The sequence below is a fragment of the Leopardus geoffroyi genome, chromosome C2 (genome assembly GCF_018350155.1).
Source record: "Leopardus geoffroyi isolate Oge1 chromosome C2, O.geoffroyi_Oge1_pat1.0, whole genome shotgun sequence".
In the NCBI taxonomy this organism is placed as follows: Eukaryota; Metazoa; Chordata; class Mammalia; order Carnivora; family Felidae; genus Leopardus; species Leopardus geoffroyi.
Window position 1 is genome coordinate 125,037,159 of NC_059333.1, and position 286,938 is coordinate 125,324,096.

Below are 286,938 nucleotides of genomic sequence, written 5' to 3' on the forward strand. Positions count from 1 at the left end.
GCCTCTATGAATTTGACTACTCTAGGTACCTCATGTAAGTGGAATGTTTGCCCTTTTATGACTGACTACTTTCACTTAGCCCAATATCCTCAGGTTTCATCCATGTCGTTGCATGTGTCAAAATTTCCTTTTTAAGGTTGGATGATATTCCATTGTACCTATGAATCACATTTTGTTTCTCCTTTCTTCCATTGCTGGGCATTTGGATCGTTTCTCCCTTTGGTGGTGACTAATGCGGCTATGAACACAGGTGTGCAAATATCTGTTTGAGTCCTTGCTCTCAGTTCTTTGGGGTATGCACCCGGAAGAGGAATTGCTGAATCGCGTGGTAAGTCTACGCTTCATGTTTTGAGGAAATGTCATAATGCTTCTATATTTGTTCGTTAAACTTACTTTATTCAAGTGTGTAAAATTACAGAAGTAATTCATGCTTGCTTTAGCGAATAATACAAAGATGTGTAATGAAGTTTAAAATTATGTACCCCATGTGTGATCGACGTATCCACTTGGTTTATGTCCTTTCTCACCTGTCTGTGTGTTCATACAAAGACAAAAAACAGAGCAAGTTTTGGTTCTTTTTCTTCTTTTTCTTTTCTTTCTAAAATGAGATAATAGAAACTCAAAAGTTCTCCAACATAATTCCCCAAATCCCGATGAGCTACATACTAAATATTCAAATTATTTTATAGTTGGTTATTAAAATAGATAAAAATAACAGTCATGTGCTCATTACAGTGGTAAAAGTATGTATGCGGGAAGCAACAGCCACTAGAATTGTTGGAATAAAACAGGAAAAAAAGCAGGAAAAATAGAAAAAAATGTTAGAACTCGCCAGAAGAAAATGAAAACAGTAATTCGAAAAGATCTATGTACCCCTATGTTTACTGCAGCATTATTTACAAGAGTCAAGATATGGAAGCAACCAAAGTGTCCATGGGCAGATGAATGGATAAAGATGTTGTGTATATATATATACAATGGAATATTCACAGCCACAAAAAAAAAAAAAGAACAAAATCTTGCCATTTGCAACAACACGGATGGGCTTAGAGGGTGTTATGCTAAGTAAAATAAATCACAGAAAGACAAATACCATATAATTTCACTTACACAGAATCTATACAGGGGCGCCTGGGTGGCTCAGTTGGTTAAGCATCCAGCTTTGGCTCAGGTCATGATCTCATGGCTTGTGGGTTTGAGCCCCGCGTCAGGCTCTGTTCTGACGGTTCAGAGCCTGGAGCCTGCTTCGGATTCTCTCTCTCTCTCTCTCTCTCTCTCTCTCTCTCTCTCTGTCTCTCTGTCTCTCACTCTGCCCCTTCCCCACTCATGCTCTGTCTCTGTCTCAAAAATAAACATTAAAAAATATTAAAAAAATAAAAAACAATACAAAGAACAACAAAAACCAGACTTATAAATACAAAAACAGTTTGCTGGGGTGGGGAGCAGGTGAAATAGAGGAAGATGATTAAAAGGTACAAACTTCCAGTTATAAAATAAATCACAGGGGTGAAAAGGACAGTACGGGGAATATAGTCAATAATATTGTAATAACTTTGTGTAATGACCCCTGGTAACCATACTTTTTATGGTGAGTATTTCATAATTTTCAAATCACTATCTTGTGCACTAATGTATCAACTGTACTTCAATAACAAAAATAAAAATATAAAAAATAAAACAAGAGAAAAAAAACCCTCCACAAGAAACCAAAATAGTCTTCTAGGTAGCTCACTACATCACTCTGCAGATGGTAAATGAATTTTAAACAAGAGCAGCAGAGAATAAAGGTCTGGTTTTTCTGTAAAAGTGAAAATGAAATCTGTCATTCAAGTTACGAAATGAAATCTCACCCAACACAACGGTCCAGAAAAATGCCAGGAAAGGTAAGGAGAGCTCTTTTAGTAGAAGGAAGTCACAGTGGCTACTGCAGTGAGACGTTCTTGATCCCACCCTTGAGTTCACCAGCCTTCAGCCTGTTGTGTGGAAGGCCTCTCCTCAACGCTGGGAAGAGAGGCTCTAAGATCCCCCAACCCGTTCATGTGTGTCTCCACTTCGAGGGCCCAGTAGCACCACCTGCCTGAAAGAAATCCCTGATGAATGTCATCACTTATGGAGCAAGTAAATCTCTGATTACAAGAAAAGTTTATCTTTCCAAAAGCACGTATAGATATATATTTTCAGGGACAGTAGACGAGGTGTTTTATTTTAGAATCTATAATTAGATCAGCCTTAAATGTGTTGAGAATTTTCTCTCAGGCCATTGTAGTATGAAGGAAAACTGCAACTACCATTCCTTAATTGGGAAGAGTAAGGGAATATTCGTTCTTTATACCTGTTCTGGCCATATACACTTATAATGATTAGTAGATTTTTTAGTGTGGAAACATGAGCTGAAAGTGTTGATGTTATTTGAACTTGACTTGTGCGTAATATCCTTTCCTTTATCTTGTATCCTCTGAAAAAATTGATTCTTCTAGTTGTGCAAAAAGAGGTCTACGTCCTTCAATCTGGTGTTTAATTGCTGTCCCAGGTTTTCTACGTTTGTCTTTGGCTATTTCATTCATTTATTCAACAAGTATTGATCAAGGGCCTTTTACATGTCAGGCACTGCTTAGAACACTGGAGATGTTGCAGTGAATTAAACAGACAAAACTGCTTTGGGAAGCTTATGTCCTAATTTTGGTTTTCTAGCTTAGTTGGCTAGCTAATACATATTTTTTTCCCCTAACATCTTCCACTCTCCTCTTTAGGGACATAATATAACTTTTGAGTTTCTTCTTCCCATGACTAGAAGAAGGCAAACTCTGTCTTTTGACTTCAAACATCAGTCCTAGTTATCAGTAGAGGATCTCTATCTAGAATCTTCTCACACAGTAGTGTCAGAAACTGTTTCACATTCATTTGCGTTTCTTTGATCCGAGATCTTTTGTCAGTGCCAATCATGTTACCCAGCTGCAGATCTCTCCTCATCGATACTGTCTGGAAGACACCTGGCTTGCAGGAATGTGTCCCACAGGTCCTCCTGGGGTTGGCAGATGCAGGAGTGACAGAAAAGCCAGTCCACACTGACACTGCAGCTCAGCCCACCTGGAGATCTGTCACAGCTGAGGCAATCACCGCCCAGCAATGAATGCCAGTGCTGACTACGGTGCACACCTGACTCTTCGGGGCCAAGGGCCAAGTGGGAAACGGACAATCCTCTCTGTCCTTACTGCCCTTGGACAACTAGCAGGCTGTCCAATTGCACACACATCTCCATGATGACAGCAGTTCCACCCCCAGCCCCTCGGCTCCAACCATTCTATATTTCCCATCACATTGTTTTAATAATTCTAGGACTGTAAGATTTTCTTTCTTTTCTTAATCAGTTGTGTTTTTAAAACTACTTGTGAGGTTGTTTTCAAGGAATTTTTCAATCTGATCTAAAATTGGAGGTGTTTTTATAATATTCTTATTTTTAAAAAAGGTCTGTGGGGGGCGCCTGGATGGCTCAGTCGATTAAGCGTCCGACTTCAGCTCAGGTCATGATCTCACGGTCCGTGGGTTCGAGCCCCGCGTCGGGCTCTGTGCTGGCAGCTCAGAGCCTGGAGCCTGTTTCGGATTCTGTGTCTCCCTCTTTCTCTGACCCTCCCCCATTCATGCTCTGTCTCTCTCTGTCTCAAAAATAAATAAACGTTAAAAAAATTAAAAATAAAAAAATACAAATAAAAATAGATATTAGTTGTTGGACTCCAGGCATATAGTCTTTAAATTTGTAGGGAGTTTCTTTCTATTCCTATTTTATCAAGTGTTTTCTATTGGGAATGTGTACTGGTTTTTATCAAACGGCTTCCCTGAATCTACAGATTTTACTGTGTGGTTTTAAACTGCCTTACTCCTGAGCTATACGTGCACACCCGGTGGAACCAGCTGATCGCACAGATGTCTAGTCAGTAAGGTGCAAGCAGAAAGCAACCTCTTCCCACTGCCCTTCAAGCCCGTGGGCCGGGTACGCCCTCCCTCACTCTTCATGGCCTCTTGGGCAGCTTGTGTAGCTTTTCCCACCCTTTTTAGTCTAAGAAGTGTTTTGTTTTGGTCATAAAAAGACACTTTCAATCCAATATTTAAGCTCTAGCCTCTTATCTAATTTAAATTTCCCACTCCCTTAGCTCTCCCTCAGACTGGAAAATCTGTGGTGGAGACGGGGCACCACTTCTTTCCAAAGTACTGGTCAGGGTTCTTCAGAGAAACAAAACCATATCTATCTCTATATATCTATAGATAATTCTTTATTAAATGTATCTATTTATTTTGAGAGAGAGAGAGAGCACGAGAGTGGGGGAGGGACAGAGAGAGAGAGAGAGAGGGAGAGACAGAATCCCAAGCAGGCTCCACGTACTGTCAGTACAGAGCTCGACACGGGGCTCCATCCCACAAACTGTGAGACCATGACATGAGCCAAGATCAAGAGTCAGACACTTCATCGACTGAGACACCCAGGCGCCCCTGCAGGCCTTTCTTAAGAGAGTCCTCACCCATATCTGCTACCGACAAGGGCCACTCCAGCCACAGTCACTCATCTTGAGTCTTTATTGGTTTGTACACCCCTCAGGTGTCAGGAACTCCTCCTTTGACTTGAAGTAGAAGGCCAAGTGGGGGGTGTGCTCATTGACAACATTTTCCAAACACCCCCTCACTCCTACTCCTCAACCTCTCAAGGAAACCTCATGGTCTGGAGGGTTCTAGTTGGGTGGTAGGGGTCAGGTGTCTTCCTCAGGAAAGGGAGGTGTTTGACAGCCTTGCTCTTGTTCTGGGCCTGCGGGCTTCTGCCCAAACTCAGATATCAGGAAGTGCTGTTTTTACTATCCCTCCCACTGGGATAAATCCTCCAGATGATAGTGAAGAGCATAGCATTCTTTTCATACACAGCAGATTTATTAGTGTATTTTTAATGTTTGCTTCTATTTTCATATGGGAAAATTTTCTTTTTCTTCCACTTATCAGACTTTGATATTAAGGTATTTCTAGTTTTATGAAATGACTTAGGGGCTTTTCTCTGTAGCTTTGTGTAGTTTGAGTGACAACGGAATTATTTATTTTGGGAAGTTAAACAGAACTTAGCTGTAAAACGATCTTGGCCTGGTGCTTTATAAAGTGATGTATCCCTAACAACTTGTCCACGTTTTTCTATTGTTATCGAACTGTTTGAGTTTTCTACCTCTTTCTGGGTCATATTTGGCAATACAAACTTTGTCAGAAAGTCATCAATTTTCTTTCTAGACTTTTCAAATTCATCGCAGTAAAGTAGCACATAATGTTCTTGTGTTAGTTTCTTCGGGTTGCTGTAACAAATGACCACAAACTGGGTGGTTTAAAACAACAGACATTTCTTCTCTCACAGTTTTTACAGGCCAGAAGTCTGAAATCAAGGTGTTGACAAGACTAATTTCTTCTGGAATCTCTGTGGGAGAGTCTGTTTCATACTCTTCCTCCTGGGTTTTTGTGGCTGTCAATCCTTGGTGTTCCTTGACTTCTATTTTTTTTTATTAATGTTTAATTTGGGGGGGGGGAGAGAGAGGGAGAGAGATAGAAAAAGTGGGGGAGGGGCAGAGAGAGAGGGGACAGAGAATCCAAGCAGGCTCCATGCTGACAGCAGAGAGCCTGACACAGGGCTTGAACCCATGAACTGTGAGATCACGTCCTGAGCCGAAGTTGGATGCTTAACTGACTGAGCCACCCAGGTGCCCCATATTCTTTGACTTCTAGATACATCCCTCCACTCTCTGCCTTCATCTTCACAAGATCTTTCCCTCTGTGTGCGCCTGATCTCATCTCCTTTCTCTTTCCAGGACACCAGATATTGGATTTAGGGACCTCCTCTAAATCTAGGGTAACCTCATCCACAGGTCTTTAACTTAATTGTACCTGCAAAGACCTGAATTCCAAATAAAATCATGTTCACAACTATTGGAGGTTAGGACTTGGGCATATATTTCGAGGCGGGGCACTATTCAATCCACTCTACTTCTATTTATAGAATCATGAGACTTGGGTTGAGAGTTTTGGAGGAACATGTAAGTTTACTTGTAATTAGAAAAAAAAATATCTTCTGGAGTCTTCGAGCATCATTAGTACAGCCTTGTTTACATAGGCCAACAGCCCCTTTTACATGGAAAATAATTCTATCTTTTCTCTCTCTCTACATGTGTGTGCGGGGATTTGGATGGCAATGCTGAGTTCTAGGAAATTCCTCTCTTGGATGTCACTTGGAGGGAAAGGAATGAAATTTTCACACTTTCTGTCAAAAAGGTTATTTGTCTATTTGAGATTGTGAGCTTCCTAAAGAACGGGTCCGTACCTCTTGTTCATCCAGGCATCATGCTGCTCCCGTCCCAGGCCCGGACCTTCCCCAGGCAAGGGCTCTCCACATCACAGGGGGTGGGTGGGAGCGGGACCTGTACCTCCTCCCCCTTCACACTAGAACAGGGCCACCTCAGTGTCTCTGTGCAACCTTCCCCCTGCCTCCGAGGAGAAAAATACTATAGCTGTTGGAAACAAGATAGATCATGAAATCTGACCATCTGTGAAGCCAGTTGTCACAAGTCAGGGTTCTATTTGCTAAGCAACTGTAACGAAAACATTGCACATTTTCATCAAGATGAAAATGAAAACCACGATAACTGAGCACCGTCATATGGGAAGACACCTATCACAACCGTGTCAGTGGTGCACCACACAAGCCAACAATCACATCACTGACAAAACACTTCAGCCCCTTGGAAATGATGAATCAGACCCACCGGAGCTCTGGAGAGAACGATCTGGCGACGTTTGTGGAGAGAAATCCTGTGGCCACAGAAGAGGGGAGAGCGGAAACCAGAGAGTCTCAAACTTCCCGAGGTAGCAGGATCACGTGGCGGGCTTGTGAAGGCACAGGTTGCTGGCCCCAGCCCTGAGTTCCTGCTTCAGTAGGTCTGGGGTGGGGAGGACATGCGTTTCTTACAAGTTTCCAGGTGATTTGTAGCAGCTGTCCTGGGGCCACACCTGGAGAATCACTGGCCCAACACGGGGCTTTGGACTCTTCCCTGTTAACAAGCTCCATCTGTGATGTGAGGCAGGCGGTCCTCATACAACATCCTGGGAGATGCTGGTTGCAGAGTGAAAGGCCGAAGGCCAGAGGCCAGGGACTCGGCGTCTCCCAAGTTGACGACAAGTTGGTAGGGCTATGAATGTGTGTGGAGCCTTGTGAGAACATTTCCTTGTGTCCACCTGGAAAACTTAAGGCAGATGGAGCAGTTCCTAGAGGGTATTTGAGGTCAGCCATGAGGGGTTTGGCTTTGGCTTTCACCATGGAGTGTTCAGAGGAAGTTAGCCTGGCCTCTGGTGGGGAAGTTTAGGTCCAGAGGGGATCGTCAAACAGTTCCTGAGAAGGCCTCTTGGCCTGGCCCTGTGTGAGCCATTTGGCACAAAGTAGGTACGGTGAACTTGCTACACTCAAGACAAGACTCCAGGTCCCCAGGGTGTACATTAATCTGTGTCCAAGCAGCCCTAGAGGCAGGAAGTCTCAGAGGAGGCGGTGAGAGCAGGGGAGAGTGCCCTCTTGGGAAGCCAGAAGACTTCCCTACAAACATACTGAAGGCAGGCAGTGGGGAAAGCCGCCCATCTGCTCTGCGATGGTGCCACCTGGTGGACGAGAGGGACCCTGGTCTGGCTTCCCAGGCATTCTGGTGCCAGGGGAACCTCAAACGGGGATAATACCAACTCCTGCTGCTCCTATCACAATAATAATGCTAGGAGTGCTAAAAATCGCAACTGTGCATTTTAGAGCTTTCTCTATGTGCGTCAGACACTATTCTAAGCTCTCTGAATGCATCAACTCATTTAATTCTCAACAACCAGTGAAGCAAGTACTCCTGAGAACTCACTTTTTCAGATGAAGGAATCCGTGCCCATAGATTTGTAATAACTTGACAAAGCTGCATAGTGAGGGAGTGGCCTCTGATCCCAGTTGGGGGTGTGTGTGGAGGACACGCTTAGAGTCGCGGGTATATTGCTCAGCTTGTGAGACCTTGGGAGAGTTATTTAACCTCTCTCAGTCTCTCACGTGAGAGGAGTTCAATGTCCTCCTCACCTGGTGGCGGTGGCAGTGAGAAGTGATGGTAAAAGCCCTCAGCACATGCCTTGGTTGCTCTGAAGGCCAGGGGGCGCCATTCACACAAATTCCTGTGTGCTTCCCGGGCTGTGCGACTGCCAGGTACCGCCCAAGACACAGAGAGCCCTCTATAAGCGGCATTTCAGCTCTTTGCCTAAAAAAAAAGGCATCTCTGTTACAAAACCCCAATTCCTTCCCCAACCTTTGATACTATGCTTCTCAGAGAAAATACGTGTCACTGAACTTCCTTGCAGAGGTGAATTATAAGAAGGGAGACTAACACTGAACCTCAGACAGAGGAAATCTGGCCCTTATTGGACCCGGGAATCAGCAGTGGCCAGAAAGACTGATCCGGTGACCCCCAGGGGACAGCACCCCTCACCTCCTCACTGCCACCCTTCCAGGACATAGGGCTTGTCCTTCCTCGGCTCCTACCTGGCAGGTCAGCTGGATAGGGGCCATGAGCACTTTGGCTGAGCAGACTCAGTGGACTGTGGGAGGAGCATGGTTAGAGAAAACAGGAGTCTCATAGGCCCCAGAGACCAAAGCGAGGGGAGGATCTGTGGAAAGACTGAGGCAATGTGGCTGAGTGTGGGCTGGGAAAGAACATGGCAAGCTGAGCATGTCTTGGGCCTGCACCCTACTTAGGAAACCTGTCGTGACACAGGCCTTGACCTTGGCATGGGGAGAGTACCCGGTGAGAAGGTGAGCAGGGAGCTTTGGAACGGGCTCATTCCCAGCCCCCAGCTTTGTAAAGGGAATTCCCCTCGAACTTTGGGGTCAACACAAAGATTGCATTTCAGCCATAGGCTTTTTGATGAGCGCAAAATGTATAGCGCACGATAGTGTTGGGACAACACTGGCTTAACACAAAACTCTAACCTATTTCATACCTAACTCCAGAAAAAATTTCCAGTGAATTAGAGTTTAAATTAATAATAGCTAACAATGAGTACCTACTATGTGCCACTTACTGTTTCTAGAACTTTCCATGAATTAGCTCATTTAATCTTCACTATAATGGTATGAGGTGTGGATAATTCCATTTTATTATTTTATGGATAGGAAGTCATCTGACAAAAAGGTGTTAAGTTTAAAGGTATGAGAGGGGCATCTGGGTGGCTCAGTCGAGTGTCTGACTTTGGTTCAGGTCATTATCTCGCGGTTTGTGAGTTCGAGCCCCACGTCGGGCTCTGTGCTGACAGCTCAGAGCCTGGAGCCTGCTTCTGATTCTATGTCTCCCTTTCTCTGCCCCTCCCCCACTCATGCCCTGTCTCTCTCCCTCAAAAATAAATAAACATTAAAAAAAATTTAAAGGCATTAGAAGAAAATAAATAATATTTGATGAGTAAGGATCCTGTTAGCATCACATCAAAGACAAGAACCATAAAGGAGAAAATGATAGCTTTGAACATTTAAAATTTAAAATGTCTACAGTGTAAAAATAAATCAAGTTAAAAGAAATCACATACTAGTGAAAAATTTGCAATAAATATGACACATAAGTGGCCAGTACACTTAACAGATGGAAACCAATAAGTAAGAATAATAAAATCTCCAATAGAAAACTGAAGTGAGAACATAAATAGGCAATTTATAAGGAATACAAGTTGAAAAATCTTAAAAAACCCAACCTTACTGGTGATAGTCAAAGAAATGAAGATAAAAGGAATTAGATGCTATCTCCTTCACACTTCCACCAAGCAAAGATTTTGACAAAGAAGATAACGCCCAGGGCTGGCGAAAGGGCAGGAAATGTGTAGTTTTTACACAGACTCACACATCTTCTCTTTAATTGCTGGGTTGTACTCCATTCTGTGGATCCAGCATTATTTGTTAATCATTTGCCAATTGTTGTTCACTTAGATCATCTCCAAATTGGCTTATAAATTCAAAGATCATCTCTGTAATTCTTTGCATCTTTGAGGATTTCTTTAGGAGTGGACTTTTTAGGATGGAGGGCTTTAAGGCTCTGGATGCACGAGGCCAAACTGCTTCTCATGAAGCTCAAATCTGCTTTGATTGACAAGAAGAGCTGGGTCAGAGCAGGGCTCAGAGTAGCCCTGGGACCAGGAAAGGAGAGGACAACAGGCAGAATGAGTGGAGTGTGGCGGCTGCCTTTCAGAAGAGGACTGAGCAGGGGGAATGAGGCAGACAGGGGAGAGGTGGGAAGGCAGGAGCTGTGGCCAGAGGACAGGGGTGAAGGGCAGAGCCTTCCAGGCTGGCCATCCAAGGGAAGGAGGGTAATGGAGGTGAGGCTGAGCCTCCCTGCTGATATGCACATGGGAGGCAGAGGCCCCCCCCCCCCAAAGGCAGGTTGGCTTAGACTGAGGACCTCACACCCCACTTACTGGGGCTGTGTGCTTGGGCAAGTGACTGAGATCCTCCAAGTTTTAAGTGACCCATACAAAGCACAATGACAGATACTTGCTAAGTGTTCAGTAATTGGTGGCTGTAATGACTAGTCTGCTCCAAAAGCATTTACTGATTGGATTCTGGGATCTTGGCTGACATTTACATAGAGATTCTGTGTGCCAGCCATTATTCTAAGGGGGTATATCTGATTCAAAGCTGATAGCCTAATAGCCCTAAGAAGTACAAATATTATCATCAACTCAATTTGACAAATGAGGAAATGGAGGCACAGAGAGGTCGGGCAACCTCCTAAGGTCCTCAGGTGGCAAAATAGCTGGGCTAGACTTGGACAGCCGTGCTCTTATCACCACCCACACAGAGTCTGAGTACCTATAAGACCAGGAATCTCAGCAATACCAACCACAAGTAGGGACACAAAAGTCTGATTCACTTGGGGTTTGGGAGTGCGGAGGAGCTCTCATAGTCACAAAAAAAGCCAGTTGTGGTGCCCTGCATCAAGGGCTCCCTCAGACAGCCCTCAAGGGAGTTAGGACCAAGGAGGGGTCCCAGGGGATCCCTGGCTGTGGGGTGCTCCCCTGGGCTGGAGGTCGGAGGCCCTCAGACTTGAGGCCTCTGCTGGGCTAGACTGGGCTGGCCTGGTTCAGGAAGAGGCTGGAGAAAGAGGCGGCAGGGACAGGACTAGAGGCTGTGTCTCAGGGAGAAGGCCCAGGGCAGAAGTTCTGGAAAATGACAGTGGTCTAGGTTCAAAATGCTGCTGCTGAGTCACCCAGGGGAAGTTGATCTGCATTTAGCTTACTTGGAAGAAGGCGGGGATGTGGGAGATACACTGAAAGATTTCCCTCAAGCAAGTTACATTAACAAGGGTGGTGTAGCAAGCTGGGAGCAGCTTGTCTTCAGCGTGGCGGGGGTGGTGGTAAGCTGAGCACGGTTTTGCAGCCAGACCGAACTGGGTGCAAATCAGGCTCCGTCACTCGGCTGTCCCTGGACCTCGGTTTCTCTTTCTGTGAAACAAGCATCATAGCACCTACCTCGCAGAGTGCCTGTGAGGACTAATGAGATAATATGTATAAATAGCATAGGGTCTGGCTTACAGGAAGCACTCGACAAAACATTTGCTGGTAACCAGTATCTGTGGTGCATGGAAGTCCATGCCAAGCCCTCTGCTGAAGGATGTGGATTAGCTAGTGCCGAGCTCTCCAAGTGTGCGACCAGACCAGCAACGTCACATCCTGGGGAAGATCATCGGGCCGCACTCCAAACCTGGTGAATCAGAAGATCCTGTGTCTCCACCAGCCTCCCAGGTGCTTATGATGGTTGCTAACATTCGGGAACCACTGCCTAGTTTAGAGTTATTAGTTCTGCTCTTATACAATGAGCTGAAAAATGATATTCTTACCAATAGGGTGACCAAATGTTCTGGTTTTAGCACTGAAAGGCCCATGTTCTAGGAAACCCCTCGGTCCTGCACAGACGGGAAAATTTAGTTACCCTACTAACAACTGGAATATTACACCCTTGGAAGCGATGATAGGATTGTGGCAAAATAAAAGAAACCACGCGCAGGTGAGGGAAACTGAGGGGTGGGTGTTTAGCCTACTGAGGGGCTTGCTGATGTTGGGGGAGGAGTAGGGTTGTTGGAAGGTCTAACATGGCAAGGGCTGAGAGGCCCTGAAAGCAGAGGGGCCGTTCCTGGAACCCTCCCCCTGCCTCCCCCCCCCCCCCCCCCCCCCCCCCGCCAAGTCCTCAGCAAAACTCAGGAATGGTTGCTGAGAGTGAGCTTTCTTTGTGGAAACTGAGGCAGGGGCTGAACTTCAGAGTGGTATGAGTCTGTCTGACTTAGGTTTAAGGCATGAAGGCCCCTGCTGATATCTATAGTAATTACTAACTCATTTAATAAGCATTAAGTGTCAGGGCACCTGGGTGGCTCAGTTAAGCGTTGGACTTTGGCTCAGGTCATGATCTCACAGATCCTGAGTTCAAAGCCCCACGTTGGGCTCACTGCTGTCAGCTCAGAGCCTACTTTGGATTCTCTGTCCCTACCTCTCTCTCTGCCCCTCCCCCTGCTCAAAAAGACTCGCTCTGTCTCAAAGATAAATACACATTAAAAAAACAATAAACATTAAATGTTGACTTTGTATTACCACACATCCCCCTGGACTTGGGGATATAAAAATGGAAGGGATGTGAACTTGTGGACTGTGACCAGATGAATCAACAAGTCAAGCCAGGCTCAGAGAGGACCTGCTGTAATGGAAACAGAAGAATCCCTATGGTCAAGTGTCTGTTTACAAAGGGCTGGGAAACTGGGGTCCTTTAGTAACCTCAGATACCGGTAACTCCAGGCAGCTGTTTCTTTTATTCACCAATTTTCACTAAAAAGTCATAGGATTCAAGGGACCAGAATCAAGTGGAAACAGCTAGTGGTCTCAGCCCTGGCTACAGAACTGAATCACCTGGGGCTCTTAAAAAAATCTCCACATGGGGCGCCTGGGTGGCGCAGTCGGTTAAGCGTCCGACTTCAGCCAGGTCACGATCTCGCGGTCCGTGAGTTCGAGCCCCGCGTCAGGCTCTGGGCTGATGGCTCAGAGCCTGGAGCCTGTTTCCGATTCTGTGTCTCCCTCTCTCTCTGCCCCTCCCCCGTTCATGCTCTGTCTCTCTCTGTCCCAAAAATAAATAAACGTTGAAAAAAAAAAAATTAAAAAAAAAAAAAAATCTCCACATTTGGGTCCCAACCCAAGTCAACTGCCCCAGATTCTCTGGGGGTGTGGTGCGGGCACCGGGGTTTCCCCCCCAAGCTCCAGAAGTGATTCTAATATTAACACACAGCCCTTTGCAGACCACTGGCCTAGGTGGCTATGAATTCGAGAAATGGCTTTGGATGTTAAGTGCCTTTGCTACTCACCTTACATGCTTCCTCTGCCCCCTTTCCTGGCCGGACTCCCACCCTAGTGGTGGTCCCAGCACCCTGAAAGTCCTCTCCCCATTTCACCAATTCTAGACCAGTGCTGGGGCCTGAGCAGCAGGTGGTACAAACCCCGGTGGAGGGAGGTGAGTGAGTCATGTGCGGGTCACACACTTAGTCATGTGGGGGAACTGGGAGAAGGGTGGCCGGCCCCCTCCCTCAGGATGTTGTGGAGGCGGGTTCAGGGATGTGTCAACCAGATGAAGAATTTTGTCAGAGCTTCTTATAAGGGTCAATGGATCTTTGCTCCTTTCATTTCCTCTTGCTGCTCTCAGTGGCTGTGAAACTACCAGAAGGACCTGAAGTCAGAAAAGGAGGCTCAAGGGGCCAGTTTTTTTTTGTTGGATAAGACACAGCAGTACAGTAAGAATCTGATACCATAGGATAGTCTCTCCAGAAGAGTGCATGTGTATAGACAATTTTACATATGATTTTGGGGGAGGGGGAAGGGTCAGCCACCCCACTGTCACCCCATGGAAGCAAGGTTACTAACCCCTGCACCAGAGTCCCTGGGTTCCAGACCTTGAAGGAACCTCATTAATCAGCTGCTGAAAGGGGAGAGGCAGGCCCTGCACAACTTCCCCAGATTGCCCACTGCTGTGTTGCAGGTGAGAACAGGATAAGTTGCCACTTACCGGCATGTGGTGGGAGTTTTTATTTTTACTTACTTATATTAATACAGTGCTTTTCAAACTTGAGGGAGCATTATAATCTCCTGGAGGGCTTGTTAAAACACACACTGCTGGGTCTCACCTCAGAATTTCTGACTCAGTAGGTCTGAGATGGGGCCAGATAGTCTGCATTTCTTTTTTTTTAATTTATCAATGTTTATTTTATTTTTTAGAGAGAGAAAGAGAGAGCACAGTGGGAGAGAGGGGCAGACAGAGACAGAGAGAGAGAATCCTAAGCAGGCTCCATGCTCAGTGTGGAGCCCGATGCAGAGCTCGATCCTATGACCCCGGGGTCATGACCTGAGTTGAAATCAAGAGTTGGACACTCTTGGGAATGCAAGCTGGTGCAGCCACTCTGGAAAACAGTATGGAGGTCCCTCAAAAAACTAAAAATAGAACTACCCCACGACCCAGCAATTGCACTACTAGGCATTTATCCAAGGGATACAGGTGTGCTGTTTCGAAGGGACACATGCACCCCCATGTTTATAGCAGCACTATCGACAATAGCCAAAGTATGGAATGAGCCCAAATGTCCATCAGTGGATGAATGGATAAAGAAGATGTGGTGTATATATACAATGGAGTATTACTTGGCAAACAAAAAGAATGAAATCTTGCCATTTGCAACTACATGGATGGAACTGGAGGGTATTATGCTAAGTGAAATTAGAGAAAGACAAAAATCATATGACTTCACTCATATGAGGACTTTAAGAGACAAAACAGATGAACATAACGGAAGGGAAACAAAAGCAATATAAAAACAGGGAGGGGGACAAAGCATAAGAGACTCATAAATATGGAGAACAAATTGAGGGTTACCGAAGGGGTTGTGGAAGGAGGGATGGGCTCAATGCGTAAGGGACACTAAGGAATCTACTCCTGAAATCATTGTTGCACTATATGCTAACTAATTTGGATGTAAATTTAAAAAATTAAAAATTAAATAAAAAAAAAGAGTTGGACACTCAACTGACTAAGCCACCCAGGCTCCCCAAGATAATCTGCATTTCTAATAAGTTCTTAGGTGATGCTGAAGCTGCTGGTCTGAGGACCAAACTTTGAGAACCACTTATAAAATTATTTTACTTCTGTTCATCGGACTGGGCACGGGTCCCAGGACTGACTAGGAAGCTGAGTTTGAGTCAGTTAATGGTTTACCACATCATCGCCAGAATGTACGTTCTACTGAAAGCATCCATCAGTGCTAGGCTCAGTGTGAACTCAACTTTCTTTTTTATGTTTACACTTTCACATTAGCATGGTAATGACCTATTTGGCACAATGTTCGAGTTTTGCAAAGCGAAAGTCCTGGGGAACAAGCATATCTCCAGCCTGCATAGAATACCCCGTCTTCAGAGTGGCTGAAGAACCCAGAGCCTTTCAGCTTTCTTAGCTCGGATTGTGAGTTCTCTTGTTCTTTGCACTGAACATAGCTACTCACATTTGAACAAAAATACTAGAGTGTGTGAGAAGCAAACTGGGGTCCCACTGGCCTTAGTGTAAAAACTCCTCTTAATTAAGGTAACCACATGCTGATGGGAGGACACTTCTGAGCATACTGCCTTGCCAGGCAGAATCTTGCAGCAGCTACAGGCAGAGGAGCAAACTCTTAACTGCCAAGTTGAATGCCAATGAGGCTTCTGCTGGTTGCATGTGGTTGAACAGGGTCCCGAGGCACAGTGAGTCCAGGGCTGGATATCATTCCGATGCTGGGGGGATGTTCTAAGGCAGTGCTACTCAAACTTTACTGTGATGCACACATCAATCACCTAGGGGTCTTGCTAAATGTGGATTCTGACCGGGTAGGTCGGGCCAGGACCCCCGCTCCTAGGTGATGCCGATGCTGACATCCGTGACACCTGGGAACTTTTCTCCACTGCCTTCTCACAAGTGTGTGGAGACAGAGGTGGAGTTTATTTTAGATAGTCCTGAGAACCTGGGCAGCGAAACCTTTAATCCTCACAAGCAATGGAACAAGTGGACCCAGTCTGTACCTGAAATTCTCATCTAGTCAGTGCACAACCTCCTCATTGACTGGGTACAAAGTCTATGAGAGCCCCTTCTGGCTCCCCCAGGTTGAGGGATTCCTCTGAATGCACAGATCATAATAGTTCACCACCCCCATTAGGGCATGAACCCCTGTGACATGGAGACTTTTTTTTAAAGCAAAGTATAGTTGATGAACAGTGTTATATTAGTTTCAGGTGTCCGACACAGTGGTTCCACAATTCTATACCTTACTCAATGCTCACCACTTTGAGTACTACAATACTCATAAGTGTAGACAGTGGCTGGGCTGGGATGACCTCAAACAAAATATTTTTAAACACAAAGTACAGCTGACACACAATGTTATATTATTCCAGGTGTACAACTTAGTGATTGACAAGTTTTGACATTATGCTGTGCTCACAGGTGTAGCTACCATCTGTCACCCTACAACACTATGACAGTATCATTGACTATGCTCCTTATGCTGTCTTTATTCCCATGACTAATTCATTCCGTAACTGGAAGCCTGCATCTCCCTCTCCTCTCCCTTGCACTTGTTTTGCCCAATCCCTCTGCCAATAAAAGTTTGTTTTCTGTATCACAGGTCTGATTCTCCTGTTTGTTTATTCATTTGCTGTTGTTTTTTTTTTTTTTTACATCCCACTTATGAGTGAAATAATATGGTATTTGGCTTTTTCTTACTTCACTTAGCATAATACTCTCTAGGTCCATTCATGTTGTCTCAAACGGCACAATCTTATCCTTTCTTGTGGGTGCATAATATTCCATTGTGTGTGTCTGTATATATGTGTATACATGTGTGATATGTGTGTATATATATATCATATATACATGCGTGTGTATATGTATATACCTCACATTTTCTTTTTCCATTCATCTATCGATGGACACTTGGGTTGCTTCCATATCTTGGCTATTGCAAATAATGCTGCAATAAAATAGGGGTTCCTACATCTTGGTGTTTTCGTTTTCTTTGGATAAACACCCAATAACAGAATTACTGGATCATATTTCTAATTTTTTGAGGAACCTCCATACTGCTTTCCAGAGTGGCTGCATTTACATTCCCACGAACAGTGCACAAGTGTTCCTTTTTCTCCACATCCTCACCAATACTTGTTATTTCTAGTGACTGGGTTTTAACATCCTCTGTTGCCCTGATGTTTGGCTCAGAGCCCAATGAATATTTGTTGCCTGAATGAATGAAACAATTTGACTTCCCTTCTCTTGTGGGTAATGAACATCAGCTCACTTCTAGGTGTTCAGTGGCATAGCTCACTGTGACATACCGTGAAAATGAGGCAGGGGAGCATTTGGGGTGGGGAGGGTTGAACAGAGTGGAGACATACTTTGACTTCCTCCCTTTACCAAGATTCCTCTGGATGTGGTGCTGAGAAAGAAGCGTAGGAGGACACGAGTGAAACAGGCAGGAATCTTGGTGGCTCGGGCCAGAATATTAGCAGTGGAGGTGATGAGAAATGGGCAGTACATTTTAAGGGCAGGGTCAGCAGGATTTGCTGATGGATTGGCTGTGAGGTGTGAGGAAAAGAGAGGAAGAATTAGGGATGATTCCAAGGTTTTGGGCCTGAGTAACTGGAAGCATGGAGATGCCATCAACAGAGCTGGGTGAAGCAGGAATGGGAGACCAGGAACTCAATATTGGAGATACTTTGACACAGTCTACTTGAGACATCTAAGCGGAGATGTCAAGTAAGCAGTTGGGTGTGAGTGGGGTCTGGGAAGAGATAGACCTTTGGGAGTCACTGGCACATAGAAGGCATTTAAGTGTCAAGACTGGACGAAGTCACCAAGAGAGATGTTAGGATCAAGGACCAAGCTCTGGGGTGCTCCAATGGAAGAGGAAGAACTAGCAAAAGAGATCAGGGAGTGACCATGAGGGAAGAGAAAAATGAAGAGATGGCAACATCCTAGAAGCCAATGGAAGGAAGTTGAATAAGGAAGAGGCAGGGATCAACTGTGCCAATGCTAGGAGATCAAATGTGAGCAGATTGAGAACCAGTCACTGAATTTCACAAGATGGAAGCCATGGCTGACCTTGAGAAGAAGGGTGGTGGTGGCAGAATGATGGGTGGAAGTCTGTTTAGAGCAGTTTAAAGAGAAAAGAGGGGCGCCTGGGTGGCTCAGTCGGTTAAGCGGCCGACTTCAGCTCAGGTCATGATCTCACGGTCCGTGAGTTCGAGCCCCGCGTCGAACAGCACAGAGCTGTCAGCACAGAGCCTGGAGCCTGTTTCAGATGCTGTGTCTCCCTCTCTCTGACCCTCCCTCATTCATGCTCTGTCTCTGTCTCAAAAATAAATAAACGTTAAAAAAAAAAATTAAAAAACAAAAAAGAAGAGAATGAGAGCAATTCATGGACTGAGTGTAAATTACCCTTTTAAGATGGCTTCCTGCAAAAGACAGCAGAGAAGCCAGTGGTATCTGACAGAGGCTGTGTATCAAAGGAAAGTTTTGTTCTTTTTTTTTTTTTTTTTTTTCAAGATGGGGAAGATCTGAGAGAACTGATGATGCAGAAGAGAGGGAGGTGAAGAGCCAGAGGAAGGTCCTGGATGTGTTCTAGAGAAGAGACTGGCTTCAGTCAGGAGCACAGATGGTTCACCTACTGCAGCCAAGAAGGCAGAGTGTGTGGGTGCAGATGCTTGGGGGTGGGTGGAGATGGTGGAAGGGGGCTGTGGAAATTCTGCTCAGCTGGCTTCAAATTTCTCGGTGAAAAAGTGAGCATCAGCTCAGAGGGAGGGAGACTTGATACAGGGAGGAGAAGGCTATGTGAGGATAGAGAAGAGAGAGATTCAAAGATGCTGGCCTTGAAGACTGGAATTAAATGGGTACAAGCCATGAGATGCCAGCAGCTCCAGAAGCAGGAAGAAGCTCTCCCCCAGAGCCCCCAGAGGGAGCACAGCCCTGCCCACACATGGACTTCAGCCCACAGATACTGAGTGTGGACTTCTGGCTTCTAGAACTGTGAGAGAATAAATTTCTCTTTGAAACCACTAAGTTTGTGGTAATTTGTTACAACAGGCACAGAAAACCAATACAGGAGTAAAGGAGATCTGGTTACCAGAAGACCCTCTGCCCTACTCACTACCACGTACCTAGGACCCAGCCTAACGCCCAGTAAATACGTGCGGAATGAATGGATGGGCAGGCAGCTGGGCCCCGTGGCCGCCACACCACCGCTCCTACTCTAGTCTGCTCCCAGCCCAGAGGGTGTGAGGAGCCCCTGGGTTTACATGCTGCAGCCATTGTCCCCCACAGGGATTCCAAAAGAGGGATTTGGTCTCTTGGCCTCTAGTCCCTGATTAAAGGACCCAGAGAGGCTCAGTACCAACAGGTTCAATCAACCGGGAGATGAAATCACATTGCACAAAAGACTGCGATCTTGTGGATGGGGGCAGGGGTCAGTTTTCACAAAAAGCCATGTCAGACACCCCAATCAGTGTCCTTTACAAAGAGTGCCATTTCAGAGCTCCGTCCCACAGCTTCGCTTCAGTCCTGGGTCTACTCAGGAGGTACACACTATCATCCCGTTCTCAGGCAGGGCAGCTGGAGACTGAAGTTCAACTGCAATTGAACTTGCTCAAAGGCACAAAAGGTCAGTGGCGGAACTCGAATCCAAGGCTGCCAGACATCAAGAGGCTAGGTCTCTAATCACCCCACTCACTTGCCCTCATCCTCTGGCTCCAGGTAGGAAGGAGACACTTCCTCACGGCCACCAGTGATCTCCTCCTTAGTTTAGGTTTGCTCTGTAAGAATGTGCTCTGGGCCAGACACAGGCAACTTATAATGTCCTCAGCAAAACTTCAGGAATATCTGAATAAGAGGAAATAAGACAACTGCTCTTCTTTTCTTTATTAATGGGTTGAGCTACACAAAGACTTGATAAAAAGTTACATAAAAGGCTCAAGCATCGTCAAGACCCTCAGGCATCACTCTCCTGTCACAACAATGGCCATCCGGTAATACTGGGTAGCAGAAGCTGTGCGCTCATGGGCGCTCAACAATTCAAGTATCTTTTGTTCTAAGTAAACCCAACATGGAATTTCTAACCCAATGGGCTGCTAATGGAAGGACTCTGTCTGTGGCTCCAGATTGACTGTCACGTGTCTGAGGGGCCTTTGGGTCAGAGCTGCCATGTGTTCGTGGGTCACATCTCTTGGCAAAGTGAGACAGGCCACACTCGGCTCCCAGGCACTCTCCACAGCAAGCAACACGAGGTGGGGTCCAAGTCCTAAGAAAAGCCATCCAAGTGACCCCCGTGTGGCAAAGTACAGGAGAAGCCAGTAGCCAGAGCCCCAGGCTATAGGGGTCGGGAAGATGGCTAAGATTACCTGCTGGAGAGAAAAGTAGCCCTCTAATTGGGGTTGTCAAAATTTTAGGAGGAAATCTGAGAGCACACAGGGGCAAAGGCATGGGGTGGGGAGGTTCAGGAAGGGTGTATTCCAGATGTAAAGGTAGCACTATTCAGGTGGTCTGGAGAACCAGCGGAAACACGAAAATTTCACCAAAGATGAGCCCCAATGGGCTCCTCAGTCACAGAGTAGCATGGCCACCTGATGTTCCGACAGACTCTGCCATGTGGCCATGGAGAGGTACTGTGCTGGGGATGCCCCAGGGTACACTCCATTCTGGCCTATCTGGAAGCCCTCACTGCCATAAGGGCCCACAGTTCTCTAAAACACAGACCTGTCTTTTAAAAGTGTTATTTATCTGTGGGCAACACGAGGTCACGGACAATGAAGGCTGACCCCAGACTCAGCAGCAGGCGGCCTTTCCTTAACCAGTTTCCCCCTTGAAGAACGGAGCTGAGTTGTGGGCTGACTGCAGGAAGGATGTTCTGGAAGATGGGGCCAGGTGGGCAGGAGCACTGCTGGGATCAGAAGCAGATGGAACCCCTTTGTCTGGTGACCTTCGTGGCTAAGGAATTCATTCTATGTCAGCCGATCAGCTTCCAATGGGACCCCCCACTCAGGGCAGCCGTGGAGTCACAGGATCCGCAGAGGGCAGGGGGCAGGGGCATGCTAGAGGTGGTCCGTGCCCGCTAGTTTTCCAGCAGCGGCCGCTGCCCACCACCCCTTCGCCACGGAGCATCTCCGTCCTTACTTCTTCCCCCCATCTTGCTGCCGCCTCCTCGTCTCGTCCGCACACGGGGCTGCTGCGGACTCGGCTCAGAGGAGCATAAGGGCTGGAAAGAGCCTTGTTCTGTTAGTGTTTAAAATGTCCATTCACACTACAGGATCTTGGGACACTCTGAAGTGCTCCATCTGGAACGCTCTTTGTTATCTTTCCTTTTAGGGTCAGGCCAAAAAGGCCCCTTTAGACAAATAAAGGAGTTTGATTTTCTAATTAACAAAAGTCCCAATTATTTCATTCTACACAGAATCATGCCTCAGGTGGGCCCCTGGGGCTGGTGATCTTGCTGAGTTAGGAACTCAGCACACTTTGAAAACCAGAGAAGAATCCAGGTGTCTCATGTCCAGTTGGGTGCTCACTTTCCCAGGGTTTCTTCCTCCACAGAGTGGCCAGGCCACCTGCTGGGGCTGTTCTAGTTTGCCTAGTGATCTGACTTGTATCACAGGGGAAAGAAGGTCGTTAGCTGTGCTACCTGGTCTTTCGACCTCCTCTCAGCGGTGCGCTGCTGTTCTTGCTGTCTCTCCAAGCACCCTGGCTGGGAAAACCCAGCCTTTGAATCACTCAGAAGCACCCGAGAGGGAAGTGGCATTGTCAGGATGCTGGGGGAGTGTCCCCTTGCAGACATAGGTGTATGGGAGCCATGGCATCACCCCAATCCTCCTTTCTCCTTTAATTATACGTTATAGTTAAGATCCGAGAGGTTAAGAAAAGTGTGTGCCAGGAAGGCAAGCGAATCTTAAGTTTGCAAATGCTTCGAGGGGTTTGCTCATTTACTGGGCTTTAAGAAGTAGTAGTCAGTCAGTGGACTGAAAGGGAAAATGGCTTCAGGTCTTGCTGCTGTTTTAGTAATAACAGTATTGGATCGTTTTTGGTTAAGATTCAGCACGAACTCGAGTTTTCTGGATGGCTCCCACATGAGCTCACTGTGACGTGTTGAAACGTACATGCCCATGTCAGTGTGTCTGTATCCGAGAGGCACCAGGCAGCACAGGCCGTGAGAAAGCGGGAAGAGACAGATTCGGGAGAGCCCTCAGAGCACAGAATGGAATCTGCACTATCTGAAAAGTAAACGAACCCCTCTGCAAAGCCAATCAGCTTAATTTATACATTTAAAAAGGATAAGAAAAAACCTTCTTAAAACTGACACGCCTGTGCCAGCCTCTCCGCTCAGCAAAATAAAATTCCATTTCCTAATACCTACACCCTCAAACACAGCAGAACCTTCTGGGTGAATGCATCTCTCTTCTCTCCAGCTTGGAGGCTACGAGTGGGGTGTTCATCCTGAGGCCTCCAGCCACAGTCCTCGTTAACTTCCAGGCTCTCAGTCCCTCCACTTCCATGTTGAGCTGAGTTTTGGCACTGCTGGGAAAACTCAGTTAAAAACAACAACAACAACAACAACAATATTCCAGACATGTTCTCAGAGAGGCCTGCTGAAGACTTAAAGCTCCACCAGTCAGTGGGCACAGACCCCTTTAATAAAATAATAATCACTAAAATAATTTAAAAATCTAAAAAAGACACCCAAGCTCAGACACTTTGGGTTGGAGGCTGGAGCCGGCGGGGAATTGATCATGGCTTGTTTGGTACTTTGTCTGAGGTACACCCTTCAATGTCAAATCAATACTGTGTACTTCAAAGAAACAACGTAGCCACTGAGAGAGACGGGGAGGAACCGGGTTGAATCAACTCGAGGGGCTTGGGTGCTGCTTCTGTTTAGCGTTGCTTCCCGGTCTCTTACGAGCCACGGGAAAGCCTGTGCCCTTTTGGCAAAGCCGGAGCATATCTCCTTCCTGCCCACCCTCCCTTTCTCCCTTCCCGTGCCAGGTCCTCGGGCCAAGGGTCATGGTTAGAAATGGTTTTCAGTGCGGTTAGGCAGTGGAGGGTCCCGAGGGCCGGCCAGTTCACGGTCACTGTGGCCAGGGTCTCAGGCCCGTCACAATATCACGCACTGCAGTTTGTGGGTGCCGGTGGCCCGGTCTCCCCGCCATTTGGTTTTCTTCTTCTTCTTCTGGCTCTTTTCCGGAATCTGTTGCCTTTTGAGACAGTGAAAGGCAGAAAAACAAAGTCAGAATGGGCTTAGCTTCTCCCTGCCCCACCTTCCTGTGCACCAGGCGGGCCTGTTCTGGATGCTGCTGGAGGGCCTGGCCTGGAGAGTGTCTCTGGGACAAAGAGAGTGGAAGGCAGAGAGGGCAGTGCAAAGCCTGTCCTCCTACTGCTGAGAATTCCTGACATCATGCTGTGGCTACAATTATTTAAATCATAAACTACATTATATGTTATACAGTATTGGCCTCTATTTTTGTGTTTCATATTTTTAAAAAAAGGATGGGTCAGCTGAGGACAAAAGCTCTTTACATGTTTTCTGGTAACCATTCCTATGTCTGCAACCTTGGAACGACAGGTCCCTAACCAAGACATCACCAGCCCATGGTGTGGCAGCATATCCTAACTGGAGGCCCATGGGAAAATTTTTTCAAGCGTGAAGAAAGTAAGGGCTGTACTATCACAGTCCATGCTGGGGAATGAGGACAAAAGGCGTGCGTGTGTGAGTGCATGCACATGGATGTGTATCCTGGGGGTGCTGAGAGGTAGCAGGTGGGGAGTACTCTGTCAGAGCCCCACGTGTGATTTCATAGCTTGAGCTCACCAGCACATGGCCTCACGCTATGTGCTAGATATTTGAGGGCCACTGGGTAGGCTGTTCTGCATGTTGCAGATTTCGGAAGTGGGCAGATGGGCGACAGGGGAGCAGCCAGGAGGCTGGTTCAGTCCTCTAAGCACAACGTAGTTAGGGCTTGGACCCTGACCATGCAAAGGAATGCAAGCGAGACCATGGACCAGGATTTCCGATAATATTTGCAGACTGGCAGTGTGTGCAGTCCGGAAAGGGGCTCATGTGCCTCACTTTAGAAATTTGAGCCTAGGAATTAGAACGGTGGTTGTTCAGGTGACATGTCCCAGGGTGCTCTGGGGTCAGGGTGGGAAAGAAGAGACAGACCTGTCTGTGGTGCTGACAGGTGTGGTGGTGTGGGGAGAACCCCAGACAGGGGGAGGGAGCTGCCCTCAGGGAGCCTGAGCTGCAGAGCTTAGGGGAGGCCAGAGAGGAGGCTGAGTGAGCACCACTGGCAGGAAGGCTTCTGGATTCCCCCACAGGTAGTAGGAGTGAGGGCAGGTGTGGGAAGGCAGGTGGCAAGGTCAGGGAAAAGAAATGAATGGAGGTACAAGAAATCCAAAGCAGGCCCAGAACTGTGCATCCTGGGCCTTGGAACAAGTGCTGCGTTCCTCCAGCCCTGCGGGTGCCCATCCTGCCGCAGAGGCCCCGCTTCTAGGGAGGCGTGCCATGCTCACCTAATTACCCTCACCAGGTCATGGAAGGCTTTGTCGACGTTGAGAGGTGGGTCCTTGGCACTGGTTTCTATGTACGGAATCTGGAAGGCAAAGCTCGACTTGGTAAAAGTGGCTCGGGGGTCCACCAAGCCCTGTTCCCTAAAACCGCAAAATCTCAGAGGTCCTGAGGAACTGCCTGCCTTTAGATACCCTCCCCCCACCGCAGAACCCCAGCTCCAACAACCTCAAGCCCTTTGGTAGCTTCTTGTTCCTTACGGCTGGAAAATTTTACCAACAGCTTTTCCATTTCCCTCTTGTTCTCTAGTCATAGAGATCTTTAGTAGCCCCCCAAAAATAGAAAAGAAGTGATCTTTTTATATACTTGAAGACTAAAGACTGTTTCATTTATCAAACTAAAATAGGATCTGATGCCATTCTTTTTTTCTTTCTGAGGCCCATTTCTCCACTGTGAAGGGACCTCTGCCTCTTCCTGGGCCCTCTCTAGAGGGGACTGTGGCCGGAAAGGCTGAGGCGAAGCTGGGCCATGGGCAGGACTCTGCACCCTGGTGACCCCTAGCCAGTCTGTGCCTCCCCGCCCCCAGCATCTATGAGTCTGGGAGCTCAGCCATGTTTACAAAAGGCTTGTGCCTGCACGTTTAACACTGAGGGATCATCATCCGCCTGAAAGGCAGTCAGCACATGGAGAGATGTGGCTGAGGTGGCCCCACAGGACAGGTGTTGAGGGCCATGTCTACACTGAGCCTCGGGCCGGTACATGGAGGGGAACGAAGGTTCCATGAGGTCAGGACACAGTCCTGAGCACACCTCTTCTCCTGTAGCAGGGACCCCACAAAGGCAGGAAGCATTCATGCCCACTCCTCCATCAGTAGAGAGGGTGTGGGGTTTGTACCAAATATACAGGCTTCCCCAGGCCAGAGAGGTAAGCAGCTTGTGACCAGACTGAAGAACTGTGGTAAATTTCATCACTTTTTCCTGGTTACAAAACTAAGGCATTTCATTGTAACACTTTCAAAAAAGAAAAGCCCAGTGAAGAAAATAAAAATGATCAACAGTTCAAGTGCCTGGATAAGGGGGTGACAGAGTAAGCTGTTACTTTGGAAGAGTGTGTTATAAACGACTGCCCAGAACATACCCTAAACTATCTTCACACATTGCTGTGGCTTCAGACAGAGGTCTCGTAGTTGACCCAGACCCCAAGGTCAGGGCATAGGAAGCATGGCTTGCTCAGACTTTAGAAGTAGTCATCCAACAAATCTCTGAACCTCTGAAAACACTGAAAGAAAACTGTCCTCCACTGTAGGTTGTTTGATTGAGACGACTGTGGGCTGTTTTGCCCCCAGGTCTCAACATCCCTGACCTCACTGAACCCCTACTTAACCGTCTGCAGTGAGCAAGTATCTGCATTGTGCAGCGGGAGAATGAGCTCAGAGTCTGACACACTTGCCCAAAGCCACACAGAGGCCAGCAGAGAATCAAGGTTTGAAACAGATGCATGTTCCACTTGCTGCCTGGCCTCCCACCGACAGGTAGGGGTGCTGAGGTCATTGGCAGAGCCTCTTCCAAGCATGGCAGGCACCCCTGCTAGCGCCTAGAAGCCAGAGACCCGTGGCACCCTGTGAGGCCAGGACAAGGCACTTCTATGTGCACACTGAGAGGGGAAGCGGGAAGGTGCCAGTAGCGGGGCCCAGGACCTAGCTGGGACCCCTTCACATCCTGTGACCCTGCCAGCTCAGCAAGTCCATGGATCCGGGGGCCCCAGACCACTGCTGCCTGCTGTTCCCCTGCACCACTCAGAAGTACATCACTTGTAGCATCCCCTAGGTCCTCAGGCAGCCCCCTCCTTCTTTCTGGGCGTCTTGCCTCTACCAGTAAAAAAAGGCTGATGTGCATTTTCTGGGTGCTTAGAATTCTAGGATTTCAGGAGCAAGGAGACTCAAACTAAGGGAAACCCTGCAATAAACGGTAGTACGCTCTGACTCAGCCACAGGGCCAAGAAATGCCATCTTCCTGCACAGGGTGGGGCACCGGCCTTGCCAGCTAAAGAGGAACTTGCCTTATGAGCTCTAAAATAGGATGTTATCGAGAGTAGCTCGCAGAGTCACTTGGTCAAATAAGTCACTTGGCTGCAGGAGAAAGACGGCTGAGAGAGGGGAGACCCGGTTCTGGAGGTGCGTTGCTTGTCTGCAGAATGGAGCTCCTGCTGCCTGCACAGCACCCTCCCCTCTGCACCCACCCACCCAGCTGCTTGGGAGGGATGCACACAAGGTGAAAGCCCTAAGGAAGCCTCCTCAGGCCAGTGTATGGAGCCCAAGGCTGTGAAACGGAGCCGGCTCCTCAGGCCTGTCTGTTCAGAATGTCCTGCTGCTGAACCAGCTCTCCTCTGGAGACTTCAGGGCAGCCCTGTCCTGGTCGATCACTCCCTCCTCCTTGAGGCACCTTCTTCACTTGGCTCTCATGATGCTCTGCTTCGGCCCTCATGTGTCACTGACCACTCAGGCCCTTTTATGGCTTCCTCCTCACTTCCCCACATCACTGGTTGAAGTGTCCCAGCCTCGGTCCCTCAGTTTGGGGCCCTTGCCCTACCTACACCCACTCCCTTGGTGTTCATGGCTTCAAATGCCATCTACATGCTGCCGATTGCCAATATTTACCCCAGATGCTCTATCTGACTGCTGTCTTGGCATTCCCATCTCATCATCTGCTCAGCTCCGTAAATGACACAGATATGCAAGCAAGCTCCTGTCTTGCACACACTTAATCCTACCGTCTCCTTTGCCCAGCTACTCTCACTCCTGTCTTTTGAAAGTTGCTCATGCCCAAACCACAGGGTCACCTGCCATTCCCTTCTTTTTCTCTCACCCCATATCCAATCTGTGCACAAACCCTGTTGGCTCTCTTAGAGACATGTCCAGAATCCAACCACCTCCTTGCTACTTTCACGAGTCCCACCCTGGGCCATGTTAACCTGCACCTGGATTATTGGGGCAGCCTCTTGACTCGTTTCCCTGCTCCCACGATTGGCCCCTACCAACCCTACTCAACACAGCCACCAGAGAGAAGCTGTCCAGCCATAAGCCAGACCTCATCACTCATCACTCAAAGCCCTCCAGTGGTTTCCCGTCTCCCTCTGAGTAAAAGCCCATAAAGCCTTAAACCCCTTCTCTGACCTGACCTCCCGCTACCCACCCCTCCCACTCCTGCTCCAGCTGGCCTTGCCGATCCTCAAACTCCCACCTCAGGGCCTTTGCATTGATTATTCCCTCAGCTGGAACGTTCTTTCCCCAGAGGTCTGTGGGGCTTACCCCCCCACCTCCTGTAAGTCCTTGCTGAAATGCACCCTCCCTAGCAAGGCTTTCCCTGACTACCCTATTTGGAAAAGCATCCTCCTCCACCTCACATTCCTGACCCCCTTCCCTGATTTACTTTTTTCCATAGTACATGTCACCTTCCAACACACTGTAATTTGCTTTGTTTATTATCTTCTCTTGTCACTAGACGTAAGAACCATAAAGCAAGGGGTTTTGTTTCCCAGCGCCTAGAGTACAGTTAAGTGAACATGTGAATGAACACAGAAGGCACAGACAAGCAGAAGTAACTTGCAGTGAGCCCCCTTCCTCTACTCACACAGCTGGGCCCACCAGGCAGGGGGAAGGGGCAACCTTGCAGCAGACCTCCCAGCAGGCAGAGTGGACTTCTATGTAACTGACCAAGGAGGCCAGGAGCCTGGGCTGTGCCTGTGGGGGGGAGGGGTGGGAAGAAGCCCAGTGACCCCTCCCCAGCACATCCAGAGGGCAAAGGGGCATCACAATGAACTGAGAAAAAGAAAACAAAGATGTCTGCTGATATTCACGGAGTGGCCTGGGCAAACCTCAGCATGACCAGCTGTAAGATGGGCATAACGATACCTACCTCAACATGCGGCTATGAGGCCTAAATGCTCTCCCGGCATAATACCTGTCATAGAACGGGGCTCGGTGAACTGCAGCTCGTCTAATGATTCTGAGCATAATCAGGCGGCTGGCTCAGAGAACAGGACAGAAGCCAATCCCTGCACAGCCCAACGATGAATCTGCTGTGTTGAAGGCCAGGAGGTGGCCTGAACGCCACAGCTCACAGGCCACTGTGAAGGCCCTTGGTCCCCGCATCAGAGTCCCTTATGACTGAAGAGAGTGCTTTCTCTCTGGTCTGCTATTTTGTTTCACAACATATCCCTTATCACATATGCCCTCTACCCACTACCCAGGAGCCCCGAGGTACCACAGGGGTGATGGGCATGGACTTGTATACATCCCTGACCATCCAACACACACATACACGCATACACACACACACACACACACACACACACACACACACACACACAACCTACATTGTGTTTGGTTGCCATTTCTTTTCCTTGTTCCCTGGTGATTTTCCTCAAATGCATCAGATCGACCTTGTTGGCCACGAGGATCATCGGAAATGACTCTCTGGGAAATAAAGGAACAGCAGCTCATGAAGTTTCATGGCTCTCACACCTGGTGATGGGAACACAGCTGCACCTCAGGCACAGTGCAGCCCATCTTGCCTCCCTGGTTGCCCTGGGGCCGACTCAAGAGTCCTTCTCTCCACGTCTCTAGGCAGGGGAAGGGAGGCTCAGGACTGCTGGTTTGGAGGCTTGCTGCAGGGAGAGGAAAAGGGTTTTCCTGGGAAGCTCCTGGCTCAACACCATCAGTGAGGGCCCTGACAGACTGCTGTGCGGGGGAGGGCTGGCTACCCAGACCTGCTCCCTTCCATCTCCTGGCCACGCTGATGCACCAGCCATCCAGGGCAGCTGTGGCCATCAGCAGTGGCTCGGGAAGAGCACCAGGGCCAGCGTCTGGTACACAGCTGGCATTCAATAAATGGCAGCTACAAAATCAAGATGGCTCCCAGGAGAGGAAGAGTGGGATCACAAGGCATGTCTGCCTTAAAGATTTTCATTGACTTGGGGCGCCTGGATGGCTCAGTCGGTTGAGCGTCTGACTTTGGCTCAGGTCATGATCTCGCGGTCTGTGAGTTCGAGCCCTGTTGTCGGGCTCTGTGCTGACTGCTCAGAGCCTGGAGCCTCCTTCAGATTCTGTGTCTCCTTCTCTCTCTCTGCCCCCACCCCTCCACTCTCTGTCTCTCTCTCTCTCTCAAAAATAAATAAACATTTAAAAAAATAATAAATAAAGATCCTCATTGACGTATGTGGCCATATTGCCACCTGAAGGTGAAAGAAATGTCAGTCTTACAGCATTTTCAACATCATTGGGCATTTTCATTTTTAAAAATTTAGAATTTCACAGGTAAAAAATACTACTTTATTATTTTTCTTGCATTTCTTGGGTTAGCCAAAAGGCTGAATATTTTCCCATATCAGAGTCATTTATGTTTTCTCTTTTGAAATTCCTACAGTCAGGAGCTTAACCCACATTTACGTCTCAGAGCTTTATGTGTATGTGTGAGTGTGTGTGAGTGTGTATCCCTTTCCCTGGAAAAGTTACTAATACTTTGCCTTTGGAGTTGGTGTGAACTAGACTTTTCTGAATTTACTGAGATTTGTTCAAAGCTTGCTCATTTCCTATTCATTTGTCCTTTTACTCTCTTTGCATTGCCTCTTTAAGAGCCAATTAACTGAAAACACCAGTTAGGCTGAAAAGAAACTACAAATTATTTAATTACTCCATATAATGCTAAGGAAAAAACCAGCCTTTAATTAGGTGCTTGTAAATCCCACAGTCAAATGTGATTTAGCCAATTACAATGCATACCGGAGAGAAAATTCACTTTTTCTTTGAACATGATAAAATTTGGTTAAATTGGGGGCATCAGTGGGGACAGTTTAGGAGAGATGGGAAGGGGCTGACTTAAGGCTTGAAAGCAGTTTGGCCCCATGGAAAGAACTGGGGTAGGAGCCCAAGGGACCAATGTCTGAATTCACCTCTGCCCCTCTGTGCCTCAGTGAGAGAGACTGAGACAGACAGAGCCTGCTCTGAGCCAGAGGCTGGGAGGTCCTGGCCCAGCTGCCCTTACCTGTCCTTGACGCGCAGGATGAGCTGGTGGAAGCGGTCCACGTGCTCGAAGCTGGCCTTGTCTGTCACCGAGTAGACGATGAGGAAGCCGTCCCCTGTGCGCATGTACTGCTCCCGCATGGCGCTGAACTCCTCCTGCCCGGCTGTGTCCAGAACTGGAGTGGGATGAGGCCACTCAGAGGCTGTCACCTCCCACTGTGGAGCCCTCCTGGCCTGCAGACCCCCATGCTGCCACTGCCATCCCCAGGGTGGCTCCAGACAAGCTGTCCCCACGAGAGGCTGCATGAGCTCCCTGGGCTGAGGTGTAAGGGACCCAGCAGGGCCTCAGACACTTAAAAGTATGAGGCTCTAAGAGACTCATTTGTGGACCTGCTGATTCCAACCTACTGTGCTCCCTGGGCCTTAGCAGTCTGTCTACAGAAAAACCTCACAAAGTCCATGATCAACTCTGCTACACAACCCCTCTGGGGTCCCCACACCTGGGCTTGGATCCTGCTGCAGCCCTTACAAACTGATTCCTGGGGAAGTTTCCTGACTCTCTGAACCCCCTTTCCTCTTTTGTAAGATAGACACAACGCTTCCACCTTGTAGCTCCTTGGGAGGAGAGCCCAGGACATGCGCTGGGGAAGCCCTGAAGAGGCCATCCCAGGTCAGGAAGGGTCCTCAGTTCCGGTGTGGACAGACAGCAGGCAGGCCATGGGGAAGGAGAGGCCTCTGAGAGCCAGGATCACTTGCCCCTAGGATGGGGCTGTCACAGGGGTGATGGGAAGGGAAGCTGGGGAAGGAAACAAGAATGGCTGGGGAGACGGAGCAGGGCACCATCTTGGCAGAGGGTCTCTCCCCAGCCCATCCATCCCCTCTCCTTCCCTCCACCCTATGGACTTCTCAAGCCGATTCCCCTCCAGCTTCCTTGCTGCTGAGTTAAATGTGCACCCCCAGGCTGTTTCAGAGGGGTGACAGCCACAGCTGGGGGTTCTCCTCTGAGATGCACAGGCCTGACCCCCTTAGGCCTCCTGAAGCCCCTCAGCATCCCACAAGTCTCTGCTCACCATCTGGCCTCTCCCATTTCCTAGCTCACTCTACTCTCAGACCCACCTGCCCTCTCCCTGGAGGCAGTGGAGTAGGTAGTTATAGATTTTGGAGCCAGATTCTGGGCTGAGTCTGATTCTTCATTCCTAGAGTGTGATTCAGGGCAAGCTCACTTCTCTGAGCCTTCGTTTCCTCAAATGGGGATGCTAAGGGTTGTTTTAAGTTAAAATATTTAGACCCTTGGAGCAACGCCTGCCACAAAGAAGCTCTGAAGGAGTGTCTGTTTCGAGCTTGTCTTCCTCACCTGGGGTGCCATCCCCCAACCATCCCTCCTCTCTTGCTCCCCTTGCCTTGGCCAGCTGACTCTGACTCACTGCATTCTCGTGCCTGAGCCTCCGGGACTCTCCCCACTCCTGTATAGCCCCTTCATGGCATACTGTTCTTGCTGCCCATTTCATAGGCCCCACCTGGACTGTCACCTCCCAGAGGCAGGGGCCTGGTCTATTCGGAACCTGGCACAAACAGAACTCAAATAGTAGCTGAATGAGTAAATGAATGTGAAGTCTACTCAATTTTGTTCATTCATTCACTGAAGAAATATTGCAAAGCCTACGATGTGCCAGGCAGTGTTGTAGGCACTGTAGATGCAACATCAATGAGGCAAAATCTTTGCTCTCCTGGGACTCATAATCTAGTGGGGAGACTGGCAAACAACTGAATGGGTAATATAACATCTGGTGGGGATGAGTACATACTGTGAAGATCAATATAGCCAGCTGAAGGTAATTGATGGGAGTTGGTGTAATTTTGGGTAGGGATCGAGGACACTAAATAAATCCCATCAGCAAAACAGATGAAAATGTCACAGGTTTGGCTGAAGGGATGGGAAGGCCCAACATTCAGTTGGTATGTAATTAATGTATTCACAGATTTTGAAGGTGTGTATTATCCAAAACAAAAACTAGAGATCTAGGGGTGCCTTGGTGGCTCAGTCGGTTAAGCATCCAACTTTGGCTCAGGTCATGATCTCGTGGTTTGTGGGTTCCAGCCCTGCATCGGGCTCTGTGCTGACAACGTGGAGCCTGGAACCTTCTTCAGATTCTTTGTCTCCCTCTCTCTCTGCTCCTCCCCTGCTCCCACTTTGTCTCTCTCTCCCTCAAAATGAATAAACATTAAAAAAAAAAACAAAAAAAAACTAGAGATCTAGGATAAGTGAAAAAATATGTTCAGAATTTTGAAACCCCAATTTAATAGGGAGCTGAAAATCGAAATGGACCCTCTGGAAAGGAAAAATGGTCGTTTCACACACTGATTGCCGTAGAAGTAATATTATATCCATGCTTTCTAACAGAATTCTTGGAGGAAATACTTCAGCAAAGTGAAAAATAGGTCCATGAAAGAATATAAATAATGATAAGCAAGGAATACAGCAAAACATAAGAGTTAAGTTTAAATAAACATCATTTTAGGATTTGAAGTAAATTAATGACAGTTTAGAACTAAAATCTATGATGATCCATCTGTGAGGGGCGGGGCTGGGGAAAAGTAAGCTACTACTAAATTTCTTGCCTCATTTGGGAATAGACTAAAGATAATAATTACATCCAGATGTTAACAGAAAAATATAATCACACACACACACCAACACATGTCTGTACATAGAATAACCACTAGACATAAAACTCAAAAGTTCCTAATCATCAGAAGAAAAAAAACCCAACAGAACAAAGTAAATGGGACCAATCCAACAAAAGGCAAGAATAAACTACACAAAAATATGAAAGCTAAAAAAGGAGACATGAAAGAAGATGGCAGACGTAATTCTAACTATGCCTAACAATAGTAAATGCAAATGGATTAAACCCACCTATTAAGGCAGACACCCAATACAAAATCCACTTGTCTGGTACTGCAAAAGACACATATAAACCAAAATGACACAGGAAGGATGAAAAATGAAGGGATAAAAAAGGATATGCCAGCCCCATGCATCCACAAAACAGGATTCAAGGCCAACGCACTGGACAGGACAAATCAGGGTATTTATAATGGGAAAAAGTACAAGCATCAAGGAGTGCCAAAGTCATGAATCATAAGCACATAAGAATGTTGCCTAAGATACATATGTACAAAAACCTGATTTTTAAATACAGTAGGTATTGGCAAATCTCATGATCATTGTGAGAGAACTGAACAGGCCTCAATGGGCACATGAAAAGATGCTCCACATCACTCATCATCAGGGAAATACAAATCAAAACCACCATGAAATACCACCTCACACCTGTCAGAATGGCTAAAATTAACAACACGAGAAACAACAGGTGTTGGCGAGGATGCAGAGAAAGGGGAACCCTCTTGCACTGTTGGTGGGAATGAACCGGTGCAGCCACTCTGGAAAACAGTATGGAGCTTCCTCAAAAAGTTAAAAATAGAACTAAAGGGGCGTCTGTGTGTCTCATTGGATTAAGCGTCCTACTCTTGATTTCAGCCCAGGTCATGATCTTATGGTTTTTGAGATCGAGCCCCACACTGGGCTTCATGCTGACAGTGCAGAGCCTGCTTGGGATTCTCTCTCTCTTCTCTCTCTCCATCTCTCCCATGCATTCTCCCTCCCTCTCACTCTCTCTCTCAAAATAAATAAACAAACTTAAAAAAAAAAAAGAACTACCCTAAGACCTAGCAATTGCACCACTAAGTATTTACCCAAAAGATACAAAAATACAGATTCAAAGGGGTACATGCACCCTGATGTTTATAGTAGCAATATCAATAATAGCCAAATTATGGAAAGGGCCCAAATGTCCTTCGATTGATGAATGGATAAAGAAGATGTGGTGTGTATATATATACGATGGAATATTACTCAGCCTAAAAAGAATGAAATCTTGCCATTTCCAACAACGTGGATGGAGCTAGAGTGTATTACGCCAAGTGAAATAAATCAGAGAAAGACAAACACCATACGATTTCACTCATATGTGGAATTTGAGAAACTCAACAGATGAACATAGGGGAAGGGAAGGAAAAATAAGAAAAACAGAGGGAGGCAAACCATAAGAGACTCTTAAATACAGAGAACAAATTCAGAGTTGCTGGAGGGGAGTGGGGTGGGGGATGGGCTAGATGGGTGACGGGCACTAAGTAGGCACTTGTTGGGATGAGCACTGGGTGTTGTACGTAAGTGACGAATCACTAAATTCTACTCTTGAAGCCAATATGACACGATATGTTAACTAACTAGAATTTAAATAAAAATCTGGAAAAAAAAGAACTGAACAGGCCTGTCTTAGAGACAGATCACCTGGCCCCTCAAAAGTAATGATCTCAATAATGCCAAATTTAAAAACATCATCTGAAAGAACAAACTTTACACTCAAACAGTAAATAAGCACTTTCAAACACAGGAAATTGTCACAAAAATTGGCCATATATTAAGCCATCAATAAAAATTTCAACAGATTTCTGAAAGCAGATGTCATATGCAGCTATCTTTTTGCCTATATGCAAAACTATCAGAAATTAACAGCAACACATATGTAAAAGAAACTATCCACTTCAAAGTTTAAAGAGTGATACTGCTCAAAAATGCTCTAGTTAAAGAGAAAAGCAAAGTAGAAGTTACAAACGATTTAGAATTGAATGACAATAAACAACAATAAAACCCCTGGTTTGAGGCCAAAGTGGTACTCAGAGGAAAATTACAGCTTTAAATGCACTTCCAAAAACAAGAGACTGAAAATTAACTAAGCATTTAAATGAAGGGGCTAGGAAAAGAAAAATAAAACCAAAGAGAGAAGAAATCATCAATGAAAGTAGAAATTAAGAAAATGAGAGGAAGTAAAAGTAGTAGATATCTAAAAATCAAAATCTGATTCTTTGAAAAGACCAATTAAAGAAAAAAAGCCTTTAGCAATTCTTATCAGACAAAAAAAAGAAAAAAGAAAAGAAAAAAGACTAATAAGCCTTTGGATTGAGGAAAGGCCTATGACTATGGATCTAGATATATATTTAATTATGAAAGAAAACTATATGCAGTTTTATAGCAATAAATTTTCAATTCTTTTTTTTATTTAAAAAAAAATTTTTTTTTCAATGTTTATTTATTTTTGGGACAGAGAGAGACAGAGCATGAACGGGAGAGGGGCAGAGAGAGAGGGAGACACAGAATCAGAAACAGGCTCCAGGCTCTGAGCCATCAGCCCAGAGCCCGACGCGGGGCCCGAACTCACGGACCGCGAGATCGTGACCTGGCTGAAGTCGGACGCTTAACCGACTGCGCCACCCAGGCGCCCCTAAATTTTCAATTCTTGATGAAATGGACAATTTAAGGAAAATATAAATGAAAAAAACTGGCTCAAGAAAATATATAAAATCTGAATAGGCCAATAATTATCCATGAAATTAAAGAGACAAATCTCCCCCATGAATGGCACAAAGCTCTTTTTATTAGGGACAAACTGTTCCAGAGCCCAGAAAATAAAGAACTTTCCAGCTCATGGAAACAGCCTAGCATAGTCCTAATCACAAACCGGACAGGGATGGCACATGGTTGTGTGGTAACGTCCAGGCCTGCTCCACCTTTGGGGAATAGGAGCAGCCTGCACATGGGACTCTAAGAGGTGCATTCAGTCAGTCATCCATTTGCCAATTACTTCTCGAGCACCTACGCAGTGCCATCCGCTCTGCTTGGTACTTCAGGTGGTTAAAAAGAAAGCTGCATCTCACTATCAAGGTACTTACAGGCTAGCTGGGCTGACACTTGAAGAAAAATAATACAGGACAGAAAGTGATACATACTATTGGAGATCTAGGGAAGGGGCGGGGGTGGGGGTCCCTTCAGCTTGGAGGGATAATGGAAGGTTTTAGCCAAGAAGGGATACTTATCCTGCCCTTAAAAGAACAGCATTTGACATAAAAAAGATAGGGCCTGGGGAAGGCCTTCCAGGCAGAGAATCAGCATGGGCAACGGCCTGAAGGCTAGGAAGAAAAGAGTCATGGGGAGGCTGGTGTGCAGGCATAAAAGGTCTGTGATGGGAGAGAGGTCGGGGAGACCAGAGGCTGTGGCCCTTGGATCCTACACTAAAATGTTTGAACTCAGTGGGTGCTGGGGAGCTATCGAAGGTTCAGAGAGGGGAGAGATGTAGTGAGAGGGTAAGTCTGGCAGCCAAAGAGGGAGGGGACTGGAGAGGGAAGCTGTGAAGAGGTGAAGGAGGGACCAGGGCAGAGGCAACCAGGGTGTCAGCGAAGGCAGGTGTGTTTGAAGTGGAGAGAAAAAAATGAATGGGCAGACACTGAAGACACAGAACATAGAGAATGGGGGCCAAGGGGAAAGAGGAGAGTGGAGGGCGCCTTGGAAATTCTAAACCTTAGGGCCCCAGAAGGGCAGACGCAACCAGGAAGGAGCAGATGGGGGCTGAGCTGGGCCTGGTCTGGTTTGGGCTTCATCCCTCCCCTCCACACACATACACCTGGAAGGGGCACAGGCCCCTTGTCAGTAGCTCTGCCTCCAAAAGAGGCTGAAGATAATGGGCAGCTATGCATTTCAGAAATTATGATTATTCAGCCTGCATTTCCCATGCCTGATGTCATGAAGGTAGGAGGATTCCAGAGAGAGAAAGTATTAGTCACTGTGGGAAAAGAGGTGTTTTGCCAATGTGTGTGTGTGTGTGTGTGTGCATGTGTGTGCGTGTGTGTGCGTGTGTGTGTGAGAGAGAGAGACAGAGACAGAGACACAGGCACCCAGGGCGGAAGGAGGGAGAAGAGATAAAGATTCTGGAGACAGAGAGGGTCAGCGCTGTGTACCTCTGTCTGCTTTGCCCCAGCCTTCCCATCCAGAGGATAATGGGGCCAGCAGTGTGGCTGAGGAGGGTTTAAGTGGAAACCCCAGGGCTGCTCTTAGATCTTGTGAATTTCAGAATCCAAGTCCCACATGTGGGCATGGCATGGGGCCCCCCACCCCCGCAGGTGGGCAGTCAGCATGTGAGGGCACCAGCCTGGGTCCCAGCTGAGCCTTCCTCCTTCTCCCTCCCCATCTCCCTCCCACTCTTCCTCTTCCTTCTTCTCTTCTTCCTCTTCTTCCTCCTCCAGGGCTTTCAGTGGGAGGCACACCCTGCCATGGGCTCAGGGCTCTGACCTTGGCGGCAGCCCAGGGTACAGTCTGAGCTCTTTGGCTGACAAGAGTCCTTCCCACCATGTTCCTACTGGCAGAAGGCACTTTGCTGGCACACACGCCCTCTGGGTCCTCTTCATGGCCTAGTACAAATGCAGACGCTGAGGCCCAGAATGTTAAAGGGATCTGCTCAAGGCTGCATACTGGGAAGGAGGCCACTCCAACTTCCCCAAGACCCAGCTGTCCCTACTCATCCAGTCTTTTATCTTCAACCAGAGGGTGCAGGTCTGGCCACCCAGAACCCGCTGGGTTGTGTCTCAATTACAAGCCTTTGCACAAGGCTTTGCACAAATGAACCAGAATACCCTCTCTGCCAGCTACCCTAGCCATCCTGCCGCGTGGCTGCAGTCTGCCTCCTCTCCTGAGAGCCCAAGCCTCTGACCTGTGTCTTTGAACCCTTCCTGTTGGGTTATGGGTTCTGTGGGTCTCTCCTAGTCAGTGCCTCCAGGCCTGGCTCAGCTCCCCACCACGGCGGGGGCGGGGGGGGGGGAACTCCAGAGGGCAAGTGGGAGGGGAGCCTGGCTTTCATTTCCCTGGGTGTCTCAAAAGCTTCAGCACCCAATGCAGGTCCAAAAAAATACTTACAGAATGACTAGACAGATCACATGCATGCCATAGGAAATGCAGTTACTGTGTTCGATCAGCCCGGGCCAGCTTTAAGGGAAATCACTAAGAAGTGACTTTTTAACTTGTGTAACACACCCTTCATGGTGAAGTAAGGGTTCTGGAATATAAAACAACAGAGATGATGATTTCTAGAGATAATACGCCTCCAAGGACCATGCCTGCTGTTTTCTACCTTTCTCTAATCCACAGACCCGTAGTGGGAGGCAGGAGTGATCACGCCCATTTCGCATGGGAGTCAGGTGGGGAAGCCTGTGCCCTTCCCAGGAGAAGACTCCAATAAATACATGCCACCTAGTTGAGCATCAGTAGGGATGAGGGCTCTTTGTTACTTGTATTCCCCTTTCTGGGTAAGGGTATGTATGGAATGGGCTGAGTGTCGGGCAGAAGGGCTGGACCCATCCACCATGCACTGTTCCCAGAAAAAGGGCTGCTTTCTTCTCTAAAGTGCTGGCAGGGTGTGGAAAGCCAGGCCACTTGGGCCTCTCTAAGGGGGAGGGGGCAAGATCCTGCAGCACATATGGCTGGCTCCCTGGCGATGCGGAAGCTTCCCTCTGGCAGTGGCCCCAACCTCAACTCACTGACTTCAGGATGACAGGACAGAAGTGCTGGCCACCAGCCTTAGGGGACAACTGCTCGCGAGGCCACACTATGGCAGCTGGGGGAACGGGAAGAAGCCCTGGAATACATTTTCATGGGGTCCCTAAATTCCCTGACCTGGAGAACATATTGCATGTGTGGGTGCACATTCTCTCAGGGAGATGGTCTATGGTTTTGTGGAATTCTTAGAAGAGCCGGGAACACCTCTACCCCAAACAAATACCTCTCTCAGGGAAAGAAGAGGGCAGCAGGGGGGTGGGTCTCAGCTGTGTAACCAGGATCATCCCAGGGACAGATGGTGGCAGGGCAGGGGGGTGCTGGTAATGGAGAGGAACAGGGAGGCAAAACGTTGGCCTACAACCCCATTTCTTCCTCACAACCACTCACAACCAATTGGGGGGGGGGGAGGGGCAACATTTTATAGGTGAAGAAATGAAGCAGGGCAAGGCGGTGACCTGCCCAGGTTCCCACTGCTGGCGAGCAGGAGAGGCACGATTTGAACACCAGACTATCTGGAGCCAAGCCTTACTCTGCTGCTGGCACCAGCCTGTCCTTGACTGGGCAGCCAGCAGTGTCCGCAGGGCCTGTGAAGAGGCACAGGTCTACACGGAGGGGGCGAGGACAGAGCACCGAGGTCTGCCGAGACAGAAGACACCCATCCCACCTGCTTACCCCCAACCTTCCACCTACCTCACACCTGCCCCTGGGTGGCCACGCATAGCTGGGAGGAGAGAACTCAGAGCCGTGCTCCTTGCTCCCTTTAAAGTCCTAGCACTGACTTCCGGGGCCCTTAAAGCACCCAACAAATCTAAACACGTCCCCATCCAGTCTTCTCCTACTCCTGGGCCACAGCTTCCCACGGCCTCCTCTCCTCCAATCTCCACCCCCAGCTGAGTGAAACAGGTGTGAAACAGAGATCAACAGCTAAATTCCACAAGCTTCCAAATCAACCCACCTCACAGACCGAGGAAGCCTCGCACACTGCGGGGGAGGCAAACGCAGCCACTGCAGAAAATGGTTTAGCATTTCCTTGAAAAGTGAAACATGGAGTTACCATAGGACCCAGCCAGTCCATGCCAGGGACACACCCGAGAGAAGTGAAAACATATCTACACAAAAACTCGCACACGAATGTCTGAAGCAGCACTATCCATTGAAGCCCCAGAGTGGAGACAACCCGAATGGCCAGCAATGGATCAGTGGATAAAGAAAATGTGATGCATATCCATACACTAGAATACTATTCGCACATAAAAAGGAACGAAATTCTGATACAAGCTCCAACAGGATGCACCTTAAAAACAGCACGTTGAGTGAAAGAGCCTAGTGACTTTCTAAGTGAAAGGCTACTTAGAGTATGGTGCCATTTATATGAAATGTCCAGCATAGGCTGATCTGTAAAGACAGAAAGTCCGTCAGTGGTTTCAGGGACTGGGGAAGGTGGTGGGGGAGAATGGGGAATGACTGCTTAATGGAGTGAGCTTTCTAGGGGGAGGTGGTGGAAATGTTGAACAATCAGTGGTGATCCAAGTGATTGCTGATTTGTGAATCAGTCAGCAGTTGTGACTACACAACTGTATATCTATACTATTTAAAGGAGGGAGTTTTCCATGGAGTTACATCTCAATTAAAAAATGTATGAGGGACCCCCTCTCTTTTTCTCTGAAACACACACTCCCACTGTCTTCTTCCTACGGGGATGACCTGGCCCTGCTCCTGTCCAAGCCCATCCCCTCCAACTGGACACTGGATCCTGTCCTCTTCCACCTATACAAGGGCACTGCTGCTATTGTTGTCTCCTGCATCATCCATTTCTTTCTCTAGTGGTTCATTTCCACCACAATGTAAACATACTATAATTTCTCTCACCTTAAAAAAAAAATTAAAGTCAAAAAAATTACAAGTAAAAACCCTGCCCCTTGACCTCACATCTCCTTCCGGCTGCTGTCCATTTCTCTGTTCCTCTTTACAGCCACACCCCTTGACTTCTCTGTTCTCATTGCCTGCTCATCCTCTCCTCCACTCTCTCTTGAATCCACTATGATCAGACTTTCATTCCTGACCACTCTATCAAAATTGATCTAATCAAGTCACCAATGACTTTCATGTCACTGAATCCAATTGGCACTTCTCAGTCCTCAACCCACTGGGCCACCTGCTGACATCTGATATTAATCTGGCTGGTGCACTCAGGCCAGTAGTTGATGGTTCCCTCCTTTCTGAAGAGCCTTGGGACATCGCTCTCTCTGGTTCTTCTCCTACTGCAGTGACTGGTCCTGTTCTGTCCCTTTATCTCTCTACCCTCTAAATGCTGGTGGGTCCCCACACTCAGTCCCCCAATTCACTTCGTTGGCCACCTCTCATCTCATGGCTTTACATGTCTACTCCAAAATCTCCATCTCCAGCCTATACATCTCCCCTTACTCTAGATTCAGACATTCGGCTGCCTGCATGACTTCTATCTGTATATGAGAAAAGCATCTCAGATTTAACATGTCCAAAATTAAACTCTTGATTTCCCCCCAAACTTGCTTTTCATCAGTATTCCTAATCTTGATAAACCTAACCATTCTACCAGCGTGCAGGCCAAAGGCTTTCTCTCTCTACCGCCACCCCATGCCATATACTCCATCTACAAATGCTGTTGTTTCCTTCTCCAAAATACAACAGGAAGCTAAGCTAACTCCTTCTCACTATCGCCTTCAGCGGTGCCCTAGTCCAAAATCGTCACGTGACTTTTAAGAGCAATCAACATGAAGTTCTGAAATCAGGGCAAAAGCGTAAATTAACTGCAGGGTTATAGGATCTGTCAACAATGTAAGAGGAAACCCACCTGAGGTTTAGGGTACAAACCCCAGGACTGAATCCTGGCTCTGCTGTGACTTTGAAGGGGGAGGGGCATACATTGCGTACACACTGTCATCACACAGCCTTGTTGAGCTGACTCGAGGTCACTGCCTGATGGGGTGAACCTCAGCTCCCAGGTCGGCTAGTAGGCTAAGCTGACACAGAGCAAGAGTAAGGTCTTTTGCTTCGGGGTCAGAGGAATGGGCCTCTAATGAGCTGTGTGACCTTGGACATGTTATTTCCCCTCTCTGACTCTTGGTTCCCTCCGCCTGCAGGGGCCTGACCGATCGGAGGACGGCTGGACAGGCGCTGGAGCAGGAGGTCTGGGTCCCCAGGGACACAGGACAGCAACAGCAGCAATTTCCCAATGTTATGGAAGTATTTCACTACTTTATCAACTAGTATGGCAGTACCGGTGGGTACTGGCTAAGGAGCAGCTGTGCTCACCGGCATGGTGGAGACATTAACCTCAATTTAGCAGAACTGTTGCGAGGATGAAATAAAACAATCCCTGCAAAGTCCTTAACACAGGCTCTGGCCTTCCAGAAAAGTCTGGTCAGGAGTAACTGCTCCCACTGCAGTGAAGCAGAAGGAGCCACTGTGAAAGAGGGTTTGGCTTCAGTGCACCAGGAGGCACTGCCCTGAGCTCCTTGGAGATCAGTAAGCCCCACGTTACTGGAAGCATTCAAGCAGTGATGGCTGGCGGAACCAGAATAAAGAGTCAGGCAGAGGCCTGCAGGGCTGGATTTCATAATCTGAGGCCATGTTCCCTCATAAAGAAAAAGAGGGAAATTCCTCCCACATCACTGCCAGCAGGAAAAGAGGAGGATGGGTGGAAAGGTGGAACGACAGGCCAGCTCTGGCTGTACCCCACTTTTAGTTGGAGGCCACGGGGCAGTGCTTACTCTGAAGCTCTAGCTCAGAAAAATACACTCAATAAATGTTCCTTTTCCTCTCGCTGCCCTTCCAATGTCCTCCTTCCCTCCTCCTCCCCAGAAAGAATGTGGATTCAAGCGTTCAGGGAAAAGCCAGGTCCAGGCTGCTCCGAGAAGACAACAGCACTTGTGTCTGAGGTTTGGGCAGAAGCCAGGGTGGAAACATCCCAGCTTCTGAGGGTGCAGGAGAAGGGCTGGAGCTTTCACTCTGCAAAGACCACGCTGTCAATGGGGACACAGGGGACCAGGGCGGCTGCAGAGCTGGGCCCAGGAGCCCATAGTGGGAAGAGGTGTTGGGAGAGTTAGGGCCACTGCTGTTTTCCATTGGTGGAAGAAGGATGCAAGGCTGGGAAGAGGGTGGGACTGGGAACCATACAGGTAAGAAGCCCAGCGACACCCATCCCCGTTGTAGGGAGGATTGCGGAGGATGCGGTCAATACCCTTCCCTGCAGGGCCAAGGTTTAGGCGCAAACAGGACAAGAAGGGGGATGTGCTCGGCAGAGTTATGACGCCCTGGGCCTGCTCTGCCTCTAGCTTGACTTAGGCAAGTCACTTCTCCATCTGCACCAGTTTCCTTAGGTATATAGTGAGGGGGGTGATACCATAGAGTTCAGGAGCCTGCCAGCCCTAGCCTAACAGAAAAAAATAGGCTCACAAGAACTCCAAGACAAAACAACTGGAAGCACGGACTGGAACAGATATCTGTATGCTCGTGTGCACAGCAGCATTATTCACAAGAGCCATGAAGTGGAAAGAGTCCCAGGGTCCCCTGCTGCACAAATGGGTAAACAGAATGTGGTATATACATATGGTGGGATATCATTCAGTCTTAAAAGAGATGAAATCCTGACACATGTTACAACATAGGTGGATGGACCTTGAAGACATTGCGCTAAGTTAAATAAGCCAGTCACAAAGGAACCAATGCTGTATGAGTCCACATACATATATGAGGTACTCAGAGTAGTCAAATTCAAAGAGACAGGATGTAGAACAGTGCTTCCAGGGGCCGGGGGAAGGGGAGTAGGAGTTATTGTTTGCTGGGTGCAGAGTATCAGTTGGACATGAGTAAGTCTGTGGAGGGATGGTGGCAGGCGACGGCTGCACAATAACATGCACGGACTTAAGGCCACAGACCTATACACTTAAAAACAGTTACAATGTTAAGATTTATGTATATTTCACCACAATAAAATCATAAGTACATACAGATGTACATACACACATACATACATACAAAACCTCAAGGCTCTGCCCAAGGCTTGGTTCTTCCTGATTCATGAAACCTGAGAACTGGGATATGGTGAGTCCTGTAGTTGAAAGCCAGGGTGAGGGGGGGCCAAAGTCAAGGACCAGGAGAGAAGGCTGGAGAGCCGGGAGAGGTGGGCACCGGGCAGCGAGGAGATGTTCCCAGAACTGGGCTGTAACAATGACAGGTGAGGTCAGGGTCCCATAGGACCTGTGGGAAAGAACCCAGAACAGGCTTGCTCCAAAGCCTAGTAGTCCTAGACACTGGGGACCCCAGTTGCTGGCCCCTGAGGTCAGCTGTCTCCTGTGTCTTAGATTCTGGGAGAACCAGGGCAATGAGGTCCCTTGAAAGCGAGCAAGAAACAAGTCTGTAAGTAAGCAGAAGCCTCTGAGAATCCTGTGTGGCAACCAGAGAAGGCTTTTTGAGCAAGCCTGGGAAGAACAGTTGGCCCTCTGAAGGGCCTTAGGCAAGTCGTAAGCAGGACAGGAGAATACGTCTGTTGATCCTGATAATCCAGGCCACATTCCCCTCTTCCCAGGATTTCAATGTCCATTCCCAGAGGCCCAGGGATCAGCTTGTGAGGTGGGAGAGGATTTTCCCACCCAATCAGACTAACAGAGAATCCAGGAGACAAAGGGGAGTTCAAGCCATTGCTAGCTGTGTGAATCTTGCTGTGCTTTATTTTTAGGGAGATAACAACAGTAGCTAGCACAGTACTGTTGCATTAAAACAGAGCGTATGCAACGTGCTTGGCATGAAGTTTCCACATAGTAATTGCTCAGTACAGATCATTACTGCCCTCATAATTCTCCCCCTCCTCCTCCTCATCAAGCTGCCATGTTTTTGCTCTTTTTGAATTTGGAAGAAGAGCAAACCCCAGAATTCAGAGCCCTTGGAAGGCTTCCCAGGCTTAGCACTGCGCCCCCCAGGATGGTATGGCCTCCAGGGAAGCAGGAGGTCAGGACTCTGGGTGCCCGAGGAAAGTCCTGACCATCCCAGGGCTGCAATCCACCCCAGAGGAATCTAGCCTCAGAAGGGGTCAGAATTATACTCAAGCGTAAATATAACCAGCCTTTGATTAAAACTCCCAAAACATGGGGCAGGCATCTTTTTAAATGTCAGACTAATTAATATTTAAAAGGAATGTTTTAAGCCTTTCTTTTCTTTTAACATTTATTCAGTTTTGAGAGACAGACAGTGAGTGGGGGAGGGGGAGAGGGTGAGGGAGACACAGAATCCAAAGCAGGCTCCAGGCTCTGAGCTGTCAGCACAGAGTCTGATGCGGGGCTTGAACTCACAAACCATGAGATCATGACCTGAGCTGAAGTCAGCTGCTTAACCAATGGAGCCACCCAGGTGCCCTGACCTGCCTTTCTTTTCTTAATACAGGACTTAACTCAGTGGAGAAATGTAGCAATCTAGCATCTGTGCCTGAGGATGCCCTGGGTGGGCAATGCCCTGAATTAGGCTGGGTTCAGGGGGCAGGTTGAGAGGCACAGCATCCCAGAGGAGCCCAGGAGATTCAGAACACAAGCTTTGCAAATTTGTGCTTATAAAGTAGTGCTGTGGCCATACTTCCCTTTTCCCTGCTGCTGCTGAAATAATAAATATTTTTATTGTGATAATAAACATTATCACAAAATCTTCCTAAAAATCACCCTTGGGAACTTTTTTTTCCCCTCAGAAACGAATCTAATACCCAAAGTTACTTTAAGAAAAAGTTAGAGAAGTCAATACGGCTGTATAGAGAACTAATATTCATTAAGTCCCAATTATGCACCAGGCAATGATGTTGCTCTCTTACATGTATTATGCCATGTTTTTCGGGATGTTTTCTGTGGAAATAGTCCAGAATGATGTGCTAACAGCGGTCCTTTGGGAAACCCTAAGGACAACCTATCCTACCAATACATTTCCAATATTATGTTTGTATATTGAAGATTCTCTTAAGTCCCACAGTAAAGAAACTGCTTACAGTTCTTTAACTCCGTATATCCCAAAATGCGGCATGTAGTCGAATGGGTGACGCATGAGATGATTTTTAGCAGGTGCATAAATGTAAGTTTTAACTTTTAGTGGTTATAGATATTTATTATATAACACAGCTAGCACTTCACACCTGTGACTGCACATATACTGTTCAGGACTTAGTCATACATTCATTTCACACACATTTACTGAGGACGTACAATGAGCCAAGCAGTCGTCTAGACACCGAGAATATAGCAGTAAATAAAGTCTCCGCTCTCAAAAATTTATATTTTATCGGGAAGCAATAAAAACTCAAGTAAATATAGGGAGCAAATATATGTTTACCAGTAAAAGGTAGAATAAAGAAAAAGAGTTAACAAGGAGACAGAATGACAGGGGTGGGGTGGCTGCTGGTACAGATGGTTTGGTCAGGGAAGACTTCTTAGGTAAACTTAACATTTGAGTGGAGACCTACACAAAGGTGAGAATGTATTGCTGAAGGAAGAACGTTCTAGACAGAATACCAAATGCAGAGTCCCAGAGGCGGGAATGTGCTTGGTTCCTGGGGAACGATTCAGTTTCAGGACTACAGCCAAAGCCCTAAAGGATGGTGGTTTTTAAAACTATGATATAATTCAAATACCAAAATATTCGCCCTTCCTAAGAAAAAATTTTTTTAACGTTTATTCATTTTTGAGAGGCACAGAGTGAGTGGGGGAGGGGCAGAGAGAGGGAGACACAGAATCCCAAGCAGGCTCCAGGCGCTGAGCTGTCAGCACAGAGCCCGAGGCGGGGCTCGAACTCACCTACGGCGAGATCGTGACCTGAGCGGAAGTTGGACACTTAACCGACTGAGCCACCCAGGTGCCCCTCGCCCTTCTTAAAGTACACATTTCAGTATACACACAAAGCTGTCACATTTTTTTTTTAAGTGGTGATTCAGGGGGTGCCTGGGTGACTCAGTCAGTTAAGCATCCAACTCTTGGTTTGGCTCAGGTCATGATCTCATGGTTTGTGAGTTCAAGACCCACATCAGGCTCTGTGCTGACAGCATGGAGCCTGCTTGGGATCCTCCCTCTCCCTTTCTCTGCCCCTCCCCTGCTTGCACTTGCTTGCTCTCTCTCTCTCTAAATCAATAAATAAACTTTAAAAATTAAAAAAAAAATTTTAAATGAAGTGATGATTTGGTTCTGGTTCCAGCCAAGATGGAGTAACAAGGACCAGATTTATCGTCTCACTTGAAACAACCAAAGACCAAACAACATAACAGACATTCATAGAACATTCCACCCAACAACAGCAGAATACTCATTCTTTTCATGTGCACATGGAACATTTACCAGAGAGAACATACCCTGGGTCATAAAATAAGCCTCTGTAAGTGTTAAATAATTTAAATCATATATTTTATGTTCTCTGACACAGTGAAATTAAAATAGAAACCAGTAACAGAAGGATTTCTGGAAAATTCCTAAATACTTGAAAGCTAAATATTTCTAAATAACCAATGGGTCAAAGAAAATCTCAGAAGGGAAATAGGAAAGTATTCTGAACAGAATGAAAATGAAAACACAGTGTATTAGAATGTGTGGGATGCTGCTAACCAAGTAGTTTGGGGGAATTTATAGCACCAAATGAAGATCTTGGAAAAGAAGAAATGTTCAAATCAATCACATAAGCTTTCACTTAAAAAAATTAGAGAAAGAAGAACAAATTAAATCCAAAGTAGGCAGACAAAAGGAAATAATAAAGCTAAGAGTGGAAATCAATGGAACCAAATGGGAAAAGTCAATGGACTCAAGAGGTGGTTCTTTTGTGAAAATCAATGATATCGATAAATCTCTAGACTGTCTGTTTAGGGAAAAAGGAGAAGACACAAATTAAAAACATCAGGAATGAGAGGGGAAACATCACTCTGGATTCTACCGACATTAGCAGGAGAATAAGAGAATATCATGAACAACTTTACACCACTAAATTTGGTAACTCTGATGAACTGAACAACTTTTTTTAAAGACACCAACTACCGAAACTCACTGAAGAAACAAATAACCTGAATATCCCTATATTTACTAAAGGAATTGAATTTGTAGTTAAAAAATCTTCCAACAAAGAAAACTCTGGCCCCAGAGTGCCTCGTAGGTGTATTCAACTAAATATTTAAGGAAGAAATAATACCAATTTTGTTCAAACCCCTCCAGAAAATTGGAGAGCATATTTCTCAATGCATTCTATAAAGCTAGCATTACTAGGCATGACAAGAAAACCACAGGCCAATATAGCTCTCAAGGACATACACACAAAAATTCTAAACAAAATTTTAGCAAGTCAAAGCCAACATTACATAAAAGAAGAAAGCATCATGACCAAGTGGGATTTATCCCAGGGAGACAATGTTGGTTTAACATTATAAAAAATTAACATAATTTGCCAAAATGACACACTAAAAATGAAATACCATATGAGTATCTAAGTAGACACAGAAAAGCATTTGACAAAAATCCAATATCCACACCTCATAAAAATTCTCAGGAAACTAGTAATAGGAAGTTCTTCAACCTGATAAAGGGAATCGATAAAAAACCTACAGCTAACATCCTATTTATTGCTGAAAGACTGAAACCTTTCTCCTTAAGATCAAGAACAGGACAAGTATGTTTTTAGTCAGTGAAATCAGGCAAGGAAAAGAAACAGAAGCCATCCAGTTTGGAAAGGCAGAAGTAAAACTGTCTTTATTCGCAGACATGACCATCTCTGCAGAAAGCCCAAAGGAATCTACAAAAAAGCCACCAGAACTAATAAGTGAATTTAGCAAGGTTGCAGGTTACAGTTAATACACAAAATGCAACTGCATTACTACATATTAGCAACAAACAAGTGACAACCGCAATAAAAAAATATCATTTATAATACAGATTGTAGATATAAATCTGACAAAATAGGTAAAAGACCTATGCAATCAATTCTGTAAAACAACTGATGAGAGAATTAAAGAAGACCTAGGGATGGGGCACCTGGGTGGCTCAGTCCGTTGAGCGTCCGACTTCAGCTCAGGTCACGGTCTCACGGTTCGTGGGTTCGAGCCCCGCGTTAGGCTCTGGGCTGATGGCTCAGAGCCTGGAGCCTGCTTCCGATTCTGTGTCTCCCTCTCTCTCTGCCCCTCCCCCATTCATGCTCTGTCTCTCTGTCTCAAAAATAAATAAACATTAAAAAAAATTAAAAAAAAAAAAAAAAAAAAAAAAGAAGAAGACCTAGGGGTGCCTGGATGGCTTGGTCAATTGAGCTTGAGTGTCTGACACTTGATTTCGGCTCAAGTCACAATCCCTGGGTTGTTGGATCGAGACCGAGTCAGGCTCCATGCTGAGCCTGCTTGGGATTCTTTCTCTCTCCCCTTCTATCCCTCTCCCCTACTCACACTCGCATGCTCTCTCTCTCTCTCTCTCTCTCTCTCTCTCTCTCATAAAAAATAAATTAAAAAAAAAAAAAGAAAGAAGACCTAAATAAATGGAGAAATACTGCATTCATGGGTTGAAAGGTTCAACATTATGAAGATGTCAATTCTTCTCAAATGTGCAGATCTTTAGATTCAACACAATATCAATCAAAATCTAGAATTTTAGAATTTAACTGGTTCTTAAATTCATATGGAAATGCAAAGGACCTAGACTGGCCAAAGCAACTTTGAAAAAGAACAAACTTAGGGACTTAACAACACATGATTTTAAGACTTGTTATCAGTCTACAGTTATCAAGACAGTGTGGTATTGGTGATAAGACAGATAGGTCAAACAAACAGAATATATGGGCAACTAATTTTCATCAAAGGTACAAAGGCAATTCAGTGGTGAAAGAAGAACCTTTTCAACAAATAGCCCTGGAACACCTGCATCTCCATATACGAAAAAAACAAAAAAACAAACCCCCAACCCCCCCCCCCCCCGCCAAAAACAATTTTGTTCCATACCTCACACCATATACAAAAATTAAGTCAAGGTAGATCCTAATGCTAAATACAGACCTAAAGCCATTAAACTGCTAGAAGAAAACGTAGGAAGAAAACCTTTGTGACCTTGGGTTACGCAAATATTTTAGACACGACCAGAAGCACAATCCATAAAAGAACAAGCTGATAAACTGGACTTCATCAAAATTAGAAGCTCTAGTCTTTGAAAGACACTGTTAAGAGAATGAAAAGCATGTCACAGACTGGAAGAAAATACTTGCAAATCACATATCTGATAGTGCATCCCAGGGGCTTTCAAAGCTCGCTTCCTACAATTACAGTCTCTCTTTAACGGCTCTTTGTTTAAAAGAGAGACTCAGTACGAAGTCATAACCAGTAAGAATCTGGAGCAGCAGTTCTCTACTTTAGCATCACCTGGAGGGTTTGTTAAAACAGATTGCTGGGCTCCACCCTCAGAATTTGAACCAGTAGAGCCTGAGGGTTTTCATTTCTGGGAAGCTCCCTGGTAATCTTAGGCTGCTGGCCTGGATACCACAATTTGAGAAATGCTAATCTAGACCAATTTAGACTACACTAGAAACAATGTCAAATGCAAGATTTCCCCCTCTCAAAGGGAAATAAACTATGCTCGCTAAAAAATAGTTCGTCTCTTCCCCATTTTTTTAGGAGACAGAGTCATCTGTAAATGTTAATCAGAGCTTCGGATCAGCAAGAAATAACAAACATGACATCACTGGGTTGGCACGATGCTAGCCTCTTTGTTGAATATGCATTTTGGTTGCCACAAAGCTATTCAGAATTCACCCTGGAAAACATACACAGCCTGACACCGACCATCCCATAATGACAACGTGAAAGACACTATCCGCCCCAGGGAAGTTGGTCAACTTCCTCTGACCCTCCGTGTCACATGCCCCACCCCCATGCAGGGCTACCATCCGTGTCTCACCGTCCAGGATGGCCCATTGATTGTCAATCTCCGTATGTTTCAGGTAGGAGTCTTCGATGGTCGGGTCATAGTCAGGCACAAAGATCTTCTGGAAAAACTGGATGGTGAGGGCGCTCTTGCCCACACCCCCATCTCCCACCACCACCAGCTTGTACGTGGGGAGGTTGTCACTGGGGACGGCACTGGTTGCCATGTTTCTGATAGGTCAGACCTGGGGAGGCAAGACACGTGTAATGAGGCAGGAGGCTTTTTCCTTTCTGACCTTGAGTGGAAAATATTCATGAGTTTTCCTCCCTCCTTATAGAGTAGTAAATACTCCCAATTATATGTTTATTCAATCATCTACTGAATATCAACTATGTGCCACACCCGGTCTTGCAGACATAGCACTACTAGATGCCATGAGGTCTTTAACGAGTAAAGCCAAAAAAGCCATGTTAAAGAAGCTTTTCCATCACTAAAGTCTGCCCCAGTCATGTACAGGTGAACATGTGCATGCCAGTCTGAGCAGGGATGGCACAGAGGTTCACCTTTTACATCAACTCTAGTCACAGGACTGCTGTGCTTGAGGATTTGAGGCCCCCCAAACTATGGAAAGGATGGGCATAGCAGCCTTGTAACCCCCCCAACCCCCCACTCTTAGAATTTAGTGATCCTGGCTCCCTTCTCTCAGTCTCCTTGCCCATGGTCATGCAGAAAGTTGTGCTGGTGGGGCACCTGGGTGGCTCAGTTGATTGAGCATCTGACTCTTGATTTTGGCTCAGGTCATGATCCCAGGGTCATGGGATTGAGCCCCACATTGGGCTCCACACTGAGCATGAAGCCTGCTTGGGATTTTCTCTCTCCCTCCCTCTCTCAAAATAAAAACAAAACAAAACAAAACAAAACAAAAATCTCTCTCTCTCTCTCCCCCTGTCCCCCTCTTCCCGGCTTGTGCGTGCGCTCTCTCTCTCTCTCTCTCTCTCTCTCTCTCAAAAAAAAAAAAAAAAAAAAAAGTTGTGCTAGAATCTCGTGGCATCTGGTCAACCTGTTTTAGTTGGGAGGGGGGGTGGAGAATGATGTCATGTCTAGCAAAGGCAGTAGTTCTCAAGCAGGGGCAGTTTTGTCCCTGGGGGAAATCTGCAATGTCTGGAGATAATTCTGGCTTATTAGTGGGTGTTACTGGCATCTAGTGAGCAGAGGCCAAGGCTGCGGCTACACATCCTCCTACAACGCAAAGGACAGCCCCCCCCCCCCCCCCCAATAAAGAATTATCCATCCTGCGATGTCAGTAGTGCTAAGGCCGAGAAACCTTGAGCTAAGGAGACCAGGCAGGAGCCAGAAATGTGGCGCCAGGATTCCAAAGAATAATTGAGCCTTAACAGATAAGGACTGACTGTGAAGAGGTGACGGCAGAGGAGTGAAGAGTCATCTTTGGAAACAGTGTCATAGAGAGACAAGGAGGAGAGGGAGGCAGGGAGCATGGAAGGAGCCCTCAGCCAAGGGAGGTTGCCAGAGACTTAAGCCGCTACCTGCGGACACGCCAGGGGGCCAGGGAGAAGCAATACCACCTCCTGTTCTGGCAATCCTAGGCAGCATGGAGACAGACCTGGTGCCAGGGGAGCACAAGCTTGATCCTGCCTCAGTGTACCAGCAAAGCAACAATCTCTGTGCAACTGGGAGGCAGAAAGACACGGTGGAACATGTGACAGGGACACTGAAGGGTGAGGGGACAATGGACTGGGAGTCCCGTGTGCATTGCTGCTTGTTGGGAAGGCCGTGCAGAGCCACCATTTCCTTACCTATCAGATTAAAGGGTTGGATTTTTTACAGTTATTTGCAGCTCTAAAAGAGTCCTCAATTCTAGATTTCAATACAAAAGGTGTTAGACACAAATGTAGGTTATGTGGCCACACTGATTCGCGTGGGGCTACAGGAGAGGGTGATTGCATAACCTTGTGCAGTTACGGAAGCTTGGTGTTGACATTTAGGATTTCTCTGCAGTGACAGGAAGTACAGGCGCTTTTATACCCTGCGGGTGGCATATACGTCTGTCCTAACCGGACTGAGAACACACTCGCATCAATATATCAAAATGTAAAATGACATACCTTCTCTTGGACCTATATGATATATGAGAACTTATGCTAAGGAGATAATCAGATGAGTGAACGAAGATGTTAGGAAGAGGGGCAAAAATGGAAATGACTTAAATGCTGCGGGGGGGGGGGGGGAGAAGTTAAAGAAAACGTTTATCTACACAATGCAATACTATGTAGCCATTAAAAAGGATGACGGTCACTAACCTAGAAAAAGTTTATATTAGGTATGAAAAAAAAAACCCAAACAGCTGCGAAACAACACATACGTATGATTGCACGTCCATGAAGTCACCCATCTATGAGTCTGTATGTCTAGATGTGGTTCTAGGCAGAGAGAAGACTGGCACATTTGGGGGTACCTGCTCAATTTTCAACTGGCTACAACAAGCTAGTATTATATATGTATCCTGGGAAAGCTTAACAACATTAAAATATTCCCACCCGTAGGACTAAAAGGTACAGCACAGGGAATGGAGTAGATGGTATTGCAACAGTGTTGTGTGGGACCCATGGCAGCTACACCTGCGGTGATGACATAATGTACAGAGTTGGTGAATCACCATGTTGTACACCTGAAACCAATGTAACGTTGTGTGTCAACTATCCTCAAAGAAACAAAGTTTTTAAATGTTCCCACCAAATAAAAGGTTCAGGCTACCTGAAAATGTAGGGCTCTGTGTCCTTCCAGGGGGCATTTAAGCTCCTTTGGTGCAGGATATCAGGTCCATTTGGTGCTGCACCTCTCTAAGCGGGATAAAGGTGGGGACACATTGAGGCCTTGGTGAACTGAGTTCTCCCACATGACGAGAGATGACGATCCAAGGGGCTGCAGGACAGTTGGAAGAAAACAGGGCTAGCTCTCTCTCTCCTTTGCCTCTCAGGTTTTGAGGAGTGAGATGTTGGTGTGGTCCCCTCACTGTCCTTCCTTACCCGTCATCTTGGCTGTGGGTGGACAGGGACACTGGGCCAGGGTGACCATATTTGCCTGTGAAAGAGGCTCTTTTTAAAGCTCCCTTCCATGCTCTGCTGGCAACGACACGAATAAAAAGTACTCAGTGGGTGGAAAGGTATCAACAAAGAAAATTCTTTCTCTTGACTTTCTTCTCAAAATAAAACAAGATAAGAAATACACTAGTAAGTATGATAGAGGACACGAACTGAATCTTTGAGGTGGTGCTCAGACCACCCACAGGAGAATCACCTGGGGACCTGCTTGCCAAGCAAGGCAGCTGGCAGGAAACGGTCAGATGAAGGGCTCCTTCCTTTCACAGAGTCCTGCACTCAGGGGTTGAGCTCCCAGGAGACCACAGGCAGCCAACTCGGGGTTCCCTCCCAACTAAGACTCAATGGAAGCAGGTCAGAATGCACAGTTAGCACAAAACTTGGACCGGATCCCTTGTGGTGAAAAACCCTTTAGCGCTGCTCATAGCTGATGGGCCAAGTTCCGGCTCCTTCACTGACATTCGAGGCTGGCACTGGTTGCCACTGCTGACCTCTCCAGCGGTAGCTATGCCACAACCTCTCATACTCTACTCTCTCTTTCTCTCAACCAGTTTTGTGCTCACCCAGTGTGCTCTGTGGTCACACGGAGTCCTCTGCAGATACCCAGGGCCCCCTCGGGGAGCACACACCTCTTCACAGGTCAGGCCTGGGCCCAGGAATCCCCTCCTATGGGAGGCATCACCTTCTAGTCTGTGCCCTGTAATTCCTTGTGCAGAGGGCACGAACATGCTTGAAATCCACACTTAAATGTGCACAAAAGGCAGGGACTGCAACTTGTCCCTCTGTGTGTCACCAAAGCCTAGCAGAGCATCAACAAGGATGTAAGTCTAGCTGAAGGAATTAGAGGCTCAATGCCGGCATTTCCAAACAATTATCAGACCACCTACTGGCCACAGCATTGGCCCTGACCATGCATGGGGCTAAGGGGCAACCCTCCCAGCCAGGAGTTAGGACTGTCTCCCTCCTTCTACCAGGTCAGACCAATCACACAAAAAAGCCCTTCTGAAAGCAAGTGTGGGCCCAGGAAGGAAAGAAAGTGTTGCAGGGGCATGAGAGTGAGTCCAGAACTCCCCCTCCCCCAATTCTAAAGGCTCTTCTCCTGATGGGCATGTTTTTCCAGCCTTCAACCTCCCCCAAAATAATCCCTGACTAAATGATGTCCTTGTAAGTGCATGCACCACACTCCTACAAAATAAGCTGGACTCGAGTGGTGAAGAGAAAGACTTTTTTTCAAAAGTCACCACAAGCTATGACGAAAATTGGTTGGTGGTTAAGAAGCAAAATGCTTACATTCACAAGACCCCCTCACCCTCTCCAGCCTGTTTGACTAGAAGATCAGAGCTCTTTCTAGATCTTTTTAGATTAGAGATCATTCTAGAATGTCAGTTCTTTACCTTTTGTAGGTCATGGATGGCCCCTCTGAGGTGGGAAGGTAGTGTAAGGTGGACCTAGGGTCTCTCTCTAAAGCTCCTCCACCAGTTTTCTATGCTGGATACTCTCCTACTGACCAGGTAAGGGACCTTGGGCAAGTTACTGTTCACAGCCTCAGTTTCCTATTTTGTAAGATGGGATGGGTTAGAAAATTACTTTGAAATCATCGGAAAATACTTTGCAAGATTGCTGTAAGCATGAAATTAAAATTATGAAATGTTCCCAGCTTAGAGAAGGTGCTTAAATGTTTGTTCTTGCACCTTGTTGACTTTGTTCCCAGGAGAGATTCCCTCAGTCTCTCTTCCCTCCCCCTCTCACTTTGTCCACTCAGAGGCTCCCCCATCAGAGCCCTGCTGCCATCTCAGCTCCGCCGGAGGCCTGTGTGGGATCGTCACCCATCATTTAGAACATTGTTTCCATGGGAAATGGCTCTGAGGTTCTAGGCAGCCCCCTCCACTCAGAAACCAACTTTTGGAACAGCAGCCACTTGGGCGGGCGTTGGCGGCTGAGCACTGGTTCCCATGGCAACCACTGCTCCTACAGCCCCTCCCAGTCCACGGGCAACCCAAACCTTCGCTCATACTGGAAACTTCTTCCTAAAAGACAGTAGTGCTGCCTGGACAATTTTAATAACACGTATACAAACACTTCGGGCATCTCTAACCAGAGAAATAAGCTTTTTTTGGCTGCTGTCTTTGGCTCCCTTTCTCTCTCAGGGTTAGCACCATCTTGCAAGGTTTGAAGTTGTTTCCTGAATGGCAGATTCGTCTCCCCATGTAGCTCAGAAGCTCCACCGGGACAAGAGCTACATCTCCTTATTCCGTTGCCTTTTACGGGGCCAGGCAGGGCCCGAAACACAGGAGGCTCAAGGTCTATTCACTGACTGACTGCTGGATACTGCCCCAGTGAAGCCTTCTACCCACCCAGCTCTCCCTTAGACCAAGAAGCAGGGATGATGCCCCCAGGAGGTGGGGGGCTAGGTAGACAGACGACCCCACAATAACCTCTTCACCCAGCAAATTTCAAAGTGTGCTTGGAGGCTTCTAAGAACTCCCGAGGACAGTCTTGTACAAAGCCTCCCTTGGTTCTCAGGGGGACACTAGGGGCAGGGATGTCATTAATAGCCTATGACTACAGTCAGGTAACTTGAGTTCTTTTTTTATGTTTGCTTATTTATTATTTTTGAGAGAGAGAGAAAGAGAGAGCACAAGCAGGGGAGGGGCAGAGAGAGACACACAATAGGAAGCAAGCTCTAGGCTCTGAGCTGTTAGAACAGAGCTGGACACGGGGCTCAAACTCATGAACTGTGAGATCAGGACCTGAGCTGAAGTCAGACACTTAAATGGCCGACCGAGCCACCCAGGCATCCCCAGGCAGCTTGAGTTCTATTTGTGTCTCTGATATGGACTCCCTGTGTGACCTGGAACAAGTTTCTTAACTTCCAGGAGCCTGTCTGCCCACCTATAAAACAGGAGAACAGGACGCTCCTGTGAGGCCCCTGTGAAAAAGACCAAGGGGCCCTCAGCAAGGGCATATTTGTACTGACAGGTGAAGTGGTTGGACCCCTGGTCTCCCTCCAACCTGGTAGACCCCAGTGGTTTGGACCACTTGCCTGCCGCATCCACAGCCCTAAGAGCGCCTGCACTGCACAGGGCCACTGGAGGACCCAATACAGTAGCCAGTGTAAATGCCTGGGACAACAGAGGGTTCCAGCAGCCCCCAAAATGGCTGTGTCCGGTGGCTAGGATCCTTTACCAAGTCTGTTGCATTCTCCCAGATTGCCAGCTTCTAGGGCTTCTACGGGGCTTTTTTCCCAAAAGAATAGCCCAACACATTCCCCGTTTTTTAAGTGGGCACACAAAAAAGAGGTAGCCTGGGGGCGCCTGGGTGGCCCAGTCAGTTAGGCATCCGACTCTCGATTCCAGCTCTGGTTATGATCCCACGGTTCATGAGTTCAAGCTCCACGTCAGCCTCTGCACTGACAGCTTAGAGCCTGCTCGGGATACTCTCTCTCCCTCTCGCTCTCTTTGTCCCCTCCCCCACTCATGCTCACTCACCCTCTCTCTCTCAAAATAAATAAACTAAACTAAACAAACAAACAAAAAGAAATAGCTTGCCTTGCAGACATTGTCAAGGGGTCCACAGGCTCCCTGGCCTCTCTGTGCACCCCATCCCCGTAGCCAGCACCACTTCCAAAGCAATGCCATACAGTCCTGGCCAGAACAACTGATGCCCAGGAGAGACTCCATCACAATTACACTCCCCACCATTCAGTGGGCAGCTGCGGTGGGCTGGCTGGACACCAAAGGTCATCCTGGGAACCGTCACACCACACTGCCTTCAATTCCTTGGGTGATTAGTTTTATAGCATCACAGCATTTCTTTGACTGTCATGGTGACTTCACTAACCCACAGGGCACTCTTCATCCTTGTCCGTAGCTTCCTTGGCTACACGACTAAAGGACCACAGATTCTTGGAGCTGGGGCAGTGGCCAACCCAGAGTCTCTGCAAAGATGCTGCTAACTTTATTGAAAGTTTAGTTTTCATTGCTTTTTGCCTCTCTACTTCTACACTAAACATTTTAAAGATCCCCCCCCCCCCCAGGAACCTTATCAGTTGAACTGCAAGTCGTCTGATAAATAAAGCTGGAAGAGGGGGAACACTTACTATTAATGGAGCTGCTGCGAGAGCGAATGGACTTTCCAACCCATTGAGCTGAATCAGCTCTGGGAAGCTAATCTCATCTCCATGATGTCTGGGTGTGCCCAGCTCAGGGGGATGAGGACACGCTGGGGGGAGTGACCCCACCCGTGTGGAGGAAATGGCTCTGCATTCCAGGAGCTGCCCTTCCCTTCTGCACAATTCCCAGAAATGGGCAGCTTCCCCAGGGCTGCTGCCTTGCAGGCTGAGCGTAAATGGTGTGCCGTCCCACCAGGGGTCTAGGCCATTGGTGTATCCCTTAGGACTTCACTCTCCTCTCCCTCAGACCTTGCTCCAGCCTGTTGTCTCACATGGCTGCTAATCCCAGCCCAGCCATGTCATTGCACCACTCATCCCTCCAGGAAGCCAGTGCATTCAGCTCACTCCAGTATTAAGACTTAACCACCCATCCAACCACGTGCATAATTTTGTGCGATAAAGGACCTTAAATACCACTGGCTTTTAGATGGTGAGTATGTGGCGCAGGGGCCATTCCTCCTGTCCCCAGAGCCACGCAGGCATCATAATTGACCACTGTCCTCTTCTGGCTCAGTCGTGAACCCTTTTTGATGCAGCACCTTGGCAGCCAGAACCAGGTGACTGATCCAGAGAGGAAACTTGTTTGCCACCCCAGATCTAACCCACCACTCTTCTGATTCCCTCCAAAACATATCACGTACCGGCCGTCCTGTTCTGGGTGAGGGTGCGCAGGACCTTTAGGGGGAGCCTGCCCGGTTGTCTCTGGAAAATTCTATTACCCAAGTCTTGTGCTAATACATCAGCCCCTGCTTTTCTACCCCATCAAATCCAAACTCCTCTGCCGGGACCACACCTGGACTGTTGGCAGAGATGGTCAGATAGGGATCCAGAGATCCAGGCAAAGGCCAATGTTTGAAGAAAGCCAGGGGAGGGACGCAGTGACCTTGGCCGTACTCATGACCCCCAAGTCCCATATGCTTCCTTGTATCACTGCTCATACTTGGGTCTTACCCACTAGCCTGAGAGTGACTCCTGACAAGGCCTGGAGCTGAGCCACTTATGACCCAGCAGTGTAAGTCCCAGAGTAGGTGTGTAGAAATACCTACTGTAATAATTACAAGAGTGGTCAATGCTAAAAACAACTAATGATTAATTAATTAATTAATTAATTAATGTAAGTGATGTGTCTGATGCTGTTGGAAGATTTTACCACGTTAGCTCATTTAATTCTCACAACAGCCCTATACGGAATGACTCTGATTATCCCCATTTTATAGTTGAAGAAACTGAAGTACAACAAAGTAAAATAACTTTTCTGAGGTCATCTAGCTAGAAAGGGGCAGTGCTAGGCTCTGAAACCACACAGTATGGCTCCAGAGCCCGTGGCCAGTCCATCATCCTAGGCATTTGTTCATGGCTGGTGAAATGGTGAGTGGGTACAGGGTCAGGCCAGGCCAGAGGCAGCAGATCCAGGAGTGCTGGAAAGAGGTCAGCAGTGAGCCGGGAGAGTGATGTCTGAGTCAGAGAGGCCTCCAAGGCCACATCCCTGCTCCTGTGGGGGAGGCGGCCGAGCAGGTCAGGGCCCAAGAGGCACCCAGGGCAGATACTAGTCACTAGGAACAGGCACGCCCCCACTCCCAACTGGGACAAAGTCTGTCAAACAGTGTCCGGCCACATGCTCCTTCCCTCAGGACCAGGGAGGAGGCTGGGGGATCAGGCAGCTAACCCTGTGGGAACACCAGGTAGCTTTGAGACCCATTTTCCAGCACCTCTGTTTGGGCCCCTCTCCACTGTGCTGGTCGCTGCCCTGGGCCCAGCCTGTCTCCTCGTGCTCCTGGACACCAGCTGGTCCCTACCCAGCTTGGGGCTGGCCCCTCCCCTGGAGCCCCTCATCACAGAGCCTGAGCCACTGACTCAGGCAGCCTGCAACTTTAAGCAAGTTACTTATCTTCTGCATCTTGGTTTCCTCTTCTGTAGAGGTGGTCACAACAGGCTACACTGATTTGCCTGGCTGTGTCTGGCCCACCGCAAGCGCTCAGTAAACATCAAGTTGTTACCATCAGCAACATTCTTCAAAACCCATCTGAAGCCCTTCCTCCTGCAGGAAGCCCTCCTGCCTCCCTCCAGAGTCCTGCCCGAGCTCATGCCCTGCGAACTGGCTGGTTCCATAGCTGACAACTCAACAGAACTCAGCCCTTACCACTCCTTCTGGGGTGTGCTCTCACGCTGGCTGTGTATGGGCCTCAGCCCCCCCATTCTGCCCTGGGGGTGCATCTTGTCTGTCCACAACTCTTTCTGCCGTCCCTAGGGAGGCTGACCAACAAGAAAAGCCAGGAGAGACTAGGTAGCCTGCAGGGCACAAACTCTGAATATTTCAGAAGCTCTGAGGAGAGGGAAGCAGATGGGGAAGGGATACAGGGTCAGGTGGGAAGAGGAAGGTCATGCAGGCCGGCCAGCCGGCACAATGAGGCAGGACCATGCAGGGTGGCATTCGGTCTCCCCATTTTACCAGTGGGGAGACAGAGTCAGGAATGTTAGGGCATTTGCCCAGGGGAACAGCGTGGTAACGGGGAAAGCTGGGACCCGGCAACTAAAAACTAAAGCTCTGCCCCGCTCTGCACCCAGCTAGACCAGGGCACCTGGTAGGTCTGAGGCTCTGGGAACAGAGGGGTTAGTAAGGGCCCCAGTGTCTTAAGGTCCACATAGACCTTCAAAACAACATGCCCCCCCGGCAACTCTGGCTCACGGGGTATTGACACCGGGCCTCTCAACCTCCAAGCTCCCACCCCGGCACCCTCCACCATGTCCCCATGTCCTACCACCACAGGGAGGGTGGCAGTGAACTCCAGGGGTGCGGGCAGGGCTGCCACCTGGGTCACAGCTTCCTTCAGGGCAGCTAGGGCAGAGAGGAGGAAGTGGCTTTACGATTGAATTCTTACTCTCAGCCCCAGGGGCCTATTAATATGTACCTAGTGCTGGGGCTGGGGCTGGGGCAGTCTCTCCTCAGCCGAGGAGAACTTCGCAGCCTCACACGGGAGCCTGCATGCCCACTAGGAAAGTCATTCTGGCAGTCACCCCACCAGCGAGGGGTGGCTTCTGCGCACTCTGGGAGTCCCCAAAGTGAGGACCCTCAGACCCCGGCGGGCCGCCACCGTCCTATTCTCTCCTCATTCTGCCGCAGCAGCCTCCTCACAGCTCCTCAGGGGGCTGCTCAGGCTCAACCCTTCTCCGAATGGACTCAGCCAGGGGCGCCTGGGTGGCTCAGTGAGTTAAGCATCCAACTTCATTCAGGTCACGATCTCACACTCTGAGTTCAAGCCCCACGTTGGGCTTTGTGCTGACAGCTCAGAGCCTGGAGCCTGCTTCAGATTCTGTGTCTCCTTCTCTCTGCCCCTTCCCCACTCACATTCTATCTCTCTCTCTCTCTCTCTCTCTCTCTCAAAAATAAACAAAACATTAAAAATTTTTTTTTTTTAATTTTTAAACATTAAATTTTTTAAAAAGCCAACAACCACCCCCCCTCGAGACCCCTTGTCTCTCCTTCCTGCCCTCTTCCTCCCCTAGCAGCTCAAACACCTCTCCTCCCTCAGATCCAAGGCCAAGGCCTAGCAAGTCTGCCACTCATGGCAGGTGCACCTCAGGGGCTCAGCTCTGCCCCCCTTATCCTCCTACCCCTCCAGCACTATCGGTCCTCAAACAGCCCTGGAGCATACTGCTCCTCCCCGAAAAACCGCCCACGGGTGTCCGAAGCTCTCCCACTGACCAGAGCATTCCAGGCCTTCCTTGAACAGCCCCCAGCACCACGGGCCTCCTCATGCAGCCTCTCTGCTGATTCCTAGTGTGGCATCCTTGAGGACAGGGACTCCAGCCCCTGGCAGAGCACCTCGGAGTCTGCCAATGAAAGTTCTCTGCCTGCCCTGTCTTTTCACCTTCCCTCTGCCTGCGAAAACATTCCCTCTCTACGGAGAAGCCCCCGTTTTCCCCAGCATCCTGAAGTGATCCCTTCCTCCCCAGCCCTCTCCTGCCTTCCAGGCCTCCATCCACGCAGCCACCGCGCTTGTGTCTAGGGAGTGCTGGCCAGGTGGCAGGTGGCAGGGTGCTCTGCAGCTATTATGCCATTTGACTCCTCACAGCCAAGAAGGTGCCGTTTAGCACCCGTTAGTGATCAACCCTGAGGTCACAGAGGTTCTGTGGCTTGTCTGTCTGTGAGTCTGACCACAAAGCTCCCAGGTCGGCCACAGGGCCGTTCTACCTCTTCTGGGGAACAAGCCCCCCCTCCTTCTCCCTTCAAATCTGGGAGCCGGGGAGCTGTTTCCCTGTCAGATTCCCCCACTAGGGTAGGGTTGGGGTCTGAGGGCCAGACCTCATCTTCGTTACCTCTCTAGAGCCTAGGCACAGCTTTCTGCATAGAGACACTGCAGGGCTCTGCTGTTGGCATTTCCACAATGCAGGGTTGACACTGGGAGGCAGCCGGAATTCTGGCTCGGGTAGAGGGTAGGGCAGAGGTGGTGTGGGCGCTATACCCGATGGGCCAGCTGGGTCCCAGAGTAGTGAATCGTAGCTCTCATAAGGGACATATCATGTGAGGAGTTCCACTGGACACACATGGGCACTGGCCCATCAGGAGAAGTAGGTGACAGTGAGGGAGTCCTTACTTGCCACTCACACTTCCAAAACACCAAGCCCCCTGCAGCTCCCAGGTCCCAGCTCCCTGACCACTCCATCTGCTGGTCTGGGGATGCCACACCCTGTCCCTGGAGCCTGCTGGTGACAGCAAGGCAAATCTCCTGGTACTGTCCTTCCCCTGAGTAGTGTGTGTGTGTGTGTGTGTGTGTGTGTGTGTGTGTGTGTATGTGTAGAGCACAGCTTCACAGACTCCTTCAGAACTGTGTCAGCCCAGAGCTGCCTGTCTCATGGAACCGTGGCCTCACACTAGCACACTAGGAAGTAAGTGGCCCAGCAGAAGGGCAAGGGTGGTGCCAGACAGCACAGGGAAGGCCTCGAGGCCAGGGACAGTCATTGCTCTGTGTCAGCAGCCCCCCTGCCAGGAGATGGACACTTTTGCCAGGCCTGATTATGGCTGAACTTCAGCCCTCCAATCCTGGCTGACACACTATCTGAACTGCTTTCCCTTGCAGTAGCAGAAAGAGGCATGTGGGAGACAACTGAACATCCCAGCCTCATGTGTTCGCAGAGGCCAGGTTGATAAATGAGAGAGGCAGGTGAGTGCAGGCTGCAGGGAGCAGTGGAGCCTGCAGCAAATCGGAGACTGCTGTTACCCTCCACCGACTGCTCCAACATGAACCTATCTGTAAAGGGGCTGCCAGATAGCCTAAATTGTTTAAGAGTAGCCAGGAATCTGAATTTTACACGAGACTGAGTTTTTGACGTTAACTACCTGTTAAAAAGTTTTATACATTGTATAAGGCAAATGAATCACCCTTGGGTGGCTCCGGCCCACAGGGGCACCTGCCCCCAGCCCTGGCCACCTCAAGCATGCCTCAGCATGCCCACATTGAGTGGGAGCCGACAACTCTTTGCACTGCCCCGGCCTGGCTTCGGCCACAAAGAAGCATGATAAAAAAGGACGTGGAAATGACACTGAGGAGTAACAGCAGCAGGGGTTACTCAGCCTAGAGACTTTGCAGGGGCACAGTCATTAGGGGGAGGGCACACAGCCCACCCGAGAAGTGTTCAGAACCCAGGGAGGTACAGGGCAGAAAGACATATTCAGAAAGGACCGTTGCTTTGATTTGTTTCTATCATTTATATTCATGATGTCAAGCACCATTCATGAAAAATGTTAAAATTTTTATGTTGAAGCTAAAATGAGAAAGAAACATGGTCCAGGCTCTTGCCTGAGGTGGGAAGAAGCAATCCAATCTCCATTTTAAAAGAGTAACCAGACTGTAGAGATCTGGGCTGGAGCAAAATAAAAGGGAAACTTCCTGAAAACGAGGTGGGCATGACAATGAGCAGCTGGGGAGGTTGTGGGGGTTTCCTTGCAAAGGCCTATGAAGAGAGGAAGGAATAGGACCCAGCAGCTTGACTCTGGAGGGGTGCACCAGGGCTGGAAGTGGGGTGGTAACTTTTCAGGGACCCTCTCAAAGTCCCGATTTTAAGCCCACCCCGCTGGAAAGGCAGGAGGCAACTTTTCACATCTCACTCTCCAAGTGAAAAACATTGGTGCATTTCTCCCACCTATTTCTCCCTCCCATTCCTCACCAGCCTAGCCAGGCCAGACAGCTGTGCTTGGGTGGGAGAGGGGGCAGTGAGCACGGCTGACAGACGGGCTCCATCCCAAGGGGTGCGACCCACCCAGGAGCCACCACCGGCCTCCCACCTGTTTTTTCCACATACAGCACTTTTATCAAAAGTTCTGCATCAAAGCATTTGCCCCTCTGTTAGGTATGTGGCCCTAGGCCACTGCTCAATCTGTTTGTGCCTCAGTTTCCTCACTTGACAGAGAGATGCCAGCCCCTGAGATGGACTGAGGTATTACTACTCCTGCTGCTTGGCCATCCCAGGATTTAACAAGGAAGCACATTTTATTTCTGATGATGGAGGAATGACCAGCATCCACAACTCATGCTGACTTGTTTCAGGGATGCAGAGAAAGAGGGAAGCTTCAGAGCTATGCCCCGCCCTACGGCCCATCTCAGGGGACCGTCAGGGGACCTTCCCAGGGGCATAACGGCCGAAGACAGAGCAGAAGTTAGGAGCATGGAAATAGGTCCGACACGTCCAGTGCTGAATCCTGGGTGCGTCACGTACTGGCCGTGTAACCTTGGAAAACATTATAAACCCCTCTATGCAAAACTATTGTTGGTAGTAGCAGCAACCAGCTGCAGGTGCAATCAGGCTGAGTCCTGTGGCCAGGATGGAGCATTATAATGCCTGTTTATTAAGTCCTGACAACATCCTCAGCACTCTACATCTACTCCCCTGAGCACGCCTTACCACACCCCAGACTAGGGGAGATATTACTGTTACACTCTTCCGGACACTCAGCTGTCCTTGACAGCGCTTTGCATTCCTTACTTATGTAATGTGTCAGTTCCATGAGCACAGGGCCTGTCCTCTGTTCTATTCTCCACCGTCCCTCGGTGCCCAGCACATGCCTGATACAGAGTAGGTGCTCACTAAATATCTGTTGATTTACATCAGCTCTAATCCTCACGGCGATTCTGCAAGATGCTGTAACAAGAAGGAAAAAAAATTCACACTTGGGTTCGCTCTGGTCATTGGGAAAGAAGCCTAATTTAAGAATTTGAGGTGTCTCATACTGAAGGTGCTAGCTTACACCTAGCTAATGGTGTAAGGCTAGGGTGCAGAACTCTGGCTTAGACAGGCTCTTTGGTGGCTCTTTTCTGAGGCCAAAGTGTAGGCTCGCAGCCTAGTCCAGGACAGATGTCATTACTGCTTTGCAACCAAAAGTAATGGAAATTTGGAGTTCTCAGAAGTTCTGGGGAAAGTGTCCAGGAAAATTGGTCCCTGGAAAATGGCAGTAAACTAGGCTTGAGGAGACAGGCAGGCAGGGAGAAATCCTTTAAGGGTGAGCAGGCAAGAGGAGGATGTCTACTACTCAGTTTTAACTCCTGCCCTGTTCTGAACAACGGGTAACCCCCTTTCTTCTGAGCCCTTGGTGAAAGCCTGTTACACACACTGGCTGTGGCTTAGTGGGGCTTAGGGAATGAGGAAGCCAAGCTGATTGTATACATGCGTGGGGCAAAGTGGGGCAGATGACCAGGGAGGCCAGATGGCCAGCGGACACGGTCCCCACTCTGAAATCCTCAGAAATACTGCAGATAGGGAGAGTTTTCATCAACACCTGGGTAACTTTTAAAGAAAAATAAATGATACACTCAGAGAATTTCTACAAGGAGAAAATCCTTTGGGGAGAATGAAGAAATACTGGGGAGAGCACCTCCCCATTTCCACATATGTGGGATGAAGGCCCGATCCAGCATAGCTAGATCAGGAAGAACGGGATGGGGTGGCTGGGACATCTTCACTGTTACCTGTTAGAGACCAGGCAAGGGAGGCTCACACTGATGGGGGAGGAGGGGGGGACCACCCTAGGTCACATGACGATAGGTAGTGGGGCAGAAATTGGAGCCAGGGCCCTCTGGCCCTGCAGTCCCTGTCCCTTCCTGCTCTCCTGTGGGTCTTCTGAGGTGGGAAAGGAGACTGAGACTATCTGTGGCCCCTCTGGCTGCCAATTCTGCAGCCCTGCTGGTGGTCCCAGACCCTTGCCAGAGACCCTGCCTGGGGCTCTCTCCTTCCACACAAAGAGGCTCTCCCAGCCCTCTACCCTGTCTTTCCTATTCACTCACACCAACCCTAAATAGAAAAAAGTCCCTGTTAAATGCTTTATTAGAATGGTTATTTTGTTGGACTGCCAAGTGACCTACTCCTGCTCCCCCTTTCCACCCCTCCAGCCATCCCCAGTTTGAGTCCAGAAGTAAAACAAAGGCTTTGTTTCTTTATTTTGATTTCCTCTGTAAAATCTCAAACATGCAGGAAACACCCACCCAGTCCCAGATAAGTGGACTCAGGCCGCTGTCCACTGCGGGCGGGCGGGGTCCGGGGTCAGTGAGTGGGAGTGGACGGGAAGGTTCTAATGCCAGCTGACCTTAGCTCCCTGGGAGGCCAGAGGGCACCTGAGGCCTGGCTTCCTGGAGAAGGGCTGGGTGTGAGGAGCACCAGGCCTTCCCAGCTCCTCTGCCCAAAGAACCTCAACCTGAGGAATGTGGGTGTGGAGGGATGGCTGAGAAGACAGATCTCATACAGTTATTTTTTCATATATGCCCCCAAGGCTTTGGGACAGTGGCTCCACCCTTTTCCATCATCTCTAGTTACAATAAAGCCAGCATTGAAAGAAGAACACGATAGAGGCTATTTTGGGCAGCTGAGCCGACTTGTGAGAGAATGGTCCTTGCCAAGAAAGATGGGCTCGTCTCTGTCTCCTCCGTGGGCCCTACATTTCCAGCAGAATTCAGATAGAAAGGGGTGAATGTGTGGGTTATCTAAGAAGGGGAATTTTCAAGAAGGTATGATGCAATTTTGTAAAGGATAAAAAAAGAAACCTAAATGGAATTAAAATTAATTTTGCTTTTGAAATGAATACATAATGCTTTGGGGAGGCAAGAACTTTTCCCTTGACCCCCTGAGAATGATTAGTTCCAATGGGGTGGGTGGGCCTCCCCCAACTCCACCCACCAACCCTCTGGCAACCTCTACGCGGCTCCACATGCCCACAGACATTTTCACTGTTTGGGGACTTGGGTACAGTGTGGGTATTTGGTATAGCAGGGCCAGCTTATACCAAATATATATAGCAGATACTTAAGAAACCAGAACTTTTCTTTCGAAAGTGGGTTGCATTTCAAATAAAAAGGTTTTTTTTTTTTCAGGAGTGGGGGGGTTTGGGGAGAGGTGATAGGACTTCAGGGAAGGTAGTCTATTCTGTTTCATTGACCTATCTACTCCTGTTCCACTTTACCCTAGTTTTGTAGTATTTTAGTATCTGGTAGACCAGCCCCTTCTCCTTTCTCATTAAGGGTCTGTGAGCAAGGGAGTAAAATGCTCAGATTTATTTTGATATTTCATTTTGCATTTTAAGATGGATTTATAGGAGGGGCGCCTGGGTGGCTCAGTCAGTTGAGCATCCGACTTCGGCTCAGGTCATGATCTCACAGCTCGTGAGTTCGAGCCCCATGTCAGGCTCTGTGCTGACAGCTCAGAGCCTGGAGCCTGCTTTGGATTCTGTCTTCCTCTCTCTCTGCCCCTAACCCACTCGTATTCTGTCTCTCTCAAAGATAAATAAACATTAAAAAAAAATTTTAGATGGATTTACAGGGGGCAAAATTAGAACAGAGAAACAGAATGATATTGCAGTAATTTAAGTGAGTGATGTGAAGGCCGGAGCCAGAGTAGAGATGTTCAGAAATAAGGGAAAGAATTAATTAGACATAATCCAAGTCATCAGATTAAAAAAAAAAAAGAGAGAGAGGCATGGGCCTATGAACATAACATGTATGTGTACTTCTGTATAACCAAATAGGAACTGGTTTTAGACCATGTTTAACTGCCTTCACTGGTGCAGTCCCCAGCTGCTTTCATCAGAAGACAAACCCCAAGGAGAAGGTCCCTCTGAGGTCCTGGAGCTCCCGGCTGGCTCCTGTGGCATCTCCCTCAAAGTGAGGGAAAGCAATGCAGGCAGTGTTGTTCTTTACTGGCCACTCAGGGACAGAGAACATTTCAATCCATTCTTACCACTTAATAAAGAGGATTTAGGGGCCACCTCAGGTCCCCATGTTCTCTCATGAAACTAGTTCAAATCTTCATCTCCCATCATGACTCCCTGCAAATGGGATCCGCCTGGGTGTGGAAGGTTTTTCTGGAAGTTTTTGAATCTCTTCTGCAAAGCTTTCCAAAGTGTGACTCTGCTAACTGTTGTCACCCAAAGCTCAAGCTTCGAAGGGTGATGCAGGTTCAGGATCCAGCAGGGGGGTCACGCAGGGGTGGATGGCAGAAACAGCTTGGTGAGGGGCTGTCTGGTCATCATCACATCAGGGAGAGCCACCCTTCCCTATTCGCTCAGCCAGCAGAGCAGGGCCCAGGCGCGGGCACCGGTGCCCTCCTTCTGTGGCAGCTGCAGGGGCGAAGCCAGGGATTGGAAAGGTACCACGCTGCACTTTAAAGTAATTCTACACTTGAGAATAGAAAATGAATTTTGCTAGGGTTTGTGTAAGATGAGCTGCTTAGCAAATCACTGCCATCTAATTATAAAAAGAAAATTATGTTTCTTCTCTCTCTATTCCAAATATATATGTCTACCATTTAAATGGCATTTGCTTTGGGCAGGCGGGACCAAACTGTGCTCTGCAGCCTGGCCTGAACCCACAGTGGTCAAGGTAAATGCTTCCGAGAGTAGGCCAACTTTTTTGCAAGGGACAAATCCACGAGCACCCACTCGCCCTGCTCCCTGGTGGTTTCTCCCCAGCTATCAGCCACCTGGATGGAGGCCCAGGGGGCACCTGCTGAATTAGACGGGGACAGGAAGCTGAAAGAGCCAGTATGCAGAAACTCAGGAGCCAGGCTCCAAAGTCTGCTTCAGGCTGAGGACAGGCCCAAACCAGCCAGGCTTAGTGACCAGGGAAACGGCTGCAGTCCTGCCTTCCCATGCAGAGGATGGAGTCAGTGCACAGTAAATGGTTGCATGTCTTCATGTTGGGTACCGGCATGTGGTGTTTGTCGTGTGATCCTTTACATTTTCATTTTTTTATTTTTCAAAATTAAAAAATAAACCAAGTGCACAGATGACTTAGGGGTTCGCAGCTGACAATAAGACTAATGGGAGTCAGGGAAAACCACAGCCGCCCAGGCTCTCCCTGCCTCCCTTCACCAACCAGCTGCTTCTGTGCCTCTGTGGCTCCAGCTGCCTCATAACATCCTCATGCATAGGCTGCTCTGCCCCGTCTCCTCACGCATGGGGCCTTTGCTCCACCGCAGCACTGACCATGTATGGTCAGACCCCCGAGGGACATGCCCCATGAGCACCAGGAAACAAAAGAAACATGTCATTTTTGGTCTATCTAGTTCTGGGAGCAGCACAGGGTAATTAACAGAAGGACCATGTGCTTGGGGACCAGATGGACCTTGGTCAGATCCCTGGACTCTGCTTTCCTCAGGCCTTGACTGGAGGTGGCCTATTCAACCACCCTGAGTCTCAGTTTCCACATATGTAAAAGGCCAACGGCAATTGCTGTGAGGCCTAGACGTGGCTAGTATAAGAGTGTCTAGCCCAGGGCCAGCCCACAAGTCTTTGCTGAAGGGAGGGAAGGAGTAAGGAGGAAAGGAAGGGGGAGGGGAGGGAATGGAGAGAGACTGATGGTCTTTAAACCATGCCAGTCGAGGAGCAGTTGAAGAAAGTGGAGCTGGTGTTGGAGAAAAGGCAGGATTGTCAGAGATTCATGTGGTACAGAGCCAGTGGGGGCAGGTTAAGGGGAGAAAGGAAAGAACTTTGCAAGGACAAGAGATTCCCAAGTGGAAGAGTGGATGGATTTGGGGGCAGCAAGCTCCCTATCTCTAGAGGGGTCCAGCTGAAGCCAAAGACCCACCACACCCTTCACAGGCTATAAGGAAGGGACTTCCCTGTTGAACATTTCCCAGCCTTTATTCAAGGGGGCACTTTCCCATTTGGGCCATATTTATTTACTAGTGAATTATTACTGGCTTAATCTTTACCTTAAAATCACCATACTTCTTTTTTTTTTTTTTAAGTTTTTTGTTGTGTGGTTTTTTGTTTTTTTTTTTTTTTTTTTTTTTTTTTTTTTTTTTTTTTTTTTTTTTGTAATCTCTACACCCAACATGGGGCTTGAACTCAAGACCCTGAGATCAAGAGTCGCACATTCTTCTGACTGAGCCAGCCAGGCACCACCCCCTGCATACTTTTTAACTTAAAATCTCTCTCTAGCTTTAATTTGAATAAAATATCCATTTAAAAAATGGGTATGATGTGATGTTTGTGTTTTTTTTAAGTTTTTATTTATTTATTTTGAAACAGAGAGACAGAGAGCAAGTGAGCTGGAGAGGGGCAGAGAGAGGGAGAGACAGAATCCCAAGCAGGCTCTGCACTATCAGTGCAGAGCCTGATGCAGGGCTCAATCTCACAAACTGACACAGGGCTTGATCTCACAAACTGTGACATTGTGACCAAAATCAAGAGTCAGATGCTTAATCCACTGAGCCACCCATGCACCACATGCCTGGGTTTTATAATACATATAAACAAGTGTATTAAAATGAAATGATGCTGTATGTGTCCCACATAAAGTTCTCTCCCTGACCACTCAGAAATGTGCTGTACGGGATCTGAATCTAGACTAACCATGCTCCAGGGGCCCCTGCTGTGTCTATGATTCTGTTATCTGCGGTTACAACCCTAAGGGCAGGCAGCAAAGTCACAGATGGGGCCTGGGTCCTTGCAGCACAGGATGCTCTTAATCCTTATGGTCCTTTCTGGTCTCCCAAGCATGTTCTCATGCGTGTATTTCATCTAATCCCATGACAACCCTGACGGCAGGCAGCAAAGTCACAGATGGGGCCTGGGTCCTTGCAGCATGAGATGTGCCCACGGCCCTCTAGACAGAGAGGACAAGAGCCAGGGCACAGAGTCCCCAACTCTCCATCCCCTCCTCATTCTACCAGCACATTAGGGCACAGCCAGATCCATCCCTGGTGCTCTCCCAAATCTCGCTCATTAGCTTCACAACCCAGATGTCAATCATCTGTGATGTGTTTTATCCATCGAGGTGGCCAGATGCCAAGCTCTGGAGATGAAAATATGCCCCTCTGAGACAGAGAACGTCACTTCAGCAACCAGCAATGACCCACACTGTCATTTGGCCACGTGGCCCTCAGTAGTCCCCACCTGATAAAGCTACCAAAAACACCTAAAGGTCAATGAGTGGGACATTAAAGAGTTAAACACACATTGCTACTTCATGAACCCTGCAAGAGGGATGGCTGCATGGAGCTGTCTTGGATCATGCCAACCTGCTAAAAGGCCCTAGGGGTGCAGTGGTGGGGGCAGGGGGTGCAGTCTCTGGGAGCAGGCAAGACCAACCCCATCATACGCAGCAGGAACACCACCTAGAAGACTGGAGATGAGCACCAAGGAATGCATGTCAGGCGCCAAGGGGTGCAACACACTGTCACCTCAACCTCAACATCAGCTCTGTTGTCTGAAGCATGTACTAAAAACTTGCCCGCTCATTTTCACTCTTGACCCCAGACTCTACTGTCACAGCTGGATAGCCTGGCTGGGAGGGCAGAGCCGCAGTGTAGATCCTCAGTAAACAATAGTGAGACAATGTGGCTTAGACCAGGGGATCTAACCTGGAATCCAGGGCTTGTTGGAGATCCATGAATCCCCTGAATTGTATGCCCAACTCTGTACACCCAAGCAACTTTTCTCTGGGTTTCTCACTGGCATATTAAAGAGGCTGTGACCCAAAAAGGCAAAAACCATTGCTCTGGACACCAGGCCCTCAGCCTTCTTGGCTGCCTTTCCCAGTCAAAAGCTTGCTGAAAGTGGCACTAATAGTCCATCTCTGTGTATAGTGACTTCACAAGAATCTGTGGAAGATCTAAGCTCTGCCTATTACTTTCCTTGAGTTTTGTTATTTGCAGCCGAAAGCAGCCCCACCGACCCCAGTACCATAAGGCCAGTGGCAACACCCAAGATTGGGAGGGTTGGCAAGGACAAAATTCCTCTCAGAACTTGAATTCTCTGCTCAGCCCCTAGACAATGGATACTTGCCAGACGCCCCAGGGCACAGGGAGCTCACCCAGCTCCTCCCTTTTTCCCCATCCCCAGACAAAGGTAGCTGTCCATCTTAGATGGCTGGATGCCTGCCCCAAGCCTGGCAGGGACAGAGCCTCTGGGACTCAGTGCACACTCTTGATGCTTGAGAATATTCCAGCTTTGCACATGCACGTGTTCCCATTCAGCTCACATAAGTATGATTTGTACAAACTATACAACGCTCACGAACAGGTATATTTTCAATCACTTGCAGGAGGAACACTCCATCGGGGCACGTGTTACATGGGCAGAACTGATTACAGGCAGCATAAAATATAAAACGAAGGTCACACTTCCTGAGAACTCACTTGATCCAGCAGGCTGGTCAACATGCAAATCTGACTGACATGAGGACCAGTCACCCCAGGAGCTAGTGTGGTTCATCAGAGTCCAGTAGTCCTCCCTGGTTCCAGGTGATCACTCAAACTCAGGCACCAGCCCCAGAGATTTGTCACTTTGTGAGCAGCTCAGATCAACTGAAAGTGTGAAATACCTATAGTTATAGCTAATAATAGACTAAAAGTTATACCTGCCACAAAAATGTCTTCTGTAGGCGAAAGTATGAGTTGTGGAAAATGCAAAGTGCCTTTCTCCAGAGCAAAGCAGGCAAGCCTGGAAGCCTCACCAGGGTTCAGCAAGGAGCTCTGACCCGCCTCTCCAGAAAGAAATGTTGAGGCCAGGGGTGGGGGTGGGGGCAGTTTCTGCTCCAGCACCCGGCATACCCAACACCACCGGCCTTCAAAGAGGCTGGGAGACCTGGCATCCTTGAAAACCCCAGAGCATCAAAGCCTAATACCTCCCGACCTGGCAGAGAAAGTACAAAACTACACCATAAACCGCAGACAGAGAAACTCACTGGCTGCTGGGAGCTAGAACAGATTCAAGGTTGAAAAACATGGCCCCAAACATTTTCAGCCCCAGTCAGCAGGGACACGCAATTTACAGGAAATTAGGAGATTTATAAAATGTTAGCCAGCTGGAGTTTCTTCCCTGGGAAGAGAAGCAGGAGAAACTCTTAAGAACTGTCTCGGTGAAGTACTGTGCTCACTGCAAAGCCCCCTGACACGTGTCAGTTATTAATACCAACAACTTCAACCTGTACTTGGCAACAGGGTGTACCTGGAGCCCTAAAGCTGGGGACAGCCAGACCCTCAGAAGAGGGGCCTGAACAGCCACATGGTCTCTAGATAGGATCCTGGGCAAGTTACTGACAACTTTCTAGCCACAGCTCCTCATGAGCATATGGGGATTACAATAAAACCTCAGGCAGAGTCTTGTCAAACGATGAGAAAACACACCCTGGTCAAGTGCCTGGTCTGTGTGAGCCCTGCTGGCTGCTACTATTGCAATGGGGCTTCAGGGTTTTAAGTCAGATTTCCTTATTACTCTTTTGAGGCTAGAATCCTGAGCCTTGTCACTCATTCTCTCTGGTCAGGTCCAGGACAGAGTGTGTGTCTTGGAGAGGCAAGAACCATTTAACCCACGGAGGTTAGGTACCAGCAGGGGTCCATGGGGAGAGGAAGGGGAATCCCAGAGCTCTGCCAACCCAAGAGGCGGCCCCTGTCTCTCTCCAGACTCGGCTTTCTCCACGGCCAGCATAGACCTCAGTTCCAGCCACAGAGTTGAACTGGATGTCCAGTGCCCGTGCTCCTACCAGGCTCCTCTTCTAGGAGGCCTTCCCTGCCTTACACACTGTCTGATCCCACAACCCCTGCGCCTCCCTAATCCCGTTATTGAGCACACTGCGCTGTCGCTCATGTTTTACCCTTACCTTCCCCGCAGAGCAGGAACAGGCGCTATGCCCCACACAGTGGGCACCCCAGCCAGGTCTGGTCAATGAATGAGCCGGGCCTCAGTTGTGACCACAGTCCCAAGCCCCGCGGCGCAGGGAAGGGTTGTTTGTGCAGCAGGCTGCTTTTTATTATCGAGATAAATTTGACAACAGCCCTGGCGGATCCCTGCTTAACGCCATTTTAAAGGGGGAGAAAGAGTACCCCCCCCCACCCCCGCCGCCCACCTCCCCGCGGGTCCTCACCCAGGCAGACCAGAAATCCTAGGGCGGTTCCGTGAAAGGGGCTCTCTGGGCGGCGGACAGGCCCTCCCCACTGGGGTCTCTATTGTGGCGGATTTCTCGCTCGCACAGCGTTATGCCGGAGCCTGCGGTGGGAGCAAAAGGCCACTCCCCGCCAGTCCCAGGGCTCACGCCGCGCGTGGGGAGCGCCGCAGGGCCCGGGGGGCGGCCACACCTCCCGCCCGGAACAAAGCGCCGGGCCCCCTCCCCGCCTCGGCGGCTGCGACCACTCACCGCGCGCTCTAGCCCCGGCTCGGCTCCGGCCCTCAGGCCGCCGCCTCCATGCTCGCGCGGCCGAGGAGGCAGCGCCGCGCCCGCCCGGCCCCACTGCAGCCGGACTGGCGGCTCCCGGCCCGCCGGCCCTCCGGCCGCTCCGGCCCGTCCCCGCCCCGGCGCCTCCTTAAAGCGACCGCGCAGCCCGCGCGCGCCCCGAGCGCCTGGCGCGCCGCGCATTCCTTATATTGCAACAGCGCCTGCTAAAAATAGAGCGCCGCTGCGGGCGGGGTGGGGGGGGCCGCGCCGCGACCCCGCCGCCCCCGCGCGCACCCGGGCCCCCGGGACGCGCGGCCAGCGCAGTCCCGGCCACTAGCGCCGACTCCCGCGGCAGGTTCGGCGGGGGGCAGGGGGGGCGCGCCCCCGCGCCCTTACCCGGTCAGACCCGCGGCGCCGCGGGGCTGGCGTTAAGGTGGACGCGGAATGGGAATTCGCCCGGGCCTCTTTAAGAGCCTCTGCGCCCCAACCTCTAAGTCTCCGCTCCGGCCGGGCCAACTTCTGAGCCTCCGGACGCCTCCCCAGTCCTTAGCGATCCCGGCCGCCACCTCCACAGCCTTCGCTTCGAATCCCCGGACGTGTCTCTTCCTAGATCCTCACCCGGCGCCTCTTCCCGCAGGCCCTCTTGGTGCACCATTCCTGGGCCCAAAGTTCGTTGGGATGGATGCGACGGGCTCAGGACTCGCGCTCCATTTTATTGTTTCAGTTCGGCTAAGTCCTCGCCATCGACGACATTTTTTCCTTATTTAAAAAAATGGAAATATAATTTACATACCCTGAAACATCGCCTTTGAAAGTGTACAATGACGTGGTTTTTAGTGGATTCGCAAAGTTGTGAAACCGTCACCATTATTTAATTCCACAACATTTTCATCCTTCCACCCCCCCCAAAAAAAAACCCCTCACCCATTGGCAGACATTCCCCATTCCCCATCCCCCCCAGTCTCTAGAAACCACTAATCTACTTTCTGTCCCTATGGATTTGCCTATTCAGGACATTTCATAGAAATGGAATCATACCACATGTGGTCTTTTGTGACGGCTGCTTTCACTCAGCACTATGTTGTCAAGGTTCATCCATGACGCGGCACGCAGCAGCTCATTCTTCTTCTGGACAGAACATATTCCATTGTACGTAGACACCGCGTTTTGTTTATCCATTTCCGGTGACGGACAGTAAGGTTGGTTGTTCTTTTTGGCTATTGTGAATGAAGCTTCTGTGAGCGTTCGTGTACAAGTCTTTCTATGAACGTATGTTGTCCATTCTCTTGGGGGATAAACCTGGGGGTAGAACTGAGTAGAACTGAAGTAGGGGTAGAATTGTGGGTCATATGCTTAGCTATGTCGAACTTTGTGAGGGCCCCCCAAACTGTTCTGCAGACCAGCTACACCACATTCCGAGCAAGGATGACGAGAGGACTGATGTCCCTACATCCTCACCAACACTTATTATTGTCTTTTTGATTATAGCCATCCTAGGGGGAGTGAAGCGGTACCTCAATGTCATTTTGATGATTGGTATAAATTTTGAAGACCTTTTTTTTTTTTTTTTTTTTTTGTGGGTGGACCTTGATGATGACCTGGAACCACTTGACAAAACCAGGGAACCCATCTGCTTGTCATTTTGAGAGCTTCACTGTCTACCCCAAGCCTAAGAGGAGCTTCCTGCAGAGTCCTTCATGCCATACTGGGGCTTCCAATCCGATGCGGGTTTTGACTGGCACCCCAGGTACCGTGCAGCCATTTGGTGAGAGCTGTTGTGTCCCCTGCTTCCACCTGTTGCTCTGAATGAAGTCCCTGTGGACCCCAGGAGTCCCCATGGGGGGCATGTGGATTATGAGCCTTCACGTATTTCACCTTGGTAGGGGGTAAAAGAACTGGCTGAGGAGGGGGTTGAGGGAGAGATGCTTATCTTGACTGGCTGGGTTTTACCCTGAACCTGCTTCTTCCTCTCCCTTCCATTTACCACAGGCCTTAGGGGCGACTGGCCGAGACCTGCGTGTCCTGGTTGTCTGCCAGCCCCTCCTGGGCCCCCTCTGTCAAGAGACGTCCTCTCCCGGGCCCTGATTGGCACAGCACTCTGGCAGAAATGCCCTCAGCTTGAGCTGAGACAACACCTGCATACGACCGAAGATTTGTCTTTATACCACTTTCACATACAAATCTTTAAAAATCTGCCTTCTCAGAAATGGAACCTAAACAGCTAGCAATCACACACAGGTACCTGGAATTCTCTAATGCAGGTTGTGACTGGGGGCTCACAACAGGGCACTTGTCCCATTTGGGCCATCTCCTCTGCTCTTTGAACCCTAAAATAAAGTATGGTTCAGTCAATGGGAAACAGGGGCTTTGGAGAACAGGGTCGCTGAGGCCCGAGTGTGATAGCCGATTCATTCAGTAAACGCCGCCAGAGGACCTACTGTGCCAAGTGCTGTGGCAGAGACCCACCTCCGGGCAAACTCAGAGTGCCATCCAAGGGTAAGTGGTGTGGAAGAGAGAGGTACCAGTGCCTGTGGGAGCCCAGAGGAAGGACACCTAACCCAATGTGGGGAAAGCATGGGTGCCCAGAGAAGGCTTTCTGTGAGAGGTGATGACTGAGCCAGGGCTCAAGGGACAAATAACACTCAGCTAGGCTGAAAAGGGAGAGAGAAACCTTTATGTGCCGAGATATCACTGAGATGAACTCTCCAAAACCTCCAGCAGATCCGCGTGGCTGACCAGGTATGTTTGCAGCATGGTAGAAGGCCAGACTTCTGGCCAAAAACCCAGGCTGGACTCAGGCCCAAATTTCAGGCCCTGATGTCCAAGGCCAGCCACAGGGCCAGAAGCCAGCTCCTGCAATAGGGCGAAGACGAGAACCACCGGGCTGACCCAGAGCAGAACTTTCCTGCTCAGAGACACAAGCAAATGTACCACATCCTCTGCAGTGTCCTGTGCTGTCCTCTCTGCCCCAAGGCTTGCCGCATGCCATGCCTCAGAGCAGACCCAGGCTGGTGCCTGGAGGTTCAGTGGGCAAACCTAGGAGGCCTGGGGACTTTGAGGGCCAGGAGCCAGCCACTTCATTGTGGTGCAACCTTCCTCCAGAACCGCCTGCCCCAGTGTGGCCCCTGGGGATAAAAGCAGCTCTGGGCCCCCAAGCACTTTGGGCCCCAGACATGGGCACAATGATGAGTCTGTACACCTCCCAACAACCTGTGCGGAAGGTCTTACCTGCCCTGTTTGGGACATAAGGAGGCACAAACCCAATCCCATCCAGCCAGTAGACTGAGAGTCAAGGTCTTCTGACCACAGAGCCTGTACTCTTTCCCTTATCTCTAGTGGCCTCAACGGGCAGTCCACTGTGTATGTGTCTGGTGTTGGGAAAGCAGGGAAAAGGTGGAGAAGATACTAGTCTCCTCAGGCCTGTGGCTACAGTTAGATCTTTTGTTGACCCTGAAGCACCAACCATGGGTTAGCAGAAGAGCCTCACGCCACCCCCCCACCCCCACCCATTCATCCCCTCAGCTGACCTTTCCTCTGGGCCAAGTACAGGCTTGTATTCACTGGGCCACCCATGATATGGCACCAAGAACTACATGCTCCTCTCTCAGGGTTTTCATGGCTTGTACCAATCCAAATTCGGTTGTGTCTCATCTTCAGCTTTCCCTGCTGCCCCCTTGGTACACCCCCTCCTGCCCCAGTCCCACTAGAAGCTAGGCCTCAATCTTAGAAGGTAGGATTTTCTTCTCTGATGCTTATGGTTCCTGATGCTTGTGCTTTATCCCTCACATGGACTCCCGGCTCCCTGGGGCCAGAAGAGCAGCTTTCAGTCAATCCATGACCGAGTCATGACCAAACTTCTCCAAAAACTTGTCTATTCTCAACTCATATGTTTGTTTCTCATCATTTGTTTTTCTCTCCGTTGGCCCTTCCTCTGTTTAAACTAACGTCCAGTGGCTTTTAAATATTTTTGGCCGCAACCCATAGAAACATATAGGTTTTACACGGAAAACCAAACATGTACACACACAAGTGAAACAAAAATTTAAGGAAACAATACTGATCTTTACTATATGCGACACACTCCGATGTATTCTATTCTATTCTATTCTATTCTATTCTATTCTATTCTATTCTATTCTATTCTGTTTCATTAAAAAATGCTATCAGGGCCTGTTAAACTGATTTCATGCCCCATTAATGGGTTGTGACCTACAGTTTGAGAAGCATTGAACCCAGATATATTGACACTCCAAGCCTCAAGTAGTGACATTACAGCATATATTTGGCAAGAAAGAAAAGTCAACTCTAAGATTTTAAAACAGGTAAAAATTTGAAAATAAAAGAGTTTTGAGACTCAAAAGCCTAGGAGATTTCCTCTTCTGGGCAGGATGTAGTAGGTTGTGGGAGCCAGTGCTCCTACTGCAATAAGATGAGATGAGGCTCTCCAGCTGTCCCCTCACTCCTCTCCCTGGACATTTGCCAGTTTGGGGCACTGCCTAATGATCAAGATTTGCCTAAAAGAAAGACCTCTAATGGAGGAAAGAGAAACCTGTAAAGCTGTAGTGGCTACATGGGACTAGAATGAAAAAGGGACATGGAGGCCTTAGAAACACAACCATTTTTCTCCACAGAGCATTTGCCGAGTTCTGGGTCTGAATGTGCATCTAAAAAGCAGAGTGAAATCTTCCACAGTCTCACAGCACTTAGAAAACAAAGGCTTCCCAAGAAGAAAGGGCCTGCCTCAAACACAAGGTCAGCTCCTATCTCATGACGTCTGCCAGATTTTGAATCTGCAGGGGGACGGAGTCTGGATGGTCAGTTTGAGAACTTCTGAAGGGCAGAACTGAATCTCCACAGTCCTTCATGCCTGAGGGTACAGGGGACCTGCAAGGCTCTCAGTCAAAATCCACATGTGAGGAATGCGGGTAAACAGAGAGAGATTGTTTTGCAAAAGTTGAAATCCAGCCTCAATTTAGCTTAATCCTTCACTGGACTGAGACAATCATCCCTCATGGCCATCTGCTTAATGGAGGAAAGAAGGAACATTCTGTGGCAAGTTATATCATCTGGAGTCTCTATGCCTCTTACACACAATGTCTGCATATAGTAAAAAATAACGAATCAAGTGAAGAGGCAGGAGACTAGAATCAATAAGCAAGAGAAAAATCAGACACTAGAAACAGACACATAGATGATTCAGATAGCAATTAATAGACAGGACTTTAAAATAACTGTAGAAGCACTGGAACTCTCATACATTGAAGATGGAAGTGTCAAATGGTATATCCATGTATCAGCCAGAGTTCACTCAGAAACCACACAGTAATTTGGGCAAGGAAATTTTAATGTAAAGAATTATTAAGTACAAAAATGGGCTACATACTAAGAGGAAAAGAGATTCTAAGGAATATAGTTACAGCAGGTATAGGGAATAGCCTCTAGTGCTGATGCAACACACCAAAGGAAAGACAAACCTGTATGAGGTCCCTCCTCACCTTCTACTGACAGGCTGAGGTCCACACCTTATTGGAGACAGTGTAGCCATGACTCACAGGATGACAAAGAAGTTTGCTGCAGTTCCGTGCAGATGGAATGCACTGGAAAGCATTACTCTTGGGTACTGAGGGAAGCCATCCATGGAAAGGTGCTGCACTGTGGAACATGCTAGAAAATTTCCCACAGGAATGATGCATTCGAAAGCTAACCTCTGTGGTAGTGGGAGAAGCTGCCAGTGGAGATGTGCTGTGTGTTTCTGGCTGCCATGTGTGCAGGAACCATGTGCTTCAGGGACTTGCCAAGAGAACACATCGGAACCTGGGAGAAAAGCACTTTCTCCTGCAGTGGCCTCCAGTACCGTCTCCTGACAAGGCTGAACCTTGTGCCAGATGGCAGAAGAGAAAGGTTTCAGAGTCAAGCTTCATTTTCACAGAGCAGGTAATAAGGATGGAAATCAGCTTTGAAAAGATATTTAATAGACTCTACTAAAGCTAAACATACACCTACCTTCTTTTTTTCTTTTTCTTTTTTAGAAAGAGAGCGAGCATGCAAGCAGGAGAGAGGGGCAGAGGGAGAGAGAGAGAAAGAGAATCTCAAGCACGCTCCATGCTCATTGTGGAGTCTGATGTCCTTCCACCCTTGGATCATGACCTGAACCGAAATCAAGAGTTGGACCCTCAACTAAATGAGCCACCCAGGCGCCCCAAACATACATCTACCTTCTGATGCAACATTTCTACTTGTAAGAATAGACTTAAGAGAAATTAGCAAATATGTTCACCAAAGAACATATGTTAGAATATTTATAGCAGCTTTAGTCATAATAGCCTACAGCTGGAGACAACCCAAATGTTTACTAGTTGGAGAATGAATAAGTAAATAAATCACAGTCCATTCATACAATGGAATACTATACTGCAGTAAATAAGAACAAAGTACTGATAGAGAAACAACACGAATGAATCTCACAGACATTATATCAAGTGAAAGGAGCCAGATGGAAAAGGCAACATACATGAAGTCCAGTACTAGTAAAACTATGATGGTGATAGAAGTCAGAATAGTGGTTATCTCTTGGGGGAGGGGAGTAATACCTCAAAGACAAAGAAGTTCCAAAAATATTGTGTATCTTGATGTGGGTGATGGTCACATGGATATATACAAATGTGAAAGTTCATCAAATTATGCATTCGTGATTAGAACACTTTATGCATTTCACTGCGTATGTGTTATACTTGGAAAATTCAAAATATCCTCACTTAGATTACTATGTTGAATAAAATAGAAGAAGAGGTATGTAAACTAGATAAAAGGAAAGAAAATGTCACCAGATGAGTGGACTCTACAAAAAATAAAAATGGAAATAAAATGCACACCCTAGAACTTATAAAGTATACTAACTGAAGTCAAGAACTCATTGGATCAGTTTAATAGCAGATTGAACACAGCTGAGCACAGGATTGCTGAACTTGAAGACAAATTTAAAACTACACTGAAACAAAAGTCGAGGAAAAAAGACCCAGAGAAAAAGAGATATTAGCATAAAAGATAAGCAGGACATAGTCAGATGTCTAACATTCATATCACTGGAGTCCCAGAAGGAGAGGAGAGAGAGAATGAGACAGATGCAACAGTCAGAGAGATAATGGCAAAAAGTTTCCAGCCAGTGAAAGACATTAAATTCATAGATTCAGGGGGATTGGTGAATCCCAAAAGGGCAAGCACAAAGAAAAGTACATGTAGGGGCGCCTGGGTGGCGCAGTCGGTTAAGCGTCCGACTTCAGCCGGGTCACGATCTCGCGGTCCGTGAGTTCGAGCCCCGCGTCGGGCTCTGGGCTGATGGCTCGGAGCCTGGAGCCTGTTTCCGATTCTGTGTCTCCCTCTCTCTCTGCCCCTCCCCTGTTCATGCTCTGTCTCTCTCTGTCCCAAAAATAAATAAAACGTTGAGAAAAGTACATGTAGACACATCTGGGTTAAATTGCTGAAAACCAGGTAAAAAATAATTTTTTTAAGCATCATATACCTTTCTTCAGTGAGAAAAATCCTTTATGAACATGTCCTGGAGCTGAGAAGAGGCTGAACTTGAGCTTGGGTGAGAGCCATGCCCCACTACACCAACGCTATGGCCTCGCCTCTCGACAGGAGACGACATTCTGCAGCTAGGAGCCTGAGACCAGCATCCTGAGCATCTTGCCTCATGAATCACTCAACCCCAGCTTGCCAAACAGTGGAAAAATTATCATCCTTTGTAGCCACACGTTTTCATGTGTCTTCGTGTTTGAAACATTGTGACACCAAGTCAGAGAAACACAAATTGCCTGGATTTTGAACCTGGAAGGCAGGATTTGCTCATTTCCATTTAGCCCCATTTTCTGAAGTCCAATTACCATTACCCTTGCTGACAAACAAATTCAAAAACATTTGAATCCTTGATGGTTAGAATTTTATTTTACTTTATTTTTTTAATGTTTATTTATTTTTGAGAGAGTGATAGAGTGCAAGGGAGACCCAATATCTGAAGCTGAGCTGTCAGCACAGAGCCCAACGTGGGGTTCGAACTCATGAACTGGGAGATCATGACCTGTGCCAAGGTTGGATACTTAACTGACTGTACCACCCAGGGGCCCTGATGGTGAGAATTTTGAAACACTGTTTTTTTTAACGTTTTATTTGTTTTTGAGAGAGAGACAGAGAAAGAGAGAGAGAGAGAGAGAGAGAGAGAATGTAAGTGGGGGAGGAGCAGAGAGAGAGAGGGGACAGAGGAGCCAAAGCAGGCTCTGTGCTGATGGTAGACATTCCAGTGTGGGGCTCAAACTCAGGAACTGTGAGATCACAACCTTGAGCCAAAGTCAGATGCTTAACCAACTGAGCCACCCAGGAGCCCAAAAACATTATTTGCATATTAAAACAAATATGGATATTGTATGTAGTCTTTGAAAATATGCACACATCTTTAAAATAAATCTTAGCAAAGTTTAGAGAACCCAGAAGGGCATTGAGCAGTATGCCCTCACTGGGACAGTCATTCACGAAGCTTCAGGGGACACACTGAAGGAGCAGAGTCTTTAGTATTGAGATCTGTGTGGCTGACTGAGATCCAGATCTGCCTCACAAGCTTCTTTTGTCTGCCCAATAAGATGGGCAAGGAGTTCTGTTCTAATGAGAAGTTAGACAGGAAATAGGTCCTGCTCTCTAGTCTCCCAGGACAGCCTAAACAATCAGGGGGCAAAACTCATTACCTCTTTGGAGGTGTCAGGAAGTATGAAGGTCTGAGATTTTAACCTACTTGGAAGATAACAAGTTATCTTTCCATTGCCGTATGGATATTGACAGAAAACATGAAACTCCTGGGTCAGAGGTAAAGGCTAGGTTACTCCTCGCAGTTATAGTAGTCATCAGGATATTAGCATTTTTGCACAGGATTCCGGAACCTCCATTCTCAGAGGACAATGCAAAGAGGGCCAGGTACACCTGCATGTGAAGTGGGTTGTGTTATAGAAGAACCCTGAGCTTCAGGAAACAAGCTTTTAACTGGAGAGTAAATATGCTTGCTATAGATGGAGACGTGACCTCTACCTTCCAAGGCTATAAGCAAACCTGCCCTTTGTTTTAGAAGGAGATGCTCTATCTTTCAAGGCTGTTCACTGTGTAAATGTTCCTGAAAAGAAATCTGAGAATAAGGGCAGTGAGTGCCTCTGCTTGCAAAGTGTGCAGCAACATGAAAGACAGTTGGAGGAACGCCACTGACAGGAACCTGGGATCAGATGGCTGTTCGTGGTGCAGATGTCTCCTTGCTGTCTCCTCTAACCTCTGGATAAGCCTGAGTGGTAGGTAGCACAGGGCTCATTAGTCCTGCTCATGAGCAGAACCTGAGGGTCTATGGTAAGAGTCACTAGGAAGTAGCTGGGACAGCCTGCCCTACAGGGACTCACAATATAGACAGCAGTTAGATGGGACTCCCCAGTGACTGCTACAACATGAAAAATTGTAAGAGTCTGATGCAGGTTGGTGGCCTCAGAGACGGGTTGTTTCCATTTTGTGGCTCAAAGGCTTGTTTTCAAAGTCAGTCTCACAATCCACAAAAAATAATTGAACTAATAGGTGAGTTTATCAAGGTCTCAGAATACAAGGTCGACATACAAAACCCAGGGGCACCTGGGTGGCTCAGTTGGTTAAGCGTCCGACTTTTAGTTCAGGTCGTGATCTCCTGGTTGGTGAGTTCGAGCCCCACACTGGACTCCACACTGACAGGGTGGAAGCCTGCTTGGGATTCTGTCTCTTTCCCTCTCTCTCTGCCTTTCCCCGACTTGTGCCTTTTCTCTGTCAAAAATAAATAAGTAGGGGTGCCTGGGTGGCTCAGTTGGTTAAGCCTCCAACTTCGGCTCAGGTCATGATCTCACAGCTTGTGAGTTCAAGCCCGACACCGGGCTCTGTGCTGACAGTTGAGAGCCTGGAGTCTGCTTCAGATTCTGTGACTCCCTCTCTCTCTGCCCTTCCCCAGCTTGTGCTCTCACTCTCTCTCTCTCTCTCTCTCTCTCTCTCTCTGTGTCTCTCAAAAATAAATAAAAACATTAAAATAAATAAATTAATTAAAAAAATATATAGATAGATAGAAAACTCAGTGTATTTCTATGAACTGTCAGCACATAATTGGAAATGAAGTAAAAACATAAAAACAATTTTGCAATAATAGCATTTACAAACATGACATACAGGGGTACCTAGGTGTCTTAGTTGGTCAAGTGTCTGACTCTTGGTTTCAGCTCAGGTCATGATCATGAGGCAGGTGAGTTTGAGTCCCGTAATCAGGCTCTGGGCTGGCAGTGCAGAACCTGGTTGGGATTCTGTCTCTCCCTCTCTCTCTGCTCCTCCCTCACTCGCTCTCTCTGTGTCTCTCTCAAAAATAAATAAACTTTAAAAAACACATGAAATACAAATGACTTCCAACAACTATAAACATTGCTGAAATGAAAAAGTAAATAAATGGAAAGGTGCCATATTCACAATTGGAAGAGTCAATATTATTAAGATGTCTATTCTCCAGTTAATCTTAAGATTTAATGCAATCCTAATAAAATTTCCAACAGGATTGTTTAAAAAATACTAAGTGACATTCTAAGATTTACATGAAAATAGCCAAAGCAATTTTCTTAAAAAATTTTTTTTTAAAAAACATTTATTATTGAGAGACAGAGAGAGAGCATGAGCAGGGGAGGGGCAGAGAGAGGAGGAGACACAGAATCCGAAGCAGGCTCCAGGGCTTTGAGCTGTCAGCACAGAGCCTGACGCGGAGCTCGAACTCACAAACCGTGAGATCATGACCTGAGCCGAAGTCGGACGCTTAACCAAATGAGCCACCCAGGAACCCCAAGCCAAAGCACTTTGCAAACAAAAAAACAAAGTTAGAGGAAGACTCAGTCGACCTGATATTAAGACTTACTATGTAAGCAGCTCAGGATGCTACAGTAAAACACTATAAACTGGGAGGCTTATCAACAACAGAAATTTCTTTTCTCAGAGTTCTGGGAGCTGGAAGTCAGAGATCACGATGCCAGCATGGACAGGCTCAGGTGAAGGCTCTCTTCCTAGTTGTAGACTGCTGACTTTTCTTTGTGTCCTCGCATGGCTACCTCTCTGGCCTCTTTTTATTCTTTTTCTTTTTACCCTTTGACCCTCTTCAACTTTTTCTCCAATCCCTCATTCCTGGTCTCTGCAACCACCAGTCTGTTCTTTATATCTATGAGCTTGTTTTTTTTGTTTGGTTGTTTTGTTTTGTTTTCAATTCCACATATAAGAGGGGTCACACAGTATTTATCTTCGTCTGACTTGTTTCATTTAGCAAAATGCCCTTGAGGTCCATCAGTGTTGTCACAAATGGAAACACTTCATCCCATTCTTTTTTATAGTTGAATAATATCCCATTATATGTATACCACATCTTCTTTATCCATTCATCCATCAGTGGACACTTAGCTTGGTTTCCATATCTTGGCTACTGTAAATAATGCTGTAATGAACATGGGGGTGCAGATATTTTTTCCAAGGTAGTGGTTTTGTTTTCTTTAGATAAATACCCAGAAATGGAATTGCTGGTTCATATGGTAATTCTATTTTTAATTTTTTTAAGGAAAACTCCATAATATCTTCATGGTGGCTGTACCAATTTCATTCCCATCAACAATGCACAAGGGTCCCCTTTTGTCCACATCATCACCAGCACTTGTTATTTCTTGTCTTTTTCATAGTAGCCATTCTAACAGGTATGAGGTAATATCTCATTGTGATTTTACGTATGTATGTATGTATGTATGTATTTATTTATTTACTTATTGAGGAAGAAAGAGAAAGCATGAGCAGGGGAAGGGTAGAAGGAAAGGGAGAGAGAGAATCTTGAGCAGCCTTCATGCCCGATTCAGGGCTCGATCTCACAATCATGAGATCATTACCTGAACTGAAATCAAGAATTGGATGCTTAACTGACTGAGCCACCCAGGCACCCCTTTGTTGTGATTTTGATTTGCATTTTCCTGATGATTAATAATGTTGAGCATCTTTTCATGTACATATTGGCTATCTGTATATCTTCTTCGGAAAATACCAATTAAACTTTTTAAATTAATATTTATTTATTTTTGAGATACAGACACAGAGACAAACAGGGGAAGGGCAGAGAGAGAGGAAGACACAAAATCTGAAGCACGCTCCAGGCTCTGTCAGTGGAAAATATCAATTTAGATCCTCTGCCCATTTTTTAAAATCAGATTGTTTTTGCTGTTGAGTTGTATGAGTTCTTTATATATTTTGGGTTTTAGCCCCTTATCAGATCCATGATTTACAAATATTTTCTCCCATTCAGTAGGTTACTTTTTCATTTCTCTCCTTCAGATGGTTTCCTTTGCTGTACAGAACCATTTTATTATGTCATTCCACTTATTTATTTTTGCTTTTGTTGCTTTTGCTTTGGTGTCAAATTAAAAAAAAATAATTCCAAAACCTATGTCAAGTTGCTTACTGCCTATGTTTTTTCTTAAGTTTATTCATTTATTTTAGAGAGACAGAGAGCATGAGCAGGGGAGGGACAGAGTGAGAGGGAGAGAAGGAGAATACCAAGCAGGCTCCACACTGCCAGCATGGAGCCTGATGCAGGGCTCAAACTCACGAACCTTGAGATCACGACCTAAGCTGATACCAAGAGTCAGATGCTCAACCGACTGAGCCACCCAGGTGCCCTTGTCTATGTGTTTTGTTTTGTTTTGTTTTGTTTTGTTTTCTAGGAGTTTTATGGTTTCGGGTCTTACATTCAAGTCTTTAATCCATTTTGAGCTAATTTTGTGTATGATGTAAGATAGTGGTCAATTTCATTCTTTCACGTGTGACTGTCCAGTTTTCCCAATACCATTTATTGAAGAGACTATCCTTTCCCCATTGTATATTCCTAGGTCTTTTGTCATGAATGATTTGACCATATATGCATGAGTTTATTTCTGGGCTCTCTATTTTGTTCTATTGATCTGTGTCTGTGTTTATGCCAGGACCATACTGTTTTCATTACTATAGCTTTGTAATATAATATGAAATCAGGAAGCATGATACCTTCAGCTTTGTTCTTTTTCAAGATTATTTTGGCTATTCTGGTTTTTTGTGGTTCCAGACAAATTTTAGGAAGACACATGGCAGAAAGAGAGGTAGCTAGCTCTCTGTCTTGTTCTTAGGAGAGCACTAATTCCATTTATGAGAGCTTTGCCCTCATGACCTAATTACCTCCCAAAGGTCTCACCTCCAGATACTGTCCCATTAGGATTAGGGTTACAACATACGAATTTTGAGGGGACACAAACGTTCAGTCCATAACACTATACAACAGTAATCAAGACAGTGAAGTACCAGCATAAGGACAGATAAATAAATCAGTGGGATCAACTGGAGAGTCCAGAAGGAAACCACACTTACAACCAACTGATATTTGACAAACATGCAAAACAACCCAATGGAGTAAAGCAAAGCCTTTTCACTAAATGGTACTTGCATCCATGAGGGAGGAAAGGAAACAAACTTGACCCTTACTTCACATCCCACCCAAAAAGTAACTTGAAGCAAACCCATTCATGGGCACACCCATTCATGAGGCATGTAGCAACAACAAGAGAACAAAGTATTGATACATGTAATAGCTCAGAAGATTCTCCAGGGGATTAAGCTGAGTGAAGAAAAGCCAATTCCAAAAGGCTGCATGCTATGTGGTATGATCTATACATCATTTTCTAGCATGTGGCAAAATTTTAGAAATGAAGGACAGAACAGTGGTTGCCAGAAGTTAGGGACTGGGGGGAGAGAGATGGAGGAGGGAGATGGGTGTGGCTATAAAGGGCAACACAAAGCATCCTTGTGTTCAGGATCCTGACTGTGGTGGTGGATACATGAACCTACACAGGTGATAAAATTTTATAGACACACACACACACACAGGAGTGGAACCAAAACTAGGGAAATCTAAGAGGGGTGGATTGTAACAATGTCGATATCCTGGTTGTGATATTATCCTACAGGTTTGCAAAATGTTACCATTGGGGAAACTGGGCAAAATGTACAAAGGATTTCATACTATTTTTGCAAGTGCATGAATCTACAGTTATCTCAATAAAAGCTTCAGTTAAAAATAAATTTGAGATGGATCATAGGCCTACATGTAAAATTTTAATAATTCCTTTCATTAGAACTTTTTTATAATTCCCAGGAGAAAATAAGGGACTGTCTTCATGACCTGGGAGTGGGCAGATTCCTTAGGAAAAGATTTTTTAAACAAGGCAAAGAAAACAATAAATATAGAATTAAAACTGATAAGTCAAATTTCACCAAATTAAAAACATGTCTGGTCATTAAAGTCATCACGGTAACTTCAAGCTGGCAGATGGGGGACGGAGTCTGGGGGAGTCCACATCTGATACTTCACCATTTGGGCTCAGAAGCAGCTCTCATCACCGCCACCCTGGCTGAGAAAAACTAATCAAATGGCTCCATCTGGCTGCCAGGAATGGCGGTGGCCACTGTGATCCTTGGCTGGGAAGCCACCTCCCAGCGATGGCCCCACACTGAAGAGAGAGGATGGCAGCTCAACAACAGCAACAGTAATGGCTTTATACTATCAAGAAAACTTAGGAGGCATTGTCTCTCTCCACAACATCCCTGAAAGGTGAGTACTCTGCTTCCCATCTTAAAGTCTAGGAAACTGAACCTGAGGAAGTTCAAATAACTTCCCCACACTCACACAGCTAGCAGCTGGTAGGTCCAAGGACCCAACCTAAGTCTGTTAGACTTTTTTTAAAGTAGGCTTCACTCCCAGCATGTAGCCCAACCCAGGGCTTGAACTCACAACCCTGAGATCTAGAGTCAGATGCTTAAGCAACTGAGCCACTTAGGCATCCCACAAGTCTATTAGATTTTAATGCTCCTAGCTGCTTTCCTCAGAGCCAGTCACACTAGAGACATGCTGTCATTTATGGCGAAAGAAACCATAATATCTGGAAGCAGAGAGGTGTGAATATGTCTACGCTTTTATCATCTAACGTGGAAAACTGGAAGCTACCTGGGGAAATACATGCATTAGTTTGTGATTTTGCTCTTAAAGTAAGTTCATTCTTGTTTTACACAGTCACAACACAATCCTCAGTGTTTTAATAAAGAAAATGCTCCTGGTATCCAAATTGGATCACAGAAGGGTTTCCCTTGAGCAAACCATCATCTTGTGGCAATGAACATAACCGGTAGGAGTAAGAATAATTTTTGTTTGTTTTTTCTTTCTTTCAGATGCCAAAACACAGCAGTAACCTTTAAGGTTAGAAGCTTTTGCATTAAACAGAGCAACACAAACCAAGCGCCTTCCTTAGGGCAGGACTTTTGCGCAAAGCAATCAAATCTTTGATGGATATCATAAAATACGTAAAAGATGGAAATTTAATTAAATCAAGATGTAAAAAGCTGGGGTGATCCATTTGGGGAAAAACTGAGGTGGCCATATATTGTCCAAACTGTACACTTTATTTTGAAAGTAAAAAGGGTTGATATTAATAATTGCACAGGGCAGCAGGCATAACGTCGGGGTATAAAGACATGTTGCCCTAAATTTGTCCTGCGGTTTAACTTGGCAAAGATGTGACTACATTTTATAATAGAGACCAACCAGTAGTGAGACATCTAACCCTTTCAAAAAGAACAAAAAGTATCTTTCAGTGTGCTGGCAGGAATTTGGCATCTGATTTGAATTTTATTTTGGAAATGAAGTTCTAAGGGAGATTTCAAACCATTTAGGAGCTTCAATAACCACCACTCTGTGGCAACACACATTACTTGCATTTAGTAGACCCAGTTTGTAATGCTGTGTCTTACAGACACCCCTGTATGGATGTACCATAGTCTGTTTATCCATTCATCTATTGAAGGACATCTTGGTTGTTTCCAACTTGAGGTGGTTGTGAATAAAGCTGCTATGAACATTACATGCAGGCTTTTGTGCACACCTAAGTTTTCCAATCAATTGGATAAACATGTAGGAGCATCATTGCTAGATCATATAGTAAGACTATATTTAGCTTTGTAAAAAAAACCGCCAAACTGTCTTCCAAAGTGGCTGTATCCTATTTTGCATTCCCACCAGCAACAAATGAGAGTGTCTATTGCTCTGTTACTCTTCGCCAACTTTTGTGAACGATTATTGTTAGTTTTTTGGGTTTTAGCCATTCTAATACGTGTGCAGAAATGTCTCATTATTGCTTTAATTTGTAATTCCCTAGTGACAAATGTGGATGAGTATTTTGTTTTCATTTGTTTACTTTTCATCTGTATATCTTATTTGGTGAGGTATCTGTTCACATGTTTTGCCCATTTTTTAATTGGGTTGATCGTTTTCTTATTATTGAGCTTTGTGTGTTTTAGATAACAGTCCTTTATCAGATATGTTTTGCAAATATTTTCTCCCAGTTTCCGGCATTTCTATTTAATTCTCTTAACAGTCTTTTGCAGAGCATATGTTTAAATTTTTTTATTTTAAAAAAATTTAGGGGTGTCTGGGTGGCTCAGTCGGTTGAGCATCTGACTCTTGATTTTGGCTCAGGTCATGAACTCACGATTTTGTGGGTTTGAGCCCCACATTGGGCTCGGCGCTGACAGCCCAGAGCCTGCTTGGATTCTCTCTCTCTCTCTCTCTCTCTCTCTCTCTCCCTCCCTCCCCCACTTGTGTGCTCTCTCTCTCTCTCCCTCAAAATAAATAAATACACATTAAAAGATTTTTTTAAATTTGAGTGTAGGTGATGAGAAGTCGTTAATTTTAATGAAGACTAACTTATAAATTTTTTCTTTCATGGATCATGCCTTTGGTGTCACATCTAAAAATTCAAATCCAAGATCACCTAGATTTTTTCCTATGTTTTCTTCTAGAAGTTTTATAGTTTTATATTTTACATTTGTCTATGATTCTTTTTGAGTTAATTTTATGAAAAATGTAAAATCTGTGTCCAGATCCAATTATTCCAGCACCATTTTTTGAAAAGATTATTCTTTCTCCATTGACTTTCCTTTGCCCCTTTGTCAAAGATCAGTTGACCACATTTATATAGATCTGTTTCTGGACTCTATTGTGTTCCATTGATCTATGTATCTATTCTCTCACTAATACCATGCTGTCTTGTTTATTGCAGCTTTATAGTAAGTCTTGAAGTTCAGTGGCATCAGTTCTCCAACTTCGTTACTCTTCAGTATTATGTATTGGCTATTCTGGGTCTCTTTACCTTTTTTAATGTTTATTTATTTTTTGAGAGAGAGAGGGAGAGAGAGCGCACATGTGAGTCGGGGAGGGGCAGAAAGAGAGAGGGAGTTAGAGAATCCTAAGCAGGTTCTGTACTGTCAGTATGGAGCCCCATGTGAGGCTTGAAGCCACAAACTGAGATCATGACCTGAGCTGAAATCAAGAGTAGGACACTTAACCAACTGAGCCACCCAGCTACCCCTCCTTACCTTTTTATGTAAACTCTAGAATAAACTGGCTGATATCCACAAAATAGCTTGCTAGGATTTTCATTGGAATTGTGCTTAATCTACACATCACATTGGGAGTAATTGAGATCTTAAGAATAGTGATTTTTTTCTATCCACAGACATGGAGTAGCTCTCAATTTACTTAAATCCTTTTGATTTCTTTCATCAGCTCGTATTGATTTCTAGTTTAATTCCACTGTGGTCTAAGAATAGACTCTGTATGAATTCTATTCTCTTAAATTTGTTAAGGTATGTTTTATGACCTGGAAAGGGGTCCATCTTGGTGAATATTCCATGTGAACTTGAGGAGAACCTGTATTCTGCTGTTGTTGGATGAAGTATTGTATAAATGTCAGATTAAGTTGATTGACGTTGTTGTTCAGTTTAACTATATCCTTGCTGGATTTGCCTGCTGGAGTTAGTTATTACTAAAAAATGGTGTTGAAGTCATTGGTTATGATGGTGAGTTCGTCTATTTTTTTCTATACAGTTGTATACATTTTTGTTTCATATACTTTGATGATCTACTGTTAGGTACATACACATTAAATATTATTATGCCTTCCTAGGCAAGTGACACCTTTAACATTATGTTTTGTCCTCTCTTTATTCCTGATAAACTTCCTTGTTCTGAAGTCTGCTTTGCTTGAAATTAAGATAGCTACTCCAGCTTTCTTTTGATTAGTGTTAAGATGGCACAGCTTTCTCCACTCCTTTATTTTTGACTTATCTGTGTCTTTATATTTAAAGTGAATTTCTTATAGACAACACACACTTGGGTGTTGCTTTTTTCTTTTTTTTTTTAAGTTTGTTTGTTTATTTTTGAGAGAGAGAGAGAGAGCAGGGGAGGGGAGGAGAGATTCCCAAGCAGGTTCCCCACCCTCAGCACAGAGCCCCGCAAGGTGACAGACTCACCAACTCACCAATCCTGAGACTGTGACCTGAGTGGAAGTCTGGAGTCAGAAGCTGAACTGACTGAGCCACCCAGGTGCCCCTGGGCCTTGCTGTTTTATCCATTGACAATTTCTGTCTTTTAATTGACGTAGACTACTCACACCTTGTTTGTAACTGTTTTCCATTTGTTCCACTTGACTTTCATGCATGATTTTGCATTTGTAATTTTGTATTCTTTGTTAAAGGGAATCCCTTCAGATTCCTCAAAACCTGGAGCCATCCCTGCCTGGCATGCATTACGTACCAACAGAAACGCTGCACACCAGCTCTGGTTGGGCAGGAGGGATGCAGAGCTTGGGGACTCAACCATAAAGTACAGGAGTGCCCCGGGTCTCTGCTGGGCGGATCCCAATCCCCAGACACTGACAAACGTTTCAGCCAATGGGAGTGTTCCTACAGAACAATTCTGACAGCAAGGGGGCGGGGCTGCCTCCCGCCTCTCAGCGGGGCCCACAGTGGGCGTGGCTTACGTATACGCCAGTTTACTACCTGGACGTTTACGCTTTGTTGCCCTGACGACTGTGGCTGGGTCGCCGCAGACTAGATTGGAAACTCGCTTGCAGCGCGTCGAGGACAGTGTACCTGTCGAGAGATCGTCGCGGTGTCTCAGTTTCCCGGGAGTACACGGCAGCAGTAAGGATTACAGGGTTCCGTGGCCTTTTCCTGCCTGAATTCTTCGCCAGGAGCTCTGATGCCTGAAGGGCTGCGTCGCAGGCTCCCCGACTCCATGCGGGGAGGGGTCTTGGCAGAAAACCGTCCGGAGAGCCACGACCCTGCGGGCTGCGGGCTCCACTTTCCCCGTGGGGTGTTCATTTTGCATCAGGGCATTTCTTTGCTGCCACTTATAATTACCTCTGGGTTTGTGGGTCTTCTCAGCGGTTTGTCTCCAGGCTGCTGTTGGAAACAGCGGGAGCCCTTAGTAACAGGGCTTCTGTCTTCCTTGCAGAGCCATGGGCAGCAAGAAGAAGGAAATTGCCCTGCAGGTAAGCCTCAAGGGGAGCTTGCTTCCAGCGTCTGGTGGGGGTTAAGGATCGAGGAGGATGGTGTGGAGTGAGAAGAAATGTATAAAAATGATGTTATTTGCCAGCAGTGATAGACAGTGTTCTCAAACTTGAATATTGTACCCTTCCATCTTAAAGGAAAAAAAAATCTCCACACACACAAAAAAAAAGACAACTTTTTGTGCCCTTAAAATATAAGTAAACATAACATTGGGTATAAGCTTTTTATGTTTATAGTGCTTATGCAAACCTAACCCAAACATGAATTAAAATAAAACTAAAAAGGCAAGAAAATGTGAACAAATGCAATTCGATGCTGACATATTTTTGTTGAAATATAAACGCAGCTTGCCGTGAGAATATGTTGTAGAGTTCTTTTGAGTTTGGGCATGCTTCTGTAACTACATGCTCTCTGGAGACTCAGTTCTCACCACTGCTTTTTACTATCATTTGCTTATTCAAGAAATATGTTTTGATATTTTATGTGCTACACATTCGTTGTACAGAGCACTTTACTTCATTTGCACCTGGAATGAATGAATCTGTAAGCCAGCATCTGCTTTTTTTTTTTTTTTTCTTTTTTTCCTGGTCCTAAGCAAGAAGGAGTGTGGGACACCTGAGTGCTCAATATTTCAATCGCTCAACTCCTGAGTTTGGCCCAGGTCATGATCCCAGGGTCGTGGGATCCAGCCCCCACATCAGGCTCCAGACTGAGAGTGGAGCCTGCTTAAGATCCTCTCTCTCTCTCTCTCTCTCTGCCCTTGCCACACTTGCACTCTCTCGCTCTCTCTAATTAAAAAACAAAGTGCTTTGTCATAAGCAGATCATGTTGATGATCTGTAATATGTGTACATTTTATTTTTTTTTCTTTTTATTTTTTTTCTTTTTAATTTTTTTTTTTCTTCAACGTTTATTTATTTTTGGGACAGAGAGAGACACAGCATGAACGGGGGAGGGGCAGAGAGAGAGGGAGACACAGAATCGGAAACAGGCTCCAGGCTCTGAGCCATCAGCCCAGAGCCCGACGCGGGGCTCGAACTCACGGACCGCGAGATCGTGACCTGGCTGAAGTCGGACGCTTAACCGACTGCGCCACCCAGGCGCCCCAATATGTGTACATTTTAAAGCAAACTTACAGTGTCTCTTAGTTCAGCTCATCTGGATACATGCTCAGGCTACAGGCACTTCCTGCAAAGTAGCAGTGACCTTGAGACACCTGATTTCCCTTTCATTGTCCTTCGTGGCATGAGCATGTGTTTCAAAAGCCTAGTAATTTAAAAAGGGAGAAATCAATGTCAGTGTAAGGATAGCGTGTACGAGGAGAGGGTGGGAAGAGCTTTGGAATGAAAGTCTGAAGACCTGATAGTTCTTGACTCTTCTCATAGGCAACTGACACTGGAGATAGATCAAATAGGCTCTCTTGCTATAATTTGCTCATCTGTAGAACAAGGCTGTTCAGTGCACTATCCCTAAGGGCCTTTCCAGCATTGATGCTGTAATACTCCAGAGTTATGATACTTTTCACATGCGGACATTCTGTCTGTAAATAAATTCTAAGCACCTAGTCCTACCACTTCTTGCTTTGTGAACGATTTCCTCAGCCTCTCTGAGACTCCATATCCTTTCTGTAAACAGGATAATAGATAGCCTGCAGAGTTGTTGTGACAACTGATTGGATTGATTGCTGCCTATGGTGGCTCTAAGATTTTTGCCCTATATGATTGTCTTTTCATCTGTTTATGCCCTATGTCCCGTTTGGGGCTAATACTATTTTTTGGTGACTTCAAAAAAAATGTTATTTCCCAGAGCTCTGAATTCAATGTGGTACTCCCAGTAAGGGCTCCCATTTGCTGAGGAGGAGGGTGATTGGGAGTGCATGGGGATATCTGTATAAGCATTGCCTCCACCAGGCAAGCTCCTTGAAGGCAGTGCCCTAGGGTTTGCCAGCCCAGGAACCCTGTCCTCTCTCTGGGTAAGACTATGTAGGGCTCCTTCTGTCACTGAGACGGAAATCGCAGGACATCAAGAGACAGTTTGGCCAGAATGTGCCACACGTTCCCTATTCATCCCCTACCAAATATAGGGCTTAGTCAAGTCCAGACATTTCCCATACTGTTCTGCTCCTGCCCCATTCCTGGGAATGAGATTCTCTAACTGTTCAGAGTCCTGTCTCCTGTGCTGGTGTGGCTCATTCCATGCCAGGGGCGCACCACAGAGAGTTGCTAGTGACTGACAGTTGAGCCTCTGGAAGAGACTGTTATGAGAGAGGGTGGGGGTGGGGACTCTTCTGAACCCTCGGTCACCTTTTCAGGACTACATTTGGGAGCCCAGGATGAGTTAGTCCAGCTCTCTTAGGTCATTTAAGGCATCAAGAAACTCTTCTGTTTTTTTCTTTCTTCTTTGTTTTTCATAGGAACAAAAAGCATGGAAATATGATTTCTTTAAAGATGGATCTTTAGGAGTGCCTGGGTGGCTCAGTCAGTGAAGTGTCTGACTCTTAATTTCAGCTCAGGTCATGATCCCAGGGTTGTGGAATCAAGCCCCTCATCGGGCTCTGTGCTGAGCATGGAGCCTGCTTAAGAGTCTCTCTCTCCCTCTGCCCCTCACCTGCGCTCTCTCCCTCTCTGAAGAAGAAGAAGAAGAAGAAGAAGAAGAAGAAGAAGAAGAGGAGGAGGAGGAGGAGGAGGAGGAGGAGGAGGAGAAGGAAAGGAAGGAAGGAAGGAAGGAAGGAGAAGAAAGAAGAAGAAAAGAAAGATGGATCTTTAGTAAAAGGTTTGCAGATATTACATGTTTCCAGCTCTTTTAACGGGACAAAGACCTGAGCATACCTATATTAAGAATGAGTGGTAATTGTCATGGTCTTTTAATTTTTATAGTTTCAAATTAGCCCTACCAAAACTTACTAATTACAAAGGGAAAGAGAATAATTTCACAGTGCAGAAGACTCATAGACCACCTTAAGTGATTAAAGTGAATATCAACAAGAAGGGGGCAGATCGAAATTGTGTGTCACCTGATAGGATGCCATGAGAGAACACTCTTCTGCTTCTCTGATGCTCCAGCCCATCTAACCAATTCCAACCAACCCAGAGCTGCACAGCCTGGATCTAATCAGGGAACATCAAACATGCCTGAACCGAGGGACGTTCTACAACATTATTCCCTCATAGTCATCACAAGCATCAAGGTCATGAAAATCAAGGAAAGACTGAAGAACTCTTCCTGACTGAAAGAGACTAATCCAGCAGATGATTCCAATGAGATCCTTTGCCATTCAGGACATTATTGGGATGATTGGTAAAACCTGAATGGGATCTGAAGATTTTATATTAATAATCTATATCAGTGTTTATTTCCTGACTTTGATGGTTGTATTGTGGTTATATAGGGTAACGTATTGAGGGATCTTGATATATAAGATTGGTAATTTAAATTCAAATAATTTCAAAATAATTCAACTTATTTAATAATTTAAATAATTCAATAAGTTCCTTTGAAAAATTTTAATGTTTATTTATTTTTGAGAGAGAGAGAGAAAGAGCACGAACAGGGGAAGGGCAGAGAGAGAGGGAGACACAGAACTCGAGGCAGGCTCCAGGCTCCGAGCTGTCAGCACAGAGTCTGACACAGGGCTCAAACTCATGTACTGTGAGATTGTGACCTGAGCCAAAGTTGGAGGCTTAACTGACTGAGCCACCCAGATGCCCCTCAAGAAGTTCTTCACACTGCCCTTGCAAATCTTCTATAAGTTTGAAATTGTTTCCAAAAAAGACATTATATAAAAATGTACACTATTAATAATGTACTATGTATAACATAATATGTATTTCTCCTTGAATTTCATTTATGATGGAAACTAGAATACTTTACAGATAAGAGAAAAATGTGAAGAAATGGCAACAAATTCAAATGCTAATTATTTCTGATGTTGATGTTTGGATATATTTAGCAAAAGATGTGCAAAACACATACACTCAAATAGCACAAAACATTGCCTGAGAAATTAAGGAGGATTTAATAAGTGATGAGAAACATGATGGTTGTGGACTGGAAGACTCAATGTTGTTGCTAAGATCTATTTTTTTCCAAATTGATTCAGTGCAATCCCATATAAAGTATCTGCAGGAGTTTTCGTAGAAATGGACATTTCTAAAATATATGCAGGAAAGTGAAGGACCAAGAATAACCAAACAATCTTGAGAAAGAAGAACAAATATGGAAGCCCCACACTGCCTGATTCCAAGACTTTTTACAAAGTTACGGTAATCAGAATAGGGTGGTGTTGGCAAAAGAATAGAAAATAGGTCAATGAAACAGAATAAAGTCCAAAATAAACCCATGCTTATGTAGTCAACTGTTTTTCAACAAAGATGCCAAAGCAATTTAATGAGAAAAATAAAAGTTTTGCAGAAACAAATGTACCTCTACGTGGAAATAAAATTAACGTCAATCCTTCCCTCACAATCCAGACAAAAATTAATTTCAGGTAGCTCACAGACTTAAATGTGAAAGCTTAAATTATAAAGCTTCTGGATTGTAAGAGCATCTTTGTGATATAGATACACTCTACAATCAAATAATACAAAGGCCAACAGTCCAAGAAAGAAAATGGACAGACCAGTGGGCATTTCTCAAGATACATAAATGATAAGCACACTAAATAGTGCTTATTTTAATAAATGCTTATTTTTAAATAAGCATTATTTAATAATTTACAGTGCTTAACACCATCAGTCATCAGGGAAATGAAACTACAGCCACCATGAGATACTGCTACATTACCATTATTGTGGCTAAAATTTAAAAGAATGACGTCACTACATTTTGGTGAGAATGTGGAGCAACCAGGACTCTTACACGTGGCTGATGAAAGTTTAAAATGGGTACAACCACTTTGGGAAAAGCGCAGGCAGTTTCTTACTAAACTGAACATACATTTGCCCTATGTCCCAGCCACGCCACTCCTTGAGCATCTACTTACTGACGACAGAGGAGAACATGAGCCCAAAAAGATGTAACAAGAGTGTTTGTAAGTCTTTGTTTATAATGGCCCCAAACTAGACGTAGCCCAAATGTCCTTCAAGCAAATTACAATACAGTCATACGATGGAATATGCTCAAGAATAAAAATGAACTACTGGCATGCAACTACACAGATGCACCCCAAATACACCGAGAGGAACCAGCACAAAACCATACATGCTGCATTATTCCATTTATAGGAGGCTTTAGAAGAGACAAATGTACTGTGACAGAAAGCAGATCAGGGTTCACCTGGGGTGGGGAGCACAGGTGACTGGGAGGAGACAGAGGAACTTTTGGGGGTGATGGGAAAGTTCTGGATTGTGATACGGGTGTGGTGACCTGGGTGAGTGCATTTGCCTGAACTCGGTGAACTGTAACTCTTTAGTTCTGCGCATTTCACTGTACATGAATTATAGCTCAAGAGCACATAAAAAGAAAAAAAAATGAATGAATCCCTCTCTGTGTATAAATTTATGTAAATGTTAAAACTTGATTTGAGTGAGCACAAAAGTTGCAAAAAGATATCTACAGTATGGTACTATTTATAGACATTTTATGGACACAAAACAATTCTATATGTTGTTTTTTGGACAAGCAACAAGAAAAAGTTATTTTTAAAAGTTGACTGAGGGGGAAGGGAAACAAAAATAATATAAAAACAGGGAGGGGGACAAAACAGAAGAGACTCATAAATATGGAGAACAAACAGAGGGTTACTGGAGGGGTTGTAGGAGGGGCGGTGGGCTAAATGGGTAAGGGGCACTAAGGAATCTACTCCTGAAATCATTGTTGCACTATATGCTAATTTGGAAGTAAATTTCTAAAAAATAAAAGTTAAAAAAATAGATGAAGATAAATAAATAAATAATAAACATTTAAAAATTTATATACAAAAAAAAAAAAAAAAAAATTGACTGAGGGGCACCTGGATGGCTCAATCCATTAAGCGCCTGACTCTTGGTTTTGGCTCAGGTCATGATCTCATGGTTCCTGGGATCAAGCCCTGAGCTGGGCTCTGTGCTGACAGCTCAGAGCCTTTGTGGGATTCTCTGTCTCCCCCTCTCTCTCTGCCCCTCTCCTGCTCACGGATGCACGTGCGTGTGTGCTTGTGTGTTCTCTCTCCGTCTCTCTCTGTCTCTCTGTCTCTGTCTCTGTCTCTCTCTCTCTCTCTCTCTCTCTCTATATATATATATATATAAATTGAGATTTTCTTAGGTTAGTGGTGATTCCTAGAGATGGAGACAGGAAGAGAGAAAAGGAGAAAGGCAGCTTGGGGAAAGAAGACAGCTTGAGCTGTGTATTTGTACCTATTTTGGGGAGAAAGGGAGGGACAGAGGGAGAGAGAGAAGTAGGTAGGTATGTGGAGTAAAGACATCAAATCATTTCCCCATCTATGCCCTCACTAATACAGCCTTTGTTCTCTTTGGTGGTAGGTTAACATCAGCACCCAGGAGCTTTGGGAGGAAATGCTCAGTTCCAAAGGACTAACTGGTAATTTAAGATAATTTTTGAGATCCATCCTTTTCAAAATTGCTAAACAGCATATTGAACCATGAAGAGAAAGGCTGCAATGAACACCATTTCCTATAATCTTGAGTTTCATAGATAAAGGACGAGGTAACTTCTTTGTGTGTAAATATATCTGGCTTGATCATCTGTCAGTTCCGGAAAGCAGTCAGTACTGTCGGAAAACAGGGTTCCCTTGTTTTAAAGCTGACTGTCAGACCCAAGTGCTGTTTAGTGTTAAGGAATGAAAACCTTTTTTTTTAAAAAAAAGTTTGTTTGTTTGTTTGTTTTGAGAGGGAGAGTTAGAGAGCAAGTGAAGGAGGGGCAGGGAGGGAGACAGAATCCCAAGCAGGCTCTGCATCAGTACAGAGCCTGAAGCAGAGCTCAGACTCACGAACCATGATCATAACCTGAGCCCAAATCAACAGTTGGATGCTCTAACCAGCTGAGCCACCCAGGTGCCCCTGAAAACCTCTTCTGATTACATGAGGCTCAAAGGGGAACGTATGGTTAGGAATGTGAGAATCTCTTGGAACTCAGGGGCTGGTAGGAGAGCCAGACCTCCCAAGGGATGGGAACCAGGGACTGCACAGTCATTAAGAAACAGCAGAGCCACCGTCCCTGGGCCTCCTCGTCCCTGTCGTCCTGTATGTTATCTATTGCTGTGCAACAATTTACCCCAAAGCCTGGTAGCTTAAAACAACGAACATTTATTATCCCACAGTTTCTGTGGATTTGGAATCCAGGTGTTGCTTAGCCTCTGGTTTGGGCTCTCCCACCAGGCTGCAGTGAAAGAGCGAGACAGAGAATGTCAAGCCCAACTAGAGTCCAGTTTGCTTCCAAGCTCCGTCATGTGGCTTTGGCAGATCTTTAAAAGTCATTTCCAACTTCATTCACGTGGCTATTGGCAGGACTCAGGATCCTGCTGGCTATTGGCCAGAGACATCAAGTTCTCGCTATCAGTTTATCCATCAGGCTACTTACAACACAGTAACTTTCTTCCCTAGGGGAAGAGGGAGAGAAGAGGAGGGAGAGACCTATGAAAGTCATAGCCTTTTTGTAACTGAGTCTCAGAAGTGACATCCCATCGCTTTGCCCTGCTCCGTTTGTTACAAGCCAGTCACTAGGTCCAGCCTGCACTCAAGGGCAGGGGGTTACACAAAGGCATAAACCCCAGGAGGCAGGAATCCCTGGTGACATCTGAGAGGCTGCCTACCACAACTGCCCCTACTATTCCTTTCTCTTCCTCATTTACCATGCATACCTCTGGGCTCCCTTTCTCTCTGTGTATCCACTCACTTCTCCCTATAAATACACCGCTCAGCCGGCTTGTCTCTGCTCTCATCTGTCCCCAGCACCACCTGCCCCAAGTGACTTCAGCATTCAAGGCCCCTCCCCCACCCCTCTCCCATGACTCAATTTTTCTTTCCAGTCCCTTCACCTACTGTTCCCTGAGATATGCCCTGAGCTCCCACCTGTTTCCTGAACATGCCACAAGTCTCCCCACTTCTTTACTTTTATCCATGTTGTTCCTACTCCCTGGAATGCCATGGCCCCATCACAACCTGGAGACATCACCCTCATTCCCAGGCCCAGCTCCAAAGCAGCTGCCTTGCATGCAATTTTTCCAGAACCTCTGCATGGTCACTTCCCTCTGGGAGTCACCTGGGCTCCAGGGTGGGACTCTGTCTCAGTCTCCACCCTCCCGCACACATCCAGCTTGGTGTGGCCCCTGTCTGGAGGAGCACGCGTGGCTTTCCCCCTAATCTCTAAACACGAGGGCATCGTCTTTTTCATCTCGGTCCGTAGCCGACTTGCCCAGGCCTGGTGCAGAGTGGGTGCTAAATCTCGCTGATTGCATCGATCCAGCAGTGTATGTGTGAGTCTTGCCACACTCCACTACTTGAGGGATTACACAGCTTTTTCGATGGTGCCAGGTCTCAACTATTTTGTGTGCGTGCCTCGTCTGTACAACCAGAACATGGCTCTAGGGCAAAACAAGCATTACCTCTCATCATTCTTTAAGAAGTTGCCATGTTCCAGGCACCCTACGTGATCAGAGCTGACATCTGCTGGGTGTGGACTCTGTCAAGCCCTGCTCTGAGCGGTGCCAGGGAATTGTGCTGACTGGAGGCAGCAGGGGCTCATCCTTCCCTTCTTATCAGGCTCTTCCTTCTTTCTAGAGCCGTCAGAAATTTGCTTCCAAAATCAACCCCTGTCTTGGAAGTCCTGCCTTCTGCTGGATCATTTTCATCTGCCTTCAAACATGCAAGTCTATTCAGATTTACACACACATTTACACACACATTACCCCTTTTCATTTTCTCTGCCATTTCTTTCCTTCCAGATGTCTTCCCTGTTTTCCTTCCTGTCTCTCAAACTGTTGCTATGCTTCCTCTCCAGTCCTGCTCTCCCTCATAACCTTGTGAAGCGTGCCTTTGTCGCCACCACTGCCCAGAGAGCCAGGGAGTGCCAGAGGAGCCGGGAAGCTGAACCATGGGTGCAAATCCTGTTTGCTGTTGTCCTCAGAGAAACCCAGAGCTTATCCTCCACCTGGATGCCCAGGAGGCCCAAATCTGTCTCCTGCCCCTGCTGGTGTCTGGTGGCCTTTGGGACCACTGGTCTTAGATTCTCTGGTTCATACTGGAAACCCAGCATGTCTAGAATCTAGTTCACTTTTCTCCCTCCCCCAAATGATCTCTCCCTGCCACCACCCAGTTCTTTTCCTCTGCCAGGCTCCAAGGTGGAGTCCTTTCCATGCCCAGGTGACTTTCACCATCCATCTTTCCCTTCCCTTTCCAAGTCTCATGGATTCCTCCCTTCCTTTCCTCCCACCCCCAGATCCCCCTCTGAGCCTGGCTTCCTCATCCCTCCCACACCCAACTTGGTTCTCGCTTTTCCCCTGCAAAACAGTGCTGCTTGGCTGAAACTAACCGATGCTCCTGAATTCATGCATCTTGTTTATTTCCTGGAGTAGTTGGAAGAGCATGTACTATGGCATCAGACAAACCTGGGTTCAAAACTAGTTCAAAACTACTCCTGCACTGGCAGCACGGAGCCTGTTTGGGATTCTTTGTCTCCCTCTCTCTCTGCCCCTTCCCTGCTTGTCCTCTGTCTCTCGCTCTCTCTCAAAATAAATATATAAACATTTTGGAGGGAAGAAAAAACTAGGTTCTACTGCTTGAAGATTTAATTATTCTTTTTTTAAACCTTGGGCTAGTTACTTCATCTCTTTGAACTTCACACAAGCTAGCACTTTTTGTGTCATGATCGGGATGGGCATGTCTTGCATGTATCTGGTGCACATGTGTTGGCTTAGCTTGCTTAGCTTTCCTTACAGGCCCTGTGGCCTAGTGCAGTCAGGCAAGAGGGTTCCCTCACACCCAGTCCTGGCACACTCCAGAGACTGGGTGGGACAAATGACCGAAAAAGTATGCAAGTTTCCCTTAGGTATCTATCAGGTACACTTTCTAGGAGAACACTGTTGATTTTATAAAGTAAATAAAACTCTCCTTTACCCAAAACAAGTGGCTTTTAATCCATCAGGGGAAAATGTCTCAACTGTGTTTATTATCAAAGCAGCTAAGAGTAGTTTGTATGCTGACAGGCCACTTACAGTGACCTCTTTCTTTTAGAATAAATAGTTTGGGGTGCCTGGGAGGCTCAGGCGGTTGAGGGGCCGACTCTTGATTTTGGCTCAGACCGTGATCTTGTGGTTCGTGGGTTCAAGCCCCACGTCAGGCTCCGTGCTGACAGTGCAGAGCCTGCTTGGGATTCTCTCTCTGTCCCTCCCCACTCTCTCTCTGTCTCTCCAAAATGAATGAATAAACTTTAAAAAAATACAGTATTAGTACACTTCAAATATTTATGGAGGGCCTGAGTGACCTTGAAAGAAGCCTGAAAATTACTTCAGGTAAAGGATCCACGTTAAGAAAACTGTTTTCTACCACACTCCATCATGTTTAGAATTCAAAACACTGAGTTCGTAAGAATGAGGGGCAGTTTGTCCGTCCCCATGCTTGCTTCTACTCTAACGGGATAATGAATCCCTTGACCATTGAAGAACCCTGCAAACAGATGTCCACTGGAGAGGAGTTAGAATTTGCAGGTATAAATCTTGCCTGATGTGGTGAATGCTGGTGCCCACTGATCGTTCCTGCTTCTTGGTTCCATGTAGTTGTCGACGTCTATCAAGGGTGGTGTGGCCCCTGCAAACCCGTGGTGAGCCTCTTCCAGAAGATGAAGATCGAGGTTGGCCTGGACCTTCTGCATTTTGCCTTAGTAAGATCCTCCCCCAGCAGAGCATCATACAACACTGTAAAATAATTAAACACTTAAAAGCAGGAACAGGAATCAGGAGCTGCTTTTTCCAGATCATTGAAAAGGCATCGGTTATGAATTTTTTGGTCATCGGTCATAGATGCTTACAGTTTCTCTAGAGATGAAGATTCCTACCCCCACCCCCGCCTTTCTGACAATCACTCTGGGCTTGGGCATCTCTTGACCCTGTGCACAGGGAAGGGGTCCGTGTCACTTAACACGTGTGTTCCTTCTGGCTCATCAACACTGTACACTCTGAAGTCTTATTCCCAGAGCACGGCATTTGAAGATCTCTGTGCTCTGCTCCATCATGGGGAACTTCTAGCAAATATTCACTTGGATGAATGTATGGAAATGGGAATAAGTTCCAGAAAAGTGTGCAAGAGACGATCGATATGCCGCATGGATTAGAGGTGCATAGGCAGACCACAGGAGAAAATATACGTACACTGACCTTCTGACACTTCTGGAGAGAGTGTGGGAGGGAGATGGCTGCATGGGGAAGTGTTAGGCCCCTGCACAGGGTTTATCAGACACCGAAGGCAAAGTCTGGGGACTTTCATTGCTGGCAGTAGTAGGATGTCAGGCAGTGGAGCCCCCTGGTTTGGAGCAGCAGCTGGCTGGGGAGCAGGAGAAACCCTTGCTTCCTCCTTGTCTTATTCTTCAAAAAAGCACACCGTCAACAAGTTTTACCGATATGTTGACAGCAAAGTTATTCTGATGAAAAGACCTTAGAAGGAAAGGCATGAGAGCAAGCCAGGGCCTCACCTGGTAGGGGCAGTCACAGTGTGTATGTGAGTGGAGGGAAGGGTGTGTGTATATGAGTGTTTATGTGTGGGGTGGTGTGTGTGTGGGGGATATGTGTGTATATATACATGGCCTGTGTGTGTGTGTGTGTGTGTGTGTGTTTATGGGGATATATGGGGTGTGTGCCTGTGTGTCTATTATCCTGTGTGGTTCTCCCACCATCGTGCCCCTGCGTCCCTGGCACCCCAGAGCCCTCCTGACAGCTTGTTTTCTTTAGGCAGAAGCAGACTGTCTTGATGCCCTTGAAAAATACCGAGGGAGATGTGAGCCGACCTTTCTGTTTTATGCAGTAAGTATATTTTCAGAACCAGAACCAGAACTTGTGCAGATCATTAGGGTTCAGAGGGAGGCTTCTCACTGAAAGTCACCAAGTGGCTTCACTGATCCAGACAAGTGAGCATTTTCTCCTTGACTGCATTTGTTATTTGGGGTGAGGATAGATGTACTTAAGTCAGGGTAATGCAGGTCCCTGCCTAGGATGGTGGCCTTGCTCGTTGGTGGAGGGGGCTGGGAAGACACAGCTCCTGATGGTCACTCTGGGCTCAGCAGCCTTCCTGACTGGCTGTACGTGGGAAAGAACAGGAGTCACTCAAATGCGTATGCTCCTGGCTCATGGACACTCTTGACTGATGCTTCACAATCAGAGCACGGGGTTTCAAGATTTCTATTCTCTGCTCTATAAGAGAGGAGCCTTCAGCAAACGTATTCCTTTAATGGGGTAGACAACCTCCGCATTCACTTTTATGTAACCATAAGATGTGAAGATATGTTTACAAAAATTCGGAAATGAAAGGGACTATTGTGGAAAGCCAAGTAGCTCAGTATTTTCAAAAACAATTTGGATGTTTTTGGGTGTGACATCCGTGCCCTGGCCCCACGCCCCTCAGGGCCCACCACCTCACACCTGGCTTCCTAGCTGAGGCCCTGAAGGCAACTGACTGGTAGGCTACTCCTGACTCCCGCCCCTGCCCTGTACAGTTGGGGGAACTGAGGCCGACCCACTCCCATCTCCTGACAGCCAGGCCAAGGTTGTTTAGCTTGGAAACCTTTGGGCTCCTGTGCTCAGCGCTGTAAGCATTCCAAACTGGAAGCTTATGGTAAACATTATTTGAGCACTGATTTTAAATTTATTTATTTTGAGAGACAGATATAGTGCAAGCAGGGGAAAGGGAGAGAGAATCCCAAGCAAGCTCTGCACTGCCAGCACAGAGCTTGATGTGGTGCTCGAACTCATGCAACAGTAAGATCATGACCTGAGCTGAGACCAAGAGTCGGAGGCTTAACCAACTGAGCCACGCAGGTGCCCCCGCTGAGCGTTGATTTTTGATGGAAGACTACAGTTATGTGCTGAAACATGAGTGGGGATGGCGGGAGAAGTGGGAAGGAGCCAAAGTGACAGCGGAGCACAGGTGCAGAAATGGGATCTGTCACAGGGGTTTGCTTGAGCCTGTAGTGATTAAGGTGTAAATCATAAATCATATCGGACTGTGGGAACAGGTGCCAAGGCAGCAGGCTCCAACCTCTCACCCTCTTGAGGGCCACTGAGGGGCAGGGTGGAAATGGGGGAGGCCCACTTTCTGCAAGCTTCTGTGAATAATATGCAGAGACTGCCAAAAAGGTCAAAACAGGGAACTTATGTCACCCCAAATGGCACCTCCACTGTGAAGTCTCCTTTGACCACCCCAGGTGGAGCTGGGAATCCCTTCTTGCCCTGAATGCCAAGCATCCTGTACATTTCCCTTTTTTAAAAAATTTTTTTTAACGTTTATTATTGAGAGACAGACACAGAGCGTGAGCAGGGGAGGGGCAGAGAGAGGGGGAGACACAGAATCTGAAGCAGGCTCCAGCTCTGAGCTGTCAGCACACAGCCCCCACGGGGCTCGAACTCACAAACTGTGAGATCATGGCCTGAGCCGAAGTCGGCGGCTTAACCAACTGAGCCACCCAGGCACCCCCTGTACATTTCCCTCTTAAAGCAATGATCGTATTCTATTGTAATTTTTTCTTTGATATCACCACCTCTCTACCCCTTGACTTCCCAGTCATTGAGGCAACTAAGCTTTTCAGGTTTAGTGTTCATATCTGTTGCCTCTATCTTGGTGCTTGGCATAGCAAGTGCTCAGTAGACATTTGTCCAGTGGACAAGCCACGTATAGGCCACATTTCATCACTCACGACCTAGTGTGCCCTGCTCGTCCCTTAACTAGCTCTCCCCCTCCCCTGGCATTTTCCTGAAGCTTTTTTTTTTTTTTTAATGTTTATTTATTTTTGAGATAGAGAGCATGCAGGAGTCAGCATGAGCTGGGGAGGGGCAGAGAGAGAGGGAGACAGAGAATCCCAAGCAGACTCCGTGCTGTCAGTGCAGAGCCCTATGCAGAGCCTGAGGTGGGGCTCGATCCCTCTAACAGAACTGTGAGATCATGATCTGAGCCAGACGCTTAGCCGCCCATGTGTCCCTCCCTGAAGGAAGTTGAAAGGAGAGGCCTGGGGTAGAGGGCAGAGAAGCGGATGGCGGCCTCGACCTTGGGCTTGCTCCTAAGCAAAACTCCTGGACACTCACAGTCTCTTGGAAGAGAGTGAGATCTGTGCAGACAAGGTCAAGTGGTCTGAGTAGCGTGTGTGTACCATGTTCTAGGGCGGAGCACTGGTGGCGGTGGTTAGAGGAGCAAATGCCCCGCTACTGCAGAAAACCATCCTGGAGCAGCTGGAGGCTGAAAACAAGGTGCTGGCTGAAGGCTGCGAACGGAAAGTGGTAAGGAGCACTCCCAGAGCGGCAAACTCCGTGTTTTTGTTCCCTCCCCCACTAATTCTCCTGGAGCTGTCAGTGGAAAGCTTCATTAAATGCCTCCCTCTGGGGGCCCTTGAGGGCTCAGGGGGAAGCATTGGCATGGGTTTTAAAGGCTTCTTTAAAAAATCGTTTTAAATGTTTTACTTATTTTTGAGAGAGAGAAAGAGAGAGCACGAGTGGGGAAGGGGCAGAGAGAGAGGCAGACACAGAATCCGAAGCAGGCTCCAGGCTCCGAGCTGACAGCACAGCTGACACTTAACCCAATGAGCCACCCAGGTGCCCCTGAAAGCTTTCTTTTAAAAAAGCTGCCCCCTTCTTCCAAAACACTTGATCTTCATTTATCTATGTCCCTCTCATCCCCCACTTCAATTCTTAACAGGGGTTTCTAGAACCCTCACAATGAGTTCAGAAATGAAAATAAAGTTATGGAGTCAAGTAGTGGATAGGAGAAGTCAGCCTCAGGGTGACTCACCCCTGGTGGCCTGCCTTCACCTCCCATTCCTGAAAGGTTTACTTGTGATCCCCCCGAGGGTTTGTTTCTTTAGTTTAGAAATTAAGCTGTCATTCACATGAGAAATAGGATCAGCATAACTTGTGATTTTGATAATTTCCACGATAACACAGACTACAAGTTTTTCACAAATAAGTGGCTGCCTTTGAAAATCAACACCACCTTAGATAGAGGTATTTCCTGGTGCTTTGAGCTCTGTCCAACGAGCCTTAACGTAGCTTAGTGTTCGTTTTTCAAGTTTTCATATTCAATTCCAAGTAGCAAACCCCTATTTTTATAGAGTGGGTTAGAATCAATCATATTTTTTCCCCAGAAAATCATGCATTTTCCCTGTGGAGGGAGAATGATCTCTGTCTTTACTACTTCCTTGCATGGTGCAGCCAATTGCTTAATATTTCCTTGCGTGTCGATTCTTCCTTCGTCTTCTTGCCAACTCTCAATTTCATCTTTTCTACTTGGCGCTTGTGGAAATGGACAGAATCTAAACCTTAAGATCAGCATAGATTTCTTTGTCTTTGAACACCCTCACCCCCACCATCATCCGGCCACTAAAAAGGATCTTGTAAAGTTTCCAAGGCTGATGATCTTGACCTCCTTTTTTTTTTGGTTCTGCATTTTGGGCCTTTGCTTTTTTGGCTTCTGTAGGTTTCTGAAGGTCTTTGTGGTAATTTTAATTAGCTAACTACTTTCTGTTTGTGACCAATTTGTCCTAGATTAGAGACGAGGCTCTGTCTGATGAAGATGGATGCTTCACCTGTGACAAGGACAGTGGTGACGATGAGGACATGGGTGAGTATAGAGCCAATAAGCAAGGTGAAAAGGCAAAGCAGACTCAGATTTTTAAATCTGAGTTTTTAAAAACCTTATGAGTAGGGGTGCCTGGGTGGCTCAGTTGGTTAAGTGTCCGACTCTTGATTTCAGCTCAGGTCATGATCCCACAGTTTGTGGGTTCGAGCCGTGCATCTGGCTCTGCGCTGACAACTCGGAGCCTGCTTGGGCTTCTCTCTCTCTCGCCCTCTCTCTCTGCCCCTTCCTTGTACTCTCTCTCTTTGTCCTTCAAAATTGATAAACTTAAAAAAAAAAAAAAACACCTTATCAGTCATCAGTGTTTTGGGCAATCTGAATTCTGGGAAGATTAACCATGAAACATTTTGTTTCCGATCACCTAACTTCAAACACAGTGTCAGATCTCCCTTCTGCTCTTTCTTGGCATCTTCAGCACCACGAGGACTTCAGCTGATCATTCAAGTATAACCAGTATGACTTTCAAGGCAATTACCATGCATCAGGTAAAGTTCCACCTACTAAAATGGAGGGTAGAATTTCAAGCAGTGATGCTGGTGTTGCCTTGGTCTTCATTTGAGCTAAAGAGCTCACTTCGTATTTTCACCTTTTTTTCTAAAGTGTCCAAAAGTCAGCTGTACCGAACACCTTCTCACCCCACAACCTCGCACCAAGTATCAACTCATGGATTTCACACTCCTGGGCCTCACAGTTATTCCCGAACCTTTACTATGAGAGAACAACTTGACCTGACAGAATGGAAAGCAGGAGTCAGAAGGGCTGTTGCTGGAAGGCAGCTCTTGACAGTAACCGGGGCTCCGGGGGAAAGCAGCGCTGAGTTCAGGAACCGAGGTGGAAAGAGAAGGAAGATTTTTATCATCGCATGAAGTAGAAAGGCTGTTTATGGGTGTATGGAGAATGAGGACTGTTTGAGTTGGATGCTAACAAGGAAAGAGGCACAGTTCAGGAAAGCAAAAGAACTTCACGTGGGGAAAAAAATCAGTGTTTTGCAGGAAACACTTGTTGCCTTTTTTTTGGATGATCTCCTCTTCCCTCTCTCATTATATCCTCTCAAATCAAGTCTCTCTGCCTAGAAAATACCAGAAAAGCCTGCCCTTGCCCTTAGCCTTCCTCTCCTCCATGCCTGAGTTTCCGGAGCCTCCCTACTCCCTGGGCCACCCGTCACCTCTGGCTCCTGCCTGACCCGCTTCACATGGCCCATGTGCCTGCTTCTCTCTGGTGCTCACAGGGCACCAGAGAGAAGTGATGTTCCTAGTGCCAAATCCCAGGACCGGTGTCCAGTCATATCCCACAGCCTCTCTCTGAGGACTTGGATGATTTCACAGCGTCTTCTCTTTTGGTTTCTGAGATGTCATGACTTTTCTCGTTTTCCTTCTGCATCTCTGGCCTCTCCACAGCCTCCCCATTCATTGGCCTTTTCTCATTTTCTCCCCTTTCAAGCTGGACATCTCTGGGCCCTGATCTGACCTCTTCTGTTCTCACCCTCCACCCCTAGGGAATCTCACTAATGGGTCAATGTATAAAGGATTCATTTTAAGAATCCTTAGAGTACTAAGGGTACATGGGACATCAGAAACAATACAGAAAAATGGATAGATCTGTGGTTTAAAATGATTCACATCTTTGCAGTGTATATGTTCTTGTGATTTCCAGAGTAGGAAGCTTTCCTCAAATGCACATACTATCATATTTCATTGCCATACAACAGATATAAAAGCTAATAACAGAAAATAGGTTCCGGGGGATACAGAGTCTGTGGAGAGTGTAGGTAGCTCACCAAGGCCAAGTTCATACAAACAGGAGTGCAGTAGAGATGAGCTTATGGACTGGACATGGGGGGTCCCCTACAGCTTTCTGCAGGCCTGAGTAGGGGCTACAATCACATGCCACCTCTCTTGTTGTCACAGCTGACTGGACCTGTGGACATTGACCAAAAGACAGCCATTAGGACACTGGTCATGGAACTATGGCTGCTATCTTGGCTCCAAACAACGAGCTGGCCAATTTGGTCTTCTCTCAAAAGAATCTGTAGAGATAGAGGAGATGGTAGTTGCAGTTTGGTAGAATTTGCTGGCGCTGAAAAGTCATGGACTCAGGGCCTGGGGAAGTGATTGCTGCCCACATGCCAGCAAAGGTAAAGGAAGCATTGGTGAAGGGGCCAGTGGAGGGAGAGGAGAAGACAGCAGACAGCACTTAGAGGCTAAGAATCAGGACAGGGTGACAGGAAGGCACAACGGAGGCCAGGCTTGTGTGACCTCGACTCCAGGTGTCTCGGACTCCAAGCCATCTCTTTCAGTTGTTTCTGGGGTTCTGCTCCTCAGTGGTCTCTGATCTTTTCCCCCTTTCTTCCCCTCCTCCTTCCCCACCCCCTCCCAGCCCCCTTCTCCCACGTTCCTGTCCCTTGTAGCCAGGTTGAGGTCTGGAGCCAGACCTGCGCCTCTACTAGAGTCCAAGTGTGCAGAGGCACAGTCAAGAGGCCAGGGGGGCGGGGGGACCCGGGAGCTGAGTGCAGAGGCAGCATGGTCCCTGCGGATGGTCCCCTGAGAGCCTCAGAGATGGCTGCTGTGAACCCAGCACCTGAGAGCACCATCCTCGGCTTTTTGCAGCGCCATGGGGGAAGACCTGCACCTTGGCCATCATTAAGCCAGACGCAGTGGTCCACGGAAAGACTGATGAGATTATTATGAAGGTAAGAGAGACAAAGCTTCCCGACAGACACCCTCATGTCTCTCTTCTGGTGGAGAAGCAGGGGCGGACATGATACAGCCGTGTGCTGGTGGGAAAAGAAGGCTTCTGAGAAGCTTTAACTACAATTCCACTTAAGTAAGTTAAACATTTTAAATCCATTTAGGACAGATACGAAGAGGCAGAGGGTCTCCGCTTTTAATGTTACCTTTCCCATTATCTTTTACTTCTCAACACATTTAGATATGAATTTGGGCTTGATTTACCCTTTCATCATGTATGTGTCTTTCTACAGATCCTGGAAGCCGGTTTTGACATTCTAACAAATGAAGAGAGAACCATGACAGAGGCAGAAATGCGACTTTTCTATCAACACAAAGCTGGGGAGGTCAGCTCATCTGCTTTCATACATCCGACATAATCTCATTTCTTTCTTTCTCCAACATTATGTTTATAGGTTATTAGTTTGGGAGAAAGCAGAGTATTACGAAGAACAAGAATATGAATTTGCTCTCAGAATAATGATTATAGCCTTTATCAGGTTAAAGTTCTTTGGTTGCAAGGAAGAGATTTTGATTCTAACTTAAGTAATAAAATAAATAATTTACTGGAAGGCTACTCCATAACTCCCAGAACTGAAGAAGACAGTTGAAGGACTTGAATAAGAAGGTGTTGGGGAGAAGGACCAAGACCTTAGGAGTGGAGTTCCATGGACAGTCACTTTTAGGTGCTGCTGTTGGACAACTCAGATTCAAACACTTTCTTCTGCTTATGACTCCCCTGCTTGAGAGGGAGGCCTGGCCAACCTAGCTCGGCCATATCCCCCCTCTCAGGTGAGATGTGTGTGTCTGGTGGGGGTGGGGGGAAGAGGCGTCATGGTTGTCAGCCAGGGTAGGCCAAGTGAAATGAGCAAGGGCTGCTCCCCAAAGGAAAACCTGCTACTTGAAGCATCAGGAAGGGTTGCAAGACATTGCAAAAAATGCCTTAGCAACATCCCTCCCCCTGGCTATCCAGCATCCACATCAGTTCAATACACATGGTCTCTTAAATGACCATACCTAACTTGTTAGTCTCACGTAACAAAACAAGTCAACTCAAAGTCTCATCTTCCTGCCTTTGCCTTCATCTGGGCTCTCTGGGTGTGGTTGGTCATCACCACCACCCCTCCCTGGGCCCTCCGTGCACATGCTGGCTGGTGGCAAGGCTGCTCACTGAACCCCTCCTGTCCTGTGGAGGGATGGGCCCACTGACCCACTGTTGGCCCCAGGGCCCCTGACCCAGGTCACTGTTTCTTCTCCTTGTGCTAGGAGGCATTTGAGAAGCTGGTGCATCACATGTGCAGTGGACCGAGCCATCTCCTGATACTCACCAGGACTGAGGGCACTGAGGATGTGATCACTGCCTGGCGAATGCTCATGGGGCCCTGTGACCCTGATGTGGCAAGGAGGGAGCAGCCTGACAGGTGACGTCACCAGCTGTGGTCTTTTCATTCATCTTAAAACCTGAACCCAAGGAAGCCAAGAGCCCTGCCCTGTATTCAGCCCTGAATTCCCCCTTTATATATATTTGGAGAGACCCTGAGAGTTACACATTTGAGGCGGCCCTGAGGAGGCCTCTCCCTCTGATCCAGTCTTCACTGTTCTCTCTGCAGCCAGGTTTCCACAGTGTGATCCCAGAACCACACGCACAACTCATCCAGGAAATACAGATTGCAGGGCCCCACCAAAGCCTGCCAAGCCAGAGACTCTGGGCAGGACCTAGGGGTCGGCATTGCAGACTCAACCCCCTCTACCCTCCTCCCCTCCCAGGGTGTCCTAAGGCTCCCTGGAGTCTGAGCACCCTGTTCTGCACACTGCACTAGGCTGCCTTGGCCCTGTATTTAGCCTGACATTGCCAATGCCAAATCCACGGTCTTGTCTTTGAAGCTAAGAGAAGCTCAGCCAACAGGAAAGAAATGAGCAAGAGACTAAGTAACTGCAGCTGTACCTCGTAGTTGTCAGGGCCAGAACATTCATATATGAACATTCATATGTGGGATGAGTAAGACAGCCCAGGGTTCAGATCCTAGGTTGCTGCATATTCAGTCAAGTCCTTTCTCTGAGCCTCAGTTGTCTCCTCTGTAAAATGGGATCACGATGCCTATCATGGGAGGCCACAGTGTTGTAGTTAAGAGCACGTCCTTGGGCCATGCATTAATCCCTCTGTGCCTCAATTTCTTCATCTCAATCATGGGTGCTACAATGCCTCAGACACCGATGTGAGGATTGGATGTGTATGTGTGAATTTATATATGTGTGTGTGTGTATATATATATGTGTATATGTATATATATATGTATATATATGTATATATATGTGTATATGTATACATATGTATATATATGTATATATATGTGTATATGTATACATATGTATATATATGTATATATATATGTGTATATGTATATATGTATATGTGTATATGTATATATATGTATATATATGTGTATATATATATGTGTGTATGTGTATGTGTGAATTTATATATATGTGTGTATATATATGTGTGTGTGTATATATATGTGTGTACATATGTGTATATATATACACATATATATATACACATATATATGTGTGTGTGAGTGTATGTATATGTATATATGTATGTGTGTATATACATGTATATGAAGTACTCGAAACAGTGCTTGACACAAAGGAAGCCCTAGCAATGTTAGTATTATCTTTCGGGGTTACTGACAGATTAACTATGAACACCTACATTAAGCTCTTGGCAGGGTGCTAGTCCCTGGTGGCGCTATCAACAAAATGGCAGCTCCTGAGCTTACACCATGACTCACGCACACTTAAACTGAGAATCACGACAGAGCGTCCCTCATAGAACTGTGGCACAAATGAAATGGGATCATGTATGTGAAGCACCTGGCAACGTGCAGAGAAATCACAATGGAATACATGTCAGCTACTATCCTTGCTGCTGTTCTTGGCATTTCCAAAAGAGAGAAAGCCATTCCACAGAAATGCAGCGTGCTAACTGGTAGCTGGTGACCATGTTGCCAGAGAGCAAAACATTTCTCCTCCAATGAAACAAATGTTTCTTGTGCATTTTGCCAATGTTCCCAGTCTCCGCGCTCAGTATGGCACAGAAATGCCCTTTAACGCAGTCCACGGAAGCCAGGACAGAGACGACGCCAACAGAGAACTGGCATTGCTCTTCCCCACTTTTAAGTTTTCAGATGAAGTTCTAGAAGCCTCTCTGGGTAAGTCATTAAGGCAGTTTGGTCTTTATTACATCTGCAGCAAGTAAGCTGGGGGTGCTGATGATTATGTGGCAATAAGGTCCTGTCTGGTGAAGGGCCCATTATATAACCTCAGTAGCAGTCCTGATCTGTTTTGTAATGATGTCGCTTTTTAATACCGCATTACTTTTTTTTTTTTTTTTTGCTCCATTCTTACTTTGGAGTCATATTTTCATTGCAAAGTTACTTCTGCAGTTTCTTGTGGAAACCGCTGAGAAAATTTAACTAGCTTTCTAGAATCGTGCTCCAAAGCCAGAGGCCAGATATCACTTCCTCACTTCCTGTGTGTTTCACACACCCCACGCCAGACCCTTGGTAGGGTTGCTGAGTGGTAGATCGTTGTACAGAAGGGCCCTGAGCCTGCTGTGACTCTTGCATCCCTCAGCCCCCACTTTTTGGGAAAAGTGTGCGGGGTCATCTCCACCTCCAAATCTGGGTGAGAAACCCAAGGGGTCCAGAGTGCATGTGACTTACCTCACTCCACAACTAGAAGTAGGCCTCACTCGGGATGCCCCTGCCGCCGAGTTGGGTATCTGTGGTTTGAGCCTGAGGTGAAGGGGCCAGGGGCTAAGAATCCTGGGAAAAGCAAAGGACGTGAGGGTGGGATTCCTGGGAGAAGACTGCGTGCAGATCTGAAATGGTAACAACATACTTGTACACAAACGTTTGACTTTTAACCAATATATTTACCTAAGTGTTTGATATCTTCGCTGTCTCCTCAAGATCTGAATCTGGCTGAGTAAGAACATAGGTGGTCTGGGATGGGAGCTGGCCAGCACCAGCCCTCATTTAATCCCTGCAGCTGCCAGCAGAGGGACAGGCTGGGTGTGGAGGGCGTAGAGAGATCATGGCCAAGTGCAGCTTTAGGCGGATCAGACAGACCCAGGTTGACACACGCAAAGCCATTCCCCTCCTAGGAGGAATGGGGTGACAGTGGCACTGCTAGGGCCAGCTTTCCTCTAGGGACCCACCCTCAGAGACAGCCCATGGTGCATTCCTTTAGGTGTCCAGGGCCAGGCACATCTCTGTCCTTTTGGGGGGTAATTGGAAACAAGTAGTTTAACTCAGGGCCAAGTCTGGGGGGGGGAGGAGAGCAGCCTGGCTGGGGAATAGTCATCGGAGTGATTGCGGACAGTGTTGGGAGATCATGAGCCTGACTTCTGGGCCAAGTGATGATGAGCAAAGGGGACAATTACCCAGGGGTCTGAGCCAGACCACATTGTGGGAATAAGTGCACAGCCTCCTGGGAGCAGGACTCTGAAGCAGCCTCATCAGGGTGCTGATATTCTGCTCATTCGTTTAATGGGCCAGGCTTCCTCAGTCGTTAGGAGCACCGTGTGCTTTCCAACTTACCCGGCACTTTCTCTGCTAAGGGTCAGGGGTCAAGGGCCCTGGAGACAAGACAGTCCTGGGTTTGGATCCTGGCTCCACTATTTACCAGATGAATAGCCTCGGGAAAGTTACTTACCTTTTTTGGACCTCAGTTTCCTCATCTGTGAAATGGAGATAATGACAGACTCATTATTATCCCTGTAATATCTCCACAATAGCGATCTTCCTCACAGGGCTGTCGTGAAGATGAAAGGAGACAAAGGATATTCAAGTTCTTACCTTGGGGCCTGACCCATATTAAATGCTCAACAAATAACTCATTTTCCTATTTTCAAGATTTTTAAGCAACGTCCATACCCAACATGGGGCCCGAACTCACACCCCCAAGATCAAGAGTCACATGCTCCACCGACAGAGTCAGCCAGGCGCCCTTCATTCTAATTTTTAATTCCTGGTCCCTAACATACTTATTAGGGCCTCTGTCTGCTGTTTCCTCCACCCTGACCCCTCACTTCATCCTCTGTGACGTAGTGAGACCCCCTTTTCCTGCTTCTTCTGGTGAGTAAGAGAGAGGGCTGGGACAGGGCTAGGTTTCAGAAGTCCTGCAGAACATCTGTCGTCCCACAGGCCACGAGGCCGAAGGAGCGGTGGGCCCCACTGAGGTGCTTCGCTTCCCTGAGGACACGGACTGAGACGGCTGTGCAGCTTTTCCGGAGCATGTGACCAGGGTGAGGCCACGAGGCCACAAGATGGAATGTCTGTGCACTCCAATCAGCTGCACAGAAGGAAACCTCCAGAATTGGAACCTCTTTTCCACACCAATACTTATTTGGTTTAGCCATCTCTCATGAACAATAAACAGAATATATATACTTCCCTGCCTTATTAAATAGTATATAGAACATATATATATATATATTTTTTTTTTGCTACTTCTGGGATTTTATAAAATAAATGGACATCAGTTATTGTATCCTGGTGTGACAGGGTGTCATCTTGGGGGATAATGAGTTACACAGGACAGTGTTTCCCCAATAATAAATCTATTTATAGATCAAATAACTTTAGAGTTCAAGCTGATAACTACCAACGTGAAAACAGTACAAAAAGATTGGTTAGAACATTTCCAGGCATAGCAACATGGAGGCAGACAGGTACCAGCTTTAGTCTTCACGCTGCCTGCCCAAGCCACAGAGGCTGTCCCGCAAAGCTGCCTGACCTCCCATCTGAGGTTCTCCATGAATCAGGCCGTGTTCATAAAACAATGCTTGGGAGTTACATTTGGAACCAGTGTTCATCTCATTTTCTTGACGCTCCCTTCCCCCATTTCTTTGGTTTCTGACTCTGGCTACAGCCTAATTTTTAAGTGAGAGCTCCCAGTGGAGCCAAGTTGCCTCCAGCTTTCGCTAAATCACCTGGTTTAGCCATCCTTCCATGGGTGTGCCCTTGACAGTCACTGGAGGTATTCAGGAGAATGTTAACTATTATTACCCCCGTGAATATTAACACGGATAGCCATTCCCTCCTGCTAGTTTGCTCTGTGATCTATTTGTAAACTCACTATGCCCAGGCATCCGCTTTGCTGAGGAAAAGGCTGTGTTTGTCTACTCCCCAAGACAAATGTTAGCGATCTCCTTCTCATTTGCTGGTTTTCTCCAGAAGACTTAGCTTATGACTTGAAGTTCTTTAAATGCACAGTTAGCTCCCAGAAGACTACTCTTCTTAGGTGCATTGCTCTTTTTGCCAATATTATGTTGGCACTGGGGACAGAAGGATGAGTCAGGCTGCAGGAAATGAGTAGCAAGTCTCCCCGGAAGCTAGGAAGCCAAAGGATCTTCCATCACTGGAGAGATGAGAAATGGTGTGACCAAAGCCTCTAAAAGCAGGTGGGGGAGATGAGTAGGTGGGGGAACCGAGGCTGTGGGGGTGATGTGTGTTGTTGTCTGAGATGACCTTTAAGCCTTCCCAGGAAATAGATGGGGGCAGCGGGGCTGGGAAGGGAAGGCAGGAAGGGACACTAGAGTGGTACAGCCAGTGATGTGCTCTTTCCATCTAGAACTTGGTAGAGTATTTCTTTTCTCAGAGTCTGGAAGGCTCAAGGCAGAAGGAATGGGGGCAGGGGGTGGGGTTGGAGGAGAGAAGCCGCCTGAGACTGGCTAAAACGTCAGCCAACACTGAGGATGGAACTCCTTGGCAGAGACCTGGGCCTGGCTTCCTACAATGGAAGCAAACCAGAGGATGCAGGATGAGCGCTAGGGCAAGCTCTGCCCCGTGAAATAAAGACAGAGCTTCCTTCCTACCTAAGGACTGGCTCTGGCCCTCCGCTCAGCGAGAGGGCTGACTGCTCAGCAGAGCAAAGGCCAGGAGCCAAGGGCTGCAGAGACAGGAGGAAAGGTGGCTAGGTAGGCCAAGACATGGCCCTTGAGGCAGGGGTTCCCTCAGTTTTTCTCCAGAAGCCAGGTCATAGGCCACAGCTAGCCTCGTGCTGGAAACCCCCACACACCTCTCTGCCCAGGAAGCAGGAGAAATCTGCAAAGGAGCAGGACTGGGGCAGCACCAGCCCCTATCCCAGGTGGCAAGGTGTCGGGACCTCTCCCCATCGGCTCTCCATCAGAATCTGGGGTCAGACCCCCATTTCCCAGGTCTCACTTCCATGCTTGCCCTGTGGCAAGGGAATTCCCTCCCCTGCCAACCACCTCACCACCCTCCCTCCACCAAGCTCTAGGGTAGATGTCCTTGGCTTTCTGTTTCTAGGGAGCCCAAGTGATAGGAGATGCTTCTCTATGTTTTAGAGATGGGGAAAAGAAGTAGTGTGCAGTAAGTAAAGAGCACCTGGGCATCCCTGCAGAGAGAGCACAGCTGGTCATCCGCCAAGCTCGGGACCTGAGTCCAGTGGGTGGTGGCAGTAGAAATGTGGCTGAGGAGAGGATGGAAGGAGTAGACACAGCACTGGGGAGGTCCCGGTGGCTGGGAGCGGCCACCTGTAGAGGGTCTGCTTGCTTTCAGGAGGCAAGAAGAGGGGTTCCCAGCTTGCTGCAGATGCCCTGTAGGGTAGCTGTAACTCCCACAGGGCACCGGCCCCCGCTCTGAAATACAGTCACTTCCCGGCCTCTTACTCACCAAGAATCATAGGTTCCAAAAGCCAGTACACAGTATCTTCTAATGTTTCCTAATGTTCTAGACATTTGGAAAACAGACTCCTTTTTAGAAGTTGCCATGATTTTTTTCTTGGCTTTTATTAGCATGTGTTAAAATCATATTATCCAAACACTACCAGAAGAACATGTATTGTTCTGCATAAAGTGCTTAAGGAAAAAAAAAATGCAACTTATTAAACTGGACATTCTTTTCTAGTTCATAAATTTTGGGTTACAATCAGGGCACAAAAGGAGAAACAGAGTGCAGTATTAGAGAGAGCGAGAAGCTTAGTGAAGGACTCGGGTGGAGACACAGACCACGCCCCATTCCTCCCACTTTCTTGCCGACTGAACACTGCACCTGCATAAAGCAGCAAACAGCTTTAATAAATACATTTTTCCTTCATTTAAATCAGAAAAGTTAATTATAGTAAAGCACTTTTTCTCTGACCATCTGTTTATAGCCACAGGCAAGATTTATCCACAGAGTTTAAGTGTGAAAGTGTTAGTTCATTGGGCTTTCAGCTTTCTAATGCTATCTGGGTTCAAGATTGTCTCAGCAATTTGTTATTGGTTTCTTTATATTTACCAACTCTATAGTGTTTCGTGTTACAAATGCCAACCAAGGACATTTTCTCAGTACTAGAAATGTCAATGAGTGGACCTATATAAGGCTTTATTCCCAATAAACTCGATTTTCTTTAAACTGGCGTTCTCACATTAACACTCTGTTGGCCGCACAAAACCCAAGTCCCTGCTGTGACAGATTTTTAAATCGGTGGTGTTCTGAAAAAAAATAACAACTTGGCAATCTCTGTGTTTGAATCTTGGGTGGTCATGTTGAGAACAGGAAAAATTGCATTAAATACACTTAAAAACATTCATTTGCAATCAAACATATTTAAATCCTCCAAGGAAGGTGCAGGTTGGTGATGGGGTGGCTGCGGTGTGAGCAGCCCCATCAGGAGTGGCTGGGAGGCTTGGGGCTCTGTCAGTGGCACACACTCATGACAAGCGGCTGGGTCACAGACCTTGCTTCCGGGCCGCAATGCCTCTGAACTTCTTTTAGCAAAGGGAAAAGGAAGGCTGGTTGTTCCTCCAAACAGTCAAGAGCAACCTCTGTTGAGTTCACCTTGAAGCTGACCCAGAAGCTGGAGCCAGGTGCCAAACTAAAGGCTGCAGCAGGGCGAAGTAGCACTCGCTGTCAGAGAATCCATCTTCCATCCGCTGGGGAGAGTCCCTTTCCCTCGCTCAAACTTCAGTGCTTTGGGCTTCATGCAGGACAAAATCTCAGCCACATCTCTTACTCAAATTTTGATCTCATTTTACAAAAGCACACTGAATAGCAGTCCTGAGTGACTAGTAGAATTAGCTGAGTATAGCTAAGAGAAAAACAGCTTTCTAAGCTATCCTGTTCTTTGCTTCTTTCTACAGGTGAGTCTGTAGAGCATTCTTTAGTTTCACAGTGATATATGCTGTTTCAGGAAGCACAAGGTGATCAGACTTTGTTTCCACGAAGTGATGACCTACTTTAGTTTGAGCATAAGGTTCCACGACTGGCTCTATATCCTGCCAGATACCGCTACACCGATGACAGGATTTAGGGCAGTCAGGAGGCTCTTGGTGCCCAGTTCCTGCCAAGTGTAGCATGCCAGAGTCAGGGCTGGGCTTTCACTATCAGTAGCTATATTTCCCCCTGATGGTTCAAAAATCCTATTGTGAATTTGTTGCCTCACTCCACTCCACCCTGTCCATCTGACTTGGAAGCCTGAGAGCTTATTGAATTAGGCTGAAAAGAGGCTCTGTACCTGCTGATATTGACGGCAGTAAGATGCTAGCTTACTATTTTGCACAGCACCATATATCATGCCTGTTATTCAGGCCAACTACAGCCAACCTTTTTTCTTTTTTTTTGTTTTTGTTTTTGTTTTTTTTTTTGTTTTGTTTTTTATAAAGAAAATCTATGTAAGTTGAGGTTCAGAAATGCATATATTTTTTACTTACAAATATTCATCTGACCAAAATTCAACATAACCTTTATGGAACACTTAACAATTGTTTTGTTTTTAAAATAACATTTCATTCAAACTGTATATAATTCAGTAAAGTTTTTTATACAGCAAGCAATGCTTAAACCCTGGAAAATCTGTAGAAAAGAGATTTTCACACAAAATAAGAAAAGAAAAATTTGAGGTATCCCTCACACACACACACATCCATTCATTCTGACCCACGTGCACACACACGCACACACACCTATGTGTGCAGAGACACATTCATCCTCACTCACAAAGTGGCTGCAGCATAGGCAAAAAATTGTAGGTCCAAAGGAAAATGATTGATTGTTCTAACAAAGAGTCCAGGTAGCTCAGAAAACAAAACAAAACAAAACACAATAGTCCTCTGAGGAAATTACTACCTCGAAAAAATGTTCTCAAGATGAATTTGAGATCTAAGCCTACCAAATTGCTTTTGCAAAACAGCTCCCTGCAGTCCAAGGTGACTTGTGCAAATAGAAGGAATCAAATGAGGCTAGTTCCTGTACTTCCTTTAACAAGGATGTGGGATGCTCGCAGGTGCCCAGGGTGCTCCCGTCACGCCAGGTACTGCTGCAGTGCCGTCTTTGCCCTGAAATCACAAAGTTCCTGTTAGCCATCATCTGAGAAGTGGAATGAAGGCAAAAGCCCTTCAAGATGGCTCCAAGATGGTAACGTGGAGTCTAAAAAGGTAGATCCCCAAAGGGAAGCGGGGTGAGCCCAGCTGGGCGACTACCATACGGGGCAGAGATGTGCGGTCAGTGGGTAACTTCAATCTCAGGCTGGCTGTATTCCTCTTCCTGAGGTTCTCCTAGAAAGGGCTGCTCTTGTCATTACACCTGTTGCAGCTCAGGGGGCATTTTATACTTTTCCTTGGTCACTGGCATTTAGGTGTGACGTATCTGGAATTCTTTACTTTCTCCTATTGCCATGCAGGTTTTATCTAGTGCTCCAGGACACTGTGGGGGTACACTTAGGGTTCTGGGAAGCTAGGAGGAAAATTGACCCAGGGAAAGATATTCAGGGGCTGATTAGAAGGTGCCTGGGGGGCCTAGAGCTCATGACCCAATGCTGACTCATGGTTTCAAATGCCTTCAAATTGAGGAAGGAGGTTACAGTTTCATCTCATTCTTTTTTTCATGCCTGCTGGTATAGACCAGTGTGGGATGGCTGGAAAGAAGGCAGCAAGTTGGAGAGGAAGAGACACGATGTGGGCGGTGGCCTCACCCATCCTCATCCTTGTTAAAGTGTCTTCCTTTGAGCTAGGACTGAGGTAGGCCTCCTTTACTACTGCAATCATGAACTTGGTAAAGTTTCTCAAGAGGCTACAATTGTGGGAATTACAAAGTCAGGTTTTAGCAATGGTCTCCCCCTTCTAAGTTATGGAAAGAAATGGCTAAAATGTTTAGTTACAATTAGCTGATGAAATTAAGCCAAGGTAGACTGGGCATGCAGTAAGCTCGACACAAATGGAGTGTCTGGTTAAGTAATGGGACCTGTAGTTTTTAAAGTGGAAACTAAGGGGTGTTCTTACAATTATCTAAGGCTCTATAAATATAGTAACTGCAAATAGTCCAATCCATCAAAATGGGAAGCCCTGTATACACGGTCTCCGAGTTATGAAATAGTTGGGTTCTACAAAGTCATTTTCCTACAGAAACAAGTTGATGAATGATGCCACAAGCTGCCCTTTAATGACCATCCACCTCACCTCACAATCCCAAGGCCCTTTGAGCCTGAGGTGGAAAGGGCTGGCCGACAATAGCTCCTCATCTCTAAGTGTTTGAAAGTCAAAGGATCACAAAGCCTTAAAGATAGAAGGATACTGAGAGATGTCTGTGCCATGGTGGGAATGTTCACATGAGGGTTTTGACTAAAATTAGAACTGCCAATTCAGACTCCTTCTGAATCTTTCTCGGGGGCTGTCTATGTTTGTTATATTAGACCTTAGTGTGTACCTTATCATCTTTCTGCTATCTCTTAATATCTAAGAAGTCTTTCACAGATGTTTTAGAGGCAAGATCATGGTTCCTTAGATGGACTAGGTAAGGTAGCCCAGACCTTGATTTTTTTTTTTCTTAGACCTTGATTCTTTCAATGGGGTTTAAAAACTGCTGAAAACTTATGTGCCATACATATATGGGAAACAGCATCAGACTGGTCCAAGCAATGTAGGCCAGGGCCAAAACCTATTGTACATCCTGCTGGTGAGGCCTCTTTTAGTGTTTCAGGTCATCCCAGAAACGATTTTAAGCAGAATTATTTTTGTTTCTAAACAAACCTGAGAAAAGAAAGCCAGGGAACGATCTGGCCCTCAGCCAGGACAGACAGGCTGATAGCCTATCATCTGAGTCAGCAGCCATACTACTGCTGTGGAGGTGGGGGCAAGGGTGCTGGTCCTTAAAGTACCGCTCAAATCAAGGCTTCAACGGGTGCCTAACTTTGACTCGCCTTTGATGTGATACTCACTGAGCAGCAGCCTTGAGCTGCAGTTATTTGGGGATTTGTCTACTTTGACTCACAGGATGGCAAACTTCAGGGAGGCAGGAGCCCCATCTGCTCTGTGTGCTCTAGAGTCTGGCACAGCCATTCACTTGAGGAGCAATTAGCAAGTGCCTTTTCCCTCGAGTGGAACAGAACAAGCAAGCTGACAGCCACGACAGTGTGGTATATCCTATGGGTGTTATGGGAGGTCCTGGCGGATGGGGTCCCTTGACAAAGCATAGGGTGCAGAATGGATCAGGCAAGACCTTTTGGAGGAGGGGACAACCTGATATGAGTTTTCAAGGATAAATGGCCACTGTTGGGGCATTCTCTTCCCTTGCTTTCAGGATACCTTCTGTGCCTGGGTCTCTGTCTGCCTCACTGGTTGTTCCTTCATTTCCTTTGCTGGATCTTTTTCTTTTCCCCTAACTGTTCGAGGGCTCCACAGCATGGTTCTTATAGCCCTCCTACTGTCTTCCTCTCTCTTAGTCTCCTTAGGTGACTTCATTCAGCTTCAGTGCTTTATATACCATCCTAGTTTTTATCCTCAGCCCCATTACCTACCTATGTATTATTAGATAATCCACCACTATCTAATTGCATCCAAAGTCTGAAATGTCCAAACAAGAATCCTCAATTCTCCCTACCCCAACCCAAATTTCTCTTGTATTCCTCATTATCTTGGTAAATGGCTACACCCTATTCTGTTGTTCAGGCTAAAACTCTAGGCATTTTCCTTTCCTCTCTTTAACATCTTACATTAAATCCATGAGCAAATCCTGTTGTCTCTATCTTTAGATTAAATCCTGAATCTGACCACTTCTCAATACTTCTACCACTACCACGCTCATCTCATCTCTTACCTACATGACAATAGCCTTGAACTGTTCTCCCTTCCCTGCTTGCCCAGGTGATTCTCTACGCAGCCACCAGAGTGATCTTGCACAAATTCAAGTCAGGTAAGGTCTCTTCTGCTCAAAACTCTCCAATGACTTTCTATCAAACTCTGATTAAAATCCAAAGTCCCTACTATGGCCTATAAGGCTTTTTGCTTGCTCCCTGCTGCCTCCCAGAGTCCACTTATTACGAGTCCAGCCCTCATTTATTTATCTGCAGTCCCACTGGTCTCCCTGTTGTTTCTTGAACATGTCAACCTCATTCCTGCCTCACAGCCTTGCACTCACTGTCCCCTCCGTTAGAATACTATGCTTCTGAACATCTGCCTGGCAGACTATTTCATCCAGATCTTTGATCAAATGTCACATCCTCAGAGAGGACTTTACTGGCCCATCTATAGGAAAAGAAACTTTTTTATACTTCATTCCTTCACCTTGCTGTTTTTCTCATAGTACCTCTCACTACCTGCTATCATATTACATATTCATTTGTTTGTGGTGTCTTCTGTACTAGAATGTTAAGTTCCACAAAGGCAAGGACTTCATCGATTTTATTCACCATTATTATCTCCAAGGCCTAAAACAGTACCCAGTAGAGGTTACTATTGAAAAAAATTCTCTGCCAAAGGAATGGGGAATTAGGCGGAGAGTGGACTGGGTAGCAAATCGGATGGAACAGAATGTGTAAATGCATGAAGATGTGATACTGTGACGGGGAAGGTGTGGCTGGAGTACAGGGCAGGGGGAGCACAGAGAATGAGAAAGGCAGAGTTAGGCCAGGGAGCACTTGTGAGCCACGTCCAAGAGTGTGGAGAATGAACATGAGCGGCAGAGTGTATACAGCTAGGGAGAACATTTGCGGCTATTTTGACGTTACACAGATCTCTGATTATGATTCTTGCTTCTCTGAGTATATTGCGAGGACAGCAAACCCTCAGTGGACACTGCTGTATTCCCAGCAGCCAGGCCAGGCTGACACAAGGCAGGTGCTCAATGAGGTTTTGAGGTAATGGATGTTTTTATTATTGGCCTTCCTTTCTATTTTAATGTCAAGAGAATGATTTCTGGATCCTCTCCAGATATCCACTAAGATGGCCCAGGCTCATGTTAACTCCCAATAAGATGAGAATCTTTAAAAAATTTGCTGATTATTAGTTTATCTTACTCAAAATTCCTACAGTGGCTCACAGTTAATGAAGGGAATTCAAGAATCTAAAAGATTTTAAGTTTGGCCATGTGAATTACTAAGCAAGCCAGACCCTTTCATAAAAGAATCCAACATACCCCAAAGCAAGGCCCTTTTATTTTGATACTCACTTGTCACAAAGGTTTGAATCTGGTGACTGACTCAGTTTGTGTAGAATATCTACGATGCCCATGTCTCGTAATTTATCCTGGCGTTCTTGTGAACCTAAGAGATTAAAGCTAACAGGTTACTGGGAACACAACCCAGGCATCTGCTTTCCTTGATGTACAATCAACCATCTAGAGCCTTACCAGGGTCCTTTACGCCCCATCCTTCCATACCCCTGGTCCCCAGTGAAGTTGGATCCCCTCATGCTTGGATGCTCAAAAACTGGTCTCCCTGCTCCTTGACCCTCCTTCCTGTGTCCATCCTGGATTCTGCTGATCGAGTAATGTTTCCAAGGACTATAGCATCAAGGTCAGATTCTTCAGCCTGGCACAAGGCCCTCTGCCATCGGGCCCCATCTTCGTCTCTTTCTGGACATGTAAAGCCAGGCTCTTCCTAGTTCAAACAGGTCTTGTTTTCCCCCTTCTAATCTCTTTCACCCTGCTCTGACCTCCCAACACTTCCTGCAGTCTCCTGGTTAGCATGTGGCAGTTCCAACTTCGTACTGCACTGTCCTCCCTTTCAACTAGACTAGGACCTCCTTGAGGGCAGTTTTGTTTCCCTGGTGCTTGGTGTCTAGGCCTACATGTTGAATTCAATTTCTCTTCCTTCCACTTTGTTCTAGACACGGCTGCTGAGTAGAATACTCCTCCTGGAGTCTTTCCTCCCCATCAAGAGCCTGCAGTGACTCACTCATTCACTGACCTCCTCTATACCCAGTGAAGCAGAATCTCTTGGTGTATAGCCCAGAAATCTGCGTTTTAAAAAGTTCCCCAGGTGATTCTTATGCAGCCAACAGCATTGAGACTCACTGTTCTTCCACATCTGTCTGCCACCTTGGCTGGACATTGGAATCACCTGAAGAATTAAAATACTTATGCCTATCATCTGTCTCCCCCCCCCCCCCCTTAAATTGGTCTGGTGCAAAAATCCTCAGGTGACTCTAATATGCAGTCAAGGTGGAGAACCTCCAATCCACAGAGGCCACTTTCCAGACTGGCTGCTTCAGCACTCTTGTATTTCTCCTTTCTCACCAATGCACCCACTTCTCCATTAAGCTTATCTGCCTGGGGTCCTTACATGTGCCTCCTCTGCACACAATCAAAGACCCATCTGCCCACCTCTCATCTTCTTCAAGTACCTCCCACCAACCTCCTCCTCAGCCTTCTCAAGGGCATGGACCTCACTCATTTCTCTAGGGCTCCTCCACCCCCATCCTCTGTAATCCGCTACAGCGTTGACTCCAAGGTAGGGGCTCAGTGTTAGCTGTCCAGCTGACTCAGGCTAGTCCCATCGATTCTCATGCCAAGGTGACTCTGTTGGGTACTTGGAACCCACTGAATGAGGCCTGCACCTAGGATCTCAGGGGCACCTGCTGCTTTCCCTCCCATAATTTTCTTCAGAACAAATCTCACCCATCTCTTACCTTCCTCTTCATTCCATATGAGGTTTGATATACAAAACATAGCGGCAAGCTGCAGTTTGACATGTGAATGACCCTATTTGATGAAGAAAAAGAAAAAAACAATATGGAGGTAATCTTACTTGATGTACTTTTTTGTAACATACCACAGGCAATTCCAATAGGCTAAAAGTGTGAATTTGGGCTCTCAAACTCCAGTGGGTGAATGGGTTGGGCTTAAGACAACAGAGAGGGGCGCCTGGGTGGCGCAGTCGGTTAAGCGTCCGACTTCAGCCAGGTCACGATCTTGCGGTCCGTGAGTTCGAGCCCTGCGTCGGGCTCTGGGCTGATGGCTCAGAGCCTGGAGCCTGTTTCCGATTCTGTGTCTCCCTCTCTCTCTGCCCCTCCCCCGTTCATGCTCTGTCTCTCTCTGTCCCAAAAATAAATAAACGTTGGAAAAAAAAAAAAAAAAAAAAAAAAAAAAAAAGACAACAGAGAATGGTAGGAAATCTGGTAAACTGGGGAGTGAAGAAGACTTGCCAAGAGACATTCACATTCAGATTTTAGAAACCCTCTGGTAAGCCAAACAAAACACCTCCAGGGCTCTATGGGTAGTTTACAATTTATCACTCTCTCTGTTTTTATCTACACTAGGAAACTTTCAGGTCTCCAGTGGTCAATAAATTGGATGAATGTGCCTTTTGTATTTGGCTACTGATGGTCTAATTCAAATTACTTTTTTTTGTTTTAAAGTTTATTTTTGAGAGAGAAAGAGAGCATGAGCAGGGGAGGAGCAGAGAGAGAGGGAGGGAGAGAGAATCCCAAGTAGGCTCCACACTATCAGTGTGGAGCCGGATGTGGGGCGTGAACTCACCAACTGTGAGATCATGGCCTGAGCCAAAATAAAGAGTTGGACCACCTAAGCCACCCAGGTGCCCCAAATACTCTTATTCCTAAGAGTACTACTCTTACTCTTAAAAGTAAATTACTCTTATTTGTGGGGTGATGTCCCACAATACTTGATTGAGTCTTTACTTGCTTCATCTAATGTTTCTACTATTAAGGAGCTTCCTCATCTTCTGAAACACAATTCTTATTTTTCTTTATGTACTCAAAGTATAACCACTTTTGTTAAAGTTGGATCATTTACCCATATAGACTGCTTTCTCCTACATGACAGAGGACCCAATAGTAAAACAATCATTACAGATGATTTTCCTATTGATCAATTAAGAAAAAAGTCCCCAGTACATTTAAATAAAATGCATATCTGGAAAATACCAGTGGCATAATATACTCAACAGTTTTTGAAGGCAAAGAGATTTATCTCATCATGTAGGACTGTATCTCAACAACGCAGAGACAGGAAGTGGACGTGGCTTTCTTCACTACAAATTCTATGGCTGGTGATTCTTTTCCCTTTTTACCTGTCCAGACTTTTAAATTGTACTCTCTCTCTCTTTTTTTTAATGTTTGTTTTTGAGAAAGAGACAGATCATGAATGGGGGAGGGGCAGAGAGAGAGAGGAAGACACAGAACCTGAAGCAGGCTCCAGTCTCTGAGCTGTCAGAACATAGCCCAGCACAGAGCTCGAACTCACAAATTGTAAGATCATGATTTGAACTGAAGTCTGACACTTAACTGACTAAGCCACCCAGGCACCCCATACCTGCCAAGACTTTTAAAGAGATACCCAGTTCAGGTTCCACAAAGACAAAACATAATAAAACTTATCATCTGCTCCCACCTGAATGGGTATTTGTTGAATAAATGAAATGATATACTGTACAAAAATACATGTTTACGATGTATAAGTTCATTCATTCAATACATATTTCTTGAGGAAACAAATTGTGATGGAGGAAACTACAGGGTGAAGGGGTGGGAATCTAATTTAGGTGGAGAGCACAGAAGAGATCTCTTTGAAGGAGGCAAGATTTTTGTTTTAATGTTTGAGAGGAGAAAGCACAGGTGCATGTTGAGTGGAGGAGGGGCAGAGAAAGGGGGAGAGAGAAGCCCAAGTAGGCTCTGAGCTGGGCTCAGTCCCATGAATTGTGAGATCATGACCCAAGCGGAAATCAAGAGTCCAATGCTCAGCTGACTGAGCCACGCAGGCACCCTACAGGAGGCAACGTTTAAGCAGAGACTTAAGGGATAGAAAGGTACAAGTTGTGCCAAGAGCAAGGGCCTAGGGGCACCAAGAGGAAGGAAAAGTTCCTGAAAAGGTCTGAGGTAAGGAGGAGCTACCGAGCTTGTGCATACTGAGAAGGCAAAGTGGGGCAACTTTCAGAGAAGTGGGCGTGGCTAAATTGTGGGCCCTTGTAGGCCAGAGAAAGGACTTCGGATTTCACTCTGAGTTGGGAGTAAGCTCCCGAAGGATTTAAGCAGTGGATGGTGAAGATCTGACCTGGGCTGAAGGGACCGGAGTGACCGTGCACAGGTGTCCAGGAGGCTATTATAGTCAATCAGGCGTGAGGTGCTATGGCTTGGTCCAGAGTGAGGGCAGTGGTGACAGAAAGAAGCAAAAAGAATCCAATTCTGCTTTGGGGGAACGACTGACAGGACCTGCTGAAAAACTGGATTAATGAGGTGAAAGACCTGGAGAAATCAAGACTGGCTCCCAGGTTTGAGCAGGGCAGAGCTACTATACTGAGATGGGAAAGACCAGGAGAGAAGAAACTTAGGTTTAGGGGAGATATTTAAGAATTCATTTCTAGGGCGGGGCGCCTGGGTGGCGCAGTCGGTTAAAGCGTCCGACTTCAGCCAGGTCACGATCTCGCGGTCCGTGAGTTCGAGCCCCGCGTCAGGCTCTGGGCTGATGGCTCAGAGCCTGGAGCCTGTTTCCGATTCTGTGTCTCCCTCTCTCTCTGCCCCTCCCCCGTTCATGCTCTGTCTCTCTCTGTCCCAAAAATAAATAAACGTTGAAAAAAAAAAAAAAAAAAAAAAAAAGAATTCATTTCTAGGGCATCTGGGTGGCTCAGTTGGTTGGGCATCAGACTTCAGCTCAGGTCATGATCTCATGGTTTGTGGGTTCGAGCCCCATGTCGGGCTCTGTGCTGACAGCTCAGAGCGTGGAGCCTGCTTCAGATTCTGTGTCTCCCTCTCTCTGCCCCTCCCTCGCTCACGCTCTCTCTCTAAAATAAGAGTATTAAAAAAAAACCCCAATTTTTATTTTTTTAATGTTTATTTATTTTTTGAGAGAGAGACAGACCGTGTGAGTGGGGGAGGGGCAGAGAGAGAGGGACACAGAATCTGAAGCAGGCTCCAGGCTCTGAGCTGTCAGTACAGAGCCAGACACAGGGCTCGAACCCACAAACTGTGAGATGATGACCTGAGTCAATGTTGAATGCTTAACCGACCAAGTCACCCAGGTGCCCCAAGAATTCATCTTTAAACATCACCTTCAGGAAGCATCAGACAGGCACATGGAGATGTAGAGTAGGCAGGATATAGGAGTCCAGAGTTCAGAAAACAAGTCTGGAGGTATATCCTCCACGTGACCCTCCTCTACGCCCTGCCCACATTAAGAAAAGAACAAGCGTTTGCAGAGTTGCAGGCACCATCAGGAAAGCTTGTTGTCATAGCTTTTGAAGGCCAGTAACCATTACTTTGTTTGTATTTTATACTGTTGGATACTATGGAAAATGTAAATACTATAAATGCCTATTCCATTTATCAAGACTACTAGACCAGAGCCCAGAAACCAAAAAAGCATAGAGAGGATGGTAAAAGCCATGGGAGTGGATGAGATCCCCCTAAACCAGGGGTTTTCAACCACAGCTATACATAAGAACCACCTGGGGAACTTTCAAAAACCCTGATGCCCAAGCCACAACCCAGACCTATTAAATCAGAAACTTGAAAGGAAAGGGACAAGGCTACAATCTTTGAAAGCTCCCTAGGAAATGCCACTGTGTAATAGTGTAATAAAGACCACAGGTCTCAGGAGAGCATGTAGGAGAGAAAAGAAGAGTCCAGGGCTAAGCAAGGAGGGATACTGTCATGGAAAACATAAGAATGGGGCGCCTGGGTGGAGCAGTCGGTTAAGCGTCCGACTTCAGCCAGGTCACGATCTCGCGGTCCGTGAGTTCGAGCCCCGCGTCAGGCTCTGGGCTGATGGCTCAGAGCCTGGAGCCTGTTTCCGATTCTGTGTCTCCCTCTCTCTCTGCCCCTCCCCCGGTCATGCTCTGTCTCTCTCTGTCCCAAAAATAAATAAACGTTGAAAAAAAAAAAAAATTAAAAAAAAAAAAAAAAGAAAACATAAGAAAAGGATGTTTCCAAGAGGAAATGGTCAGCTGTGTTGAAGGTTGCTGTACGTGAGGTGAGATTAGGAGAGAAAACTGGATTTGGCATCATGGAGGTCATTGGTAACCTTAAGCAGAGCAGTTTTAGTTGAGTGATGAAGTAAAGGCCATATGAAGTAGTTAGAGTGAATTTTAGAGGTGAAGAAGGAGTTAGCGTGTACAGAAGATACTTTTACAAAGCCTGGCTATGAACAGGTATACCTCGGTGGATATGGGAAATCAAGAAAAACTTTGAAAAGATTAGAGATACTATGTGGATCTGGAATTGGAAAGATAAGGGAATTCCTGGTTGAAGCATTACTGCTTCATTCAACAAATATTTACTGAGCACATACTAAAGGCCAGGCATCGTCCAAGGTGATAGATATGAAAATGTACAAAAAACTGACCTAGTTCTTGCCTTCATGGAGCTTAGGAGGGACACAAACACTTTATGTATCACTGTAATTCAGCTAAGTGCTCTGAAGGTAACAAAGTATAACCCACATTGATAAGAGCCCACAAGATGTGTCAGTTGAGCTCAGATCTGAGAGGTTAAAAGGCACACCAAAGAGTGTGAAGAAAAGTGTTCCAGGCATAGCAGAGCCAGCATGTGCAAACGTCCCAAGGTAGGAAGGAACATGCATGGCCTTTTTAAGGAACAGAAGGAGGTCAGTGTAATGAACAAAGCAAAGAGGGAAATGAGAGGAGTTGGGGATACGGATGAGTCGGATCATGCAGGACTTCACAGGCCATCACAAGGTGGGTATGGATGGTATTCAAGGTGTTAACAGGGAGCCACTAAGGGATTCTGGCCTTTATTGTCATAATAGAATAGAAGGTGAAGTCATCACTATGAGTGATGAGGGAGAGAAAAGGTGAGGTTTAAAGAACAAGAAGGTAAGAACCCATTTTGCATGAGAGGTGTCAGCTTGCTGGAGAATCACAGAGGGGTAGTGGACACTGCTGAGTACCAATGGTGGGGGTGGGGGTGGGGGTGGGGGTGGGGGTGGGTTGGTTGTAAACTGTGAAATTAACATGAAACCAATCAGCCTGGTTCTATGCCTTTCTCTGCAGCTGTGGACTCTGACAGGCAGGCAAAGAGAAGACAGGTTCACCCACAGTTAGGGTTTTGTTAGGAGACACTGACAGAATGAAAAGACTGTCAGATTTTGGCAATGGGCAGTTTCTGCTGATGACAAGATCCACGGGATGGCTGTGGCAATAGGTGACCGACGTGTTTGGAAGTAGGTAGCAGATTGTGTTTGCAAGCAAACAGGTCAAAGAACAAGTGCCATGGGTGCTGGAGGCTTAAGAGCTCACACACATCAGACAGAAGCCTTGAGAGGTAAGACAGGGGTTTTGGGGCACTGAGGGAAATCCAAGAGCCCAAGTCCTCACTGAATAAGGAGGCAATCAGGAGACAACGAGGGTGGGGAGTGGGGTGATGGATGGGTGGTAATACTGCCAAACAGCACAAGCTTCAAGGCCTTCCAGTCTCTTCTTCTTCAGGATGAAAGAGAGCTCCTTAAATCTGTTACAGAGTAGTCTCTTCTTTTTTTTTTTTTTAATCTCTGCACCATTTGTTTTGCACTAACAATGCTATAGTCCTTGCCTTCTGATGAAGCTACCGTGGAGCAGTGAAAGGGACAAAGGCCTACCATGTAATACTTGATTTTCTGCAGGATGTCATCATTGGTCATAATGAGTTCTTTTGCTGTTGTCCCATCTGCTATGTTGGCTAGGATGCACAGTGTCTGGAAAAGAACAAAGGGCTGGTGATCAGGAAAGCTCTGTAGTCCCAGAGGCAAGCTCTCAAGAGCCCAGGCAATTTCCCACCTGAAGTACACAGACGCTCACAGGTCCCACTCTGATCTCTTCTCTCCTGACACCATCGCCAATGAAGTAACCACACCTAAGGAAAGTCTACCTTAGGCAAAAGAGAACCCAAATATCTCATTAGTTTCTTTTGGGGCATAAGCCATCACTGGGCAAAGGCAGCCATGTCTTATAGTTCATGCTCTCATATAAAACTGTTATCATTTTCTTGAAAATTTCATTCCTAAAACAAACTCTTATTGCTAACCCAATGAGGTTTCTTCAAAAAAGTGGTCTCTTTGGTGGGAGCGTCACAGGTGTTGCAACCTCCCTCCTGCCCGCCCGCTCCAAGTGCTACCTGCTCCCAAGCTCCAAGCTACCTCACCTTCTGGGTGAGGGCCTGGATCCTGTCCACTAGACACATGCATTTAGGATCTCTTGACTTTTAAAAACCTGGCTAGAGGAACAGAAAGGTAAGGAAAATGTGTGAAGGAGCTTAGTCCAGGTTGGCCTAACGAGACTGGAGGGAGCCTGTGCCAGCTGGCAGGTTAGGGTAACCTGAGGATAATCACCACAATGGCAGTGGAGGAAGGGACTTTCTGTCAGCTGCTGGGAGTCTCACAGCCAGACCAGCAGGAGGCAAGGGTTAGGCAAAGGTGAGAGAACTGTGGAAAGGATACTGAGCCAGTCAGTGTCAGTATCTGCAATTCAACAAACACTTACTGAGCACCTACAATGTGTGTGCACTCTGCAGGGCATCAGGTAAGACAGGAGTAACACACACTACCTGACTTTGAAGCCATCACACAATTACATCTCACTGTGATGTGACAGAGGAAAAATGGAACCGAGAAAGCATGACGTGCGCTTGCTTGATACTTCAATGGTCAGGGAAGGCTTCATGGAGGAAGTGACAGCGAGTCCTGGAGCACAGCGAAGAACCACTCAAACAAAGTGATGAGAAGTGAGAATAGGGTCTAAGTTCAAATACTTTTCTCCAACTCTAACCTTTCTTCTGACAGACTTAAGCTAATTAAGCTTGAAGATTACAGCTAATTGAGGAGACTGTTTTCTTACTATGGCCTAAAGCCTCAGCTATAAAGAGTGTGTGATCTTATTCTTCTTAGATTAGGGACTGAGTCCTGAGGTTTGAAAAAAAAAAAAAAAGGAAAAAAAAGTTTGCCTCTGGGATATAAGACACATAGAAAATGCAATTTATAATTCAAGGCTTGAGCAGGCACCAAGGTCTATTCCAGGGCACGAAAGCCATGATTGAGAGTATGTTGATATGCTCCAGAAGTATGTGAGATGCTCTGAGGAGGATGTCAGATTTCAAAGTGAGCTGGAACATGTGAGCCTGTCAACAGTCTTGGCAGGCACAATACCCTTGAATTTCTTAGGACTGAGGGGACAGGAAGGGGATAAATAGGTTTGGACTCTTAACCATGGATCACAATTTAAAAGGCTTCATGACCTAGGTATTCCCAGGAAGAGGAGGGAATGACAAACACCTTTAGCCTTATCTAGGCAACAACTACCTACCCTTCTCTTACCCACTAAGACAAATATAAGGGGGATTTCACGAAATATTTCTCAGAATAGACTAGTTCAGCAAGATAGGCAAGTGATTCCCCTTCTTGGAGTGCACGAATACACCCATGCATGCTCAGGCTTGGACAGCATGGCAGAGTGAGCTACAGGTCTGTTTTGAAGCCCACACAACCCCCACTGTAACAGTCTTAAAAGGATCAATTAGTTCTTGGGCCCAACAATTTAACCTGGAAGCTAGGGAGCAGAGAGGAAAGCTACACAGATGTCCATGTGCACACGGCACACACACATACTTGTGTGAACAACGGGAGATTAATGATATGGAGCAGGGACTGGCAAATTATAGCCTGCCGGCCAAATCCAACCCACTCCCTGTTTGGCCAATAGAATGTTCTTGGAAAATAACCATGTCTACTTGCTTACATATTGTCTATAGCTGCTTTCAGGCTAGAACAGCACAGCTGACTGGATGACCTGCAAAACTTAAGATATCTACCCTGACCTTTGTAGAAAAAGTTTGCCAAAAAAAAAAAAAGTTTGCCAACCCCTGAAATAGAGAAAATAGAGGGGAAAAAAAATCAATGAAATCAAAAGCTTCTTCTCTGAAAAGATCAATTAAGTTGATAAACCTTTAGCCAGACTGAACAGGAACAAAGGAATCACCAACTAAAAGAACAAAAGGGGAGACAAAATGCAAAGAATACTACAGACTTTAAAAAGATAAGAGAATATTATGAAATACTTTATGTTAATAAATTTGAAAAAGATGAAACAGACAAATTCTTGAAGGACGCAAAATACTAAAGCTCACTCAAGAAGAAACAGGTAACATGAATATTGCTCCTTCTGTAAAAGAAACAGAATTTAGCTAAACACGTTTCCACAAAAGAAATACAATGTTCCAGATGGCTTCACTGGTATATTCCACCAAAATTTAAGAAAGAAAGAATACCAATTCGTCACAAATTCCTTACAAAAACTGAGGAGGGAATGCCTTCACCTCATTCCCTGAGGCAAGCATTCCCCAATAATCAAATATCAATATTAACATCAGATAAAGACATCACAAGCTATACAGCATTATCTCTCGTGAATATAGATGTGAAGCATTTCTTACCAAATTTCAGTAAATTGAATCCAACAAAATATGTCAAGAATAAGACATAATGACATTTTAATATGGTGTACCTCTCCATTTATTTAGGTATTTAATTTTTTTCATTATCAGTGTTTTGAAGTTTTCAGCATAGAGATCCTGCACATATTTGGTGAGATTTATACATAAGTATATCATGGTTTCTGAGCTACTATAAATGGTACTGTTTTTAGAATTTCAAATTCTACTTGTTCACACCACTATATTAAAAATACAATAGGGGCGCCTGGGTGGCGCAGTCGGTTAAGCGTCCAACTTCAGCCAGGTCACGATCTCGCGGTCCGTGAGTTCGAGCCCCGCGTCGGGCTCTGGGCTGATGGCTCGGAGCCTGGAGCCTGTTTCCGATTCTGTGTCTCCCTCTCTCTCTGCACCTCCCCCATTCATGCTCTGTCTCTCTCTGTCCCAAAAATAAATAAACGTTGAAAAAAAAAATTTTTTTTTTTAAAAAATAAAAATACAATAGCTTTTTGTAATCATCAAGACAGTATGGTACTGGTACAAGAACAGACACTCAGATCAATGTAATAGAACAGAGAACCCAGAAATGGACCCACAAACGTATGGGCAACTAATCTTTGACAAAGCAGGAAAGACTATCGAATGGAATAAAGACAGTCTCTTCAGCAAGTGGTGCTGGGAAAACTGGACAGCGACATGCAGGAGAATGAACCTGGACCACTTCCTTACACCACACACAAAAATAAACTCAAAGTGGATGAAAGACCTCAATGTTAAGACAGGAAGCCATCAAAATCCTCCAGGAGAAAGCAGGCAAAAACCTCTTTCATCTTGCCCGCAGCAATTTCTTACTCAACACGTCTCCAGAGGCAAGGGAAACAAAAGCAAAAATGAACTACTGGGACCTCATCAAAATAAAAAGCTTCTGCACAGCGAAGCAAACAATCAGCAAAACTAAAAGGCAACCAACAGAATGGGAGAAGATATTCGCAAATGACATATCAGATAAAGGGTTAGTATCCAAAATCTACAAAGAACTTACCAAACTCAACACCCAAAAAACAAATAATCCAGTGAAGATATGGGCAAAAGACATGAATAGACACTTCTCCAAAGAAGACATCCAGATGGCCAACAGACACATGAAAAAATGCTCCACATCACTCATCATCAGGGAAATACAAATCAAAACCACAATGAGCTACCACCTCACACCTGTCAGAATGGCTAACATTAACAACTCAGGCAACAAAAGATGTTGGCAAGGATGCAGAGAAAGAGGATCTCTTTTGCACTGTTGGTGGGAATGCAAGCTGGTGCAGCCACTCTGGAAAACAGTATGGAGGTTCCTCAAAAAACTAAAAATAGAACTACACATGCACCCCCATGCTTATAGCAGCACTATCAACAATAGTCGAATTATGGAAAGAGCCCAAATGTCCATCGATGGATGAATGGATAAAGAAGATGTGGTATGTGTATACACACACACACACACACACACACACACACACACACACACACACACTGGAGTATTACTCGGCAATCAAAAAGAATGAAATTTTGCCATTTGCAACTACGTGGATAGAACTGGAGGGTATTATGCTAAGCAAAATTAGTCAGAGAAAGACAAATATCATATGACTTTACTCATATGAGGACTTTAAGAGACAAAACAGATGAATATAAGGGAAGGTAAACAAAAATAATATAAAAACAGGGAGGAGAACAAAACAAAAGAGACTCATAAATATGGAGAACAAACAGAGGGTTACTGGAGGGGTTGTGGGAGGGGGGAAGGGCTAAATGGGTAAGGGGCATTAAGGAATCTACTCCTGAAATCATTGTTTCACTATATGCTAACTAATTTGGATGTAAATTTTAAAAAGTAAAAAAATAAAATAAAAAAAAATACAATAGCTTTCTCTATCTCGTAGCCTTGGCTAATTTATTGATTAGTTCTAACTTTTTTTGATGAGTCCATGGCATTTTCTATCAAGGCATTCATGTTGTCTGGGAATAGTTTTATTTCTTCCTTTCCAATCTACATGCCTTTTATTTCTTTTTCTTGCCTTATTGCACTTGGTAGCAACTCCAGAGGCTGCTGAATAAGACTGGGAAGAATGGACATACTTGTCTTGTTCCCAATAGAAGGACAGTGATAGATATGTTCACTACTTGTCGTGCTCCCAATAGAAGGACAGTGATAGATATGCTCACTATCTTGATTGTGGTGACCACTTCATGGTATATACCTATGTCAACATATCACAGTATACACTTCAAATATATGTAGCTTATTGGATGCCAATATACCTCAAGAAAGAAAAAAACATTATCAGATAATGTCGGAGAAGAATTAAACTTCCAGCTAACAACCAGACAGTTTAAGCCTCCCATCATCACCTACCCACTCCCAGACCATCACCAAGATCTATATGAAGAGTATAATTTGAGTCCTGACAGAACACATTACTGTTATTGGTCTTTTTTTTTTTTTTTTTTTGGCCCTCATCCAAATCTTGCCTCAACTTTCTGCCTTGCTACACTTTTCAAGTTAAAGGAATTCTATCTAGGTGAGGCGTTTTTATAGACAAAATGGACACCTATGCTCTTCAGGTAGAATATTTTGAACAATGCATCTTCTTCATTGTTGTGTTCAATAGATCACATTCAACCTAATTTCAGTGATGCCTATGAGATTAGTTTTTCTGTGTTAAATTTTTATCAATAAACAAAGTTGTTTATTATTGAATTTTAAGAGAAATCAGCTACCATGTCCATCTTAAAATCACTTTGTCAAATATTTTTGCCTTTTTTGCTCACAAATTCAATTACAGCCCCCACATTCTACCACTCTTACTTCCTGCACTGTTCTGAAGCCTGAGGAATTACTCTCACTCAGGAACACAGAGAATGCGGAGCATGGGCCCTGCACTTAGACTCTAGGTTCAACTCTCCACTGATGACCTTGGGCAGGTTTCCTCCACGCATGAAAGTGTACAGCTCAATGAATTTTGAAAGTGAACACACCATGTAGCCAACATCTATGTCAGAGAGTTGAACATTACCATTGCCTCAGATCTTGTATTAGAAATTTAAGTTTGTAGGTGACCTTTCTTTTTATGACAAAACATACACTATGTTAAAGATCCTATAATAAATCCCAGGAAATACAGAAAAGTAATTCCCAAACTGTTTCCTGATGAATGCAGGGTCTCTGTATTTTTATGCCTACCCTAAACCTGCCGTACTGAAACAAAACAGAAAGTACAAGTATGGGATAGGAATAAAGACAAGGGATGTATTAGGGTTAAAAAAATGAAAAACGACTCCACCATAAGGGATTATTTTATCAGGGTGTTACAGGGGTTTCAGTTCAGTGCATGGTGGATATAGAAAGCTGGAAATGATGAGTCCTGGAGAGTGGATTCACTCTGGGATGATCAATGGTGATATCCCTATATATACAGGGACAGTGTGAACAGTGCATGACACAGAGGGTGAAACTACAGACTCTGGTAATGTTTTCTTCTATTCTGGGAGCAAGAATTCTTGAAGACAGTTTCAGGGGTGATGGAGGATCTTTCTTCTCAAATCTTTCTGGTCTCTACAGCACCTCTGATCTCAGCAATCTATCTTTTGCAGATCTGAATATTCAGGAGACTCCTAATGAGGATCCTTCTTGATATTCACACGTGGAAGATTTTCCTCAGGGGAAAATAAAAGGGGGTGGGGGGACACATACCTGCTCTTTGACCTCAATGTTATGCTCTCCTTCCAGAATAAGGGTGACGGCTTGCATAATTTGCTTCCCATGTGTACTCATTATTTTATCTATATGCTGCAAAATAATGGAAAACCCATAATTATTATCTGGGGAACAGAGAAAAACACCATAGAAAAGAACAGAAAACTTCTCAAAGTTAAACAATACATAACTGCTTGAAAGAGAACTGCATACAGAACTAGATACCAACAGATAGTGTTTATCATAGTATAAAACTGCATTTTGCCTTCTCTCTCCCTCTCTCTCTCTATATGTGTACACATATACATACAGAGATACACATTATGTACACATACATACATATATATTTTACATTTTTCTGGATGACTTGAAGATAAAGAGAACACAGACTTGGCCTGATAGAATACAGGACTGCAATCACTGGGGATCCTCAAGCCCAAAGATATTAAAGAAAAAGGAATTTTAAAAATGTATGGGGAAGGGGGAGAAGCCAGAGACATGGAAAATATGGCACAGATTTACTAACACCCTGGCGCACAAATGTACGAATAAGGCTCAGAAAACAAGGGAGACACAAAGGAACCACCATGGTTCATCTACCTGAATGTCACTGACACTGTTGTTCATGGAACATTAGAGAACAAGGAGAGGGACCCCACGAGGCTCAGCCTCTCCTGCTTTGACATATACCCACTGTTCCCCATGCTGACATCTTCAGAGGTCAATCCAGTAAATGTTGGCAGGGTGAGGAGCTATCTATGGAATAGCACTGAGAAGGATTCTTTAAAGGGAAAGAAGCAGAGGCCCCAGAGGTAAGTGATTTAGGCAGATGAGAAAACCCACTCTGGCCAGCAAACCAAGTAAGAATAAAGTGACATATCAAGGCCGGCTCACATCTAGCATGGAGTAAGGAGAGGGAGACAGGACAGGCAGTGGAGGAGTGGAGGGTCAGGTGGCTATATGGTAAAGCAGCTCCCAGAACACCTATGCAAGTGATATTGATACTAACTTCAAACTTCTTTGGAAAGGGGCAGCATTTGAATCACTTCTGGGCAGATATCGATGGGAACAGTGAGGGTGGGCAACGTTTCGCACTGCATATGCAGGGGTAGTTCATCTGGAAACCTGGATGATTTTACTTACAGGCCGAGTAGAGAGGAGATTTCTAAGAAGTCCCAATGTCTTCATCAGCACATTCAAATCTGAATCTGATAATAACCGGAAGAGCTGTTCAGTACTCAAGCTTCGTAAAATATCTGCTTTTATTTTTTGTTCAGCCTGAAATGCCATATTCTGAAAGGATTAAAGAAGTTTCAAGAATCATGCATAATTTGCTTTATTAAATTATATTTTAATAGTAACTCTGATAATTTTCAAAGTAAAAATAAAAGCTGCAGAAATCCTTAAATTTAAGTCACATTATGTTTCTGAATCCTATTAATCACCTATTAATTATATCAAGAGAAAGATAACTATAACTCCTATATACCCTCCTGTATAAGGAATATGACCACTTCCTGATATGGGCATTTGAGTGTCTTAAGATTTGTCAAATAAATACAAAATCTACTGTTAGTTTTAAAAAATTACTCAATTTACTTAGACTAAAAGAGGAAAAAAACCCAAACAAAAAACCAGTTCACCCATTTCTCCCACCACTGCCTCTGGCAACCACCAATCTATTATCTGTATCTATGAGCTTGATTACTTTTGTTTTTTTAATTTTTATTTTTTTAATTTATTTTTGAGAGAGAGAGTGCAAGTAGGGAAGGGGCAGAGAGAGGGGGACAGAGGATCTGAAGTGGGCTCTGCACTAACAGCAGAGAGAGCTTGATGTGAGGCTTAAACTCACGAACTGTGAGATCATGACCTGAGCCCAAGTCAGATTCTCAACTGACTGAGCCACCCAGGCACCCCTGAGCTTGGTTACTTTCGAGAAATCTTTCTGGTTATCAAATTGCCTTCTGTGCACTTCAATAACAAAATTACTGCTAATGACTATACTGTGCCACCCATTTTGAGAATAACTAAAAAGGACTTCCATATTACGGGTTCAAGTTAGTAGTGGATTTTGTTAACTTTACCAGCCCTGAAACACCTAGTATATTCACAGTACTATGCTAGGGTTGATATGGCTGGGCTATATTCTATAGGAAGCTCTTCAAGGGGTAGGAGGTGAATCCAAATTACTAGCAACTCCAGATGGCTGGTGTCTATTTTGCTCCTTTTTCTCCTTCCTGCACAAATTATGGCTTACCCCAGCTTAACCTGAAGCTATAAAAACATCTGAAGAAAATAAAAACACAGCAAATTCCAAATAACTCGTAAATCAACTTCTGGAACAAAAATCTCTTGTAAACTACAGACTTATTATAATACGTGGTTATTGCCCTACAGGAACTTATTTTTAATTAAGGAGCTAAGACATGCGAAAGATGAAGTTACCTGATGACACAAGGTGGCATGGCAGAGTAAAAAGAGTACTGGGCTGTGTCACAAAGACCCAAGCCAGGGGCGCCTAGGTGGCTCAATCAGTTAAGCAACTGACTTCAGCTCAGGTCATGATTTCACGGTTCGTGAGTTGAGCCTTGCATCAGACTCTGTGCCGACAGCTCAGAGCCTGGAGCCTGCTTTGGAATCTGTGTCTCACTCTCTTTCTGACCCTCCCCTGCTCACACTCTGTCTCTCCAAAAAAAAAAAAAAAAAAAAAAAAAAAAAAAAAAAAGAAAGGAAAGACTCAAGCCAAAGATGATTCCAGGATTTGATATTTGGTGGGCAGAGAAGAAAGCAGCAGCTGGTTATACAGTGACCAAGGAGAATAAGATAGTTAATATGGATGAGGAGTGGGATAAGTTCAATTTTCAACAATAAATTGTACATGTCAGGGAGGCCACAAATGAAGTCTCACAGGCCATTTAAGTGATAGACCTGGGAAACAAGGGACAATTTTGTTTGGGTATATATATTTCAAAGTAACTTCTATTAGGGGGCGGTGAAACCATAAGAGTAGGTGAAGTCCCTGAAACTCAAGTGTAAAGGGAATTGGAACCTGGGTACTGAAACTGGGGAAACATTCCCTGAGAAGGAGGTTAAAAAGGTGGCTGGGAAGAAAGTGAGGTTTTAAAAAAAAAAAAACAAAGCTAACTCCTGGGAAAGAGTCTCAAGAAAGAGAAGTGCTAACAGCTGATGCAAAGTTTAAGAGAAAAACACCCGAAACTACTGGATTCGGTGTTTGCTTAGAAGATGATTATTTCTATCACAAAGTTTGTCTGAAAAAACAGCAGATATACATGGAACAGGAAGAAGAATATCAGTCTGAAACAGGTTCAGAACCTTTTGTCATCACTTATTACTTGTGACAACCTGGATGATTCATTTACCCTCCAAGTCCCAGTTTCCCAATTATAAAGTGGATATAAACCAATATAACTCAAAACAAGAATTAGAGATAAAACACAGTGCTTAGTGTCTGATGCATAGTAACTAAATTGTAACTACTATAATTATATTTGAAGAAATCCGTGTAGGATTTTCATTTTCAATTTCAACAAATTTTATTTTAATAAATCTTAAGGAAAAATGGTTATTGACTTCATAGTTACAAAGTTTTATAATTTAGATTATCACAAATTATTTACTAGAAGTTGTTAAGAAATTATTAAGCACTTATGCATCGTTCTGTTACACTGGGCAAGTTACTTAATCACTCTGTGCTTGAGTTTACTTGTCTGTGAAATATGACTACTCCTGGCTTATTTCAGAGTTGTTATAAAGAGCAAAGGAGACATGAAAGGGCTTTGTAAAGCAGGTAGCTTAAGGCAGGTATCAATATATTCATGATAAGGAAAACTGGCTTTCTCCATGTTTGATGTCCAGTTTCAACATGTATCCACTTTCCTTAATAATAAAATGGGAGAACTGTGGCACCCAGTGGACGTGCAACTTGCTTATATTCAAATCTGAAAGTTGACTACTCAGTCTTTCCAGGTCCTCGGTCATTAGAAAACTGGGCCAAACTAACATTTTTTTAAAAAGCAGATTGCAGACATTTCAAATTACACATTCTTTAGTTTTTACTTTGATAACAGCTCCATTCTCTTTGTAAATTATGACATATATAAAAGAACGAAACATACCATTAAAGCCCAAATTCCATTCACTCGCAAAGCGGGATTTTCACTTTGGGTTAATCCACAAAGTAGTTCCACAGCTCCGGATTCTAAAATTGGCTATGATTGGAAAGGAAAAATGCACAGTTTTAAAGTCAGGTTTGCGACTGAATGTATATATACCCTGGCACTCTGTCTATGGTTTCTTTCCTACTCTCACCCAACTCCAAGCGACTTTCACAAGGATACAAAAATTACCTTGAGAAAGGCAAGAACAGTTCTTCTCTTAATAATTCCAACACTAAAAATAGTCCCAGTCATTTCTCTTTTCTATGTAGTTCTGAAAGACTCCGGAGTTGTCTTAATTTCTGTACATTCCACACATGACCTTATGATTCCACTATCTAATTCCACATTCTCATGCTCACCGTCATTTGAGATGCTCACTCCCTGCCTGCTGCACACGTGTATCCCACGTGTTCTTTACCTGTTGGGACTATGGCAACATGGTGGCTTAGACGGAACTTACATAACCAAACTCTTCTTTCCAGATTGTCAATGTTATTCCAAACATGCCGCAGAACCCATCTTTTAGAACTATGGTCAGGACTACCTATGAATGGTACGAACAAAACTGCCGCATACTTTTATAATCATACCACGTTTTACATCTAACATAGCATACTTTATTACTTAGGATCCTTGGCTGAAAACAGGTTTAATGATTTCTCAAAAAAAAAAAAAAAAAAAAAATTCACACCTTAGAGGAAAGATCTACTGTCACCAAAGAATGCTTAAAAGGCTACCTTTCAAGTGGGTTCCAGAACTGTCTTAAGCAATTCAGACTTACACAGGGGAAAAAAAGGGCAGTGCTTTTCAAAAATTTTTGGAAAAGGGCACACATTCCTCCACTTGTACAAATTGGTTTTGTTCTTTTTGAAAACTTTTTTGAGTATGGCGGACACAAAATATTACATTGTTTCAGTTGTACAACAGTGATTCAACAAGTTTATATATACATCATGCTATGTGTACAGCCCATCACCATATGATGCTATTACAATACCTGTCACTCCTGAGACTTACTCGTTCCACAACTAGAAGCCTGTGTCTCCCAATTCCCTTTCATCCATTTTGCCCATCTCCCCACCTCCTGTTTTGTTTGTTTTTTATTTGGAAGTAACTTCAAACTCATAAAGCGGCAAGAATAGTATAAGGTACTTCCACTTATTCTTTTCCCAGATTCAACAATTTTTAACATTTTGCTGTATTTGCTGTATCATTCTCTCTCTCCTTCTGTATGCCCATATCCACATTTACCTTTTTCCGAACAATTTGAAAGTAGAGCATATACCCCTCATACTTTAATATGTATTTCCTAAGTACGAAGATGTTCTCTTAGATAACTACAGAGCAGTTACCAAATTCAGAGAAATTAACGTTAAAACAATACTTTTATCATTTTTTTTTTTAACATTTATTTATTTTTGAGACAGAGAGAGAAAGAGCATGAACGGGGGAGGGGCAGAGAGAGGGAGACACAGAATCGGAAACAGGCTCCAGGCTCTGAGCCACCAGCCCAGAGCCCGACGCGGGGCTCGAACTCGCCGACCGCGAGATCGTGACCTGAGCTGAAGTCGGACGCCTAACCGACTGAGTCACCCAGGCGCCCCAATACTTTTATCAAATCTATAGTCCGTGTGTCAATTTTGTCAACTAGCCTAATAAATGCTTTTATAGCATTTCTTTCCCTTGCAGTTCAGGGTCCAGTTTATTTTTAATATTAAAAAAATGGGGGCACCTGAGAGGCTCAGTCCTTAAGTGTTAACTCTTGATTTTGGCTCAGGTCATGACCTCACGGTTCCTAAGTTCGTGCCCTGTTCCACAGTGACAGGGCGGAGCCTGAATGGGATTCCCTGGCTCCATCTTTCTCTGCCCCTCCCCCGCTTGTGCACTTGTGCATGCACGCTCCTTTTCTCAAAATAAACTTAAAAATTTTCTTTAATTAAAAAAAAAATCACATTAATGATCCTATGCCTGAGCTCATCTACCTCACTTCTAACCAGACCCTGACTATATATTTGGAAGGTAGATCTGAGGCAACAGAAGAGCTGTTTGCGATGATAAATGGTATTGTACTGACTGCAATCAGATCATCATCATGCCAAGAACCCCAGGACCAGGGCAGAGAAAAACAGATGGAAACTATGGCATCCTGTCTAGACTTTCTCTTCCTTCAGAATAACTCCCAGTCTCTCCCCGTTTGTTCCAAGATTTCTGCTGGCTGAATAACTGTCTCTGAACCTCCACCTTGTTACTAAATGCCTTCCTAATTATAGTCAAAAGCCTACAGGTGTTGCAATGCCAAAAAGAAACTCAACAAAAATGGAACTACTAAATAAAGGGTAGTGGCTAACCCTTGGCTCGCAACTGGGCAGACCAGAGATATTTTCACATAATAAAACTAACTTTATAAGGCTCCTTCTCCTTTATTAAAGCTTATTGTAGTTTTCCCTAGTCTAAAAACAATACATACACATGTAATTTGTAAAATGTACAAAAGGGAAAAAATATTCCCACTTGCAATCCCTCCCCAAACAACTACCATTAACATTAAACATTAAAAAGATGATTTTCCAATGGCAGCAGTTATTTCCTTGAAACGATTTCCCATCTTGGTTTATAAAATTGAGTCTTCATTTATTCTTTAGTATATACAGTTTGAAAATAGTCTATTACTTTTGTAATTATTCCTTACATTTGCAGTTGTGGGCAGTTTAGGTTAACTGTAAGCTACAATATCTTTTAAATAAGCTTCATATGCCAGACAGAAAAGGGAGAATAGGAAATTAAAACCGTATTTTGAAAAATGATTTAATTTGCATGCACACCCCTCATCAAACAATTCAGAAGTAGTTTTTAAACCCCAATCCTGCAATTTCAGTTAACTGCTGTGAAAATTATTTGACTAAGCTCTAGACTGGGCAAAGCCTAGGAAGAGAAATTGATACTAACCTCTTTGCTTGGAGAAAATTCAAGAAGAAGATTACATAGCATGGAAGATGCTACTACTAGGATTTCATCTGGTGCATTTTGTAAAACCTATGGAATTTAAAAAAGGGATGCTATTAATGGTTTGGAACAATGAAGGTGAGATCATAAGAACAAATGAGAACCAAACACAATTTATCTTGTAACCTGACTTTTCATATCGGAGAAAGAGTTAGGGAAGATCCACTTGATACCGTGTCAAACCTTACCTGGTGCTCTAATTATGACTAAGACCCTTGCACCTATCTTGCAGGAGAAGCTACAGCCCCACTGCCAGGATGGCAGGTGCTGCACAGAAAGAGACAAACACAAGTCAGGGAGGGGGTGCTCTATACGACAAGTGTGAACACCATAGGATGGCTTTGGGACAAGTTAGCTCCATTTACTCCATCACATCAGACCACTTATGAAACCACAAAGTTGCCCTAGGGCCTGAAACATTCTGATGTATGTTGTCTCTAGAAGGACCTGTTTGACCAAGAGCATGGATGAGTCAAGCTACTACACAGCTAGGGAAATGTGGGGACTGGTTTTCAGCACTGGAATCACAGCCCTGGTCCCAACCCTAATCCACTTACTAGATGTGCTCAAGTTTACTTAAATATGCTCAAGTTTACTTAACCTCTCTGAGTCTCTGAATTGAGGAAAACTGCACTTCCTTCGTAGGATTTTTGAAGATTAAATGTGATACGGTGAATGTTAAGGGAAGCAACATGAGAATAAAGAACACAGACTTCCTGAATGCAAACTTCAGTTCCAACACTAAGTAAGTATACTAATTCCTTGGCTGTAAAGTGGGGATAATGGTATTGTTGTGAGAATTAACATGTGAAAAAATTTTAGAACAGTAACTGGCACACAGAAATGCAAGTTTTTAAAGTTAATTTATTGTCATAACTGTTATCATCCACATATAACAGGTATGAAGTAAACAAACTGCCATGGACTCTCACTCAACTCGGAAGACAGCAAAGCACAATGACAAGTGTTCGTCACCATTAGCTGTTATCAGAACCTGTGGTTTCTAGATTCTAAGAGAGAAGGCTTCAGAAACACCACCACTTATATGGAATATCCACTTCAACTAAATCCTCTGCACCAGCCATCAGATCAGGATTGGACTCATGATCCCAAAAGTAATCTTAGAAGATCTAGTTATACAAACTGGAAATGGATCATCACAAAAAAAAAATTCAGAGTTAAACATGTTATCTGCTTTCTTCAGCTAAATCAAGTCTGAAGTTCCCAAGAATAAGCAAGAATTACAAAATAGAAATAGTTCTTTTAAGATAACGCATTTTAACTCTCCTGTGCACCGTTACCTAGTTGATGAAGATCAAATCTCATATACTATGCATCCTGATCTCTGTGTTTGCCACAACCCCCTCTGAGATTATGTATCTTCCCTTGCCATATCCTTCCCTTCCTATATCCCTCAGGTACACGCCCTACCCGTTCTTTAAGCTTGTCCCCATTCCACAAGCTCCCTTGAAGCCCTTCCAGTCAGAAGCTGTTCCATCTTCCTCTGAACACCTCCTGCCTTAGTTTCTGACCTTTCCTAGGAGCCTTATTACGGCCCACTATTCAAGTTCTTTGTGCAGTCATGCCAATCTCCTTTGCTATTAACAAGTTTAAGCTTCTTAAAGGACTAATCTATCTATGGTCTAATTTATCCTGGCCCCTATCAACTGAATGGCAGTGCACAAAAGGGGTGCTCAAAGAATGTGAATTAAGAAAAACAGGGGTGCCTGGGTGGCTCAGTTGGTTGAGTGTCCGACTTTGGCTCAGGTCACGATCTCAAGGCTTATGAGTTTGAGCCCCGCGTCGGGCTCTGTGCTGACAGCTCAGAGCCTGGAGTCTGCTTCGGATTCTGTGTCTCCCTCCCTCTCTGGCCCTCCCTTGCTCATGCTCTGTCTCTGTTTCTCTCTCTCTCTCTCTCAAGAATAAATAAAACATTTAAAAAAATTAAAAAAAAAAGAAAAAAAAATCATTTTGCAAAAATTATACTACTTAGAATCATTGGTAGAAATAAGTGAGTGCCTACCAAGGCTTTAAAAAGTTGCTTTACCATTAAGAGACTGTTAAAAACTGAGAACAAACTGAGGGTTGATGGGGGGTGGGAGGGAGGGGAGGGTGGGTGATGGGTACTGAGGAGGGCACCTTTTGGGATGAGCACTGGGTGTTGTATGGAAACCAATTTGACAATAAATTTCATATATTGAAAAAAATAAAAATAAAAAATAAAAAGTTGCTTTAATAATTGACTTTAAAAATACTATTCGTTGTTATATAGAGATTAATACACTTTTATCGAGTTTTATTTTCAAATGAGGTAACAATGATAAAAACAGGATAGATTCTATGAAAATTTTAAAAGCATTACTCAATGTAGTGTAAGATATAACACTGAAATTCAGAAGCAGACATCTAACACTGACCAAACAGAATTTCACCAAAATAAGGACAAAAAATGACAACAAATAAAATTTTTAATTAAAATCAAATGCCTATTCTTCTATAGTTTGCTAACCAATAGTTGAAAACATAGCAAAGCAAAAGGGGAAAAAAATCAATAGCCATGCAAACAGCCTTTGAACAGAAACCTAAAAGTATCTGAAATAAATCAATGATTTACTTCCAAGCTTTTAGTATTACATTTTGTGCAACAAAGTAGTAGTTTGATACACTCACATGTACCCAAGTGAACGAAATCCTTCTACATGGCTCACCAAACCTTTGCCCAGGTAGAACTAGCTAGAAACAGCATGTTGTTCCATTTCCGATTCATATGAGCTGAGCAATTAGAGAAAATGGCTCCAGAGGAAATATTTGGGAATTATTTTGGGAAACAGGAGAGCATCAAAAAAAAAAAAAAAAAAAAAAAAAAAAAAAAAAAAAAAAAAAATGGTGGACCAGAGACCAAGTTGACCTATGGTTCTGTAATATATCGGGGGGGGGGGGGGGGGCGGCGGACATCAGCAGCCACCTGATGCCTAGTTGAAGTCTTGATTCAGACTTATTTGGCCTGAATGACTTTTTTGTTTTTGGCCCTCAAGGAAAGCTATAAGACCAAAGAAGTGATATTGGTGTAGAGAAGCAGAAGATAACACTGTGGTAAAAAAAAAATATCCAGGGATTCCCAAAAGACTAGGAACAAGTTATATCTCTAAATGGCTGATTTCTTTCCTTCTTATAATTAAAAATTACAAAGACTTTGGATCAAGTCTAAAGTGTAATAATACCAAACATACAAGGAGATAAGATGAAAAACTAAACTTTCGTTTAAGAAAAGATAACTAGGCACCTGTTTCCCTGTCACACTTGAGATGCTGACCCTGGAAACAGGTTCAGCAGACCTTGAGATGCTTACAACATCAGATTTGAGGAGATAAATATTCAAAATGTTTTAAACAAACATCAGCCCTGCTCCTAGACCGGGAGGGCGGTCAGCTACTACCTCAACTCACGAAAGACTCTGTCGGAATGGATGCTGCTTGCTGCTTGCTTCTTACCTTCATTAAAGGTTTCCACACAGCATGATCCTGGAAACTGGTTCGAAGCTGCTGCACAGATCTAGATAAACTGTGCAAACATCTACAAAGAACAATCAAAATTAGCTTCAAAAGAAGCTCAAACTTTTACTTTTCAAACACACTGCTTGGCATTTCACTAATTACTGATATGCACTTCAAGTATATCTATAGACATTGTTAATTCAACTACTTCAGGGCTTCACGGGCTTTTCAAGCTAGCTTCTCTGTTAAACGATGCTACACACTGTATGAGTTCACCTGAGAATACTTTTGAGTAACATTTGGATTCTGCGCTTACTCAGTGAAGGTCCGGAAAGGAAACAGGTTAAACACACGGCAAAGGGTTTTTATTCAGACCATTTAAAGCTCATACCTGACGGCAGCTAACCGCACCTTGACACTAGACTCAGACAAGCCAGTCACAATTCGGTCCATCATATTTTCAGTCTCAATGATCTGGAGAAAAAGGTTAATGCTGCATAAATAACAACATGAAGACGACAAATTTCACTGCTTGTAAATGCAAGTATGTTAATACCCATTAGACGTTTAATGTTGTTTTTAGCAAGAGTTTTGACCCCTGGAACGATCATTTTGTGGTGGGGGTAGGCAGCTAGCTCATCAGAAATATCTGATGAAATACCTTTCATCAGAAAGGTAGTACTACCCACTAAGGACCTGCCAGAATGATAGGCATTAAGGGAGCAGGTTTTTTATTTTTTACAAACACTGAAAACAGTAGCTACATGGCATAAATATTGCAGAGGTGTTGCGTAAATAGTATTGAGAAAAAGTAAAAGATATAACTGAATTATCATTGGGCAGGTTCCTGCCAGAGTGAGATTCTAGAAAAATCGTAGTCCACACTCAGCCCTTTATGAAATCTGCAAGTTTCTGACAGAGCCAACCTGTGACTACTTTCTTACCAAGCAAATGGAAACTAAACTAAATATTTAGAAAAGTAACCCCTGCCATCTTTTTACTGTAACTCTATGTCCTGTTACTGCAGTCAGAAAGCTTTTTTTGCTTTTTAATTTAAAAACAAGATAGCTTACAATCTTCCTTCATTTAAGCAATGTATACATACAAAATAAATACTGTGTGGAAGAAATTAAACTTAACTTGCATGGTCCTATGGACAAACCATATATTAGAAACAATACTAACACAATCCCAACAAAAATGTTAACAAAAAAACCTAATATTCGTTAAGTACGTCTATGTGCTAGGCAATGTGCTAATAAGCTTATTACATTATCTGATTGAACCCTTTTTCAGGCATTATTATGATTATTCTCATCAGCATATTGGGAAACTGAGGATTCTAGATGATATAGAGTTTGCCTGGGATTACAAAACTGAGAGGAACCCAGGCATCTGACTCCAGAGTCCTGATGCTTAGCCATGCTTGTGATATGGCTGTGGCTACAGAAGTGTGCCTGTGTTCACAAGGTTGTCCCCAACATGAGTGACACATTAATGGGAATCCTCACTCCCACCTAGGAGAACACCTGGCTGGGAGAACACTTGGAAAGATCAACCTGGGGAGCTTAAAAAACAAAACCAAAAAACCTCAGGCCAATTAAATCAGATTCTGTGGAGTAGGGTTCAGGCACCTGTTGGCAGAGTCCAGTGCGTAGCCAAGGCTAAGGATCACTGAGCTAGACCAAAATGACAGGAGTTAGAAGGCTGACCTCAGAACAGGAGCGGGTGGGAAATCTCCAGATGTTCAAGCCAAATGGGAAGAGAAAACAGTGTTGAAATTAACAGTAGTGGGGAGAAAAATACCAACTATTAAGAACATGGAACCATACTTTAGCTATGGAAGAGGAATAATTTTTTATGTATCAATTTGCAGGTTTCAAAGTGACAGAAGAAAACGTACATATTGATCTACTCCTCTCCCCAGACCAAATATAATCTCACCCTTACTTGTATGCACATCACCCTGTCCTGTTCCTTCTAGGCCCTCAGCTTCTATCTACTTTTGACCCTCACAGACCTTGCTCCCTGACCTGTATGCCCTGCTCAGATACACCACTTAGTAGGCAGATTCCCCGTTTCACTGTCCTTCCACCACTCATTCCTGCTTCATATCCCAGACCACTGATACTACAATGGAAGTCACCAAATCTGGCAGCCTGGTCTCAGTGTATGCTATCCCACCTCAGCAGGACCTTCATTCCTGGGTCCATCAGTGCTGCACTGACCGGCAAGAGATTCCAATATCCCCTAGGATGGTTGCTTCCTATTTCAAATTCTTCCCACCTCCTCATGCTCTAACTCCCTCTGTGCCCACCTCATTTTTGCAGCGACCTTGCTTTCTTCCTGGGACACAACTTCCTACTTCTCACTAATATGTCTCCAATATTTCTCTTTACTCTTTGTTGAAGTGGGGTATTTCAAGCTCAAAGCCCTTCCACCCTGATCCAGCAACTACTTTCCACACCTCTTTCTTGCATCTTTATTCTGCCCCACCCCACTGGATCCTTCTCGGGCTACCCCACTGCCCATTTCCACCTTGACTTAAAAAAGACACAAGTGCCCAAACTTTAACCTCTTTAAGCTACAGTCCTCTCACCCCTTCCCTCCCTGAAATGGTCGCATGTCCCAAGGCTCTGCCCATCTCTCATCCTACGTATATGACAAGGCTGTGACTTCAAAAGCAACTTGATATTCCCTCATCTAAGATTCTTTATTCCAAGAATAAAGTGGTGGTGCCAAGGGGTGGGAGCATATGACTACTCTCCAAGAGCTGATTATTTTGAAGATGGTACTTTGGAGATAGAAAACAGTTATTAGACTGGCTGCAGGTGCTTAGGAAACCTGATTAGGGGTAAGACTTGAAAGAAGCTTCTAGAGGCACCGGGGTGGCTCAGTCAGCTGGGCATCCGACTTTGGCTCAGGTCATGATCTCATGGTTCATGAGTTCGAGCCTCGTGTTAGGCTCTCTGCTGACAGCTCAGAGCCTTGAGCCTGCTTCAGACTCTGTCTCCTTCTCTCTGCCCCTTCCCCACTCACACTCTCTCTCAAAAATAAACATGAAAAAAATTAAAAAAAAAAAAAAAAAAAAAGAGGCTCTAGATAATGTTTACTGGCCACATCCAGCCAAAGATGTAAATCTGCCAAGGGACAAGTGTAGCAATCATTAGGCATATAGATTTGCTCTATAATCTTGATCAACTCACTTGACCTCCCTGGGCCTTCAGTAAAATCAGGGAAGAGAGCAATGATTATCTGACTTCCCCCCCAAAAATCACGTTAGATGGGGCAAAATTATCACATTGTTCAGAAGTGACATGGGAAACAAGGTACGGTAGAAAAGACAAGATAGTACAGGTCTAGTTAGGAGGTCAAAATCAGGGAGCGGGCAATTAAGAGCAAACAGGGCACAGCTCCTATTTACATGCCCACATTTACTTATTTATTCAGTAAATACCTGAATGCTAGACATGGTTTTAAAACTTGAAGACAAAATGGTGAGGGAGAGAAAGCCCTTGTTCCCACCAAACTTACAATGTAGGATAAGCAAGTGCAATGAACTATTTAATGAGTGCTATGACACTCTATGGAATCTATGGAAACTATGTTAGCAAAAAGCACTTTAGGGATGACAGAGGCCATACGGTTTAAGGCAGACAGAGTGAATTAAGCATCTACAAATGGTGAGAGGAAAAACATCCATTCTCAGACTAGGATGTTTTACTACTGGCTGGGAAATGGCCATCAATGACCTTACCCGAGAATATTGAGGCTTAGGCCAGCAGACAGTGGAGAACTATGTTAGCAAGGCAGTCATTATAACCATCAGAGCAGAGCCTCATGCTTTAAGTTTCCTGGGGGTGTGGTGAACGGTATTTTGGAGATGGAGAATAGCTATATTCTGGCTGCTAAACCTTTCCCCTGTGTTAGGATATAAAATAGTAGGACTATTTGGAGGTATCTTCTCTTTTATGTACAAGGTGACCCTTCTTAGGTTACAGTCTATCCAAATGTCTACAGTAGGAGGTCTGGATTTGTAACCAAACTTGTTGTGGAGAGACTTTAGTAACCCTGCTAAAGTTCTCGAAAGCCCACTACTTGAATGCCTGGTCTACTTTCTCCATCAAAGTATCAGTCTAGGAGCAAAATAATGCAAACTCAGAATGTGAATCTAGGATTCCGATCCACAAAGGTATTCTAAGAGCCTATGTGAATGAGCAACATGATCTAACTATGGTTTTGTATTCTTGAGGGTACTGAGGTCATCTGTGCAGGGATAAAAGGAGCATGATAGTGAATATACTGACCAAAATAAAGATAAAAATGTGATTATAAGGCAGAGAAAGGTTTGGAATCAAATTCAGAGACAAAATTTTCAGGTCACCTGGGAAGGAGTTGGCATTGGCTGTTGCCATAGCACTCTGACCCCCATGAAGGTCTAATAGAGTATCAGATAACTTTTCAGACCTGGGGTTAGAAAGCCAAGCACAATAAAACATGTTCTCCATGGTGCCTTTCAACAACTTCGGTACTGTGCTACAAAGCCTTGATAACGATGGAGAGCCAAGTCCCAGCCCCTGCAAAGGATTGGAGGTCTTTCCAGCCTATAAGAGCAATGCCAAGTAAAGCTTGAAATTGTTCTGCCTCATGATTCTTGCTGGAGATTCCCCAGCCACAGTTCAGCAAATACGCCCTATGGCACAGCTTGTGAATTTGCTTTAAAAAAAAAAAAAAAAAAAGGGAAGGAAAGGAGGGAGAAGTGCCTCTGTTACACAGACACTGTGCCTGACCAGGAATATAAGTAGTGGATGAACCTTCAGAGTGGAAGTGCCATTTCTCTTTCTTTGCTCTTCTCAGGGGCCTGGGTTATAAATTTAACTACAGAATTAACTCATAAAAGAATGCTGCATTCTTAATTGATCAAGTTTTAGGTCAATGGAACAGGTGCTATGCATTTCTCTGCTGGTGTCTTTAGTCTTCATGACCACATGCTTTTGCTAAGCTTTTTTTCTCTGTCATTGTGGCTCTTGCAGGGGTAGATGAGGATCTGACACTTCTGTTATTGGGACAGGAGAACCCTATGGCCTGTGGGAGTAAAGGGCAGTCAGCCTAGAAGGTGCATGGGGGAAATGCAGAACCCAGATAATCCTAAGGTTCCTGGAACACATGGGAATGTTAATAAGATGAAAATGGCCTTGGCTTATAAGGAAATTCCCTAGTCTTCAATGAGCTCTAGTGAACTCACATTTTAGTTGTGGCCAAGTCATATACCATCTTTTCCTCAGAGCATATGAAGAACTGGAAGAGTCAGAATTAAAAACAAGACCCAACAATTCTTCCAGCATGACCCTGGATGAAGCATTTTCCAGTACTAGCAACTTCAGATTGGACTTTGAACTGTGATCGAAATAGGTCAAGCAGGGGATGCGAAAACCAGGCAGATTCTTAGTGGTGTCAAGAAACTTCTTAGACAGCTCAAAGTGGGTGGGTATGGAGTTAAGGGAGTTGGATGGTGAAGTGGGCATTTTCTTAACATCAATTATTTATGCTAATGTGCACAATGGCCAGGCAAATACAATTCAATTCCAGGTAGGCTAAATCCCAGAAAGTTTTAACAGAGGATGACAAGAGAGAACTGGTCAGAAAGAGTGAAGACTTGGAATCAAACTCTGTAAGTCAGAAGAGGCAGTTCTCAGATCTAAACAGTATGTTATTAAATCCAGAAAGTCTAGTTAAAGCAGCAGGGACTAGCAGCCAAGCAGGATGCAGCACATGGAGGTCAGGAAGAAAGAGTAGGTCTGACAAGGAAAAAGGATCTACAATAGACACTGAACCTATTAGGTGTGGATGGCGACTCTTTCGTCTAATAAGCGTTGATGTAGAGGAGTCCCAGGGGCCACTATTTATGGTCTAGCCCCTCCTAAAACTTATTTTTCTAACGTCAGTGAAATCAAGAGACTCGTTTTAGAAACAGGGTATAGGCTGGAAGGATGGAGAGGGGCCATGAGATGACAAGACAGACCCTAAAGTGAGAGAAGCATGTACAACCAGCTCATTTGGTGGACTGAGTGGAATCAACAGGGGTCTGGAGAGGGATCCATTCCTAAAAATGGAAAACCAAACTTTCCCTAGGTTTTAGGAAGTGACCATACTGATTTTGCCACAGAATACTTAACCAAAAGACATGATGCCATGCATATCATGGAAATGCACTTAATATTTCTAATTCTTGAGTACATCCTTCACCAATTCCTTTATTAAAACAAAAGAGCAAAACACACACATACCCCAACAGCACATGGCCTCCCATGAAACAAACAAGGGGCAGCTGCAACTCCTGCTCCTGAACAGGTTCAGCTGGGAAACCAATTCTCTGACTACACTCTTCTCAATGCCATTGAAAGTAGCAGACTTAACTATCTGAAAGAATTAAACATAGGTATGGTAATTTTTTGGTTGAAAAATGTTAAAATCTGAAGAGGATTTAGAAATAAATTCGTCCAACTTCTTTAGTTCATCAAAGAGGTCTCTGCAATTCAGGAAGATTAAGTCACTGGTCAAGGTTCTCTAGGCAAATGGGGACAGGGCTAGGGCTCCACTAGGTTTCCTTACTTCTAGTTTAAGGTCCATTCCACTTGTGCTTAAGGATGAGATTTTTGCTTAGCCTTAGTAACTAAATTGAGATCTGACTTGGAAAACTGGGGAAAAAAGAGAAGTTAAAAAGTTATCAGTGCTAAAAATAAATAAATACATACATAAAGTTATCAGTGATATGGAAACTACAGTCTATATACTGACATCCAAGGCCAATAAAAACTAGTACACTATAGTGTACTATATACACTATATATAGTCATATAGAGGTCATAGTTAATAAACTGAAGAGCCAAGGTGAGGAGGCGGGAACAGGTACAATTCACAGGGCCTCCCAGAAAGAAAATGACAAATCAATGATTCAGCTTGCCTGGGGGTAAAAATGCCAAAGGTTGAGAGAATGGAAGCCAATGGGGAAAAGATAAGCCAAAAAACACTGTGAAGAAACCAAAAGAGTTCCACTGACTTTTCCATTCAATTCCCTGATGATCTGATCTCCATTGTAGAATCAGGATCTAGCTTCCACAGATACTACCTAAATAGAACTAATACTCTACTGTTTTCAGGCCAAAAGCTCCATTTGTTCTAGATGAGAATAGTAGACTTCCCACCCACAGCCTATTCTCTGTGATATTTTTGCCACTGCTCCAATGTACAATTTTCTGACATTTTCCTCAAGCAAATATTTTTAAAATAAAGGGTAGTTTTTAACCAAAGGCTCTTTTTTTCTACAAGAGCTTCTCTTAGGACAAATCACTGATCAACACATATTCTGGAGTCTCACTAAACATTTTACAAAGTATTTCTTCCATTCTCTCAGTCTTCCATCGCTCTCTACTCCCACATTTATACCAAATTTCTCTAACTTAATGATCTTAGGAGGTAGGGAGTGGCAGGAGATAGTTATCTTCTCTGAGGCAGAGAAGCGAAGAAAGAAAGCATTCTAAGAGTTGATCCTCAGGGCCTCATTTTCTTCCTTTCTCTGGAAGGCAGTGAACTAAATTAACACCTAACCCCTCCTATAGGCCTAATGGGAACAACAGCACTTCACTTTAAGAGTGAGGTCAAGGTGGAAGGGGTTCTTAGAGTGGGCCCATTCTAAAGCTTCTATAGTTCATTCTTGCTTTTAAGTCCCTTTAGGTAGTATTTTGTAATTTCTACCTCAGGACCTTTTTCTCTTAATAGCTGAGCAACTTTCACTTATGTTAAATGTTTAGAAGAAATACTCAAAATTCTTAACTTTTCTGTGCTTTGGAAAGAAGTGGGAGCTCTCTCTTGGCCCAACTTCTTTTTCCCCTAAAACCAAACACAGTGTGTCAGAAATACTTATGATATCTAAAAATAGATCAACACTATGGAAAAATATTTCTCTATATATAACAGTCTGATTTTTAAAGCTCAATCATCAACTTAATGGAAGGACATAAATAGCTGCTGACTTATATTAGTACATAAATAAAACCATTAAAAATTACTTCTCAAATAACAGAACTAGAAACTTCCTTTCCATCTTTTACTGTTTTCCATGGATCTGAATAATGGATTGCCAAGAACTGTGCAAACGATGGCTCTGCTCAGCCCCTATTCCTCTATATACACAGCCATGCATGCAACAGTGTTGATTACCCCATAGGTTGGCTGACTGAATTTTAATGTCCAGACATACACAATTTATTCAATAAACACAAGCATAGCATCTACTATTTGCCAGGTAATGCTTCTATGGAGTTTATATCCTAGTTACGAACATTATAGCTTAACGGATAACTATTAAAAGAAGATACAAGTTGCCTTAAGTTTAAATCTGTTCTATAAGAAAGCTATCTTGGGGCGCCTGAGTAGCTCAGACGGTTAAGCGTCCCGACTTTGGTTCAGCTCATGATCTCACGGTTAGTGAGTTCAAGCCCCGTGTCGGACTCTGGGCTGACAGCTCAGAGCCTGGAGCCTGGTTCAGATTGTGTCTCCCTCTGTCTGCCCTTCTGCTGCTTGCACTCTCTCACATTGTCTCCAAAATAAACAAACATTAAAAAAAAGTTTTTATAAGAAAACTATCTACAAAATAAAAGCTGAAACAGTACCTGTCTGACATTAATTCTGGATGCTTCCTTTCTAGAATGCTAGTTTACAATGTGATCACATCTAGACAGTGCCCTTAGAAAAACATTTCCAAATGATGTAGAACAGAGATATGAAGATCCTTCATTCTGTGGGTCACAACTTCTGAAAATGATTTTAATATTTTACAAAGGGAAGGTGAAGCTGCTTTCAAATAAACTTTTTTCCCCACAAATAAACCCTTATTTGAGATGGACTATTATATAAGAGATGGACTCTTCCAGATTCATTCATAATAGCTATTTTAATTACAGCTGTATCTTAATCATATCTGGCTGTACTGATCATGATAAAATTGGCTTTCAATGTAGACAATGCTTTTTATTGCACACATAAGGTACTGGAATTACCACATAGCAATTAGTGTCTCATCTCCTTAACTACTTTAGGGTGTAAGCTCCTAGGGGCACCTGGGTGGCTCAGTCACTTAAGTGTCTGACTTTGGTTCAGGTCATGAGCTCACGGTTCATGGGTCCAAGTCCTGCACTGGGCTCTGCACTGATAACTCAGAGCCTGGAGCCTACTAGAGATTCTGTCTCCCCCACCTCTCTGCCCCTCCCCTGCTTATACTATCTCTCTTTCAAAAAAACAAAAAAACAAAGAAAGCCAGATGAATAAATGGAAATAAAGCATCTCACTACACAGTTTGTACCAAAAACTATGTGAGAGAAAAGACACATTTTCTGAATCTGATGTTTTTAACCAGCTAATACCAGCTATTAAGTTCCCTCAACTGAAAGCATTTTCAACTATTTTAGACTATCACACATTCTCCTGTAAATTTTCTTGCCATTGTATACCATAATTTGGCTCTAGTAATGGTATTTAACTGTACATGAATAAAGTTATCATTAACAGCATGGGCTTTGGAGTCAGAGACTGGGATATGATATAGATGCTATCACTTACAATCCGGGTGGCCTTGGTCACACTGCTGATTTCCTAATCTGCAACAGCTATCTCACAGGGTCGTAGGAGGTTTAAGGGTGATAACATGCCAATGCTTAGCACAGTGTCTAACACACAGTAAATGCTCAATAAATGGTAGCAGTTATGTTAAGTTAGGTTTCCTAAATAGGTTATCACTTGATATAAGTATCTGAGTTATATAAGTTTTGTATGCCCCCATACCATGTAACATAATGCTTCATATGTTGTAAAGGCTGAACAGATGTTTAATACATGAACTGGATCTTTATTTTTCTCTTTGGGATGGTGAAAAATCTTATTCAGGCAACTTTGCTAACCAATATACAGAATCTAATAACATTTCCTACATAACTATTATCCAATTTGTCTGGGGTCCATTATATGCCAAAATCATTCAAACAAGGGAATCAACATGTAGAAAAGTATCCAGTAACAATATCCTATCATCAACACTTGATAATGCCTCTTTTGCAGGAAGTTAGACAACTGACCTCTCCCCCCTCCTGTGGCTTTGGTATGGTCCCATCTTTCTATATAGTCCATTACAAAGAGGCAAATGGGAATCAGAGTTTTTCACCACACCGGTTTATGGTCATTTATATTTAGCTATGCATTACCAGCATAAGGTGAGCCATTTTTTTCTGTAAAGGGCCAGATAGCAGATATTTCAGGCTTTGTGGCCTTAATGATTGTGTCACTAAGTACTCAATCTGCCACTGTAGTGGAAAACAGCCATAGGCAACACAAACAAAGCAACATGGTTTTATTCCAATAATACTTTACGAATATTTTGTCAATTATATTTCGATAAAACTGAAAAAAAGAAAAAAAAACTTTATGGACACAAATTTGAATTTGATTTTTCAAATGTCAGGAAATATTCTTCTTTTGATTTTTTTTCCCCCACCAACCATATAAAAATGCAAAAACCATTCTGAACTGGCAGGTTACAGAATTATCACATAGGTAATAAGTACCTACAGGCTATTGTTTGCCAAGCCCTATACTAGCATTTATAATTCTGGGGAAAAGTGTAGCAGCAATGGTCCTGGTTCCTTACCACAAACTTGACTTTCTTAAGGTCTACTACTCCACAAATATTGTATCATCCCATACATTTCATTCATTTCCAGGGAGAATGTTCTGAAAACCCAACTAAGTTACTAATTTTAGAGCTCTACAGATCTAATAAAGATATTTTAACGCATTTCTTGGTTTATAAGATATGCCTTGTCAGACTGTAAACAAAATAACCAACTTGTAGTTCATACTTTAAGAATAAGAACTGTAACTCATTGGTTAACGCAACTACAGTACCACAACTAATAACAGAACACTCAATTTTATGTCTCCATTTAATGAAACTCTGAAATAAAAATTGATTACTTCATTTTATAAATACCTCTATTATGTATATAGCATTATCACTCCCAGGTTTGCTTCTTTCAGTATGCTGAAGGTCAACAGTCTCAATTATGTGGGCAAGTGGCAAAACCTGGTGTACTGTCCCAGTTAACTCTTTAAAAATACTTACCATCATGAAAGAATGTTGTAGAGTTCGTTTAAAATTCTTTGGTAGATTAGCCTTAAGAAGATAACTAACAATTTAACCACAGATTACGTCAAGGAATTCTGAATTCTGCATGAATTTTATTATTCAATAGCAGAGCCAAGTCCTGAAGAGTGCTACTTCTGTGGTACCGTCGAAAACCTTCAAAATGTTCAAGGCGTTTGCTTCAACACGCAGGCTAAGGCTCAGAAATAATTCCTTGCATCTGCCCAATTTCATGGCAGAGGCAAATACAGAAATTTGACACTGTGCCTTTTAAATGACCATTTAAAATTACTCAACTTTGCAAAAAATATTTAAAAATATAAATTCATGGTATAATCATACTGTTACCCAGAAGACAAACTAGCAATAAAATCAAGCTACAATGGACGATAAAAATATTCAAAAGTGAAATGCTCAGGCAAGTTTTTCACAGCAGAAAGAGACTAAGAAAAACTGACCTATATTTATAAATATGCTTTAAAATCTTGTAACTTTAAAATTACAGAAGAATTTACATTTGTTCAAAATTTGAACATTTGTATTTGGGTTAGGATTTTATACAAATGATGACCCTTTGGTGAAATGACATCTAAGGCAACCATGAACAGTAATACTTAGATAACCAAAGTTAGGTAGAATTTGGCCTCTTTACTCTTCTCAAGACATCTATTACCTATGATTTTGACCCATTATTGATTTATATTGTAACATACTATTTAACTCCAAGAAACAAATTATATTTGGTGCTTTGGAGAACATGCTACAGCTATACCAAGAAAAAGTTTTAAAAACCAGTATTTTAAAATCTAAGAGTAAAAAGACATCATTACAACTAAAGAAAAGGCTTATGCTTCTGAAATATATTCTTTTTACTAGAATGAGTAAGTTTTGGAAATTTATAGCATAAAATCACTACCTTCATTGTAAACTCTTAAAAATTTATGCCCCAATGCTGTTCAGCTTTTCTAATACACTTGAAAATGTTTATTTTTAATCTTCCAATGAAATCATTTAAGATATTCTAACAAATGCTTCCATTTATTGAGCACCTACAGGCACCATGCTAAATATTTTAAATACATTAGATATCATCCCCACAATGACCCTGCAGATACAACTTCCTTTGCTAGGAAAAAGTGGGTAGAGAGAAATTTTTTGTTTTCCTTTTCTCATTTTTCTCTGCCTTTTCAAAAAAACAAACAAAAAAACTCCATTGTTCAGTTTAAAAAGAAAAAACATCTCACCCTTGGCTACGTTCTTTACATGTAACATACAAACATCTGTGACTAGATGATTTTTTTTTTCCCCCACAAGGAACAAAAACTTAGGATTTCATGTTTTCAATTCTTGAGAATATAAAAGACATGTAGAAGAAATTAAAAATAATAAAAATATTAATTGCCAAATCGATTCCAAGATAGTTATATTGATACCACCATGTGCATTTTAATTGGCTCCCAATAATTCTTTCATCCCCTAGAAAATTCTTACTAGCCATTTCTTACTTTTCTCTGACTTACTGAGGTTTTATTATAAATGCTGAGCTTTAAGGCTATGTCTTACTGCTGTTTACCTCACCTCTGCTTTCCCCTTCCCTCCACCCATTGGGTAATGTTTATACAATGTAGGCAGCTCAATCAATCCAGAAAGAATTAAAACTCTGACATTCATTAATAGGGGAGATATTTTACACAGATGTATAACACTGGTCCAGATTCATACTTGTGAATGCTATGCATTTTTTAAACTCATACATGTAGACACAAAAAAAACCCTAAGAAATAATGGTAAAAATTATTTCAAAATTAAACAACTACTACACCATAAACATGTTCTCTTTGATCTATGTCAAAACGAGAAGATACACCCTTGGGATTGTCTGCCTGTTAAAAAATGGGAATTTCTTGCATTTTCTCTGTGCTAAGTATAGTGAAACTCCTTGCCTATATGATCAGATATAGATTTCCTGTATTTTAAAGCTTGTCTGTTCATATACCTGTGTAACTGCTAATATAGTTATGAAAATTCTTAATGCAGAGAGGCCATATATAATTGGATTAAGGGTGCTTAATGATGCAATTTTGCAGTATGGTTTACTCATCCATCTGTCCATTCATTTTTTTTGTCATCCATTCCTCCTTCAAGTATTTATTAAGTGCAAACTACGCACCTGACAGTGTTGTAGATGCTGGGAATATGGTGATGAGCAAAACATAAAAAAATTCCTGCCCTCATGGAGCTTACATTCTAGTTCCTCAAAAGGGATCTGCAACTAAGATAGAAGTACTCAAAATCCAAGAGGAAAACTTTCTGAAAAGCTCCCTTAGTCAGATACCTTAAAGGAGCAAAGGCTACAATAAGTACTGCATTTAACATTTGTAATGTGTCTTATTTTTATCAAAAATAAAAATCATATCTTATGAAGTTTATTTCCTTGAATTTAATTTATATTTACTACTTATTTTCCTCAATTTACACCTTGTTTATGATAAATTCCTTTAGTTCCTTGAAGAGAGTCAAAGTGAGACAATCCTTTTAAATTTCAAACCTAACTGATGATCAGTAGGTATGAATCAAGTGAGAGTCTTCATAAGAGCAATTTTTTGTTATAAAGGATTTGGCTTCATAATTACAGGACTGTCTGCCAGCACTGCCTTTGCATGACTTAACTGCTGACTGGAGTTTTGACTGGGGATGCCAATACCTAAAATCATGTTAGGTATCTTCTTCCCTTTTTACTGTCCCATTAAATGAACATATGCTTCTCAGCATTAATATGCAGTAAAGGCTGTCATTAGAGACTAGACTTTGCCTGTCCATGGCAGAGATTACAGCTAATCTTTACCTGGCCCTGCTGTCAGTACACTTCCTGCTACTGTGCTCTGGACCCTTCTTCCACTGAGCTCTCAATTGCTGCCTCTGCCCTTGCTTTCTCTGACCAAAATCCTTGAATTACAATTCTAAGTCCATTATGGCCAGGCCTCATCTGTTGTCATGCTCAGTGGTCCTTCATCTTTTCTTGGGGCTTCTCCCTCTTCACATTACAGTCAACATTAAGTAATGTTTTCCACTCTCACCAGCAGAACTTTTCCACCCTCCTTAACTTTCTAACAGGACACTGGGAAAACAGTAAACTTCAGTATGCCACAGAGTGATAATGAACGCACAGCCAGGACTCAGAATACCAACTTTGCTCTGAACAGAAGGATACAGAAAGATCCAAGCATATTAAAGGAAATGCCACTCTGTCTATGGTTTCTGTATTTTCATTTCTATATTTATTCAGCAAATACTTATTGAGTGCTTATTAGGTTCCAAAGACTATTATACAGTTGATTTCTTTTAATGGAAATCCACCAATATTGCTCCAAAGCTGAAGTGGTAAATTTCTAACCTGTAGGTCATATTCAGTCTTTAGCTTAATTTGGTCTACCTCGGAGAGAAGGAGCGAGAAACAGAAAAGCAGGCCTTTAGAAGTCTTTAGAAGCAATAAGATAGACTAACTCTACAAAGCGAGAAGGCCTGTATCTTTCTCCTTTATTGCTATGTATCCCTCTCACTGTCTCTACCTCTTTGCTCTAGTTTTTTCTCTTCTTCATTCCACCTCATTTCTTTAACTGGCCGTTATATGGCAATGGGATATAGGTTATTTTCTGTATTTATTGAATTACATTCCTATTTTTAATTTAAAAGGCAGACCAAATTAACACTTCATATTTTTATCCTAAAACAGTCTTTTTGTTGCTTTTGTTTGGAGGAGTGGGGAGAACAGGGCTACAGTCCTCGAAATTTCTTTCACAGATTCTCTACTCAATTAACTCAGTAACTGAAATTCCACCTTGGCAAGCAAAAATATTGCATTAAAAGATAAAACAATAATAAACATTGTACTTCAAGAATCTACACAAAAAAAGGATACAGAGTTTATAAGGCATAAGTGTAAAAGGTAAATAACTATTTCATGAAGAAAGCAAATAAAAATCTACTCAGATAATTATTTCAACAACAAAAAAGGAATAGAAATAAATGCATTCAAAGGAAGAGTTATCATTTACCAATTTTTATACACTGAAAATAAGGATTCTCCACTCCTAAGAACCATTTTCATGCAGATTTTTATCACAAATTATATATTTTCCATTTGACAATTTCTCTCTTCAGTAGTTGCTATAAACTGTAAATTATTCCAACACTTAATTTCCCAGGATTAAATATCTTCCTAAAAACTCTATAATCCCCATCACATAAGAATGTCACAGTATCTTTTCTTTATCACACAAAAAAAATATAATAATTATAACTTATTCTTTATTTGTCATCTTTCTACAGAAATTATCAAGATTTAGCCTTGCCAGGAAATTATACACATTATGAATACAAGCTTTAATAGACTACTAATCAGACTACTGTATTCCAAGTATTTCTATAGAACATGATATCACAAATTAAGTCATTAATTCCAAAACAGTAGTTTATTAACAAAAAAGTACAAAGAAGTACAAATGGACATCCTACTTTCCCCCATTATGGTCCATCTATCTATCTCCCTTTCAGTCCATGGCACAGCCTTCTTGAGCTAAAAGAATAGGCAAAATACTTCTCTTTCCAATGGGCCTAATAACCATCCCCAAACAAATCATTACGTATTTAAGTTATACAGTCAATGTCAATTTTTAAAAAATGTTTTATCTATATGAGTTGCTATAAAAGCCTCTTCTTCCCTTGCAATATATCATGTACCTAAACTGAATGAAACATATCAGCACCAACATTCATAAATCATGCTTAGATACAGGGAATATCAGATCATTAGCATATTTGCCTTGAAGTAACAGATGACGAATGAAAGCGTAGAAGTGTCAAAAGGGATTTTCATAGATATTTACTAAAACACTTCAAGTCAAAAACATCTTGTTAACTAAATTGAGGTACATGGAAAACATTCAGGTTAGTTGTGTTTTTTGCACTGATTTTTAAATCAAAGCTACTCACATATCTCATCTATTATTTCAATTTTCTTCAGCAATGGTTCCTTTTCAATTTATTTCAATAAACCTACAGTTATTCCATACTTCTTGTTCTACAAGCCCAAAGTACTTCTCTGAATCACAGTAAATTCCCAATACTTTTCGATTTTTCTCACAGGGCTACAGATGGGAGATTTAGTGAACTGCCATGTTCAGTAAACAATGCTCAATTTGCTCTTTCGGCTATAATTCTTCAAGACAGAACATGTGGATTAATTTACTGATGTTCCTAAAAGCCATGTGTAAAATTTATCTTACATTTTTTTTGAATGGGAAGCTCCAGCCTTTTCGTTTGTGGAGGCAGCCAGGTCAGAGCTTACTACTACACTTTAGTCCCTGCCTATAACTAGTCTCATGAAGAACAGGAGTTCAGTGTTAGACTAGACTATAGTAACATAAGGTACTATATCAGTGAAACATTTTTGGGGAACTGGAAAATTCAGATGACCACTCACTAAACATAAAATCATTATTCCACAAAGATTTTATTCACATCAAACTTGCACAGTAGCAAAAAAAAATCAAAACATAACTAAGCCACATATCAAAGAACAATATACAATAAGGATTTGAATTTCTCAATGGCATTGGGAAGTATTTCCATAAATAACATTTACAATTCTAGTGTTAGATCTTTCAAGGTGTCTGAAGCTTCACAGTGCTAGAATTGATTTTTATCAACACATGCAAAAATGTGCAACATAATAATTCATATTAATGACAGAAAAAAGCACGCCAGTTATTTGTCATTCCAGCACGGCCATGCCACTCTATGTTCTAAAAACAAACAACCCCCCAAATCCGGGTCCCATTCATTCTTCAATTATGCCTTTAGTCACTCTGCTTTATTATATTCAAACAGTCACTGTTAGTGCTCTTCACCACGACTTTCAGGCTGACGTCACTCCCTGCCTGCTGGCTGTCAGGACTGGGGGACGCCCCTCTCCCAGACTCACCTTCTTCCGGATGTCTTCATCGTTTGCTCCTAGAGAGGCATAGAGCTTGAATGCAGCCTGGCGGAGTTCATGAGCGTGTTTTAAGTCATGATCAAGCTATGGACGGGGAAACAAAAGGTATATTGCAACTCAGTCTACATATTTAATTTTCAATAAAACTATCTGAGTTGGAAAAAAAATTTAACCACTATTAAGATATTAGTGCTATCATTGAATTCCTGGTTATTTTGGGGTTCTGTTCACATAGGACTGAGCCACTCCTGTGTTTGTGCCAATATGACCTAGAATGCATGCAGTCTGCTTCTGTCTAAAAGTGGACACCACAACGTTTGACACTGGAATGGTATATGAAAGACCTTTGTGAAACTCTGACCCCTAAACAGCGTTCCTAGAGAGTAATTTTAGTGGCATTGATGCTTGCTCACACCAGCTCTTTGAAATGCCCTCCTCAAGAACAAGGCACATTCAGGCCTTTCTAGCCTCAGAATACAGCTGGTAAAACTTGAGTGCTGCTACAGTACTTTTAGAAGGTTTTCTTAAACATGAAGAACAGCGCTGGCCCGATTTCAGTATTTACTAAGATTTTAGAAAAGAGGGAAACCTTTGTGAAAATCCTTAATAAACAATACACCAACGTAATGATTGCTATGTATCTATTACAATTACCTGAGATTTATATTCGGAGGCTTTTTTGATACATTTATTAAAATTACTTACTGGTATGAAAACAATTAATGCTAACTTTACACATGTAAAGTTTTTAAATGATCAATTCTTCCATATACCTGTTTTGTCACTAAACCACCATAGATGTGAAATAGAAGCATGTTCTCACAACACTTTAAATGACTACAAATCGGTAAGTATATAAAGCTTATCAATAATGTACACAATTTTGTAACTAATTCACCCAAATGACTACCACTCCAAATGAGTTGCCTTTGAAAGGTTCACCTTTATGCAATGATGTGTTATTTATAACATTCTAAGACCCTTCTTTGAAACTTCCTGAAGAGCTAAGTGGCATATTAGCTACAAAACCCTAACAATGATATATCTTCATCAAGTAAGAGTTTTAAGTTAATTATTACTGACTGTGGTGTGTCAAGATGGGGAAATAAATACAGCTGGGTAACATCATTTAGAGTAACAACAGTAGTTCTAAAAATATTTTGATCAAAGCAGGCACTGATGGATTATGGAAGGAACTCCTCAATATACAACACTCATTTTGATGTATAAGTTCTGAAATATCTAAAGTCGTAAGTACTTTCTAGTCATAACATATAGTTAGAATATTGACTTGGATTAACATATACCATGAAAATCATGCACTTATTAACATGCAAGAATTTCCGACTATGGGTCTAGTGTCTATATTTTTATGGTCAGAAACCACTGTATAACCCATCATCAAAAACAGAGGAATAATCTTCTCTATACCAGTTAAATGATTTACACATATATAGGCCACAAGTTCTTGTCACTATGTTTCCTCACTCTTCTGTCCATCAGGGTATCCCGTTTGCCTTGTCTGGACAGTCAACTGAGGGTGTTCATGAGGCCATAGTTAGGACTTGCTCATGTATCTTTATACCAGTGAAATACTGTGTCAGCGTGAGGAAGTCCACAAGGGAAAACAAACAAGGTAGCTGGTTCAATGTAACCCATTACCTGTGCTGCAAAAACAATACCACTAAAGGAAGAGCAGGCACTAACTTTAATACATAGTGTACATGACTAATACCAGTAACAGTGAAGGTTACTTTGGGCCCTTTCTGAGACAGAGAAAACATAAACCCTTAAGAGTTCATTTTATTTTCAATGTTAAATGCCAAATAAACAGTTGCCTGCCAAATGAAGTTTTGGGAAACTCAGGGGCATGAGAAAGGTCAAGAGGAAAGTTTTTAAAAATTTACCATTGGGACCACTGGCATCAAAAATACAGTCACATTCGTGAAACAGTACTGGTTACTAATTAGGAGACAATCAATGCTTTTTCTACCATGATCTCCTTAAAAAAAAAAAAAAAAAAAAAACTTTCTCTAATTGAATATTGTTCTCCTATGCTTAGAGAAATGGATATAACAGGCTGAGAAGAACAAAGTCAAAAGACCTATCTAGCTATTCTAAGGAACTTACGGTTTGTGAAAAAGTTTGAGAAAAGCACAGTTTGGTTCTTTATGGTCTCAAACTAGAGGTTAAATAGTACTCTAGCTGACACTAGCAGGACCAAAACACAATATAAAACTGAAGCAAGGAAAGAGAAGATGACAAAAGTTAGACAGTGAAAGAGAAAGACAATGGCAGAGAGTAAAATAAGGCCACTCAGTCACCTGTCACAGAAGAACACCCTTGACCTAAAGAATGGGAATATAGAAACATAGATGATTCTGGGAACTTAAACAGGATTAGATGATGTTGCTGTAATGTCAACACCCAGCTTAGATACACCATTATTTTTGGGTTTTAGTTGGGAATTAGGGACATAATTTTCTTCCTTCCTGATTTCCTGCTTAGTAAAAAATTTCTGGTAATTACATGAAATAGACTGGATTCAAAAACCCATAAAACATCATCTTTGTTATCAAAGATTCCTTCATTTAAAGGAAGATTCCTTTATTTAAAAGGGCTCTGAACTGTAATTACCAATTGGTTCAAAGTTGTGAGCAGTAAGAAAACCTTTTAAAAAATCCCTTGGCTTGAGCTGCTGAAAAGGAAAACAGAACATACCCTTTTAATATCAGTGATGGCACTCACTGAGCTGGGATACTTGAAATAATCAGCAAGCATGGCAATGAGGTGATCAGTTATGCTAGCGATTCTCTGTAGCTCAACATCTGGTTCAATCAGATAGGCGAGTGTCTCAGCTCCTTCAACTCTCTCCTCTAGTAATCTCTCCTTACTGCACATTCGAACCAAACAAGGCAGTGTCTGGAAGGTAGTGAAATTAATTATTGGCTTTGTGGTAAAGGCAAAAGCTTGATGGAGAGCATAAAATAAGTGAATCAACTCAACGGTTTTTAGTGGCAGTCAGGTTTGTTATCAAATGTTTGAATAAGTACTTTCACAGAATAAAAAGGTTTTTTTGGAATGTAAAAACAAAGTTCAGTGTATATTAATCATTTGCTCTGGCATACCCAATCTAATCATACAACAGAAGTGCATTAATACAAACTCCCATCAGGCCTTTGTGATGGATAAAATTGAAACTTTATTGTACAACCTACAAAAGACATTTAAGAATCTCTAATAAATCATGTGTGATGTTTCTGTTCCACCTATGTATTTATTTACTTAATAGACATCCAGCAGTTTAATCAGGAACAACTTTGCCTTAGAAAAAGTATGCTATCTTTTCCTTAGCGAATAATATGGATGGGATGGCTTTTATTTTTTGTTTGGGGATCAATACCTACAGTTGCAAAATCAAAATACAACTTTAAAAATTCAGTGATCTTACCATTACTCAGATTTCATGAGTTTTCCTTTAAGTGAGTAAAATGCATCCAGCACAGTTCCTAGGTTTTCCAAGTAACTCCCTAAAATGACTGTATCTACTAGTCCAATTTTACCTGAGGTCCTTCAAAAATCTTAGTGCTGGTCTTGGTAATTTATCTACATTAGGTCCTTGATAAGAAAAAAAAATCCCATGTATTTATTATTTCTTCTTCTTTTTTAAATTTTGAACATGAGCCGGGGAGGGATAGAGGATCCGGAAGTGGGCTCTGCACAGACAGCAGCAAGCCTGATGGGGAGCTCGAACACACAAACTATGAGATCACGACCCGATCTGACGTCGGACGCTCAACTGACTGAGCCACCCACGTGCCCCTATTTACTATTTCTAAGGCTGATGAACCCACTTTAAAGAATAACGTTGAAGTGGAAACTGAAATGCTCTAATTATAGGAAGCTTTCCTCCATTATCGTAGTCAACTCAACTGTGCTTTGCTCCTTCCTAAATTTCTACTGTATCTTTATCATAGAGTGTAGCACTTTATTGTTCACTATTGATTTCCTATCAGGCTACTGTGTGCTTTATAATACAACCCCAGGCTTCCAAGAGGAAAGCCTTATTCTTATTTTCTTTTGAACAATTACTAACATTTATCAATCCATAAATTCACAGCTTATTGAATTAACCACTCACAAATACTACACAAGAAGATGCTATTAACATAGTTTACCAATATGGAGGAAACAGAGGGGTAAAGCATTTGAATAAATAAACCAAGGTTACTTGCATGAAAGCCCTTAGAATTTTACACAGTGTTGCTTACTTAGAGGGCCCTCAGATCTCATTAAAATAATTGAGTTGCTTCACCAAAGTCTAAACAAACATTAGTCTTAATGCTCTTTAATCCTTGGGTTCATTTTGCACACTGAAAATGAGAGATCTCGCATTCATAAAATGATATTTTATTTACATTGTTCTTTGTGGCTAATAAAACATTTAACATATTTAACATACTGTTATCTTCAAAATAACCCTGTGGAACAGACGAACAAAAATTATTGCTTCCATTTTCATGAGTCACCAAAAGAATAAGGGATGTGTCCAGGGTTACCCAAGCCAGTCGGTGGTAGGAGTGCTGAAATGAGACTCGAGGTCTTAGAACTTTTAGGGACAGTCTCTTATGTGGGTTTTTCTGAGTTCTAGTTGCTTTGGACATGTCACAATGATGTTGATGGTTTTCATGTGTTATTTACTTTTCTTTCTCATTATGTCTTTTGATTATCTGCTATGAAGGTGATAAAAAATCTTTATCTGCAGAGCTGGTGAATTGCTTGCCTATAAAACTATGTTGTAAATTTAATGAAAATCAAGGATTAAAATATATTTTCTATTTCACCTGAATTTTACATATTTTTACAATTTCTATATCCTTCTAATTTAACAAAAATGAAAAAGGTGACAGGAACGATTTCATTTTGACTCTTAAAACACATCTAAAACCAATTTTTGAAAATTACATGGCATCATATGGGGCACCTGGGTGGCTCAGTAGGTTAAATGTACGACTTTGGCTCAGGTCATGATCTCACGGTTCGTGAGTTTGAGCCCCGCGTCAGGCTCTGTGCTGACAGCTTAGAGCCTGGAGCCTGCTTTGGAGTCTGTGTCTCCCTCTCTCTCTCTCTCTGCTCCTCCCCTGCTCACACTGTCTCTCTCTCCCTCAAAAATAAGTAAATATTCTTTTTTAAAAAATTTAAAATTACATGGCATTTCATTAAAAAGAAAAGCGTTACGTTTTAATAATGTTATTTTATGCTATGCACACAAACCATGGTGATAAATGTATAAAAAGGAGAAAAAAAAGGGAATACCAATATTTATATTCAACACTTAGGACTGTGTAATGTTCACATGTGTTTAGAATTAATTAGCTCACCTTTAATACAATACAGTTGTCATCTGTCCGAATTGCTCCAGCTCTACACATGTAAGTTAAACTGGAATAAGATGGCAGAGAGTAAATTTCTGCTTGTGTTTTAAAGCTCTAAAAGAAAAACTCCCCACCTTTAAAATATTATGGGTAAAAAAAATAAGACAGCTATTCTTATTTATCTTGAGGGAGAAGGTTTTCACATTACCTTATATGAGGGTCTACCAATTCAAAAACAACTGATAGATCTAGACAGTAAGCCAGATATTTTTCAAAAATACACGCAAAATTGTTTTAAAAATAAAGGATAAGAGGATAAGCTTTGAAGCTAGGTGCTGGACACATTGGAGTTCCCTATACTTGTCTCTATATTGTTTTGTTAAAATTTTCCATAATATAAAGGGGAAAGAGTTAAAAGTAAATATAAAGTTAACACTGTCTAAGATTAAATGAAGTTGGGATATTTTAACTCCAAGAAAGGTAGCGTATCACAGAAGCAGCACTTAACTTGTCACAGAGCTAGCTATCAGAAATTAACTACTAACTCTTCAGAGCTTGCCAGCAATGGTTTTGAGAACTGGGTCAATGATTTGGTTCTACTGAAAAACAATTTACCTTCACCATTATATCTGGCTTTGAATAAGAATAAAATTACTTGGTCCTCCCTAAGCAGGTACTGAACACTGAGCACTTCAGAAACTTAAATTAAGGAATTTCCTTTTTGAATTAGATTCCTTTAGTAAGCTGAGGGGGCAGGGGAAGGACTAAAACACTCAATACCCTGGCTTCTACAGAAAGCTATTAAAAAAATAAAATAAAATTTTTACTTAGATTGTTGAGGACTGAATTGTTTATCTTAAGACTTGTTACCCACATTGTTTTTTGAAACCAGTTCCATGAGAGAATTCACCTTACAAATAAAGAGGCAAATGCTCAATTGCAAAGACAAAAAACACGCAAAAATACAAAATAGTATACTCATATTAAAAAAAAAAAAAAAAAATTCACGATCCATTAGTATTTTACTGAAAATTCCTTACTCTCACCAAAATACTAGAGAGCCACAAATTCTTAAATACTGGAACTAAACAATTAATTTAGCAAAGAATAGGTGCTCAACCTATTAACGTATTGATAATTACAGAACTGACATGTACTTAATACTTATATGAGCCAGGACATGTGCTAATAATAAGAACTTGACTATCTTATAAACTGTCACATCTCTATGAGAATTTTATGCTTTGTTTTTCTAAACTTGAGGAAGCCATATTTTATGAAATCATGCCTTGGTTATCAACCTCAACTAATTCTCACTCCATATTTTCACATCTTTATATTTTCTTGTCTTAATCCTTACCATAAATCTGTTAGTTAAATCTGATCTAATTCTGTCTTATTTCAACTGAAATAAGGAGAATGAAACAAAGTAATTTGCTTGAATGAAACAAAGTAATTTTCTGTAGACAGTCTTAGCCATTAATTAAATGAGTGTTGCTGCTCTGCATGCTACTAGTAGTAAGCAGAGTAAAAAAATTCATGCCCATGTAATAAAATGTGACACAATCCCATGACTTGCAAATTCTAAAATCCTGAAAGAAGATAGGGACTGGAAGTGAGCTAATTAGGCTGTTCAAAAATACTCTTAACATATTGATAAAGCACTGTCATTCTTCCCACACTATCTTGATTTTTTACCATTTTGCTGATGTGAGCTGCATCTCAATAGGTTTATCCCTCTGTAACATCTTCACAAAAATTTGTGGTAATAATTCTCCATCAACCAAAACTAGAAATAAAGCAAATAAGAAGAATTAAGGAATTCTTTAAATCTACAAAGTTCATAAATTAAATCATGTAGATGCCATTCAAAGTTCCAGCCTACCATTTACCAGCGTCATCGATACCTGGGGGTTTTCAAAAGCTAAAACTGAGAAGCATTTCAGTGCTTGCATTCGAACCTGTAACAATAAATAAACAAAAAAAAAAAAATGCATTTATGCATTTTAATGTCTCAGAATCTAAACTCTTCTGAAAAAACAAAATACTAAAAGAAGGCCTCAAGGGAATAAAAATAACACCTGTATATCTGAAGAGGAGAGAAAGTTAAACTTAATTATAAAAAGCTGAAATTAATTTTGAATGAAAAGAACAGGAAAAAGTGGCAACTAAAATTCAGATAAATTCCTAGTCAAATTTAGAAGAACAATGTACAAAATCCAATGTTAGTAAGACAAAGAAAACTTAATAACAATTAATCACCAACTGCCTTTCAAGTAGGGTACTTCTTCCCAAACTACAAACCAGAGAACTGAAGACGAGAAACTAGGAACAAATGAAAAAAAGTGTGCTCTTACAGTCATATACGGGATGGGGTTGGGGCAAAGAGAAACAGAAGGAGAGGAAACAAAATTACAGTAAAAATTTGAAAAGGACTAAACTAATTTCGTTTTTAAAACACCCATAGGGGCGCCTGGGTGGCGTAGTCGGTTAAGCGTCCGACTTCAGCCAGGTCACGATCTCGCGGTCCGGGAATTCGAGCCCCGCGTCGGGCTCTGGGCTGATGGCTCGGAGCCTGGAGCCTGTTTCCGATTCTGTGTCTCCCTCTCTCTCTGCCCCTCCCCCGCTCATGCTCTGTCTCTCTCTGTCCCAAAAATGAATAAACGTTAAAAAAAATTTAAAAAAGAAAAAAACACCCATAAATTGTGCTACTATTCCTCATAACTAGATTACTGAGGCCAAACTCTTGACCACATATGGCATATTTTACAATTTGTAGGTGCTCCTATGAGAGCTATTACTTTTCACTCTTTCTGTTCAGTTTTCATCAGTCTCATCCTCACTTCCAAGCCTGAGTTCACATGTGATGTTTTTGTGTGCAACTCGAGATTGGCAGGCTGGGCAGCTGAAGTGTGGGGAAGCCCTGTCCCTCACTTTAGCAACGACCTGCTGCCCCAGCATGTGCATACCTAAAATGTGGGACATAAAATATGTCAGTGATACTGACAATGGAGCAAACGTTACAAAAAGCAATGTCACCAAAACCTTTTTCCTTCCACAACCCATAATCTGTTACAGTAGATAAGGAAGCTTGGTGCAGAAAAGACAAGAAAGAAAAGGAGGGATAATTGAGGGAGTTAAAGAAGACAAAGAGGAGGGGCAGTGAGTAGCCACCCCAGCAATCGTTTCTTCGTGTGCCAGTGCTGACTGCTTCCTGCTTCTATGTGGCACAGGGCAGAGGAAGCAGCTCTCCCCCTGGCTCTGATTAATTTCAAGCCGGGTCCATTCCCCATTCCTATCCTTGTGAGTGCTTCACCAGGATCAAACTTTGGATCTCTCAAGTAGAAAGAACATAGGTAGTAGCAGGCTGCAATACAGCCAAGCACCAAAAAAAGAGCAGATCAGAATCAGTGCAAGAGGACAGAAGACAAAAAGGACTACTGCTCTCTCTGCTCTACAACAAACTCTTGGCATACCAGCACTAATGTGACACAATTAGGACAATGCCCCATTATTTGCTATAACTTACTAGTTGGACAACAATGAAGTGACACAAGTTTTAACGTAACGTTTGATTATATAACGTGATGCTGTTTACCTATATATAAAAGAGAGTGAAGAAAATTTAATTAGCAAGTCTGAAAACCTTTGACTTTTTAACCTAAAATACAAAACGGAACACATTTTAAATGTTGATATATATGTGGGTATACGCTGTAAGTTTCAGTCACTGTGGCTCAATCAAAGCCCTTTCTGACACAGCAAGCCACTGTTTCCACACACTTCAAGGCAACACCTCATGTGTGGCTTTGGCACCGACATCACAGCAGAGAAAACTGTAAAAATCAATAGCAAATCAACTCACAACCATATTCTGAATAAAATGCAAAGGCAAGGGTGGCTTTTAAAATTTTTTAAAGAGGATGCTGTAGTATAACAATGCCCCATAACATTTTATTGATAAAATGTTATTCTTGGTCACAATATCTATCAAAGCACCAATAAAATAGATGGGCCTCCTAGATGAAGACTCTAGAAACCAAAAGTAAAGTATAAAAATCTGGCCATAATTTTTAACATCTTACTTTGTAAGATACTGAGGTTAGTAGGTGAGCAATATTCTGAACTGCACCATGGTTAAACAAAATTGTTTGATGATCTGGACCCTGTAAGAGAAGAGAAATAACAGTACATTAAAAAGAGTAATGATTCATTCCAACAAAACATTTACTTAAATGTAGAAAAGCACATCCACTACAATGCAGAATTCTCAACTACCCTTCTCTTGAATAAATCCATCCTAACAAGGTAGACAAGGGGCTGCCATTTCTTATGTCATCCCAGTTCTGTAGAACTGCTGCTTCCTTACCCACCACCCCCCCCCCCGCCCCAAATAATAAAAGGGACAAAGAAGCTACCCTGATAGGCACACGCTGTTTGCAGTTATTAAATAACACACTATCAGGGCAACAGAATCACTGTCAATTCTACATTTCATGTGCACAACCTTTCACTATGTCCACTGAAAATAGTGGTAATCATTCTTACAACTTTAGACTGATGAGCTCATCAGAGGAACTCTAAAACTAATTAAGTACATGGAGAACTGGACCAAAGCTTAACTCATCTCAATACATCAGGAAAGTTTGAGTAATGGATGGTGGAAAACTAAACACTCCATACTGAGAAGTGCAAGAGTTTTGGTTTCTGTTTCTATCTGATTTCTTTTTAAATTGTTTTAATGTTTATTTATTTTTGAGAGAGACAGAGACAGACAAAGAGGGAGACCCAGAATCCAAAGCAGGCTCAAGGCTCTGAGCTGTCAGCACAGAGCCTGACATGGGGCTCAAACCCACAAACCATGAGATCATGACCTAAGCCAAAGTCGGCCACTTAATCGACTGAGCCACCCAGGCGCCCCTATCTCATTTCTCTTCTTAAATCATCATTTCTTAGCACAGGAAGGTGAAGAAATGGGAAAATTCGGGGGTTTTATTTTTCATCAACAATCTTCTACCAAGCAGTTTACTGAAGATCTTCAAAGTGACAGAAGCTAAAGGTTTATGCAGGGCTTTGAGGTTGCCACAGTTCTTATGTGCTGATTTTAATTTTTTAATTTTTCAAAATTTATTTTATTATTTTTTAATGTTTATTTGAGAGACAGATAAAGACTGAGCATGAGTGGGGGAGGGGCAGAGAGACAGAGGGAGACACAAACTCTGAAGCAGGCTCCAGTCTCTGAGCTGTCAGCACAGAGCCTGACGCGGGGCTCAAACCCACAAACCCTGAGATCATGACCTAAGCTGAAATCGGACGATTAACCGACTGAACCACCCAGGTGCCCCTAATTTATAATTTTTTTTAAGTTTAAGTAATCTCTATACCCAGTGTGGGGCTTGAACTTACAATCCAGAGCTCAAGAGTTACATGCTCTAACAACTGGCCAGCCAGGCACCCCTCCTATGCATTGATTTTATGTACCCATTCAATAATGAAGTCAAAGCAAGGATAAGGATGCTACTTCATGCTTATCATTATTCAGAAAAGAAAAACACAGCAGGGAAAGTTGGCTTTCCCTGGACTCACCAAAGGAAACCAGTTGCTAGTCTAGAAAAAAACTCAAGCCAATTTTTCCAACCCACTCTTTAGCCAAGTAACAACTATCCTGTAGATGCTCAGTCTTTCATGGACCAAAACATCCATCATATGAATGAATGAATATTGTCCTAAATCACAAAACACCCATATTCTATTTTATAGGTAATAATTCTATTAAAAGAGCCCTTTAAAAAACAAAAAAACTTCAGTCATTTCTCTCTTAATTTCTATACATTTTCTAACTTCTCCTAATTTCTGATTATTGATACATAATGTCCACACTTTAGCAAACCCACATTACATATATTAGGTACTTTCTAATGTCTCACTATTAAAAACAATGCTTTATCGAACTTTTTTTCTAATGTTTATTCATTTTTTGAGAGACAGAGAGCAGGGGAGCAGCACAGAGGGAGGGAGAAGCAGCTGTTGGCACAGAGCCCTACGCGGAGCTCAAACTCATGAACCATGAGATCATGACCTGACCTGAATTCAGAGGCTCAACTGACTAAGCCACCCAGGTGCCCCCATGCACATTCTTTCTAAGAGCTAGTTCATGTATGCAATATCTGTACTGATGAAGCCATATTAGGAAAAAGATGAAGCACAATGCAATTTACTTAACATAACTGGTCCCTGCTGCCTACAAGACATAGTTTTTAAAATTTTTCAATTTCTTTGCCCCAAGGATAGCAGCAAATAATGACAAAAGCAGCTCTTCCTCCTCTGTGCTTGTACATAGGATTATGTAAAAATAATTACAAGGAAGCAATTGGTGACGGAACCAACTAGAGACAGAGCTTTCATTTGTTTCTTATCAAGTCTCTCTTGATCAACCTGGGCTAGTGAGGCAACATCCACAGGGTGGGAAGCAAATAAGTCACTAAGTTTTTAAGCTCCAAAAGACAGGTCTCAGAAGTTTCGGAGTAACCTGTTTGAGAGCGGCAACAATTTAGTTCCAATTCATTTTACTAGTTCTTTTTCGCTCCTTAATAAATCAGGGAGAGAATTTCAAGGATATAATTAGGATTAGCTTATAAGACAAATGCTTTAATAATCCCTTTTTCTGTCTCCCCCTCCCCCAAAGTATGTAAATGTATTTAATATTGAGACCAGCACAGCTGACCCGTGAACAGTGGATTTGAACTGTGCGGATCCACTTCTATGTGGATTTTTTCAATACACACAGCACAGTACCATAAATGTATTTTCTCTTCATGATTTTCCTAATAACATTTTATTTGTTCTAGCTTACTTTATTGTAAGAATACAGTATATAATACATACAAAACACAAAATATTGTAAGAAACCAGTATATAGTACATATAACACTAAATACTCAACTGCTTATCAGAAAGTCTTCCAGTCAATAGTAGGCTATTAGCAAAGTTTTAGGAAGTCAAAGGGTATATGCCGATTTTTGACTGAGCAGGGTTTGGCACCTCTGACCCTTGCACTGTCCAAGGGTCAACTGTATATTCAAATTTGTAAGTCTTAAGTCTATAAACTAAACAACACGAAAGTAAAAGGTTTTTATAGTTAATGACTATACAGAGATCATCAAATCAATTATTTTCAAAGATTCACATTACTAATCAGTAGAAAAATTAACATTTTATTTTGGGCTAATTATCACTGGGTTTATAAATGTTATTACGTTTCCTAAAGTCTAGTTGTATCTCAGAACACTTAAATTTGGTCCTTTAATTACAGTGGCAAATGCTAATTATTATTAGCATATCAGCTAAAAGAAAGCTGAGTTAAGGTGATTTTCTCTGATAACATCTTCAGTTCTGTCAGTGGCATGAGGATGCTGAATGTAAGTTTTTTCCAGCAAAAGAACCAGTGATTTAATGGTATTCTTTCATCCACGATTTCAGCTAAAAAAGCACTGAGAAGTTTTAGATGAGCAAGCCTAATAGGACTTAAAAGTTTCTGATGAGTCATTCTAAAAGCTATTGGAGGGGCGCCTGGGTAGCTCAGTTGGTTAAGCATCTGATTTTGGCTCAGGTCACGATCTCACAGTTCATGAGTTCGAGCCTGGCAGGGCAGAGCCTGCTTGGGATTCTTGCTCTCTCCTCTTTCTCTGCCCCTCTCCTACTTGCACTTTCTCTCCCTTTCTCTCTCATAAAATTAACGAGCATACTTAAAAAAAATAAGATAAATAAAAGCTATTTGGGTAACTTCTGGAATGGGATTATTCAAACTTCTCACGATGTAACAGTAATTTGACATGTAGTAGTTACACTCCCAGGTCCAACTTTCAGTGCCCCTTTGGGATTACTGTGGTTATAACTAGTAGATGCTGTGCTCTCAAGCACTCATCGCAGAAAGATTTTTAACAAGGCACAGGAGTTCTGGAGTATCCTTCTTTACCTATCTTCTCGGGCTGGCTAGAAGACTTCATTTCACTGTTGGAAAATTCTACACCTTGTTGAGTTCAGCTCCTTTTTAGCAAATGAATTGCAACAAAATTGTCATTTTTCTCAAAGGCTATCTTTGCTCACCTCAAGAGATTAAAGGAGTGTTTGATATCCCTGTTCCTACGAGTTAGCTTACACACTGTCAGATCAATCTGAAAAGTAAACTTCAAAGACTTTTGATAAAATTCTTAAATTCTAAATGTCTTAAATAGAACTGAATAAGCTGTGAAAGTCAGCTAAGATTTGGGGATGGGAAGTGGTTAAACAAACAATAATGATCCTTTTTGTGGAACCAAGTGATTTAATTTTCATTTCTTTGGGAAACTGATCTAAAATAGCATAGATCCGTGATCTTCCTAATTTCATATGTTGGTGTTCACTTCTCTTTCCTATATTTCCTATAGTTTCCCAAACTCCTTACTTTGTCTTTGTATTATAAATATAGGTAGGTGAGTAATGCTGTCCTGAAAAACTTATAGAATCATCAGGCAACAAAAAATTATTTGTTTAGAAATTAGCAAATGTGTAGAAATTATGTAAGTTCTCAAATAGATAATCACCCATGGCTATCAAAAGAGTACACTCAGTATATAAACTAGTAAGCAAAATAAGTAGCACTTTATGACACTGTTAAGTTTAGGTTCGGGCCCTTTTAGGAACAGAAATTTCTCTCAACAATTAGCACAGAAGAATCTCCCACTTCTCCGCATAGGAAGGACATCACTTAAAACAATTTCCAACAATGAGAGTATGGGGAAATAGTCATGATCACATACTACTGGTAGGAGTATAAAATGGTACAACCTCAAAACAAGACAGTAAATATATGGTAAAATTATAAATGCACACACTTTGACTCAGCAATTCCGGTTCTTATAAAATGCTTTACACAAGTTATTTTTGCAGCATTGTTTTGTGATAATGTAAGACTGGAAACAAGGCAAATGTCCAACAATAGATAACTGGTTAAACAAATTATTGTATATACTATATAGTGTATACAATATAATTATTGTATATAGTATATAGTATTGTATATAGTATTTTACTATATTGGACATACTATATACAATAATATATATATATATATATATATATATACACACACACACACACAGTATACTGTGTGTGTATATATATATATAGTATTGTACACTATATATATATACACACACTATATACATACATATATACATATATGTACATATATATACACACTATATACATACATAAATATACACACATATACATACATACATATATATACACACAGTATATATACATACATATATATACAGTATATATATGCTATATATATATATACACTATACACATATATACTGTGTGTATATGTATATAGTGTGTATATATATATATAGTATTGTATACAGTGTATATTGTATATAGTAAAATACTACACTACCATTGGAAAAAAAAATGAGGGAGCTCCTTATGTACTGACATGGGGTAAGTTTTAAGTTATGAAAAATGCAAGGTGCAGAACAGTATGTATGCGATGCTACCATCTGTGTCCCAAAAGGGAAAGAAGAGATATATACATAGGTCTGCTTATATATGTATGTTATCTCTGGGAGGATACACAAGGATGGCACGTCTTCTGAGACCATTTAAGATTTTACACTACAGAGAACATTTATTCTGGTTCTTACTTTACAGCAGTGTGAGAAGATCTGACAGATGTACTCCTGGGTGTAGCGGGACCTGCTGAGCAGCGCCATGAGATGTGGGATCACCGTGGCATCCTGCAGTCAAAGGAAAAGAGAGCACGGTAACAAGCAACCTAGGCATTGTGAATACACCTAACCAATTATTTCCATGAGCAGGTACATATGCAAGCTTCTCAGCTTAATCGGTGAATCAAGTCTCTTTAAGGAACACAGCAAAACAAAAACAACACAGTCCCCAAAACTGTTCAGGTAAAGGACAAGGAGAGGGGCTTCAATATTCATCCTCAACAACAAAATACAAGAATGGGAAATTCTCAATTTCTCTCCAATAAACAGCCTACATCCCCACAATAAAACAAAATCATTTCAAAAGACTTGACAGAAATCTGTTCTGAAACCAAAATGTGAATAAGATATACAATAATAAATAGCCTATAAGGAGGAAATATAAATATATATATTTTATAAAAATATATATAACCAAAATGTGAATAAGATATACAATAATAAATAGCCTATAAGGAGGCTATGTTATATATATATTTTATAAAAATATATATAACCAAAATGTGAATAAGATATACAATAATAAATAGCCTATAAGGAGGAAATATAAATATATATATTTTATAAAAATATATATAAAAATAAAAATATATATTTTATAAATATAAAAATAACAAGCGACAGTTTTGATCTCTGAGATGCTGCAGTCAGTATCAGTAACTAGCAAGAATCAGTATCAGTAACTAGTAAGAATTATGATGACTGTAGTTAGCTAATTTCAATATTCACAAGACAATTTATAAAATATCAACTTCTCACTTAGAGCATGTTCTCTGCCTACTGCTGACACTTAGCAAGATACACGATGGAGCAGTGGAAGAGAGGAGAATCTGCCCAAACTGCTGCAGGGCTCTCCAAGAATCTCTTTTTTCTTAGGGTGCAAAGGCAATTAAAAGTTGAAAGGTATTTGGACTGAACCACAGATGGAAAAAGAGACTTAGCTCAAGCCTCCTAGTATATGCTGTCATGAGTCCTGGAGCTATATATCCCAAACATGAATGTGCATGCAAAATCCCAGGGGATATTCAGTATGTGCAGATTCTGATTCTGTAGGTTTGGAGTAGCATCTAAGCTCTCAGATGCAGCTGATGCTGCTGGTCCATAGACGACACTTTGACAAAAGACAACAGAGGGCAAAGAAGGCAACTTAAGAGTACCATGCTGGGGGACACCTGGGTGGCTCAGTAGGTTAAGTGCCCGACTCTGGCTCAGGTCATGATCTCATGGTTCACGGGTTTCAGCCCCTCATCGGGCTCTGTGCTGACAGCTCAGAGCCTGAAGCCTACTTCAGATTCTGTGTTTCCCTCTCTCTCTGTCCCTCCCCCACTAGCACTCTCTCAAAAATGAGTAAAAACATTAAAAAAAAAACTTTTTTTTTAAAGAGTATGTTGGCATGTTAGGATGAACAAGATTTGGGATTTCCCTTAGAAAGAAAAAGAATGCCCAAGATATATAACAGCTAAGTAGGAAAATAGAAGGCTGCTGATTTCCTATAAGTAGAATCTTTCCCTTGGCTTGTTAGTATAATCCTCTATATTATCATAAGCAGTTTAAAAACAAAATGAAAAATTTAGAAAACTTCAAAGAAGGGGCGCCTGGGTGGCGCAGTCGGTTAAGCGTCCGACTTCAGCCAGGTCACGATCTCGCGGTCCGTGAGTTCGAGCCCCGCGTCGGGCTCTGGGCTGATGGCTCAGAGCCTGGAGCCTGTTTCCGATTCTGTGTCTCCCTCTCTCTCTCTGCCCCTCCCCCGTTCATGCTCTGTCTCTCTCTGTCCCAAAAATAAATAAACGTTGGGAAAAAAAAAAAAAAAAAAAAGAAAAAAGAAAACTTCAAAGAAAATCACAGAAAGAAAAGGAAGAGAGAAGATGAGAATGTCAAGCACATGTCTGTTTTTATGGGGGTGGGGGTGGGGGCAATGGTTACATTGATAGAAGACAGGGAAACAAGTAGCAGCTAAGAAAACAGGCAATTGAAAGGATGATACAAAAGCTTCTCTTAAGCTCCTGAAACTACTTCCACCTCCTTTCTTTCCTCCATTGCTCGCTCATCCTGCAGTTTTCCTGTTACACCTGCCTCCTTTCTGCCAATTGTCTCACAGATCTGCAATTTATAGTTGATTAAACAAAGCAAAGAACAGTTGCATAATTTGCCCAAAGGCACCCATCTGACAAAAAGGATTTCAAACTAGACATCCTGTCCTCTTCTAAGTGGACTGCCTTGTTTTTCAGTCTACTGCCTGAGTTGCTATGCCTGCTAGCTCTATACAACCCAAATCACAGACACCAATAAATTAAACTAAAACACTGTCATTATCCTATGCAACACTTTTCACAGACTCACATTGTCTCTGAGGCGTAAAACTGAGATGTTTCATAATTTAGACATTCTCACTGTGAAAGCCACTTAATGTCCCTGAGCCTAATTGTTCTTATGTAAAAGTTAAGTTGGTATAAACCAGTTTTCCAAATTATGTACCATGATCCATTAGTGGGTCATAAAATCATTTTGGAAAATGAGGAGGAAGGAGTTAAAACTGCTGGCCAGGATCAATTCCTCACTGTTACCGGGAATGTAGAGAAACTTATAGGGTAAAGAAGACAAGTGATTGGTTTAATCTCTTTGTAAACATCAAAATAGGACCTTCAGGGAAACTGACATTTACTAGGAGGAGAGCTCTTCTCTGTATAAAGCTTTGTGGAGGATGTCCCCAATTTAGAACAGCTTAAAGCATAAATCATTAGTTCTCAAAGAGTGGTCCATGGACCAGCAGCCTCTGAGCTACCTGGAAACTTGTTAGAAAAGCAAATTCTCAGGCCCTACCCCAGACTCACTGAATCAGAAAGTCGGGCAGTAGGTTCCAGCAATCTGTGCTTAATAAACCCGCCAGGTAATCATGGTCTATGCTTGAGTCTAAGAACTGTTGTACTGAACAGTATCGATTTATGAAGAATAGCTCCCTGAAGAATACTGCACAAATTCCTGATGTGTAAAATTGAGATGTTGCATAATTTAGAGCTTCCCTGCTGTGTGAAGTGACCCACGAACCTCACTTACAGACCTTATGCATCATTATGGGCCAAAGGAGCATGTGTCCAATGTGGGGAGGATGGACTATAGAGACTCATGACATTCAATCCTCCCCCTGCTTGCTATGCCTATGCCTCGATTGCTTATATTTTTGAAATATTCGTAAAATGTGATTCTAGATAAGAAAAGGAATGTGTCCTATCTGACACTGATTCTTTGTGTTGGCTCAGAGAAACACAACCAGTATATTTTTAAGAACAAGAAAGGTTAGAATAGAAACCAGAGGGCATCACATTTATAGAATTGTTTTGTGAAGACTGTCACAGGAATATTCTTTCTGTCTTCACCTCCCCCCACCCCCGCCGTCCTGCATCCCCTTTCTCTCCCTCTCCCTGTCTGTCTGTGTGTCTCTCTCTCTCTCTCTCTCTCTCTCTCTCACACACACACACACACACACACACACACAGTGTAGCAATGGAAAATGCATTTCTTATCATGGACTATAGGTTGGAGAGTTTGAAAAATATTGGCCTGGATAATGTTCATTAAGAAGTCTCATGTAATCGATAAATAAACGCCCCCTAATAATCCCTGAGGTTTTTGAAATCTATTGAATGACTCTGAAGATCTCCAGATTCTCTCACACATGTTCTGATTCTAGCCTGGCAAACAAGCCTCCTATAGGCTGGTTCTGGGTCACCTCTCCAGTTGAAACTAACACTGATGACTTTCCCACATTAGACTACTCTGCCCACCGCCCTGCATATTCTTACAGAGATCTTTCCTAGAATGGCCTCTTTCCTCTCCACTTCTCTAAATCTTATCCATTATTCAAGATCCAGGTCAAATTCTCTGTAAAGCTGACTCAGCTGGATTTAACCTAAAGTACATTAAATATATTGTCTTTAATTTGGTATTAAGAGATCAAAATGGGTTTTTTAAACAGCTTATAAATTCCTCAAGGTCTGATACTATCTTCCACTTCTTTAAAAGATCTAGAACATCTGATATCTGCCTATTAGCAAACACTGACATACTTGAGATTTTCCTATAACATAGTTATGATGACTTTTGAGATGCCGAGTAAAGCAGAAGTAGGTTGTTAGCAGAAGCTAACTGATGATTCAAACACTTCTACAACTCACTGTATACAGTAGCTCCTCTGGAGTGACGGGACTGGTGAAGATGGTGCGCAGGCACCGGAGGCAAGCTTCAATGAACTTCAGGTCTGGAGACAGTAGTCCTGTCAATAGAGAAGAGATGTGAGACTCCTCCTTTCAATCCGTATTGTAAACACTGCAAATTGATTCTGATTTTTACTTGTACAAAAATGACTTCCTTACATACCTTGCAGTAAGGCAGGGATAATATGGCAATCTAGAAGAGACTTGACGTTGTTTTCAGTACCCATAGCAAGACTCCCCAATACCACTGCACATTCAGTTTTCAGCTCTGTGCTTGAGGTTTCTTGCTGAAGCAAGTACAATAATCTAAAAAGAAGGAATTTGATAAACAGAGGAGACTAAAAAAAACTAAACACAAGTAAATTAGCTAAAAGTAATGTAACAGAAAAATGCTACCAATACATCCCACATACTAAAAGTATGGTTGGTGAGCTTATAGAAGGCTAGGAAATGGTCATTTGTTTATATCAATTACTAACTTAATAAAGGAATATTTGGGTAAAAAAATCAAGAAGAGAGTTTATTCATTTTGAGCCAAAGAACTATTACATACAATCTTAGAATTTATCAGATTATTCTGAAATTTGTCCACAAGTAGACAGAGCAGCACCACAGTCCATGTTATCTTCCACTCCAGGATATGAAGACTCTGGACAGTCAAAGCCAAGTGCTGTCACATCTTAAATTCAGACTAGAAAGGGACCTGGACTATCCAGAGGTATAGTTCAGAGATCACAGAGGTTTAGCCTACAAGAAATAATCAGACTCCTTGTGCAACTCTTCAAGCAAGGAAAACTCTTCTTTCCCCAGTTCTCCCATTTGGGGAACCAGGAGATCCTCTCATTTCTACCCCAGCCTTGCCTGTCAAGCAAATATTCCCTAAACTCTAATCATCCACCACTTACGACCATCTCCTTTATGTTCTACAGTAAAACACACACATTCCTTAAAGTATATTTACATACACTGAACACTAATCCCCTAAGAAAGGCTGCTGAGAGTTTTATGGTTACCACAGTATATATTTGAGGTCAGTTATGATAAAAACAATAAAGCCATCAATCCTGCATCAAAAGACAGATATGAAGAAAAGAAAAAAAACAAAGTATTAAAAATTCTGAATAAAAAACTTATAGCAACTGTACATAAAACTTAGTTCTGAGTACCAAAGGCAAAGAGAAAGTTATACACTTATCACTGTCTGCCAAAAAGAAGCTTATTTAGTTCATCAGAAAAAAGATCAAACTTTCTAAGTTACAAAACAGCAAATTCTAAAAATTAGAAATTAAAAAAAAAAGCAGGATTAAAAATCAAGCAGGAACTTTTGTCAATTTATTTTAAAAAGGTTTTGAGAATCCTAAGAAATTATTATCCAATCATGTAAAACTTCCAAAGCTCTGAGGAGATAGAGAAGAATCAGGCTGGTATATATTGTCTATCTACCCAACACATCTTTATTATAGGGTCAATGATCTTCCTGAATTTCCAAAAAGTATTAATATATTGGCTTCATATTCCATTCTCTGGTATTTAAAAATTCCTAAAGATATGCTTCATATATTTCAAAGCATTTATTTTAAAAATTAAGAGGCTTTTAAAACAAGATAGACAAAATAGAAAAAAGATGGGTCTTACAGAGGAGAACGAGAAACACATCAGAAACTTAGTATGAATAGCAGAAAAGGGGCTGATAGCAAACATACCTTGGAACAGCTCCTAAAACAATGAGATTGGCTTTCTGCTTGTTGTTTCCAATTACAGCATTTTTCATGTCTCTGAATTCAGGGGAAGAGAAAAGGGCAAGGGATGTTGAGACCTCACAGAAACATCAATGATCAATTCTTTGCACTTTATCTTTACTATGCAACATCTTGGATTGACAAGTATAAATATCAGTGACAAAGTGAAACCCCGATCCTTTTTCACCTGGAGTACCAAAGGAAACAACAGAGATAGGTACTGAGTGAACCTGAGGGCTGTAATACAGGAGAGTAGGGGAGTGGGGGAAGTGGGAGATACCCTGAGCACTCATAAAAGACTTTCAATACAAAGAATGTTAAGTTCTTCAGAAAAGGCCCACACATTATATCTAACGTTGCTTCAGGGATCATGATTTTGTTCCTTTCTTTCCTATTTTTCTGACTTCTTTGGGCTGATTGTTTCTTATGGTTCCATTTTATCTCCTTTTATTGTCTTATTAGCTGTGCTTCTTTGAGTTTTGTTTTGTTGCTTTTTAGTGGTTGTCTTACAATTTACAGTATGTATGTTTTAACTTATCACAGTCAGTCTTCAAGGAATATTATCTTATTTCGTTTGTGTTCTAAGAGCCTTGCAGGCATATACTTCCATTTTTCCATCCATTCTTTGTGCTATTACTGTCATACGTATTTTTTTAATTGGTTAGAAATAACAATATATTGTTACTATTTTTTTAGTTAAGCAGCCTATTACCTTTCAAAGAGATTAAAAAATAAGAAAAAAAAACTTTTATTTCCCACATATTCACCCATATTTTTTATTGTAGCTACACTCAGATCTTTACCTCCTCAGGAGTAAAACTCTATTCCACAAGAACAGTATCTCTATGAATGACCAATTGGTTCACAAACACTGGTCCCAAATGACAGGTTGAGAAAAAATAAATAGCTCCAAGTAAACAGAGTACTACTAATAAGATGATTAATAAAAAATACCCTCATCAGTCAGTAGAGCTATCTTAATATAAAACACTAGAATGCTAAGTGATTCTACACAGCAGTGGTTCTCAAAGTGGGGAAGAGAGGATTAAAGCCCCATAGGGGCATTTTGGAAGTTAATGAGGGTGTCTGGAAATTTCTGGCCATAGTTTTACAATTAGACAGAAAGTGTTTTTTGTATACTTTTAAAGAAAATGGAATTTTTCAGTATTGCATTTGTCCTGTAAATAAAAAGAAGATTATACTTTTTATTATAAGTTATTTCATTTTGGGAAATCAGACCACCAGCACAGTGTCCACTCACAGTACTAGAGTTATCAATACCATACATCAGTCCACATTTTCAGCTCTTGCACTCACACTGCTGAAGTTTTCTAATGTATTCATGACTAAATGTTTACATATGGAAACATTATAAATTATCTTAAAATTTTTTTTCACTTATACTATAAGCAGGGAAGGCATTATATTATTTTTGGAGTTATATATGTGAGGAGTTTTATTATTACTAATTTAATTTCAGGGTAGCACAGGCGTCATTAACAAATATTTATGGGGGGGGATCACGTCTGACAGTGTTAAGACCATCAGTATAGAGCCTCAAAGTTCTTAGCTCACCAATTTCTTTCATATCCCCAATAAGTTCCTCTACATTGCCACACAGTGTCTCTTTTGACTCTTTCTAGGCAACAGAGCTCTAACATATACAGAAATGTTTTGTCAACTTTGAAACTTAGAATCCTAAAAAATTCTATAATTGGTAAACCATGATTTTGTAGAAAAACAGTGGAAAACAGGGAGAAAAAGCTACTTTAAAAAATCAACAAATGTTATAGTCAGCATGTGTTTCCAATACCAACCAAAATCATCGGCATTAAAAACCCTGATAATAATTATAATGCCTTTTCTCCTTAATTACCTTCTTCAATTATGGCAGAAAAATACTGCTATGATGCAGTGATGTGCTGAAAGCGGATTCTTGCCACAAGTTTTTGAATGGCATTTTCCCAAGTTTGGAGCCAACCACTGTTGGCCTAGTCTTCCTCCCAGTAGCTCAGTGCCTGAACGTAGGTCTATTTTTTTTCAGGGCCTTATCTGTTTCTCTCTATAAACCATCATTCAGATCTTCTACATGGTTCACAGGGGAAAAGTAAGAGTATTTTTTCATTTATGGGGACTAAACTGAATGAAGCTTACTAGGGTTTTAACCAAGTTCTGATAGACAATTATAAAATCATGGGATATCAAAGCCTCACAGAACAAAGCATAGGCTTCTACCTCCTTATGGAGATTTACTTCTCAATCATCAACTTATAGACCCTAACATAGCAGTTTACCATTTACTTTCGTCTTCTTGCCTTCTCTTAATGTGTTCTGTCTATACTAATGTAGCACATCCATTTGTCCAGCAGATATCTATTGAGAGCCTATTTTTTGCCAGGTACCATTCTCTATTCTGGAATTCCCAACAGGAACATTTCCCCAGATTTCTCTCCACTCTTCCTAAACTAAACAGAAATGAGGTGTCCTTACATTACCTTATAAATGTGTTCCAAGTATCTGAAACCTCACAAAAGTAAATGTTTTTATAGACTAAAGCAAACAAAACCCCCTCCAAAACCAATTTTCCAGTTCTCTTAATAGTTCACAAAAAAGACATGAAGGAGGTAGCTGGTAGTTACAGAGTAAATGCAGACTGAAGAGAATACAATTATTAAAATGGACCAAGGTCTAAAGAAAATAATTCTTGCTGTGGCTTTCGTAAGTAAAATATATCTATGGTACATAATGAAGAGACCTTAACACCCAGCAAATAAATTCTCGTCAGGTGTTAACTATAAAGGGATACTAGAAGATCATTTCTATGAAATAGTTACAACCAAAAGAAATAATCATTAGCATATATACTTATCTGTAGCAGATCTAAATATGGTATAAGATTAAATCTCAGAGCCAGCCAGAGTGTAGCTATTTTCTCTCTCTTCTCCTTATCCCCTCCCTCACACCTTCCTGTGGCTAACTTTACTCATCTTTCAGGTCTGATCATAGATATTCATGTCACTTCTTCCAGGAAGCTTGCCCTGACAACTCCCAGGTCTGGGTTAGGTGTCCCTGCTAGCTACCCTCTATCATAGCACATTCATTATTTTGTTAGGATAGAGGTCTATTTCCTCTTGGGAGGCAAGAAAGCCAGTTATGACCTGAAAATATCAGAGAGGTTACTCTCAATGGATCACAAAATGCACCATAGAGAAATCCAGATTTCTGTAAAATGCAAACTCACAACTATCATCCAAGATGGGGGCACAAAAAAATTATCAAAACTTATATACTGCCTTGAAGTTTACAAAGGCAGTTTACAAAGGCATATCTATTATTTTATTTAATCTTCATCACAATCTTGAGTAATATTAACCCCATTTTACTGATGAGGAAGCTAAGAATCAGGTTTGGGGCTTTTCCCAGAGCTCCAGATTAAATGATAGAGCCAGTCTCAATCCATGTCTTTTATGTCAAGTGTTTTTTCCATTACCTCCAGCATATCAGGCAATCAGAACAAACTGATCAAAAAGAAGTCAGCTAATGTATTTCCTTTTTCCTCCCGTGTTTCAATTTTACATTTTACACAAGATAAAAGCATTTCTTATTTTAAAGATATCCTTTTCCCAGTAGATCAAAGGAATATATCTCATATATACCAACTTTTTAAAAAATGTTTATTTTTGAGAGAGAAAGAGAGAGTGTGTGCATGTCCAAGCAGTGGAGGAACACAGAGAGAGGGAGATAGAGAATCCCAAGCAAGCTCTGTGCTGATAGCACAGAGGGGGCTCGAACTCATGAACTGTGAGATCATGACCTGAGCTGAAATCAAGAGTCGGACACTTAACTGAGCCACCCAGGCGGCTCTCATTATCTACCAACTTTTAATACTCAAAGGAAAAAATGCCCTACTTATATACTACTGAAATTCAACAATTAAATTTTGAGCTCAGCACTGTGTTAGGCTCTATGAAGAATACGAAAGCATCACATAATGGGATGTTTGAAGAGTTTACAATCTTCTTGGGGAGATAAAAATAACACTAACAATGTAAAGCAGTGCTATATTATAAATCAAGTGTTTATAGGCCTGAGATAAATAGATGATCAGACAAGCTTACCAGGTTTTTAGGCAATGGCAGGAACTAAATGAACTTCAGAAAACGGCCAGGATTTAGATAGTGAATGGGAAGGGCAAATGGAAAAGCCATTCATAGAAGACCATATTGGAAATGAACACATCATATTTTCTAGGGCAGGACCAGGAGCCTAGATTAAAAAGAAGTGTCCCTTTAAAGTGGGAATACTAAGCAGAACATAAAGAAAAGTGACAGGGAGAAGAGACAAACTAAAGAGGAACAGATTAAGGAGCAATCAAGTTTCCATCAGAAAAAGCATATCAAGGAAGCAGTGACTAATGAAGGTAAGCTGAATGTGGATTGGATGGGAATGCAGATAATACTAGAGTCAAGAAAGGGAACTAAACGGCTGATGCCCTTCCTCTGTGGTCCCATAACTACTACCCTTTACTTATGATTACCACAGCATTCACTAACCAAACTATAGTGGACTGTCTATTTAGCTATCTGACTCCTTCACTAGACTTCTGGATCTTCCAGAGCAATGACTTTATTGTTTATTTGTACACACTCTCACCCTATCACAATGCCTAGCACATGGTAGGCACTCAGTAAACGTTTGCTGAAGGAATTACGCAATCCTTCCAGATATCAGGTTATGTGAGACTAAGATGGCAGCCACGAGAATCATTAATACAGAGCACATTCTGAAGAAGCAGTTAATAAGATGATTTGATGGGTACAGGAAATCGGATATATATCTTGAGTGACTACTTCAAGTCTGAGTTCCTGGATGCAGAGAACAGTAGGAAGCTTGGAAAATAAATCCCTTAACAAGACAAAGATCTATCTTGATTTTGGACACAATGAATTATCTTTGAGGTGAGATAAAAAATATCCAGGTAGAAAGCTAAAAGGTAAGCCTTGGGAATATCCCACTCTTTGAAGATGGGAGAAGAAGCCAATATTAAGATGTTACAAAAATGCATCTGTTAGGATACGTTCTTAGCTAAAATCTACCTAGAATCTTTTATTTGCCCGCTAATAAATGGACTCAAGAAGCATCTACTTTTACGTGGAGGTTAACCTTTCTACTTCCTTTCTTTAGTCTGAAAGAGATTAATTTTCAGTGTGGAATAGAAAAAGGTTTAAATATTAAACCAACATGTACAGTGCCTACCAGAACTTGTCTAAATTAGAATATCAGGATAGTGATCAAAACCAAGAGAGAAAGTAAACACTGCACTTTGCAGTTAAACAATAAGAAAAAATTTTTAAAAGAACTGGGATCTAGACCTGCTGGGGAAAGTTTTAGTCAATCGGTCAAAACAGTGTAACAGCCAAAACAGCATAAATTTTAAATGAAAACCTAATACCTAAAAACAAAATTATCTTTAAAATCATTGAAGGCTGAAACCACAAGCTAAGGATCAAGTATATCATTTTCATTTTGAACCAGTATTACTTTTCACTTACCTGAAGAAGCTCCTGTTTGGAATATTGTACACTCAATTCTTGGTCTAACTGGTATGAAGTAGCCAAAAAAATACACTGGATACTGAAAACTACAAACTGATATAAACTTTGACCTCCTTCTGAAAACTTCCCGGTCATAAAGACAAAATCACATTTGTGGGTAGCTAGACTAAGGTGACATGGTGAACAACTTACAAAATTATTTGGATTTGCAAAATTATAAACATACTCACTCCCCTGTCCCTGTAATTATAATTATGATGTACTTTTTGGAGAATATAACATGCAAACACCCAAGTATAATAAGCTTTCCATTATCAAGGATGGTTAGGGAGTGAGATATGCTCATATTCTAATTAAAGTTACCAGTGCCACATGTGAACTGCCAATTGTAGAAGAATTAGATAACGGGACATTAGATAATATCCAAATTGAAATTATTTTTAACGTAAGGGTTTGATCCAGGAGGCACTTGAGAAATTTACAGTGAACTTCCCATTTTAAGTCAACTGAGGCATTTATTGTGTACCTGCTATACATACAAATTGAACAGAATTGAAAATGGACAGTACTTTAGGTCTTTTTTTTTTTAATAAACAAATTATCCTGTTGTGTAGATTTTTTGGAATGTACATGGCATTAGATACAGATCTAATTCACTAGCTCAGAAATTAGAAGTTAACATATTTAACTCTTTGTTTTATCAGTGTGTAGTTACAAATCACCCTACATTCTCTAAAAATGAAGAGTGCAATGTAATAACTGCATTAAAATAAATGCCAGATTTTAGAGCATAATAAATCTTTTTAACACATGTAATCATTCCAAAGAACATCAAAAATGTGAGAACATTATAATATGGCAGCAGTAAGTTAAATGTTCTACAAATATGACAAGATATATATACACATATGTATACAAATATACAGCTATTCTTGATATTCAAAATTAACAACACATATATAAACAGCTTACCTATCTGTGCATAAAACTGTAGCATCTGATTTAATAATTTCTGGAAAAACTTGCCAACCTTTTAAATGGACTGAATGGTCTCAAAATACATAGGTTTAAACAAGTAAGACTTACAGTCATTCCATTTCATTTGGTATATGGTCATTTTTATTTATATTTGTCTATAACACTTTTAAAAGTAACAGAACTATTTCTTTTGAATTATCCTAAAACTTATATTTTAATTAAAAACTTCTCAAAATCCAAAGCCTTGATTTTATGAAAGCTCCTATCTTTAGCTCATGCAAGGAAAATGGGACATATCTATATTCTACTAAACCAAAGGTACATAATTTCCTGGAACCAGAAAATCAAGTAATCATTACTAAAACAAACTTATATCATCAGCACATTAAAATATGTTGTAAAATAGGGGCTCCTGGATGGCTCAGTTGGTTGAGCATCCAACTCTTGATTTCGGCTCAGATCATGATCTCACAGTTTGTGGGACTGAACCTGTTTGGGCTCTGTGGTGACAGCACAAAGTCTGCTTGAGATTCTCTCTCCCCCGCCTCTCTGCCCTCCCCCCTGCTCATGTTCTCTCTCTCAAAATAAATAAACATTAAAAAATAATTTAAAAAAGGGGGGGGGGCACCTGAGTGGCTCAGTCAGTTAAGTGTCCAACTTCAGCTCAGGTCATGATCTCACAGTCCGTGAGTTCGAGCCCCGCATCGGGCTCTGTGCTGACAGCTCAGAGCCTGAAGCCTGCTTCTGATTCTTTGTCTCCCTCTCTCTCTGCCCCTCCCCTGCTCATGCTCTGTCTCTGTCTCAAAAATAAATAAAAACATTTAAAAAATAATAATGATAATAAATAAAATGCCTCAGAAAATAATTTTTAGAAGTGAATACTTGGTGAAAACCTCCCAACAATTCCACAGTACCCTCAACTGAGTTTAACAAGACATCCAGTCTAGTTTCCCCATTCTATTCAACTTGGAAACTACAAAGCCAGCCAAATTTGCTTATATCATTTTTTGCCTGTCAACACAGGGCCAAGTAGGGGTATCTGCTGATCTTTTCCTGGAGATTCACTACTTACTATAAAAACCAGATGAGGTGGTCTTATTTATCAAGTATTTTTTTTTTTTTTTCAACGTTTATTTATTTTTGGGACAGAGGGAGACAGAGCATGAACGGGGGAGGGGCAGAGAGAGAGGGAGACACAGAATCGGAAACAGGCTCCAGGCTCTGAGCCATCAGTCCAGAGCCCGACGCGGGGCTCGAACTCATGGACCGCGAGATCGTGACCTGGCTGAAGTCGGACGCTTAACCGACTGCGCCACCCAGGCGCCCAAGTATTTTTTTTTTTTTAAAAGACCACAGTGTTAAGCAGCTTTGACAACCTACATAAAGAGTTGAACAGTTATTCTTCTTCAACTATGAGATTTAATTAACGTGGTTGACCTAATACACTAAAATATCCTTTAACTGTTTTTTAAAGTCATAAACAGATCTCCACACTAGAGGAAACTCAGAACTTGCAACCCAGTATAGTTTATTTGATGTAGCTACTCTGTTGTAGCTGCAGAGGCTACTATTTATGATATATATAACTGACCTCCCTGCTTTCTCTACTCATATCTTACTCCTACCTAATGATCTTCTATTCAGTTAGGCATTTCAAACTTTGCTCTTTTAAGGTTTGCTTCTGTATTCAAACCTTTAATACAATAGAATCATTTAAAATTATGCTAAATATTGTACTACTAACAAAACAGTTATTTCTAGAGAACTCTTCATTTTTCAACACTTAAAACTAAGCACTTCTGTTGCTTAATACTATTTTTCAGAAAGGACATATTCACTAACTATGTAAAATGGCCCTTTATGACGTGGGTTTTCTGCAAAGAAGATCCCTATATGTATGGTAGGACTATGGCTCTAACACAGCTGAGTCGATTAGTTATACACCATGATGAAAAGTCCTCATTGGCCTTTAATTTCTTCAATTTTCTTTTTCCAGCTCGTATGTTTTATATCTTCACAGTTCTTCTTAAGAAAAATCAAATTTAAAGCTGGAAAAATAAAACTCTGGTTGTCCTATCACTAAAGCTAGTTGTCAATTTTTGAATGTCTTTCCAACTGGTTATTTTGGATGCAAATCTGATTACTTCAGCTTCTATCTTCTCCTTCCCTAAAATTAGGCTACCTTTGATTATTTACACCCTGTGGCTACCTCTCTGCTACCCATCTATTTTGGTCTAGTAATGGTCTCTGTATGACTCAATGATGGCTGTGTAATGTGTCTAAAAAGGAAAAAATCGGTCCTCTCTCTTCCTAAACATCATTTTGGCTCCCCTTTTCTTCTATCAATATTGTACTATTCTGGTATTAAGGTTACTTAATAAAATGTTAAAATTAGTTCACATTTTATTCTCTTAAGTACAATTAATTTTCAGACAGTGACAAAGTTTAGGACAGAACTGAGTCAGAAAGCATAAATTTTCTCTCTGGAGACAAGGACAGGTTATCAAATCACCCTACACATATCTGTATAAGGCCAGCTCTATTCTGACGTAAAGTGAAAAGATTTGGGGTAATCTATGCCTTTCAAATTTTAAACAGATTTTACTATTGTTAAGAAGCAATCGCATATACTGGAATGTTACCACTTGCATTCTCTTGTCCTAGCCCCTCTCCCTCTTCTGTTAGTTTGAATTGTTTTTATGTTTGTATTTTTATTTTTCTTTCTCTTCTTTGAAAAGAATCATCCTATTTTTGAAGTTGTTTTATATTAGGGTCAATAATGACTAAGCACTTAAGTGCCAATTTGTGGGTATCTACAACATACCAGGCACTGGATTTTTTACCTCTGACTTAATTCTTACAACTTGGCAAAACAGGCATATTACACTCCCTTTACAGATGATGAAGTTGAGGCTCAAGGAAATTATGTAACTTGCCCAAGCACACAGCTAGGAAAAACCTCCACTAGGAAATGTCAAGAATTCAACCTCCTGTTGTCCAACTCCAAAGACCATACTCTTTGCACTCCACGATCCCTCCACAAAAACCTTTCTCATCTATTTCAGCTAACAGCTTAGTCTTCAAGACTTGATAGCTTTAAGAGGCACTATGGCCATCAAGCTTCACCTTAGGTGGTTCATTATAATATGCTCTTCCCACAGTATTTGATGCCTTATTTATCAACTTTCAAGAAGCTATAGTGTTCTTTGATAAATGAGAAATTTCTCAAAGTAACAAGTAACACCTAAATTAGCTACTCATTATCAGATACAAGTCAAGATAAAAGTCACACAGAAATCTTGATTGACAAGATTAGCTTTTCTCCTAAATAACCACTGTAGCAATCATAATAAAAATGATAATAACGTCACCTTCTATCATTCACAGAATACTTAATTGGTCTGATATTTTCAGCTAAACTACTTACTGAACAACCCTAAATAATATCTAGGATTACTAATATACAAAAACTATATGCCTAAAGAGGAGTATTAATCAAACCAATCCCCACAACTAATCTCTGTGTGTAGGTACAACCCAAACTGATTTATTTAACAAATGGATTTAATACCATTTTTCCTGGCAATAATCAAATTAGTTTACAAAGGGGCTGATTAAATCATTACAAAGTCTCCTAGTTAAGGGGACAAAAGCAAAGTCAACATAATGAGAAAACAAGAACTATAATCTCCTGTTTCTGTAAACTGAGAAAACATGAAGATAAAGTGTCAAGTATGTCAGGTGGGTCTACATCCAGCTTCTCACCTTTTCCAGCTCATTTTGAACAGTCAAGCAGCCTTACTCACTTTTATCTTGCCCCCACTTTACAAATCCACATCCCAAGATATGCTTTATACAACGCCCTTTTTGTTGGGGTCAGGGTGGGATGAGGTAGGGGGAGAATTACAATCTGTAGAGATTTTTATAAACAAAGCATCCTAGTCTTTCCATGACTGAGCAAAAGTTAAACTGAAAGTACTATTTGGCTGATAACACTAACAGGGTAAGAGGAGAATAAAGTGATTCATGTGTACTATCCCAAATGTCCTGACCTGTTTTTCTTTTCTCCTTCCCCTGGCCACAGTTCAGGCCTGTGGGCGCTCCATATCTGCCAACCCTAAAAGGAGTCTTAGGCTAGACTTTCTTCTTTAGAAGTCATGTGTTAAGAGCATAATTATCTGCTCTTGGGATAGAAAATTCATCTTTCAATCACTTGCAATCTTATCACACTTGTCTGACTTAACTTTTTATTTAAGTATTAAAACCTTGGGTATGTTGCTTAAAAATGTTTTCTCTCATTAAACACTAGGGAATTTTGGAGAAAAGAAGGGCATTTTATCAAGAATTGATTTAACTTTTCTAATGACTGCTTTCTAAAGTCTGAGATTTAAAACATCAGTAGGAGAGTCAAGCCTTACAATCAATGAGTTAACCAAAAACAAAACAAAAAACCCTACTGACATTCTCCCAGCCCTTTCCAATTATAAAAGATCATCAATTTTATTCCCTTGCTTTTGCTGTATATTAAAGTCACAAAAGCATTCTCCAAAAAAAAAAAAAAAAAAAACATGTTTTAAAATGGTAAAACAGGTATTCCATAAAAAAGTTAACCATGTCAGTTAACAACTATCAGACAACTCTTTACAGTACAATATTAAAGTTATGAATACCAAGGGATCTTTCCAAAATGGAAGAAAAAAGTTCTAATCCTGCATTTTCAGAATTATAATATTTGGCAAATTCAAACACAAAAACAAACAAGACTTTTTGATAGACTCTTAAATACATACTACTTACATGACACCTTGTAGAACTTTCTGGGGATCAGGGTCAAATAGCCTGTCAACATAGTGGCGACTGCTAGCTGTTACTTCCTAGAAAGTGGGGGGAAAAATTATGACATCTGAAGCCATGCAAATCACAAATTCACAGCATCACCCACATCAAACAGCTATTTAATTTAAGGCAGATGCATTAGAATTTCTATAAAAATACTTACTATATTAATCATTCTCAGAAAAGCTTGTGACAAGATAAATAAGATGGGGAAGAGAGAAGATACCTAGTTCTCACTAAAACCGTAATTAGACAGTGAGATCTTTGTGGCGATCCCTGCCAGCTTTGCCAACAGAACTGAGCATAAGTATTAAGAAGCAAGGTAAGTTTCTTAATCAGCTGTTGGATGTCACCTTCATATGAACAACAGATAGGAGTATTGCTTCTGTTCAGTACCCACTAAAGGGAGAGAAAATCTGGCTCTCAGCAAGGAAAAAAGGGGAAGCACTTGATAAACAGTCCAAGAAGGGTAGTTCACAGGCAAGAGGAAGACATCCAGTCTGATGCAGAGAAGCTACGATGATAGGAAGCAGACATATGTAAAACAAAAACAAAAACAAAAACAAAGGTAAACGAGTTGTCACACTTTCTGTGAGGGATTTATCAAGTCCAACAGAGTTATCTAGTCTGAGATGGCTGAGGCTATGTAGAAAGGGGGGAGTTAAACATAAAGAGCAAGCAGAGACACTTACCTCTTTTTATTTGTACTGTGGAATTTCCTCTATTATATTATTTTCTGTAATACTTTGGGGGGGGCAATATTTTTTATATTTAATTTTCATTACTTAACTTTTTAAGATTTTCTTTAAGTAATCTCTACACCCAACAAGGGGTTCAAACTCACAACCCCAAGATGAAGAGCAGCATGTTCTACTGACTGAGCCAACCAGGCACCCCATTTAAAAAAAAAAAAAGAACATACGTTTAAGAACTAGAGAAAAAGGATTTTTGTCCCTTCTGTTTCTTTCTGATGGCTGCTGAAATATGCCCCTGTACTGCCGCCCATTCACAATGAATTATCATGGAGAGGAAGAAATACCGCTCCATTTTACCCAGAACCCCTAATCAGAAACAGCTAATTGACAAGACACAGTGCCAGCTTAAACCTCTGAGTCACCAAAAATATCTCTGGAGAAAAACTGCATAAACTCTAATTTCCTGATAGAATTAATTCAAAATCAAAACCTTTTTTTCCTATTATGAGCTTGCTACCAAAATATCCTCATAAGCAACCCAAATGCCTACTTTTAGTATGCACTCCATTTATAAAGAACAAACAGTGGAAGCAAACAAGCAAAACTGATAGAAATACTTGTGCCCAACAGATACCATTAAAGTACCTGCTAACAGGATTTGGTTTACTGAAAATAACAGAATCAGAGAGTTAGAAGGATTCTTAATAAGTATTTGTTCCAATCCCTTAGCTAACAAATGAGGGATGGATCTTCACTCTGATGTGAGATTACCAAAGTTTAAGTAGGGATGCAAACAACAGTACAAATACATCAAAAAATAATATATCAAGAGCAAAACCCAAAGTAAAACTCAAAATAGTATTCCTATAATATAAACAATGAGTTTTGTCACTCCACTTGAACATATGTGCTTCCCTGGGTTTCCAACATTTTAAGTCCTTCTGAGTACCTCAGACCCTTAGTTTCCCTTCTATCCAGGGGCTGATCTTCAGTTTTACTGTTCCTCTTCACGTTCTCTCTCACAGCTCTGGATCTCTTGCCTCTCAATGTGGTTTGGAAAAGGTGCTTGGGTTTAATACTTGTATCTTAAAAAACTTAAGTTTCACCCACGAACAGCAACTCTCTTTACTACTCTGTACCTGGTTCATTCAATTTTATAAGCACTGAATACCTGCTACATGCAAGGCACTGAGGAAGGCATTAAAGATTTTAAATTTAGCACAGCATGGTTCCTGCCCTCAAGAATTAATTCTCTACTGCAATTGTGTTTACACCTTTATATTCCCTACTAGAATATAAAACAGAAGTATAAACATATATAGGCAGCACTGAGGAGGGAGTTAGTAAACTAGGAGAATCTGTGATGAAGGCTTCTTAGAGGAGTTAGTTTTGTCAAACAAATAAGACAAGGGAAGAAAGAATCAGTGTCCCAACACAGCCATAGTGCATATGAAGCCAACACATATATACCATTAGCAAGTACATACCAGTTGCTGGCAGTGAGAAAGAAGGGAGGATAGATGACATCAAGAATGTAAAACACAAAAGGCTAACCAACAGGTGGCCCATAACTGGAGTACAGATTGTCTTTTGGTCACAGTTCTATGCTAGGTGCCAAAGAAGACACAAAAGGATGTTACAGCAGAACCTTGCATTTAAGGGGCTTGTAATCTAGAAGGGTGTCAGGCATGTACACACACACACACACACAAAACAATCCTCTGAGCTAACTAGGTAGCAGTGAGCTAAGGGGATATAGTCACAAATTCAATTTTACTCTGTGCTTTTGCCTAGCATATTCATTGATTTGTCTGTATGGGACAGTTCTTTTATTTTACTGCTTCCCTTTATAGACTAGGCACCTCTCCCCTTTCAGCCCTCTTCTCTTTCAAAAAGCAACCTGGAAATTTAAGAATTTGGGAAAGAAGGCAATTGATAAAGATAGTAAACAAACTGGCCAGGGAAAGCTTCTCTAAGAAGGTGATATTTGAGCAAAGACCTGAAGAAGATGAAGGAGTAAGTCATGTAGCCACCCAGGGGTGAAGCTGTTCAGGCAGAGAATGCCAAATGCAAAGGCTCTGAAATTGGAAGTATCTTCTGTGATCAAACAACAGGAGGCCATTATAGGTTGGCGCAGAATGAGTGAAGGAGAAAGCCACACAAAATAAGTTCAGAGAAGAGGGGCCAGATGGTAAAGAGCTACACTGTCCAATATGATGGCCACTGGCCTCATGTGGCTATTGAACATCTGAAATTTGGCTAAGAACTGAACTTTAAATTTCTTTTTCTGGGGGTGCCTGGGTGGCACAGTCGGTTAAGCGTCCGACTTCAGCTCAGGTCACGATCTCGCGGTCCGTGAGTTCGAGCCCCGCGTCGGGCTCTGGGCTGATGGCTCAGAGCCTGGAGGCTGTTTCTGATTCTGTGTCTCCCTCTCTCTCTGCCCCTCCCCCGTTCATGCTCTGTCTCTATCTCAAAAATAAATAAACGTTAAAAAAAAAATTTTTAATTTCTTTTTCTGGGGGGGGGGGGCGGGGAGGAGGGGCAGAGAGAGAGAGAATCTTAAGTGTGCTCTGTGCTCAGCAAGGAGCCCAATGTGGGGCTCAATCCCACAACACTGGGATCATGACCTGAGCCAAAATCGAGTTGGATGCTGAGCCATTCAGGCACCCTGAATTTTAAATTTTTTAACTTTAATTAATTAATATGTAAAATTTTAAAACCAAGACTGGATTCGGTTATTAGGAAACTTTTAAGAATGTCTGGAACTACTTGGGTACGTATATCTACTTGTTTAACTGTAAACTGTATGAAACCGAAATGCCAATCAAGTATTTCCAATCAAAATTTGGCATCCAAATTGTATAAAATACACACCAGATTTTGAAGACTTGAGATAAAAAAGTAAAATAATTTAATTAATAATTCCTTATGTTGTGTTTTGAAATAAAATTTTAATACATTGGTTTACGTTAGATATATTAAGATTAATTTTTTCTTTTTACTTCTAGAGCATGGCTGCTAAAAACTTTAAAATTCTATGTGTAGCTTAAATTAAGTTTTCCACTGGATAGGGCTGGGATAGAGACCTGTTAGTCACTGTAAGGATTTTGCTTTTTATGGTTTGAATTGGGACGCCATTAGAGTTTCGGGAAAAGAGAGACATGAACTGACTTGTTTTAAAAGGATCACTCTGGGGGTGTCTGAGTGGCTTAGTCAGTTACGCCTCTGACTTCGGCTCAGGTCATGATCTCGCGGTTCATGGGTTCGAGCTCCACATCGGGCTCTGTGCTGACAGCTCAAAGCCTGGAGTCTGCTTCAGATTCTGTGTCTCCTTCTCTCTCTGCCCCTCCCCCACTCACACTCTGTCTCTGTCCTTCTCTCAAAAATAAACATTAAAAAATAATAATAAACAAAAAAGTAAATGGATCACTCTGGTTGCAATCTTAGAAACAGACAAACGCATGGAAGGGGATGGAGGACAAAAGCAGGGAGACGAGTGGGAGGCTGTTTCAGTATCAGAAATGCTGTTATTTCAGAGAGATGATGGTAGCCTGGACTAGGACAAGAGTTTTGAAGGTAGTAAAGTTCACTCAGATTCCAGATAAATGTTGAAGTTGAAATGACTATCAAATTGGATATGCTGTCAGAATAGATATGGGCTATGAAAGAAGAGAGGAGCCAAGAGTAACATTTAAGGTTTTTTGCCAGAGTATCCAGAAAGATTTGAGGTGTCAATTAATGAGCTAAGTACGACTGTGAGTGATGCAGATTTGAGAAAACCAAAAATTCAGTTTTGAATATGTTAGGTTTGAGAATTTTATTAGCCATCCAAATGAGAATGTCAAGTTGGCAGCTGGATATAGGAATCTAGAATTTAGGAGAGAGTAGTGGGCTAGAGATACAAATCAGGGAAGTGCCAGCATGTTAATGGGATGAGTTCACTAAGGGAGTTCACTTTACCATGGATAAAGCAAGGTCAGAAGAGTGAATGCTGGAGCACCTGGATCAAGAAGAATTCCCGAAATGAGAGAATGTTTCAAGGAGAAAGTTATCAAATATCCCACATATGAATAAAGTACAGCATAAGATGATGACTAGGGCCTGATACAAAAATATGGAAGTCATCAGCAACCTTGATAAGAGCAGTAGAGGCAGACTGGTGAAGCCAATGACCACTTGAAGAGGGCATAAAGGAAAACAGGAAATGAGGAATTAGAGAAAATACAACTCTTTCAAGGAGTTTCATTTTGCAAAGGAGAGTGAAGAAACAGACTAGTAGCTAGAGGGAGAAGTGGAGTCAGGAGACCATTTTTTTTAAAGATGGAATTAATTAGAGCATAGTTATTCACTGATGAAAAATCTTTTTTAATTTAAACATTTTTAATGTTTATTTTTGAGAAAGAGAGACAGAGCATCAGCCAGGGAGGGGCACCGAGAGAAGGAGACAGAGAACCCAAAGCAGGCTCCAGGCCCTGAGCTGTCTGCATAGAGCCCAATGTGGGGCTCAACCCCACGAACTGTGAGATCATGACCTGAGCTGAATGAAGTAGGACACTCAACCAACTGAACCACTCAGGCGTCCCTGGAAACTTTTTTAATAGAGAAAAAATATGCAGCAATGAGGCAGCAGGAGAACTTTTGGAGCAATGTTCATGAATAATTGAGAGGGAACAAGATTTACTGACCAAGTAGAACATGGAACGTATAATAACTAGAGAGAATTAAGAAGATGGATATGGCAGTGAGCACTTGTGGACACGGTCTCTAATTACTCCTATTTTTTGAGAGTAAAAAATGGTGACAGTGGGTGGGGACGTGGGTGGTTTGAAGAAAGGAGGAATAAGAAACCGAATGGGCCAGGAAAATGTACCAGGATTGCCAGGCAGCACTAGCCTTCTTGAGGTTCATAATTATGAATTTAAAGTATGACCAGTCAGCATGGCTCTTTTCTCCCCCAGCAACATTAAAACGTACAGAAGTAGGCATGAAAAATAGAGCTGAATTTAACCAGGGTTGGAATTTCATCACACAAGGATGACAAAGCTAGGGGAAGGGGTCGGCTGAGTTGAAGATATATACAAAGTTGTGATTGTAATGATGGATCTACTGAAGGCCAGTGAAAGAGTGGTAGGACTAACAGACTCTAGATAACAAATGGACTCAAGGATTGTTGACAATGGAGCAGTGGAAGGAGTGGCTTGGAAGGACAGAAGGTGGTGGCTAGGATACCTGAAATTGAGATTATGGACGAACTTTAGTTATCAAGTCAAGGTCTAGGAAATGACCATGGGAACAAGTACCTCAAGACAGGATGGAGGATATGGTCATTGGGGAAGCCTACAGCTTAATAAAAATTATCTACATAGGCAATGAAATTTCCCTATTTCCATAAATCATCACACAAGTAGTTCTAGAGAAAGTGACCGTGAGCTACGAGCTAAATCTTAAAGAAATGAAGGAGAATGAGCCTATAGATGCACAACAAGGTAGAGTCAGAAGAGAAGATACAGATCAGGACTATTCAGAGAAAAGGGAAAGACAGGGGTCTGAAAAGAGCAATGAGGAGCAAGTCTATTTCCATCTCTAGAGATAGAGGGATATCAAAGACATGGAAGGAAAAACAGCCACCAGCTGAAGAAGTTTACAACAGAAAGCTGGGAAAAAGTGTCACCAGAGGAACTCCCAGGTCAGTCTAAACAAAAAAGATGAAAGAAATGTTCAGAGAAGCAGCAGGAGAAAGACCAAGGGATGTGGATAGAAAACTAAAAAGACAGTTATATGGGCATACGGAATGACCCTAGACACCTGGACTTTTTGTGGTAGTTAATGTAAACAGATATAAAGAGCTTAGTGCTGATGATCTCAAGGGAAAAAGAAGTGTGGCTACGATACTGGGGAGGAGTGGAAAGAGCTTTGGGGCTCTTCTTCATTCTTGCCAACAACAGTGCAGGGAGGGACAGTTTGATCTGGGCACTCCTTATTTACTCCAGAAATAGGAGAAGCACTGGGGTTCCTTCTTCCCTCCTGCCCACAGAGATAAGAGGATTAGGAGAGTTTCTGATGTCCTGTCCTTTCAAGATGTGACTTCCCTTCAATTCAAAACACCAATGCCCTTTTAAATTGCTTCCTGTAACTTCCGGTAGCTAAACACATGGTGAATCTTCCATTCCTCCAACTGACCGAGTGAATGTGCCAAGCAGCCAACTAAAGCTCAGGATACAGTCTGTGCCCATAAAGGAGAGCAAAGCTAGCCAGGGTCAGACTGTGACCTCCGCGATTTGGCACAAGGCTTCAAACAAATGACCTAACAAGTCCTTAAAAGCTGGATCTGAACTCATTTTATGCATTCAAAGCTGCAGTAAAGCTACTACAAATATATATATAAAACCCCTGTTGCATTTTATACTTACTAGCACTCCCTGAAATTATATTACATGAAAAGGTACATGGGTACCTTTAGCAGAAAGTTTGTAGATACCAAATTTGTGAATCAGAGTTAATTCTAAGAAGAGTTGAATCCACCGTGTGTACAAACAGGTATTAATCATTAAAAAGAAAGAGAAGCCTGAAGCAAATTTCTTTTTGTAGGAAAACAAAAACAGAAACAGGTAATAAGTTGCATTCCATAATGGAGAAGTACTAAGGAAAGCAATTTCCCTTTTATTAGGGTGACCAACTATGACAGACAGCCTCTAAGATGGCCCCCAATGATACCTACCTCCCGGTATTCAAACCCTGTGAAATGTGTTCCCTTGAGTGAAGACTGGACTTAGTAACTTGATTCTAGCAAACAGAATGCAGTGGAGGTGACGGGATGTCATTTCAGAGTTGGGGGTGTGTACGTGTGTGTGTGTTGGGGTGTGTACGTGTGTGTGTGTGTGTGTAAGGCCAGCTTCCATGCTGTGCTATGGAGAGGCTCACATGGAATGGAACTGCAGGAAGCCCCTAGCCGTCGGCCAGCAAGGAACTGCAACTGCCCACATGGAACTAAATCCTGCCAATAACCATGTGAGTGAGCTTGGAAATAGATCCTCCCTCAGTTGAGCCTTCAGGTAAAACATGGTTCCTCCTAACACCCTGAATGCAACCTCTCAAGAAACTTTGGGGCAGAGGTACCGACTAAGCCACACCTGAATTCCTGACCTACAGAAATTGTGAGATAATGAATATAAGTTTTAAGAAGCTAAGTTTCAGGGTAATTTGTTACACAATACAATAAATAACTAATACACCTTCAATTTTTTCATCCAAAATAGGATAATTTTAAACAGTGAACGAGAGCACTATTACTCGTTATCACAAAGTAACCAACATAAATGAAGAGTGCTAGAAACAAAGTAGGCTGTACGATCATCCTACTTTTAATCCTTCTTTAGTAGTACCTAAGAAGAAAAACTTAGAGATACCTCAGAAAACTGGCCAGACAATCCTGAAAAGGCAAACTAAAACAGTCTCTGATTACCCTTCTGAATAAGACACAGACAAGGCACTTTCTCACAGCACTGCTGAAGCCTATGGGTAATCACAGAAGACATTTTTCTGCTGCCTCTCTGAAGCCTTTGAGTCTGCCCCACCCAGCTGCCACACTCTCCAGCTGCCTTGCTGAAGCCAGCGGACACACAATACACACAGGGAACATCTCATTGCCTGGCCCTGATGACCAAGAAGGGTGGCTTTCCAGAGCTGCACAGGACTATACAACTGGACAGAGAGCTCCTGGCAGGCCACCACCCCCAGGACACTGCAGAGACAGAAAGAAGACTGAAATACAACACTCTTCATGTGAAAAAAGCCTATTTGTTTGGCATAGAGCTTCAGCCTGAAGGCCAGGCATCAAATTTCCCACACACTAGAGGCTAAAAAGGCACTCCCAGGGAGACAACATACTTGTCCACCACCTGGGCCTTGGGCTCAGCAAAACTCCCCAGTAATGAGTTTATACACTTGTCTGGAGCCCAGACTTTTGCAACTGTTGCCCTAGGGACACCTCTAGATCCTATGGTTTGGAGGTCCACAGGAACTACAAATGTAGCCCCACAGGACTGCATATATTTGCACAGTTGAAAAACTGCTGCCTGAAGGTCTGGCTTCCAATCAGCCTGAAACTAGGTGCTAAAAGAGATTCCTTCTCTTGGATTGCTCACAGGTCTTGGCACATCCTCAATAACAGGGGCTTATCAAGAATAAATCAGGCAGTTTAAACAATCACAAAAGTACAAGAGACAACCAAGAGCTAGTCAAGGTTGAAGGATAAGGATCAGAACCTACATAAAACCACTCCTTCAAGACTGAGAAAGGTAGCTGTTTTGCCTGACAGAAACAAGCGCAGATAATCAAACAAAATGAGCAAACAGAGAAATATGTTCCCAACAAAAGACGACAAAACCTCAGAACAAGACCTTAATGATATGGAGACAAGGAATCCACCTGGATAAGGAATTCAAAATAATGGTCATAAAAATGTTCATGGAACTTGGAAGAATGGATGAACACAGTGAGAACTTCAACAAAGCCAAAGCACCAAAGAAAAGTCACAGGGCTAAAGAATACAATAACTGAACTGAAAAACGCACTGGAGAGGTGCAAACAGCAGACTGGATGAAGTAGAAGTACACATCAGTGAGCTGGAAGATAAATCAATGGAACTCACCCAAACAGAGCAGCCAAAAGAAAAATAATCTTAAAAAATGAAAATAAGGGATCTCTGGAACAACATCAAGTAGAATAACATTTGCATTATAGGAAGTCCAAGAAGAAGAAAATACAGATAAAGACACAGGAAACTTACTTGAAGAAATAATGGCTGAAAATTCCCCTAAAGAAGGAAACAGACATCCAGGTCCAGAAAGTCTAGAGAGTTCCAAAGAAAATGAACCCGAAGACAGCCACACTGGGACATATTATAATTAAAATATCAGAAGTTAGAAATAAAGAATCTTTTTTCCTTTTTGTTTTTGAGAGACAGAAGGAGCATGAGCAGGGGAAGGCGAGAGAGAGAAACTCGAAGTAGGGTCCATGCCCAGCTCTCAGCCCAGAGTGGGGCTTGATCCCACAATGTGAGATCGTGACCTGAGCCAAAATCAAGAGTTGATCAACCAAATGAGCCACAGAGGTGTCCCAAAAGAGAATCTTAAAAGCAGCAGGAGAAAAACAAATTGCTATGTTCAAGAGAAATCCCATAGGCTATCAGATTTCACAGAAGAAACTTTGTAAGCCAAAAGGGAGTGGCTTGATATATTCAAAGGGCTGAAAGGATAAAAACCTCCAACCAAGAATACCCAGCAAGATTACCATTCACATTTGAAGGACAGTTTTCCAAACAAACAAAAGCAAAAAGAGTTTATCACTATTAAACCATCCTTACAAGAAATTAAAGAGACTTCTTTAAGCTAAGAAAAAATGACACTAATAACAAGAAAACATACAAAACTAAAAATTCTTACTGAAAAAGGTAAATAAATATATAGTAACAGTAGTGGATTAATCACTTATAAAACTAAGATGGTTAAGATAAAAATTGGTAAAATTAACTAAAACTACAATAATTAGTCAAGAGATACTAAAATAAAAAGATGTAAAAAGGGGCATAAAATGTACGGTGAGAGAAAATAAAATTATAGTTTTGTAATGTATTCAAATTTAAGTTGCTATTAACTTAAAATAGACTATTACATACCCAAGATAATATGTGTGAATTTCACGGTAATCACAAAGCAAAAAACTTACGGTAAACACACAAAATGCGGGGGCACCTGGGTGGCTTAGGTGAGTATATGGCTTTGACTCAGGTTGTGATCTTGCAGTTTGTGCGTTTGGGCCAGCATTGGGCTCTCTACTGTCAGTGCAGAGCCTGCTTTGGATCCTCTCTCTCCCTCTTTATCTGACCCTACCCCAATTGTGTTCCCTCTCCCTCTCTCAAAAATAAATAAAACATTAAAAAAAAAATTTTAATGCACAAAATAACAAAGAAATCTAAACACTAAAGAAAGTCATCAAACCACAAGGGAAAAGAGAAAAAGAAACAAGGACAGAGAAGAACTAAAACACAGCCAGAAAACAATGAACAAAATGGCAAAAAGTACATACCTATCAATAATTACTTTAAATGTAAATGGACTAAATTCTCCAACCAAAAGACATAGAGTGGCTATATAGATTTTTTTTTTAAAGGACACATCCATACCTTGCCAACAAAAGACTCAATCCAGAAGGACAAAAACACACAGAGACTGAAAGTGAAGGAATGGAAAAAGATATTCCATGCAAATAGAAAAAGAAAACCAGTGTAGTGATTCTCTTATTAGACAAAATAGACTTCAAAACAAAGACTGTAATAAGGGACAAAAAGAGGCACTACAAAATAATAAAGAGGTCAATCCAACAAGAAGATACACCATTTATAAATATATATTCACCCAACAGAGAAGCTCCAAAATACATACAAATATAAATAAACATAAAAGGAGAAAAAGATAGCAAAACAATACAAATTGGGGATTTTAACACCCCCCCCTTGCCTTAAATCAATGGGTTGATCATCCAGAGAATCAGTAAGAAAACATTGGTCCTGAATGACATATTAGACCAGATAGATGTAATAGACATATACAGAATATTCCATCCCAAAGCAGCAGAATATACATTCAAGTGCACATGAACATACTTCAAGATAGCTCACGTTAGGCTACAATACAAGACTCAATTTCAGGAAGACTGAAATTATATGTAAAGCATCTTTCTGACCACAATGGTATGAAACTAGAAATCAATTAGAAGAAAAAAACTGGAAGAACTACAAATACATAGAGATTAAACATGTCACTGAACTATTGGGTCATAGAAGTAATAAAAAATACCTAGAGACAAACGCAAACAGAAATACAACATATCAAAATCAATCAGATGCAGCAAAAGCGGTTCTAAGAGGGAAGTTCATAACAATACAGGTCCACCTCAAGAAACAAGAGAATCTCAAATAAATAACTTTATACTAAAGGAACTAGAAAAAGAACAAAGCCCAAAGTTAGCAGAAGGAAGGAAATAATAAAGATCAGAGTGGAAATGAATGAAACAAAGACTAAAAGACAATAGAAAAGGTCGACAAAATTAAGAAACAGGTCTTCAAAACGATAAACAAAATGGACACACTTTTAGTTGGACACACCAAGAAAAAAGAGAAATTCAAATGAAATTAGAAATGAAAAGAAGCCAAGTTACAACTGATACCACAGAAACACAAAATCATGGGACTACTATGAACAATTATATGCCAACAAATTAAACACAGAAGAAATGGATAAACTTCTAGAAATTTAAAGTATTCCAAGACTGAATCATGAAGAAATAGAAAAGCAGAATAGACGGATTACTAATAAGAACATTCAATTAATAATCAAAAACCTCCCAACAAACAAAAGTCCATGACCAGAGAGCTTTACTGGTGAATTTGAGAAGATTTAACTCAAAGATTTAATATGATTCTTCTCAAACTCTTCCAAAAAACTCAAGAGGAGGAAATGCTTCCAAACCCATTTTATGAGACCAACATTACCCTGATACCAAATCTGGATAAGGACACCCCAAAAAAAGAAAATTACAGGCCCAACATCCCTGATGAACACAGATGCAATAATCCTCAGCAAAATATTACCCAACCAAACTCTACAATATATTAAAAGGATGACACATCATGATCAAATGGGATTTACTCCAGAGATGCAAGAATGGTTCAACATCCAATAATTAATGTCATACATATTAAAATTAAAGATAAAAATTACAAGACCATCTCAATATATGCAAAAAAACATTTGACAAAATCCAACATCCATTTAAAAAAAAAAAAACCTCTAATATTGGTTATATAGGAAACATGCTTCAAAAATACTAAAGGCAATACATGTCAAACCCACAGCTAAGATCATACTCAGTGGTGAAAAGCTGAAAGCTTTTCCACTAAGATCAGGAACAGAACAAATAGCCCATTCTTTCCACTTGTATTCAACATTGTACTGGAAGTCTTAGTCACAGCAATTAGGCAAGAAACAGAAATAAAAGGCATAATATTAGAAAGAAAAAATCAAAACTGTCACTACTTGCAGGCAATATGATACTATATATAGAAAATCCATAGATTCCACCAATAAACTATTAAAACTAATAAATGAATTCAGTGAACTTGTGGGATAAAAGTAATAAAAATAATGAACTATAAGAAAACAATCCCAATCATAATTGCATCAAAAAAGAATGAAAACTTTAAGGCACACATGAAAGAAACTGAAGACACAAGTATTCTGTGCTCATCAAGTGGAAAAATCAATATTGTTAAAATATCCATATTACCCAAAGCAATCTACAGGTTCAATTCAATCTCAAAATTCCAAGGACATTTTTCATAGAACTAGAACAAATAATTCTAATTTTTGTATGGAACCACAAAAGACCCCAAAGAGCCAAAACAACCTGGGGGGGCGGGGAGGGAAACTAAGAGTTATCATGTTCCCTGGTTTCAAATTATACAACAAAGCTTTAGTAATCAACACAGTACGGTAACAGCACAAAAACAGACACATGTATCAACAGAAAAGAGCCCAGAAATAAACCCAATTCTATGTGGTCAATTAACTTCTAACAAAGAGTCAAGAATATACAGTGGGAAAGGACAGTCTCTTCAACAAATCATGTTGGGAAAACTGAACAGCTACAATACAAAATAATAAAAATGGACCACTATTAAAAAAAAATGGAACACTATTTTACTGTATACATAAAAACAACTCCAAATAGATTAAAAACTCAAATGTACAACCTAAAACCATAAAACTCCTAGAAGAAAACATAGGTGGTTAAGCTCCTTGACAATGGTCTTAGCAATATTTTTTATATCTGACTCCAAAGGCAACAGAAAAAAAATCAACAATAAACATATATGAATACATCATCCTAAAAAGCTTCTACACAGCAAAGGAAACAAAAAGGCAACCTACTAAATGAGAGAAGATATTTGCAAATCATATATTCTATCAAAGGTTAACAGCCAATACATACAAAGAACTCATACAATCCCGTAACAAAAAAAATCCAATTAAAAAATGAGCAGAGAATCTGAACCGATATTTTTCTAAGAATACACACGATGGACAACAGGCATTATGAAAAGATACTCAAAATCATTAATCATCAAGGAACAGCAAATCAAAACTAAAATGAGGTATCACCTTACAGCTATCAGAATGGCTAGAATAAAAAACAAGAAATAACCAGTGTTGGCAAGGATGTGGAGAGAGGGAATCCTTGTGTACAGATGGGAATGTAAACTGGTGCATCCACAATGGAAAACAGTATAAAGGTTCCTCAAAAAACTAAAATTAGAGCTACCACATAATACAGCAATTCCACTACTGGGTATCTAGCTGAAGAAAATATAAACACTAATTCAGAAAGATATGTGCACCCCTATGTTCACTGCACCATTATTTACAATAGCCAAGGTATGAAAAAAAACTAAGTGTCCATTAATGTACGAATGGATAAAGAAGATGTAGTATATATAACTGACCCTTAAACAACAAAGGTTTAAACTTCATAGGTCTGCTTATGTGCAGATTTAAGGTACTATAAATGTATTTTCTTCCTTATGATTTTAATATTTTTTTCAAGCTTACTTTATTATAAGAATACAGTATATAATATATACAATACATGTGATATTTGGCTGTTGATGTTATCAGTAAGTCTTCTGGTCAAAACTATACTAGTAGTAATTAAGTCTGTGGGGAGTCAAAAGTTATATGTGGATTTTTGACTGCATGGGAGTTGTGTCCCAACCCTCATGTTGTTCAAGGGTCAACTATATATACTATGGAATATTACTCAGCCATAAATGAGAATGAAATCATGGCATTTGTGACAACATGGATGGACCTTGAAGGTATTATGCTAAGTGAGAGAAGTCAGAGAAAGACAAATACTGCATGTTTTCACTTATATGTGGAATCTAAAAAACGAAACAAAACAAAATAAAACCAAGACTCATAGATACAGAGCATAGATTAATGGCAGGGGCAGGGCGGCGGGGAGGAGGCAGGGGACCACATGGCTAAGGGGAATCAATAAATACACAGTTTCAGTAATAAAACATATGTCATGGGATGTAATGTACAGTACAGATCATGGGAAATAGAGTCAATAACACTGTATTAATTTTGTTAGGTGACAGATGGTAACTAGACATATTGTAGTGACCATTTCACAATGCATAGAAATGTCAAAACGCTATGTTGTACACCAAAAAGTAATATTAATACTGTATGCCAATTATGCTTTAATAAATAAATATAAATCCCCACCACTTGGAAAAAAAAATTCTTAAGGAAGGGTTTTGAATGTCGAATTACTAAATTCCAGACTTACCACATACGGGATTTAACTTAAAAATTAAGAGAAATAAAATTGTTCAACTGCTGTTTTACAACTTGAAGTAAAACAAGGAGTTTATTAAACAATCAAGACTAACAGTGTTAATAAGAAAATATCAAGCTATTTTATTTTGTTCATTAAAGTCTTGCTGTATGTACATTTCATTAAAATATAATGTTCTTTATTTCTAACATACTCAAGCATTGTGTGGCAGGAAGAACAAATGATCTGGCATTTGAAGACTTGGGTTTGAGTCCTCATTCTACTACTTACTAGCCTTGTGACTTGGGCAAAAACAAAAATTTGAGACCATTTCTTCAATTATAAAATGGTGACATTACCACATAGCTCAGAGTGTGAAACAAATGCAAAAGTACCACACAAATAAGATTTCAGGGAAATTTTATTTTCATATAAAAAAGATAATTGCTTTAACAAGTATACTAATGATTCTTTTGATTATTTATCTTCATGATTAAAGTCTAACTATCCAAAGATACCCTTTTTCTTTTCTTTTCAAACATCTTTTTTTACCTGATGCCTTTTTCCCAGAGCACGCTAATTACTCAGCAAGAAATAGGCATCTGAGTGCTAAACTTAAAAATCTAAACTTTCATTATTTGAGATTTTTAAAAACCATTAAAATGTATAAAAGTAATAATTTGTGCATTTCTATAACTTCCATGATAACTTTAAGTGTTATGATGGACTCACAGAGAATGTAACAGTTAAGAAAACCAATATATAGTTCAAGAAGTAATCAATTTACAGTGTTCTTTCTCCCATACAACCAACCCAGAAGAAAAAGGGAAATAAGTATTTTATAATACCTGTTATTTGTTTATGTTACAGTTTACAAAACATTTCATATCTATTTTCTCATTTAAATCACGTGATCTTTAGAAATTAAAACGTAACGATTCTCAAAGGGAAATTCTGATCCCTAACATATGAATGTTTAAACTAGTAATTGCCAACAAAACAAACAAAACCCTAGTAACTGCCAATCAAATTTAACATCTCAATTATCCCACAAACTACCAGGAACTTCAAGATAAAATTGCTTTCATAATCTTCATCATTCAGCACTGTAAGGATAAATCTTGGTTTGGGGGAGAGATCAAAGAAACACAACTAAAAATATAGGATGTTTGAATTCCATAAATATTCCATTTAAAACCTATTTCAGGCTGAAATCCAATATATGAAATATTCAATTTACCCTTGCATTATGCTAGGTGCTGGTAATAGATAAAACAGAGTCCCTTACCCAAAAGGCATTCACAGTACAGAAAAGAAACATATATGTAACTCACGAGTGTAACTTACAGGATCAGTGCAATAAGTGGATACAAAATAAAGCTGAAGATATAATTAACTGAAGTACTGAAGTTAGGGGTGGAATGGGAGGTGATGTCTAAGCAGTGAGGATGATTAATCTGAAAAACTAGTCTTTTTTTCCTCCCTTTTCACCTAGCAAAATAATACAAGAACTCTAGGTGGAGAGCACAATACACGCACAAGAGAACATGGTGTGTTCGAAAAATGCAATTTAGTATTATGATATAGTATACACTTGGGAATCCAAAACAAAGCTGAAGTTGCACCCTTTAATTCAGTCAACAAATATTTAAACAACTATGCAGGCACTTTTCTTCTAGGCAATAAACAAAGACACACCTCCCCAAACTCACCTTTGCAGAGCTTCAGCAAGGGGAGAAAGATAAAAAGCAAAGAATGTAATAAATAAATGATACAGATTAGAGGACTATACACAATATGGGGGAAAATGTTTAATAGCACATTTTATTTCCATGTCCTTATACACTCTCACAAGCAGGTGGGAAGAAAAAGGGCAGGAGAAAAAGAGGGAGATACACACACCACTCAAAAAGTCCCATGTTCTCTGCAGTTCTAAACAGGAACAGCACTATTCCCTAAGATACATTTTATAAATCCATGTAAGTGATTTTGGCTGTCAAAATGACAACAGGTGTCACTGATATCTAGTAGGCAAGGACTCAAGATGCTGGCTGGATGTTCTGCAATGCGTGGGGCAACGGGCCCACATCCAAAAGACTTTCCACTGTGCACTCATGTAGGCAAAACAAAATTTTAAAAATTAATTATCTTAGGGGCCCCTGGGTGTCTCAGTCACTTAAGTTCATGATCTCACAGTTCAAGAGTTCCAGACCCATGCTGGGCTCTATGCTGACAGCATGGAGCCTGCTTCGGATTCTCTCTTCCTGTCTGCCTCTCCACTGTTCTCTCTCTCACTCTATCAAAATAAATAAGTCAGCTTTAAAAAAAATCTGAGTCTAGAATCTAACTCAATTTTGCATATAAACACAAAATATGTTCTGTATTTTACAGTACAATCATTTTCCCAAAAATGCAACTCCCATATAAATAAGGAAAAGGTTGTACTTTGTCTTGTTAGGAACTTTACCAAAAAAGGATCATTGCAGAAAGTCACATTAAAAAAAAAATAGACAATTCTTTCCTAATTTTGAGAGCAAAAAATCTGTCCATCTGGGCCAATACAAAAAAAAAAAAAAAAAAAGAAGAAGAAAGAAAATCATCAACAAAGACTGACCTTTTCCTTGCAAATAGGTATCATGCCCTTCCCATGTATCCCAAAATTCCCACTTACCTCCAAATCAAAAAAAAAAAAAAAAAAGAAGAAGAAAATGCCCAAGTACTATTTAAAAAGATTTTGGTGTTGTGTTGTTGTTTTCTTTTAATTTTTGAATTCTGGTAAACTTCTGGCCCCATTAGAACTCAATGAGATTCTCATCCAAATTCTTTCACACCTGTCATATAGTATTTTTGCAACTATTTTTATTTATTTATTTTTTATCATGGGATTCATACTTTGGTGTTTCTAGAGGTTCGCAGCATTTCTCTCCCCCCAGATGAGAAATCTAGTTTGGCTGGGTCCTATCTGTGTAGAACGTAACATAATTATGACAACTGAGACTCCTAGAATATAATCTGCTTTAATTTCACAAACTCAATCATGAAAATACTTAAATACTTCATTTTTAACTTAATCTACTTGGATAAGAGGCAACCCTCAACTCTCAATAATTAAGACTCAAAATAGGGCTTTACATGTTAAGAAAACACTTTAAGATAAATAGTAAATAAGTCCATGCCCAGAGTTTGAAAATAAAATTTTAAAATGTGTAAGACTGTACAGTTTTTTTCTGTCTTAAATTGGGTGTTTGGAAATTTGGCTCTGACACTTTATATAAGAGCGTATGACAGTGCACAGTCTGCCTCTCTAGTTCTCAGTTTCCCCAATTAAAAAAAAAATGGTAAGAATGAACTAAAGATTATCTACAGATTTCTTCCACAAAGACTCTGTAATTTTACACTCACACAAAGAGGGATTTTTTTTCATAATTCAAAAACCAGAGCACAGTTATATTAAAAGGGATATGAAAAGTAGTCTTTATTTTTTCTGTGGTGAGTTTTTAATGTAATAAAATATTATTATAGCTCTTGTATAATATCAACAATTGCTATAAACATGCTTTGGTGGTCACAAGAAATGGAAGCAATTTAGCATTCATGCTTCTTTCTAATCAGGTACTGCAGAGCTTATCCTTTTAAAGTATGGTCAAATCACAAGGACTTATTTGGGTCTGGATGATCTTTAAGGTTCCTTCTAACTATTAAATTCTATTCGTTTACTCTTCAAAGTAGATGGGAATGTCTGAAGACTGGGAGCCAAGAGGAGACCCTTCCAGAGAGAGTAAAGGAACTAAGTAAAGATCTATGGTACGAACAGCCTAATCTGGAAGTCCAAGGAAGCAAAACCATCTCTGGGGCATAGGAATGACAAAGTTTGTGAGGGGTTTTACAAAGACTGAGATACTCTGGGTTGGCTGAGGTTCATTTAGATGCCTCCCAAGATGATAAAATAGCCCAGGAAACCCACTAGATTTATTAAAATGCTTCTCAATCTTGACATAACAGAGTAAGGCTATTCAGTCATGGTTGCAGTGTCCTGGACCATAAGAATATTGTAAGTTGTTATTCAAGATTGAAATAATATAATGGCTTAGAGATCCTGGGTAACCATCTTTCATGGTACACCTTGTAAGTGTTACTGTCCACACAGGCTGTCTCCTGATTTTTAAAAAGGGCTTATTTGCTTTAGAGTTTTAGAGACAGAACACCAGTGCCTCGGAGCTATCCATGGTGCTTGACTCAGATGCAGCCCACCACTTACAACCATTGGTGCATTAGCCTTCCTACTAAATAGTACCATTAAGGATCTGTCTGACCCATCATCCACACAGTGGCCTGTGACAATCAGGCCAGTATCATGGGCCACTTGTAATCTCTGTCTATTCCACTTTGCCTGTGCCCAGACCCCCAAGTGCCTTACTTTGTCCCAGCATGGATCTCCAGCTAGCCTACCCTTTTCTCCCAGGCCTGCTACTTCATCTGCTATACAAAACCCATCCTGTGGAGATGGTGTACTTATAGAAGATCACTGGCATACTCTGGGCAAAAGATTATGGTTCTTCCAAGCCAAGTCCCCACATGCCACATGATACTTTATATGAGTTTTAAAACCTTACTATTATTACAATTTTTACCATTCAAAAATGAATATAAATGACCTTTAAATTTTGCTATATATGTTTGTGATGGACTTTGGGATCAGTAAAAAAGAAAAAAAAAAGGAAATATTACAAGACTGATGTGTGAGCTAGTTTCAGGGAATCATAAACCACTTGAAATTATGTGCTTCTTTAAACAGATGCAGGTTTTTCTGGGGAAGAGGGTGTTGATTCTCCTATCCTTAAAAGGTTAAGAACCACTGATCAATATGGTAATGACTCCCAAATAATGATCACCCCAGGTTTAAGCACTAGATTTTTATGTTTGTGATGTAACAAATATATTTGGTCTTTGCCCCAGTTCCTGGCACAAAGCTACTAAAATCCTTGGGATTCCTTAAGTGGTAAGAGTGTCTGTGGTTATTCATAAGGATCCCCCTTTGAGCACACCTGAGTTTATGCTAATGAACGATCAGGCTAGGGCCCCAAGAGAGCCTCAGGATGAGACTGGTAACCAAAGAGACCACATGATTACAGGGCTGGAACTTCTAGTCCTATCCAGCAATCTCTGGGAAGGGGGAAAATGGTGGTGGTGGTGGAGTGGCAGGGGGTGGCGGTCGGGGTGGGGGTGCTGGAGATTAAAGTACTATAAAAACACTTGAATAAAATTTGATGAGCATCTGGGCGGGGGAATGCATCCATGTGCCAGGAAAGTGGCATACCCCAATTACATGGGGACAGAAGTTACTGCATTTGGGACACATCTGGATCTTGCCCTATGTGCCTCATCATCTGGCTGTTCACCTGTATCCTTTATAATAAACTGGCAAACAAAAGTTAGTATTTTCCTGAGCTTTGTGAACCATTCTAAAACCAAGGAGGGCTGAGATGCCTGGGTGGCTCAGTAGGTTATGTGTCTGACTTTGGCTCAGGTCATGATCTTCTGGCTCGTGGATTCGAGTCCAATGTTGGGCTCTGTGCTGACAGCTCAGAGCCTGGAGCCTGCTTCAGATTCTGTGTCTCCCTCACTCTCTGCCCCTCCCCCACTCACACTCTGTCTTTCTCAACAATGAATAAACATTAAAAAAATATTTTTTTTAAAGGAGGGTGTTGTAAGAACATCAGATTTATAGCTGGTTGGTCAGAGGCACAAAAAAACCTGGACTTGCAACTGGTGTCTCAGGTGGGGCAGTCTTGTAAGACTGAGCCTTTTACCTGCGGGATCTGACACTAGTTTTAGGTAGGTAGTGTAAGAATTCAGTTAAATTGTACAACACCCAGCTGGTGTCCATAGAGAACTGGAGAATTGCCTGGTGGTATAGAAAACACTCCAGAATATCCAACTGCCTATTGCACACCGCTAAAGAGATGTCCAGAAAATACAGCAAACTCAGCAGATCTAAAATGAAACTTATTTTTCCTCCATACTCCCCTAACATGTTCCTCTCCTAATCCTCAGTAGATGATACCACCTAATTGTAAAGGTAAAAGTCCTGTCAATCACGTTTGATTATAATCATGACTCTTTTCCTCACTTCCCTTACCTTATCATTCACCAACAACTTTTTGGAATCCTAATAAATTCTTAAAATACTCCTGAAGCAAAAGAATCGTGTGTTCTATAATAATTTTGCAGGTGATTATGACCACGAAATATTAGTAGACCCTATACGCTGTAAACTTCCTACTGCCTCCACAACTTTTCATTTTCATGAGGCAGCATAATACTCTTAACATTCCCCCTCCTCCAATAACTGTATTATGAATATACTGGAGAATGTAGCTAACTCGTTATTCTTCTAATTTTATAGAAGGAAGTCAAAACAGTTTTTCCTTTATCAAAGTGACAACTGGAGGCTGTTTCTACAAAACAACTCTTATTTGGAATTCCTTTCACTCCCATCTAAATAGTCCCAGGGATCATAGCACCACTGCTTAGTGAAGACTGCTGTTCTCTGGTTTCCAAAAGCTAACAAGACTTTTCCTTTGTCAATAACTCCCTATCTTTACCCACAAGCCAATATGACAGATGGTATGGCAAAACAATCGCCAAATCAGAAATAAAAAAGATACAAGCCAAAACCACTGAAATTCCTGGCTCTTGGCACTATTTTAAAAATCTTAATGGAAATGGGAGGAGACAGGAAGGCTAGATCTCCAAGTGAAATAGAAAGACCCTACACAAAGGTGTTCTAACTCTTGGTTAAGTTCAAAAGACTTCTTGAGCACTCACTGAATTCAGGTGGCAATCTTTCCTTAAAGATACAAGATGCCCAGAAACATACAAATGAGCATCTGCATTCTTCATACATTGCCACTAAAGATTTAGAAGTTCATCCTGTTAAATTCCTTTTGGGACTGACCACCTTCTGACATACCCTGAGCTTTCTGGTGCTTTGTGGAGTGAATTAATGGCAAACTTCAAAATGTACTGACCAGATTTTACTCTGCATTTATTACTAAAAACCAAGAGAGGCCAAGTTCATGCCTATAGTATAGCCAGGCTTACCTTCACATAAAAATCTTTCCTATTGTCAGTTGTCCATGTAAGAGAGCAAATCAATTGTTTCTAATTATCAAGAACAGAACCAAATCAAGGAATACTCAGACTTGGGCTACCCTGTACACTTCTACCAGCCGTTGGTCAAAAAGGCATAATGGCACTAGGAAAACATTGTGAAGAAGACAACTGAAATAGATGCCTTAGCTGTCTATAGCAGCCTACAATGTTATTCAATGGCATTTTATTATCTTTCCTCTCAAATCATTACGAAGTGACCAAAATAAAATGCAATCATCCTCTTAACAGAGTCTTTCACAAAGCATAAATTTTCATTTCGGTTAAGTCCAATTACTAATTGGACTCAATTTTTAATTAAAAAAATTTTAAACAGGTCGTGTGTTTGGTGTTAGATCTAAAACTTCTTCACCAAGCCCAAGGTTCTGCAGATTTTCTCTTGTTTATTCTAAAAGTTTCATTTTATGTTTTACAATTAATGGTAATTATGTTTTATTTTAAAACAAAATTAATTATGTTTTACAACCTATGATCCATTTTGAATTAATTTCTGTGTAAGGTGTGAAGTTGAGATCAAAGTTCATTTTTTAACCTATGGTTAAGAGGATGAAAAGATAGGGGCGCCTGGGTGGCTTATTAAGTTAGGCATCTGACTTGTTAAGCTCAGGTCACGATCTCCATGGTTCATGAGTTCAAGCCCCGTATCGGGCTCTGTACAAACAGTGCAGAGCCTGTTTCAGATTCTTTCTCTCTGTTCCTCCCTAGCTCGTATGCGCACACACCTGCTCCCTCTTTCTCAAAATCAATAAACATAAAAAAAAAAAAAAAGAGGAAAATGAAAAGATAAACTACAGACTTGGGAGAAAATATCTGCAAAGCACCTATTTGACAAAGGACTTATATCTAAAATCTATAAAGAGCTTTCTAAACTCACCAGTCAAAAACCAGCCTGATTAAGAAGTGGGCAAAAAGGACATGAAGAAATATTTCACTAAAATATTTCTTCATATTTCAATAGAATATGGATGGCACATAATGAAAATATTTTTGACACTATTTGTCATTACACAAAAGCAAATTAAGGCCATGACGAATTATCACTAGACATCTATTTAGAACAGCTAAAACAAAAAATAACAATACCAAATGCTAGTAAGGGTGCAAAGAGTCTCTCGTACATTACTGATGGGAATGTAAAATTGTACATCCACTCTAGAAAAGTGTCAGTTTCTTTGAGAACATATATTTACTATACAACTTAGCAATTGCACTCCTGGGCATTAATCTCAGAGATACAAAAAGTTATGTCCACATAAAAACCTGAACATTGGGGCGCCTGGGTGGCTCAGTCGGTTGAGCGTCCAACTTCAGCTCAGGTCATGATCTCAAAGTTTGTGAGTTCGAGCCCCATGTCGGGCTCTGTGCTGACAGCTCAGAGCCTGGAGCCTGCTTCGGATTCTGTGTCTCCTTCTCTCTCTGCCCCTCCCCAACTTGTGCTCTCTCTACGTCTCTCAAAAAATAAATAAATGTAAAAAAATAAATAAGTAAAAACCTGAACATGATTGTTTCACTGCAGGTTATAACAGCCCAAAACTGGAAATAACCAAAACGTCGAATAGGTTAGTAGCTAAACTGTGACATCCATACCATGGAATACTACTTAGCAGTAAAAAGGAACACACTACTGTCACAACTTGGATGGATCTCAAGGGCATTATGTTGTATGACAAAAGCCAATTATTATAGAACATGACAAAATCACAGGTATGGAAATTAATGGTCACCAGAGGTTAGAGACAGCAGGCAGGGGGTGTGGGTAGGTGTGAGGTAGCAAAAGGGAGATTTTTGTGATAGACTAGTTCTGTATCTTGACTGTGGTAATGGCTACACTATATACATATGATAAAATGATACAGAACTAAACATATATCAGTATCAACTTCCTGGTTTTGATACTGTACTACAGTTATATAAAATGTAAATAGGGGAAACTGGGTAAAGTGTACACAGCGTACTATCTCTGCAACTTCCGTGAATCTATATGTCAGAATTAAAAGTTTTAAACAATCCAATCAATGTAAAACCACCCAAGAGTTTGGGAAACATGGGAGAATTTATAAATTTGTTGAAAAGGGTGATGTTGTAATGCTAAGTGCAAACCAAAGATGGATAGGGATGATCATGGTGCACCCTAGAAAGACAACTGAAGTTTGTTCAATTCCCCGAAACATAGTTCTACCATTTACTGAATACCTATTATATGCAAGACATAGTGCTATAAATAGGAGTGGGCTTAAGAAAAAGAAAAGGTCAAGCATTTACCTCTGAATTAATTTACTAAGAAGATAAGATAGAACAATTGTTAAAAGCCCCAGGGCCTTTGCCCGGAACTTGCTCTTTTGTTTTTCTAGTCCGTTCTTAACCATCCTTGAACTTTTAGTTCATTGTCACTTCTTCAGAGAAATCCTCCCTACCTCTCCTCGACGTCCTCTACAATAGATCAGGTTCCCCTACCACATGCCCTTACAGCACCCTATGTTTTTCATTCATAACACTAATCACCACTCACTATCAAAGAACTGTGTAATGATTTGGCATCTATTTTCCCCATTAGGGTAAATTTTCCTAAGGGCAGAGACAGGTCTGCAGCTCACCACTGCATTCCCAAACCCAATGCCATACCTAGCAAATGAGAGAAGCTCAGAATATATTACATGAATAAAAGCATACTATGCTATAATTCATATGTACAAACAACCAGGAAGACATTAAGGGTTATTGGGTTTGGAAGAAACCAAGATCACTTCAATTTGAAAAAGCCAGTTTATATGGGACAGAAGGTTCATGCAGAGGATATGGAATCTTACATTTAAAGCTGAATAGGATTATCAGCCTTTCGGCAATAGGAACCCACTAAAGAACTGAAACAGGAAAGCAGTGTGTCCAATGTCTTCTATAGGAAAATTACTGTGGAGAATGGATTTGAACTGAAAGGGTAACGCATAAGAGGCAGTAAGAATAGTTTTGAGGACATTGTGGTAATGCAGGCACAAAATGATATGAGAGGGTGGCCATGGGAACAGACAGATGTGTGAAACACTAAGAGCCAACAGACCTTAAGGACTGATTAGATATACGGACATGGAAGGGGAAGGGCCAAAGATGATTCAAAAGGTTTAACGGTGAGTGATGAGAGTGATGAAATAAAGTATCATGAACAGAAATGCAAAGTGATAATTAAATTCTCTTAGAAGGGAATGTGCTTTGTTAGAAATCTTAGGTAACATCCACACAATTGAAGATGTGACAACAGGTGGAGAAAAGTCAAGGTTGGCAATGTAATATGTGAGTTGATTACAGTTAAGGTTTTAAGAGTGAATGAGATCTCTCATAGAGAAGAAGGTATATAGGGCCTTGAATGAAACCCTTAAAGCCATTGAACTGCCCTTGCTTGAATTACGTTTATCAAGCCACGGAGTCATGTGGACCATGAGATCCCTGAGGGCATATCTGATATCATCCTTGCATTTCCTAGACGTATACACTACAGAGTGTTGTACATAACTGGTGCACAGTAAGCAGCCTATGAAAGAAATAAATTATTTTCAAGATAATTAGTGATTAGTATTTCCTGTTCCACCTGCACTATTTAAAAAGGTGGTGCCATAATGGGGTCTGATTTCCCAAGGCTCTGTAACTGATGAACTGACAGACAAGATTTTGGAAACAGTGAAAAAACTTTAAAAAAAAATAAATAAGCCCTTAATGAGATTAGAACTAAAGCAAATCCCCACTATGAGTAGGGAATACTCTTCAAGAAGTTTCTGCATAGGGGCGCCAAGGTGGCTCAGTTGAGCATCCGACTTCAGCTCAGATCATGATCTCACAGATGATGGGTTTCAGGCCTGAGACAGGCTCTGCCCTTACAGCGTGGAGCCTGCTTGGAATTCTGTTTCCCTCTCTCTCTCTGCCCCTCCCCCATGCATGCTATCTCCATCTCAAAAATATTTTTTAAAAAAACTAAACAGGAAATACTCTTTAGTGAGGGAGTGAAACAAATGAAAATGAAAAATTTCCACTGTATGCACTACACAAGTTGACAATGCACAAAAAGTAAAGAAGCTTCAGGTGAAATGAAGGCTAGAAAAGATAATTAAAGGGAATTAAGGGCAGTTGAGAGGCATACTTCAAAAAAAAAAAGAAAAAAACATAATGAGGGAGGGGCGCCTGGGTGGCTCAGTGGGTTAGGCTTCCAGCTCTTAATTTCAGCTCAGATCTCACCCTTAGTTGGCTTGAGCCCCTCGGCCAGCTCTGCACTGACAGCGTGGAGCCTGCTCAGGATTCCCTCTCCCTGCCTTGCCCCTGCCTGAGTGTGCATTCTCTCTTTCAAAATAAATAAATAAAAATTTTTTTCAAGTTTATTTATTTTTGAGACAGATAGCAGGGAAGGGGCAGAGAGAGACAGAGACAGAGGATCTGAAGTGGGCTCACTAACAGAAGAGAGTCTGACCGGGGCTTGAACTCACCAACTATGAGATCATAACCTGAGCCAACGTCAGATGCTTAACCAACTGAGCCACACAGGCGCCACAAATAATGAATACGTAAAAAAGAAAAAAAAAAAACATAATTAGGGAAAAGTCATTCACCTGCTCTCCCACAAAACATTCCTGGGTATTAGAGGTAGAATAACAGGCTAATCTTATTCAATGCTTAGATGAACAGTGTTTCCCCAAACTGCAGTATGAAATAAGGAAAAAGAAAATTAGTCAAGGGACAAATTTGGTGACAGCCCTCCACCAAATTATCTAGGTTGCAGTATGCCACAAGGTCTAACCCTCAATCATAGCAAATATCCTAAGTGCTTCCAGATAGGCCAGTGTCTCTGAGGGAGAAGTCAGAGAAGAATAAAGAAACCAGTTGGGGTCACAGATTCTAGGAACCTGACAAGCCAAGTAATCTGTAATTCAACCACCCTCTCAATATCAGCTTCCACAAGTCTAAAAGATAGCCAACCATTCTTTGCCTATTTCCAACAACAGCAAATGGACCATTGGTAAAGTGACTATTCTGAGTTGGACAGCTCTAAATTGTAAAACCCTTTGAAGTTATCCCTCAGCAACTTTCACTCCCGGTCCTGGTTCTCAAGAGCAACACAGTGAAAGGTGAAAGGTGTATTTTGGATTTTAACTTGAAAAACAAAACAAAACAAACAAACAAACAAAAAAAAACAAAAAACCCCCTAACAACTAGGTATTACTTCCTGGCGGATCAATACGTTTCCTTCTTCCAATAGTATGAAAGTTTTATTCCCTCCCCCCCAATGTTTGACTCCCCTTTAAGGAAAAAGTAATGCCAGTCACAGGTTCCTCTACACCCTGAGCTGCGACCTCCAAAGCAAAGCGGAGAAAAGGGGCTTAGGCAACTACATAAGCTAGAATATGTTGCAGCTGGTATGAAATCCCCGTTGCCAAGAAGCAAGCAGCTCTAGCCCGTGCCGGGACGCGACAGAAGCCAAACAGACCTGGCCTGGCCGTTCTCAGGCTATGGGGGCCAAGGTGCCTGCACCTCCTCTAGCCAAAGCCACGGGGGGCTGAATGGGCGCTTGTTCCCAAGCCAGCGGCAAGCCGGGCGCCTCACAGGGTAGGTAGAGCGCTCGGCCCCGGAGAAGCGGCAAGCTGAGAGGAAGGCTCAGTGAAGCACCTGGCAAAGACCAAGCCGCGCCACCGGGCCAGCTGCCCGTACGCCCAACCACCCTGTCCGCCAGAGGCCACCTGAGAAACGGCACCGGTGGGAGCTCCCGGAGTTGGAGACGTTTCTGGCTTGGTAGGGGTCCGGTCTATTCCGCCCGCCCACCCTCTCTCTCCGCGGCCCAAAGATAAGCCGGGAAGCCACCCCAAGGGGTGGTGTCCAGGAGGCACTCCGCGTTTGGGGTGAATGCTGCGGGCCGGCCCGAGCTCTCGAGCTGGCGGGCAGCTGCGGCGGTCACTCACCGAGAGGACGCTCATGCGGATTGGGGTCTCCAACAGGCACGCCATCTTGAGCCTTCCCACCCGGCTGCGGCCGGTGCCGGCGCGGGGGCCGGCACTTTCGACAGGGAACTATTAGGCCAACGACAGGCGTCTTCTGCAGAAAGTCAGGTAGGTAGACGAGAACGTACCACGCTCTAGGCACAGCTAAAGTACAGCCAGGGCCTGCGGAAGGGAGAGGCAAAGAAAACCGCGCCAGGGGCCTCCCCTCGAATCGTCCTCTCAGAAACAGCAGCTACTCTCAGCCTGGGTTAGAGGTGGGAGCGGGCAGCAGTTTCCGCATGCGCAAAGAAGATCTGCCAGCCCCACCTGCCGCTCGCGGTGGGCGGAGCCACAGGGGCGGGGTCTCGCTCTGGCGCTGCAAACTTCGCGGTTGATTCGTTACAACGCGGGAGCTCTCGTATTCATATTCTGATAAACTACTTTGTGTAGTCACGTACGTAATATGAAGTTCACATTCACATTCATTATCTCACTCCTTTGCACCAGACTTCTAGCGTTGTTATTATCGCCATTTTACACATGGAGGGACTGTGGTCTTAGAACCAGGTCTTCGGCGTAATCTACCCGACCCATTTATTCTGGTGTGATGTTAAAAGATACTCTAGAACCAGAACGCCTGGGTTTAATCTTTGCTATTTATCATCTGCATTATCTCCAGCAAGTTACTTAACCTCCCTATGCTTCAGCTTTCTCTTCTGTAAAATAAGAGTTATGAGGTCGGAGAACTAAAGCTTTTTACAACATGCCTTCAATGTAGAAAGTGTTATATATGTGTTAGTATTTCCCCAACCTCTGAGTCAAATAGAAAAAAAAAAAAAAAAATGGGGACAAATATCTGAAGAATTAACACTAAAATTCTTCAAATAAAAATAAAAAATTCTCCAAATAAAAATATGCTTCTAATTATATTTTCTGATTAGTTCAGTTTTCCCACTCCGCTCGTGTGTGTGTCTACAAAACTGCCCTCGACTTGACAGGTTTCACCTTCCTGCTGCCTGTGACCAGTAAGGTTTTCATAGAATGGTTGCAATGAGCCTTTTTCATTACTTTTCTTTTTTCCATTTTTATAGCCACTCCCTCATTCAAGCTGTTACTACCTCTCCCCTGGACTAGAGCAATAGCCTTCCGACTGATCTTGTAGCCTCTAGCCTTTTCACTTTGCTCCTCGCTGCTTTCCTATCTTCTTCCTGTTTAGGTATCCCCCTTTTTTAGAAAGTTCCCCTTAAGCCAAAGTTCCCCTTTGCTTTCAGAAAAACCCTACATTAGAACCTACTTTTGCTAACCAAAGAAATCCAAAGAGGATGTTCACTTTTATGAAAAAAGGTAGTAAGTAAAAATAGAAGTCAGAGTTTGTTTTTGCAGGGCCCTAATAAAGGCAGCCCTCAACCCCAGACAGCAGGGGAGAGTGGCATCCCCAAGCTCCTTCCCCCAGGAACTACACTGAATATCTCAGTATCAAAGCCCATAATTTTGAACTGTGTCTGTGAGCATTTGTGCTTTATCTGCATTTGTTTTGTGCATCTGTTAGCAAGATAGGCACCTTCTGCAGAAAGGCCAACAGAAGCCAAACAGACCTGGCCTGGCACTCTCAGGCTGTGGGGGCCTGAGAAAGGTATCAGAAATGCCTAAGAGAGGTTGTTTTTCAGTTCTGGGAATGCTCAAAAATGTTTCCATATAAATTAATGTTAATTGCTTCTTTATGCCATTTTGACTTAGAAAGTTTTAATAAGAACACTTTAATTTTGGATAGAGGGGGAAATCTGTATTTGGTTTCCCAATTTATTGTAGCCCTAATCATCCTTGTTCATGGCTTTGTGTTTCCAAAGAAACTGTTGAGTTTCTGGAAAGCAGGAATTTCATTTTAGACTTTTCCTTTTGTAATATTTCCCAAACTTCAGTAATCAGTATACCACCCATGCAATCTTTGTCAATCTGCACCAAGACGTTATTATTCACTCAATATTTTTCTTTAAGGTCAGTTTCAATTCATTAAATAGTTTTAGCTTCATCCTAAACCCTAATACTCTGTAAAATCAAATTTTTGTGCTACTTATTTTATTCTAGTCCTTATTAACATAATAACTATAAAAAAGTATAAATGTCCATCCACCACCTAAAATCATGTCATATACTACATACCACAGCAGAGCAGAGCATAACCCTTGCACAGAGCATACAAAAGTATCAATTGAATTTTCAGCTGATATTTGTATCATATACAGTTGTGATAGCTGTGTATTATTCATGCTTCATCCATTAACTTAAGTAATATATCCTCCAGGAAGCCCCTTCCCCAGGTATAAGTTAAGTGACCCCTCCCCCATGCTTTTATGCATCACTGTTCTTGCCACTAACATAGCATCTCCAACAATATATTGTAATTTTTTTGTGATTGTTTACTTATTTGTCTCCCCATTATGCACTTCGGGCAGGTATTAGAAATTTTATCTACTAGGTCTTTTATCTCACTACCTAGCATAGAATAGTCACTTAGTAAATGCTTAGTGAATGAATTTTTACTTAGTTTGGACACTAAGGACAAATCCTGGGACAGTGATTTGGGTACAGGTAGTTTATTCAGGAAGTGTTTCCAGAGAACAGGATTGATGGGTCAGGGAGAGTAAGAAAAGAAAGAAGGAAAAGTCAACATAAGGATCCATTATTGAAGTCGCTGCTTACTCCTTGAGGACTTCTGAAAAACGTACAGAATGCTCCCCTGGATTTCCCTCTTGAGGTTGGAGCATTTATCCACCACTTCCCATCCTGTATTGGTTGAGGGCTTCCCTGGGCTGTTAACTGTCCTGGATTTCACAGAACAGTGAGGTCTTCCTTAACCTGGTATAGAAAAGCAGAATCTGTAGGCTTACTTTTGGGGTGAGATACAAACAGTATTAATCTGAGCTTGCAGCAAAACCATCATTACAACTGTGGCTGAAATCAAAGTGGAGAGAAGCTAGGGAATGTGATTCAAACGTGCAACACCTTTGCTACTCAAGCTTTCCTATTGTTTTCCAGAAGACTGGTGTGGCCAATTTATGGGAAGGAAGTGTTGATTAGCAAACCTCTAAGCTTGAGGACCAGGAATCTCATTTCTAGTTCAAATTTTGCTGCTAAATAACCTTAGGTACACTCGTCAAAGCCAATTAATGAGTAGAAACTGAGGGTAATAAGAAATTTCGATTTAGCTTCCACATAACAGCAACAACAAAACAGGTAACTTGGGCACTGTGGTGAGGAGAGGGAAATATCCACACTGACTTACCTACAAACAGGAATGAAATTTTCCTCATTCTCCCATAGCTCTTATCTCAGAGAAGAATTAATTTTGGAAAAAATAATGACAACAAAGTGTGAATTTAATAAAGAAAAATAGAAATACAAAATAAAAAGTAACCAGAAGGAAATCTGAAAAGGATTTATAAATATCTAAGTACAACTGCCAGGATAGAGAAAGACATATTTTTGAAAGTAGAAGCAAACCTATGCAAAAAGAGGAAAGCATTAAGTATAGCAAGATAGATGTAAAACAAAAAGTGGCCTCAAAAGGAATTTAGAAGAACCTTTAAGAAAGATTTGAAAACAGAGGAGATTCTTTAATTGGATCAAAAAGAGAAGATGTATTGGGGGTCTGGGTGACTCAGTCGGTTGAGGGTCCGACTTGGGCTCAGGTCCTAATCTTACAGGTTGTGGGTTCAAGCCCTGTGTGGAGCTCTATGCTGACTACTCAGCCTGGAGCCTGCTTTGGATTCTGATTCCGTCTTTCTCTGTCCCTCCCCCGCTTGTGTGTGTGCACACACTCGCTTGCTGTCTCTCAAAAATAAGTAAATAGGGGCGCCTGGGTGGCGCAGTCGGTTAAGCGTCCGACTTCAGCCAGGTCACAATCTCGCGGTCTGTGAGTTCGAGCCCCGCGTAAGGCTCTGGGCTGATGGCTCAGAGCCTGGAACCTGTTTCCGATTCTGTGTCTCCCTCTCTCTCTGTCCCTCCCCCGTTCATGCTCTGTCTCTCTCTGTCCCAAAAATAAATAAATGTTGAAAAAAAAAAATAAGTAAATAATGTGAAAAAAGAGACAGAAAATATGCCAACGGTGGTGCAGTTTAACAGTCACTAACCTATGGGTTTACTTGTGCACACATTGTCATAGGGGATTCAAAATCAAGACACGGTTCCTGCCTTGAAGCAGACAGGAATAAAAGTGAGACTCTGAGAGGTTCAATGATTTGCTTAAGATTGCTCAGGGAGTAAGAGACTTAATCAATTTGGGCCCAGACTTCTCTGTTTCAAGATCCTTACAGAGCTCTCACAGTCTCCTGGGACCTGACAGGCCTCTCCTACATAGGACTAATAAGCCTCACCTAAGCAACCAGCTAATTAAGTAAAGTATACAAGGACTTTGCAATGAGAAATAAAGCAACAGAAATTTATCAGGTGTTTGGAGGGGGTAAAATGTGCCTATGCATAAAGCAGCAGTAGTAAGACGTTGAAAGTCTTTTATTAGAAACTACAGTAAAAAAATAAAATGTTCTTTTTGTAACCAAATTATGGTTCTAGAATTCCAACTGACAAATATAGAAAAAAATGGTGGAATTTGAAAGCTACCACATGACAGCCATATGAGTTAAAATTGTTTGAAGCAAGAATCATCAATGGGTGCTTAAACTAATTGGGGAAAACATAATGAAAAACAGGATATTCAGTCTCAAAGTATCTTTCCACAAGTTGCTCATGATAGTAGAGAAACTTGGTAGACATCAGTTCATTCAAGGGACCGAAATTAATATCATCACTAATGGGATAAATAGACACCATGAGAAGATGCACTAATAAGGATACAAGATCACTTCCATGGTATTCCTGCCAAAAATGTATGAGTGTAATCATGAGGAATCATCAGACAAACCCTAATTGAGGGACATTCCACAAAACAACAGACCCACATCTTTTAAAATTGTCTTGAAAGACAAAGAAAAGCTAAATAACTGTTCTAGATTAAAGAAGAGTAAAGTGACATGACAACCAAATGCAATTTGTGATCTGGAATTAAATTCTGGACAAGGAAAAAAACCCAAAACACGTTTCCCCCTCTTGCTACAAAGGATATCAATGGGAAATTTGGCAAGATTTGAACAAAATCTGTAGATGATGTATCATTGCTAACGTTCTGACTTTGAGTACTGTACTTTTGTTACAAAGAGAATGCCCTTGTTCTCAGGAGATAAATACACAGTGAGGAATTTAAATGTAAAAAAATTGAGTAGCTATGGATTAAGCAATTATTTTGCTTTAACAATGAAAAAGGAACTCATTTAGAGAATGTTTTTAAATGTATTTATTTTGGGAGCACCTGGGTGGCTTGGTCCGTTGGGCATCCAACTCTTGATTTTGGATAGGGTCATGATCTCACAGTTCGTGAGATTGAGCCCCGAGTAGGGCTCTGTGCTGACAGCACAGAACCTGCTTGGGATTCTCTCACTCCCCCTTCCCTGCTCGTGTACTCTCTCTCTCCCTCAAAAATAAAAAAATAAATATCGGTAACAAAAAGACACCTCCACCCTGAACGATGGTGACCATGTTAGGCAGATGTGTTTGAAAATGAAGATGTGAATGTAACAAGTAAGTCTGATCTTTTTACCGTTTACAATACAGGAATGGAAACTGGAAGTTATCCAAACTTGTAAACAAGAGATATTACTTAGTGGTTTTTTTTTAATGAAATCAGGAAGTCCAATGAAGTGTATGACAAATTTAAGATTCAGAGGCTAGAAACACCACAGAACTTTTATTCTTTTGTGATGTTTGTGTCTCTTCAGTTTAGTTTTACCACCACAGACCCGCTCCCTTCTTAGTTTTCTAATTGAGTGTGCTGCCACCAGGTGGTGGTGAGTGCCATAATCATCTAGTTCAATTACAAGATAGAGATAGCAAGGATGGATGTTTTTCTTGATGTTTGTCATGTTTTATTTATAAACAGACTTGAGGGGCACCTGGTGGCTCATTCGATTAAGTGTCTGACTTTGTCTCAGGTCATGATCTTGCTATTCGTGGGTTCGAGCCCCATGTTGGGCTCTGGGCTGACAGCTCAGAGCCTGGAGCCTGCTTTGGATTGTGTGTCTCACTCTCTGCCCCTCCCTTGCTCACACTCTGTCTCTGTCTCTCTCTGTTTCAAAAATAAACATTAAGGGGCGCCTGGGTGGCGCAGTCGGTTAAGCGTCCGACTTCAGCCAGGTCATGATCTCGCGGTCCGTGAGTTCGAGCCCCGCGTCAGGCTCTGGGCTGATGGCTCAGAGCCTGGAGCCTGTTTCCGATTCTGTGTCTCCCTCTCTCTCTGCCCCTCTCCCGTTCATACTCTGTCTCTCTCTGTCCCAAAAATAAATAAAAACGTTGAAAAAAAAATTTAAAAAAAAATAAACATTAAAAAAATTATAAACAGATTTGAGAACTCATTGCCCAGATATCTCCATAGCTCTCTCCCTTACATCACAAAGTCTTCTATTCCATGTTCCCCTATCAACATGGTCTTCCAGAACCACACTATATTCACGAAGTACCCTACTCCCCACCTCAGCATTTCCTATCCCCTCAAGCTGCTCTATTTTTAATCATCCATCATTTAAACATGGTTCTTTCTGTGTTCTTTATTTTTATCCAACTCATTTGTCTGGATTTCATTTTCAAATAATTTTTTTTTCTTCAAAAGGGGCCCCCATGGTATTGTTTCCTTGGAGTTCTTTTATGGTTGAAAACATCTGTTTGTTGCCTTTCACTTGAATGACACCTTGGCTGGTATAACACATAGGAAAATAGAACCGATTCTAGGTCTTTTAAGCAAAAAGATCACAACGTTTTTGGAAGGGCTAAAAATGCACGGGGGGTGGGGGAGGAAACATCTTGCTTGAGATCAGGAACAGTAGGAAGTTCACTAGCACTGAAGGAGCTTGAGGTGCTGAGCTACCACTGCCATGGCTAGAGCCAGAAGACAATAGAAAGAGTTTTTACTTTTCTTCACCCTTCTAATTTCACTCAAATATTCTCATTTGCAAAATGGAATCCAGACCTCAGCTGGCAAAGGAGTCTAAGAAATATAGTTTCTTAGTTCCAGCCCCTGCAATACGTGGATGGGTAGAAACTAAAGATACACAGAGAGCAGGGAAAGTGCATATATATATATATATATATATATATATATATATATATATTATATACCTATCATACACAATATATGTTATACATATGAGTAAGTGGCAGAAATGGTGTTCCTTTATTCCTAAATATATCTATATCTGTATCCATATCTCTAACTATAATATGTAAGTTTCCTAAAAACAAAGAATTCCCTTATGCAGCCACAGTAAAATTATCAAAACCAGGAAATTAATTCTGATGCAAGACTATTGAATTTACAGACCGTATTTATATTTTGCCAATTGACCTGCTAATATGTTTTATAGCACCATATTTATGAATTCAGTCTTTAATTTTTAATCTCTCTCAGTTTGTCCTTTATTTCATGGGCATATTTTTTAAAAAGACAAACCAGTTATTTTTCAATTGTCTTTCTCAATTTCAATTTGTCTGCTATTTTTATTTTTTAATTATTTTTTTAATGTTTATTTTTGAAAGAGAGACAGCGTGAGCGGGGAAGGGGCAGAGAGAGAGGGAGACCCAGAATCTAAAGCAAGCTCCAGGCTCCAAGCTGTTACCACAGAGCCTGATGCAGGGCTTGAACCCACGAACCATGAGATTTGACCTGAGCCAAAGTTGGACGCTTAACCGACTGAGCCACCCACGCGCCCCTGTCTGCTATTTTTCAAGATTAGATTCAGGTTATGCATTTTTAGCAGGAATATCACAGAAATAACATATGTCCTATCAGGAGGCACTTGATGTAGATTGGTTCATTCCTAATGAGATTAACTTTGATCATTCTGTTAAAGTGGCGTCTGCTAGATTTCTCTAGTGTAAAATTCTTATTTTTGTTTGTATTATAATAAGTATCTTTTGGAAAGATACTTTGAGACTATATAAGTAGTCTCAAATAATAGATACATTGAAACTGTGTAAGTATCCTATTACTCTTTAAAGTTTTACCCAGTGGTTTTAGCATCTATTGAAGATTCTTGCTTGAAAAGATAATAATGAGGATAATATAATGCTTTCTTATGTAAAATCCCTATTTCCCCAATTACTTATTTATATTGATATAGAATACAGTTGAGCCTTGAACGACACAGGTTTGAATTGTGTGGGTCCACTTACACATGGATTTTTTTCACAGTACAGTACTGTAAATATGTTTTCTCTTCCTTATGATTTTCTTAATAATGTTTTCTTTTCTCTAGTCTACTTTATTGTAAGAATATACTATGCAATACATGTAAAACACAAAATATGTGTTAATTAACTGTTTATGTTATCAGTAAGTCTTCCAGTCAACAGTAGGCTCTTAGCAGTTAAGTTTTAGGGGGATCAAAAGTTATACATGGGTTTTTCACTGTGCAGGAGTCTCTGCCCCTAACCCCCACATTGTTCAAGGGTCAACTGTAATAGATTCCTACTTTATTCAGTGGCCTATAGTCTGTTACTATGATTTTGCATTTTCATGCTGACATTGTTTCAGATTTGGCCAGTGGCAAAACTTCAATTGGTGTCTCGTGATATCTGAGATTCTTTGCACACATCCTTGCTTTCTTGCACAAGATGATCCATGCTCATTTTGTACCTTTTTTGCCTTGGAATCAATGACTTCAACAAGCAGACTTGATTTCTTTTAGAGGAGAATGCTTTTTAGAAACCAAGGTCTAGGGTCGCCTAGGTGGCTCAGTTGGTTAAGCATCGGACTTGAGCTCAGGTCATGATCTTGAGGTCTGTGAGTTCAAGCCTTGCGTCCAGCTCTGTGCTGACAGCTCAGAGCCTGGAGCCTGCTTCAGATTCTGTGTCTCCCTCTCCCTGCCCCTCCCCCACTCATCTCTGTCTCTGTCTCTGTCTCTCTCTCTAGTAAATAAACATTAAAAAAAAATAAAAAAGAAACCAAGATCTGGTTGCCCCTAAGAAGTTTAAATGAATACATGCTGAGCCTCACCCCAAGTTATGCTCTTTTTAGCATGTTTCCATTGTCGACATGTGGTGTCTCTTTTCATCTTGCTCATTGCTGGGTGCTTCTATCTAGATGCTGTCTTTGCTCTGATAGAACCAAGGAATTTCTTTCCCAGCAAATCTGAGACCTACCTGTCTGTTTTCCTCATGGGACTACACACACATTTTGAGGGTACCTGTCAGTTCAATGAGTGGCCTTTCACATTTGCAAAAATAATTATCTTCATTGTTCACCCCATCCATTTTTCTCTAACAATGTTCCTGTTTTTCCTCATTTAAAATGGGGAGGGGAGGGGAGAATTTCTCTTAAATTTGATTCTCTCTGCATTTAAGAAAGTCAGTGAGAATTCTAAAGTTTGGTGACTCACTGGTATGGCCTCTAGAAATGGGGTGTGGGTTGGAAACAGGAGCTGAGCCACAATACACTTCTTCATCCTTATTCATTATCTTCTATTTCTTTCTTTGACCACTAGTGTTTGGATGTTATGGCATTAAGTTATTGTTTCCTATTGGTCACAAAAGAAGAAAATTCAAATTGACTGATACATTAAAATTTTCTTGTAAACTCTGCATGGCAATTATAAGGAGATACCATTGTATGCCTAACAAAATGGCTAAAATGTAACAGACAGACAATAAATACCAAGGCTGTTGAGCATATGGGATAATTGGAATGGTCTTATGTTACTCAGGAAAGTGTAAACTGGCATATCCATTTTGGAAACTGACCTATCTATTAAATCTAAACATATCTAGTCTATACCCAGAAATTATGCTCCTGGAAATAATCCTAGAGAAAGCAGTGCTATGTCCACCAAAAGATTTTTACAAGAATGTGCATGGTGGTTTTACTTACAATAGCTCCAAATTAGAAACAACCTAATTGTCTTTCAGCAGGAAAATAGGTAAGTAAACGATGGTGTGCTCACAATGGAATACTACACAGCAATAAGAACCAGCATGCTATTATAAATCTATAATATAGATTTATGGATGAGTCACACAGACATTAAATTAAGCGCATATATATAGAGAGACATTTGTATGAAGTTTGAAAACAAAGCAAAGGTAAAACAGATGATGAGGATTAAGAGAGTACACTTATGATGGAGGAACCTCGATGGCTCCGACTTTTGACTTCAGTTCAGGTCATGATCTCTTGACCTGCTTGGGATTCTCTCCGTCCCTCTCTCTCTGCCCCTCCCCCACTCCTGCACATGTGCTCCCTCTGTCTCTGTCAAAAATAAATAAACATTAAAAAAAGAGTACACGTATCATAAACACTGAATAATGTATAGAATTATTGAATCACTATATTGTACACTTGAAAGTATTATAACACTATGTTAACTATACTGGAATTAGAAAAAGAAAACCAACAAGCAAAGCTGATCTATGTTGATAGAAGTTAGAATAGTGCTTTTCTTTTGGGGATAGGGGCTTGTGAGGAAGTACAAGGGAGCCTTTCTGAATACTGGAAATATTTTATATCTTGATATGGGTGGTGGTTATATGGGTAATTACACATGTAAAAATGCATGTTCATGCAATTTGTTCATGTTACTTTATTTAGACCTCAATTAAAATAAAATATTTTAAATGCAAGAAAAGAATATCCAGAAAAAGACAATTCCTGTAGCTTAAAAATAATGGAAAAGGGTGCCCGCATGGCTCAGTGGGTTAAACATCTGATTTAGGCTCAGGTGGGATTGGGCTTCATACTATGTGGAGACTGCTTGGGATTCTCTCTGTCTCCCTCTCTGCCCCCCCTCCACTTTCTCTCTCTCTTTCTCTCAAAAATAAATAAACTTAAAAAAATAAAGATAAATGGAAAAAGTTAAACTTCGCAGTACTGCAAAAGCATCTCTTCTTATGTATTTCAAAAATCCAAATCAGAAGGAAGACAAAATATTAAAAAACAATTAGAAATACTAGATTTCCATAATTTTCTTCTCTCTTGATCAGTTTAAATATCATGAAAGTTATATCTTGTAGATTTGAAAGAAATTGCCTGTAATTCACTCTGAGTACAATGTCCTTCAATGGCTTTAAATTTTCCAGTATTATTATCATGGTTCTGTTTACATCATCTGCTTAATTTTTAATTAATTCTGGTGTCCTTGTTCCTAGAATGTTATTTTATACAATTTTTTAAAATGAGAGTTGGATTTGTCACTGTTATCTTTTTTAAAAAAATATTTTATTTTATTATTTATTTATTTATTTATTTATTTATTTATTTGGTTCCCTCTCTGAGGCAAAAAATATTTTATTTTTAAGACCCCACCTGGGTCTAGAACTCACAACGTCAAGATCAAAAGTCGTGCTCCAACCTCTGAACCAGCCAGGCGCCCCACTCTTTGTATTATCTTGATTAGATTACTTGTTAAATTTGCCAGACGTTTGGTGTTACTGATTTGCTTGTTTCTGTCTTGGCCACTCATTTTTCTACTGTCAGTTTCGTTCCTTTCCCTCCTGGATGTTTTCGAGACATTCTTCTGCTTTCATTGAGCTCGCTCACGGTCTAGTTATGCAAACACCTATTTGGTAGGAAAATAAAGAGTTCCCTGCTCCTTTAAAAAAAAAAAAAAAACTGATAATTTTAGAAACCCTTCGGTGGGATAATTTTAAAATATTCAGTAAGTTTTTAAGTTTTATTTAAAAGTTATTTTCAGTTTGATGTGTGTTGTTTGTTTGTTTGTTTGTTTGTTTGTTTTCCCAAAAATCTTTTAATTTCTAATTTGCTCTTACGCAATTATCTTTGCGTTGACAGGTTCGTCGTAGGAATTAGCCAATCGCACCGGCTCACTTTTTTAGTTTGGCTTAATTTTATCAAACTAAACTATTACTTCTGTGTTAAAAAACAAAACAGTACTATTCTGGTTTTGATTTTTATCATCTGTCAGACTGCTAAAACTGAAAGACCCAAGAAGACAGAGCTCGAGTCAATTTGAAAACTGTCTCAAATCCTGGAATTCTTGCCCTGCTCCATCCTCTCTCGCGAGATTTGGAAGCCGGAAGTGGGTTCTATTTCAGACGTCTCTGCGAGGCGTGTGCTCAGTTAGTGTTGGCGGGAGCTGAGCGATCAGTCTGCTCCTTGCTCGCCGGCCTAGGCTGGGTCTGGTCTAGGGGCTTGCGGGCAGCGCTCCCCGTCTCCGGCCGGCAGGATGCGGGTGGCTGTGGCCGGCTGCTGCCACGGCGAGCTGGACAAGATCTATGAGACGCTGGCGCTGGCGGAGAAGCGCAGCCCCGGGCCGATAGACCTTTTGCTGTGCTGCGGCGACTTCCAGGCGGTGCGCAACGAGGCCGACCTGCGTTGCATGGCCGTGCCGCCCAAGTACCGCCACATGCAGACCTTCTACAGGTGAGCAGCGAGGTCCGGGCCTCAGACCCAGCGGTGCGAGGCGTGACTAGCCGGCAGTGAGTGAGTGGGAGAGAACCCGGACTGGATTCGAATTCCCCCTGCCACTGACTCGCTGTCTCCCTTACTTACCTTCTTTGTTCACGCTGTGTCTAGGAACTGGTGCTTCGTAAATGTCACTTTTCTCTTTTCCTTTCACCTGTCTTATCTGTTTCGGAAGGGATCGAAGCCTGAGGGGAAAACCTGGAGGAAGAAGCTGACAGGGTAATCTACCTTGCACTTGATAGGACTCTGGGACTAGTCTATTTACTGATGCAAGAGTTTTTATTGGACGCCTCCTCTGTGCTCGTCCGCGTTCTAGAAGCTAAGGTTAAGAACTGACAAAGTTCATTGAGCGTACACTGGCTTTAAACCCAAGGTGGCAGACCTTCATTCTTAAGAACAAGTATAGGCAATTCACTTAGAAAGAGCTTTTTAATTTTTTATAATGAGCTCAAATATCTCCTTTGGGCCTTATTTTGCTTTTCTGCTATGCCCGATTGCATGGGCATGCCTAATTGCTTTTCTCTATCCTTGATTTCTGCTATGCCAACTGACAACTTTACTCTTATGTTCTAGGTATTACTCCGGTGAAAAAAAGGCCCCAGTTCTCACAATTTTCATTGGGGGAAACCATGAAGCCTCAAATCATTTGCAAGAGTTACCCTATGGTGGCTGGGTAGCGCCAAACATTTATTATTTAGGTATGTGTTCTGGGTAATTTCTTGCTTTGTTTGTAATGGAAGCGCCTGTCAGGATTTGTATAACAAGGCAGCATCTTGAGATATATGGTGTTTGCGAAATGTCTCTTAATTTAAATAGTTAATCATGAAACTGTAATTAGAATGGTTAATTTAAGTAGGTAATTATGAAAATATGTCCATGCTTCTAGTATTTTAAGCAATATAGATAATAAAACATAGTAAAAAATGCAAAGGCCTTATGTACTGTTTGCAATCCCTTTATTTTTTCTTACTCTTTCTGTTGATTGAGAAAACTCAAATTTATTATGATGGAAATTGTTAAACATACAGAAGAATAGAGAATAGTATAATGAACCTCTGTATGTGTTAACCAGTTTCAACAACTATTATTCTGCCATCCTTATTTCAACCCCACTCCCCTCTAAACTTTTACTTAAGTAACTGTAATTCCTCATTATTTATTGCTTAGTTCATGTTCAGATTTCTGTGATTATCACAAAGATGTTTGTTTTACTTTGTTTGACTTGTTCAAATAGAATCCAAATGAGGCCTGCACATTTCATTTGCTTGTCATGATTCTGAAGTCTCTTAGGCTGTAAGTGTCCCTTTTCTCTCCTACCCATGCTTGTTATTTGTTGAAGAAAATGGGAACTTTTTCTTGTAGAATTTCCTGTGTTCTGGATTTAGCTGATTGGAATTTCTTATATTGTTTAACGTGTTCCTTTTATCCTCTGCATTACCTGTAATCTGTGTTTAGATTTACAACCGGATTAGATTCAGGTTCAATTTTAGTCCTGTTAGACTATTTAGTCCATTCTTTTCTTCGCTTAAATGTTTTCAGCTCTAATGATGACATGATAACTTCAGAAATATAATTTATCTACTTCATTACTGATTGTTCTTTTGACAACTGTAATATTGTGAAAAGATATTTGAAGATGATCAATCAGAAATAAAATATAGAAACTGGAGGTTATTTATACTTTATACCTGTTGACTTTCAGATGTATAACCTATAAATCCATCATAAGACACTTTTCCTTATTTCCCTGCCAGCCCACTGTAGTATTTGACTAAGTACCAAATTATGTCTATTTTTCTCTTAACATACCTAATCTCATTGGTCCTTCCTTTCTGCTTAGTATCTTCCCTGATCTGCTTCTAGGCCTTTCATCCCTAGTCTGCCTCTTATATTGTTGGCATATTGCTATGTGAAAGAGTAACTTCATCTTGATATTTAATTTTCAAATAATTTTAGGACTGCATGGAGTTCTACGCCTTTAAACTGTTCTTTTAGTTAGTAAAGAGATTGCTTCTGCCTATGGTAATTTTATTTAACTGCGTACTTTTTCAGGTTTGGCGGGTGTAGTAAAATACCGAGGTGTAAGGATTGGTGGAATCTCTGGTATCTTTAAATCTCATGACTATCGAAAAGGTATTGTTCTGAGAATTGTTTTTAAATTTTAGAACTTGCATCTTCAGACTAACTTAAGCATAATATATAGTTTGACCTTTTCATGGAATTTTTTCTCTGAACTGACTACTTTCAAAAAAAATTGTTTTTAATGCATGTTTATTTTTGAGACAGAGTGTGAGTTGGGGAGTGGCAGAGAGAGAGGGAGACACAGAATCTGAAGCAGCCTCCAGGCTCTGAGCTGTCAGTACAGAGTCCGACGTGGGGCTTGAACCCATGGACTGCGAGATCATGACCTGTGCTGAATGAAGTCGGATGCTTAACCGACTGAGCCATCAAGTCGCCCCTGAACTGACTACTTTATTTTATGCATATGAAAAATTTGAGAGTACTAGAACAAATTATCTCTGTATCCACCATCTAGTTTTTTCAAGTCTTAGCGTTTCGCCACTTTTAGTTACGATTTTATTTTGTTTTATTTATTTTGAGAGAGTGAGAGAATGTGTGAGCAGGGGTGGAGCAGAGGGAGAGGGAGAGATAGAATCTCAAGCAGGATCCATGTGGGGCTCGATCTCACAACCATGAGATCATGACCTGAACTAAAATCAAGAGTCTGACGCTTAACGGACTGAGCCACCCAGGCACCCCAGTCAGGATTTTAAAGAAATAGTACAGATTCAGTCAGAGCTCATAGTTTATCTGTTCTCAGTCCTATTCTCCTTTTATCCTTCCCTTTCCTTACCACGAGTCACTCTTCTGAATTTGGTGTTTGTTATTTGCTTGATTATGTCATTACCAGATAGGTAACAGCTTTAAACAGTGTACAATGTAGCATGTTTTAAATTTCATATGAATGTATCATTTTGCATGTATATTTCTGCAACTTGTTTCATTGTTTAATGTGTTTTTGAAATCCATGTTGATACATTCATTTTAATTTGTGAATAGTATTCTATTATAGAAGCATATCGCAGTGCACTCATTTATTCCATTGTATCTGAAAAAACTGATCTTAAAGGAATAGCTTGAGTTCACATTGATTTCAAAATTTTATGAATTAAGTTGGCAGCTAAAACTTACATCCTCTGTGTAACTGTTAAATCACAGATCTGTTCCCTGCTGCCCTGCTCCCCACGATTCTAAACTATTGGCAGGGGAGTACAAAAATAGGTTGTCTCCTTCACGGCAGGTGTAAGTGCAAACTGTCCTCACTCTTTGGAGGACAGCTGGTAATCTGTGGAAATTATAAAACTACTCTGATACAGGAGTTCTACTTCAGGAATTTAATGTACAGATATATTCCACACATGCAAGATGATGTGTACACATTTATTATTTCAGCCTCGTTTGTAATGGCAAAAGGTACGAAGTAATTAACTCTAACATAACTCTATCATGATAAAACTATACAGTGCAATGCTATGAAGCTAATTTTTTAAAAAAGGAGAAGAAAGCAACTCTATGTGTAACTGATACACAAAGAACTCCAAGTTAAGTGAAAAAAAAAAAAAACAACAAGGCATAGAACATGTTTCAACTATACTGCTATTTGTGTAAAAAAAAAGAGAGGATAAAGAAGTTTGTGTATTAAATGCATAGATGATGTCCCTGGAATAAAATACTAAAACCTGATTAACTTGAGTTGCCTCTAGGTAGTGTTAGTAGTTAGTAGGAATAGGAGGATCCCTGCCTCCCATTGTTTTATCAGCTTTGTTGAGGTAAAACTTACATACTATTGTAAGTATACAATGTCGTGATTTTGGTAAATTTATGTAGGGTTGTGCGACCATCCAGATTTAAAACATTTCTAGTATTCCTAAAAGTTTTGTAGTTAATCCCTGCTCCCACCCCAGCTCTGGGCATCACTGGTTACTTTTTATTCCTTTCTGATGATATCTCTTAAATTTTAAACTATATGAATAAACAACGTATTCCAAATTATAATTTAATTTAAAAAATCATAAGCCCCTCAATTATTTAGATTTATAGTGATCACTCATTAGTAGAAAATACCAACATTTTTTTTTTTCTAATACCAGCCTTTTAAGAGCAGTGTTTTCATAGAATTTTTAAGAACCAAAATGGTAATGACAGACCTCCGTTTTGGAAAAGTGTGTGTATGTTATTTGTATTTGCCGTATTTAAGGGAGTTGAATATAGCTTATTTCTCTTCTTTAATTCAAGGTCATTTTGAGTGCCCCCCTTATAATCCAGCTACAATAAGGAGTATATACCATGTGAGAAATATTGAAGTCTATAAATTAAAACAGGTATGTAAAAATTACATTGCAGCATACTTGAAAAAATTAGTTAAAGTCATTCTGTACCAAAATGTGTTTTGATCATTTTGGTATACCGCTTCCAAGAAATATTTCAGTATAGAATACTTCAGTATTTCTAAAGTTTGGATCTTGAGTTCCTTTTAGGAGGTTCATAGATGAACTTTTTTTTTTATTCTAATGTTATGCATTTATTTTAGGAAGTAATAATAAAATAGAACATTTAATCTATGACTGTGTATATTACCACTTAGAATAAGGCTAAAGAATATATGTCGGAATAAAGTGATACTTTAAAGAAAATATTAGAATATTTCATTTTATTTTTTTTTATTTTTTTATTTAAAAAAATTTTTTTTTTTCTTAATGTTTTTATTTATTTTGAGACAGAGAGAGACAGAGCATGAACAGGGGAGGGGCAGAGAGAGAGGGAGACACAGAATCCAAAGCAGGCTCCAGGCTCTGAGCCATCAGCACAGAGTCCGATATGCGGCTCGAACTCACAGACTGTGAGATCATGACCTGAGCCGAAGTCGGACACTCAACCAGCTGAGCCACCCAGGCGCCCTAGAATATTTCATTTTAAATAATGGTATTAAGTAGGGAATAAATAATGGTAAGGAAGATAGAGAATGTGGTAAAATTGTGAAAGTGGTATTGGAACACTGGCTTAACTAGAGAGTAGCTGACACTAGGTTTTTGTTTGAGAACCCATTAAATGCCTGACACTGGGCTAAGCAGTTATCACCCATGACATTTCATGTAATCGCCACACAATTCTGTGCAGTAAGTATTACTCTAACTTTGTCACGTTAAGGATGAGAGATCAAGGCTCAGATAGGTAAGCAGCCTTCCAGTAAATTCCCTAGGAGTTAGGTGGTGGAGTCGCCTGAAGCTGTCAGACCCTTCCCACCATGCCCTACAGCCTCTGCAGGAGCTTAAGGATGCTCGTGGGCGTTTCTTTAATGTCCTACTCATAACAGGTCCCTACCTTGAATCCTTTTTCCCTTTCACCCATCTCAGTCCTACCAGTGTTTGACGACCCAGCTTAGATACCAGTTTTCTAGTTTAAAGCCATCACTCTTCTCTGAATTTTCATCACACTTATTGCCGGAATCAGTTATTCAGAGATTATTCGTATCCTTTATCTTGTATTGTCTTGAACACATAAATTATTTTAATTTAGTTTTCCAAGTTTTGTTGCCGATTACTTGAAGGTGCTGGGGATGTATAATGTATGGAGTATATTTTGTAGCGTCCCCATGAAGACACCAGCTACCTTGAATACCTCTAGTATAATTTATGTAGCAAACAGCATTTTTTACGTGTATGCTCTATGAGTCCATTAGAAAAAAAGAAGGAATTTATCTTTGGGTTTTACTCTATTATTTACATTAGAGATCTCATGAAATCTGTGTCTCTCTGTATCTTAAAACAGTTCCTTTACTAAAAGTGACAAGAATAATGGTTATTGTATATTTCAGAAACCCTATATTAAAGACCATGGCTAGTTGGCAGTTAGATCAAAGTATGTCTCTGTTGACCTGCCTTGCCATGGAATATAAGAATGATTTGTGAGGTAGAGAGAAAGCTTTTTCTCCTTGCTTACATGAGTGAGGAGTTTAGCATTTCTTAGTATTTCTGTGACCTTCTTAAATAAAGTTTGCTTAGAATGAATTACATAGAAATCTAAAGATCTAAGCAGTTAAACAATTGTGTGGTGGTGGAGAGAAAGTGTAGGGGATTGCTTTTGGCTAATCTGTTTTTGGGTTTTCTTTCTTTTTCTGTTAAAGCTGAAGCAACCTATGGACATATTCTTATCTCACGATTGGCCAAGAAGCATATATCATTATGGAGATAAGAAGCAACTTCTTAAGACTAAATCTTTTTTCCGACAAGAAGTGGAAAATAACACATTGGGAAGTCCTGCTGCCTCAGAACTTCTAGAGCACTTAAAACCTACCTACTGGTTTTCCGCACACCTTCATGTGAAGTTTGCAGCCTTGATGCAGCATCAGGTAGAAACCAGAACATTCTTAGATTTGACAAACACTTAGCAAATATCTGTAGGCTAAGGCACTGTTGGCACAGTTGTAAATTTAGAGAAAGAGCTCAAAGATAACTTTGCTTTTGCAAGTAACTCCATATCCATGGGGCAGGGAAGAGACAAGCAGGCAATAAGTATTATTATTAGTGATTAGTGATAGCAATAAGTTTGTGATGAAAAGTGCCATGATGCTGTGGAAGTGCCTACACCAGACTCTGGTGAATTGGGGATGTAGACACAGAGATGAAGAGATTGAGAAGGTTTTCCAAAGGAATTGATTGTGCCAGGAAGCAGTAGAATATGAGGGCAGTGTAGGTAGGGAGCCCAGTGTGTGCCAAGGCTAGAGGTCTGAATGCGTGGTGCGCTGGGGGCTGCAGCAGTCCCTGCAGCTGAGGCGGAGGGAGAGATGAGGCTGGAAGGACATCCTAACTGCCCTGCTGGGCCATGTTCTGGAGTTTGGGTTTTAACCAGAAGGTAATGGGGAAAGTTGGGGAGTAGTGAAACCAGACTTTGATTTTAGAAAGATTAGTTTGGTAGCATTTTTGTCTATGGATCATAGTAATGTAAAATGGGAGGCAGAGAGGCTATTTAAGCATAAGATAAGGTTCTAGCCTGTGGCAGGGAGGGAACACAGAGAACGCGATCTCCAGAGAGATTTTGGAGGCAGAATCATCAGGATTTGGTGACAGAGGGGGACTTCCAGAATTTTCCTTGGGTAGCTGCATGGGTGATAGTGCTTGATGAAAGGTGGAGAATAAATAGAGACTTCAACTTAGGCTTTTATGGAGATAGTTGTTTATTCTTTTCCCCTCCCATTCTGACTGACTTTCCACCTAAAGTATTCCATAGGGAAAACATTTAGAAAACGCTGGGTTAACAAGGTTAGAAATTCCTTCTCGAAGTCTTCTTCTATAGAATTCCTGAGAGTCTTTAATGTGCTGATGGGCGTCGTCTTTCTCCAAGAGTGAGTGGAGTGTGGGGTGCAGTGCTGCTTGAACTTGACCATACTCTTTTCTGTGGTGGAAGTGCACTTTAATGATGTTCTTCAAGTACAGTTTGGAAAATTCTGTTTGGAAACATTCCTGTGGGCCCTTTCGGTTGTGGGCTTATCCTCACTCCCCAGTTTCATTGGGAGAAAGAGGCAAGGTTACTCCTTTTCTCTTCCTTTGGACCACTGCCAAGGTGATTATCCTCTTTAAATGTCCAAGTTATCCATTCAGATCAGTCACCTTTTCTACATCTTTGTTATTCTCTCCCATCTCCTAGGGCTCATGACACGCTCAAAATCCTAGGGCCTGGATTTTTACTGAACCATCGGCTTTGGTTCTTTCCCCCCATTCCATCTTGGGTTGTCAGCCTCAGGGAGTTCTATCTCTGAATGAATATGTTCAGTCCCTTTTAATTAGCTCCTCAACCTCGACTGCCTTTGCCAGTGGTCTCTTTCAGCCCCTTTACCAACACCAAAGATCACCTTTTCTCTCAGAACTGCCCCACTGCCAAGATCTGCCTGCACTCTCTGTGCCTTCACCTCTCAGTCCATCACCACCATTGAACTGAAACCTGGCCCACAGCAGGGTGTCCCATAGCTGCTTCCTGTCCTTTTTCCTACGTGGGCCTTACTGTTCTCAGTGAGTCACTTTTGTACTTCATCCAATATGACCTTCATGTTGTGGTCCATCACCCCCTGCCCATGTTTCTTTTCTGCCAATTCAGTTTTTACAAAAAAGCTTACTTGGAATATAATTTACATGTCATAAAATTCACCTATTTAAATGTACAATTCAGTGAGTTTTGGCATATATCCAGAGTTCCAGAGGTTTCCAGAGCAAACAGCACATAGCCCAGTTGTAGAACATTTCCAGCACCCCAAAAGATGTCTTGTGCCTGTTTGCTGTGCTGTTTGCTGTCAGTCCTTGTTCCTGCTCTCAGCCCCAGGCACTAATCTGCTCTGTGTCTCTGTGGATTTGCCCTCTTTGAAATTTATATAAGTGGGATCAAAGTCTATAGTCATTGGAACGTGGTTTCTTTTGTTTGCGTGTTTTTGAGGTTCATTCGTGTAGCAAGTGTTAGTATTTCTTTCATTTTTATTGTTGAGTAATATTTCATTCTGTGAATGTATCCCATCACTTTTGGTGTTGTATCTAAGAAATCTTTGCCTAACCCAAATTTATTGTAAAGATTTTTCCTTATAATTTCTTTTAAAAGTTATATAGTTTTAGCTCTGCCAGATTACTTTTCAGCTCTTCTGTTATCTTAGCCTTTGCGTTATATACTTTGATTTAGCACTGGCATTATCATCAGCATTAGTGTCTGCTTTGACTTTTGTAAGGAAGTTGAAGCCCAGAGAGTTTAAGTGCATTGCCCGTTATTACACAAGTGGTTGCAGAAGTAACTTATTTTGGAAAAGTGACAGTTGTTGCTTTGACACATAACTTAGGGGTATGTTTAATAAAGATTGTTTCCATCCTATTCTGTGTATGAATTACTGTGATGATTTAACATTCTTTCTGGGGCTGCCTGGGTGGCTCAGTCAGTTAAGTGGCCAACTTCGGCTCAGGTCATGATCTCATGGCTCGCGGGTTCGAGCCCTGTGTAGGGTTCTGTGCTGTCAGCTCATAGCCTGGAGCCTGCTTTGGATTATGTGTCTCCCTCTCTCTCTGCTCCTTATCTGCTCATACTCTGTCTGTCTCTCTCTCAAAAATAAGTAAACATTAAAAAAAAAATTTAACATTCTTTTTAAAATTATGGTTCATATTTGTAGGCCAAGGATAAAGAACAGACGGCCAAAGCAACAAAATTTTTAGCCTTGGACAAATGCTTACCACATAGAGACTTTCTTCAGGTAAAAAGAAAATGAAATAACTTTGCAATATAGTTTTGCTCTTCCAATGATTAAAAAAAAAATTAATTTTCCCTTCAGAATTTATTTGTGCTCTTTATAATTTATGTATTGTGAGAATTTTGGAATACGTTACATTAGTGTTTTTAAGCTACTAAATTAAATTCCTTTTAAATCTTATTGTTATAGTGAAATTCTTAGCATATTAAAAATAGAAATTTTTTTCTTAAAATTATCAATTTCTTCCTATAGGTAATAGAAATAGAACATGACCCCAGTGCTTCTGAGTACTTAGAGTATGATATTGAATGGCTCACTGTTCTAAGGGCTACTGATGATCTTATTAATGTGACGGGGCGCCTATGGAATATGCCTGAAAATAACGGCCTGCATACAAGGTAAGTCTGACATTTAGGGTTTGCTCTCTCTGGTGCATGCATGATTTTTTGTCCCCTCCACCTTTTTTTTTTTTTTTTTTTCTCAAATCAAGGGAATTATTGTTAAATGAGTGTCAGAATAATTCAAGGGTTACTGACTGGTATGGAAAACTACAAATTTTCCATCTAAGGGATGTAAGAAAATGGGCTATTGAGTACCAACCCAAATTAGCACATAAAGCGTGTGTAAAACTATAATGTGATGGTTTGGTTCACACATTAAAGTAACTAATGCTTATTTTAGAGTGTGAGTTAAGAACAGCTTTTTCTTTTTTCTTTTTTAAAAATTTTATTTATTTTGAGAGAGAGAGAGAGAGAGAGCGCGCGCAAGTGAGAATGGGGTAGGGGCAGAGAGAAGAAGAGTGAGAGAATCCCAAGCTGTCAGCACAGAGCCCGATGACATGGCTCAAACTCATGAACCATGAGATTGTGACTGGAGCTAAAACCAAGATTTGGATGCTTAACCAACTGAGCCACCCAGGCACCCCAAGAAGAGCTTTTTCTAAGAATTGTTTTTATTTCAAAATGGCCCTTTGGTAAATTAACTGTTATTTTATTAAACGGAATTTTTATATGTGGTTTAGATTTTATCCTTACACCTGAAGTCCACAGTTAGATCTTACCATTTGTTGTCTGAGGCTGATAAAATGTAAAAAGCTATTGTTTTGGACTTTTATAGGTGGGATTATAGTGCAACAGAAGAAGCTATGAACAAAGTATTGGAAATACTGAATCATGACCTCAGAGTTCCATGTAACTTCAGCGTAACAGCTGCTTGTTATGACCCTAGCAGGCCACAGATGCAAATGCAGTTGGTGCATAGGATCAATCCTCAAACTACTGAATTTTGTGCCCAGCTTGGCATCACTGACATAAACGTCAGGCTGCAGAAGGCCAAGGAAGAACATCACTTGTGTGGTGAATATGAAGAACAGGAGGACCTGGAGAGTAATGACTCTGGTGAAGACCGTAGTGAATATAACACAGACACGTCTGCCCTGTCCTCTATTAATCCAGATGAAATAATGCTAGATGAAGAAGAGGAGGATGAGGATAGTATCGTAAGTACACACAGTGACATGAACACACCGTCTGTAGAGCCTTCTTCTGATCAAGCTTCTGACTTCTCCGCAAGCTTCTCTGATGTCAGGATCTTGCCAGGTTCCATGACTGTATCTTCTGATGATACATTGGGTTCCCCAGATGGCAGAGAGGGGAAGCCTGGTGAGGCTCTGGAGTCGGAGGATGGAAAGGACTTAACCGAGTTGCCCCTGAAGAGGCTGAGTGACGAACATGAACCTGAACAAAGAAAGAAAATTAAGAGGAGGAATCAAGCCATCTATGCTGCAGTGGATGATGACGATGCAGCATAAGACAATTTACTTAGTATTATATGTAGATATGTGATTTTTAAGACCATATTTTTAGAGTTGGATTTTTGACACTCAAGACTTAACTTTGTAATAATGAAGTTACATGAGAGAATTTTAGTTAGGTATTGACTTTCTCTTTAGTCCTTTGTATATTTCAGATAAAAATATTAAAATTTTATATATTTACTTGATTGAGTACCTTTTTTTTTGAAGACGTATACCATTCACTTTCATTATTTTCAGGAAACACTCACGGGATACCTACTCTGTACCAGGCAGTTTTCTGTAAAATGGCACTATAAAGATGAGTAAGACCGGAATTTCTACCTTTGAGGAGTTACTACCACTGTGAATATTTTTGTGTATAAAATATGGCATCTTTATATTTTGTTTTGCAAAGTCATTGTTGCATGTACGATTTTGTATGCTTTCATTTTATTTATTATAAATATTTTCCCTGGTCTGCTCTTAATGTCTGTCAAATATAATTGAAATTGAAGATGGTAGGTAAGGTTTCAGGAAATAAATTACTTTAAATACTAAACATTGGTAAACATAAAGTTTTACATTTAATTGCTGAGATGAATATAACCTTGTTGATTTTGGCATAGTTTAGCTTTAGCTTTAATTTTAAGGTGACTATAGTAACTGTACAGGTCATTTTTGACACAGTTCATCTTAGTATTAATTACCATCAGGGATTGAATTGCACAAATGCTGCCCCTCGTGCTGTATCATGTGGCTTGTTAGTAATAGAGTATTTTATTTTTAATGTTTATTTATTCTGAGAGAGAGAGAGAGAGAGAGCGAGCACATGCATGCAAGCAGGGGAGAGGCAAAAAGAAAGAGAGAGAATCCCAAGCAGGCTCTGTGCTGTGAGTGCAGAGCCGTAAGTGGAGCTCTGTCTCATGAACTGTTGAGATCATGACCTGAGCTGAAACCACGAGTCGGACACTTGAATGACTGAGCCACCCGGGCACCCTAGTACTAAAGTATTGTTAAAGATCCACATGGAAAAACTATCCCTCCATCCTGTCTCTGGTTAAAAATGTCTGGATCACCTGAGGAGATGGTTACCCTGCACTTTGGATGAGGAGTCATGAATCCAAAAACTATTCTGGGATGTCATCCCACAGCCGTCCAAATCCAAGGGTCATTAACCTAGGAGAATGCTGTAGCAACTGGCTTCCATCTTGTCAGCATCTGACTTGAAGAACGTGGAGCAATTTCTCTTTATTGCCATCCATTTTCTTTCCCTTTTTAAGCTGAATATTTACTTATTTTAGTTTTCATTTAGTTTCAAAAGGATTTTCCTCATCACTGATTTAATGGAATCCCATAGTTCTGACATTGACGTTTTTTCCCCGCATATAATATAAAAAAATTATATTATTTTTTTAATATAATTTATTGTCAAATTGGTTTCCATACAACACCTGGTGCTCCCAACAGGTGCCCTCCTCAATGCCCATCACCCACTTTCCCCTCTCCCCTACTCTCCATCCACCCTCAGTTTGTTCTCAGTATTTAAGTCTCTTATGGTTTGCCTCCTCCCTCTCTGTAACTATTTTCCCCCTTCCCTTCCCGTCTTCTGTTAAGTTTCTCAGGATCCACATATGAGTGAAAACATATGGTATCGTCCTTTCTCTGCCTGACTTAATTCACTTAGCATAATACCCCCAGTTCCATCCACATTGCTGCAAATTACCAGATTTCATTCTTATTGGCAAGTAGAATTCCATTGTATATATAAACCACATCTTCTTTATCCATTCGTCAGTGGATGGACATTTAGGCTCTTTTCATAATTTGGCTATTGTTGAAAGTGCTGCTATAAACATTGGGGTACAAGTGCCCCTATGCATCGGCACTCCTGTATCCCTTGGGTAAATTCTCAGCAGTGCTATTGCTGGGTCATAGGGTAGATCTATTTTTAATTTTTTGAGGGACCTCCACACTGTTTTCCAGAGCAGCTGCACCAGTTTGCATTCCCACCAGCAGTGCAAGAGGGTTCCCGTTTCTCCACATCCTCTCCAGCGTCTATAGTCTCCTGATTTGTTCATTTTAGCCACTCTGACTGGCGTGAGGTGGTATCTCAATGTGGTTTTAATTTGTTTTTCCCTGATGAGGAGTGATGTTGAGCATCTTTTCATGTGTCTATTGGCCATCTGGATGTCTTCAGTAGAAAAGCATCCATTCTTTTCTTCCCAGTTCTTCACTGGATTATTTGTTTTTCGGGTGTGGAGTTTGGTGAGTTCATTATAGATTTTGGATACTAGCCCTTTATCCAATGTGCCACTTGCAAATACCTTTTCCCATGCCGTTGGTTGCCTTTTAGTTTTTGTTAATTGTTTGCCGTGCAGAAGCTTTTTATCTTGATGAGGTCCCAATAGTTCATTTTTTCTCTTAATTCTCTTGCCTTTGGAGATGTGTCGAGTAAGAAATTGCTGCGGCTGAAGTCAGATGTTTTTTTCCCCTGCTTTCTCCTCTAGGGTTTTGATGGTTTCCTGTCTCACGTTCAGGTCCTTTATCCATTTTGAGTTTATTTTTTTAAATAGTGTTCGAAAGTGGTCTAGTTTCATTCTTCTGCATGTTGCTGTCCAGTTCTCCCAGCACCATTTGTTAAAGAGACTGTCTTTTTTCCATTGGATATTCTTTCCTGCTTTGTCAAAGATTAGTTGGCCATACATTTGTGGGTCCAATTCTGGGTTCTCTATTCTATTCCATTGGTCTATGTGTCTGTTATATGCCAATACCATGCTGTCTTGTTGATTACAGCTTTGTAGTACAGGCTAAAGCCTGGGATTGTGATGCTTCCCTCTAGTTTTCTTCTTCAATATTACTTTGGCTATTTGGAGTCTTTTGTAGTTCCATACAAATTTTAGGATTGTTTGTTCTAGCTTTGAGAAGAATGCTGGTGCAATTTTGATTGGGATTGCATTGAATGTGTAGATTGCTTTGCGTAGTATTGACATTTTAACAATATTTACTCTTCCAATCCGTGGGCATGGAATGTTTTTCCATTTCTTTGTGTCTTCTTCAATTTCCTTCATAAGCTTTCTATAGTTTTCAGCATGAAGATCTTTTACATCTTTGGTTGGGTTTATTCCTAGCTATTTTATGGTTCTTGGTGCAGTTGTGAATGGGATCCGTTTCTTTATTTCTCTTTCTGTTGCTTCATTATTGGTGTATAAAAATGCAACTGATTTCTGTACATTGATTTTGTACCCTGCGACTGTGCTGAATTCATGTATCAGTTCTAGCAGACTTTGGTGGAGTCTGTCACATTTTCCATGTAGAGTATCATGTCGTCTGCGAAAAGTGAAAGTCTGACTTCATCTTTGCCAATTTTAATGCCTTTGATTTCATTTTGTTGTCTGATTGCTGATGCTAGGACTTCCAACACTATGTTAAACAACAGTGGTGAGAGTGGACATCCCTGTCGTGTTCCTGATTTCAGGGAAAAAGCTCTCAGTTTTTCCCCATTGAGGATGATATTAGCTGTTGGCTTTTCATAAATAGCTTTTATGATGTTTAAGTATGTTCCTTCTATCCCAACTTTCTTGAGGGTTTTTATTAAGAAACGATCCTGTATTTTGTCAAATGCTTTTTCTGCATCTATTGACAAGATCATATGGTTCTTTTCTTTTCTTTTATTAATGTGATGTATCATATTGATTACTTTGTGAATATTGAACCAACCCTGCAGCCCAGGAATGAATCCCACTCGATCATGGTGAATTATTCTTTTTATATGCTGTTGAATTTGATCTGCTAGAGATTGTTTAATAAAGATAAAAGCAGAAAGTAATTATGTATAAAATAACAGACTTCATTAATGATGGTTCTCAAAGTAAATAATAATAAAAAAAAGACAGTCCTCTAGCTTGTCTAATCATGAAAGTACAAATGCCAAAAAAATAAAAGAGGTAAGTAACCAGTAAAACAGGGTATTCAAGTAAATATGGGGTTACTCTCATACTGGGTACAGATAAATTTGATAAATGATTACTTTCCTAGGAAAATAGAATTTACTGAAATTCATCCTACTAGAGGTAGAAAGTGAAAAAAAATTCCACAGAAGGAATAGATAAAGTTCTCAAAGGATCAACTCCCATGAAAAAGCAGTTGGCTCAGATGGTCTCAGGAGGAAAGTACCAAATCTTCTAAAGGCCAGATAATCCCTAATGTTAGGTAAACTTCCAAAATGTAGAAAAATAAAGGGAAGTTTAGTTTTCTTTTTATGAAGCAAGTATGGCGATGATACCTAAATCTGATAATTTGCAAAAAAAACACCCCACATATGACTATTGCTGCCGAAGTCCTAAACAAAACATTAGCAAACAATTTATAGTGCATTTTAAGCATGACTGATACAAAAATGGTTCAGTATTAGGAAATGTGTTGATATAACTCACACAGTGATAGATCTAAGAACAAACATCATGATTATCTCCATTGATGATGGAAAGGCCTTTGGCAAAATTCCACACCCATTTCTGATGTTGTAAAAAGTAAAATCTAGCATCTTGTTTCATGGGGAAACACTAAGTGTTCTCATGAAGGGAAAGTAAGCAGAAGGTCAAGGAAAAAGACAGGATCCCTACTACCTCCGTTACATTTTAACATTGTGTTGGTGTAAAGAGCAAAACAATTAGACCAAAGGGGCACCTGGGTGGCTCAGTCGGTTAAGTGCCTGACTTGATCTCAGCTCAGGTCATGACTTCCTGGTTCATGAGCACTTTTAGGCTCTTTGCTGACAGCAAGAAGCCGGCTTGGGGTTTCTCTTCCTTTCTCTCTGCCCCTCCCTGGCTTGTGTGCAAGCTCTCTCTGTCAAAATAAATACAAATTTACAAAAAACAAAACAAAAACAAAACAGATGAAAGAAAACAGTGAGGGAAATCAAGATTGCAAAGGAAGAGACAGCTATATAGAGATGAACTGAACATTTAGGTGGAAAACAGGAAAATCAAAATTAAAACTAATACAGCAAAGTAATAAGATAAAAACTGACCTACAAAGCAATAGGTTTCACATACACAATTACCATTGGTGCAATACAAACAATATCAAAAAGAAATAATAACAAATGTACAAAACCTGTAATGAGGAAAACCTTAAAATACACACAAAAATGCAAAATTAGACTTGAACTAATGGAAACCTTTCTTATTCTTCGATAGGTAAACCCAACATTTTAAAGATGCCAATCCTTCCGAAGTTAATACATAAATTTAACATGACCCCAATCAAAATATCAGCACATGCTTTTATTTTTTGTTTCTTTTCCTAGAGCTAGGCAAGTTACTTTTCAAGTTCATGCGGATAAATAATTTAGAACAGACAGGAATATCCCCCAAAAGAGCAATAGATTATGCTAGCCATATGAGCTGTTAAAACATAATATAAAGCCACTATAATTAAAGCAACGTATATTGGTTAATGAATGGACAGACCACTGGAACAGAAAGTGGTAGAAGTTGGCCCAAACATATGAAATGTTAGTATATGATTTCAGTGGCATCTCTAATCACTGAGGAAAAAGATGTTTTAAATAAATAGAGTTGGATCTCTGGATATCCATTTGGAAGCAAAACACCCCTTTTTTATATTTATATGTACACATACACATATATACATATATATTATAAATATAAATATATAATATATAAATATATATAAACTATATAAAATATATATTATTTTATATATAATATAAAAATCCCTTGTTATATATATTATATAATAATAATATATGATATATAAATGTTTTATAATATTTACATATATTTATATTTATGTAATATATGTTATATACTATATATATAAACTCCAAATAGACCAAAGATATAAATGTGCAGAATGAAAACATATAAATACCATATGAAAACCTGGGTAAATATTCTCATAATCTGGAATTGAGGAAAGCCTTTGTAACTGTATCTCAAAATCCAGACATGGTAAAAAAGGAAAGACTGATACATTTTGACTCTATACAAAAATAGATAACTTTTGCATGGCAAACAAAACACCAAAAACAATGTTAAAAGACAAATGACAAACTGGAAGAACATATTTGCAGCTCATAACACGGACAAGGAGCATATTTTCACAAAATATAAAGAACTCTTTATAGAGACCTAGTTATGCCACTTTTTTTAAATTAATTTTTTTTTTAATTTTTATTTTTAGAGAGAGAAAGCATAAGCGAGGGAGAGGGGCAGAAGGGAAGAGAGAGTAAGCCGATTCCACACTCAGCATAGGGCCAAACATAGGGCTCACTATCCCATGACCCTGGGATCATGACCTGAGCCAAAATCCAAAGTCAGATGCTTAACTTGCTGAGCCACCCAGGCACCCCTTGATCAAAGAGATAAAAAGATGAAAATCGTTGGTGCTCATTAGTTCCAGCAGTGGCACTCTGACAGAACTGTTGAGTAGTTTCTATTATCTATTTTACACCCTCAGAGTTGCTCTTTTCGAAGCATGGGGTTTCAGGATTCCTTTCATCTTCTAATCCCCATCACCTTATCTCCTTACGGTAAATTCCCCTCTTGTTTAATTCAGCCAGCCAGAGTTTTGGTGCTTGCAACCAAAATACCCTGACTGATACATATGCTCCTGACTGTTAATGAGCTTGTAATTGGAATAGGGGAGGAAAAGGCAAGATAAGAAAATTATGGCCCTTATCTATTATGATTTCCTTTAATTCTTATTTATCAGCTTAGGCCATTCATTTATTCATTCAAGAAATATTTATTGAGATAAATGCATCCCAGGCACTATGCCAGGGAAACAATGGTGAGAAAAATCAGGTATAATTCCAGCTTTCATGGAGTTTATAGTACAATGAGGGAAATTAATATTAATAAAATAATACCTCAATAATTAAGAAATCCCAACTATTACAGTGTGATAAACGAGAGGAATATAGTACTATAGGAGCAAATCAAGGGGACATTTGATTCACAGCTATTGTTTAATATAATACTGGAGGCCTTGGTCAAAGCTATAAAATAAGAAAATAAGAGATATCAAGAGTGGAAAGGAAACATCATTATTTGCAGACCATCTATATGTAGATCACTCGTATAAAAAGGGAAAAAGCAAAATAAAAAGATTCATAGACATAAACAAGGTCAACGAAAGTTTGCCAGATACAAAGAGAACCTTAAAAATCAGTAGCATTTTTCTAAAATAGCAATAACCAGTAAGAAAAATATAATACAGAACAACAATGCAACAACAAAAATAAAAATGTTTCTGTAAATTAATTTATCAAAAAATGCACAGACTTCAATAAAGGGAAAATTAAAACTGTATTAAGGGAAAGAATTTAGTATTTAAATAAATGAGAAAACAGTCCAGGATTCTGGATATGATGGCTTAACATTGTAAAGGTGGTGATTGTTGCCCATCAACTAGTACCAGTGACCACAAACCACCGAGGAGAAAACATGAACCCCAATCCTGGTAATTTAATAAATCTGGAAAGTTAAATTTTAATATAAATTATAGTAGTGATATGATGAAGAAGATTCGAAATCAGTCCCTGAAAGTATATAAAAGTATGGTAACAAGAAAAAGCATTGTGAAATATTGATGTGCTCTCTATCTTTATTTTTAATATCTCAACTCATATCTCAAAGAATTCCAAAACATTTCCGTTGCGTTCCTTTGTCCAACTTTGGACTTGTCTGTGGATCAACTTATTGACTCCAAAGTGTGAAGTTCCTAGTGATTTCACGAATTCCTCATTAATGTATTAGACTTCTGAACTCTCTTCATAAATCTGTGTTCATCAGTCATTGTTGGGGTGCACAATTGTTCTTCCTTAAATTTAATTTTTTGGGAATTGGTTACATATTCACATGGTACAGAATTCCAATAACACAAGATACATCCAATAACATGAAGATCTCCGTCCTGTCTCTGTCTGCCATTTAGCCAGTTCCCCTCCCTAGGGTCAACCAATGTTATCAGTTGAATTTCTTTTTCTCCTCTTTTTTGAGAAAGATAGTGGCAATCCACACATTCTCTTATTCACTGTTTTTTTCCCCCGCTTAATATATATCTTGGAGATGATTCCATGTCCATATATAAAAATCTTCCTTGTTTTTTATTAATGCATATTGTTTCACTGTATACAAATATCTTTTTTTGATGTTTTTTTAAATTTTATTTTTTATTTTTTAAAATTTACATCGAAATTAGTTAGCATATAGTGAAACCATGATTTCAGGAGTAGATTCCTTAATGCCCCTTACCCATTTAGCCCATCCCCCCTCCCACAACCCCTCCGGTAACCCTCAATTTGTTCTCCATATTTATGAGTCTCTTTTGTTTTGTCCCCCTCCCTGTTTTTATATTATTTTTGTTTCCCTTCCCTTATGTTCATCTGTTTTGTCTCCTAAAGTCCTCATATGAGTGAAGTCATATGATTTTTGTCTTTCTCTGACTAATTTCACTTAGCATAATACTCTCCAGTTCTATCCATGTAGTTGCAAATGGCAAGATTTCATTCTTTTTGATTGCTGAGTAATACTCCTTTGTGTGTATATACCACATTTTCTTTATCCATTCATCCATCGATGGACATTTGGGCTCTTTCCATACTTTGGCTATTGTTGATAGTGCTGTTATAAACATGGGGGTGCATGTGTCCCTTTGAAACAGCACACCTGTATCCCGTGGATAAATGCCTAGTACTTCAATTGCTGGGTCATAGGGTAGTTCTATTTTTAGTTTTTTGAGGAAACTCCATACTGTTTTCCAGAATGGCTGCACCAGCTTGCATTCCCAAAAAATATCTTTAAAATTTTTTTTTAATGTTTATTTATTCTTTGAGAAAGAGAGAGAGAGAGCACGAGCAGGGGAGGAGCAGAGAGAGAGAGCCACAAAATCTGAAGCAGGCTCCAGGCTCTGAGCTGTCAGCACAGAGCCCGACACGGGACTTGAACTCACGAACTGGGAGATCATGACCTGAACCTAAGTCAGACACTTAACCGACTAAGCCACCCAGGTGCCCTTAAAAATATCTTTAATTTGTTAAACCAATCCCTTCTGATGAACATTAGGTTGTTTATGATCCTTTGATCCAGGATCACCTAGGTTGTTAGAAAGTTGCCATTTACCCCATAAAGTCCATTTATATGCCCCATTCTGATCTTCACACTCTCTCTTCCTCCAAAAGTATCCATTATCCTGTCTTTTATAGCAATCACTTTTCTTGTGTTTCATTGTAGCTTTTCACTTGTGGGCAATCCTAGACACTGTAGTTTAGTCTTATCCTTTTAAAAAAATTACAATGTCTTTAAAGGATCTTTTAATCTTCAGGATGCCCCTCCTGAAGGGCATTTATTTTATTTTCTTTACACCTTTTTAGATTATGACCTCAGGACTTTTGATATGCAGCTTTCCACAGTTTAGATTTTGCTTTTGGTGAAAGAGTTGAACACATTCCTCTATCCTCTGTATTTCCTGCAAACTGGCAGCTGGAGCCAGATGCTTTATCAGACTTAGATAAAATCCCTCTGAAAAGACTATAGGTGGTGCTATGTTCCTTCATCAGGAGGCACACGATGTCTAGTTTTCTTTCTTTTTGTAATATTAGCAGCTTTTGATGCCCAGGGTATAGAACGATTAGTTTACTGAGAGTTGCAAAATAATGATATTCTTTTCATTTTAAGTTTTTTATTTATTTTGAGGAGGGGTGTATGAACAGGGAGGGGGCAGAGAGAAATGAAGAAGGAGAGAATCCCAAGCAGGCTCCGTTCCATCAGCATATGGAACCCGACGTGGGGCTCAGTCTCATGAACTGTGAGATCATGACCTGAGCTAAAATCAATAGTCAGATGCTCAACTGACTGAGCCAACCCAGGCCCCCCCAAAATAATGATATTCTAATTCAATAACTCATTTTTCATTTATTATTTGAGATACTGTATATACACTTGTAAGATGGAGTATTTTTATAAGAATTCTGTTTTTATAGTCAATAACCAATAGTGCAATTTTATGTGGGAAATATAGGATAAATATTTGATTCTTTCTCTTGCAAGTTTTCAGACAGTGAATTGAATCCCTATTACAATCCAAAACTGGCTAATCAGTTTTTATTTTTTTTAAATAATTAGCAACCTATGGATTTAAACATATTTGAAGAGTTTCAATCAGTCGCACTTTGGCCTTTTAAAGCTAACAGTGTTCTATTTTGTTCAGTAGAGACCGCTTCACGTTGGTTTCTGAATAATTTTCACACAACCCTAGTAGCTTCCTTTATCTGGTGTGAGAATATATTCTTGATTGTACTTTTTTTCTGCCCTGGCATGGAATGAAGCATTTCCCCCCAAAAGTCCTTGTTTCTCTTAGTGAGACATGATATTTCAAAACCACAACCTGGGTACAAGGACTGCTAATTGCTGCTGGATTGGTCATTGTTTCTAGACCTCTTCAGTGGACAGAGTTAGGAAAAATATACACACACAGACACGTAAACACCCCCCCCAACACACACCCCCCAAAATACTTCATGAGTTCATACTGAAATTTCCAATTAAAATGCAGGACTACAGGCTGTTTTACCCAACCTCTTCTATATTACATTGATATCTCCTATCTTTTATACTGGAAATTTTGATTTCAAGGACCTAAGGTACAGTAGAATTATAATCTCCTATAATCACTCATTTACTTTGATCTCTAATATACACACACACCTCAGAGTAATACAAGTACTCAGAATAGTCAGTTTTTTGCATATATGTGATTTTCTCCCCATTTTGGTTTTTGACAATTGATGTGGTGAATTTTAAGTCTCTCCTCTTACAATTTTTCTCTATTTCTCCCATCTGTATTTTGTCCCCCTTTTCTTCCTTTTCTGGTTTCTTTTAGATGAATTGAATATTTTTAATGATTTGATTTTAACTCCTTGGTTGGGTTATTAGCCATCAACTTTGTTGTTATTTTAGTGGATGCTTTAGGGTTTCTAGTATACATCTTTCTTGGGGAAGGTCATTGAAAAGACCTGACCGCCAGTTGACCTGTGAGCTGGACCCAGGTGATTGGAAGTGCCTCACCTCCTCCTGTGTCCTTCGAATGTGGGTTTGTTTGCTTTTCCCACACCCAGTGGCTGCTCCAAGGACATAGATTTGAGATAATGATATGGTGTTGAGAATACCTGTACAGTATAAGTGACTATACCCAGGGAAGGCCTCCCTCCATATAAATTTTTAATACGTGGCAGGCAGATTCCGGGATCCCCTGGCCTTGTAGCAGCCCAAGGTAAGCCTTATACGTAAGTTCCCTTTGCTTATCAAAACTGCCACATAACAACTTGGAATGGCCTCTTCCTTTGCTCTCTCCCTGCCCTCTGCATTTGGGGGCCCATTTCAGGTTACACCTGGAATGCTCCCCAGAGGGTTGTGAACCAACAATCTTTTAAGTTATGACAGCATACCTTCAGGTGGTAGTATACCGCTGCACGTATAGTGTAAGAACCATACAACCATATACTCACATGGCTTCCTCTTCAGCCTTTATGCCATTTCACCATGTTTTATTTTTGTGTATGTTACAAACTCCACAGTATATTATTTTGATTTTTATTTAAACAGTGACTTATATTTTAAAGGGGTCGAAATAATCAGAAGAGTACTTGTATATTTATCCATGTTTAAAATACATTTATGTATTTATTTTTTTTAATTTTTTTTTAGTGTTTATGTATTTTTGAGACAGACAGAGACAGAGCATGAGTGGGGGAGGGTCAGAGAAAGAGGGAGACCCAGAATCCGAAACAGGCTCCAGGCTCTGAGCCGTCAGCACAGAGCCTGATGCGGGGCTTGAACTCACGGACCGCGAGATCATGACCTGAGCTGAAGTTGGAGGCCTAATCGACTGAGCCACCCAGGCGCCCCTATTTTTTAAAGTTTATTTATTTTTTTAGTAATCTCTGTACCCAATGTAGGCCTTGAACTCAAGTCTCTGAGATCAAGAGTTACACGCTATTCAGGGTGAGCCAGCCAGGGGCCCCGTGTTGTTACTATTTTTGATATTCTTTCTTCCCTTGTACCAGATTTCCTGGTATAGCTTTCTTCTGCCTCAAGGACCTCATTTAACATTTCTTGTAGTGCAGGTCCTAGGAGGTGATTAATTCTTTCAGCTTTTGTATAGCCAAAGCGCACACACACACACACACACACAACTTTATTTTGCTTTCAATATTGAGAGATATTTTCACTGGGGATAGAATTCTAGGCTTAAAGGTGTTTGTTTTTGTTTTTATTTTGTGCTTGAGTACTTTATTTTTATTTATTTTTAATTCTTTTTTTTTTCAGTTTTTATTTATTTTGAGAGAGAGACAGGCAGAGAGAGAGAGAGAGAGAGAGAGAGAGAGAGCAAGAGGGAATCCCAAGCAGGCTCTGCACCGGCAGCACGGATCCCAATGTGGGGCTTGACCTCATGAACCATGATATCATGACTTGAGCCGAAACCAAGATTCAGATGCTTCACTGACTGAGCTACCCAGGCACCCCTGTGGTTGAGTACTTTAACACATTACTTTACTGTTTCTTTTTCCCATTGTTTCTGACAAGAAATTGGGATCATTCTTATCTTGGTTCTTCTATGTAATGAGTTTTTTGTTTTTTGTTTTTTTTTCTCTGACTGCCTTTAGTATTTTCTCCTTCTCCTGGATCTGAGCAATTTGGTTATGATGGGCCTAGGGGTAGTTTTCTTCTTGTTTCTGTTCCTGGGGTTAGCTGAGCTTTTGAATCTGTGGCTTTATAATTTCCATCAAATTTGGAAACATTTTGGCTATTATTATTTTTCCAACTATTTTCTCTGTCTCCATTATCTGTCCTCTGGGGGACTTCAATTACCAATATATTAGGCACTTGAAGTTATTGCATAACTCGCTTGATACTCTGTTTATTTTTAGAGATTCTTTTTTTTCTCTGTGCTTCACTTCGGCTAGTTTCTGTCATTATATCTTCAACATTTCTATTGGTATGTCAAGGACATTCTTTTCTTGTGCAATGCCCAATCTGTCACTAATCCCATCAATAAATTTTTCATCTCTGATATTGTAGTTTCATGTCTAGAAGTTTCACTGGGGTCTCTTTTATCCTTCCACGTCTCTTCTTAACTTCTTTTAAAATACATAGTATTTTAAAAGTAACTGTTTTAATATCTTTGTTTGCTAATTCTAACACATGTCAGTTCTGGGTTGGTTTTAATTGATTGAGTTTTCTTTTCCTTTTCATTATTGGTTATCTTTTTGTTCCTTTGCATGCCTGGTAATTTTCAATCAGATGTGAGACATTGTGAATTTTACTTTATTGGGTGCTGGATATTTTTGTTTTCCTATAAATATTCTTGGACTTTGCTTTGGGACTCAGCTAAATTACTTGATGCTTTTAGGTCTTGCTTTCAAGATTTGTTAGGCAGTATCAGAGATGTGTTAGTGTAAGGGCTAATTTTTTTCTCCCAATACTGAGACAAGAGCCTTCTGAGTTCTCTACTCCATATCCTATGAATCAGGAGGTTTTTCAGCCCGACTGGTGGGAACAGGCACTATTTCTGGTCCTGTGTGACCCCAGGTATACTTCCTCTAATTCCTGCCAGTGCTTTTTTCTCTAACCTCAGATTATTTTCTCACACATTTGCTCTGATTATTTCTCTGCTGAATCCTCAAGGATGACTCTGTAGGTCTTCAGAGTTTTTACTCTGTGAAGCTCTCTCCTCTCCAGCACTCTGCTTACCTCAGTCTACCTAGAATCTCAGCTTGTCTTTTCAGTGCAAGAAGTCTGGGTTCTGCCTGGGATCCTCGTTTCCTACACTGAGGCCTTGAAATTCTCCTGCGACAGGAAGCTGTGGCAACCAGAGGGCTCACCTTGCCTGTTTCCCATCTTTCAGGGATTACTGTGCATTGCTTGATGCACAGTATCCTGAAAACCATTGTTTCATATATTTTGTCTATTTTTGTTTGTGTATTTTTGTGCATTTTGTGTATTTTTTGGCTATGTTTTTGTTTGTGTATTTTTTGTTTCAGCTAAGAAACAGGTATTCTGGTACTCTGCCTTTCTTAAAGTGGAATTCTTTACTCGTACAATTTTGTTTCCATTCCTCTTGGTATCTCCTCAGGGTGAGGCTCTGTGTTGGAGAGGAAGTCTGGTTGTTCAATTTCCAGAGCTCACAGAGGCTCAGGCTATTCCAGGCCCTTTGGGTTTTACTATGGGTCCCTTGCCCTCACCCACTACTACCCTGGATGAAGCCCTCCCAGTCTCGGTGCTGCTGCACATCCCAGCAAATATCTGGTGGATACTTTGAGTTTCTCCCGCTCTCGGACCTGGTTGCTTCTCTCTGCTTTCTCCAGCACAAAAACTGAGACCGTGGAGTTCTTGGGGCTGTGGGTGGATTGTTGCCATCCACTTATACTTTGAGATTTATGGGGATACCTTCTCACCTAGTTGTGTTGTAAATGTTACATGTGGGATTTTGGTTTAACAATTTAGTTGTTCCTTCTGTTTTTATGTGGGGATTTGAGAGATTCAAAAATTATGCTGCTGTTGCCATTTTTCCAGAGTCCTGCTGAAATTTCTTGAGACATTTATGTTCTTACCACATCATGGATTTCTTTTAGACTATCATTTCCACTAATAGTTTGTCTTTTTTCCTCCTATATAATTGAAATTCTTCTTCAGTTTTTCCCCTGGAAAGCTGTGGCTGTATCTTTCTTTTTCTCCATCTCCTCTTCCTTCTCTTCATTTTCCTTTAAAAATTTTCCCAAGAATATGTGCCATCCAGCCACAACTTTTGACCTGTTTTTATCTTTCCATTTCTATCGTACTGTTCTAGGGACAAGCATTTAATCCTTGCTTCTCTGGTCATTTTGTCCTGTCAGTGCAACTGCTCCAAAGGCATGTGGGAAAATCAGAGAAGGGAGTGGGTCCTTCAATACCTACCACAGATTAAGACCTACCTAAAAAGTCAATGGAATTTAAGAAGTACAGATATCCCCGGGGTGCCTGGGTGGCTCAGTCGGTTAAGCGGCCGACTTCCACTCAGGTCATGATCTTGCGGTCTGTGAGTTCGAGCCCCGCGTCGGGGCTCTGTGCTGACAACTCAGAGCCTGGAGCCTGTTTCAGATTCTGTGTCTCCCTCTCTCTGACCCTCCCCCGTTCATGCTCTGTCTCTCTCTGTCTCAAAAATAAATAAACGTTAAAAAAATTAAAAAAAAAAAAAAAGAAGTACAGATACAGGAACAGAAACAATAGACCACTGGAACAAAAGAGAAAACTCAGAGACAGAAATATGGGGGCATCCACATGGTAACTTGCTATATGATAGTGTTGATATGACAACACCATGACAAAAGCATGAACAATGTTGCAGATGATGTTGGGGAAACTGGTTCAGTACAAGGAGAAAAATAAAAATCATTCTTCACATCTCACCATGAACAAAGAAATGGATGAATAAACTTAATGTGAGCTATGAAATTCTAAGGAGAAAGAGAAAAAAGATGTAGGAGAATATCTTTGTGACTAAGGAATGAGGAGAGTCTTCTTCGATAGGATCTCCCAAACACAAATCATTCAACAGAAGAACTGTTGTATTTATTGCATCAAACCAAGAATATTTGTTTGACAGAAGATACCAAAGACAAAATAATCCAGATGACATATTGGGAAAAGAAAGTTGCAGTGTTTAAAACCAACATGAGACTAATATCTAGATTCTATAAGGAATTTATGGATTTTACAAGAAAAAGGCAGAGAACCCAACAGTAAAATGAGCAAAGCACATGAAAAAGCAACTTACAGAAGAGGAAAATAAACAGCTAACATATGTGAAGAAATTCTCAACTCGTCAGTTATCAGAGAAGTGCAAACTAAAGCAACAGTGAGATACCCCACAGGAACACTGGTGAACTGCTGACAGTCTAGTGATTGGTCACTAGCCCAATACTGGCATGCTAGGCACATGAATGAAATGACTATGGTGGCAAACATAGAGGTCCTGTATTGGTCCAACGGCATTGACCCCCACTTCCCAAGACTGATCTAGCTACTGCTGTCTCTGTTTGTTCAACTTGTCAGCAACAGAGATCAACACTGAGTCCTTGATCTGGCACTATTTCTTGAGGAGACCAACTAGCTGTTTGGTGCCCAGTTGGTTGATTATATCAGGCCCCTCGCATTGGACAAGCCAATGGTTCGTCCCCACAGGAATGACTATTCCAGATAGGAGTTTGCCTTTCTTGCCTGCAAATCTTCAGTTATAGCACTATCTGGGGTTATGGAATGCCTCATCCACAAGCATGGAATCTCACACACCACAGCTTTTGACCAGGGGACTCACTTCACAGTGAAGGAGGTGTCGGAGTTGGTCCATCACCATAGGATCTATTGGTTGTATCACATATTGCACCATCCTGAGGGAGATTTGTGAAACAGTCTTCGAAAGGCACAGATGAAATGCTAGCTTGGAAAAACATGGAGAGAATGAGGTGCCATCCTTCAAAACACAGTATAATTATATCAGTCAGAGACCAGTATATGGTGCTCTGTTCTGGAGAGGAAGAGTCCATGGATCTACGAATCAAGATTTGTATATAGGAGTGGCTCCACTGGTCACCATTCCTAATGACCTGTCAGAGGGTTTTGTGCTGTCATTGCAACTTTGGGCTCTTCAATGTTGGAGGTTCTGATCCCAGATAGGACAGGTTCTTGACAGGTGATACTGCAAGGGTGTCATTGAATTACAGACTGCTGCAAGGCGCTGGGCTTCCTGTGCCCAGGGACCAGCAACTTAAAAGGAACAGTTATGTTGGTGGAGATAACTGACCCTGACCAGTAGGAGGAGGTCAGGCTGCTTTTACACACTAGCAGCAGGAAGGAATATGGTATGTATGGAAAGTAAGAGATCCGCTTTGGGGCCTCCTGGTCCTCTTTTGCCCCATTGTAACTGTGAACAGACATGTGCTGCAACCTTGAACTGAGAAAGGATATGACTATCAACGATTCAGGCACTACAGAATCATGAGTTGCCCAACAAGCTAAGTTACCAAGATGTGACAAGATGATGTTTGAGGGTGAAGGGAATTCAGAATGGATGTTGGAGGAGGGAGTGGACAAGTTGTAGCCCTGAGGTCAACTACAGTGACAGGGGCTGTAGTTCATCTCTTTAACCTCTTTGTTATTAGTTCCTCCCCACCCCTGGGAAGCGAGGCCTGTGGGAACCATGGAAGCACTGCTCCCCGAAACTATGTGGAGAAGTAGATCTGTGCAGCTCATGGGGTGCACTGTGGCAGCCATGAGGATGTGCCTCACAGACCTCCAACCAGAGGAAGTATAACTGACCAAAGGCCAAGCTACTGCTCTGTGAAATGCACTGCTGAGTTGTGTCCTGGCCACTTTTCCCATGGGCTTCCAGTGACTGATGTCACAAGAATCCTGAAGTAGACTCATTCCTGGGAGACATAGCTCTCCTCTAATGGCTGAGTGCTCTGAGGATTCCCTGATGACACTAGTGAACCTGCCAAAGACAAGGACAGCCGTCAGCCTAGGACACTTCCACCCAAGCTTTTCAGACTCCTACTGGGATTTTTCCAGCTTTCCAGCCTCACACAGTTCCCTTCCTATTTCCTCTCACACAGACACATACACTAATAACCTCTTGTACAATTAATCTTGTCCTGGTATCTGCTCCTTGGAGGACTTACATAGCTTGTACAAGAGAGGGTAAGCAAGGGAAGAGTTAAGAATGACTCCTTGCTTTCCTAACTTGAGTACTGGTCACATGGTGGTACTGTTAGGCACTGAGAAAAGGGAAACCAGGGGGTCTCCATTTAAAGACAGAAGGTATATCAAGAGGACAAACAAGAGGTATGGGGGGGTGCCTGGGTGGCTCAGTTGGTTAAGTGTCTGATTCTTGATTTTGGCTCAGATCATGATCTCATGGTTCCTGGGATCGAGCTCCATGCCAAGCTCCATGCTAACAGCATGGAGCCTACTTGGAATTCTCTCTCTCCCTCTCCTGCTGTCCTTCCCCACTCATGCTCTCTTTTTCTCTCTCTGTCTCAAAATAAATAAGTAAACATTAAAAAAAAAAAAAACCAAAATTGCTGTGTGGAAGGACAAAAGGAAGGGAAAGCAGAGAGGTCTCAGGCAAGGAGGACAATTTCACCCATTATGGGTTTCTGTTGCAAATGAAGTTGTCCTTTCCCCATTGGAGGCCTGGTTTCAATTCTTCAAATCTTAAGAGAAGTTCCAACCTCACTTATGGCTCAAAAACAGATTCTCATGAAAATATATGGAAGGGAATCAGAGAGAAGCTTACTCTAGGGTTTCTGTCTCAGTTAAGCTGCTGTAACAAAATACTGTGCACTGGTAACCTAATCAGAAGACGTTTACTGTTCACAGTTCTGGACACTGCGAAATCCAAGATCAAGGTGCAGGTTAGGTTCCTGGTGAGGATCCTCTTTCTGGTCTATATATATCCTGCCTTCTTGCCATGTCCTCATATGGTTTTTCCTTGGTGCAAGCTCATGGAGAGAGAGCGAGAGAGATCTCATCTTCCTCTCTTAAAGGATGCCAACTTCTTAACCTCATTTAAACCCAATTCCCTCTGAAAGGCCCCACCTCCAAGTACCATCACAGGGGGATTAAGACTATATCATATGAATTTTAGTGGTGGTGGGTGGGGGCACAAACATTCAGTCCAGAACAGTTTCTTTCAGCCATATTGGGAAATGCTGATTCTCATGGCCACTCAGTCTTCATAGAGTTCCTGTGCCATGTGAACACTGGGCATAGATGGCTCCCAAGTCATTATAGGAAGAAGAAACAAAATACTGACTTAGAGAGTGTAATATCAAAATGCCTTCAGTCCTCCACTCTCAGATTGGTCCACTGTTTTCTGCAGGCTTCTTGCAGACTCAGATTCTTTAGCTTGAAATTGTTTCACTGAGAACAATTATTTTCTCTCCTTTCCCTGCCTTTATCCCTACCCTTTCTTTTAATTGCAAATAAGTTTTAAAAGGGGGGAAATTACATGTGCAAATACAGTAATTTCCTGAAGGAGCCCAGAAACACATTCTTGATGGCCAAGTAAGGTTTTGTAAACAGAAGCATGTTTAATTAGTACGACTGAGACCAAAAAGCATTATCCCCAGAAACACAAAGCTAGAACAATTTTTTTTTAAAAATGCAGAATGGTTTAAAATATCGCGATGAGACAAAGGGAACTTCTCTGGCACGGACTCACCGATTTTTTAATAAAAAATTTTGTTTTCAAGACTTAATATTGATAATATCACTCATTAATGTGCTTCGGTTGTTCTCCCATGGGTTCCCAAGAGGTGGGCTATAGATTATTTCTCTCTCTGCTGTGCACTGGCTCTGTCCAGCTATCTCCTCACTATTCATGTAAACCCAACACTCCAGTCTTTGTTCCAGTCTCACAACAGTGGTGAAAGGAATTAGCACTGTTGATAAGATAGGACTGTGTGTATTAGTTTTGTCCTCTTGAGAACTGAATGCTTTAACACATTTATCAGTCTCCCTTGCTTAACAAATAAGTTAAAAACCGGAACTGTGGTCTCCAAAGTTCCAAAGTAAATAGGACAAGTATTGTGGGCTTGAGTATTTCCTTCTTACAGTAAATCAGAGTTGAAAGAAGCTACAGAATTGAGAAGTGTACTTTTCACATGTAATTCAATTCAACAAACATTGATTGTTAAAAATTCCTTTAATTTTCCTTCTCAATACAGTGAGTCCTTTATGGCAGAGGGAGTTTAGGCCCAAACATTGAACTATTTACAGTTGAAGTTATCAGAAGTTATCCATAAGGCTAGAAGGTTGGGGAAAGTTCTGCTACAGTTCTGTGGTTTTTTTTCCTTGTACTACATTTTATTTTATTTTATTTTTTGGTGCTAGTTCCAAACATCCAAAGAACAGCATTGTAAAATGCAAAGAACTCTGGATTCAGAGTCCCCCTACCCCCCATCCTGCTCATTTATTTGGGTCTACACCAATCCACATTTCCTAAGGTCTTATTACTTAGCAGCAAATACCAAGCTTCATAGCCCATGGGACTGACCAAGTCTGGCTTACATTGTAACGGAGAAAATGAAAGCATCTCTCACAAGTGGTAGAAACTCCTAGGAAAGTAGACGCTATCTGGATACACATGTGGCTGTCACCTGTGTGTTCAGACCCATCCACTCTTCAAAGATAAATAGCTCTTTGTACATGTCTACTCAGATATCTATACTGGGGTCCCCAGGGGCTGCTTGGCTGGCTGGAGAAGGCCTGAGATTGTGTGGTGAAGATATTTGGAGGGATTTTGAACTGAGGTAATGTCACAGACGGTCAAAGAGCAGAGACATGTAGGTGACTTGCAGGAGAAGCTATGGATAAGTAGCATCCAGGGTAAAGCTACTGATATGAGCTATGGCCCCAGGCTTCAGGGGTTCCTGAAGTCCGTCCTTGGAGCCTCTAGGGATCTGTGGAGTCTGGTTGGGAGCTGCAGCTGGGGCACCTGACCACAAACACAGGTTGGTGTGGCACAGGCCAGACACAGCAGAAAGGGGAACAGGAGGAAGGAAAGGCAGTTCTGCTCAAAAAAGGAAGAGAGAAGACTGAAGGGAAGGAAATGGGGGCTCTGGGAGGTTTCTGGTAGAGTGACTCAGGTGACAGGAGGCCTCCTCAGAAAGACTTAGAAAGGACCTCAGGCTGTGGCTCTAAAAGGCCCCAGGTCCCAGTGACTGACTGCTGGTTTCTGCACGTGCTTTCTCCCCCTCACACAGGCTGAGGCTTTCCTTCTTAAATGTTTACTGGGAAATAGATTTCATTCATCTGCGACCAACAACTTAATATTTGTCATCAGGGAGTCCAAATACCATCCACAGTAATAGTGTTCTATTTTTCCCTTCTTTACCATGGTGGAAAGTGCAAGTTGCTTCTTTGCCTTACAGAGAGCCCGTTCATCCTCACCCTGAGCCTGAGGTCATTTATTTTCCACACCGCACAAGAGAGATGAGGCTCCAGGCAGAGCTGGGACTTCCTGATGCACTAAGCCTGGGGCAGGTAGAGGCATGACTCCAAGCTCAGTGCTCTGTCCATCATAACCTCTACTTGGTTCTTGGTCAGACAGGTCCTATTTTTCATGCTTAGGATTTCAGTGCATCACCAAGGCTCACTTTCATCTTTGTGACAAAGACTACCAGCTACTTCCTGCTCTCTGCTTCAACCAGTTGTTCAGTGATTTTGGTCACTGTGCAAGCAGTCAGAAGGCACTAGGGTATGTGAGTACCTGAGATACAGACACTAGAAATGTATCACTCCCCCCAAATGGAGCCCTCTACTTACTCCAGAGTGGGGAGCAGGAGCTCTGCTCTGCCCTGCCTTTTGTAAGGAAAGAAAACCAATCTATCCAACACTAGGGAACCCTGGAAACAGGCCAAGCCACCCTGAACCAAGAATTGATGAGGTCTGGAGAATAAACTCAGTTCCAAAGGAAGAAGGTGTGCATGGAGACCTAGAAAGCTGTCCTGGGGAGCTGGGGACACACAGAAAACCAGAAGCCATAGACGAGTGGGACAGCTTTACCTTCCTGGATGTAGGACCTGAGTCAGAATCCAAAGCCTGCTCTGGAGGGGACCTCTCTGTTCACACTAGAGCATCCAGGGGGAACTGAGGATACCTGTTGATGGCTGACAGAAGGTTCTGAGCTGAGGATACGTGACTCCCTCAGCAGAGGATGCCTCCAAAAAGGATTACTAGGTGCTCATGCCAGGGGTGTTGGGAAGCAGACAGCAGGAGAGGGACGGGATCGTGGAAGATGTGGGGACTGCCGCATCCATGGAGGGTGATAAAGCCGATTTCCTGAGACTGCAAGAAGTTCACATACTACAAGGGGAACCTCAGGGCAAAAGCATCCTTCCTGAACTGACTTAACTGAAACTGGGAATCAATTCCCATTCCAGATCACCAGGTCCTTGGACTACTGGGATTTGTCCATTGCTTATTTGTGGTGATGGCTTTCCTTTTCTTTTAGTCAAACCTTGTGTTTGCAAGGTTAGAATCAGTTTACAGGGGTGTCTAGTGAAGAAACCTTCCCAAGTCTCTGCCCATGATTTCGATTGAAGCAGACTGCCCAGGCACATGCTCTGCCAGTTCCAGGGTTGTGCTGTATGTTTCTTCCAGGTGAAATGCTTGCCTTATAACCCTCCCGATAGATCCATAAGTAGGCAGGATTAGTGTGTGGGTCACCTGATAGATTGCAAAAACCCCTCATGTTCCCCAAGTCTCTGCATTTGGGGGGAACTTAGTAAAGGGATGAGCTTCTGGAATTTTTGTGTTTGGTGTTGATCTTCTGCCAATGATTTACTTCCCCGTTGTTGAATTGGTTGAGGAGGTGGTGATTTATCAGAAAGCATAGCAGGAAAAATTTGTTGTCATTGCTAAGACCTCAGGTGTTGGCTCATTGCAAGTTCCTGGATTAAAGGTGATAAAATAAAGGAAATTTTCAACTTTTAATGTTTGTAGGTCCTGCTCCTGGGCTCCCAGGGAAGCTATACTTTAACATTTACTAAGGTCAAAATGACTTGGCAAAATCTCAGGGTATGGGCTTCATTTCTGCCCTGAGCACACACTGTACATCTGATTTGTTTAAAAATAATCAAAAAGGAGCATTCCAAACATAACGATTAGGAAAAGAAAAAAACCCCTCCCTGGTTCCCATAAGGTTAAAGTCATACAGCCCTGCATATACTAGAAGGTTAGAATATGGTTTGCAACTTTCTGAAATGTCTTTTGTCTAATGATTTGTAACTTTTTAATGTAGAAGATGTACATGATCCTGTCCCAAATGTGCCTGTGCCAGAGCACTATCTTCTTTGTGAAGATTGTATATCCTGGGCAGCTGTCCTAACTTGGGCTCAAATAAAACTCTCTTCTTTTAGAAATTCTTTTTTATTTTTTTTAACGTTTATTTATTTTTGAGACAGAGAGAGACAAAGCATGAACGGGAGAGGGTCAGAGAGAGGGAAATACAGAATCTGAAACAGGCTCCAGGCTCTGAGCTGTCAGCACAGAGCCCGATGCGGGGCTCGAACTCACGGACCGCGAGATCATGACCTGAGCCGAAGTCGGCTGCTTAACCGACTGAGCCACCCAGGCGCCCCTCTTCTTTTAGAAATTCTAAAAGGTTTGTTCAATTTGCATCAACATTTTTTGGCGTAGTCAGCAGGATATCAGAGCAACTCTTGTGAGATCACCTGGAGGTCCCCTGGAACTCGGCCCTCTACCAGCACGGGCCCTTTGTGCCTCTCCAAGTTCTCAGCACCTCGCACGTGTATTGGGTGAGTTATGGTATCCGGACCTCCGCAACTGGAGTTAATGGTCCTGAATTTTATTTGAGCTGTTCGTTTGAGATGTTGAGCTAATGTTGTCCAGGCAGGAGTAACCTAGAGGGGTCAGAGTCGATGGGTTGGTTATTTTAATTTGGCAGTATGCTACTTGATGTTATTAATATAAGGCTTGAGTAAATTTTTCTGGCTAGAAATATGAGAGACTGAATCACTCAGCTCCAAAGAGAAGGGAACCCTTGCTTTTTCAGGCCAAATGGTGCTTTCAGGTGGTTGCAAGCCTAGCAGAAGTGTCTGATGACCCTTCTATGTACAACATGCATGGAGCCTCTACTGACAAGTGCTTACTTAAAATATGGAAAATTTTAACTAAGGATAACCTGAGTCTCAGATGGCCCAAATGGGATTCTTTGAACATGTCTGAATTAGTTTTCTTGGGCACACAGTTAGAGAAAGCCGGTTGGAAGACTAAACAACCAGAAGCTAGAAAGCCATTTGGTTCAATCAGTGAAGCCCCCAATTTTGTGAGGAATCAATGATCATAGAGGTACTCTGGGCTTCATCTGGTTTAGTTATTGCTGCTGCTTTAGGTATATTTGGACAAAACTGGCCGTGTTCTAATTGGCAAATGGAAAATGACTAATTAATGCCACCTTGTGATTAGATTTGTTTTATAAAAGAGGACTAAGAGACTTAGTTTTCACTGGAGACTGAAGGTTTTAAGAATTAAACTTCTGATAAATGTGATTGAGACTTGAAAATGATACAAAAGTAACTCTGAATGTAGGAAAATGGGAGATTTATAAGAAAGGTATAAGGAATGAGGATACATTTTTGTTGAGGGAAAGAAAGTAACTTTGCTCTGAAATGAGGCCGGTTATTTAGAGGGAAAACTTAGGACAAATCAAAATGAAAAAAAGAAAATTATAAAAGGTTTGTGAAGGAGAATCTTTGGAAAAGAATTTTACATGTGGTCAGGACCACATGGAATGAATGAATTTTAAAAGTACACTAGCATAAACAAATAAATACATAAATAAATAAATACATACATATGTATTTATTTATTTATGTTTTGTTAGTGGAATTTGTTTGTTTGTTAGTGGAATTTGGTTTTTCTCCTGTTAAAAAGACTAAGTTTTCTTGGATTGGTGGCCTGTTCTTGATAAGAAATTATCAGCAAAGTTTTTTTCTCTTTATCTGCCCAGAAAAAACAAAGTTCTATGTTCTGTCTTCATTAGTTTTTTTTAATTTTTGACTAAGAAATTTAAAACTTCTCAATATTAAAAGAGCTAAATTTTGATAACAACTATGTAATCTGTATTTGCTTTTAGAATCTCTTATGGCCACTTATGTTAAACAGATTAATTAAGGTTTAAGTTTTGTAATGATCTCTAATCCTGTTTAAGAAAATGCTTTAGAACCTTCTGAGGTTTTTAACAAACTTTCCCCCAAATACAAATTCTAAATGAAATCTTTTTGACTAGTTAGGCTTATTTGGTTTGTTAAGTTACATGGGAAGTATTGTCAAACAAATGATGATAAACCTTCTTAGGTTATATCGTGTGGGTAAATGCTGTTGCATTATATAAAATTCCTAAAGTTAAAAAAATTTTTTTTTATGTTTTTATTTTATTTTTGAGAGAGAGACAGAGTGTGAGCTGGGGAGGGACAGAGAGAGAGGGAAATGGAATCTGAAGCAGGCTCCAGGCTCTGAGCTGTCAGTGTAGAGCCGGATGCGGGGCTTGAACTCATAGACTGAGATCATGACCTGAGCTGAAGTTGGATGCCCAACCGACTAAGCCACCTAAAATTCCTAAAGTTTTACTATGTCCTGGTATAATGTCATCATTTGATATTTTACTGATTTAAATGTTGTGTGTCACAAAAATAACCACATTTCCTTGTCAACTACATTTTAGGGGACTGTTGTCAGACTTTTAACCATGGCCATTTTTTGAGTCTTTTGTCATTGCAGTTATTATCCTGATGCTCTTGCAACTGTGTTTTAGCTTCAAGGAGATTCACAAAAAGGACTTTTGATGAGCACAGGATTCCGATATCTTTAAGATCATAAAACTAAACTGGGTAAGAATTTTCAGAAGTAATGGAAAAACTGCATTCAGACAGAACAAGAATTAATAACATGAGACAAAGTGAATTGAAAAAGATGATTATAGTTCTTATGACTCTTGTTTAAAATACTCTCTAATGTTTGCTCTTCCAGATTTAAGAAAACCTTTTCTCTTAAGATCTATGGCTTAATAGAATTTGATAAAATATTCCTTTGTAAGCAAATAGAAACATTTGTCTTTTCTCCCTATCTGAACCCTCCAGAATTCAGAAACTCTAAATGAGTATTCTTTCTCACTTGGCAATTATAGTCATTTACATACATCCAATGAGAATCTGTTTTCCTTGTAACAGGACACCACTGAAAACATTGGCTACATTACCAAGTCTTTAACTAGAATGTCATATTTGAGAGACACCTGCATAGATTCAGATATGACCAGACAGGTTTAAGGAACTAAGATTAACTTTATGAAGCCAGTAAAGTCCCTTGGAAATGTTAGCCTGATACCTTGCTTATAGAGTTCCCAAGAGCCTTGCCAGGTAAGTAAAGAATATCACTTCAGGTGCAGGAACCTCAGGATATTTTGGGGACCACAGGAGAAGAGAAATTCACCCAAATCTACAGGTATTGCAGGTGAGTCTGATGGCAAGTATTTGGCTGGGCTTCTGGCCTTGAGAGGCTATTAAAAGTTCAAAGTGCTGCAGCCGCTCTGGAAAACAGTGTGGAAGTTCCTCAAAAAATTAAAAATAGATCTACCCTGTGACCCAGCAGTAGCACTGCTAGGAATTTACCCAAGGGATACAGGAGTGCTGATGCATAGGGGCACTTGCACCCCAATTTTATGGCAGCACTTTCAACAATAGCCAAATTATGGGAAGAGTCTAAATGTCCATCAATTGACGAACGGATAAAGAAGATGTGGTTTACATACACAATGGAATACTACTGGGCAATGAGAAAGAATGAAATCTGGCCATTTGTAGCAACGTGGATGGAATTGGAGAGTGTTATGCTAAGTGAAATAAGTCATACAGAGAAAGACAGATGCCATTTGTCTTCACTCTTATGTGGATCCTGAGAAACTTAACAGAAGACCATGGGGGAGGGGAAGGGGGAACAAAGAAGTTACAGAGAGGGAGGGAGGCAAACCATAAGAGACTTAAATACTGAGAACAAACTGAGGGTGGATGGAGGGTGGGGGAGAGCAGAAAGTGGGTGATGGGCATTGAGGAGGCACCTGTTGGGATGAGCCCTGGGTGTTGTATGGAAACCAATATGACAGTAAATTATATATATATAATTTTTAATTTTTTTTTTCAACGTTTATTTATTTTTGGGACAGAGAGAGACAGAGCATGAACGGGGGAGGGGCAGAGAGAGAGGGAGACACAGAATCGGAAACAGGCTCCAGGCTCTGAGCCATCAGCCCAGAGCCTGACGCGGGGCTCGAACTCACGGACCGCGAGATCGTGACCTGGCTGAAGTCAGACGCTTAACCGACTGCGCCACCCAGGTGCCCCAGTAAATTATATTTAATATAGAAAAATAAAAGTTCAATGTGAAATTCCTTATAAAAACTTTGAGCAAAGCACATTTTTAAAAACATATGGTCAATCACTATTCTTGCTATGTTTATGTAAATAAGTAGGACAAATTTGTTAAAAAATGGACTTATTTTACAAATGAATTAATTTTAATTTTGCTACCTTCAACAGAAACGAGGGTGCTTTTAGGGACAAAAATTAAGTTTCAACAACACACCTTTCATAGATGTTAGATTCTAGTTCTGAATCTGAATGTTTGTTTGCCTATAAAATCAGGCTGGATCCTGAATTCTTCTGGTTTCCTCAAATGCCTGGCTATGACTCTCCAAATGAAGGTTTCCAGTTTTCTCCCATTCTCTTGACCTGGAATCACTGAGAACTAAAACTGCCCCTTTTTCTGAAGGCCTGCAAACTGAAACTAGACAACTTGAGGTAAACTTCAGAGAAATTTCTTTCTTTCCTTTTTATTTTATACATTTTTTATTGTTTATTTATATTTGAGAGAGAGAGGGGGTAGCGGGAGCAGTAGAGAGAGACGGAGACAGAATCTGAAGCAGGCTCCAGGCTCCCAGCTGTCAGCACAGAGCCTGATGCAGGGCTTGAACCCATGAGCCGTGAGATCATGACCTAAGTTGAAGTTGGATGCTTAACCAACTGAGCCACCCAAGCGCCCCCAGAGAAATTTCTACAATAGCTCATGTATAGATGCTCTTCATGCCTGTTGCTCTATGGGTCACTCAAAAGAATGAATTATTATTTTCCTGTTTCTTTTTTTTCCCCAATATATGAAATTTATTGTCAAATTGGTTTCCATACAACACCCAGTCCTCATCCCAAAAGGTGCCCTCCTTGATACCCATCACCCACCCTCCCCTCCCTCCCACCCCCCATCAACCCTCAATTTGTTCTCAGTTTTTAAGAGTCTCTTATACTTTGGCTCTCTCCCACTGTAACCTCTTTTTTTTTCCCTTCCCCTCCCCCATGGGTTTCTGTTAAGTTTCTCAGGATCCACATAAGAGTGAAAACATATGCTATCTGTCTTTCTCTGTATGACTTATTTCACTTAGCATAACACTCTCCATTTCCATCCCTGTTGCTACAAAGGGCCATATTTCATTCTTTCCCATTGCCACATAGTACTCCATTGTGTATATAAACCACAATTTCTTTATCCATTCATCAGTTGATGGACATTTAGGCTCTTTCCATAATTTGGCTATTGTTGAAAGTGCTGCTATAAACATTGGGGTACAAGTGCCCCTATGCATCAGTACTCCTGTATCCCTTAGGTAAATTCCTAGCAGTGCTACTGCTGGGTCTTAGGGTACATCTATTTTTAATTTTTTGAGGAACCTCCACACTGTTTTCCAGAGTGGCTGCACCAATTTGCATTCCCACCAACAGTGTAAGAGGGTTCCCGTTTCTCCACATCCTCTCCAGCATCTATAGTCTCCTGATTTGTTCATTTTGGCCACTCTGACTGGTGTGAGGTGATATCTGAGTGTGGTTTTGATTTGTATTTCCCTGATGAGGAGCGACGTTGAGCATCTTTTCATGTGCCTGTTGGCCATCCGGATGTCTTCTTTAGAGAAGTGTCTATTCATGTTTTCTGCCCATTTCTTCACTGGATTATTTGTTTTTTGGGTGTGGAGTTTAGTGAGCTCTTTATAGATTTTGGATACTAGCCCTTTGTCCGATATGTCATTTGCAAATATCTTTTCCCATTCCGTTGGTTGTCTTTTAGTTTTGTTGATTGTGTCCTTTGCTGTGCAGAAGCTTTTTATCTTCATGAGGTCCCAGTAGTTCATTTTTGCTTTTAATTCCCTTGCCTTTGGGGATGCGTCAAGTAAGAAATTGCTACGGCTGAGGTCAGAGAGGTCTTTTCCTGCTTTCTCCTCTAGGGTTTTGATGGTTTCCTGTCTCACATTCAGGTCCTTTATCCATTTTGAGTTTATCTTTGTGAATGGTGTGAGAAAGTGGTCTAGTTTCAACCTTCTGCATGTTGCTGTCCAGTTCTCCCAGCACCATTTGTTAAAGAGACTGTCTTTTTTCCATTGGATATTCTTTCCTGCTTTGTCAAAGATTAGTTGGCCATACTTTTGTGAGTCTAGTTCTGGGGTTTCTATTCTATTCCATTGGTCTATGTGTCTGTTTTTGTGCCAATACCATGCTGTCTTGATGATCACAGCTTTGTAGTGGAGGCTAAAGTCTAGGATTGTGATGCCTCCTGCTTTGGTCTTCTTCAAAATTCCTTTGGCTATTCGGGGCCTTTTGTGGTTCCATATGAATTTTAGGATTGCTTGTTCTAGCTTCAAGAAGAATGCTGGTGCAATTTTGATTGGGATTGCATTGAATGTGTAGATAGCTTTGGGTAGTATTGACATTTTGACAATATTTATTCTTCCAATCCATGAGCATAGAATGTTTTTCCATTTCTTTATATATTCTTCAATTTCCTTCATAAGCTTTCTATAGTTTTCAGCATACAGATCTCTTACATCTTTGGTTAGATTTATCCCTAGGTATTTTATGCTTCTTGGTGCAATTGTGAATGGGATCAGTTTCTTTATTTGTCTTTATGTTGCTTCATTATTAGTGTATAAGAATGCAACTGATTTCTGTACATTGATTTTGTATCCTGCAACTTTGCTAAATTCATGTATCAGTTCTAGCAGACTTTTGGTGGAGTCTATCGGATTTTCCATGTATAATATCATCTGCAAAAGTGTCATCTGCAAAAAGTGAAAGCTTAACTTCATCTTTGCCGATTTTGATGCCTTTGATTTCCTTTTGTTGTCTGATTGTTGATGCTAGAACTTCCAACACTATGTTAAACAACAGCGGTGAGAGTGGACATCCCTGTCATGTTCCTGATCTCAGGGAGAAAGCTCTCAGTTTTTCCCCATTGAGGATGATGTTAGCTGTGGGCTTTTCATAAATGGCTTTTATGATGTTTAAGTATGTTCCTTCTATCCTGACTTTCTCGAGGGTTTTTATTAAGAAAGGATGCTGAATTTTGTCAAATGCTTTTTCTGCATCGACAGGATCATATGGTTCTTATCTTTTCTTTTATTAATGTGATGTATCACGTTGATGGATTTGTGAATGTTGAACCAGCCCTGCAGCCCAGGAATGAATCCCACTTGATCATGGTGAATCATTCTTTTTATATGCTGTTGAATTCGATTTGCTAGTATCTTATTGAGAATTTTTGCATCCATATTCATCAGGGATATTGGCCTGTAGTTCTCTTTTTTTACTGGGTCTCTGGTTTAGGAATCAAAGTAATACTGGCTTCATAGAATGAGTCTGGAAGTTTTCCTTCCCTTTCTATTTTTTTGGAATAGCTTGAGAAGGATAGGTATTATCTCTGCTTTAAACATCTGGTAGAACGCCCCTGGGAAGCCATCTGGTCCTGGACTCTTATTTGTTGGGAGATTTTTGATAACTGACTCAATTTCTTCACTGGTTATGGGTCTGTTCAAGCTTCCTATTTCCTCCTGATTGAGTTTTGGATGTGTGTGGGTGTTTAGGAATTTGTCCATTTCTTCCAGGTTGTCCAATTTGTTGGCATGTAATTTTTCATAGTATTCCCTGATGATTGCTTGTATTTCTGAGGGATTGGTTGTACTAATTCCATTTTCATTCATGATTTTATTTATTTGGGTCATCTCCCTTTTCTTTTTGAGAAGCATGGCTAGAGGTTTATCAATTTTGTTTATTTTTTCAAAAAACCAACTCTTGGTTTCATTGATCTGCTCTACAGTATTTTTTAGATTCTATATTGTTTATTTCTGTTCTGATCTTTATTATTTCTCTTCTTCTGGTGGGTTTAGGCTGTCTTTGCTGTTCTGCTTCTATTTCCTTTAGGTGTGCTGTTAGATTTTGTATTTGGGATTTTTCTTGTTTCTTGAGATAGGCCTGGATTGCAATGTATTTTCCTCTCAGGACTGCCTTCGCTGCGTCCCAAAGCGTTTGGATTGTTGTATTTTCATTTTCGTTTGTTTCCATATATTTTTTAAATTTCTTCTGTAATTGCCTGGTTGACCCATTCATTCTTTAGTAAGGTGTTCTTTAACCTCCATGCTTTTGGAGGTTTTCCAGACTTTTTCCTATGGTTGATTTCAAGCTTCATAGCACTGTGGTCTGAAAGTATGCATGGTATAATTTCAATTCTTGTATACTTATGAAGGGCTGTTTTGTGACCCAGTATATGATCTATCTTGGAGAATGTTCCATGTGCACTCGAGAAGAAAGAATATTCTGTTGCTTTGGAATGCAGAGTTCTAAATATATCTGTCAAGTCCATCTGATCCAATGTATCATTCAGGGCCCTTGTTTCTTTATTGACCGTGTGTCTAGATGATCTATCCATTTCTGTAAGTGGAGTGTTAAAGTTCCCTACAATTACCACATTCTTATCAATAAGGTTGCTTATGTTTGTAATTGTTTTATATATTTGGGGGCTCCTGTATTCAGCACAGAGACATTTATAATTGTTAGCTCTTCCTGATGGATAGACCCTGTAATTATTATATAATGCCCTTCTTCATCTCTTGTTACAGCCTTTAGTTTAAAGTCTAATTTGTCTGATATAAGTATGGCTACTCCAGCTCTCTTTTGACTTCCAGTAGCATGATAAATAGTTCTCCATCCCCTCAATTTCAATCTGAAGGTGTCCTCAGGTCTAAAATGAGTCTCTTGTAGACCGCAAATAGATGGGTCTTGTGTTTTTATCCATTCTGACACCCTATGTCTTTTGGTTGGCGCATTTAGTCCATTTACATTCAATGTTATTATAGAAAGATACGGGTTTAGAGTCATTGTGATGTCCTTAGGTTTTATGCTTGTAGCGATGTCTCTGGTACTTTGTCTCACAGGATCCCCCTTAGGATCTCTTGTAGGGCTGGTTTAGTGGTGACGAATTCCCTCAGTTTTTGTTTGTTTGGGAAGACCTTTATCTCTCCTTCTATTCTAAATGTCAGACTTGTTGGATAAAGGATTCTCGGTTGCATATTTTTTTCTGTTCATCACATTGAAGATTTCCTGCCATTGCTTTCTGGCCTGCCAAGTTTCAGTAGAGAGATTGGTCATGAGTCTTATCAGTCTCCCTTCATATGTTAGAGCACGTTTATCCCTAGCTGCTTTCAGAATTTTCTCTTTATCCTTGTATTTTTCCAGTTTCACTATGATATATCGTGCAGAAGATCGATTCAAGTTACGTCTGAAGGGAGTTCTCTGTGCCTCTTAGATTTCAATGCCTTTTTCCTTCCCCAGATCAGGGAGTTTCTCAGCTATTATTTCTTCAAGTACACCTTCAGCACCTTTCCCTCTCTCTTCCTCCTCTGGAATACCAATTATGCGTAGATTATTTCTCTTTAGTGCATCACTTAGTTCTCTAATTTTCCCCTCATACTCCTGGATTTTTTTTATCCCTCTTTTTCTCAGCTTCCTCTTTTTCCATAATTTTATCTTCTAGTTCACCTATTCTCTCCTCTGCGTCTTCAATCCGAGCCATGGTTGTCTCCATTTTATTTTGCAGTTCATTTATAGCATTTTTTTAGCTCCTCCTGACTGTTCCTTAGTCCCTTGATCTCTGTAGCAATAGATTCTCTGCTGACCTCTATACTGTTTTCAAGCCCAGCGATTAATTTTATGACTATTATTCTAAATTCACTTTCTGTTATATTGTTTAAATCCTTTTTTGATCAGTTCGTTAGCTGTCGTTATTTCCTGGAAGTTTTTTTGAGGGGAATTCTTCCGTTTCATCATTTTGGATAGTCCCTGGAGTGGTACGGAACTGCAACGCACTTCCCCTGTGCTGTCTTGAATAACTTGCGTTGGTGGGCGGGGCTGCAGTCAGACCTCATGTCTGCCCCCAGCCTACCGCTGGGGCCACAGTCAGACTGGTGTGTACCTTCTCTTCCCCTCTCCTAGGGACGGGTTTCACTGTGGGGTGGCGTGGCCCATCTGGGCTACTTGCACACTGCCAGGCTCGTGGTGCTGGGATCTGGCATATTAGCTGGGGTGGATTGGCAAAGTGCACAGGGGTGGGAGGGGCAGGCTCAGATCGCTTTTCCTTTGGTGATCCACTTTGGGAGGGGCCCTGCAGCACCGGGAGGGAGTCAGACCCGCCGAGGGAGGGATGGATCCGCAGAAGCACAGTGTTGGGTGTTTGCGTGGTGCAAGCAAGTTCCTTGGCAGGAACTGGTTCCCTTTGGGATTTTGGCTGGGGGATGGGTAAGGAAGATGGCGCTGGTGAGCACCTTTGTTCCCTGCCAAGCTGAGCTCTGCCATCTAGGCCTCAACAACTCTCTCTCCCGTTGCCCTCCAGCCTTCCCGCTCTCCGAGCAGAGCTGTTAACTTATAACCTTCCAGATGTTAAGTCCTGCTTGCTGTCAGAACACACTCCGTCTGGCCCCTCTGCTTTTGCCAGCCAGACCCGGGGGCTCTGCTTGGCTGGCAGGCTGCCCCTCCCCCCG

At 42.2% G+C, this 286,938-nt stretch overlaps 4 protein-coding genes across 13 annotated transcripts; 2 read left to right on the top strand and 2 right to left on the bottom strand.

Moving 5' to 3' along the window:
* Nucleotides 1-20,011: 20,011 nt before the first annotated feature.
* On the bottom strand, nt 20,012-75,242 carry MRAS (muscle RAS oncogene homolog). Of its 8 annotated transcripts, none has more exons than XM_045503512.1 (7): nt 74,907-75,242; nt 53,773-53,940; nt 51,034-51,244; nt 30,695-30,848; nt 29,028-29,127; nt 24,659-24,738; nt 20,012-23,343 (listed from the first exon to the last, which is right to left on the bottom strand). In XM_045503512.1, the coding sequence occupies exons 3-7, from the start codon at nt 51,224-51,226 to the stop codon at nt 23,244-23,246; spliced, it is 627 nt and encodes a 208-aa protein (XP_045359468.1). In that variant the 5' UTR covers nt 51,227-51,244; nt 53,773-53,940; nt 74,907-75,242; the 3' UTR covers nt 20,012-23,243. The 8 variants fall into 8 exon arrangements, with proteins under 8 accessions (XP_045359468.1, XP_045359471.1, XP_045359469.1 ...); XM_045503515.1 differs by lacking the exons at nt 53,773-53,940; nt 74,907-75,242 and adding exons at nt 62,280-62,283; nt 66,661-66,670; XM_045503513.1 differs by lacking the exon at nt 53,773-53,940 and having other exon boundaries at nt 74,637-75,242.
* An 18,638-nt stretch (nt 75,243-93,880) lies between these two features.
* NME9 (NME/NM23 family member 9) lies at nt 93,881-118,348 on the top strand. The gene is made up of 12 exons (XM_045503520.1): nt 93,881-94,034; nt 94,348-94,384; nt 100,861-100,918; nt 105,111-105,214; nt 106,278-106,349; nt 108,696-108,812; nt 110,073-110,148; nt 112,770-112,852; nt 113,144-113,236; nt 114,156-114,310; nt 115,968-116,104; nt 118,103-118,348. Exons 2-12 carry the CDS (start codon nt 94,352-94,354, stop codon nt 118,165-118,167), a joined length of 993 nt encoding a protein of 330 aa, XP_045359476.1. The 5' UTR covers nt 93,881-94,034; nt 94,348-94,351; the 3' UTR covers nt 118,168-118,348.
* A 3,079-nt stretch (nt 118,349-121,427) lies between these two features.
* On the bottom strand, nt 121,428-230,136 carry ARMC8 (armadillo repeat containing 8). 3 transcript variants are annotated; one of them, XM_045503521.1, is made up of 23 exons: nt 229,837-230,130; nt 201,594-201,670; nt 190,228-190,299; nt 188,688-188,830; nt 188,486-188,583; nt 184,230-184,322; nt 178,623-178,703; nt 176,423-176,498; nt 176,236-176,326; nt 174,544-174,604; nt 171,884-172,084; nt 169,151-169,246; nt 152,365-152,447; nt 151,971-152,052; nt 148,423-148,509; nt 145,435-145,527; nt 142,442-142,591; nt 141,296-141,391; nt 134,904-134,990; nt 134,726-134,821; nt 128,806-128,878; nt 127,346-127,439; nt 121,428-123,240 (listed from the first exon to the last, which is right to left on the bottom strand). In XM_045503521.1, exons 1-23 carry the CDS (start codon nt 229,879-229,881, stop codon nt 123,207-123,209), a joined length of 2,109 nt encoding a protein of 702 aa, XP_045359477.1. In that variant the 5' UTR covers nt 229,882-230,130; the 3' UTR covers nt 121,428-123,206. The 3 variants fall into 3 exon arrangements, with proteins under 3 accessions (XP_045359477.1, XP_045359478.1, XP_045359479.1); XM_045503522.1 differs by lacking the exon at nt 134,904-134,990 and having other exon boundaries at nt 229,837-230,136; XM_045503523.1 differs by lacking the exon at nt 201,594-201,670.
* An 11,843-nt stretch (nt 230,137-241,979) lies between these two features.
* On the top strand, nt 241,980-253,644 carry DBR1 (debranching RNA lariats 1). The gene is made up of 8 exons (XM_045503524.1): nt 241,980-242,329; nt 242,945-243,069; nt 244,424-244,504; nt 246,668-246,753; nt 248,556-248,780; nt 251,571-251,651; nt 251,901-252,046; nt 252,765-253,644. The coding sequence occupies exons 1-8, from the start codon at nt 242,133-242,135 to the stop codon at nt 253,456-253,458; spliced, it is 1,635 nt and encodes a 544-aa protein (XP_045359480.1). The 5' UTR covers nt 241,980-242,132; the 3' UTR covers nt 253,459-253,644.
* The last annotated feature ends 33,294 nt before the right edge of the window (nt 253,645-286,938 follow it).

What these genes read in the sequence shown, in the direction of transcription:
- MRAS (XM_045503512.1), bottom strand. Translation starts at nt 51,226, where the DNA reads ATGGCAACCAGTGCCGTCCCCAGTGACAACCTCCCCACGTACAAGCTG. An exon ending in TCAATGGGCCATCCTGGACG is followed by an intron (nt 30,849 to 51,033) that starts GTGAGACACGGA and finishes ATCCCACTCCAG; the next exon opens with TTCTGGACACAGCCGGGCAG. An exon ending in ATCCTGCGCGTCAAGGACAG is followed by an intron (nt 29,128 to 30,694) that starts GTAAGGGCAGCT and finishes TTTATTTCCCAG; the next exon opens with AGAGTCATTTCCGATGATCC.
- ARMC8 (XM_045503521.1), bottom strand. Translation starts at nt 229,881, where the DNA reads ATGGCGTGCCTGTTGGAGACCCCAATCCGCATGAGCGTCCTCTCG. An exon ending in TCTTCTCACACTGCTGTAAA is followed by an intron (nt 178,704 to 184,229) that starts GTAAGAACCAGA and finishes CTTCTCTTACAG; the next exon opens with GGTCCAGATCATCAAACAAT. An exon ending in TGTGGAAACCTTTAATGAAG is followed by an intron (nt 148,510 to 151,970) that starts GTAAGAAGCAAG and finishes TAAATTCCATAG; the next exon opens with GTTTTACAAAATGCACCAGA.
- NME9 (XM_045503520.1), top strand. Translation starts at nt 94,352, where the DNA reads ATGGGCAGCAAGAAGAAGGAAATTGCCCTGCAG. An exon ending in CAGTTCCAAAGGACTAACTG is followed by an intron (nt 100,919 to 105,110) that starts GTAATTTAAGAT and finishes GGTTCCATGTAG; the next exon opens with TTGTCGACGTCTATCAAGGG. An exon ending in CTGATGAGATTATTATGAAG is followed by an intron (nt 112,853 to 113,143) that starts GTAAGAGAGACA and finishes GTCTTTCTACAG; the next exon opens with ATCCTGGAAGCCGGTTTTGA.
- DBR1 (XM_045503524.1), top strand. Translation starts at nt 242,133, where the DNA reads ATGCGGGTGGCTGTGGCCGGCTGCTGCCACGGCGAGCTGGACAAGATC. An exon ending in AAGTCTATAAATTAAAACAG is followed by an intron (nt 246,754 to 248,555) that starts GTATGTAAAAAT and finishes TTTCTGTTAAAG; the next exon opens with CTGAAGCAACCTATGGACAT. An exon ending in CAGCCTTGATGCAGCATCAG is followed by an intron (nt 248,781 to 251,570) that starts GTAGAAACCAGA and finishes TCATATTTGTAG; the next exon opens with GCCAAGGATAAAGAACAGAC.